Genomic DNA, 286,550 nt, shown 5'->3' with positions numbered 1-286,550 from the left:
GTGTTGATAATAAACTGTCAGCAGATAATAAATTTACCTTTGAACATATATTAGATTGGAAGACGAATGTTCCAGGAATCCTCCAGGAAATCACTAGTACCAAGAAATATATTGCCAAGAAATTGTCTGACTCATACTTCCTCATAAAATGGCAAACTTTAATTTAACATTTTTTGTACATAAAAAAACAAAGATAATACAATCTGTGTGTTACTGAAACAGAAAGGCATTGAGAGTTTTTTTAATCATTTGTGTAGGAACAAAATAAACCTTCTCTTTTATGTTTTTTGTCTTAGCAGCCACCCAGGTCCTTATTGTCTTCATACACATGTAGAGATGGTATAATTTACAAAAGCAAACTACAAACCAGTTGCTCAATCATCAAAGTGAAATAATTACAGTATTAAAGTGTGAGTTTAAGAATCAGAGTTAAGGCCACATTGAGATAAGACTTTGAAGAAACTGCATTGGTATTAATAGGAAACAAAATCTATAAAAGGGGGAATATAAAATGTACAAAATGTTATTACAATTTAATCTCAAAATAATAATTTATCAAAAGGAGCATAATCATCACTGTCAAATCCTCATTTAAAAGTGTCAGAAGTGTTTTATCCATTAGGAGCTATCTTCACGAGTACTGGAGGAATTTCTGCAGTGATTTGCTAAGTGGCTCCTTCTCTTCAGGTTTGTTATCAGGAATCATATCAGCGCTCCTCTCCGCGGTCAGCTGGATGACCGGTCTCATCTCCTTACAGCTCTGCAGCCCCGCCTTAGTGATGTTCCTGCAGAAATCCACTCTTACTTCCTCCAGGTTGTCCCCGTGCTCTGCTACACCTTGCAGGCTTCGGTCTGTGATGCGCACGCAGTTTTCTAGTCGTAAGGCTGCGCAGTTTCTTGCACCTCTGCAGTACAGAGACCACTGTCCTGGTCGGTGATGTGCGCGCAGCCGGACAACGTCAGGGTGAGAAGGTTAGGACACCTGCAGCACAGACAGCAGTCACAGTCTGTTTTTGTACACTTGTTGAGAGTGATGAGTCACTTCCATACCACACAAAAAGGAGGGATTAATATCTCTGGATTAAGTCAAGTCTTAAGCAAATAACAATGTCAGGTTTGTTTGCTTTTTCCTGATGAATATTGCTAAGGTCAAAATTTGTCTCAGGAAACATAGGTAGATGTAAATGGAGAAGAAACATGACCTGTGTAATGCTAGACAAGGTGAATCCTACACCAATCTATCCTCTGAGTATGCTCTGTTCCACTCTTTGTGTTTCCACTTTCCAAGAGTATTTGATTAATACTCAACAAAACAGTCGCAGGATGTTTAGTGTGAGACAAAGAGCAGCTTCTCTGCTCTACCTACAAAAAAGCACTCTGAGCAAATAAAAAACCGAGTATCGGTGGAGTGCAGCCCATTTGCAGGCCATCTCCACAGAGGATGCAGGCAGACACTTGGACCAGGGGTGTCATTCATGTTCGCTGATGCAGATTATATAAAGACTTACATAATGTTACTGCTTTCCCTACATGTGAGCCAAACATATTCCAACACCACGAGAGCGCTGTCCCAGTAACCTTTGAACATGCAGAAGTTCAGTCATGTGCCTGGTCGTGCCATTAGAAGACCGTTCTCACTTTATTAGGTGTCGGTACTGACAGTAAAACATGACGAGGATGTGAAAGTAGGTCTGATAGTAGCGCTTTGAGTTTCGTTTGTCGTCTTATGACAACAAACGAAACAAAGATCATAAACAAACTGGGTATTTATAACAGGAGGAGTTATAAAGAAATTATCAAGAATTGTGACATTACTCACTCTTTTATGATACTCACTGTTTATGCGGATTAGTTTATCCTACCACACATTTCTGTTTGCAACATTTTAATTTTCTCACACAGATATACCTCTTGAACTTTTTGACAAATTTTATTGTATTGATTTTGGAGAGCTGTGTGTGGGTGTGTGTTGGTGTGTGCAGGTGTGGGCATGCGTGTGTGTGTGTGTGTGTAAGGGGTGGGGGTGAAGGAAAGGGTGAGGGGAGGGTAATAATTGAAATTTAAAAATACAAGGAAAAACCTTGCGTTTCAAAATTTTCTTAAAAAATGTCTGGTTGTCTTTTCTACCCTTGGGGAGTCAGAAACAAACCAGACAGGTAAAGAATAAAGTTGTGAACAAGTTAAAAGCAGGGTTGGTTTGTTAAAACAATATCCCAGATTGAAACATCTCACAGAGTACTGTTGAATCCATCATCTAAACATGGACAGAACACAGTAAAGCTATATAACCATGCAATATGGCCATTCACATAAACACCCAGGCCAGGCCAGGATGACATTAGTCAGAGAAGTAGCTGAGGGGTCTAAGGTTACTCTGGAGGAGCTGCAGAGATCAAATGCTCAGACGGGTGAATATATGGACAGGACAACATTAGTAGCTTGCAAGATTTCGACACAATATGAGAAAGAAGACATTCTGTCCAAACAAGACCAAAGTTTTTGAACTACATAAAAACACAGTATGAGTGGCGGAGCACCACATCAAGAAGAACGGACAAAAAATATTTCTCTGGATATGTGTGAACCACTTTCCTTTTACTTCAGCATATGTTTCACTTTGTGTTATTATATCATCTAAAAATTTAATAGAGTACATAAACGTGGCAGCAATTTGACATAATTTAAAAAGTAGAATCGCTATGGATACGTTTGCAAGACCTATTTCATGAAATGATATTTAACTATAGGTACATCAATAAGTGTTTCCTTTCTCAACCTTCTTGTTTCTTCACTGCATGTTTGTGAGTAGATACTGATTTCAGTGATTACATGATAGATGCATTATTAATTAAATAACTTGTGAGAAGTAACTGAATTCAACCAAGCAATTATCCATCCATCCATCCATCCATCCATCCATCCATCCATCTTCTTCCGCTTATCCGAGGTCGGGTCGCGGGGGTAGCAGCTTCAGAAGGGAGGCCCAGACTTCCCTCTCCCCAGCCACTTCTTCTAGCTCCTCCGGGGGAATCCCGAGGCGTTCCCAGGCCAGCCGAGAGACATAGTCCCTCCAGCGTGTCCTGGGTCTTCCCCGGGGCCTCCTCCCGGTGGGACGTGCCCGGAACACCTCACCAGGGAGGCGTCCAGGAGGCATCCTGACCAGATGCCCGAGCCACCTCAACTGGCTCCTCTCGATGTGAAGGAGCAGCGGCTCTACTCTGAGTCCCTCCCGGATGACTGAGCTTCTCACCCTATCTCTAAGGGAGAGCCCAGCCACCCTACGGAGAAAACCCATTTCGGCCGCTTGTATCCGCGATCTCGTTCTTTCGGTCATGACCCAAAGCTCATGACCATAGATGAGGGTGGGAACGTAGATCGACCGGTAAATCGAGAGCTTCGCTTTTTGGCTCAGCTCTCTCTTCACCACGACGGACCGGTACAGCGCCCGCTTGACAGCAGACGCTGCGCCAATCCGCCTGTCGATCTCCCGCTCCCTTCTTCCCCCATTCGTGAACAAGATCCCGAGATACTTAAACTCCTCCACTTGGGGCAGGACACCCCCCCTGACCCGGAGAAGGCACTCTACCCTTTTCCGGCTCAAGACCATGGCCTCGGATTTGGAGGCACTGATCCCCATCCCGGCCGCTTCACACTCGGCTGCGAACCGCTCCAGCGAGAGCTGCAGATCACGATCTGATGAAGCCAAAAGGACCACATCGTCTGCGAAAAGCAGAGATGAGATCCTAAGGCCACCAAATCGGATCCCCTCAACACCTTGGCTGCGCCTAGAAATTCTGTCCATGAAAGTGATGAACAGAATCGGTGACAAAGGGCAGCCCTGGCGGAGTCCAACTCTCACCGGAAACGAGCCCGACTTACTGCCGGCAATGCGGACCAGACTCTGACACCGGTCATACAGGGACCTGACAGCCCGTATCAAAGGGCCCGGTACCCCATACTCCCGGAGAACCCCCCACAGGGCTCCCCGAGGGACACGGTCGAACGCCTTCTCCAAGTCCACAAAACACATGTAGACTGGTTGGGCGAACTCCCATGCACCCTCCAGGACCCTGCCGAGGGTGTAGAGCTGGTCCAGTGTTCCACGACCAGGACGAAATTACAGGACAAGCAATTACATTACACTAAAGACAAACAAGCAAAATAGGATTTGGTGGAATAACAATTTAACTTAAATTATTTAAGGGTTAGACACCATTCTGTGTAAATATAATTTTCTTGTTTTCTGATGTCAGATTCTACTTTCAGTTTTCTCTTTTAAAAGAAAATAATGATAGGTGAATGCTGTGTTGTTGTTTACCTAAAGTTTTATTAACCAATTGGCATCAAAAGAATTTTATTTTGATCTAAAAGCTTAGGGAATTCATAACCCTTTCTTCTCAATTGTTAGCTTCAGTATTCCAATAGCATCAGCAACATTTCCAAGGTTTGGTTTAGACATGATGTGTTCCTAATTAAAACAAAACAGCTTAGCGAGCTGTCTGGTCTGCGTTGAACACCAACAGAATGCCAACATGTAATCACGTCTCCAATGAACCGTTTGGTTTACTTAAGCCTGTTTTCCCTGGTCAAATAATTCCATCAGCCTGTTTGGAAAACTAAGATGAACATTTTTGCTTCATCATCATCAGTCTTTTGAATTAAAAGCTTCTTTTCTAGCAGGGTTTGGGAAATTTGTAGCCTTTCAGATCCAGGTGAAGTATATGAGAAGCTAAACCTTTGTCTATGTTGGCAGCAGAAAGTATAATTAAAATAGAAGCACAGGACATGCTTCTTTTAATTTTGTAACTGTAAGCATCAATTTAGCCAAATGGTGCAGATCAAAGCTTGGAAAAATCCAACTAACAACTGCAAAGGTCGAGGCAGATCTTCGAGTACCACCCACTGTGAAACCTACCCAGCGTGGTACACCAAGCATGTTTCCTTATGTTGTGTAATTAATACTACGACTTCAGAATAATGAGAAATGAGTTATTGATAAATCATTTTTCGATACTCATCCGTTCAGAAGGAGCATTAGATTTTAAAACAACAATATAAAGAATCCTGTAGACACGCTGGCCTTTATTGGTTTTCCCAGGAAGATAAAGATAGACACAAATGTGGCGTCAGAGTTGAGGAGGCAGGCAGAGACAGACGCACATGTTCACTTCTCAAACAGCAACAAAGAGCCAATTGTAGGCTCCACCTGCCTGCATAAATCTCAAGTTTGCAGCTGACTGGGAGTGTCTGTGGCCAAATAACGCTTTTATCACTCCCACAGCTCTTCTGTGCCCCCTCCCACTTTGTCACGTGCGCTCCGTTTCCTCTCCCTTTTCAGACAGTTTAGGAGAGTTTATCAGCATGCAGAGAGTATAGGCCTGAAAGGCACCAAAATACAAGCCCCCCGACAAAGGAGGTGGTTCCAGTTTTGAGTCATCTCACAGCTCTCGTGTCGTGCTTCTCAAATTTCACAATGCAGGACGTGCAGCCTCCTCTCTCCCTTCTGTCCTGGCCTGCCACAGCGGCTCAGCTCCCCTTACATCAGCAGTTATTACTGGCTGCCTTGAAGAAATTATCCAGAGACCTCATTACGCCTCTGTGGGTTGATTCCTGGCCTCTGTGGGGCCAGCCACACACACAAGGCCAGGAGCCAAAAGAGCTAAGTTTCAATGACCTATCACATACAAATTTTACGTCACTCAGTAAATATAATTATACATGTGCCAACAGTTGTGTTTGGCAATAGAATTAGTCTCATATCCAGCAGATGTTATTTTGTTTTTACAGGCAACTTTGAATACGGCATCTGTTTCTAATGATTTTGTTCCTTGGTGCCTTCAGCTAAACATGAGGGTTTGACTAAAACCAGTGCTCACAGTTTTGAACTCTAGAGACCTTAAAACATTCCTGACACTGTTATCAACATGACCACCGCTTTGTTTACATCCAAAACCAAGAAAAGAGGCACAGTTTTAGAAGGCTGCTGCCCAGGCCAACAGGTGGCACTCTATCTCTAGCACTTTCCAAAAAGTTTAAATTTATAGTTATGTTGATCAAGACCGAGTCCATTTCTAATTGGGGTTCTGGGCTCTCTTTAAGTTAGGATCAGAAATTTGGTCGTCAGGGTAGAGCTGCTGCTTCTCCACACCAAGAGGAGCCAGCTGAGGCGGCTCCACTTAGTTGAGAACTCAGCTTTCAGAAACCCCTCCACCAATCAGAATGCGCTTGTCTTGCAGCAGGTCCTCTGACTCCTGGTTAAATATCACATTTTTAAAATCTCTTTCCTCACATTCAAGAACAACCAGAGCACTCTGTTGCTCTCTTGTTGCTGATATTTGCATCACATCCACTTTTCAAATCCTGTCTCCCACTAAAAGTGAATTCCGTGTCTGGTTGTACTCTTCTCCAACCTAAAAAGTTTTTACCATTATTGTTTGCTTTTATGGCTTTCATTGTAATGTGGCCGTGTTTTTAAAAAAGGTGTATGAAAAAGGTACTAAGTAGTGTGAAAAAATACATTTAAATTAACCTGTTAGTGAGTGGCACAAAGTTTTTGTACTTAAATGACAAATTTGAACTGAGCACAGCTCTCCTTGCATTAATAAATTGTGTTCTATGGGAATAAATAAAAAAATCTAATCATAGAAATTTTAGGTAAGGTAAGGTAATTTTATTTACTAACTTGTAAGTTTGATTCCTGTTCCGGGTTGAGTGTCTAAAGTAACAGGTAAATGTTCCTGTTCTGGAAGTAGCTTCTCTGGATTGTAAGTTTGTTCTAATTTTAAGACAAACATTACCATTTTATGCAAAGAGTGAAGTTTATTATCAAAGATAAACATCATTTAAATTTATTTAGGATACAAATGAACTTACAAATCTATAAATTGTATTTATACATGGGGAAAAAGTTGTTCTTTTAAGAAGAACGTTAAACATAATTTATTGCCACAGCTAGAACCATTTCACCTACTGCTGCATTTAAATGCCCACGCTGCACATCACTGCACAACCAAATACAGAAGATTTGCAACCTAAATCCTTGGATGATCTCTGACAAATAACTTTTTATCCACGTTTACAGGATCCCCAAATGAAATTGTGCTTTACGTCTCACATAATCTTTGATTGTTCATTTTTGTTTCATAACTTATTGTGATTCTTTACTAAGCAAAGATCAAATGCACATAGAAACTCACATATGGCACACATGGGCCAGGAAAGTGCTGACCAGGCTGTCATGTTTGCTGCAGATGTCCTTCTGGAACGAGCTCTTCAACCAGTCCTCAATGTTGCACACCAGCTGGACTCTGCTGGAGTACCAGCATATAGTTAAGTAACGCAATGATGATCCCAGCACATAGTTGTCCCATCTAAGCTGACAAGGGGAACTGAAGTGGAGCAGGTTCCATAGGCAGGGGTCAAGGTAGACTTCACGCAGCTGACAACAGGTGAGGGACAAACTTCTCCGGCTGTCCTTGTCCAGGAAAGAGAAAAGGTGGAGGAGACACTCGCGGTTGAGCTGAGTAAGATGCATGGTTAAAAAGTCCCGCTACGTGTAGAGAGGCCTCGTCTCTGGGGCAGAGACAGACCTGCTGGTAGGCAGCAACAATGAACTCACAGCCAGTATTGTGTGGCCTAGATACATGATGCCCCCTCAGGCGCACGCTGAAGGGCCTGCACATATAAGGTGGTGAGGAGACGGCTATTTTGGGAAGACAACTGCGATACGTTCAAAGATGGAAGTGTTTGAGCCGTGCGCTCCCTTCCCATCTGTCATGGCTCTCAACAGGCAGCAAGCCCTGGACGGGGCCAGATGTTTACACTGTCCTGGCCTACTTCATGCAAACATCAGAGTTACACACCCGCAACAACACATGTAAAAAGTACAACTCCAACACTTATTGTGACTGTATCTATTCACAAATTACTCAGTTAATTTAAAAAAATGTTGACAATGAGCTGAATTAAAACCTTTATTGTGTGAGGAATCTTTGTTGTATCATCACTTTTAAAGCAAACTAAACATTGTGTGTTTCATGCCATAAAGCTTTATATATATATATATATATATATATATATATATATATATATATATATATATTAAACACAAAATAACAAATGTTTCAAGAAAATCACCAATGCTGCTGTTATTAGCATGCTTATTTTCTGTAAAATAAATGTAGCCCAAGTACTTTATGTTTATCAGATAAGTGATGGCTAACAGAAATGCTTTGTCGTACCTAGCAATATATAAACCCATATATAATATAATAATATAAACCTACAGTTATCCGTATATATATGATTATATATATATATATATATATATATATATATATATATATATATATATATATATCCTGATGTAGTTATGGGACATAAAAATTATCTAAATTAATTTTTCAAGTAACAAAGATCAAACAACAACTAAATCTTCAACTTCTTGATGAAATGACCCTTATTGAACTCTTTTTTCCAAGAGTTACTGCAGAGGTTATACAACATCATAATTACAGGAGTAAACAGCAGCAGCAGCAGTACTGGATGGTTTACACAAACTCTTCTGAGACTGTCGCATTCTAGATAATCACAAAGACAAATAACTTCCCAGCTCCAAGCTGGACTGTTGGACATGTGAGTTAGAGACACAAGCACACGCTAGTGCTATGTAGGACTTGCCTAAGGCAGCCTGGTAATCTGTGACTCAGTGTGTTTGCTCAACTGGAGAGCAGAGAATGTTCTGATGCCAGAATACTATTAGTCCACATGTATGTCATCACTCTACTTTCCAAGTAAGTCCAGTTAAACTTGTTATCAGCCGGCTGTTGGAGGGGAAAAAAAAACCCTCAACAATAGGAAATGACATTTTTTGGAGTTTGATCACATTATGTACCGTGACATAATGTTCCTAACAAGACTTCTGATGCAAACAGAACAACATATTGCAAGCAAATTATTAGTACACAAAATGTAAGGTGCACATGGAAGAGTAGAAAAAGCCCACTTGTTTCCTTGGTGGAAGGGAGGGATGGAGAAGCGACCTCGCAGCCACCTGTGTGAAGGCAACTAAGAGCAGCTGTTCCTGTGCATACTGAAGTACTTGTTCCTGCCACAGCGAGAGGGTTTACTGGTTGGCACGTGTGCAGAGGGGAACTCTGTGTGTATGTGTGTGCCTGGGCGTGGGTGGAGATCTTTGCTGAGGGCTAAAGACAAGCCGCATATAAAGCCCTGCAAAAAAATATATGCTCAGTATACTATAGAGTCCTCACTCTACCATAACATGGGCTGTTTAGCATCAGAAAATGTAATAAGAGCATTGGGACATTTGTAAAGGAGACAAATAAAGAATTCACAAAGAATGGAAAGATCATTCAAGTTTTGAATGGTATAAATTTGAATTTGAAACCAATAATTGCATGTTTTACTACTTAAAACAAAAAATTCATATGCCTATGACAGTAGTTAGTGGTAGGATACAGAATATATGTCTAATTAGAATACAATTAAAGTTTTAATTTATTTCAGTCATTGGATTCAAAAAGTGAAACTCAATTCTCACATGTAAATGACTTTTGTTCATTTTGATGATTATGGCTGATAACTAATTATAATGCAAAATTCTGTTTCTCACTTAGTTAGAATATTACATGAGGTCAACAAAAAATAATCATGAAAACAATGGCTGACAGGTGTCCATCAGTCACTTTCACCTGAATGATAAGTCAAATATAAACCATTGTTAAATAAGCTTACTGTTCACAGAACTGGATCTTCTTCATAAAATCAAGGAAATTATGGAGGAGCCTGACCATTCTCTTCATGAGTCCGGTTTGGGAAAACAGTGTCTTCAGTCAGAGGCTTCTTCAAATTAGCTGTAACATAGACAGCTACAGGAGAGTTTTCCTGCAAACAGTCATCACTATCTACAATAACTCTTTGAATAATTCCAATTAATGAGTTACAACATTTAATTTCCCTTTGGGATAATTAAAGTATTTCTGAATTTGAATCAAAGCATATTATTGGGAAGTTTAGTGGAAGGAAAAAGTGTAGCAGGAGAAGATACACAGGCAACAGTGAAAACAGCAGCCTTGAGAAGAAAATCGATATCTGCAATAGTGAGCCTTTTTCTATTTGTCTTTTATAATCTAATTATCAGAGAACATTAAGTTGAGAGTTTTAATAATCACCAAAAGTAGTAAATAGAATATATATCACTGTGTGTAATAAAGCTATACACATTTTACTTTTTTGAGTTACTGAAATAAATTAAATTTTTAATAATTTTCCAATTAAGATGTTCATAAAATGTATTTGAATATCTGTCTTTAACAGATATATAATAGCCTGACAGACTGATGAGAACAGAAATAGAGTTCAGATCTAAGGAAAAACACCACAACATATCGTATGAATGAAAGAGTTTTCATTGCATTCAGTCATGGCAGCAATAACTGATACATACCCAACTGTGAATTTCATTAGGTCCCGTGACTGATCATTTAGGGAAACATAAACGTTAAATGATAATCCACCACCAACACAGAAAACGAAATGATCACATCTTTTTTATGTTTGGTGGTAAAGAAGAAATACAAATTAAAAGCCCAAATAAACACTGAAATTCAAAGACATTGCAGTATAAACACTAAATATCCACTAAAAACTGGAAAAGAGCTACACATTTTAAAATGTTGAAAAATAAAAAGAAATTGAAATTTAAAGAAAATAACAGAACAGTAATATATTCACAATGACTCTGTGGTGATACAGTCTCCACCTACTGACCTTTGGACCACCTGAGGTTTCCCAAGGCTCCAGCTTTCCTTCATTATTATAAACAATAACCTTTGGAATCTATTACATACACAAATGTCTGACAAAATTACAAAAAAAAAAGAAGCAAAAGACAACTAAAAATGCAAAAAAAAAGCAGCAAGTCAAACATGATTATTTCAAACAACTCAAGAAACACATACAATGAATAGGAAAATAAACTACAATAATAATAAATCAAGCACTGTGACACATCTGAGGTGAAACCAAAATGAAGGAAAGCTAATGTGAGGCAGTGAATTGTGACTGAATCACGGTGCAGCAGTTTGGAGAGCTTCCTCTGAGGTATCTCTGTCTGCTGCAGCCTCCTGCAACGCCATCTTCGCCTCTTTTAATGGAGCCATATTTATGCTCGCATCTTCTTCAGCTTTCTCATCCAGGATGTTTGCTTGTGTGGTGTCCGTCAAACACGTCTGTGCGTCTGCCGCAACCTCGTCCTGAGAAACTATTTCTGTCGAAAAGCAGTCCGTGGCTGCCATGTCCACGCTGGGCTGAGTTGTGGCAGTGCTGTCAGTGTCTAAAGACTCTTGAACAGTCCTCTCAACGTAAAAGAGGATGTAGGCCTTGGCTTTCTTCACTGTGTCCTCATTGGTCAGAGTCACTGTGCTGTCATTGAAGTGGTACCAGTGGCCCTCGTGGCTGCCATATGCTGTATAATGCCCTGATCCAACCCTGTGAACACACACACACACAATCACGTTTTACCTTCTGAATTTTTACAGATTCATCTATTGCTGGAGGAGCACACAGGAACACAGTCAACCTGAATGTACAGTAGTGGCACAACACTGCCACTTAGTGGCCATATCTGGCATAGCAACAATTATCTGAATGTACTTTCAAGGACTCTCTCTAATGCCTTTCTGTTTTAAACTGCAGCTGTCTATAAAACTTGTTGCTCTGTAATTCAGTGATTGAAATCTTTGATTAAATGAGGCTTTCATTCACTTTTAAAGACCAGCTGAAAAGCCCTACGACCTGTCAAGCTTATTAGGCTGCTGCAACATGAATCTCCTACAAATGCTTTTGAAATAAGTACATTAAGTAGACATAAGCCCAGAAACAATGAATGTCATTATTCTTTTTTTCATAGTTATCTTAAACAAAATGACTTGCGTAAACCATGGCAGTAAAGCCTGAATGATGCAAGACCTTGACTCACCCAGATCCATGGTGCACCACGACAGCAGCAAGGTCATACAAACAACTCCCTGGTAACGTGTTCTCTGGCTGCAGAGGGAAAAGAAAGATTTCAATCATGTAAATGTCTTTTTTTTTCGAGAGCAACATGTTTGGAAAATCACATTTTAAGAGTTGCTTTTACACTTCAAGTTTGTTGTGCACAAGATCACATTACACGAAAAGATTTGCACCAGAATGCTGTTGCCGAACAACTAATGAAATAATTTATAGTTTACAATCTAAACTATAATAAGCATATTTGGTTTTTAAAACTTGAGACAAAGACTAAGGGATTTTGCAAATTTAAATACAGGATGGAATGTATGCAATTATAGGCTTAAATTTGTAACAGGTAGGGTGAGCCAACTGTTTCTGTGATGTAGGGGGAGCTGAAAAGGAAGAGACTTCCATGTGCTTTTCCTCATGAATTAAGCTGTTAAGAGCTGAAACACCAAATTTTCTCACAAATCTAACTTTTTACTTAACGACTATACAGTATTCACTCATCTACCATCAAAAACAAAACTTGAGTGAGATCCAAGATTCAGTTCTTCTGGGAAGGCTTTCCATATTGTTTAAGAAGTGTGTTTCATGGACATTTTTTAACTTTCTTCCAACAGTGAATTTGTGAGGTCAGACATTGATGTTGGATGAGAAAGTCTTGCTCATAGTGTTTGCTAGAATTAGAACCAAGAGTTGCTGTTTTATCAAGCTGAGGTAAGGAATCTTAAATTCTTCTATACCAAGCTCGCTCATGCATGAGCGTCTGTTGTGTACTGGTGCACAGTCATAGGAAGGGGATATTCTCAGACTGTTCCTACAAAGTTGGGAGCATGAAATTGTTCCTAAATGACTCTGTATGTTGCAGCAACAAATGTTTCTTTCCACTAGACCTAAGGGGCTAGGCTAGATTGTATTTTTTTTTTATTTCTTAGTAAAAAATAAACACTTTCCAGATATTAAAATGATATAAAACAACTTGAAATAATAATGGCTATTAAGATGTTTCCAGCTCACCTCAAGTAAGAAGCCCCTCATGTCCAGGCCCTTCAGCGGAAACTCCACGTAAGTGTCCACCTTGTTTCTCAGAAAAGCAGTCCAGTGGAACCGTTTGAGGTGCAGGCACAAGACCTACATTTCCAAACCAAAACAAAACTTTTTATGCCTCTTAAGCCTCAAAGAACAAGCATAAAATAAATAAAACAGTCATTAAGTCATAAATATGTCTCCCTCACACCTTTGGCAGCTTCTGAATCCAGAACTTCTTGGTTGATTTCTGTCGTTTTTTACACTTGTGGCAATAATATAGTTCTGTTTCATCAAGTTCTTCCAGGTCAGTGAAGCTACGCAAGCAGTCTACAACACATTAAACAAATACAAACCTGTTTTAAAGATAACATAAAAAAGAATGGCCAACAAATTGGTTATCTTCAACAGTATTAGACTTACCACGTAAAGTGCATATAGGTCCTGGCTCCTGGTCCTTACTTCTCTTTTGTCTAAACTGACTAGGAATGTCCAAAGAAAGGTCTGAAGCAACAAGAATGGTGAAGAAAAAAATACTTAGTTGGATGGATAAAAGTTTTATTATGCCTTCATCAACTCCATAGGAAGAAACAAAAACATAGACAATAGTGTTATTTGCTCTTTAACCAAAAAAAAAAAGTGAAAGAAATTTTGAGGCAGAAAAAAAGCTCGACTTTACCAAGAAATGGATCAAACTTTCGAGATTCTGTTCCACATATCAGGCAGTTAACTTCGTTTTGAAGTATACCACCAAAAATAGACGTGACAACACTGGAAGTCCCATTTCTGCACAGAATCAGACAGGAAGACATTGATATTAGCTAATAAAAAGGGATACTGTTGTATTTGGGAAGAAATAAAGCAATCCAGATTTTACAAATGAGTCTTTTTGACATATTAAGAAGTATATTACAAGCAACAATTATGACCCAAAGAATTATCTAAATAGCTATAAAATTGATTAATCATAAAAAAAAAAAAATAATCAAAGTAATTAAAAAAAACATTCAAGACCATTTAATGGGTGCTAAAAACATGACAGTGTGAAAGCTGCAGCTTTGCAGTTAGAAATTTTACTGCACATGAGACACTTTTCAGCACCATGATATGTCAACGTTTAAATAGTAAAGTCCTTTTTGATGAGATGCCAACGAAAATGCTTGTATAATAATTATAACTATATTTTTATATGTTTGCAGAAGATATATATGCATTTCTATTTTCAATAAACATAATTAGGTCACATTGTACTTTTTTTATACCACAGTTTTTGTTCATGATCACTGTAATACCTTAAGAATCTCATATTTTCAGCACCACAAACATAAACAAAGAAAAAAAAAACTCACATGCAGCATTTACTGTCTGTGGTGGAGAGTCTGACTCCGTCCTGAGGCAAGACAGGGTAAGATGCCCCATTGCGGCTGTACTGGAGCTCCCTGTGGAGGTGGTCCAACAGGTAGCGCATGAATTCATGAGCATCCTGCTGCTGATAGCCCCTGTACAAACACACGCAGTCTTCTATTACAGCTGTGTATAAACACTCATTGCAAAAGAGGTGAGAAGAAAACAAATTAAGTAGCAACATTTTTTTTTTCTTTGTGTGTTTTTACCTGAAACTGGGCATGATTTTCCATATGGCATAAAATAAGGAGTCTGGACTAAAGGCGGTCTGGCTTCCTTGCCAAAGGGAACAAAGAGTTTTCCTGAACTCCTCCACCAAGGAACTGTTTAACAGAAAACAACTGTTTCACAACGCTGCATAATCTTGAACAACACAATGGATAAACACTTCTTTTTAAAGCTTACTTCAGATAATCTGACATATTCCACCATAGTACTGTGAGATTTATTTTTATACTCCTCAAAATACCTCATGATTGTTTTTACATGACTGGCAACAAATAATTTGACTACAATATCATACTTTGAAATGAATGGGAGATTTATGCCCATGAATTCTCCTTCCTGCAGAAGAGGACCTTACACACTGTTGTTCCCTTGGCTGCGGGTGTGGTACATCCTCCTTCCTGCCGTCTTACCGCTGCGCAGGGCAACAGCAGGCAGCTCCTTGAAATAAGAGCTGAACTGCTCGATGTTGCTATCAAAGGAAGAACATGTTGTCAAAACAGAAACTGATGTGAAATGTGGAAGCAGGCAACATCCAGAAAATATGCCAGGAATCTCAAGTTTCAACTTTACTCTGCAGTCACATAGTAAGATGCAATAGAATCAGAGCTGGAGAATTTTATTAATCTCACTAATTCTCTATTAAATTGAAGGGGAATGCTAAGGAATATAAACAGGAGTTTACTAAAAAAAAACATTCAAATATTAAACAGATTCAAAAGTTAAAAAACAATTAATAGCTTTTTTATTTAACATGTTTTGATACTATCAGATAATCCTGTTGCATGAGGCAAAGGACGTATCAGTGGAGAAACCTGGCCTCAAATTGCTTCTTGTTTCTAGGCAGCCTCTGTAATATCCTTCAATGTGCAACAGACTGTATTAATAAAGGCTGACTGGTCATGGGGCCCTGACTCCACTAAGGAAGAACTGCTGATTTGTGCTGTAAATCCAGGGGGCTACCCACATCCCTCAGAGCAAAGTCTTACCTGAGTGACTGCAGGATGGCGTTCATGAAGCACGTGTTGCCCAAGTTTCGAAGACCAGTGGCACCCACAGCCACCCCGTCCTGAAAGAAGTGAAGCTGAGGATTAAATCTGTCAAATCTTATGGAAAGCCATTCTAGATTATTCTTAAAGTGGAATAATACTTACATTGTCTTTTAACAGCTTTCCATCTGCAGCTGAGTTTTCTAGAAGTTTCCTCTTCCTCTGTCTGTCTCCCAAAAGCAATGAACTGCAAAAGATGAGGTTTTGGTTTTAATTTTCAATATATATGAGAAATTGTGTTAAAGTAAAATACCATTAAAATTTCACATAATCTGTGAGACAAATTGTTTTAGCCAAATATTTTAGGAACTGCAGGAGATATCAGAATAAATAATCAATCAAATGCATTTTAAGGCTCTATTAAGTGAATATTTTTACTTACTTTTCTAAACTCTGGAGATGCTCTCTCACCTTCTGTGTATGCCCAAGTTTGGTGTCATTGACAACAAAGTCATCACATCTGTAACTACATATAAATAAACAGTTACAACACACATTTAAAATCAACGGGAATTTCTAATAAATCTCTGCAGTGTCACATATTAAAGCTTTAGTGAATTCATAAAAAAGGAAGGTCAACTGAGTTTTAAAGAAATGTAGCAAAACTGCATTTGTTCTTGGGAAAACTCACCAAAATACACTGAAGTTGCTGCAGTCCATGCAGACAGAATGATAGGTTTTATCTTTCTCCTGTTTTTCCCCCTTCCTTTGACAAATGCTGGGGCCTTGGTTCTCTTCAAAGTGTTTCTTCGCATGCCCATTGACATATCTATATAGAAATTGGTAATTAAATAATGTAAAAACATCAATAATTACCAGAAAATTATATAAAGAATAAAAATAGAATCAGGAATTCTGATTTTCCTCATATCTTCACTTTTACAACACAGGATTATTCTGTTTAATTATGCAATCAGACTATGCAAACTGAGGACTATGCTCTCTATCCAAAACGCATCATTTTTAATTGAAGTTTAATAATTCAACTAGGTGTAATCATGGAATACATGTCTCAGGTTTTCCTGTTCTACACTTCATTGTAAATAAGTTGAGTGGGACAGGTTTCCAAATTTTGTATAAATCACGGCACCAATGGATAAAGAATGTAAACACATTGCATCCAGGCTGCATCTTAACAATGTTGAAAAAAATAAAAGTTATGTATTATCCAGTAGACAAAGCAAAGCAGAAAAGTCCAGACCTATGTAATTGTGAATAAATAATGCAATGGTTAAACGTGTGCAAGGTTGACAAGATTTTTTTATACTAGTTTTTTATAGTAATACTATATATTATTGGAACACATTACAAGCATTGGTTAATGTCAAATATAGGCCTAATTTAAACAGTTTTTAACAAGTTAGCTTCAAGTCCATAATAACATATATTCAAGACCTACCTGGTTTAAAAAAACTCACTTACCTGATAAGCTTATATCTACCTTAACTTGAACAAGTTACAGATAATTATGTCAAACTGTCCTTCCATTGTAGACAGGCCTTCCTTGATTATACATTTTGACCTATGTCCTGTAATCTATGTTTGCTTTATCATTGTTTCCTCTTTTATGTAGGAGAGAATTGTTTCAATTGTAAAGAGCTTAATAAAAAACGCATTATTAGTAGTATCACAAGAGAAAACTAAATGTTAGTTTAGTTGTGGTTTCTTGTTAATAGCAAAAATCAGCTACTTACCGCCCACAGTGAACCATCAGACAGGTAAGGCAAATCCATGGACTTTTATTCGACCTGCAAACTAAACATAAAACATGACAACATAATGGAGCAAAATGGTGCGTTCGACTGAACCATGTTTTACTATTGCTATAACAACTGAATTGTGATTTGCCCTTGTGGCTGTTTACAAGTAGCTAGAGTGGCTAGCAAACTGACACAGATACGATTGCACGAGAAGTAAGAGTTGGGGATAAGGTTAAAAAATATATATATACCCCAGACTGCTCCAACTTAACTATCTTCATATTAGTTTTATAAACGGAACTGAGACAAATGCCGCTCTTACCATTACAGCACCAGGAGGACGGTGTACCGTTAGGGAACCTGGGGGAGTCGGTGGCACAGCTTACGTTAGAGCTGAGATGAGGGCACTCCATCAGCTTCACAACTCTATGGACAGAACAACACCAGCAGTACCAGGACAAGGACTCTACAAAAAAAAAAAAAAAAACCCTCAACAATACCAATGGTATCCGGCCAGCTAACAATAGTTAGCCAATTAACCTAAAGCAGCTAGCGAGTACACGTTTTCCTGTCTTCGCTAACGCCAACGCGTTAGGTAACTAAAACAGCTTGCACTTTTCTGACTAAGAGTTCAAATAAAATCAACCCTCGGTAGTTTCCACCCACACATATTGTAAGGTAAAACAGTAACGATATCTTTGGTGTTTACGCAGTAGGTAACTGCTGGCCACAAACAAATGGATATAACTCAAGGAAGTGACGTACATTCCACCGGCTCTCGCTGGTTTTCGTCACAAAGATGAAAAGCCTCAGAGATGAACGCTTTAGCGCTTCCGTCCTTGTGCATAAAAGATAGAAATGGCTGTGTAGGCAGTCTCATCGTATGTGAGGTAGCGCTATTTCTTTTTAATGTATGATTTCTTACCTTTGCAAGTTCTATATTTAAATTAAATTGAGCTAGTTTCGTAAAAACTTCCTTTCCGACAATATATGCCGCCCCGTTGTGACATATAATCGACCCATCTTTATAATGTTTTTAAAAATCAAATTTTTTTAACTTATGTTCTTATCTGTCGAAACACTCCTCAAAGTTACACTAGGTAGTAGCGGTCAGAAGGGCTAATAGCACAATAAAGTCTTGCTTTTGTCAGACTACCCCAGAGCAGCTGCTACAATCCAGCAGCTTGTCATCATCAGAATGTGAATGTGTGCATGAATGGGAATAACTGATTTCATTGTAATGCGTTTTTAAGGGTTCTGAAAAGCAGTAAATAAATATGTCATTTAATGTCACAAGTAACTTATATGAAACTGTGTTGTTGTGTTTTTTTTGTTTTTACATATTTGTTAAAATTGCCACTACCACAGCGGAGAGAGATAACATGAAAAAAAAATCAACCCCCTCTGGCTCCCTCCAGTGGTCTGCAGAAATACAGCGCTCCTGGGTCAGAAACAACCAATCAGAGCCAAACTCAAAAGCTGACATATCACGGGGTTTGTGGAAGGAAGCCGGAAAGGTTTGACCCAAATAATAGAGTTAAAAAGACAAATATCCCTGACACTGACCAAATGTGTGGTAAACTTCTGAATTCAAAGAAAGTGGCACAAAACATTTCCTAAAAATGTTCTCGCTAAGTTTTTCTGACATTTAACAAATAGAAATAATTTTGGTAATTCTATCGAACCTAAAACTATAGACGTTTAGTCTGATTTAAGTTCAGACAATGAGAAAAAATTATGTATGTCTTTTTATTCATTATATTTGGTTTCAATTCTGACTGTTTAAGGCCATATGGCTCCAACAGCCTAAAAGCTGGTGGGTAAAAACCGGATGTTAAACTGACTCATTAAAATGTCTGTTATATTCTACAGCTGTAACACAACTTCAACCCCAATGAAGTATTTTGTCTTAAAAAGCTGTTTTATTCCTGAATGTGCTCCCCCTGAAATCAACATAAGTTTTGACAATGTTCATAATAAACTAGATTAAGTGATGGAAAACTGTCTAAGCAAGTGCTCAATTTTAGAATGAATAATTCAGAACATTACATCCAAAAAGATTCACAATACCATTTACCTTCCTTCTGGTCATAATGTCATGGCTAGTAAGTGCGTTGCAGAACTTTGTTGCTTTGTATTTTAATAGTCACAAAAGAAGATTTTCAACAATAATGCTGAAGAAAGCTGATAAAAACACAAACATAAAAATTACATTTATTGAAGATTAAAACTTTACCTTATTGAATCCCACTACAATGTAAAAAGTATATAAAGCACCCAGAAAATATCCAGAATGGATTTTGGTAAATAAAAGGGAATATTGATTTGAACAAAATAATAATGACATTTGTCAAGGTATAGACTTCAAAATGGAGAGCTAAACTGGGTTCTCATCCAGACATTTTGGTGGAACATACAGCACATTCTGCAAAATCACAATACATTTTTATATCCAAACACCTGCAAACATATGAGTAAAATGTAGTATTTTAGAGAATGTTGTCCTTATCTATAGGGTTGCTTTTATTTCTATGTTTCACAGTTGTTAACTGTAAAAGGGCTTTATTTTATCTTAAAAAGATGAGGTTTTCAAAGAACATGATTTTTTGAATATGTAGCTGATTTCTTATTATTTACATTGTGATTTTAAACTTACAAATATTTTTAATTTGATTACATTTTAAATCTCTAGATTCAAAAGTTGAAAACATTCGTTAAATCTATGAAAAGTAAAAAAATAAAATAATAATCTCTTAGCATGTAACCTAAATTAAACAGTTCTAATTTTTAAAAAAACTCTGCTTCTTTTTAATGGAATGTAGAGTGTAGTTCTCAGAGACAGAAAAATTATGCATTTGACTTTAGGACACAAAACTTAGTTCTTAATGGCAACCAGGTGAAAAAAAGGTGTTTTTTTTTTAGAGAAGAGGAGCATTCCTATGTCATTTCTATCCCACTCCCTTGAAGAGGTGTGTCGGTCTTTGCCTCCTTGACTTTCTTCTTTTGGTGTTTTTTCCTACAGAAGTGCAATAAATGATGAAATACATGCAAAAAAAATGTGACTTTTTCAACTTTTTTTATAACACAAACATTAATATATTTTGTAAGAATTTTCTAAATTAGTAACAGAAGCACATCATTGTGAAAAGGAAGGAAAATGACATATGATGTTTTATTTATTATATTTATATATGTAAATGTGAAAAATAGCATGGTATGCATATCTAGCCCCTTTTGAATAAGCGTTCTGAATCAATCCTTTCTGCAGAGATGAATATTTTTACCCAGTCCTCTATGCGAAATAGCTCAAGCTCAGTCAAAATTAGACAGTGTCCATGCACAAGAATTTTTAATTATTGCTGCAGATTCTCAGATTTAGGCCATCCGTCTTCTATGGCTGATAGAAAACCACACCTCACTTTTCAGATTTGATTTTGAAAAAAAAAAAAAATTGAAAATAGGTATTATTTTACTTTCAATTCTCAAGTATGCCATACTTTTTGTCAGTCCATCAGAAAAAGTACCAGAATATGAAAGAGGAGAACAAAAAGCAGACTTACTTTGACTTCACCACAAGGAGAATCCACAGTTAACAAGACAGCAAAAATGACAATGGAAAGCAGAACCGCAAAGATGATGGCTGTTGGAAAAGGCAGCTGTTAAACTGATGTGTAAAATGTGAATTATTGAAAATAACTTGGCAATCAATAAGAATTTCAATAAAGGCAAACAAGCATTTATTCAGTCACTGAAAACATTTGTCCCCGTCTCCACTTACTAATAGGAGTGTCCGGTTCATCCTCCTCAGGCTCATCCCCTTCATCTAAGAACCAGAAGGATCAACATTAGCATGTTGTTAAAAATTAAAGAAAAAAACCCACAAATAAATAACTTGAGATAGTTATTAGCTCACCATGAATGCCAACACAAGTCCTATTGCAGCTCTGGAAGTCAAAGAATCTGTTTCCATTTCCAAAGCATCCACTCCAAAGGAACTTTTTGCATTTGTCATGAATGGAGTCGTAGTAGTATCTGACGCGGAAACTATTACACCCTCCAGCCGCATATTTAAAGTGACAAGCTGCAGTTTCTGTTAACAGAAGATACAGTTAATTTCAAGATAATCAGTCAATCTGTCTGTCTGTCTGTCCAATGTGTGTCTTTCTGTCTTAGATTTTCACCACTTGGTGGCGCATAAATGCTACAAATTGTATAGAACAGTGGCCTCCTGGCATTACATTTAAAAATCTCCCCAAATCTTTTCTGTTAACAGAAAAAAAAAATATGTTATCCTGTGTGGTATATTGTTGAAGGGCATTTCTTTTGTCTTTCCCATTTGAAAAGGCTTAGTTTTTTTGTCATGGTTCTTTAGGCCATTAAACTGTTATCAGTAAGTTCTTACTCCAAAGTCCACCAACGGCATGAAGGATAGTCAGCAGTTATATTTGCCATGATTCATATTTACAGCTGACAAGTGGTGAAAATAAAAGGAACTTTTTAATCAAGTAATTTTTATTTTGCTTATCAAAAAAAAAATCTTCTCACCATCCATTGGGTACAACTTCTCTGAATTGATTGAACAGTTTCTCATGCACTCTCTTTCACTTTTGAAACGGTTGGCGTTTCCTCCCTGGCCTTGGTAGAAGAAAGGCAAGCACTTGTCTTCTTCATGTTTGTAATACACAAAAAACGTGAAAGTTGTGCCTTCACCTGGATCATTGGGCAGATTGCAGAATTCTGTTGAATGGCAAAAAGATAAGTTTAAGGATAATTTTATTTTCAAAACAGTCCTTTTTTCCCCAGAATAATGCATGCTTAAACAGGACCTTTTTGTAAATCTATAACTAATGTTTAACTAGCATGATCATCAGAGTCCCACTCCCTGTTTTACAACAGCAATAAAAAGTAGTCATTTATTTTTCAGCCATGTTGCTCTTTATGGGCTTCACAGAAAAGAAGTGTGTTTCAAGCTGTTCTTTTTACAAAAGTAAGTTTAATTTGGGCAGTGTATCTATGTAATTGGCACTCTTACTTTAACAAAAATGAAAATCAATGCTTAAATTCTGGAAAATGGAGACAAATTGGGTTCTAATTCTAACCTGTATCTTTCAAGTGAAGATACAGGTTAGTTTCAGCTCAGCTTCGATTCAGGTGCAGAAGTAAGGTGATTCGTGTGGAAAGGTTTTGAATTACAGCGGTAGGAAACGTCTGGTCAGCTTAACACAAGCAGGAGAATATATATATATATATAACATTCTTAGCAAAATAAACAATCATAAAATACTATAATTTGAGCTTCAAGTCATAACATGAACATGACACAAAGGTCCAATGATAATGTAGTAATAGCTGTTTAAAGGGTAATGTTTAGTTTTTACCTGTAAAATCAACAAATTTTTGCTGAACTGACTTGTTTTGTCCTGTTAGTCCATGTCTACAGTTTCAGTCGTTCCATGTGTCAGGAAAAATAACACCCAAGTCACAAGGTGAAATCGTACCTCAGAGATTACAGTGTCGTTGAAATTAACTCATTCAACTCAAGCGAACAACATAAATCAGACTGAATTCAGAAACCAGTTCCATACTCTTGCAAAAGCTACATACGCCCATGTGCTGGTCTAGATTGTAGAAAGCTAGCTTCAACTCTACGACATGTATTCCTAATCATCTTAAATTAACTTTCATTTTAAGAAAAAAATTAAAAAGAAAAAATACAGCCATACCTTGTTTTTGTGAGTTGCTGGTGTGAAGTGCTGACAAAACAATTCCTAAAAACAGAAGTTTCTTCATTTTGCTGCTTATCTTTGTGCTGTCTTTCCTGGAGTGACTGAGGGATATAAACTACAATGGGAGTGGGTGCTCATTATTGACCTTTGGACATGTATTTCCCTAATGATAACTCTGTCAATCGAAACTGAAGTTAATGGGAACACTAGAGAGTTCCTCTCTGTAACAGTTGTACTGTCATAAAAAAAGTTTGTAGATTGTGATATTTGAGCGTAGACAGACATGCTAAGATCCATATTGCAATAAATGTGAACTGTGGCCTTGTTAGGTCAGTTCAAATATGATGTTTATGCATTTCTCAGGATGAACATGGAACAAAAAAAATCTACCCATCCTGAATTTTAGTACTTTTTGAATTTAGCAACTCACACAGAACTTTTGAATTGTCCTTAATTACTGCAAAGAAGGAAATAACATTGGTACCAATATTTTGTGGCTAAGTATTCAGAAAGCAAGTAAGTACCATTTACAAAATATAGTTATTAGTGTGAATGTCTACAGCATTGGTATTGACATCCTCTATAGCTTATGAAATATTCAGCTTTTTGTGATCATCTTGGCCCCGAATGAAACAACGCATCATTTCTGAAATATTCTGCTAAAAACATTGCACTTTTTCACAGCTAAGTACTTCCACGTACTTACAGCTAGAAACACCATTCAAACTTTAAAAGGTAGTCATATTCATTAACTACTTCTGTTTATTTCAGCTTTTTAATATCTTCTAGAGATTTAATAAAGTCCCTCTTTAAGTTTTTACTTGAGTAAGAAAAGATTAGAAGAAGCTTTTCTTTCCAAAACTCACATGTTGTGTACAAACACCAGTTAGATGTACTGTAGATTGTAGCAGTCAGACTCAGACAGAATAATCTCATTGTTTAAAAAAGTTCAAAATTACAGTGAAAGAAATTAATCAGTCAGCTCAGCACAAGTAGGAGAGGAGGGTAAATAATATTTCTAGCTTAGTATACACAGTTGTAAATACTATTTTTGGTAACTCCCCAGAACAGTTCTTGTTAGTACTTAAATAAAGAGTAGTGCAGGTCACCACAAAATGACATGAAATGGGTAAACTAGTTTATATAAAAAAAGAGTTGCATACCTGGCCTTACTGATTGACTGATGTGACATATTGAGAGAACAATTGCCAAATACACAAGACTCTTCATCTTGCTTTTTCTGCCGTACTGTCTGGTGTGAGGCAAGGATGTAAAGGACAAATGCTCTGTATATTTACTTTTTTAAACCAACCACCATTTGATTTTTTGTTTCACTCTACTTCAGTGTGATCAAATAAATAGGATCCACAGGATTCAAAAGCATATCGCATATATTTGTTGATTGTTTTGTTTCTCATTTTTATAAAATATGCAAGTAAAAGAAATTCTATTCCTGCTGCAGAATGTAATGGTGTCTTAAGGGGACAGTAATAAATCAATGCACAGGCTTACAGCGCAACAGTTTTTTTTGTTTTGTTTTATTTTTTGTTTTGTGGGATGTGCTCTTTCTACATCTGAACTTAGCTGGCGTGAAGAAGTGTTAGCTTCTAGTGTCGTTTTGTGGTTTGACACACAGTGAAAGATGACATGATGAAGAATATTGCACATTCCAGCTCCTTGTCCTTGATTTATCCCAGTTTTCAAGACTGAATCACACAGGGTTGCGATGTGGGCTTTCAGCTAGGCAAGAGATACAAAGAGATAAAAGAACAGACTTTACCAACTGTGGTGACAAAGATACTGAATAAACAATAAGTCCACGAATCAAAATCTTATTTAAGTACACTATAAAAGATAAATATATCACATACACAATAGATAGCAGAGACTGGCTTTGACAAGCAAAATCAAAACCTCAGAAAACACAAAATCATTAAGAGCAATAACAAATAAAGACAAGTTAAAAAATATTCAGATGTGCATACATCTGATACTTTGCGTAAGTATTAATTTCCCTTCATTTAAAAAAAAAAACATTTTGTTGCATTAACACTTCAAAGTGCAAATCATTTTATTTAGATTTCATGTGACTAATGCAAAAGGAGTGCTATAAAGTTATTGTAAAGGGATTTGTGGTTTTTAAAACTGTCTTATAAATAACAATTTAGAAAGTGAAGTTAACGTTTGTATAAACCCTCCTGATTCAATACTTTGTATAACTACGTTTTTGCTGTAGTTACAATCCTTTGGCGTATAATTCTATACCAACTTATTTAATTTCCCTTTGGGATCAATAAAGTATTTCTGAATTAAGCTTTGCACATCTGAAGACTGAAGTCTTTGTTCGTTTATCCAAAAACAGCTCCAGCTTAGTCAGGTTGGCAAGCAAATGTGACCATCGGTTTCCAAGTCTTGCTTTGATCCTCCCTTGAATTAAGGTGTGGAATATTGGCCATTCTAACACATGAATCTACTTTACTGTAAACACTTTACTCTAGCTCCAGTTGTATGTGGTTGTCCAACTACTATTTCAAGTGCCATTCCTTTAATCTCTGTTCATTGGCTACCAAGATGAACGTTTATAGACTTTTTCCCAACATTGGTCCAAGATCCTAATGATTAAGATGTAAAAAATCTCAAGGAGAGGTTTAGAGCTCGTGTGATTAAAGAAAAGAAAGAACAGAGGAAAATGACATAATCATTGTAATGTACAACAATAATTATCATTTAATGTGTTCCAACTATCATGCAGTGGTTGAGTTAAAAAAAAAACCAACTCAGCGTGTTTGTTTAATATGAGGATAAAAGACTACAATACTATTTCTCTCCATTGGCAATTTATTCAAAACTGTTTTTGAATAAACAGTTGAATTAACAGCTGTTTGAATAAACAGTAGAACTGATCTCTCTTCCAGTTCTGTTCACTGCACGTCCCTTATAGCTGTACACAACGTCACGAAGACAGAACCTTGTTCACACAGTGGATACATGTTTTATAGAACAGATGACATGAAACAAGATAACAAAGACTGGTTGTAAAGAAAATATGGTGAACTAACATCTCACTCTGCCTCTGAACTCCAAAACAGATTTGTTAGTTTAAGTCAGATAATATTTGACACATTAATATTATCAGTGAAGATAGTTGTTGACAAATGAATGTTCAGAAAATAGCACAATCTGTGCCTGATTGTGGCACAATCAGGCACAATCAGGCAGTTTTATAAGACTGAATCCTGAATCAGAACAACGGAATAAAACGGGTACAAAAATGAGGAGACATTGGAGGTTTTTTTCACCACTAACAAACTAAGCCATGGTGCCAAAACCATTTGCTACGCTAGTATTCACGCATAATAGTTGCAAACATATTTAATGGATAACATTCAGAAGCTATAATATAATTCTTCATCACAATTAATATTAAAATAAGTTACCAACACCGGCTTGTTAAAAATTACTTACCTTTTCTGTAGCACAACTCCGTTCAGAATCCAAAATGGAACTATAACTGTAGTTATAAAAACTCTATTTAGATTAAATTAGGTTAACACTGAAATATTAACACCACATTTTTTACTGTGTAGCCATGCACCAGGTGACAAAATGTTGATTCAGTAACAAGTAGTGTCTTCGCTATATATATTTTTTTTGTCCTAATTCAATACATAACAATTATGCTCTACTTTAATGTTAATTTATGACATAAAATGTGTAGTTTTAACAAGACAAAAATGTGAAAAAGTTCAAAGAATATAATTACAAGCTACACTGCATGATCTTTCTTGCAGCAAAATGTAAGCCAGGGTTGTTACTGAATGTCACTTTGTGCTTGAATGACTTAATATATCAAAACCAATATCATAAAAGTTCCAATAATCCAACATTTACTGTTAATAAATTTTGTCCAAATGTCTAGACAACCACAAGTCTAGACATTACTTTTTTATCATAAAATGGAAAGTGCCACAGAATGCATAATCGTGTACTGATATTTATTTATTGTATGAATATATATTCATACAATCTGTATTCAATCTCTGTACAGAGAACGAATTAATAATCTGCAAGAAAATGTTGCAGTCGAAAGGAGAAGCATTTCAGTACACTGTTTAAAATAGTAAAGCTGGAATAAAAACTTTAATACTCTGAATGTAAACATGTGGCTGGACGTAATAACGCCAAGACGTTGCTGCGGTGTGGGGCGCTCACCCTTCACCTGACAGGACTCAGAGCGCCGCGCTCAGCGCTACTGTTGCGCTACTTCAGATTTAGAATGAGGTGGAGACCTTAAGGAGCCGCTGCATGGCTGTCACCCTCCTGGTGCCCTAGACGACTCTTAGCACTGAGTTTGTTGATGCTCTGACGTCAGTTTGTGCCAGCAGCATGGGTATAAAAGAGACGAGTGCTCCAAGATCCCGGAGCTGTGTATTGAGAGGAGGTCAAGATGCGCATTTTGAGTTTCATCGCCAGCGTGCTCCTGCTGCTGACTTCCCTCAGCTTCCTTCACGGTAAGGTCTAGGCTACAAAAACTGAGCATTTCCAGTGTACTTAGCACACATAGATACATCTGCTTCCATTCCTATCAGTTATCAGTGTTCAAAGTTACCGCTTCTAAGTATTTTTAACAACAATTTTATTCATTTATTTTCTGTCCATTTCAGGTGCTGAATGGACGTATAGTGGTAAGCCTGTATTTTATTATAACTTTTTTTACAATAAATTGCATGAACACCACACATACATTTTTATATATAAAAATGAGACATTTTAGTAACTATTTATTTTTAGTCTACATCCAAAGTGAATTATGCATTGCTTTATTCTAAACTGGTAATGGCACACCGAGTCAATAATTTCTTGGAAATGGAATAAAGCTAGGCATAAATATGTAGTCCATTCCCTTTCTTCTGGAGAAATACATGACTATTATTCATTTTCTTTCTACTTGGTTCTACATTCAATTTTAAAATAAAATTGTCCAAAAATATTTTCTTACTATTCTTATTATTTTTGGAAGTGAATTTCAACATAAGATAAATAAGATGATCAGAAGTCTATAACACTGTGAGCAAAGAAATAATATTAAAAATATTTTTGATTCTGTGGATTGAAGGCACAAAGTATTAAAATGTAAATAAAATAGCTTTAACTTTTGTGACGTTTTTTTGTTTTAAGCATGAAGATGATTGAATTGAGTATCAGAATTTTTTTATGTGACATGAAAAGGGTGTTTCTGTTTTGGTTAAATGACAAGACACCACTGGAAGTGTTATATGCAGTGTCATATGGTAAGGAAAATTAAACCTTCTGTGGTTCTCCGGCACTGGGCAAGACAACTACCTCACTGTCGTCACCTCATGTTATTGCAGGGTTCTTTTACAAACTCTGCATTCACAACATTGCATTAGCGGTTGACTTGCCTTTGTGTCATGCCTTAAGGTCTGAGAACTTCGTGACCCATGACGCTCTGTTACATCAACTGTGGTCACGTCATGACCTTGTCTCCGTATCCCTGCATATAAACAATCTTTTGCAATCAGGGAGTGGATTTTACAGAAAACCAAATTATAAGCATCCAAATCCTTCAATGAATGCAGTTTTGCTCAGTCAGTCCAAATCATTTCTTTTTTGAGGCAAAATGTAAGTTTTAATTTATACTTAAAAGACATTACAAAAAACATCATTAGCAAACAAAGTTTTAAAAATGTCTGGAAACATCTTATGGAACTAGTTCATTAAATCACATTATCCAGTAAAAAAAAAAAATCCACATTTTCAGACTGCTGCTACTACATTTCATCTGCACTTCACATCCAGAGCCCTGAGAGGCTTCTTGTCATGGTAGTCGAGTCATTTGTTAAGGCTGGTAGCACTTTCTGTTGACATGTCCCCTGCTGAGTCATGCAATTTATCCCAACTTCAACACGTCACCCTCTAGCAGAGGACAAACAGTAAATTTTAATTTGTGACATTAATTGTGGCTGTTCTGAATAGATTACTCCAAAAAATGTTCTAACCCTTTAAATTTATGGTTCCTTCTGCACAGAAAAGACTGTGTTTAGGAAATTGCCCACAAGCACATATGATCAATGCAGGCACTGCCAAAGGACCATCAGATTGAGCGGAAGGACAGTCTGTCTCAAATTAAAGCACAGATGAGGTGAAGAGTGAAAAATTATAGACATAAGTCTGCATTTTTTCACTTAGTGTTAGTGGATTTTCCTCAGTTGAACTTTGGGCATTGCACAAAACTCTTTGGCATTCATGATGCAATTGATGCACATTTATCTGAATGTCTCTTAGGCAGACATTCTTAGGCTTCATGCTGCAGCATTCATTATTAACCATGACTGGCTGGCATCTGCTCAATGGTGAAATATCAAATTAATTCCTGATGGGCAATGATTTAGTGCCAAACATTCAGCGGGGGAGTATGTTTTCAGTGCTTTTCATATCACTGATCAAATTCATCCCAAACTGTCGTCTTTTATTTTGAATGTCAATGTTACTGTGACTAATTTATTTTGCAGACACATCACAAAGAGACATGACCATGCAGTTGAGGTCATCTGTGTAAAAGTGCAAGACTAGAAAAATGTGGTTATATTTGGCATCTTGTGGTAAATGGAAACCACTTATTAGATGAAGACAGAGTTGTCCCCTGTGTTTCAGTACTTAATAGAACCACCATTTACTGCAATTACAGCTTCACGTCTGTTGGGATATGTCTACCAGCTTTGTACAGCTATTGGCTTTTGTGAGTCTTTTTTGCTTCCAAAGAGCTCAAACTTCATCAACATGAATGGAAAGCATCTGAACAGCAGCTGTCTGAGAACCATTATCTTAAGAATACGTATTGATTTAAATCATTCCAGTGTAGCTCTGGCTGTATGTTTCTTTCTTCAATGTGAACTTCTGCCTCTGCCTTAGCCAATAAAAGGTTTTCTTCCAGTATTGCCTTGTATTTGGCTGCATTCGGAATTCCCATCAACTTTGACCACTTTTACTGTTTGTGCAGAATAACAATGCAACACAATTGTGTGTCACGATGGGAATGGTACTGAGGGTGATTTTTTTTTCACCACTCAGTCTGCATAGGAGCAGCTGTGGTAGGAATGTGTTTAGTAACTGGTGGATTGCCTAGTTCAAACCCCTGCTCTGTCTGTCATAGTAGTTGTCTTCTTGAGCGACACACTTCACCTACCTTGCCTGCTGGTGGTGCATGGCATGGCTATACACCACCACACTATGTGAATGTGTGTATATGACTGAATGTAAAGCACTTTGGAATCCTCTGGACTAGATAAAGCACTATACAAGTACGGCCTATTTATCATTTATTTATCATACAGCCCTAAAATTTCCATCCTGTGCTCTGCTACACAGCTTGTGGCAAACTACAAACAGAGCTGATTTAGACTTTCATCCATCAATAGCTCTTTTTGCCTTCGCTCTTTTTGCCTTCCTTCTATAATTCCAGTTTTGTGGCATAGGAACACAAATAGTTATCCTCTGGATAGTCTTGCAGCTAAGCTGTAGATCTCTGTAGCTCTTCCAGAGAAACCATGGGCCTCTTTGATGCATCTGTGATTAATGTGCTCATCACCTGCTCAGTCAGTTTAAGAGGACTTTTTTTAGAGCTCAACGTTTTTTTAACCTATAACATGTTTTAAACTTCTCCACATATTTATCTCTGCCCCATCTTATTTTCTTTTCATGGTGATGTTTGTTTACTAATGTTCTCCTCCAAATCTCTGAGGTCTTCATAAAGCTGCACGATTCATTCCTGTGTGTTTTCTTCTTAAAAACACACAATGTTGGCTCAATTTACGAACAAGATGGTTTCTATTGGCAATTTACACAAGAGCTTTTTTTGTTGTTGTTTTTTATTACAAAGGGGATCAGAATAAAGGGGAATTGAATACAAATGCATGCTACACATCTCTGATTTTTATAGAAAGAAAAGGAAACCTTGTATATTTTTTTTCCACATTACAGCTATGTTTTTACTTTAAATTCATTTGAGCAGGGACAAGACATAAAACAATGTTATAATTAATAGAAACCATCATCCTGTCTGCAGGCTCTCCAGCCAAAGCATAATTTGCAGGTCCTGGGCCCCAGTCAGTGTTCTAGGACTTAGACCCAGGCATTACTTTGTTTTGGTCTGTCAGATAAAATCCTAATAAAGTACACTGAAGGTTATGTAATGTGGCAAAAGATGAAAAAGTTCAATGTACTCTTGTAAATCCTGCACACACCAGCACTGTTTTTCTAGAACACCTCTAACATCTATGGTTTTCTTTTCACTCTCTCAAAGGTTTATGAAACCTTGAGCATTAAATATAATGTACTTATTTTGATTTACACAAAGCCTTTTTTCCCCACACAATTGACATATTTAAACTGAAAATGTGTTTAAAACATACAAAAACTGATAAGAGGAATTAAAAGTCACAGTGAAAATGTCACATGGAATATAAAGCTTACTCCCGGTCCTTTAAATATATGCAGATATGTGCTTTTTTTATCACGTGTGATTTGCCAGCTGCAGATGAATACCTTCAACATGTTTTACTGGTGTTGTTACAGGATCAACAGGACAGGATTACTGGAGCAACAAATACCCTTACTGTGCCGGTCCTTTCCAGTCTCCAATAGACATCACGTCAGACCTACTGAGGTTCAGTCCCACTCTACGTCCGATTGAGGTGCGAAACTACAAACTGTCATCGAAGGAACAACTCACTCTTAGAAACAATGGACACTCTTGTAAGTATAAATCTGCAGAAAGCACCAGAAAGTAGGTGACAGGAACAACTTTGAATGAAGATAAACAAATATTTTTGTTTGGTTTGAGATGCAGAATCTCTTTAAATCAAAGTGATTAAGTAAACAAGGTATTCATTAGACATGGCCACATATAAATGTGGAGAGCTAATTTCTGGGTCAACACAAAGAAAACGAAGGGAGGATCATCCTTCCAAATCTGCCACGGCAATTTTCTGTAATCACTGTCTTATTATCTGAGCTGTCATTTTGTCCACAGAAAGAGCTCCACATGCCAAGAAAATTCATGCCAAGGGTGTTCCTCAGCTATGACTTTTATTTTAGGCCACATAAATTGCATCAGTTTTATGTGCGGTCTCTATTTTTAACAGTATCTCAGATGTAATTGCTTACAATCAGGACACACTGCAGACAATCATTTTTGTGTGGTGCATTAGGCAGGTTTTTGTAAGTCTGGTTCAATAGATGTTTGACAGAATCCATCAGGAATTTCATTGGGAATTTCAGTGACAGTTGTGCTTAACATGCATACAACGTCTCCTGGGTCACAGTGATGATTCAACATGAGAAATCTCTTACTTTTTTTTAAACAGGTGACAGAATGCAAAGAGCAGACAAATGCTTATGTTTGCATATGTGATGGACCTTCACACCACAAGCTGAGTGGCATGCTGGTGTGACGTGTGTTTGAAAAGAGCTGACGAGGGTTTTTCATGCGTAAGCAGTCATGACACACGCGTGAACATGTTGAATCACTCCAACATTAACTGTGTTCGATGCAGCCTCTTGACCTTGGGGTCTCAGAGCAGGGCTGTCCTGACCTCCTCACTTTAGATGAGGTTAAAATGAACGCTTCCTGATTGTTGTAAATCAAAAGTGAATCTTTGCTGTTGATTTTAATTGATTCGCAGTGCAACTATCTTTGCCCCCGACGATGTATGTTTCTGGCTTGCCAAATCAATTCACTGCAACCCAGCTGCATCTCCACTGGGCCTCCTCTAATTGGCATACAGGATCTGAACACTTGGTGGACAGCAGGCAGTTTGCAGCAGAGGTAAATTGACCACATTTCCTTTTTCTCAGTGTTCATTTACAAAATGGAATATAAAAGAATCTCAATTCTGCTAATCTACTTACATTTCCAATAAGGTTCATGTAAATGTCCTATCAATGTCATTCTTTTAATCAAATCAACTTGATGGAATTTTAATAACAAAAATCAGTTGTAGAAGTTTGAATTTAGTGCAAATTTGATCTAATTCACACAAGGTAATAATTCCTCACACAAGCTACATACACATATACTCCTACAATTATTTACTTTAGTCTCTCGCAGTTGGTTGTGCCTTGAATACGCTCTTTTTTCTTTTTTTGTGTAGCCAACAAGTTTCAGGTATAATTCAGGGAGGATATTTGAAATTTCCTCTTAGCAGAAGTGGTAGAGCTCAATGTACAGTGGAGTGAGAAAGTGTATTCCCTCTTATAGATTTATTCTGTTTTTTGCTTTGTCATTCCGCTTGGATGCTTAGGATAATCAAACAAAATTTACTATTGCATAAAGGCAACCTGAGTAGATACAGTACATAAAGCAGTTTTCAAATTATTTTATTCACTAAGGGAAAAAAAGACTGCGTAATCCTACAAGGCCATCACATTTCTTGATTATGGCATCAACCACTACAAAGGGTGTACAGTCTTTTACATTCTTTTTCTTTGCTGACTAGAGTCCCTTCAACTTAAAAAAATACAAATCTTAGAATGTAATGTATTTCATTTGTAGAGTTTACATGTCAAACAGCGAACTAGTTTATAAATTTGTAACAAAATGTAAGTATTAGCTACAGTTATAAGGAGATCTCAAACAGAACAGGGATAACTAAGACATGTCAGTGTAATAAAACCATACATAATGTTCACATAAATGACCCTCATTTATCTGCTACTTGAGATGACAACATCTCTCTCCTGATTTGATGCTTCATGACAAAAATGAAGTCCTTTTGATTGGCACTGACATCAAAGATGATGACACAATATATTATTGATGCAGCTCATTCTGAAGAAACTCTGTTTTGCATCTGTTGCAGTTTCCTCACACAGTAAGATTCACATATTGTGGTTCATTGCGTCTTTTGCTCTAAAACAGGATGGAAATCCACTTACAGCCCACTTATGCTGCTGGGCAGGATTTTAAGGGCTTAACACAGAAGACAATTATATGTTGTAGTTTACATCTGGAAATGAGATATCCTGATAGTACAGCTTAATTAAGACCATTTTATTTAATGTTTCTTCATTTGATTCAAAGTGGCTGGATGCTATCACACCTGGGTGCATTTTATTGTACTGTGCCTCTTTTACACCAACCACATCTAAGGTGCTGAGGTCTTGACTTTAGCTTAATGACATATATCTCCTTGAAGACTCTCCAAGCTTCAGGACCACAATTCCATGATGAGAGGTCCTTTTTATGGGATGAAATGAGGAGAAATGAATCATTTCCCAGAAACAGTGAAAATGCATACGTTAGTCTGCATACACTATCATCATTAAATTTGCCCTCAATGACAAGCTTGACTTTGTGTTCAAACTGTCGGGAAATCATTACAACCGTAACTTCTTTTTGACTGACATTTGCTTATGCTCCATATTAGAATGGGATATAAATTTTCATTGTCACTACCACAAACATGACAAAATTTTGGTAAAGGGAAAAAATATTTTCTAGTTGCATTCCTGGTTGATGTGGTTGACTAAACACTAGTGTCAAGTGCTAAATCTATTCTCTTATGAGAGTCTTAAACAGAACCGTTCCAAAGCATAAACAAATTAAGCACCTGCTTAGGGCCTTCAGACCTTCAAATCTGTAATTTTAACATTTGCTTAATAAAATGAGCACGTTAATAAACATTTAATGATTTCACAACAGATAAATTAAAATATTTTAAATTGCTTAACATTTAAAATTAAGATTTGAAAGAAACTGGCACGCTTACTTTGTAAAAGTGTGAATAATAATCTTCATAGACTGATTGTTGTGTTACAATAGATACAGTCTGATGCTATGAGTTTAATCTTTGTATTTGAGCTCGATTTGTTCACAAATGCGCCTCTGCAAATAGCAAATTATCAGCGACTGCTTTTAAGCCTGGCCAATTAAACTTGGCCCCCTCTTGCAGATTCAACCTAAACTGTAATGAAAGGCAATTGGTGGCGGTGATGTTCTTAACAGAAAAAGGGGCCCGTAATCTTTGCCTAATAAAGCATGCATTTACAATGAAAAGGCTTTTTTTTAATTGCACTTTACATAAATTAAGCATGAAGTTCCCCTATATAGTGAAAAGTGACAACAAATACTTCTCTTTCTTTGTCTTGTTTTGTCGCTTCTTTTGAAAATGTTGACATTTTCTTTTATTATCTTTTTTATTCCCACAGCTGCATATAGTACATTACAATTCGGACAAGTACCCTGACATTAACACTGCTATAGACAAATCTGATGGTTTGGTGGTGCTGGGTGTCCTCATTAAGGTGAGACTTTGTGGCTCTTTTTAAAGCGAAGCTGATTTTTATTTGTAGAGTTTAATCATCCAATGACTCTTTCTCTATAGATTGGATGATTTCAATCCTGCCTATGAACAGATTCTGAGGTTTATCAATGGCGCCAAATACAAAAGTGAGCAATCAATTAATTTATTCTAAAAAAAGAAACAAGATTAATGATTTTTCTAGCCTTTAATATTGTTTAATATTAATATTAATATTACACATTTACTAATTTAACAATATCAGAATCCTATATCGATGCCCACCCTTAGTTTATCGGTGCAGTGCATTTGGGTCAGTATTTTTCTGTTACGCTAACAACATGACAAATCAACAGGAAAAGTGTACATTGACATGGAGTCTCTTAAGAGTTTATGAAGAGTTAACTATTCTGTACTCAATTATCCTTAATCTATTGGGTATCTTTGTACATAATAACAAAGAGCTCATTTGACTTATATATTCAGTAAAATACTGTTTGTGGCTCTTTATCTTAATGGATCTGGTGAATAAACAGACAAGCTGCTGGTACCAAAAGTTTCACATTGTAAGGTACATCTAGCTGTATGTTTGAAACGTTATCCTTTTTCTTCAGAATTGTATTAATTCTTCATTCAGCTAATGCAACTGTCAGAAAGATTCCTCAGCGATTTCTGAAAATGCTAATATAGTAGTTTCAGCAGATTTGTTGGCAGCACATCCATTTTCAAGCAAACAGTTTAAGATTTGTGACATTGGAATCATCCTGCTAGACAAAGGAATCAGATGAATGGAGGTGGTTGACAATACCAACTTTCTTTGCAAAAAGAAAAATCACAAAACAAGCATAAACAGTAACATAAATATGAAGACAAAAAGTGAAAAAAGGCTAATTTCAGCCGAAGTGTATTGTCTACATAACATGTTAGACCATGAGAGATTGTCAAGCAAAGTAAACCAGATTTTACTTAATATCTGTTCTTTTTTATTCTCAGATTTCGAAGTGCGAGTGCCTGGTTTTAACATTAGAGAACTGCTCCCTGCTCGTTTGGATGAATTTTACCGATTACGACGGGTCACTGACGACTCCTCCATGTTTTCCAAGCGTGCTTTGGACAGTTTTTCGAAATCATGTCACCATTTCTCACCAACAGGTACTTTCACAGTTAATGCATTTTTTAAAATAGATTTTAGAATGTTAATGCTGCTTGTTCATAACTTTTACATTTGACCCTTTTTTTTTTTTTTTTAAGTATCTGGCTCTAGCAACGTCCCTAGTTGCCTCCAGTGTCCAGGACCCAGAGGTTAACCCACTTAATAACAACTTCAGGAAGCCACAACCCATCGACAGCCGTGTTGTCCTGGTCTCTTTCAAGGAAGGTTAATATGAGCTTTTGTAGATTTTGCTTAAAAATAGAGAGAAAAAACACATTTTACCGCTTTTAGAATGGCTTAAAAACTGCTTTTGAATGTGTTTTAGGCTCTGACTTTGGGTTGTGTGGCATTACTTGCTTGTGGCTGTGTTTTGTGCTAGCAATATTACCTATTACTTATGCTTTTAATGAAGGCAGCCTATGTCTTGTTATTGACATTTGAAAAAGCCATCAGTGGCACTCTGAGAAACATCTATGTGGTTGCCTGCACTGTAAAATCAAATTAGTTTACCTTACTTAAAAAAAAATTATTCAAACTCATTGCCTCAAAAAAATGTAATCAAAGTAAGCTTAAAATTAGTAAGAAAACCTCATTTGTTTTAAGCAAGCAGCACTAAATCAAGTAGTACAACTAACAAAAAAACAAATAAGGTATTTGTCATGCGTCAACTTAATTTTTTTAATTTGTGAGGATTGCTTGATATAAATTAAGGTCCCCATTATAATGACTAAACACCTAAAACTTACTACTTTCTTGTTCAAGTTCACTTAAATAAACCAAATTTCTTGAATGAGTCCTTGACCTTCCTCTCTCCCATTTCATTTTACTAAGATTTTATTCACTCTAGTGGCCTGTATTTGAGAGAGATCAGACAGGAAAGTGGATAATAAGAGAGGGGAAAGTCACAAGCCTATAAGAGCCACGATGAGGACTAAGGCATGGGTTGTGCTTTACGACTGCACCACTCCAGCACTCTGCTCTCCCGCTTCACAGAATTAGCAATTACATCAAATATTTGAAATACATAATACAAAAAAAATATTCTGTCTGATAAAATATGCAGTAAATAAAGACGAAATCAATCTCACTCTCAATCATCAGTGTCATTTGCACTGTGTCAGGTTTACAGGAATATAGGAAACATTATATAAACACTATAGAACAGAAAAAAAATCAACTTGGATGAATGTAGTATTGAGTCAAAGCACAATTATCAAAAATGTACTTCTTCTAAATTAATCCAGGTCCAGTAGAATGAGTTGGAGACTTTTCCACCACAAATTCCTAGTAACTTACTAAAAGTGACAGTTGATAGCAAATTTCAATTTGAATACCATGTTTGGCATTTACAGTGTGGTTTACCACATTTTATGGTAATTAGCTTCATATTGTAGGGTATGTATGTGCATGTTTTTTCTCATTTTCGGTATTTCTCTCTCAGCAGAACTTTTTGTGGCAGTTTTGCTGGCACTTTTTAAAAGCCTTTGCTAACAACATTCCTGAGAAGCATTTAGGAGCTGACGACCCTCACTCTTCTTTGAGCTGTTGCATGGCAGAGTTGAAAAGGCAAGATCATTGCGAGGAATACCCGATATTCTGGGATGTGTTAATAATACTGGCTCTGTGTCTGATGCAGGCAGAGGACTGCATGGTATTCTTACAGTTTCACCTCCATTCATGAGGAAGCGAGTTGTTCAGCAGCTGCTGGCTGGCGACCTTGCAGACTTGGCAGATGAAGGGCTGTATCAGCTCCTACCGAGTGGTTCACAGACTCTCCAAGCTGGCAAGAAAAAAGATCCCATGAGCCGGCAGAGTGTGACGCTGGCCAAACCAAAACAACAAACTAAGAATCCATCTCTTTGGAAGAAGAGTCAGACCAACTGCCATGTGGGAAAGCTGGGAATGGCTGAAAACACGCTTTGCTACACTTCACTGGAGCAGAGCATTTCCCATCAGCTCAAACAGTCCCACTTGGGAAATGAGTTGGTTGAAACTCTCAAAGACACAATTTACCCAGAGCTCAACCTCAAGAGCTATCTAGACTGTAAGTCAGATTTAGCCCTCTCTACCATTAGACGCATTCTCTGCAGACATCCAACGGATGAGGCTTTGGAATTGGACCGCTCCCTGGCAAAAGCTTTGGTGAATCATAAGAAGACTTCAGTGGCAACTAAACATGAAGGGTCAAGGACAAAGCATGGTGGCCTTTCCTCTGCTGTTCCACAGAAACCTCTCAGGCAGTACCATCCACATCCTTGGCTTTTGCCAATGGAGTGGGAAGACTAGAGAGATTCCAGACATAGCTCACAAAGTCAGTTTTGTAGCTGACAACAATGAACGACTATTTTTGATCCTTTCTTTTCTCCAAACCTGCCTTCACATGATGTATTTAATAATTGTTAATTATGCACTCTCAGATATGTACGTGGTTATATGCAAATTAACTCAGGACTATAATCGATTTGTAAATAATGTCATTTTGTTGTTTTTAGATGTGGTTTACAGCATATTTCTGGCTGACTTTTGGATCATCGATAGCTCCTAAAAGTAGATGAGGACATATTTTACATAGGATATGTAGAGGAATTGTGAAGCTGAAATGTTTCTCCAGTTTGACGACTTTGCAGCTATCTTTGTAAAGACGGTATGTAGAGATGTAGTCTTCTTTGTGTACTCTTAACATTTTTTGTGACTTTTCAGGTTGCCCTTGGCAGCAAAGCCAAGGGCAACCTGGAGTGAAATGCTACTATCAATAAAATCAAAATGCTACAATCAATAAAAGCACCTTACTTGAATGAAACATGACAAATATGGGCCCTTATTTCACACTGTATCTCTAAATCAGAAGAATTTATAATTTAAAAAGCAGAATGAATACAATCTGAGTTTAAAAAGCAAGAGATATTTTGTGTACAAATAATTAAACACATGTTGCCACATATAGACTCCATAGTAAATCACTTTTATAGTTATGACATATGTATCTTGCTCAAGATACAGTGCCTCAAAAAAATTTTTTTTAACTTTACTAAATTTTGTCATGTTATCATGTAGTGACATGTATCCATGTGTAGTAAAGCTTGAGCAGCAGGTTGTGCAGCAACATTTTTTTGTCTTATACAAACACATAAATATGACACCTTAATGGTTATAAATATATTATTTTAATTTTTTTCTGTGATATTTATGTGCCTGTTCTTTTGTATTTTACCATTGCTTCTTTTCTCTTTCTTTCTGGCACTCAGATGACTCTTTTTGGATAAACACTGGTATGTTGATTTCATATGTTTTGGTTTTTAAATAATGTTTTGAATTAAATATCCTATTTATTGTAACAAACAGAAAATCCTATACTTGTAACACATAAGTTCTAGCTTAGATTGTAAATACACCATGAAAGACAGAATTTACCCCTGACCCCATCAATGCAGTAATTGTCCATGTTAACCTGTAGACAGAAAGTAAACACATAAAGAATAATCTATAACACCATGGTTTACACAAACCACTCTGCTTCCTCTCTACTCTGCAGGTTTACTGGTTCCCATATTGGTGAGCTGTTCCATTCTGGGAGTTGTTCTTATTATCGCATTAATATGCTGCCGGTTTAGGCGAAAACGGTAAGTCAAGGGAAAAAACAAAAACTATGTATACCTGCAAAGGTAACATTTTTTATGTTCACTTACAAACAATTACGAACATAAGCCTTTGCAAAGTAGTTCAGAGCTGGTTTATCTTGAACTCTGAAGAAATCTGCAGATTTAAATTAAACAGCAAAGAGCCCTTTTAGAGATGAGTCACAAGGACCGCGTATAAAAACAGCTTATAAAATATACGACTGAAGAGTACTTCAATAAAATAAGTAATTTATCAACAAATAAGCAGTTTAAAGTGTTTGTGTCTTCACAAAGTGGACTTTTTAACAATAATTTGTGACACTAGTCCCATGACAGTGAGACACCACATAAATAAGAGGGACAACATTTGTAATTGTGGGGATGGTCATTGAACCATATTTGCATTTAGTAACAATGTGGAGTTTCAGGATATTACATTTTTGTCTTTCTCACAGCTCAAAACACATCCGTTCAAGCTGGCTATTTTTAACTATTTAACTTTTTTTCTTCTCTCTAAGGTCATCTTAGATTTTAGAAATCCGCCCTCAAATAAAATGTATTTTTTAATTATTGTTGTTGTTTATAACAACTAAAAAAAGATTTAAAAGAAAAGTTTCAGAACAACAAAAATATGACCAGAATACATAATTTTGTAGTCTGTAGATTGCTTGCAGTGGAAGTTAGGAGTGCATGAAATTAGTTTTTTTCTGTTTTTCAAAGATGAAAAACCATGATGCTAAAAATCTTTCTAGTATAACTGAAGAAAAACAAACATTGTAGAAACTTTGACTAGGTTTGAGGCAGCAGAAGCTAATATTTAAAGGGCTAAGGAGGAATAATGTATTTTCCAGGCACATACTGCCATTTTATAGCAGAATCAACAGGTTCTCCAGTTTCCAGTTTCCCAGTGTATTATAAGCCTGGCGAGGCACAAGGCTTTACTTGCCCCCCACACCATGCTCTGTGTCATTTGTAGTTTATAGTTGATGCATTGAACTGGACCCGAGTAGATGCGCACCAATTATGGCATCCCTGCATCTGGCCGTTGACCTCACACGCTTTTATTTCCAAATTATGATGCTTGCTCATTCACTGCCGAACTTTTGTAACTTTTGACATTTTTTTAACGCAAAAACACGGTGGGTCAGTTGTGGAGTCCCCTAGTGCCCCTACCACTGGGCTTAGAAGGTATCTGGAGGAAACCATGGTCATGTAGTTACCTTATATTTAGTTGTTATGAAAATGTTATTTATAACAAAGAAACTTGATTTTGTATACCTGACACAATTGGCATCTGTCTCTTTAAGAAACTCCTACTTCATACCTCTTTCTCAAATATTTGAGACCTGAGTTGGACTTGGGAGAAAAATATATATGTACAGTATATCTGTCTGTTGAATGCACCTAGGACTATTACATACTTCTTTTACCAATTTCACATCCTCGAACACAGGTTGTTTCAAGACAAAAATATTCATCAGATGATGGAATGGTTTTCAAATTCAAAGATGTACTGTATCTGAGCTGTTTCTACTAAAGGCTTTGTATGTTATATAAAATTTTCTGACACAACAATGTAATTCCAAATAAAAGAAGGTCATGTCTTGTTTTTGCCTGATTAGAAAAAGTCTACACTCTGAAAGGAAAATGTACCTGAAAGGGTGGTCAGAGAAACTTTTCAGAATTTGTCAGGTCTACAGAGTCAGTGTGATGTTAGGATTATTGCTGAGTTAGGATCCGCTGCTGAGATTTATGCAGAATGTCACGTTCAGCTGCCCTCAGAAGTTGAAAAACCATGAATCCACAGCCACAGGAAACCGTCACTTCAACTAAACTTAACTTCCATTTCCTTTCGATGCAGAAACATTTAGTGAAACGGTTTGAGTAGAATTTCTTTTTAATTCAAATCAATTCAGTTTGTGCAGCACAAATTCACAACACCTCATCTAAAGGCACTTTGGAAAGAAAGGAACTTTAATCCAATCATACAAGTCAAGTATTCCATTCCATTCCATTCCAATTTGATCATAGTTATTAAACATTTGCTTGCAATGTTTTGTTGATTTTGCAGCAATCCTGCATCCTACATCAGCATGTGTCATACATATATTGACAGTGGAAAGAAACAATGTCCTTTAACAGGAAGTAGGCTTTAACAGAATTTGCTGGCTCATTGTGAACAGCCATCTGTCATGACCCACTGAGTGTTTGAGAATACAGACCAAACACACACACACACACCCACCTCCACACACACAAAAACACAAAAGCAATCATCCAGTAGTCATTTCTCTGTTATTGAAAAGTTTAAAAGTTTTAAATGACAAATGTTGTTTCTTGCTGAGTCTACAACAGGACATGGAGAAAAAAAACGGGTCCTGACTTACTTTCACAAGAACCTGCAAAAGTTTCTTGAGATCCCTCAAAATATTTGAAAAATACCAGGTTCAGTTGTCACACTAAATCAGCGCCCGGAGAGTGCGATAGCATGCATTTCTGTGCATCTTGAACTCTGATATTATTACTAGGCGTGTACAGTAAAGTCACAGATTAGCCATCATAAGTTGGGATTCATGTGATCCTGCCTATATTGGGGTCACTTATGAAAGCTTACTGTAATGAAGAGGTGGCAGAAATATTAAAAACTGTTTTGAACTCCCTACCCGATCCAACAAAGAACTTGAAACCACAATATTTATGCCTTACTTAATGAAAATAATTTCCAGTGCTGTGATTATTTCATTATGTAGGTACCTAGTAACGCAGACTAGATCAAACTTAATTTTTGATAAAAAATTGCAGAGTTTTGATAGATTCTCAGAAACTGGCATGGGTTTGCTCTACGGAATCCCTAACAGGATTTTCTGTTCCTCAGACCTGACTGCTTCAGGAACTGAATATGGAGTCTTAAAGTAACTTTGCTGGTTAGTAACTTGGCCTAACAATCCTATTAAACTAGGTTTGTTTTGCCCCCATGAATTGTTCCTCAAAACATTTTTATAAACCTTCTTTACTAAATAGTTTCATCATATAGCTGTGAAGACAAGTCTCTTTCTAAGCTGCCACTTACGTATATTGTCAATCAAGCCTCCAATGTCTTGGTTGACTTATAAGCATTTGGAAAAGAAGCCATTATCTACATCCCTCCTTCTCAAGGCTTCAATACATCACTGGCATATGACCCATTCTCAGTTTTGTTCTACTTTCAAGTGTCACCTACTAAAGGAACTAACTTTGGTTGAAGTCCACTGATTTGTTCTGTCTTAATGCACTAATGTGTGTCGTAGTGGTAAAAAAATAAATGAAGTTTTACACTGCAAAAGTCCCAGTGTGTTTTCACCTTAAATCTGCCAGACAGCTGGTCGCACAAACCATCTGTCGTTGCCACATCACACCCTCAAGCCATGCAGCCTGTTAAATCTTACATGAGTTGACGGAGCTGTCACTACCTCGGTTAACGGCTCAGCTGCGTAACAGGTGCCTTGACTTCAGCCCCTGTTATCTTGTCCTACAAGAAAACCCACATAAATGGCCTGAAGCAATCATAGTCCCACATTGTAGTGTTTATTGAAAGGGGCCATAATTTAGTAAAACTTGGAAAGTTAGTGAAACATGTTGCAGAAAGACAAGTTAATAGGCACATTGTTGTTGGGACACTGTAGTATAGTGCATCTTATTAGTCATACCTTAATTAATTGAGAGAAGACCTCCCTTTACAACCATATCAATCCTCACTAACTTGTATGCACCTCTTAAGGTCTGACTTGGTAAGCTAAGTGCCAACAGCATATCCTGAAGTGAGGACCTGAAGTGAGACACACCGAAATTGATTGGATGCTTCTTTCATTAAACATTGTCAAAGTAGTCTCTCATGCACAATGCTCATAAAACGCATAAGTCCCCTTTGGTGTCAACCCTTTCGTTGTTTTTAAAATTAAAGCAATTTAAGTTTTTCCACAGGCAAAAACAAAACAGAAAAATTATATTCAAATGAAATGTTGTTTAAATAAAATTGTCTCCTGAGACGTAGTTATCTTGCAGACTAAGTCAGATAATCCTTTAGGATTTGACACAATATTTCTACATTGTGAGATCTTTGTCTCATCAGACATATTAACCTTGGAGTCTCAAACATTCTTTTGAATTCAGTGAATTACTATTATGAACTTTTTTTACCAGTTGCTTTCTCTTTGCCATTCTCAAATTCAATTTAAATTGATGAACCCATTGGGTAATTGTTGTTATTTGCAGTCTTATCAATCTGAGTGATAAAAGCATTTAACTCTTTCAAGTTGCAAGTTGAAAGAGTGGCAAGTCTATTGGTGACTTTTCTCACGTCTCTTCTTTTTTAATATTCACTCTGTTTGAGGATAGTCAACCAGTTAGATTTATAGCGATATGCCATACCATTAAGCAAATTAACATTAGTTTTTTTTTAAATATACTTTTACTCTAACATCAATATTTTTTTAATATTCTTAAATATTTTATTTCAAAAATAAAATCAAATGACATTGATCGAAATTTACAAACCAACACAATGGAAATACATCCACTAGGATTCAATACATGTTACAGGCATTCTATAAAACATTATCTTGATGGGAAAGCAATAACCAGAAGGACCCCTAGGTGACTATCGAAGACAGTCCAAGTGAGAACTAAAATGTTAATGTATTTATGCAGATTAACATATCTTCTTTTTATCTTTCTTTTATTTTATTTTATAGATCTGACCAGAATAAAAGCAAGAGTGTTGTGTACAACATTGGAGACAGAGACGAGTACGGCTCAAGAGTATAGGACCTCTTATCAAAGGATCTTCATTGTCTCTTTTTGTCATCCATTTAGTTTTAGTGAAGTTGTCCTTTGGCTCATTTTAGACACTTATGCCTGCATGCAACTTCATATAATAAAGTCTTCATGGAGATTCAGGATTGTGGGAAGCTCCTTTCTTCTCCTTCAAGCCCCAGTCAGGCTTTGCTTAGCAGTGACGTGGCAGAAAGATCGTGATTGCCCTCTATGCTGAATTTTTTAGACTGCATGACTTCACCCCTAAAGGAAGGGGTAGAACTGTCCGAGCAAATCCCATTTCATTTGTGTGACATTGTAGGACTGATTTTTGAAAGAAGGTACCACGCAGAGACTTCCAGTCAAGTGGAGAGGGGCCAGTCCTGAACTGGTGAGGATCTCAGGTCAAGTCAGATCAAGACATATTCCACAGGGCTGTCCCAACATGGTGGAAAACCTAACCACAGCACAAACAATAGGGGGATAGGATTCGGCAGACATGGCCTGAGAGGGAAGGGCTGCACTACATTTCCACCAACCCTGTACTTAGAATTGCTCTCCGGATTTTATAATAAAAGGGTGCTCAGCTCCGTACAAACACAGATCCTTTCCTGTGAAAAATGCTGTGGGTGAAAAAAGGCTTTTGTGTTTTCAGGCTTCATGTGGGTTGACTTTTAACCCCTGTCCGATCACGAGATTAACTTGTTAGCTCATTAAAGAGCTTCTCTGTAGCTTGTACAGTCTGAGCCCTGGTAACATGATTAAACCTCTGCATTCATTTTACAAGAGCATAGATGTCCCAGAGTTTAATTTAACTGTATTTCTCAAAATTACAGGATGATGTAACAGAAAGGAATAAGTTGATAAAATAAGCATTGTTCACTGCTATGTGTGGTAAAATATCATACAGCAGTTACACAGTGGCGTTTTTCTCTGCATGCTGCTGCTTTTCCCTACATATCATTGCTAATATCCTGTTGCCATATTTATATTTTCATGATGTGTCATGACATGTGTCAGGATGTATTTGCTACTTGCAAAATTTGTCTGGTCGTTGTCCAAAGCGGAATTTTTCCGTGAGTCTGAACCAAGTGTAAATAACTTGTGTAAATCAAACAAAAATAAATAAATCTTAAACGTGTTTTCAAACAATTTTATTAGAGAATGTGTTTTCCAAATCAAAGTTGCTACTCCGTTATTAAAGTTACCATTGAAAACATAGAGTTATTTCAGTAATACTCTTAATCTTTTGGTGATTCAAACTGAAATACATTTTTTTTTAATCACCCAATACACACTGAAAAGTGGAAAAGAGGAAATTGTACTTGTGACTCATGCGTGACAAAAACGTTGCATTTTGTTATCGAGCAACACTGACATCTAGCGGCCAATATATCTAAATGCAAGAAGAAAATAAAAATCTCTTTACTTCCGGGTTCTGCATGCGTAAATCCTTTGAGCTATACACGTCCAGCTACAGTCCAAACACATTTACCTTTGTGTGTGTGTTTTACTTTTCATTCGTGATGTATCATCTGCCTGTGCTGAAGAACAGACGCACTCTCCTGGAGAGAGCGGAGAAGTTTATATCTGATATTTACTTTACAGACTGCAATCTGAGAGGACGGTAAGGCTTTGTTCATTGAGCTACACCGACCAAATGTCAATGCATAATCACAAAGAGATCAAACACTTTATTTGCGTTTGTTTATATACAGTGACTTGCAAAATTATTAATTCCCCTCAAACTTTTGTCGTCCTAAGTCGCGCATAACAGTGAAGCATAAGGAAAATACTGCCTTTTATTTGTTACCAAAAAAATTGTCACGTGACTAAATGTCTTGACCATTTGAGTCTACAGCACTTTCAACATTCGTTGAAGCTGCAACTGCCAGTTCTTTGTGTTACGACTTTATTAGCTTTACGCATCTAGACAGACACCTGTTTTTCTTTTCGAAATCTGGTAACGTGATCATTGCACCAACAGCACTGTTTTTTCCCTTGAAGCAAATTGAAAATGTGAGTTCTTGTGGTTTTCTTTCAGCAAAGATTTTTGTCTTGCCAGATTTGCAAATATATTTACAGTCGGGGTGCACCAACTGCAGTTTCTGGCCAATCACTGATCTGTAAAAATACTGATCTACTGATTTAAATTTCCTGACTTGCCATTTTTTTTGTCTCGAAAGTAATTAAATATAGCTACAAAGTCTCTTAAGTTGGCAACAGTGGAGTGACTATTGTTACCCAAGTACTTACAGATGTGACCTGGTGACCTCTGTCAGTCTGCCCTCTTTAAATGGCACAGTAAAAGGGGACAGTGGTTGATTTTTAAACCTTTGCAGAGGTAGATGAGATTGGTGGATAATGTTGCTTTATTATGCAAGTTCTGGCCAATCACCAATCTCCTGTAATTAAGGTAATCTGTGCCACTTTATTGCATGAAAGTTTATGCTTTTCACACCACAAATATTAAATACTGAAAATTTGAATAAAGTACCTGTTGCATGCCGCTGTAGCTCTGTCTAAGTAACCTTACTTTTGCTTAATAAATTCTTCATCTTTGCAGTCTATATGGGGAGTCTTATCCACTGGAAACCATCAGCTTCTTCCTGTCTCAGACCAGAATCCCATTTACTGAAGCCTCCAAGCAAAACTTTGCGCCTTATAAAATTGGTGATATCTTTGGACCGACGTAAGTGATGTATTGTCTGATTTCCTTTTGTTTTTATTAGCCCCTAATCTTACACATTCAAAATCCAGGAACTAACTCAATCATGATTGTTGTTCAAGATGGTGGACTTGCTGGTTTAAAGTGTCCCTGACGATCCCTGAGTCCTGGAGAGGAAAAGAGGTCCATCTCCTCTGGGAAAGTGATGGGGAAGGAATGGTTTGGAGAAATGGACAACCAGTTCAGGTAGAGTCGCATCAACTTTTATTAAACTTAAAAATCCACCTGAACCAGATGTAATCTGTGAAATATATGTATTTTGTGCATCACAGGGATTAACTAAAGAGGGTGAAAAGACAAGTTATATCTTGTCTGACTGTCTGAAAGATGAAGAGCCTCACAGGTCAGTGCAGGACTGAAACCTGATTTAAATGCTATTTCTCAAATTTTTGAAATCTTTTTTTTCATGTTCCCATTTTTCTATAAAGCGTCTCCCTATATGTGGAAGTAGCCTGTAATGGGCTTTTTGGCGCTGGTCAAGGATCCATGATCGCAGCTCCAGACCCAAGCAGGATGTTTTCTGTACAGAAGGCAGAATTGGTCATTTTCAACAGAGATGTGCAGAAGCTTCTGACTGAGTTTGAGATGCTTGTTGACATTGTTAAGGTACAATTAATAAACCAGAGCATGATAATACAGGAGTAAGACATTATGAGGGAAAACCTGACTTTCTGCACGTTTTGAACAGGAGCTCGGAGAGGCAGAGCAACGGGGCTACCAGGCGCTCTTCACTGCCAATGAGATGGTGAACCTTTGTGACCCGTTTGATTCCAGCTCCTTTTCCAAAGCTCACAGTCTGGCCCACAAGTTCTTTAACCAGCGGAATGGAGACAGCCAGCATACTGTCCATGCAATGGGTCACTGCCACATCGATTCAGGTCTTCTTTTTTTACTCATTTAATCTCAACTCTAACTATAGTAGTCCATCAAACAAGCACTGGAATACTGCTTTGAATATTTATTTTTAAAACTCATTCTCGAAAACACAAATTTCTACAATATTAATTCATACAAAGAAGTAGAGATGCTTTTTAAACTGGTCGTCAAAACAAAATGCAATCACGGGTAGCTTTAAACAACCTATTTGACAAAATACGTTACCAAGAATGATACCGTCTTCAATGTTTTACTTAATGTGGTGCTATTAAACTGTTTGTCCTTAAATCATGAAACATTGTTGTTTCCAAACTTCTGTGTTGTCTAGAAAAAAAAAAACGTTTTGACACCTGTACCACAACAGAAAAAGTATATTCTCAGCAAGTACATTTAACGTTTCTGCTACTTCGTCCACAGCCTGGCTTTGGCCGTACGAGGAGACGATTCGCAAATGTGGCCGAAGCTGGGTGACGGTTGTCAGTTTAATGGAGAAGAACCCGGAGTTTGTCTTCACTTGCTCTCAGGTTGTTGCACACTAACGTGGATTTTTAAGAAATTTTCCAGATATCTGTAAATATATCCCATTTTCACCCCTTTTGTTTGTCACAGGCACAGCAGTTTGAGTGGGTAAAGAGTTGGTATCCGGGACTTTTCTCCAAGATTCAAGATTACGTGAAGAAAGGCCAGTTCATTCCAGTGGGAGGAACATGGGTGGAAATGGTAAGCCTATTTAGATAAATAGGTAATAGCAGTAAATACTTCTATTATTGCTGCTTCAGCTTTACCCCTACATAAAAACATAAAATAAAAATAGTATTTGTCCTTTTCAGCTGTGTTCAGGCTTGTATAGTTATGTCATCTACAAACCATATATTATGTGTAACCTTTTTATATTAAGCCATAGTAACCACTACATATCTGCCTTAAAGGATGGCAATCTGCCATCAGGTGAGTCCATGGTTCGACAGTTCCTGGAAGGCCAGCGCTTCTTTAATCAGGAGTTTGGCATATATTGCAAAGAGGTAGGATTCTTTATAAATACTAACAAAACTTTACATGATCTTTTGTTAACTAATGGCTGTTATTATTGTTATTATTACAATATTATGATGTCTGATTATTGTTCTAAAGTTTTGGCTTCCAGATACATTCGGATACTCTGCCCAGCTTCCACAAATCATGCAGGGATGTGGCATTTCCAATTTTCTGACCCAGAAGCTGAGCTGGAATTTGGTCAACACCTTTCCTGTAACTATTTTTGCATGTTTTCTGTGAAAACAATTTTTTTAAGTAACTTACATTTTTTTAAATCTTTTTTTCAAAGCACAACACATTTTTCTGGGAGGGTCTGGATGGCTCCAAAGTTTTAACTCACTTCCCACCAGGGAATTCCTATGAAATGAAGGGAAAGATTGAAGATGTGAGTGTGCAGTGTGGTGCATGTAGGTACGATAAATGATGAGCAAGTATATCAGTCTTTCCTCTGTGCTCTACTCCGCCCAAAGCTGGTGAAAACTGTGAAGAATAACAAAGATAAAGGGCGAGCCAATCACAGTGCGGCATTGTTTGGCTTTGGCGACGGCGGCGGTGGCCCTACGCAGCTGATGCTCGATAGGCTCGGCCTGGTGAGGGACACAGATGGACTTCCCAAGTAAGTTCCGGTCTTTCACTTTAAATCATCAGTATGCAACAACAACGGCGCCCAGTCTAAGCAGGAAACACTTCCCACCCTTTAGAATTATGACGCAATACTGTGTCACTTTGCTTTGTGTTTTAAAAGGGTGGTGCAGACCTAGTTAAGTTTACAGGAAAATAAAGCAGATCTGCTGTCATTGTGCAATACTTTAGTTTTCCAGTGCCAATAAACGTCATGGTTAGTTCGAGGAAATAATACTTAACGTTGAAACTATATAATGACTTCCATACCCTTGTTATGGGCTTTTCTCAGGGTCCAGATGTCCAGTCCTTCAAAGCTTTTCTCGCAGCTGCAGGCTGACTCAGGGCTACTGTGCACTTGGACCGGAGAGCTCTTCCTGGAACTGCATAATGGCACCTATACCACTCAGGCACAGGTAGAGTCAGAACAGAGGCTGCGTCCACAGTCAAGGCTGAGTTGTTTGTTAGAATTAAAATTAAAGCTTCTAACAAGGAAAAATAAATATGTTGAGCAACACAAGTTGAGACTACATTTTTCAACTGCTACATTTCTTGCCACACATTCTCAACTGAATTTAGGTCTGCCAAACATTTTTTATAACGTCCTACTCCAGATGATTGTATCAGGGTTCACAGACTTCGATTTAAAGTATCAGAATTTAATGTAAGACACTCTAGTTAAGATAGTTTTATAGACTTGAAAATGGAGCTGTCTAAGTTAGGCTTGTTGCGATAAACAATAAATCAATTAATCACACGATAAATATAAATGATTAACCTCATTTTAATTTATCGACCTGTCCAGGGTGTACCCCGCCTCTCGCCCGAAATGTTCGCTGGAGATAAGCACCAGCACCCCTCCCGCCCCCACTAGGGACAAGGGTGTTAGAAAATGGATGAATGGATGGACTTTATCTGGATGTAAAAAGACTTAACTCCGGTGTTCCCCACTGATGCCTCCCATCCTAATTTACGTAGTAAGGAAGGAGTGAACTATTGCATCAGGTAGTCAGGGCGTGCATCATTTTGTACTTTGGCAGCACTAGAGCCCCATGAGGAGTAAGGAAGCTAAAGAAACACTATCTGGTATTGGGGACAAAAACTCAGATAGAGCTGGTTTCAAAGCTGAATGCAACTGCAGCAGTATGGGAGCATTTTGGATTCAAATTAAATGGCCGGGGTGAACTGCTGAAGCTTTGCGAGCCGGTATGTCACATTTGTCATAAATCAATAGCAACCAAGAGCGGTGGATGACACCTAAACGGAATCATCCAAAGAGGTTTTCCCAGCTGGGGAAAAAAAAGTGCAACCGGTGGGCCGTCTCCATCTTCAAGTAAGCATGTTTTTTTCTTAAAACTTGAGACAAAGACTGAGGGATTTTGCAAATATAAATACAGGATGCAATGTATGCAATTATAGGCTTAAATTTGTAACAGGTAGGGTGAGCCAACTGTTAACGTACAAAAATGATGTTGCAAAGTGGTGCCTGCTCACAGACAGCGTAGTTCGCTTAATTGCTAAAGAGATGCCACCGTTTAATATTGTTGAAAAGCCAACATTTCGAAAAATTTTTCAAACAGTTGATAGACAGTACGAAGTTCCCAGGAAAACATATCACAAACGGCGATTCCACAACTGTACAACAGCAATAAAGAGGACATACTTAAGGAGAAAAAAGTCTTTTCATTATACTCTGCTATGTCGGATATGTGGTCAAGTTCAAATATGACCTTGACCATACACTATTTAGCTGCTGACTAGACCCTGCACTCTAAATGTTTAAAAACCAGATAACCATACTGCTGACACCCTTGGAGAAAACCTGTTACCTTTCACTTTTTGTTTATACATGGGCAGTTTTGCCCATCTCCTCTATCTAAATCTAATGATTATTGAAAGGCAATATAGTATACAGACTTCATAATCTGTTCTCTTTTGGTAATGTAGTTTTTATTTCCACTTTGGTTTTATGTTGCTTTTAGTTTTTATTCATGTGGATTTTTTGTTAACAGAGACTGAGAGTCCATTTTATTTTTGCTTTTGGTTGTTTTGTTTAGTTTGTTTACCAGTTCCAGTGTTAAGTGTTTTTTTTGGAAATGGAATGTATCTATCTTTGGAAGGATGTACTTGCATTATTATGTGATTACCATTACATCAGTGTGAAATGTGTCCAAACAATATTTAATGCAATATTTTTTGAGACATTTAATTGCTCAGCAAAATTTGTTAATATGACAGGCCTAGTCTAAGTTGCTCAGATCGAAAAAATCTGGACAGGGTTATTCTGATAAATAGCCCATTATCACAATTATGAATTGAAAACTAAGTTTTCTGTTGTTCTGTTTAACAAATTTTGGAGTATACTGATAAAGCCCAGTGAGGTTCAAGATTTCTTACTCAAAACTCAGAATTTGAGTTTGGAAAAGTATGGGATTCTGAAATCGAAATGTTGTCGGTTCTCTAATAAACATTTTGAATGTTTTGCCTGTCAAATTTAAAATAAGCATAGATGTAGCTTTAACACACTCATGCGTCACAAGACGACAGTTTTGAGTTTCTAGACACTGAACTATGGTTTTTTGCATCACTGCGTTCCGGATGTTGTTTTTTTTTCTCTGCAGATTAAACGCGAGAACCGCCAGTGTGAGACTTTGCTTCATGATGTCGAGGTGGCCAGCAGCTTGGCCCTCTGCCGAAGCGAGATGTTTCTTTATCCTGCAGAAAAACTGCAGCGCCTCTGGAGGTTCAAATATAACTTCAGATTCAATCAGAAGTATTATAAAACACAATTATTATTTTAATATTTGTGTTTTTTTTTTCTCTGAAAGGCTTCTTCTCCTAAACCAGTTCCACGATGTGATTCCTGGAAGCTGCATAGGGATGGTTGTGGAAGATGCTCTTAACTATTATAAAGGTACAATGTTTAAGATAGGAGTTTTGTTTTTACATTTCAGACATATCTTGGGTACAATATTTCTCCATCCTATTGAAGATATCAGAAATGACGGTGGGGTCCTTCTGCGGGAGGCATTGGAAGCCCTGGAGCCAAAAGGAAGCTCTCCTGGTGTGTTTAACTCTCTCCCCTGGGAGCGATGTGAAGTCGTTCAGATTACAGATGGACCAGACAGTTCCAAGCTAGGTAAGCTTAATATTCAGAATATTTAGGTTCTTCAGGTTTAAAGTTAAAACCTTCTGCTCTGTGGTCCTGCAGCTCTGGTGACCGCTCCCAGCGTCGGCGTGGCTCCTGTCAAAGAAACGCAGCCTGCGACTCCAGTCTCTGTCACTCCTCAGGTATTCGCTACAAAGAAATCTACATCAGCACTGTTCACATTTTATATTTCTAACTGAGTCCTGTGCATGTTTTCAGGCAGATGGCAGGGTCCTTATGGAGAATGGGATTTTACAAGCAGTCATCAGCAAAGATGGCACACTGGCATCACTGTGTTTAATCAGTGCTAACAGGTAAACTTAGACCATAAGTTTACTCTTATATGTAATCTGTTGGCATATCTAATAACGACCACTGACGCTTTCAGAGAAACCATTTCTGATGGCTCTTCTGGAAACCAGTTTGTCATATTCGACGATGTCCCCCTGTACTGGGACGCATGGGATGTGATGGACTACCATCTTCAGACAAGGTCTCATCACTGTCACTTTGTTACAAACATCACAGAGTTAGGAGGAATGTGTTTTGAAAGATTGTGAAATCTAAAAAAACGAACTCTTTAGGAAGCCAGTAGTGGAAGTGGTGCAGCCTGTCCAGGTAGCGTTCCCAGGAGGAGTCAGAGGCAGTGTCAGCTTCACCCTGAGGATCAGCGATAAAAGCACCATCACACAAGAGATCATCATGGATGCTATGTGTCCCTACATCAAGTTCAACACAAAGGCACCCTGATTTCTGATACAGCTTTCGTTTCTCTCTAAGATCTCTTTGTTTGTCCATCTGAAGAATACATCTGTGTAATTCCAGGTGCAGTGGGCAGAGTCGCACAAGTTTCTCAAAGTTGAGTTTCCTGTGCGCGTACGAAGCCCGAATGCGACATATGAGATTCAGTTTGGTCACCTGCAGAGACCCACACACTGGAACACATCGTGGGACTGGGCTAGGTTTGAGGTATGGCAGTAAAAAGTCATGCATCATTTCTTGTTAGTCATGACCACATCATTGTTTTTAATGTGTTTTCTTACCAAGGTTTGGGGTCACAAATGGGCCGACCTATCAGAGCACAACTTTGGAGTGGCACTTCTGAATGACTCCAAATATGGTTATTCAATCCACAAGAACACAATGACTCTTTCCCTGTGAGGTTTCCTGTTTTTGTTTTACCTCATAATACCGGTTGAGACAAATTTAGCGTTTAATTGTTGTAATTGCTATTTTTTTTAGACTGAGAGCACCAAAGGCACCGGACGCTACTGCCGACATGGGGAATCACCAGTTCACATACGCCATCATGCCCCACTCAGGTAGGTCTGGTTTGTTTCTGATGTAAGCTGTTACAAAACAGACCCTCGTTAAACATATGTGTCTTTTACAGGATCCTTCCAGGATGCTTCAGTTGTTCAGTGTGCTTACAGCCTCAACTACCCTCTGAGGCCAATCCAGTGCCGCCCTGACTCTGCACCCTGGAGTGCCTTTTCCCTCAGTCCATCAGCAGTCGTCCTGGAGACCATTAAACAGGTATTACATTATTAGCCAAGCTCCAAAACAGAAAGTGATTTATGAAACAGTATCTTGTGAAAATGTTCACGTCTCATGAACCTTTCTAGTTTTGAACATGTTACAAAGCTTGATGTACCTTATTGGAATTTTATGTCACAGAGCTACACAAAGTAGTGCATAATTTTCAAGTGGAAAGAAAATCTGATTTTCAAATTGTTTTTAAATTATTATTACTCCAACTTTCCTAAATACAATTTAGCACAACCACTAACTAAATTAACACAGCAAGTCATCCCGATCACCTCGTCCCCAAAGTAAAACACGGTGGTGACAGCATCATGATGAGGGAATAGTCCTCCTCAGATGGGTGAAGCTAAATACAGAGTAATCCTGGAAGAAAGGAGCAGTAAGGTTTCTAAAGGTTCACCTGCCAATAACATAAAATATACAGCCACAGCTACAATGTATTGGTAGGGATTCGTTTATTTCAAACTATACTATATAGATCACCTTTTGTAGTATCCGGAATAAATTTTGATAACTATTTTAAAGGTGACGACAAATTACTGTGTTGTAGAGCAGTAAAAAACAGTAAAGATTTTTTTTGACAACCCCTGGCATCCCTTAATATATTCCCATTCAAAGCTTGAAAATTTCAGGGAAAGTTTGTTTAACAGGCTCTGAAGTGTCGTTTGCTTTAACAGGTAGAGGATGGAAACGGGAACCTTGCCGTGCGTCTCTATGAGTCCAATGGGAGCAGTGTTACTGCAACTCTACGCAGCGACCTTCCAGTTAAGGAGGCATGGCAGTAAGTGCTTCTAATTTCGGTTTTTATTATGGTCCTCTATGCTCATTTGGAATGATTTCATAAGAACAATGCCATTTCTTTCAGCTGTGATTTGTTGGAGAGGCGAGACCCCACCCAGCCAGCACACATCACATCTGAGGGAATCTCTCTGAACTTCAAACCCTTTCAAATTGTGACGCTTCTGCTCTGCTTTTGATTTATTCCAGAATGTTTTAAACTCAGAGGACTTGAAAGAGGGAATATTTGGTGTAATTCTACTAAAACAATGTGATCACTTTGCAATGAATGAATAACCACATTTTTCTAGCATTTTTTTAAAATGAGTTTTTATTTTTTTTAAAATATATATATATAAGTATAAAATTGTTTTACAGAAAGATTTGGCTCCACGTTTATTTGCTGTTTTTTCTGGTTACTCTCCCACTTCGTCTCTCTTTGCCTGCAATAACAAGCATGAAAAAGAATTTTCAAACTCTACATCGTTTTACAAAAAAATAAAGCATTTTTAAATGTGTTATAATCCCAGGTGTTTACCTGCAGCAGGTTCCACGCTGTTGCTTTTCTTTCTACGTGCAGTTGACTTGGTTTCACTCTGCTGTGTTTCTTCCTGAGTCTTTTCAGCTTTTCTTCTCTTTGAAACAACTTCCTTCGGATGTGTAGGGTTTTCTTTGGGGGATGGTTCCTTTTTGACCACCCTCTTTTTTGTTGTGCTCTCTTTCATGCTTTTGGCCACCTGAATAAAGGAAACTAGTGCTATTAACAGTTCACACAGATTAAGGCTTTGAGCAGTTAGTGACCTTTACCTTTTTCTTGTCTGTATAATCATGGTCATCATCTTTCTTTGCCCTCTTTTTTATCTTGGGTGATTTTGAATCTTCAGAGGGGGAAAAAGCGAGTTATGAATGATTCAGTTGTTACACTTACTCAGCCTCTTCGGTAGAAATTACAGAATCATTATTCTGTAATTTCTTTGCAACAAATGTATAATCATAAATAATGCCCTTAAGTAGTTCATTTTCATAACTGCATATTCTGGCATTTTAAAATAGAGCACAAAAACAATACTCGAATAAAGTGACTGTAGATTGTCCCTTATAGTAAAAATTTGAGACTGGCTTTCCTATTAAGCATTGATTTACTAATGTAAAGGGATTTCCTCCAGTTGCAATCCTCTTGTGCTGCAGATAACAGATAAGCTTTGCAGGACGGAGCCTCATTATGTACCTTTTTTGTTTGTTTTTCTTACACTTTAGCCCATATTTCAATCAGACTGAGATCCTGTTTGTTGTTAAAACTTGAGTTAATTCGCCTTTCCTGAACAAAAGTTAATGCTCTACACTCAGCGGTAGGATAATCCTGAAATTATTTTGTTGCACCTTTCTACTGATGGTGGGAGCACAGTGTCAAAACTGTCATTGTCCACCTGTGTATTCACTGTATATGTCCTGCATGCATACCTTTATCATCAATGATGACATTTTTAGGAGAATTTTAAAATTGAAAGGATCTGAAGTTAATTTATATCAGTAAGTCAATAAATAAATCACTCATAATTCAAGTGTTTATCCATTTGATTTATGGTTACATAGTTTACTGTTTATGGCTAAGAAGAAACTCAAAGTTTACTTTTTTCAGAAAAGATTACTATAGAAAAATACTGAAATATTATAATATGGCCTGTCAAATCTGAAGTCTTTTATGGGGTTGACTTTGACAGTTGTCCAGTCGACAGTCACAAGCACTCAATTACAAAACAAGTTGGCTTCTTATGGAGTGCTGGGAAAGAAAGTGGCAGGAAAAGTGGATAAAAAGGGCGTATGCAAACACAGGGGGAACTGCAGCCTTGACAGAAAAAGCACTAAAGCCCATTCAAGAGTTTCAGAAAGGCTCAAAATATTTCGACTGCAGACTTCCGGAGGCCTAAAACACACAGACAAATTCCAGAACAAATGCTACACCTGCACATTCCTTGTGTTCAGGAACTTCTTAATCAGAGGCAGATGATGTGAAAAAGGACTGTTCTGCTCTGTGGAACCAACATTCTCTAAGTAAAGCGACCAGATTCTACAAGAAAAATGAAGAAGCCTGAAATCTGAGTTACTGGTGTGAAGCTCCCATAGATGACTGTCATCTGCTGATGTTGGTCCACTTTATTTCATCAAGTCCCAAGTCAGGACAGTGCTTTTTTAACATTTCATCAGTGTCGCAGGCAGACTGACTCCATTCCACACTGCAGTGATGCAGTACTTCATGCAAAAAGGAGCTGCGACCAAGTATTGAGTACATGTACTATACAGTTTATTGATATACTTTTAAACAGGCTGACATATCTATTTTACAAATGTCTTTGTGTTTTTAGTCGTATATAATATTCTAATAAGTGAAACTGAATCTAGGAATTTCTTTAGGTGTAATCATCAATAATAATCACAATGCCCAAAAATGAACACTTGAAACACACTGTGTGAGTATGTTTCACTGTTTGAAATAAATGACTGAAATAAATTTACTTTATAGTATTATTCTAATTTACCTTGATATACCTATACCTAGATTTTTTCTGTTTTACAATGTAAACGTAAATTTTAGACTCAGGTGATTGTGGATTTTCCTTCAATACTTTCAACTTTAAGCTCTATTGTTAAGGCTCTGTCTTCAGTCAGTCAGTCAGTCAGTCAGTCCTCTTGTGTTTTAGAATGCAATTTAAAGGGATTTCCATATTTTCATTCAGATTTTGCAATGTTTTCCCCTGTACCTGGTCTCATCAAAATAACAACAGCAATGTCATTTAGTTATTTTTAGGTATGTTTTAAAAAATCACTGTGTTCTGAGAGTTATGCATTCAGGTGTAATATTTACCTTTGGGTGCCATGGGCCCTGGGTCTCCCTGGAACAGAGCAGAATCTTTAATTTTTACAATAATTTGAAACTTCATTCTAAAAAAAAACACTTAATTGTCCCATTTACTCGCCTTAAACCACATTGTTCTGCCATTGTGGTCCCGAACTGATTTCATTCCATCAACATAATAACACCGCAGCCATGCCTCAAAGGCAGAGTAGTCCATCTTCTCAGGGTCGTAGCCCTTACCGCCTATTGCAGAAAATTTGTCATAAGTAGATATTTATCTTAAGATTGTAAGGGAGGAACTGGACAGGAAATGAAAGAGAGCACACCTAAGTTGACGACCTCCAGAGGAACTGTATGACAAAGTCTGAGGACATCCCCTGCCTCCCGTTTAATTGCTTTCTTTTTAGCCCTCTCTGGAGTCTTTTAGGAAGATTAACAGTAATTCATGTCAGAAAAAAAAATGCTGAAGTTTCTCGGGAAAACAAAAGTGAGCCCGTTTCTTTTTCACCTTTGTGTCTGCGATCTCGTCTTTCACTGGTTTCCCGTTCTCAAATTCATCTTCTAACTGAAGGCCTTCCAGTGCGTCCCTCGCACACACAAACGGTGGGATATTCAACCTACGACAGAAGCAAATACAGTACTGCAATTGTTCGACAAAACAAAATAAAAAAACTGGAGACGTGCCATTCCCATACAGAGACAAAAAGCCTTTCATATTGAGAGTCTAGGAGACTAAAGTAACTTGTGAGAAAATGAGAATATGTGCTTGGTTCAGTCTGTTTTTCCAATGAACAAGGACACCCTGTTTCTTCCAGGAAGAAGCTTGGATGAAAGGAACCTTTCCAGAAACAAGAAGATATTTAGTCTGCCACAAACCGGATTTATTGCTTTTAATTTCATTTGTTTAAAGAAATATTTTTGAATATATGTAAATGTTATAAAGCAGCCTGACGTGATAATTACCCTCAATAACAAATGGAGGGAAAGTTAATCTTACTTAAACTTACTTAGTTTACTTTATCTTCCTAATTTAATTTAAAAAATTAAACATGTTGGATAAATTCATTAAATGTTTGCATTTCAATCTCTGATTTTAGATGATTATAGGTCCAAACTTAGAACTATTTCTCCACTTGCTTCAAAAATGTTATTACAAAAGACCAATATCATAATGGGATTTTTAGTACAAGAATCTTCTATAGCATGTGTCAACTCAATATTGGTTTGGGCTTCTTTTGCGGTGTGGAATGGAGGTGATCGTAACGGTATATAATAAGTTGAGCTTACTTTGTAACTTAACTTACTGAAATGTCACACATGCATTTTTTATGATAATTTTTCAACTTGGACAATGGACCTGCAGATTGTTAATCAGGAACAAATTATTTGAAGATTAATAGCTAAAACTTGGTAAATATTACAGGATTGTTGCCAGAGCGGCGTTTCTTATAATTTGGATTTGTGAGCATGTTGCTTTAGTGTTTAAAAACGTTCTGAGCTTAAGTGTGTGGAATATATCATGTTATTTTCATGCATGTTCATCACCTGTACAGGATTTCAGCTCTCAAATAGTTCCCAATACCATTGAAGTACTTTTGGTTCAGCAGGATCTCACAAATCGGGCGATCAAAAGCCCGATCGCTCAGATGAGACAAGACATTCTCCCTGCAAAGATGATTGCAAAGATCAATCTGAAAGCAGAATTTGGGATAAGTTGGTGACCAGTGACATTCTCAGCATTACAAACCTGAAACTCTTGTACTCAAACATGATGCAGGGCCCTCTGTCAGGCTGCCAGGTTCCATTGGGTTGCCAGCTGCCAAACCTTCGTGTGTCTACAAAGCTCAGCACTCTGCGAGGCTTCTCCTTAGTGTAGAAACGTAGATGGGCATGTTTAGGAACTTCTTCTTCTGACGTAAAGCGGAAATAACCCGACATCCCGAAGCGAAAGACTATGTCCATATGTTGATCCGCTTGTCCACCTTTCGATCGCCGGTTCCCTTCATCGTCACTCTTCATGGGCGTTAAAGTCAGCTTCACTTCCTTCCCTCTGGAAGTGGCTGTGATGCGGTATGAATCACAGGTGAAGGCCACTTCTGGACATTTGCTGACTTCAGATTTTATAACCGTTCCACCAAAGACCATTCCATCGCACATTTTGTTGACATACAGGCTGGCCAAGTGGAGTTCGGGTCCCTCAGGCATTTTGATGGAACAAGTGCAGATGTGCTGCAGAAGAAGAGAATCGGATAATAATAAATAGAGTACCTTCCAAAAGTATCCGCTGAACATTTAACTTTTTTTTTTTAGAACCACATAGGGATTCCTATGTCAAACTCAAATTAGTGAATAGTTATAAAATGGAAAATGTGAATCTATTTTGGAGGTTTTTTTAACAAATAAAAAACATTTTGTTTTCCATTAATTTGAATCAGATCCCTAATTCAATACATTTTAGAATCATGTTTTGCTGCAAATACATCTGTGTTTTGAGTTCATTCTCAACCAACTTGTGTTTGCCCATTCTTTTTTGCAAAATAGCTCAAGCTCAATCACACTGAGTGTTGTGTCTTGACAGCCATATGCAAATCTTGCCATAAATTCGCACCTAGATTATAGTATGGACTTTGACTGGGCCTTTCTAGCATATGAACAGACTTTGATCTTGTCTGGGGTTGTTGTTTTGAAGGTGAAACTCTGACCCAGTGTCTTTTTGAGCTTCTAGTTGAGGGGCCTTCAGATCTGGGCTTTGAGGGTCAGTGTCCTGCATTTTAGAACTTTCTAAAGAGAAGCCTCCTGTCTCAACTATGTTTCTCTGTAGGGATGGTGTGTTCAGAGTGATGTCCAGTTAGCCGTCTCCCACACGTATTTACATGTAGACCAAAAGCTCTATTATACTTGGTTTTCAAGTATGCATGGAATTTGCATTTTATCCCTGAGCATGTATGGGTTCTCTCCAAATACACTGGCTTCCTCCCACAGTTCAAAAATATGACCTGGAACAGCTTTATTCTTGACACTCTTCCATAACGGACAGATTTGTGGAGTTTTTTTTTTTTGTTGTTGTTGTTTGTTTGTTTAAGTTGTCCTATCAGCACATTATTCACATCCAGGTGCCATGAGTACTAGCTGCTTCTATAATTAATGCTCTCCAACTAAGTAGTGTTTTCCTTCCAATTGTGTTAGTCTATCAGACAGATTGTCAATAAAATACATTGGGGTTTGTCGCTGTTGTAAGACTATGGAAATTATAAGCAATCAAGCAAGCTCACTAAAAGCAGCACTTTGAGCTGCTTTTAGTATGGAGTGCTTTTTACATCAAATTGATTGGTTGATTTGTAGCACATTTCAGCAGCAATGTACTTCGAAGTGCTTTACATCATTAAAACACACACACCCCAAAAAAGCAAAAGCTAATGTTGTAAGGCACTAAATATCATCTGTCACAATGAAACAAAACACGGAGTCCATTGATAAATAACAAACTTTATACTGTAGCCCCCCTCCTTGTGCTGGAAGAAGTGATAGTATGGACTAGCAAATCATCCAGCAACCCTCCAAAAGCCTCAAATTAAGCTGATTTCTAAATATTTTTACAAACCATCTGAAATACAGATGCACACTAAACATTTTTTTCTTTGTTTAACCCGAGCAATGCTTTCTGTGTAGTGTAAAGAAACAATGCATTTATTGTGGAATTTGACATACGCGTGCAGCACTCACCCAAACCAGGAAGTCGCTTCCGGGTAAAAACGGGGATTGTTTAAAGCGGACACAACTGCTGCGACATATATTTCAACGAATATATGCTTTCTTGTTGCTAATTTGTATAAGATATACCCGAAGACCTTTGCAGCATGAGTTAGTAACCAAACAAGTTGTGCAATCGCTGTCGCTCCGAGATGATGAATCTCGCGAGATGTTGCTTGTGTTTAGTAAAGGAAAAAAAATCTTAACATGCAACATTCTTTATCTTTTCAACAAATTGAAATAGTTTTAAAAATAAATTAAGTTTGTATTTTTAAGCAGTTTTTTCTTTCTTTTTGCAGAAAAGGTACCCCAGATAAATTATGTTTACATCTAAACCAGATGCTTTATGGGATATGTAGGAGATGAATGCGAAAAGTTGCGTTAACTTTTTTAATTTGCTTTCTTTACAACGATGCATTTAAAACAACAAAAAAATTATAGACGATTCAAATAAAATCATGTCAAAAATTATAATTATTACAAAAAAGAAAAAATGCCTATGTGTATTTTTAGTTAAGGGATAAATTATAGCAGGAAACAAATTCCACCAAATACTAGCAAGGTGAAATACACAACTAAATATCAGTACATTCAAGTAAGAAATTAAACTTTATTTTAACATGAACAAATTCAAGCAAATAATACTGTACAAGATACAAATATGGCACTTTTGGCAGTTCATCAGCATCATTTGTATCTCGCTCCTGATCAAAGGTTTGTTCTTCATTCTTCATTGTAGTGCATTCATCATGGCCTGTGCTTGTTTGAGCTCTGTGAAGCAGACACCACATTATTATGGCAATCAAAAAAAAAAAAAAAACATGATAAGGGGTAAAAAATACTAACCAGTAAGCAAAACTCTGAACTTATCCGGAGAAACGGAGACTACGGTTGTGTCAGAGGAGCCTGGCTCTGCTCCTTGTGTCTGCAGTTTAAGTTGTACCAGGGGTTCATTTACTTCTCTTAATTCACTGGAGCTCAGAGTGTAATCGACACGCCAGGACACTGAGTCGAGTCTTCTCACTGCAGTTCATAACAGGGCAAATTGCACATCTCAGTGAATGCTCAGTCAGCAACTTCAAAGCAGACAGCAATCGTCATCAAAAACGTTCGCTTTCTATTTAATAAAGAAGGGAGGCTGACATAAAGACTTACATCTCAAGCTGGTATCTCTTAGTTTGTCTTGAAGAGCAGAATGCTTGTCTTCATAGGACTTACAAAGCCCTGTGGCATGTTCTGTGGAAATAATTTTTTTTAAATAAATAGATTTAAAGAACAGATGCATTTTTATGACAAATAAAAATTTAAAAACCCTACTGACCTTAGCATTTGAGGAAAAACAACAGCATTGAATCATAAAATATTGTCTTAATGGACCACAAAAACTGCTGCAGTCCAGCAGAAAAAAAAAAGCCAAGCACGAACCTTTAGGCAAGCCAAGTTGCTGCAGCTCACTGGACAAAGACTCGCTATCAACATCATGTTTTGCAGCACTGGACAAAATAAAGCTGAGCACTGCCACAGTAGCTTTGATGTCTCCGCTTTCTAAAAAACAACAACAACAAAAAAACAATATCATAAATGCTAAATGATCATTCAACGTTAAATAAACATACTCCAGTGCAAAAGTTTTGCATTCATTACATCAAGCATGTTCCAGAGTAACAACAGGAGAAATAACATGCAATCTGATAACAGTTTTAAATGCACTGAGGAGACACATACCAAACTTTGCATCTGCAGTCAGCTTTCCAACTTTGTCGTACTGCAATAAGACGGCACATAGAACTGTTAAGTCCGATGTATACTATATATTTAGATGATTCTGAGTAAGTGTGTCTAACATCTTACATCTATACCCTCGCCCAGTAAATCCTTCAACACTTGAGCACACAGGAGTTTCATCTTCACACTCGACTGTATGAAAATGGAGTAGAAAATTAGCATTTTATATTACACTTCCAGAGCAATCCTGAGTATCTACTTAGCTACTTACAATCTTTGCTAATGTGCTGATTTCGGCCAGAACCCAATCTGGGCAGTCCAGATCCCCACAGAACCGGAACCGCTGCAGAACACAGACAACGGTATGAGTTGTTCAGCAACAAACAAGATTTACTTACTGTGACAACAGCAGGTTTGTGTCACGGGATGCTATTGTTATTAGCTTAGCATGCTAGCTACATGAATGCTATCTTAAATGGCGACTCTGCTCAGTTGACTTAAATAGCATTAAAACCGGTGAAAGACATGCAGCGCCATGTTTTCTGCTAATTTTGCTAAATCATAAATAGAAACTATTTAGTAAAAAATAACAATTATCATGAATGGGTTATTACCATTTGAGTAGCTCACTGGACGGAAGTTCGTTTCTGATCAGACAGTGACGTTTCAAGACGTGACAGTTTGATTCTTCAACCGTACGTTTTGGCACCACCCCATATACTCTGCGTGAGGTAAAAAGAAAAAAAAAAGGTTTTAATAATTTAACCTGGACAAAACGTGACAAAACATCAGTCAAGAGGTGACCCAATATGGTGACTGTTATTGTAGTATGGTGAAGTGTGACGTTTAAGAAGATGTCTAATGAAGTTTAGATATCTGAATACATTAAACTGATTGGCTGATTTGCCTTTTGCGTTAACAAGCATCTGACTAGACATATAAAATGGTTTTGGAATGTTTTAATTCTTTCCTCAAAAATTCTCTTGGGCATGCGTATCATCAACTTTGTGATAAGATAAGATAGATAAGATAAGATAAGATAAATCTTTATTGTCATTGTCACAAGGACAACGAAATTCAAAGGGTGCCATCAGTCGGTGCACATGCCCAAAAACAAAAAATAACTGTCTCACAATTCACACACAACGCAAGAATCAACAAACAACTGGCAAAAAAAAAAATAAGAACAGCCACATTCTCACATACATCATTTATGATGATTAATGGTTGTTTTTGATTGCATTTAGTTTTGTAATTGCTATCGGGTAGAAACTGTCTCTGAGACGGTTGGTTCTTGTTCTGGTTGCTCTGTATCTTCTGCCTGAAGGCAGCATGTCCGGGGTGAGAAGTGTCTTTTGTGATGTGTTGTGCTTTTCTTAGACAGCGGTCGCTGTGCAGGTCCTCCAGTGAGGGGAGAGGGCAGCCAATGATTTTTTGGGCTGTATTCACAACCCTTTGGAGAGCTTTCCTTTGAGCCGTAGTGCTGCTGTTATACCATACGCAGATACAGTAAGTCAGTATGCTCTCTATGGAGCACTTGTAGAAGGACACCAGCAGCTTCTCCTTGATGTTGTTCCTCCTGAGAACCCTCAGGAAGTACAGTCTTTGCTGGGCCTTTTTATCAGCTCGAAGGTGTTCATGTTCCATGTGAGGCCCTGCTCAATGTGGACCCCCAGGAAACGGAAATCAGCTACCCTCTCCACACATTTTCCCCCAATGGTTAGTGGTGTAATGTCCGTTTTATTCCTCCTGTAATCTATTATGAGTTCTTTTGTCTTTGAGTTGTTGAGGAGCAGATTGTTCTCCCTGCACCACTGCAACAGCCGCTACCATCTACTGTTTTTGGCATAATACCAAAAACAGTAGATGGTGTGTTTGGAAAAAAAAAAAAAAACTGCAGAGTTTTCAGTTTTAGCCAATGTTCTGTTTGTTAGGAGGGCTTGAATCTCAAATCAGTGCTGGAACAACTAACTCCATGGGTCCCTATTTGGTTGTCCAGTAGTAATGTTCCATGTTTTCAGAAAGCTCTCTCATAACATTATATTCATTGATCGCAAACTAAAAGAAGCGTGGAAAACTGTGCAGCACAGCATTCTGTCAAATGTATTACAGCGATAATGTGAAATCGAAAACAATGCATTCAAAAACGGAGAGTTTATGAAATTATTCCAAAATTTAGAATCACAAAGACCAGTAAGGCATTTTAAACAGCAAGAAACCCTAAGTGTAATTTGATACTTTTACAGGCCTCAAGATAAGCTTCCTTTGGTAATGGATTTTACTGACCACTATAGTACAAGAAAGATTTTAGTAACTCATTATTATTTTAAAGAGCAACTCTTTTAAAATTCTTTGTTTTCCTGACAGCATTTGGAAGAGCTATGGCCTGTCTAAAGGGGCAAAATTAAATAAGTTTATACTTCATTAAATCATTAATTGAATGTGTCATTAAATAAATAAATAAATGCTTAGTTAAATTTTGAAGTAATTTATTTAATAGGGCTAGGGTTAACCTGCCAATCAAAGTTGAAGGGCGGGGCAATTGGCGGGGCTACCTCTGAGATCTACGGACCCTGTTGCTGAGAATCCAAGATACAAACAGACAAACTGATCGTCTTCCTGGTTGTTGCTGCCCTCCGCAAGAACGTGACTGATAAGGAGCTTTGTCATCAAGAGGAAGCTTTGAGTAGAGATGCTGCTCTTCTGCATCAAAATAAATGACATGAGGTAGTTTGGGTATTGGTGTAATCTTTCTGTGCTTTCCTCTAGAGATTTTAATTTAATTCAATTAATGAATTCAATTAAACACTCAAATGCCATTTCAATGCAACTTTAGGTGATTACCAACTGCAGTCGGTAATCACGGTAGCCTGGATGGATGGATAGAAAGACTGACTGACTGTCTATTGGACTTTTTCACCTCTAGGTCAACTCTGTAACTCTGACCTTCAGTTGTATCCTTCTCTGAATGGATAAATATTTTGTTCCTTACTTACTTTTTGTAAATTAGCAATTTTTAACAATGGCTTAACTGGAAATGAATCAATGTTGACGTAAAGTAAAAAAAAAAAAATCCTGATAAACTGTAACCTTCTTATTCCCAGACAGATTACAAGCATTGAGCTTAGTCCTGCTGACTCAACTGTCAGGTTTTATGTATTGAATTAGCTAAAAATGTCTCACACTTTGTATTTTTTTTAAACTTGAAACTCACTTTTAAAATCATTTAGATTTTAACTTTGACCTGAATTGTAAGTTGTGTATTACAACCAATGTTTAAGTTCACAAGTAAAACATGCGATCAGTTTCTGACAGCTTTATTTCTTAAAATACAAGAAATAAACTGTAGTTTACATATCTACTAGTATTGCAGCATGTTCATTTTCTCACCACATACACATAAATTCCCAGAAATCAGAAAAAAAAAACTTTTACAATTTATTTTCTTTTTTTTATATAATCACAAATTAAATAGGTTATTACTGAAGCAATATGAACATTTCACAATGTCAAGTTGTCATAACGAAGACATTCTGAATAATGTCAACTTTGTATTAAAAGTGTCATGATATACCGAATATTTATGACAACAGTCATAAATATTCATGAAGACTTATTCATGTTCATGACAGGTGTTATGTCATGTTTATGAAGGTGTCATGACACTCTTATTCACAACCCCATCTCGCAACCTTTAGACGCATTTCTGCTCCAGCACCTGAATCACTGAGCTGAATCATCAGCAATTCTGCAGAGAACTGGTCATGACTTTATGTCAGGTGTTTGAGAAGGGGTGCATCCAAAAGGTGCAGGATGGTAGCTCTTGAGGACATCGGCACCGGATACTATCAGATAAATATCTTGATGTTTTTGATAACTTGTGAAGACGTTCTTTGCCCCTATTTTTTAGAATGAGTGACCCGCCCAATCACAAGCACAGCCTTAGCTACTACATTAAAAGGCTGGTACCGTGACGTTCGAATAAATGCGCACTCCTCTCTGACGCAGGAGTGCTCAATGTGAGAGAGGTTATGGTGGTGGGACGGAGGCTCTTATTTGAAACATTTCTTTCCACAGAAAATGGTTGTAAATTTAGAGACTGGAGAGGTTAACCATTTCTGTCCTCGCCCATAGCAGAACTGGGCAAAATGAAGCATTGCGTTCATATTTATCTTTGTTTCGCGGTGTATTTCAAGATGGTCTTTTCGAAGGATGCACCGGCTCTTGGGTCTAAAAATAGTCCGAGGCTTTTGAAACCAGGTAAGACATTTGCACACCATAATTAAGCTTTTAAAACCCTGCGTGTTTCGACGGGGGGAAAAAAAAAAATCAATTTCAGCGCCTCCAGTAACCCAGTGGTGTAGCCTATTAGTCTTGCTCATTATTCTTGCGTCGTGGTCTATTGCTGTGCATTGTCAATAACGGGGTTTCTTGTCTGTTTCCCGTAGATATTATCAGTGATCAGTATAAATATGAAGTTAATCAGAACCATAGTGTGTTCTCATACCTGGAGGAAGAACAGGAGCTTTATGTCGGAGGCACAGACTTTGTTATAAAACTTAATGCAAGTAACTATCGCGTCATAGAGGTGAGTTATTCTTATTTATTTTTTTATTTTGTGGGCTTATTGTTTTTCATTTTCACTTAATCACCTGCCTTCTTCATATGCATTGGGGCCACCAAAGGGGGATCAAGGGCATTTGACAACCCTTTGTTTGTCACCCTCCTTTGTGGCCAGAGTCTGATCTAAAATATTTTGATAATGAATTAAAGACAGGACAAAGCTTCAATGGATTGCAACGTTTTGGCACATTTATATAAATACCTTGAAATACTTTTTGTGTCCTGTTTAATGCCTGTTTTAATGTTTCAGTCCTGGCCCCACCCATAGTCATGTCTTTGATTGTTTTAAATAAAACATTGGTAAATCTAACTTAACAGCAATGTTACTATCGCATATCAACATCAGTCCAGTTTTTTACAATTGAGCATCCCTAAAAATAACATTTCTGTAGTTTAGAAAATTGATTTGTTAACCTGAAGAAAAGTTATACTAGAATATGAAGCTATATTCAATTTAATAATAAAAAGGCAGACTCAGAAATACGCTTATAAAAAATGTCGATAGTCCAGCTTTTCGTTTATATATTCATCTTCAGTCAATTTAATAGATTAATTCTCGACTTGCCCAGCCTTTTATAGCTTTTGTGTTTATGTTAGTGACGAGATTTAATACCTTCTTTCATCACACACAGAAATGCATCTATCTGCTGTGTACCGCTACGATGCGCTCCGCCACACATTTGTTGAGACCGGGATGATATGAAATTAATTTTCCGGTTAATTATCTAATGCGCAGCAGTGTTCAGTCTATCCGCTCACCTGTATAAATACACCTGCAGCGTTCTTCCCCACCGTTCGCTCTGAATCGGCCACCAGGCAGCAGCTCTGGGAGGAGAAAAGCTGCCCAGTCATTTGTCAAGGATGTTTATTGGTCCCCGACAAAGACCCAGAAATTATCACCAATCAATAAAATCCCCACGGGCCGAACTTGAAAACTTGGGCGTCATTCTGGTAACTCTTAGCTGGTAACACACTCTGCGCAATGCAAGTAATAACCTGGCCGGAACACGGTGCGTTAAATAATAAAATATAACTTAACAAAGTTTCGAGGCAGACTAAATTTTCCTCGAGGAATTTTAATAATCGAGGTACAGTATTTGAATCACTCGAGGAATCGTTTCAGCCCTACTCTCAGTGGCAGGATTTATGTCTGCACTCTTTAAAGAGTGATTCTCATTCTTGACACGTTTTAGGTGCTATAATAAGAAATAGCCTGCTCAGATGGCGTGTGGGGTGTGTGTGTGTGTGTGTGTATTTTTTATCACTTCCTCATCACTTTATAATCTTCACACTTTTATGATGAATAGGTCTTGATCTCACATACACTCTTTTTAGCTTGTGGCAATGAAGCATTTTGAGTGACAAGTTATTGAATAAAACTTGGAATGTTTGTGATTTTCTGTGGAGAAATGCAAAATAACTCCCCCAAAAAACACTTTTCTATCTTCTTTTTTATATTCCTGGCAGAAATTTCCAATAACAACAACTGGACAGCATAGGTGCTCTGACGTGAGTTACTCCTACAGACATGTACATAAGTTAAATTTAAACTAAACACACCATCTCAGTTTTGTTTAACATTGTACTGTGTGTTTTAGGGTCAGTGTAAAAATGTAATCACCATCATTGAGAAGTTTCAGGATGACATGTTTGTGTGTGGAACAAACGGACACAAACCAAAGTGCTGGAAACTCGTAAGTGTCTATATATGTGAACATCCACATGTAAACACAAGGTCTGTATGTAATATACTGCAGGTTTCTTGTGATCTGTTGACTCAGCAGAGACAACAAGGCAAAGCTGATTAAAGCGGGGGAGCTGCTTTTGTTGTTAAACCTTGTGTCCTTGATGTATAATGAAGTAGGGTGTTGGGTGCCTGGTGTCTGATGTCCCATCATTTGCTAATACAGTTTCCACCACAGCTCTCTTGAAGTGTTTTTTGTTTGTTTGTTTGTTTTTTCTGTGCAGTTTCCTTCTGTGAAGAATCAGACTTCTGAGATAGTGAAGAGTTATGAGGGAGCAGGCATCTCCCCATTGGTCTACACACACAACTGTTTGTCGCTCACAGTCGGTATGTTATGGACAGATTTTTAAAGGTTTTAAACAAGATTCAGTGCTGCATGCCATCTTATGTAACCACATCAAGTTGTGTTTTAAAATAGCTGTAACAAGGCTGCCTTCTCATTGAGCTCTTCTGAGTAATTCAGCATTTCTGAATAGTGCTGAACATGCTCTGCTGTTTCAGATGGGGATTTATACGCAGCAGCGCCTTTGGACATGGAGGGAAGCTCTTTGCAGTTCAGGAGAAAAGCTGGCAAGCGGACTAATGTCTGGATGTACGACAGCTGGTTATCAGGTGAGAGTGATTGGGTTTGATGTTAAAGAGGAGCTCACCACTGTGACGTGCAAATAAATAATTTATACACAGCCTTGCAAAACTTAACTATATTAATAGCTACAGTACAGACCAAATGTTTGGACACACCTGTGTGTCCAAACTTTTGGTCTGTACTGTATGTCAAATGTATAAAGTTTAATGATTCAAACACTGATGACATGAAAGGATATATTTGCTGAAGGTGTGGGGTCTGAGTAATTAGAACGGTCCCAAATCTAATTCTGTTCAAGGCTGGAAGTCAAACAGTAATTATCCCCTTGTGTGTTATGAAGTAAAATGATTACATTAAAAAAAAAAAAAGTCTGTGCATAATTTGATTTTTGGTGTACTGTGTTAAGGAAATAAATAAGTCTTACCTAAGGTGAAACACTGAGTCAATCAAGAACGAATCAAAATGCATTTTGATTATTATTTTATTAAGAAATTAAGCAAAGAATATGAGCAATGACTCCCCTGGCTAGTCCAGGGAAGTGAAGAAAAGATGAACGTACATCGCTTTTAGTATTCACCAGCCCTCTTACAGAGATGAAAGCAAAAGGGAGTATCCCACCAGTTTCAGTTTACTTCACAATTCTGGTATTTGCACCTTCAGACTGTGACCCCGGGTAGTTCAAACCCAGGTTATTATGTGTTTCCTCCGATCTGCCTCCAACATGAAGGGTGCTTCATGGACACAATTGATTGATTGATTGAAATAGAACAACGTTTTGACATAACAACTGTTACTCGAGCATTTAAAAAAATGCAACAGGAGTGCATGAGAAAAGGTCAAAGAGGATTGACTTTTACAATCCTTTTACAAGACTCTAAACCAGTCATTAATCTTGGTTTAGAGTCTTTAAGTGAAGCTGTCTACATTTGTACAAAATAGGGACTTTCTATGCCTAACTGTTCGCATTAAAGAAAAGGAATTTGAAAATGGTAAACTGGCAACATTTTTCTTTTGCTTTGGTTAACTTAGCTTTATCTTGTGCTTCCCACATATGTTTGGCTTTGCTTTGCTGTGGTATGTCTTGTTTTTGTGACTGTTATGTCTCACACTTGTCAATAAAAACTGTATATGGTTTCTTTAAACAAAACATCCTCTTGCAGAGCCTACATTCATATCGGCATCCTGGGTGAAGCGTAGGGAAGATCCAGACAATGAGAAAATCTACATCTTCTTCCGCGAAAAGAACTCCGACCACAGCCCAGATGCCGATCCCTGGATTTCTAGGGTGGCCAGAGTTTGTAAGGTACAATGCACACTGCATACAGCTGCACTTACAAATATGACTGCTGCCTAGCCAATTTAAAGCTTCTGTTTCAGTGCCATACTGTCATTGCAGTTCAAACACAACCAGATAATTTGTCAACACTTTGACGACTATAAAATTGACACTTTTCAAACTGTCCATAAGCTGTGTGGAAATGACTGTTATCATTTCAGAGAGGAGACGTTTTGTAAAATGGACAGATTTTAATGTACTGACTGAACCACATCAGTGTTTACACAAAAAGCTAAGTGCTCAAAGTTTTGCTTTGATGCTTCTCTATGCTGTAACTGCGAAGTAATTTCCCTGCTGGGATGAATAAAGTACTTCTATTCTATTCTATTCTATTCTATTCTATTCTATTCAAAATGGTGGAGAAGGTGAGTCATGAATGAAATCCTACTGTTTCCAATGAAGTAGTAGATGGTGAATGTCAATCTTCTATCAGCTGCTTAAGGTCAGATTGCATTTCAGTGAAAGAAATGTTCCTTTTGGTCAGATTAACTCAATTTTTGCGACAAATAAATTGTGGACACATTAACAAAGATTAAAGACTACTGTTAGCAGCATGACTTGCCAGTAACAAAAAACAAAAACATGCCCAGCACACCAAAGTATTTGTCACATTTTGCAATTTAAAAATGCATAATTGGGAATTCATGTGATAGACAAACACAAAGCTGTGGAAATTTATGAAGTGGCATGAAATATTGTTTTCAGTTTGTTTTTCTAAAGAAGTTTGTGTATATGTAATGAGCCCCATTTATTCTGAAGGATTCTTCATTTCAGTGTAACTCCCTCTGTCCTGTAATGTTTGTTTGAGAACATTAAATGATTAAAAAGCATCTTGATACCCAAGGATCACAGCAGATAGGTGCAGAGAAATTGAAAGTATTGTTAGGTTATGAAATAATATCCCAAGCTTCAAACATTTCAGTGAACTGTTTGCTTCATCGTACCAAAATGGAAACAGCATAGCGCTACAGCAAGCCTGGCATATTCATCCAGTCAAACTGGACAGAGAAAGCAAATCAGAGAAGCTAATTTGTTGAAAAATGTGCATAGGCCAAATGAGACCAAAACTTAACTTTTAGGGTTACATGCAAAATACCTGGTGCAGAGAAAAACTACCAGTGTGCATCACTTTTACAGTGTATCACTGAGGATGCCTATTTTTTCAGCAGGACCAATGTAAACTGGTCAGAGTTCCCAGTAATGCTGAATGGAGGACGAAACAGGAAATGGCTGCAAGAAATGACTCCAAAACACTTGAGACCTGGGTTATGGTTAACCTAAATTCAATTGAGAATCATGTGGCAGAGTTTGAAAAATCCTTTTTACATCTAATCCGACTGAGCTCAAGCTATTTTGCAAAAATATTGTTTCGGTCTATAGATGTACAAAACTCGTCGAGACATAACCCAAAAGAGTCGCAGAAGTAATCACATTGACAGGTGGTTCCAGTGTATTGACTAAGTCGACCTGACTTTATATTGATGCAACACTGAAGTTTTAATTTTGTAAGCAAAAAATGAAAACAGTGTTTGACATTTTTCTAGTCGACTTTAGGTATTGCATACTTTGCATTAGTCTATCATAAACATACTTACATAAAAATAATACTTAATACTGTGAAAACTTTGCAAGACACTATGTTACATTTTCAATAACACTTTTATATTGTACTTTCCAAATTGTATTGTATGTTTTCACTTCAGACTTTATGAGAGTTGTGAACAATTTGAGTAAAGCAGAAACATTTAAACCCACATGTTAAATGACAAAGGTCAGCATCACCGTTTGCTGTTCACAATACCCTTCAATAGGGAACAGTGGAAACACAGCTTCTGTTTGCTGAGTATTCAGCAAGTTATATCAGTGTTAATAAGTGGTGCTGATAGTTGCTGTCCTGGATTGGATTCATAAGCTAAAATAAAAGCAGAAGGGGAACTAAAACACTGATGCTAAGGTTTTCTGAGCAACATATTAAGACTACCAAGAACATTTTATCAAAAAAAAACAACCTGTTCCTTAATTGAGCCCTTGCTGCAGTATGTGTTTACTTGCTAGGAGACCTAGTGATCAGGTCTGAAATCTTGGTGTTGTCATGAACTCAGACCTGAAACTTCATAGCCACATTGAGACAGTTACAAAGTCGGCCTTCTATCACCTGAAGAACATCTCCAAGACTAATGTCTCAGCAAGATCTAGAGAAACTCAGTCCATGCATTTATCTTTGGTCGCGTTGTTTACAGCACCAGCGTCCTCACAGGTCTTTACACTTGATAGGTATTTTGTTTACCTAAATACAAAGAAAGAACCACAGACAACGTTTATGAGTTTTCAACCAAGCTTCTGCAGAAGGAGAAAGCATAGCAAACCACTTCTCCAAGGATGTTTACCATGCGTTCTGATTTCCTGTAGCAGAGCCTGTCTTTTTATTCATCAGGAGAAAGAAAGGGAGTCAAAAATGGAGTGTGGAGGTAATAAACCAATGGGTGGCTATTCTGAAACAAGGAAGAACTACATTCTACACACAAGCAGTTTACGGAGTATCCCAAGATAAGAAGCAGCTGCACCTTCAAGGTTTAGAGAAAAAGCAAGTTTTGTCTTTCCCACGGTTTAACAAATTCCTCCTCTCTGGGGTGTGAATACTAAACCTTCAAATGAAAAAGCAAACTGGTAACTACTTATGTAAGAATGATAACAAAACATAATTATTCTAACAACACTGACTCTCTGTAGCTCAGAGATTAGACTTTAAAATACTGTTGGTTTATAATTCACCGAATGGCTTAGCGCCACAATACATTAAAGATCTGCTGTTGTTGTATCAACCTTCCAGACCTCTCAGGTCTTCTGGTTCTGGTCTGCTCTGCAGCCCCAGAACTAGAACCAAACATGGAGAAGCAGTATTTAGTATGTACCACAAATCTGGAATAAAGATCCAGAGAACTGCAAAACAGCTGAAACGCTGAATTCCTTTGATTCTAGACTTAAAACTCACTGCAGAGTTGCTTCTGAACCATAAGAAATGAGACACTGACCAACATTTTGATATTTAATGATGGCACTTCAATTGTTGACTGCTCTATGACTTGGTCTTGTTGTGTTTTTATGATGTTAAGTTCTTTGAACTGCCTTGTTGCTGAAATGTGCTCTACAAAGAAACTTGACTGATTCTTTTATTGATTTTTACTTCCATTACCATAAGCCAAATTGCAGTTTCCTAAAAGAATTAACCTGATCAAATGTTACTGCTGTGTGGAAGTAATAACATCCATGCTAAGAAAAACCTTGAAGAGTTCTGGCACTTTATTTCATCTCTAACGTGGGTGCAGTCTCAGATATTTAACTCTTTGTGGACAAAATAAAAAGAAAACTGATTCTTTTCCTAATAAAGTCTTTTGACTGTGATTTTTGTAGACCGATGAAGGTGGATCAAAAAGATTCTTCCAGAACATGTGGACGTCCTTCCTAAAGGCTCGCCTCGTCTGTGGGTTTCCAGATGAGTCATTGTATTTCAATCGTCTCCAGGACATCTATGTGATGCATGACGATGACTGGCACCAAACCAGAGTCTACGCACTTTTCACAAGCAGCTGGTGCAACACTTTTTCTTCCTTTTTTAGTGTTAGAAACTAAGCAACAGCATAAGAAGCAGTATCAAAACATAAGAGGGTGCATCATATTTATTTTTAGTTATTGCTTAAACATCAAGTCTGAGAATACCAAAGCTTTTCTCTAAAAACAATGGAACTGCCCTTGCCACAGCATGAAACATTTGATTAACCACTGAAACTGTGATGGCATGAATGGTATGATGACCTCTCTTATTAATTCTGTTTCAGGAACTCAACTGCGGTTTGCATCTATTCAATAGAAATGATAGAGAAGATATTTGAAAACTCAACTTTCAAAGGCTATGCTAATGAAATCCCTACACCAAGGCCTGGAACTGTAAGAATCTGTTTTTGTACTTCCTATTAGGGTTTTATTTTTGCCTGTGTATTTTTGGGTGTAGGCATTTAAAAAAAGGCTTGTTGCTAAAAAAGGGTGTTGCTGTGGAAGCTATGTTGGGTTTACCTCACCGTATTCATGTTTTCCATGTATTTTTTGTGGCTATTGTGGGTTCCATCATGAGCTAAGTTTGTTTATACAGTAATGTGCTGTGGAGACCATGTGATGTACATGGGGAAAATATTTTGCCATTGTAGCCACAGTATACTCCACACAGCTGACCAATAAAAGGAGAGGCACATGTCTTATGTTTCTCAACAACTACACCCCCCAAAGGAAGGCTTATTGTCAGACAAGTCTGTTTGTCTTCCTACAGTTTCTTTATGCCAATAAGGTTTCCAACTCAAGTGATATTGTTGCTAAAACCTGGAAGTGGTTGGCATTTTTTACTACTCAGATTCTATGTAAATTAGGTGAGAGAATTCTCTCCACTTTTCCTCTCATTTGGTTTTGCTTTTTGTGATTCAAGTAATTTTGTTGCCTTTTCTTAAACGTTGTCTTTTTGAGTAAACTTTTACATGATTGTGTTTTGTAGTGCGTGTCAAACAGCAAAAGCCTGCCTGCGGTCCACAGTGAACGTAGTGAAGGATCATCCTGAAATGGTTGACTGGGTGCATTCCCTTCAGTCAAAAGTTCCTTTTTATGTAAGCAACTATAATTACACCAAAATAGTTGTTGACCGGGTTAAAGGAGCAGACCAGCAAGTGTACAACAGTTTTGCTCCTTGCTACTGGTAAGTCAAGATTGCTTTGTGTCGATTTGTCTTTTCTTGGCCAGGAATTATGCATTGTTTACAATCTCTGCTGGGAAGCAATGGGCTAAAAATGTATCAGTCCTAGAATAACAACACTGTAATGGTTGTTCCAACAGATACTGGCAAAATCCATAAAGTCCTAGTGGCTGGTTCAGAGCCTTTTATCATATTGGAAACACAGCTCTCCAACATTTCATCTATACAGGCAATGACACTCGACTCTCAAAAGGTACAGTTAGGTTAAAAAATCTTTTCCTCAGTATTCTTTGTAATGTGTTTAATTGTTTAATGTTTTGAAAAGAATGGGAATTGTGCAAAATACAAACTGAAATGTGTTTCCCCATTGAGCTTTTGTTGGTTGCACAGAAAGAAGCCATTTTTATCTGCTTTTGTTTTGATGGTCTTTGACCTCTCTGTTTTTGATTAGTCCCAGCTCTATTATCGCAGTTATCACACTCTCTGCTACACTTTGCAGCTGTTTCCAACAAATCCCTGTGAGGCCTTTGTTATCCACTGATACACAAAGACACAAACAAAGCTTTGTTTATAAAATTGTGAACAATTGCTCAGTTGTTAGTGTTACTCGTCTCTACTTATAGTGACAAATATAACAAATGATGTTTTGTTTTGTTTTTCCGGTTTTTTTTTTCTTCTTCTGAAGACTTTCTGCTTTCCCTTGATCTTGGAGAGCCTGCAATGACGAACAGTCAGTGAGAGAAAGAAAGGACAACCCCCGTCTTCTTCCCCAAACTCTGTCTTTATTACAAATTATTGAAATTATGAAATTATTAACATTTCCTAGAACAATCACATTCCTGTGTCCTTTCTTCTGCTACAAAAAAACACACACAGCCTTCACCTGTGTAAAAAGGTATCAACTCTCACCAATCAATCCAGAGTGCAGCGATATACATTAAAAAAAACCATTTCTCAAATAAGAGGATTAATTATGTTGAATACTGCAAGAGGGAGATGTAATAATGGACAAAACCTTAAGCTCGCTCTAATGTGTTTTCAATAACTACTGTCCGACTGAATAAACTACAGTTTAATTGATTACATAGCAAGGGAGAAAAAGTAAAGTCTATAGTAATAATAATAATAATAACAATAATCATAATAATAATAATAATAATAACTCCTTTTTAACAGATAAACAACACAATGTATCTCAGGGTACCAATGTTTAATCGGGGAGTGGAACGGAGCTAAAAAAAAAAAAGATACACGTAGCGATCTTCAGAACGGCCGTTATGCGACCGTTGTAGCTAAAATGTAGCTAACTGCGATCCTAACAAATCCTTTTTTTCTTTATTTATTTTCAATGTTTCAGCACATCTATCAATCAAATTACAAATCATATCCAAATATACATTGTTACTCCACATTTTTAAAGGGGGGGCAGCCCTCACCAGCTTCACACTACTAACCTGCAATGACGAACAGTCAGTGAGAGAAAGAAAGGACAACCGCCGTCTTCTTCCCCAAACTCTGTCTGAAGAGCGAGGGGCGGGGCTCCTCAATTCCGGTCTCCTGGTGAGACGTTGCCCGAACCTTCGTTACCCCTTTTTCTTTTTTTTTTTTTTTTTTAAAAAACCCATATATGTAATTAGTTGCAATACTATTAATTTCTGTGTGGTGGCGTATATTTTCTTAAACAGTTTTTCTGGACTATCACCAAGTGATAATTAAATTCTCCCACTTTATGGTGTATCACATTAGACAAAAGTTTATTTCTTGCCTTGATGTTTATTCATCAAAGCTATTTGAGACATTATGAAACCGTGAAGGGACAAACAATAGAGATACACTAGGAAGACAATTCCAAGGCTTTGTGAGCCTAAACAAAGCTCAAAGGCAACCAGAGTATGAGTAGACTGTGTGACAAAGAGCTTATTTATCCTTATCCACCTTCCTGACATAAAGAAATGAAAAGGACGGCCACTGAGCATTGTCATCAATAATTTTTAAAACATAAATCAATGTTACTTGCTTCAGATGCACTTACATAAATCTAAATCAAAGAGGATAGTAAGAAACTTTGGAAGGATGAATGTAATTTTTACATGTACGTATACATCTGAATGTACTTTATGAATATTTATAAATGTCAGTATTTTGAATGACACACATTTATAAGAAATACCTTTTTTTCACATTTCTCAGAAAAAAATAGTGGTGGGTTTCTCTGATAAAATATCTATAGTGGACCTTCAAAAGTGTGAAGAGTACAACGCGTCTTGTGCTGACTGCGTCCTGGCACGGGACCCCTACTGTGCATGGACCACATCTGGATGCACCCCTTCTAACCTGTAAGTACTAGTTTTATTTCTCGCTGATCACATATCCAATAATAGTCCAAAATGTCCAATCAGTTCTGATCAGACAGTGTTTGGATTGGTGGGGTCTTGTTTCCCACAGACCTCATTAAGTTTAATCAAAACTACTCATCAGAGTTGTTTGGAGTCTTAGTAAACACCTTGGACTCTGTATCTGTGATCAAAAATCAAGTGAAAAAAACAAAACAAAAGCATTGTTTCATTCCTATGGTAAAGAAAAGAAGTATTGATGTACATTATCTTTTATTGGATAATTGTACACTAATTTTCGAACTCTGAAAAATCAAACTGTTGGAGTACCTTTTTTAAATATCCCCCTTTTAAAAAACTAGCTTAATTGACTCCTAAGGCAGGTGTAGCAATTCCTTTTTATATTTTTTCAAAAATTATGAGTACGCTCATATTATCATGGATTTTGAGAGCAAGCTAATTGGAAAAACACCTGTAGATATTTCTAAAACACCTCAAGCATTTTGCTTGACATGAAGTCAACATATCAAGATGAGAATTGCAGTTGTCCCAATTCGATAAAATTTCCAGGACTCTAAAGGTGCCATGTTTATCTGTCGGAACAATTACAAGCAAGCAGAATTGTCTAGTTGTAGATATTATCCATAGAGAAGCAAGTGCTTTACAAACATCAAAAAGATCACTCAGCTAGGAAGAATCCATTCTGAAAGCTACTTAAAAAGCCAGATTACTGTTTGCAAGTGGAAAGATCTTCTCTTTTTATGACCTGTCCTGTGGTTGTCTGTTATGTACCTTTTGGTACGATGTATGGAAATATTAATTACCATTTAAAGCCTTTTGTAATTTTTTCACAGTGGGGGCATTCAGAATATAAAGGATGGACATACAAGTGTTTGCTCACAAAATAAAGCAGCGACTGGTAAGTTACAAAATGCCACATGCTGTACCATAGCAACTTTATCACATCTTTACTGAGCTGCCCTTTCTTTTGTTTTTTCAGTGTCAGTGGTACTGACCAGGTCCAAAAGGCAGATATATCACCAAAAATTTCAGGGACAGTCCATTCAGTCCCCGAAGGTGTCCCTTTCTATCTGTCCTGTCCTATAGAGTCTTATCATGCAAAGTACACCTGGAAGCATGGAAGTCACGACAGACCTTGCCTGCAAATGCTTTCTAACTGTCTGCACCTTATTCCTTCAATGGGACCAGAGAACTATGGGGAATATGAATGCGTCTCCACAGAGAAGGACTATAACAAAACTTTGAAAAAATACCATCTTAAGCAGCAGTATGAAAAGCAAGCCAGCAGGTTTGCTGATTCTAAACTGAATGATGCACCAATCCTTGCTCCTCAGCTGTTGTGGATTCTACTCCAGACTGCAGTGCTGCGGATAGTTGCTGCTGAGATAGTTTCTGCTAACTGACTGGGATTTGCTAAGAGTTTTCTTTAAAAACTATCAGACCGTACCATAGAACTGAAATTAGAGACAGGGCGCGTTGGCTGTGTGACTTAGACATAATGTCTTTTGCCCTTTATAACATCAAATTAAGCTAAAATGACCTTCAAGCTGTCAGCAGAGTGACACAGCAGAGTGACACAGCAGAGTGTCACTCTGCTGCATGTCACAGCAGAGTGACATGCATGCCACTCTGCTGTGGCATGCATGTCATTCTACATTCTACATTCTGTAGAATGTTCCTTTACTAAAAAGTTCTCACAGAAAAAAGGAAGGTTATCTCTGTGTCATGTTACTAGGAGGATGGAAAGCTTGATAAATACTGTAGATGGAGAAGGGTTTCATTTGAAGTAATGTGCTGATGGAAGAGCATAGCTAAAAGGCAAAGAAAATGCATTTCTGGCCCACCTACCCTTGTACAGGCAGACGTGCACACGCAGGCTAGCCACGCTACACAAGAAAGTTAAAAATTATTCAACTTTTGTCGCTATCGTGTATAGGGAAAACTTAGCTAGCTGTGTGCTTAGTCATTACCAAGGAAACAATAGCGGACGAGTAGCTAGAGGCACCGGAGTGAAACTTTTTGTCTTCCAGTCTCTTTGGTAGAAAGAGAGACGACGAAAAACAAACGAGCAATATTATCATCCTCATTTTATTATCAAGCTCATTTTAATTTATCATGCATTTAATTCAACTGTCACCATTGGTCTCATATGGATAATGACAAAAATAATTAGATTTCTGATTATCTAATTAATAATCAGAATGAACACAGCACAGATGAATCATGGATGTGAAAGTGGATATGCTTGAGCTAGAGGGAGTTGCTGAAAGAAAACATGCCTTAACGGGTTGAGCCCAGCACAAAGTTTTTTTTGTTTAAAATGTCAGCTGTTTTGTTGGTTCTGCGCTTGTTTTGTGGGTGAGGTTGGGAAAAAATCTGTACAATTCAGACCCTACTAAGCAGCTGAACAAGCAAGTCAGCATCTTTCCTTCCTGCTGAGGTTTTTTCACCTTTATGGACTGCACCATAGGGACTGCACCATAGCTGAGTTCAGTAGAACTGGAGCCACTGCAGCTAAGGCATTTTTTTTTTTTTGCTTACTTTGAGCTGGAACATGTGGTGATGAAGCAAGAAAACAGCACTCCCAGTTATGTCATTGAAGTGAGAGAAACAAAAGGAAGTTGCAGGAGGCATTTATTTTCATTAATGGTTTATTTTTACCATCACTGTCATGTTTCTAGAACAGAATCTTTTTACTGTGAGCAATAACTGCAGAAACAACACAAGTTGGAATAGTTTATCTGCACTTTTAGGTCTTGCCCTTAAAGCAAATAAAATATGAAGTTCCTGTGCTAAGAAAGGCAGAGCTCTTCCTGGGCAAGGCTCTTTCTTTGGCACGGATAAGAGTATATCTGTATTAGATGGTTTGGGGTGGATTAAGGGAAATTAAGTTATTTAACTTGTTTTCATAATTCCTTTCAGTGGTCTGTGAGAAATGTGCAGTCAAGAGAGAAAATAAAAAAGCTGTAGGTCACATGAAGCGCATCTTTAACTGAAAGTCGCTTTTTCATAGTATGAACCTAATTTTGCACTATGTTAGTATTATTTAAAACTATATTCTATATTTTTCTTACATTTTTCATTAAAAAAGGCAATACAATGTTAAACAACTGAAACTCTGGGAAAACTGTAAATTTGTAAACAAAATTTTCAGAGCAAATGCATGCTCAGCATAACACCGAAAAAAGTTGTTCAACAGTTAATGACTCTGGAAAAAACAAAGGAGATGATTATGCACCACGAATTTGGAACAAACTTCCAGAAAACTGTAAAACAGCTGAAACACTGACTTCTTTTAAATCTCAACTGAAAACCCACCTGTTTAGAATTGTATTTGAAATGTAATCAATTACAAATTTATTGATGTAACTTGACTTAATGATTGATTCTATATTGCATTGTGATTCTGTGTTTGTTATGATGTAAAGCACTTTGAAATGCCTTGCTGCTGAAATGTGCTATACAAATAAAATTTGATTGATTGATTGATTGATCATTGACATGATCATTGACTGACTCAGGTCACAACACGAAGAGGTTGTGACCTGAGTCCACACTACTTGGCATCATCTCCTTCAGCAGCAAAATGGCGGTTGAGAATCCTGTCAAAAATAGTGAAGGGAGCTAAAAAGGTTGCTGTAATGAAGCAACCTTTTCCCTGTGTTCAGGATGGTTTTGCAGCAACAGAACATTGAACAGTGTCAGAGATTCCTCCCACCTTCTCTATGATTTTTTTTTTTAAACTGCTGCCAGGCAAACGTTACCACAGCATTAAAAACAGAAACCCACCGACTGCTGCATAGTTTTCTGCCTCTAGTTGTTAAAAGTCTGAACCGCCGTTTTGATTAAGCACTTTACATGATTCCATTTATTTTTATATCTTTTATCTGCTTTGTTTCTATCTGTGTTCTGTTTGTATTTGATTATTTTCATAGTGTTCCTAGATAATTTACTACAATTATCATCTAAGCTAACTTCAGTGAGAAATGTGTTTGTGTGAACTCTCTCAGACAGAGAAATGTATGGATGGGAATTCTGGACAAGGTGTAGCCACAACACTGGTCACATGTGGACTAAGGTCCAGAATTGGGTAAGCATGGAAATTATAGACCAAGTTTACCAATAAACTGACTTGATTTTGGTTCCTCAAATATTCAAGAGTTCATTAACCTGTTTGAAAATGTCACATTCCAAAGAGAACATTGTTAATTTGTAGATCATTCTTGACCCAAAAAAAACATTCATAAATTGACATCATGAATGGCTCTAACAGCAGAATATTAACATCTTTTTGCCTGAGCCAGGTTGTTGATGTACAGTATGTGGCCTTTGACTTAAAAAAAAAATCTGTACTCACCAGATTTAATAAAACATTACTTATGAGATGTGGCCATCTGGTGCTTTCAATGTGTTCATTTTCTGTAGATTCACATCTTTTTAATTTGAGAGATTCATGAAGCCCCATTTCCCAGGGACCCACTATTCACCATTCATTCCGGTTTACATCTTCATACCATTTAAGATCAAGAGAATCTTATAAGTGTTGCACTTTTAGAGATCCATGACAGCTGTCTAGTCATCACAAATTGTCACGCAGTCAAATCCTTCCTTCTGGACTTTTTTCTGCTTTCTAAAGCAACCTGACTGAGAAAATGCTTTCTTGTTGACTAATATCTCCCACAAACTGCAAGACGCTGGTCAGTTCTGTTTCAGTTCAGTGTAAAAAAATGCTTTTGTCTTTTACTCTGTAACATGATTTAAAGAGCAGATAAAACATAATATAGCATGTTTGTCTTCCACAGGTCAAAATCACAATTTATGCAAAAAATCAAAAGTGTGTGATGCAACATGGGTAGTATTCTAGTGGACCCTTTTTGTTGCAACAATTTGATGCCAAAAGCTGTTCTACACCAATTACAACAGCAATATGTCTGTACTAACAACAGTCCATGTGCTAAAGAAGCCTTCATCACCAAGCATGATATGCAATGGCGATATCTGCTGCATTTTTACAGAGCCTGGGATACAAAATAAGACCTTTCTTTTACTTTCTTTTAAGTTAAATATATTTTTTAGCTGTTTTTGAGATATACAATTTTGGCATTAACATGTGTAAAACCATTTCTTATTAAAAAATTTAATGCCTTTCAAAAATAGCACTTACTGTATTTCAAGACTATTCTAAGGCAGAAATGCCTTGGTAAATCAGGACACTAAAAGTTAATCTGGCTTTCCTGGATCTCAAGGCTAAACACTCTTAATGATGATTAGGAAAATACTTCCTGTTTGCACAGATAACAGCTACAGCTATCATTTCTGAGAAGTTCCACAAAAGTATCTTAGTGAAACAATTTAAATCCACTCCATTTAAATCAAACATGCAGATTTTTTTATTTATTTTATATTTATGAAAGCATCACCACCCAAAGTCTTGTGCCAACAGATTGTACTCATTCAACATAATAAAGACATAACTCACTATAAAAGATTCCGGAGGTTTTGAGAAAGACTTAATACAAAACGCTGTTTATATGTCTGCAATCATATCAGATGTTTTTCTTTTTTCAGATGAAAATCAGGCATCAGTGCAGAGCATTGGGTGTTGTCAGACTTGGTAACTTTAACAGCTGGTGCTTGGCTTTTGTCTGCTAGTAGACATTACAGGGAGGTTGGGATTTTATTTTCTGTGTACTGGTTTTTGTGGGCAACCAGTCATCCTCTCAAGCCACCCAGAGCAGTTAAACACACTCCATGTTCTCATTTCACTGACAGCAAAATAACAGAACCTTAAGATGTCTTCTGCAAGCTTGTGTCTGGCCTTTGTACTGTGCAGCTAAGCAGTGCTGATTGGATTTTCCTTTGGCCTATTTAAAGAAGCGTTCTCTTTATCTCTGAAGCTCTTAGACGGATCAGCGTCACTGTGTAGTCTATTTTGATAGAAACGGCCACTGTGACCTTCTTTTACCTCTGCTGTGTTCTGATTAGAAGAAAACCTTGAACCTTCTCCAGTTCCATGGTTTCCTGTTTTGCATGTGGGATGCAGAAATCTGCAGGGTGGAGGCCAAAAACTAAACTTTATATAAAACATGCACAGTGTTTCTTAAAAGCATACACACCCCTGTTACAAGACCATATTTTCGGGAAGTAAGAAAATGAGATCATCATTAAATCATTTTTCAAATTTGTCCTCATATGTTACATTCTAGTTATCCTGTACAAAACAAGCCAATTAGTCAGAAGGGAAAAATGCAAAGAATAAAAAAGCACAATAAGCTGTTACATGAGCATGCACTCCCCCGACGGACCCACCGGTGGGTCCGTCGGGTTCTAGAGGTCAACAGAGACTGAAAACTCCAATGAGTGAAAGAGGTTAAACTAACACTCTGTTGAACCACCTATGCACAGTGACACCTGCTTCTTATGGTTTCTTTCACATTTTTCTTAGAAACATAAAAGAAACGGGACAAAAATAAATAAATAATATTTACAAATGAATAAGGAATACTTAAAATTAACTTTAATGGATGCTCATGTAAGAGTTACTTACAGGACACGTAAATTTTATGAGGGAAAGTTTAGTTTTAGGTCGTCTGTAATTTCTTTTTGACAGCAGAGGGCGCTATTTGCATGCAAAACTGGCCTTTATTTTGTTTCCTTTTTCAGGGGCCTCTGATAAAATAGAATCTCACCAAAACGGAGGAATGGATGGATGGATGGACGAACTGTGTTTGGCCAAAAGCCATTTACCAAAATTAACATTTTTATACAAAAAATCATGTAAATAGGTTTTTGATAATTTTATCTATCAAAAACCTATTCACCATCTGGCTATTTAATTTATCAAAGAGCAACCTGACCATTGAAGTCTGGTTAGATCGTTATCTACTTTAAATGGCAGTCTGTGAAGAATGTTGAGGCTCCTGCTTTAACTCAACAAACTGGGTCAAACTGTCATGCTTGGAGAGGTTAGAAAATATTGTCTTGACATCTCACACAGCACTGTTCAATCCAAAAACTGCAAACTTACCAAAATATTGCCATTCCTTGGCCTGCAAGAAGAGCATTAATCAGAGCCGCAATTATGGTAACTCTGGAGCAGCTGCAGAAATCCACAATTAAAGTGGAGGAATCTGTTGACATAAATATTATTTGTGCACTTCACGATATTGTGAAGTGGCAAGCTGTAGTCAAAAGGAAGTCAACAGAATCCCCAGTTGTATTTTGCCACAGGGGAAACAGCAAGCATGTAGGTACTCTGGTCAGATGACATAAGTAAAGTTTCTGACCTACATCAACAATTTTTTTTTTTTTTTTGTGGAGGGAAGTTAATTCACATTACTTTCAATAGATAATTCCCATCGTGATTCTTGTTTTGTTTTGTCCCAAGGGTCTGGGAAGATGGTCAGACCCCAACGTTATGAGTTAATCACCAAAAAAAGACAATCAGTTAGTCAATAATGGAATAGCCTAGTTAAAGCACATTTGTGTGTTAGAATGGCAAGTCAAAGTACAGACCCAAATCTATAGAGAATCTGTAGTGAGGCTGGGGAAATTATGTTCACAAACTCTCTCCGTCTAATCTGAATGAGCTTGTTTTGTAAAGAATATACAAACATTTAATTTCTAAATGTACAAAGCTTGAAGAGACATGCAAATGTGTAAAATTTATATTTTTTCAATTTATATGTAGAGTGTACTTATTAAGACAAATAGAAAATGTTTCATGCAAAAAAAAATACTTCCAACTATTTTTTTTTTAAATGTCAACTTTAAAACGGGTCAATTTGACCCGCAACATAACATTTGGGTTAATGTGACAAAATATGAAGATCATTTTCACTCCCTTTTTTTTAAGGGAGTGAAAATGTTTAACATGTCTTTATGGTCAAACCTAACCATAAAGAAATGTGGCGAAACTGTATTTTCAGTTGTTTGGAAGCCATGATAAAGTTCAGACTGAACACCAGAAGGTGGCAGCATTTAACCAGGAACCAGAGTTATGTTTACTAAAATCTGATTATGTTTATAAAAATAAAAATATAAGAGCCTAAAATAAAGTGGTATGCTACGTGCGAAATTGAAAATCTCCCTTTCCAAGAGATTTGCTTGTCTGATCTGATTTATTTTTTTTTCCTGTATTTTTTAAAGCACAAAATCAATAATACTGCAGCCTTCAACCGTGTCGCCACTTGCGGAACAACTATCGCAAATCATAAAGTGTGTTTACAAAGTATTTGACAGACAAAAGGCTGCACCCAGACCGAAAGAGGTCAAAGACTGGGCTGGAGTGCTAGCCATAAATTAAACATCAAATTTTAAATTATGAATTCTCTTTGAGGGCGGAGGAGCCCGGAGCTTCTGTATCTTTAATAGCCCGGTAGAGAGATGGGAGAGGCTGCGCGTTCATGTCCCCATATCTCGCTCCGCAGCGACGGGAGCGCGCAGCGGATCCTTCACTCGCACTGAGAAAGAAAAAAAGCGCCCGACGGACCGCAACAGCGACTGTCCGGGGGTAGAGAAAAAATGTTCCTGCCACCATCCTCCTTCCTCAGCGCTGTCCAGTTCGGCAAAAAATATGTGAAAGGATCTACCACGCGTGCGGACGCCACTTTTTTCCACATTTAAACTTGTAAAATCTAGAGGATTGCAAAACTCCGTATAAAAATAACAGGAATTGAAGTTAACTCTGAGAAGGTAAGACGATTCGATAAATAATCAAGCCAGTTACTGTAAATGTTCAAGATGAGGTGAAAGTCGCAAACGGGAGCAGCTTATGCATCACAAAGGACGTTAACCCTAAAGTTCAAAACGTTTTGCATGCCGATTTAAAAGATAATAGTTTGATAAACATTGCTAAGAATAAAATGTTTTTGGTTAAAATAAAAGAGAAAAAGTGGTTTAATCACCATGGACAGCGCCTTTGCGCCCTGGTGCGGAATCAAAAGCGCGCCCGAAGGAGGAAAGATAATTTGACCCCGGAGTGTCTGCTCATGTAACATCATAGCCTGTAATACAGTTTTGTTGTGCCATTATTTACATCAATCAACTGAAGTATTGCACTTTAAAAAGATAGAATGTAAAGCAGGACACTTCCTTTTTCTATCAGATCTAATCATGCTGTAACATCCGCTGTGTTTTTGTTTGCAGTTGTTAATAAATACGTAATTTTGAAACATGCACTTATATGAGTAACAAAACTGTAAAGCATTTTATAATATTTGTTCATTGGTGCCTGCAGGTACAGAAATGGCTCGAAGGCTCCTACAGCTTCTTGCTTTGTGGACCACTTTGATGGGCATTGTGCAGAGCTGTCCGGAGCTCTGCAGCTGCCAGGATAAATTTACCCACCAGTTTGCTGACTGTGCCTACAAAGATCTGCTTAAGGTGCCCGTCGGCTTCCCCTTCAACGTTACCACCGTCAGCCTCTCAGCCAACAAGATCACATCCCTGGAAAGTAAAAACTTTATCAACATCACTCAGGTCACCTCTCTCTGGCTGGCACACAATGAGATCGTCAGCATACAGACAAACACCTTGGCCCCCCTGATTCAGCTCCGCAATCTGGACATCAGCAACAATAAGATTGTGAACTTCCCCTGGGGGGATTTGAGGAACCTCACAGCTCTGCAGCTACTGAAAATGAACAACAACGAGATGGTCAACCTTCCGAAGGACGCCTTCTCCACACTCAAAGACCTCAGATCCCTGCGCATCAACAATAATAGGTTCACTACAATTGTGGAGGGTACCTTCAGTGCCCTCTCCTCTATGTCCCACCTGCAGATTTACAGCAACCCGTTCACTTGCTCCTGCAGCTTAGAGTGGCTGAGAGATTGGATTGAAACCACAAAGATTTCTGTGCCAGAGCCTACTCAAATCCTCTGTGAGGCCCCTGAACATCTGAAGAGTGTGCAGGTTTCAAAGATTCCTAAGTTGCAATGTGAAGCCCCTAATGTCACCATAACCTACCAACCAAACATAGAGAACACTGTTCTTCATGAAGGTGTTTCGGTCATCTTAAACTGTGAGACAAAAGGAAGCCCCATGCCTCAGGTCAGTTGGGAGGTGATTGCTGGAAATCAAAATTACCTCTTCCCCCTGCCATCCACCAGAGAAGTAAATGATGTGCCAATAAATGACAAAACAACCAACAATAGATTTCTCGTATTCAGGAATGGGACTCTTGCCATCCCTCGCATGACTAAAAAGGAGGATGGTAACTATAGTTGCTCTGCTGTGAACGAGTTAGGTAAAGCAGAGAGAAGTGTCAAACTGGCTCTGGCTCCCAGCCTGAAGCAAGGGAGCAATTCAGTCCCTGATTCAACTCTGGACAAGAGCCGTTTATCTGGTAAAAAGCTTTCAGACCCCAAGGTGGCCAAGAACAATGTGATCAACTGGGCTAAGCATGAGGAAAAGACAAAGGAACGCCCAGACGGCGGTTCAAAGCACAAAACTGGCGGCTCAGAGCAAGCTGGAGGTGTTTACAAGGACCCCAGCTTTGGGAGCAAATGTGGTGTGAGAGAAGGCAGCGAATACATCTCCAATCACGCCTTCAACATGACCCTGGATGACCTCAAACAGTACACCTTCGATTTTGGTGTCATTGCGTTGGAAGTTTCGGAGACAGAGGCCAAAGTACAGCTAAACCCTCTGCAGCTCCCCAGCAGCAAGTCTAACCTCCATCTGAGTCAGGCTGAGAACCAGGAAATGGTTGTCAAGGAGCCCTTTGGTCAGCGGCAGTCTTCTTCCAGCAAGGACACACTGGACATGCTCTACCTCTGTGTGAAAACAGGAAATGGACACTCCCTGGTGCAGTGGTCCAACATAGAGGAGGGGGTAAATGCATATCGTTTCCACGGCTTACAGCCCGGCACCAATTACACTCTCTGCCTCACTTACGGGGGGCAGGACTGCCAGGTCCAAGTAGTCTTCACGACAAGAAAAAAGATCCCCTCCCTGTTAATTATTGTGGTTGTCAGCATTTTCCTATTGGGTCTGGCCACTGTTCCCTTGCTGGGAGCCACCTGCTGCCATTTGCTGTACAAGTATCAAGGAAAGACCTACAAGCTGATCATGAAGGCACAGAATCCGGATCAGATGGAGAAGCAGATGACAAGAGATTTTGATCCCAGGGCGTCATTTGTTGAGTCAGAGAAAACCTTCAACCCGAGTGAGGTGGGAGAGGGAGAAGACGAGGAGGAGGCCGAGGGACACAGAGAGGGAGAGGAAAGAGACGGCGATAGGGATGGTGATGCTGAGGGGAGCGTGGTGACCGAATCCATCCCCGGATCCTCATCGAAAACCAACCCGGAGGAGTTCGAGGTCTGCTCCGAGTACAGCGACAGGTTACCGCTCGGAGCGGAGGCCGTCACAATCTCGGAGGAAATTAACGGAAACTACAAGCAGCCCAGCCGCTGAGCTCCTCGGACGCCTGCGAGTATTGTGTAAAATAGTTTACTTTAAAGTAGCCCACATTCGAGCAGGTAACCCACGCCTCATCGAAACACGTGATTTTAAAAGAAAGCGGATTTTAATTATTTATTTTTTACCTCAGAGTCCTTCAGTCACCGAGATTGTGAATTAATTCGTGTTGCATTTGTAGTCTGTCGTGTTTACAGAACAAGCACAGATCTAGACCGTTTATCGGACCTCACAAAAAGAAAGCAGCAAAATGTTCTCTTTCTGCAGGACAAGCACACGCGCAGGCGCAAATTAGACAGAGGTGCGGCGAGTGCGTTAATTAAAAGCCAAATGAAACCTTCATCGCCGCTTTGGGACCGCAAAAAACTCAACCCAGCAAAGTGCCATAATGTTTTTTAAAGTCGTTTTAATAAGCAGACGTCAGGGACGCTTCTCTTGTTAACCTGTGTGCGTCATTGTGCTTTGCTTTAAGGCCGCCGTTTAACATCCTCTCAGGTGTCACTGACTCACTTAAAAAGGTTTGATTCAGTGTGATGTGGCGTTTGATAAGGTGAACAGGTGTTAGAGTCGGGAAGAGCGCACAACTGCGCCTTGTTCGCTGTCCTGTCCGTCCAAAAAGGGAGATTGCGCTTTCAGCTGTGTGTGCTTGAGGGTAAAAAAATAAAGAAAGAAAAAAAAAAATCCAAGGCTATTTACTGATAAAATGTTGTTTCACGTAACGTATAAAAGGCTATAGAAATTATTAAAAGGGTGCTTGCGGTGCCCATACTCTTTCTTTCTTTTCTTTCTTTTTTTTAAAACTAAGAACGCGTCCATGGCATGTCACGCATATTTTCCTTGTGTGGTTTTTGATTAGTGTAGTCTGTAGGGCTTTAGATGTTGCTGTCTACCTGTGATGTAAATCCCAGCAAATTACAGTTATTTCTTTTGTTTTTCATTTTTTACGGGTTTTACTTTATTTTCAGATACAGCGAAGCGGGAAGAAAAAAAGGCACACGGAGCGCCTTGCGGCTTCGCTGTCCTGTATTTTTGTTGCATATGGTGAGTTTTTTGTGAACAATGTTGTAAAACGAAAGCATAAAAACGTGACCTTTTACGATTTTTTGATATAAATTTATGTAAGTGGAATTAATAAAACCCATAAAACTAAACGGATGCTTTGTTCTGTCTTGATTTAACCGTACTTTTTTTTTTTTTTTTTTGCTAAATATGATAAATGGCAGATTTCTTCCGAATTCTAGGATAAAAGAAACAATAACACGTGTTAAATATGAACCGAATAAAAAGGGTGACATTTAGAATGACTAAAACGTAAAATAGAAATCTGAGGATTTGTAAGCGACACAGACCAAATTCTCTTTTATCCCCAGAGTCTCTACATTTTTGAAACGTAAATAAGAAAAGAGATAAAGACGTGTCACATAAATTCAAATGACTTGTTTAAGTTTTATTTTCACATTAATCAGAAAAGTGAAGCATGTCTAGACAGGGGAAACCACAATAGAGCTGTGACAACAATAGAAAGGTCTTTTAGCAGCAAGTGGTTTTGGACTAAATGGGACAACACACGATTTCTATGGTAGCTCCTATTCCACAGATTAATAATAATTAAAAAAGAAAAACACTTACATTTGTTTATTTATAAATAGTTCTGTCAATATTCTCTTTATCTCTATATAAATACCTTCTGTTGAAAGATGGTTCATTGGACTGTTGTCCCGTGTTCAGTGTGGGGAACTAAACATTTATAAGTTCTGCATTTCACAAAAGAAAGCATGATTATTTTAGAGGTTTTAAACTCTGGTGCAGCTAAGGTCTAACCCAAGGTGAGGACATTCACTTGTTGCAAATTATATTTAATGCATTTGTAGGAAAAAGCATTTGTAGGAAAAATCAGAGTCAGGCAAGCTATCGCATCAGACTGAGCAAAAATGCTCCAGTCAAATTATCAAAACAGGCCTTACAATCCTTCACAGACTTGATAAATATTTCAAAACAAGGCACTATTTATAGTCTATGAACATCTTGCCTCTTTGGGGATTTTAGTGATAGATCAGTGCGAAGCTATGAATAATCTTAGAAATGGATAATTCATGGATTTTGGTCTGGACTTGGACCACTTTAGCTCACGTTTCTGAACCATACCTCTGCAGCACTTGCTGTAAGTTTATTGATGTTCTTCTGATGAAGGGAGAGGTGGAGCTATGTCCCAGTCTCAAGTCTTTTGTTCCAGGACAATCCTGTATTTAGTTCATTCCAACTTATAGTCAGATCTGGCCTGCTTAAGTGTTCCTACTGAAGGAAACTATCCTCACCATGGTGTGTTACTGTGAGGAGTTTTTGTTCAGGATGATGTGGAGTTTACAACCACACATTATACACTATTTTACTTGCAGGCTGAAGAGTTCTAATATTGTCTTGTTTGTCCAGAGCACCTTCTTCTACATTTGTCCTCCTCATGGACTGTAGGGCATGATTCTTTTACAAAGGCCAGATTTTGTAAAGTGCACTGCATTACTGTAGTTGTCCTGAACAACAACATCTACCAGCTGAGCTCTTGCTCTCTGCAGCTCCTCCAGAAATACAGTGGTCTTTCATTTAGAGAAGATGGGCTTAAAAGTGGTATATGAGATGTTCAAAGCTTGATATATCGCTTTATGACCTAACTCTGATTTTAACTTTCCCACAATTGTATTTATACTGAAAGTTAATTACATAAAATTGGAATAATTGTGTGACCTCTGAAGGTGACTCATTGTACTGCATTTTATTTAGGGATACCAGACTTAAATGGGCTGACTACAAATGGATGTCAAATGTTAAAGGTTTTAGCTTTGAGATAAATAAGACCATGCGTCTTATTCATTGCATTTCAGAAATATTCATTACTTTATGTTATGTGCTGTCACATAAACCCCAATAAAATCCTCAGAGGTTTGTGGTTGAAATGTGTAAAACCTGAAGCAATTCCAGGGACAGGAATTCTTATGCAAGACACTGTATAATACGAGTTGCAGACATCTATTGCAGGTTTGGAGAAATCTCATAAATTATTGCAGCTTCTGAAGCCAAAACATTATGAGGGTTAAGCACTGGTTCAATTGCTGGCTGCTGCTGCCTCCACCTCCTTGGGTATCGCTTCCTTTTTGCTGCCCTGCTTGCTGGTCCGGTTGAGGCTTCCGTTTAGAAAGTTGTCTGCCGTCTGAAGCTGGAAGTGCTTTCTGGTGCCCACCAGGGAGGGGTTGTTAACCAGAGTGTACAGAAGTTGCCAGTGCATCCTAGCCCGCTTGGCGCTGGAGACTTTGTGCAGCTTTTTCTCCTGCTGCACCAGCTGGATCCCTGAGGGGAGACAGACAATATGATTGTCCCAACAAGACACTGATACACACAAAAAATTATCTTTTAGAGTCAAAGCTGAAATGAGGTCCTCTTGTAAGGGCCACCAAGGGCTCGAAAGATACAATGGAAAGAGTAATAATAGAAAGCAATCATTTTTTTTAATCCTCTAAGCGTTGTGGGAGCATACTGGCTGAAAGCTAGAGTCCCTCGGGCAGCATGAATATGTAGCAGGCAATTAGTGTAGCTCATCTGTTTAATCAGCTGCTGAAGATGTAATCTCTACAATACAATAGATTATCCCTGATATATGCATTGTTTTCTGGATACAAACAAGCAACATGTCCACAGCATGTCTGTAATTAGATTCAACTGGACCTACATTCCTCAGCAGCTGATGAGTCCTGATGAGTTCTCCCTGCTTCTCTCTGACTATCTGCGTGGGTGACTGTCACTCACCACCCATTTGTAGCTATGATTATAGTTCAGCAGCAGAGCCTCCAAACAGCCCTACTTGCTGTGAGTAATTAAAAGTATAAAATTGGTTTCGTCTGAATGAGGAAAAATAACAGTTTTAGCAGTGATGATATTGTCTTTCAGGTGATGGAAGCTCACCAGAGCAACGAGGGACGCTGATTTATTTATGGCAGATTTGATTGAGACCAGCAGCAGAGCTGTAAATTATTCCTCAGTGAGACTCAATTTGTTCCAGGCAAATTAAATCAGAACTGCGAATCTCCCATCTTGAGCGTGCGTGCAAGGCAGCTTTGAGATCTGATTATGTGCTACCATGTCTCGATTTCAAATAAAATTAAATATCTTGCTGTCTCGCTTTCAATGCCAATATAAGGCTGGCGTTCATCTTTAATAGTGTGAGTTATTTTCTGGTGTAAAATCCACCAATTAAAATGCTAGCAGCAACTTCATGGTTTGAAAGACACATCTGTTTCCTCAGGATCATTAAGGTTATTTAGTATCCGTCTCATCAATAGCACTATTAGTTTATCACCACAATCAGAAGTGTAGTTTATCAGTACAATCAGTGACAGCGCAGTTAAATGCACCATATTCTGCTGTCAAGCTCATGCATCTCAAGTTCCTTCCCAAGCTCTAATTGAATAAACTGAATAAAATAAACTGGAAACAAGTAGCATACAGAATATCTCAGATCTGACTTTTCACATAAAAGAACTGCTTAACTGCAAGGCCCATTGAAATGCCCCTTTAGATGCATCCACCACAAATCAATTATTCTTCACTGATGGAGGTAGTAATTTCCAAAACATGAAGGTTTTTATTAGCTTGATGCTTTTTGCTATAAAAACTTTTTATATCTGTGTCAAAATTAGCAAAATATCTATTCATTGTCTGTATCTGCAATAATAGTTTAAAAGGTTTGCTCTCCCTCTTGTCTAATAGAATCCATATTTCCTATTGGCTGTCTATAACTTGATGTATCTCTGACATTATCCAAATTCTCATTTAGTTTAGTAGATTAACCTCTTGTGGTGCCTCTTCCCCTGGTGCTATTGGGTCAGACATGAAAAAAACTCAGAACTAGCATGGGGTTTTGCTGGACAAATATAAGGAGCAGCCAGATCAAAGTATACAAATTCATGTGTGATGAATGGTTTGTGTTCTCACTTTGCATCATTTGTCTAGTTTGGCCAAAGATTAAAAAGTGGAATCAAAAGTAGTGAGCGTATACCAAAAAGATAGCACACGAAGAGGACTGTAGTACAGCTTCTCTCAAGTCAAAAGAGAGAGTGGGATGTGCTTGAACTGCACAATAGAAACCTTAGTGGTACAAAGACAGCACAGAAAATATTTCCATAAACTATCATGTTGGTAGAGAGGCAGATAGATAAAATTATTTTCTGAAACTTTAAATGACCTTTTTTGTCTCCGAAATGTGAATCTTGAAAGTGTACCTAACTTGAGGTTTTATGGCCTCAAGTTAGGCCATAAAACATCAAGCGTATTGTGCAAAATTCAACAGATAAAGCTACAATGCCTTATGAAGGAATTGTTGTTGATGTGAATTTAACTTGGTGCTACAGACCCTCTTCAGCATCCCGTGATTTCTGTGCAGCTTTGCTCTCCTGGTCCAAGGACTGCAGCAGTATCCCGCAGAAGGCCTTCATCACAGGGTGGGACTGGCTCACCTCAATCTTCAGATAATGAGCATAGCAGCGGTAGGCTGCAGACAGACACAGGAAAGAGAGAGGGGGGTATTACTCTGACAGGGCAAAAGCAATAAAAAGCCAAGGCCACACCTCATGTTGGCTTTGAGGCAATCACACATAATGGCTGCACAATCACACTTTCCTCTTTTTTTTTCCCAGCACCTGCTTTTCCTGACAACAGATGTCTTAAATCTGAGCCCATTTCAGAGATTGGTGTCCAATTAGTCTGCACATTGCACAGAATACAGATATGATGCAAACTGCAGAGAGCTGAGAGAATATTAAAATGGATAGGATGCTAATTTCTAGCCTCTAAGTGGGATAACAGAAGCTCTTTCTCGTTGGTTAAAAGGCCATGTTTGAAACCTATGTGAGAAAAATAATGCATTTACAAGCGTACAAGCATGCTGGAGCTACACTCTGATATGTAAACACAATCATTTAAATTCTGAAGGCTATTTGTGCGTGCTTATGGCTTGCTTGCACATTTAATTTTAGTGTTGCACACTCCAGCACATGCTGTCTCTCAACCCAGATGTAATGGGTATAAATACAAATAATAATTATGCATGCATTTATTCTAAAATCCACTCATATTCATGCACTTTTACGGAAATGACAGCCATTGCAAAATGCATCCAATACTCAAAGACCGATGCACTTTGTGAAACGCAAAGTGCCTGAAATGATTTGAACAAAAAGAAGCGACCTGCAGGACCAAAGGAATAATTTATCATCATGCACATGCATGAGTCAAGAACAGAACTCAAACTGAATATTTAACTCTGCAGTGTAAACACATCCCTTGTTGCGCAACAGAGCTGAGGCACACAAAGGAAACTCTGCTTTGCTCATGCATTGGGGGATAACTGGAGATTTTACGTGGAGAAGGAGTTCAGCATCAATCAAGCCAGACATATTCTGCAAAGAAGAATCAAGAGGGCCATGGTGGAAAGCTATGCATAGAATGTTAGACTCCAAATTCTCCTCTTAATAATGGTGGACAAGCGTTGAGATCTTCTTGTTGTGTTAATTCTTTAAAAGATAAAAAAACGTATCTTGCCACTCCCTCTCGGCCTCAGAAATGTTTTGTTGCGACACTTGATCATGATTTATACTTCTAAATCCTGCATCCATTTACATAAAATATACATCTTTATAAACTGACAGTCCCAGGACTGTCAATGCCTCTGTACACCATGCAGAATATATCTGGCTCACCTGGGTCAAATGCTTCCACGTTGCGGTTAAGAAGACCAATATCCATGCGTCCCATGTGAACGATATTGAACAGGGCTGTGATGATCATGCGCCAGATAGCAAGCAACACTCCAATCAAAACATTGACGGGAAACAGCAGATATGTCAGCAGGAACAGATTACCCCTGTAAGATAGGTCAGAGCGCGTCAAACGTGCAAAAGGCCATGCAGCTGTTAAACAGGGAGACAGACAAATGATGAGTAAAGAGAATTACCTGTTGGTTAGGTCTCGAGTTCCTGCTGTTTTTTTGATGAAGCAAAACCTGGCAGTGATGTGTTGAAGCACCACAGCTAGGAGAATCATCAACCAGAAAGGCCTGGAAAGCCAAATTTGACAGTCAGACATTTTCTGTTTTCAGACAGGACACACAAAACTTACTTGTAGCAGACAGGAAATGTGGCCAAGCCAAATTATTCCTATGAATTGCACATGGAAGATATTGTAAAATGAAAATGGTTTCTGGGTGTCAAAATAAAAACGAGAGAGAGAAAGAGAGAGATTGCTTTAATATGTACTGAAATCTTTATATGCATTGCTAAAAATTAAATATAAAACGAGTATCTCATATGACAGAAATGTTAAAAACATGTAAAAGGACCACTGTGAGTATAAAATGTAAGCAGTGCAATGTTGCTCACCACATGCTCAATACGATCTGAAAGAGAATCAGATTCTGCCTGTGCAAAATGGGTATGATTATGAGGAAGACAGCGACCATAAGGCAGAGGAAGAACACCAAGGTCTGGATGATCATACCTGTATAAGAAACATAAAATATTTCAGACTCAGACTTACATTTCTACAAGCCTAATTCTGATTGGATAGGTAATTTTAGTACCGATACAGATGTGAGCTGCTGTGAAGCTGGTGTAGCCCATCCAGCAGACCAGTGCTGGCCTGGATGCCCTAATGCTTCGCTGGCAGTTGTAGACATTATAAATATCTCCTCTGTACAGCCCCTTTAGATTGGACCTAGAAGAAAACACATTCAAGACCATGCTTAATATAAAACTCATATTGCATAGGTAAAATATTACTGAAAATGCAAGACTATGCCTCACCTATGAAGCCATTTCATTTAATATGATGTCCATTTTGGTTAATCATGCATTATTTAAATTTTCCATCTAAACTGTTGTTTTCAACTTAAACAGCAGCAAACAGAAAACTGACTGCTCTTCTCTGTGGATGATTACCTCTCTATTTTGTTATAATAACCTTCAAATTATCATGATGAAGCACAATGGAACGGGAAAGCAACTTTTTGGACACTGACTGGGGAACAAAAATAGGGAAAAGGAATCAATTATTCAGTTATGTTTTCTGACTTACCGATGCAAAACCATCGAGCGCATGAGCAGCACCAAGTTGACCAGACAAGACAGAGTCATCGCAGAGATGTAGCACACTGCAGGGACATCAGCATGTGGCAAGTTCAAAACATTGTCACATCAAGTTAATAAAATAAAAAATAAAGATATCTGCTGAGGCTGTTAATTCACTCACCTTCCACACACCACATGTAGTAAACAACGATTCTGACAACTTCCTTTCTGTCTGGAGACAGGATAATCTGGAAGCCAGCTAAAACATTCGCAATATCTTCATCGACGCCAAACCGGGCTTTCTGCATTGTTGGCACCACAGCAGAGATCAATACAAGTCCCATCTGATGGAGAGAAAAAAAAAACAGAATTCATTTGGTCATTTCTCTGCAAGCAAACTAAAAGATTTAAAAAAGTAATGTGAAAATAGAAATCTGCAATAATTCTGGCTTTCAGCAAAAGGAAAAATTTTTGCCTGAAACATGGAAAGTTTGATTTAATGTCCGAGGGGTATTTATTTATATACAGTGTATGTAAATATCTCGGTAAATGATATTGATACAGTCAACAGTGTTGGTTTATTTTGTGTTAAATGGAACATATTGATAGGGGATATACAACTGAATATACTGCTAAATATATGTATAGAAGAAAGGTAGTTACCTGATACAGAGTTATGAAAGATACAACACAAGATATTGCCAACTTCAATGGGAAACGGAAAGCTGCTTGAAAATAAAATATTGTTGTTCAGAAAAAAAGTGAAAAATATTTTAACATTTGTACATAATCAGCTCACATGAACACATTCTTACCTTCCTCTGGTGTGTAAATATAAGATCTCACAGCATCAGTCACTCTCTGTGGGAGTTTTGGTTTGTCTGTGCTTGATGTGCTAAAGGTGGAAAGCAAATAGTTACGCACTTGAACTGCACTAAATACTACAATGGAGTGTATATTATTCTTACCTGACTTTGCTGGACTGTCTTCTCATAAAGAACTTGTCTTCACATAGTCTCTATAATAGCTGCTACTAAGATCCTGAAGGAACAGAAAATGGCAACATGCTTTATATCGGAAAAAGCAATGAAGTCACAAGCTGCGTATTCATAATGTTTGTGAATATTCAACCCTGACTTTACTTTATGGCTGTTAATAAAACAGAAAAACGCTTCATTCTAAATGTGGCATTTAAAATTTAAGCTCATCAAACTATTACCATTTACATTTATAGTTTGGAGACCAAAACCCTGCACAATTGGGGGGTTTTGAGACAAAAATACTCCCCACAGCTAGTTAGGTTAGAAACAGAAAAAGCCTCCATATCCACTGAGCTGAGCTAAGTAGAAGATATGTTCATGAGATCCATTTTGTGGTAAAGGAACCATATTCACAACAGTCTAAGTGATGAATGCCTCATGGAGATAAGTGCGCCATTAGCCAAGTACACCATGAACATGACACTTAATCAAATGAAATACAAACTGTATGCTTCATCAATTCAAGAACAGCAAAACAAGACTTTGTTTGGAAAACATTTCCAAACCTTTAGTACAGGTTTCTTAGTTTTTAGTGACATAAGGGAAATTAAATCTACATGGATATATGGTGTCAGCTAAGCTCAAGCCAAATCTTGTTTGGACATTTATTTTGTGCTTTAATACGCTTTAAAAATTAAAAAAAATCTATTTAAACCGAGTGTGAATGGAATTGCAATCTGACTTAACTTTAATTCACACTGCATATCGATAGAAAAACACTGATTCCTTGCTTATAGCAACAAAGAAGAACAGTGTGAATAAGTTCCACATTCATAATGAGTCTAATGTACTTTTCTATCAGGCAATTTCACTACAGCTATAGTGAAAGGCAAAGATTTCCAGACTTCAAGTCAGTCTAACATTCTATTGTTGTTATGTCATTTATTTTTATTAAATAAAGCTTCAAGGAAAAGATTTAAAAAACCTCAATACAACTACTTTGCTCACATCTATAAAGTCCTGAAACATTTAGAAATTTTGATTTTGTCATTTGCGAACGTTATGAAAAATAAATCTCTTCCTGATAAGGTCAATGAGGTTCATTTCTGTGCAAGAATTCAGCAGAGGTGGGATGGAGGTGATACAAAATCCAGGCAATCGCCTCACCAAACTCTGTTTGGTGATGCTAATCTTTCTTCCAAGATTAGCATGGAAGAAAAAAAGCTTTGTGTTTCCCCTTCAACAAAAAAACCAGGAAACCTTTTCATAATCTGATCAAGAGCATATTGTAAACCAATTACGTCAAACTGCTTAAAATGATTATGCGACTGGTGTACTGTGAGGGGCCGATATTTTTATTAAGCCTTGACTGAATGAGCACAGTAAGCTTCTTGTTTAACAGGCAGTACTTAAACCCTCCTCACGTGCACAGATTTAGAGCAGACGTGCATTTTGTAAAAAATTATTTGAAAAGAACATGGAGCTAATTTTGGGTAGTAAGAATAAGTTGAATAATTGCAACCATCCTGAACCAGGTCTAAGATGCTCCCTGGTGAAAGCTCACCTCTGTGGCATTGGTCCTTTCTGCACCCTTGAAGCCCTTGAATAGAAGCAGGGGATACTGGAAACTGAGGAATGCTAAGCAAGCTATCTGAGGCAGGCTGGAAAACAAGGAGTAGTGCTTGTGAATCTGCAGAGGAATAAAAAAAAAACACTTTAGATCTCTTGTGGTTGTGGATCTTTATAGTAACACATTTAGAAAACATCTTAGCATGGCACATAAGAAGATAGACATGTCTTGTGTTGAGATGGGATTTAGCCATTTTTAACTATTCAATTGTCATTTTTCTTTCATTTTGGATTAAATGAAATGAAAAATAATTAAAAATGAGTCCTGCTGTTTTGGTCAGTAAAGATGCTCAACACCTCACAAAGCTTCACAGAAGCAGACTATCACAAAAGAATCAATTCAACATGTTTTTTTCTTTAACTCACACACTCTAAAGTGATTAATACCAACAAAACAGTCTTGGTTTAGACCAGAGGACAGTGCAGCTAATCGTTTGGACAGAACATTATTTAGTGCACAAAAAGTCTTAAAATCTTTGGACAAAATCTGGCTTTGTGCAACATTCAAAGCCTCAGAGTAAAGGTCTGTTAATCTTTCAGGGTAGCTCAGTCTTCATCTTTTCTTATTGTGTCACACTGCAGACCAATTCTGTTTGGTACTCAGTGGGCTTCCAGTGTAGGACAGAGCTGCTTTGTTTTTGAAATAATCCATTTTACACTGATGGAGACACCACACAGACTGACTGTCAGAAATAATGCACATGTACAGCTTCTTTCTCCTCCTCTCACATAAATAAAGATATCAAAGAATGAAGACTATTTCTGAGTTATTTTCAAAGAAAACAAAAGAGTTAAATTACTCACCAGAGGTGTCTTGGGGCAGTCGATTTTTTGCCACACCAGAACACCAAAGTGTGTCCATGATAAGAGGCTACCAAGTACGTAGCCAACTTTATTATGTAAAGTGCCACATGCCAGGAGAGGGTAGTATAGAGCGGGGTAGTAGAAGACTCCCAGAATCACCCAGTTCTCTGCAAATACAACACCAGTGTGTGAACATCTAAAGGTGTGAAGACATTTTGTTTCATCTTTGCACTAAAGGTAGTTCTGGGCCTAAATAAATCTTAAAGAATCTATTTGGATTAACAGCTGTTAATTATTTAAGCCGTTGTAGGTTTTTTTGATCTGTGAAGCTTTTACGGTTTTTTGGTTTGGCATAAAGACACAATACAGTGACTCTTTAAAATTATGGATGTTTCTTCTGTAATTTCAGACAAAAAAACTCTTCAAAATGTCAGAGTCTAAGAAAACAGGCATGCAACAAGGACACAATAATCCAGTTTTATAACGTATTTAAGAGTGGTTACCCTTCCAACGTTTCCTGAGAAAAATTTATATCACAAAATATGGAAATAATACATAAAGCCATTGTAGACAAGATGAGGTTGAGCTCACGTTTGTTTGTGGAGTCTGTGGTGAACGGTAGGGGATTGGTGGATATGAGCAGCCCCCAGAGTTTGCACAACAGCACTCCAAACACTGCCACTGCCAGACCCTTGTGCTGCGTATGATCGAGGAAGTTGACTGGACTGAGAGAGCAAATCAGCAGGTGTTTGGTACTCGCATGTTACCAGACCAAAATATGAATGAGAGACTGGTTAGTCAATACATTTTAAAAGCTAGAATCTTTATCATTAATTTTCTCTAATTTAAAATAGGTGGGAAAATCAGTGGGGATTCATTATTGTAGTTGAATAGTATAGTAGCAGTACAGGACAGTAAGGATGTATTTCTCAAAGAATTTAAACACCAAAGAAACATTCACAAATAGAGTCATAGAGTGTTATGTGTGCCACTGGTTAGAGTAGAAGAAAACCCTCAGAACTGGTCATAGTTAGACGATATCTGCAATTTCTAGTACTTTTTGTACACACAGCAGTCATATTGCATACTTATGTCTTAAGAACCTTATGTCTGCTCAACGAGCCCTAGGATTTCCCAAGTGGGAATTGAAACCTTGTTTTTTTCTCTTTTTTCTTTTCTCTCCAACTGGTAACTTGGAAAATTAGCTCGGCGTGGAAATGGAATGCGGCATAGTTGCAAGATGGACCACACAGGCACAATTTACATATGGGGCCCTCATGGATGGAAAATTGGTTGAAAATGTCTTTCAGATGGGATTATTTGGTTACATAATGGCCCTGTGTTAACTGCCTATAAAAGTTTGATGCTGGACAATTATGGATAAGAAGCAGGGCCCATGTTGGTGCATGTTCAGCTGATTTTCCAGATCCTTATTTGGGACTCATCTGAACTCATTAGAACTTATTCAGCCAGCTCGAAATTCACATGGTACTCATGTTCAGATGTTAGCTCGGATATTGGATTTTCTAATTGTTGAAATGCTAACCAGTGTTTGCAATGCAAACAAAAAATGTATTTCTAAAGTCCTGATGTGCTCAAACATTAAAGTAATATGTTCACAACTTGAGGCACTAAGAATAGACCTATGTGTTCAAACTCTATAAAGGAACATTTTCACAAGGAATTGCTGTATGGTTTGTGCCATTGGTGTAGAAACACAATTTGAAAAATGGACTAACATAGTTTTGTTTGCATGGCACTCATATTAAATATTGAACTTTAATAATGTGCTCTGTTAAATGTTAAGAGTCAGATGTTCTTTTGTAAATACAAACATTACGCATGCTAAAGTTAAAATTCCAACTTGAACAGCTAGGAGGAGTCAGCAAATTTAACTGTTTCTATTACTTACAACTAAAGAACTTTGTCCTCATGCAATTTCAACTTTAGGGGCAATAAATGTTTTCAGTTTCCCTCTTATATATTTATTTTTAATTGTCTTCATTAAGAGCAAAGTGGAACCAAAGTCAAATTTCTTGTTTGTGTGCACACACTTGGCAAATGAAGCTGATTCTAACTAAGCTTCTTAGTACCAATACAACTAATACTGTTCCAACTGTTCCATCAATTGTTCACTGATGGAATATTAAATTATATGAACAGTGCTTCACAGGTAAACAAACTTGCCAACTTTTTCAGGTTTCCTGGTTAGTTGGCAACCATATTAAAATGTGTTTCCCAAAATGTTTTCAAGAAAAGTGAAAGCAAAATAAACATACACTTTTACTCCTGATTTATGACGTGACAACTGAACCAATAAACACTTCAGAGATCTTAAAGGCTAAATTTCACCCTTCAATAGCAAATGGTCTCTAAGAGGGATTTTCCCTATATAAATATACTTGTTTACATGTTAAAGCTTATATTACTTCGAAGGATTTGAGGCCAGTGGAACAGAATGTTACCAAACCGCTTGAATATCACAATAATCCATTCATTTGAGTAAAGCAAAACATAAATGATACCTGAGTAAACCTGGAAGTCCTTTCTGTCTCTTACCGACTTTTGCTACGCCTAGCCAGGATGGCTAGAATTAGCATGATGACAAGCTGAAAGAACAGACATCTTGGTTAGCTTCAGCTGCAGAGCACCATGCAGTGACATGTAACAAAAGGCTTAACCTCAGTCTCATTAGTGTTGCCTATATATGCGGTCTGACCAATGTGTCATTAGTCAGGATGACCATTTACTGAGAGGGGGTTCAATGACCTTTGTGACCTGTGACACATTTAGGAAATAGTGAGGTGGGAACAATGTTTTGCCTATTAATTGAGGCAGTCTATCGCAGTTGTCTCTAAAGAGAACACACACTGAGTATCATCTCCACATAAGATTATAAGGTGCAATCTAAAGAGAAATTAAAGCAAGATTTAAGATAGTGGATACTGTACTATTCTTAACTGTTGCATATTTGTTTTGCACCATCAGTGGTCATGAATGAATATCTCAGATTAATATGTACAATTTTCATGAGTCAAAACATGACAGAAAGGTTTCTTCAGAATACCACAAGAAATACAAATGTCTAAAGTTTGCTTTTTAATGCAATTTCTTCAACCCAAGGGGTCATGCTATACTGAGTTGTTTTGTTGTTCTTTTACTAATGAACAGATAATAAGACCAGGCATGAGGTAACTTCCATAATCCAGGAAGTGAAACATGACTGACGTTGCATAACCTCATTGAGCACGTCAGTGTAATGCTGCGTAAGAGAAAAGTGAACAGATGCCAGACTTACAGATATCGCAGTGATGCATATATGATAGAGCATATCATCTGCAGTGGGGTCACATGGGGGGATAGTTCTAAAGAAAAAGACAAATGATTCATGTTACCAAAGACAGAAGGCTACGCCCCAAGTTCCTGATCTGACCTTCGTTGTACGTCACTAAGCATTTCACATCAGTGTCAGGATCATTTGTTGCTGGAAAGTTGGTAGTCAAAGTCTAAGAGCAGAGATTTGGATTTAAACAGATTGGTATGAGTGTGACACGAGAAAAGCCTATGTTCATGTTCCTGTGCAACAGGGGAGGTAAATATGTTAGGTTCACATGGGGCGTTCAGAAAAACATCAAACATAGTATTTTCTGGCCTTTAATAACTTTTTAGGGCTGCTGCTTATTATTTTATGGAGAATCACTCATGGATTGTTCCACATTTTGCTGAATTTTCAATTGAAAATTTTACTTTGACTCAGCCATTGTAATATATTAATAAGGTACACCAATCCATTGTCTGTCTGGATGTTTGTTTACTGTTGTTCTTCCTGCTTGAAGTTGAACCTTTGACGTAGTCTCAGATCTTTTTCTTCCCTTAAGAGGTTTGTCTTTATTAAAATTATTTAAACTTCAAATCAATACTGAATGTTGAATTGATGCCTATTTTGGGTAAAATGTGTTAAAGTTTTTAAGCCTTTTTGTTAAAAAGATTCAGCCAATAATATTTGCAAACCTAAAAGGTTGAAAATGATATAGTTTAAGAATGACAAAAAAAAAAAAAAACCACTCCAATCTGGGTCACCTACTGTGATACAGTAGAAGTTTGGTATGAGTCACCTTATATCTCAGTGAGAGGTGTATCTCGGCACCGATTGCGAACAAAAGATTGGGGAATTACTACTCAACATGAAACAGGAGGACAGATTAAGTTGAATTTGTTTTGAAAAACAGCACGATGTTCAAAATTACAGACAAAATTCAGATCTGAAATGAATTGCAGTTAGAAAGTGCTATACTTACTCTGTTTCAATTTTGGATGGCAGTGGATCCAGATCCGGATACTCATAATCCACGAGCGCATCCTTATCCATTGTGCTGTCACTTTTTTAAACAGATCCTGTTACAAAGAAGTTGAAAAACTGTCCACAGTGTCTAGTGACGGAAAGCTGTGATCCCCCTGCCTCTGTGGGGGGGGGGAGGAATATGCCAAGTCCTACGTTGGCCTGTGCTGCGGCTGCGGCTGCTGCCCCGGCGTCCTTGTTCCCTGTGTTTGGTCTACTCTCACTCAGAGTCGGCTACTCTCTCTCACAGTCTGTATTCAGGTGCCCTTCGTCCCGCTCTGGTCCTGAGTATAATATGACAAGTTCCAGCTCCTGCCTGCTGCCTCCACCCTGCTTTAAGGCCCTGTTTCAGCTTAGGGTTACCACCAACAAGCCTGGAGAAAAAGAGTGAGAGAGGGGGGCAAGTGTGTGAGAGAGGAGGGAGATATGTGGAGATCTGGGGAGCCAATCTGGAAGGCCACCCGTGTCTTACTGGGATTACATCTACTTTTTAAAGTCTGCTGCCGGACCTGTTGCTTGTGGCTTAAGAGGTTGGGTGTGCATGGTAATAAAACTCCAGCTTTGACTGTGTGGGTAGCTGGAAGCAATGGGTCTGTCTTATCAGAGCCATTGGAGTTCCACGCTGATAACAGGAAAATTCTACTGTTGTTCCTTTTTGTCGTGGTACAGGGTTATCCTGTACCACGACAAATCATGTGTGAAAGGTTACGAAAAGCTAATCAAGGTGAGCCAACAAAACCACATAGAATTATGCAGCAGAATGTGTTTGGTCTAGCAGGACAGAGAACATTTTCCCAAAAGGTTATATCTCTCCCTCTCCTCTCAGATGGATAAGAATCAAGGAAGGGCTCATTCACTTCAGTACTTTGTCATTTACAGATAAAAACAGATAAAGGGAACAGAATACAGAGCGCTATGATAAAGTTTGTACACCCCTAAACATGTTCAGATTTTGTAACATTACAACTAAAACCTCTGGGTATTTTATTTTGACATTATGTAATTCACCAATACAAACTTGTGTGTCATTATAGAGTGAAGGATCCCTGAACTTCTGATTAGATGAAGAGCATCTTTAACTATATGTTTTCAAGTCTTTCCACAGATTTCCAACTGAATTTAGGTCTGGACCTAACATATGTGTGTATTTTTAGGGTCATTGTCCTGCTGGAAGGTAAACCTATACCCTAATCTCAAGTTTTGTTGAAGCCTCAAGCAGGATTCTTAAAGTGATCCTATACTGCCACATTGCCAACATTTCTACTTGCATATCTTATTACTTAAGAGACGGAACACAGGAATGAAGACTCATCTGCTCCATGTTTTTGCACAAATCTAAACAAACACATATTTTTAAATTTATACAACTAACATATGTGTAGCAAACATGTAAATAATTAATCATTAACTTATCTGAATGAGGGCTATCAAAGTGAGAGTGTCACTGTGTTGTAAGCACCTATTTTACTGCCCAAACATTGATAAAACCTCCTGATCTTCATCCTGATAGTCACAAAGAATTAATATCATGTCATGTTATCATTTCAGCTGTTCAGAATTTACTGGTTCAGCCTCTTCAATATCTTTTCCAAAACTCCCCTGCTGGAGACAGAACAGTTGGGTCCCTTCATTATCATTTTTAAAACATCCATGTCTGAAACATAGAAAAGTCATATCTTATACAGAATTTGTATTTTTTCCCGAATTGAGAAATTTAGCATAATTTATTTTAATATATACTGCTAAAGAGCAAACATTTACTTTGCACACCTACTTAACAAAACAGATTTGTGGGATTTGTGGTAAAACGTTTCAAAGTAGCAAAATGAACCTTGAGATAGATTATTACAGTGTGATTCAGAGACAACACTTTTATCAGACAAACAATAGCAAATAAACAATAAATCAGCAGTAAGTGAATGATCACATCTAAATGTCACCAATGCATGCAATTTGGATTTGCACATTCTTACAAAACATAATATTTCAGCAATATCTAGATCTAACCAGCTTTGTATTTTACTAAAACTGATAGCCTCCAAGTGTTGTTTAATTACAACACATTACTAGAGCACAGAGGTCCAGCAGAGGTTAATTTATAACTTCTTGTACTGCAATCTAAAAAGAGTAGCGATAAATGTACTGCATATAAAATACATCAATGAAATAATTCTTTGCCACCAACCTTTATTTATATTCCTTTGAGTCACTACTCTAGGCAACCATTTTCTGCAAATTTAGCATACTGTATTTACAAAAACAATAATCTTACAAATGTTTTTCAACAAATTTGAATAATTCTATTTATAAGGTCTGTATTTTCTAACACACTGTAAATGCCATTGACAGGCAATGTTCTCCTTTTGCCTTTGAGTCTGAAATTGTTGTTCATTATTCAAATGTCCCCTCTAAAACTCATGAGAACACAACACACTAAGTCACCAAATCAAATGTGCTCCCAAAGCAAAAGCAGCCCACCAAATAAAGGGGTCACTGAACAAAGAATGCTTTGAACAGTTACATCACAGAGAGGTGGTTTGATTGAATAAGACACTTAACTTACTTGTATCAGGTTTAGGAAGTTAAGTCAAAAGGTTTTTTTTTTTGGTAAGAGGCAAGCTATATTAAGAACGGGCATGAACCTTGACAAAACAGAACATAATTGAGGTACTGACTGGATAATCCATTTTTAACAATGTAAACATGCAAACCATCAACACAGACAGGCTGTGCATTAACAAAGCAATCAAGGAAATTTGTCTGCAGCTTTACAAATGTCATGGAGTACCGGCATGTTTAAACAAATGCGTTCATGTTTTGTATGCACATTTATGATCGGATTTTTTAAAAAAAAGGATATTTGATTTCTTAAAAAGGAAAATATTAAATTGAAATACAAAATTATGTATTAAAAAAAGAATTGAAATGTAATCAAATTTCTTTTAAAAGCTAAAAACAGGCAAAAAAATATATCTTGGTTGACTTCTGTCTGAAATTAGTGTGTGAATGAATTTATGTAATGTATCAGTCCAATGCTACACAGTTTATGGAAAACCATCTGCGCTTTGAACAACAAACCTTTTCTGCAAAGAGAGGAGTGGCGGGATGGCTGTTTAATTCAGGCCAACACAGAACAGCTTGTCTCAGTTCATCTGCTGCCATTGCTAAAACTACAGTCAGACTACAATCCTAAAGCAGCACAGAAAATCAACGTCATCGTTCACAACTTCTCCTTCTTTTCGCTTATTGGCTCAGTATAAATTCTACCGGAGAAATCAACTTCAATGGGAGAAAGCCCAGATGGAGCACTGAAGGGAGATTAGAATCAAGTGAAATTAGGAAAGAAGATAATGGCCAGGCTAACTCACAGCAGCTTGTGCATTCCCTTTTCTACACAGCGACTAGGAGGGAGAATCACCAACATAATCTTATTGTTGTAGACATAAAAAAAACTAACATCATTTTACATACAGTTATTCACCTACTGAAGCAATACTAATCTGCTTTAAGCAAATGAAAAAAAACCACAGTTATAAATAAGAAAAAAGCAACAAAGACATGAGAAATAATCTCATTTTTAGCCTGGTTACATCTGTCCTATCTTTAAAAATCATTTTAATCTAGAAATATTATCTTAATGTAAAAAAAAAAGTTCTGTTGAGTTTGAGGATTTTCTGGTTTTAATGAGCTCCTCCTCATTAATCTTCCTGATTAATCTTTGTCAGAAGATAAAACCTGTCATAACTGCATGAGTCAGCTGCTTGCCTTTGCCTTTTAGAGGTTTGCATCAAACAAGTATAGAATGTAGTACTTTTTTCCCCTCTTCAATTCCACTTGAAGTCTGTTAACTTAGTTAGCCTTAATTTTCCTCTGTTAGTCTTGTTGAGGGGGGAACAACTAAGCATTTGTTCTTAGGGCACCCAAGTGACAGCAATGGTCCTACTAACAGCAAAACAAATGTAGACAGAGCAGAAGAAACCAAACAAACAGACGATAACTCACTCAGGTGGCTATTTTGACATCTTTGAGTTGAGAACTAGATAAAACTGGTCATATTCTTTAGGTTCTCTTTCCTGTTCGTTTTACTTTTTAATGTTATAAATATAAAAAGAAAACAAAATCAAGATTTCTGTTTATCCATTACAAAACAGCCAAAAAACACTTATATTCAAGTGTAATGTTTTTGTTCCGTAATAAAAATCAAACAAACCATTATCTATGGGTTTCACACTGATATCTGATTAGAAAACACAATCACCTGAATGCGTGGACGTTTTAAAAAATATAAGCAGCTGGCGTGATTCCAGTTTTGTGTTTCTCAGTTTAAGACAAAACCAGCTGTGCAGACCAGTCATATTTCCCACAGTTGTGAAAGCATCACTTTTTCTTTTTTCTTTTTTTTTTTTACCGTGACAGACCCGGTTGGGTTCGGCTTCAAACAAACCTCACGACAAACTTCAAGCCTTTGAAGTGGAGCTTGATCTTCCGAACAAAGACACTTTCAGCGCCGCCAGGTAACCGAGTCACCTGCGCCTTTGCTCTGCGCGCAGGAGACCATCCTGGAACTTCAGCATTGTGGTTAAATAACGCTGACTAAACACCGGAACAGATTCTATGAAGCATTATGTGCGGTGGCGGAAATCTTTCAGCCTCCTGAAAGAATCGCAGGTGGGTGTGCTGGTGCACCGCTAAGTAGGCTTGAAAAGTTAATATCTACATTAATAGCAATTGATTTTGTCATTATTATTATTATTAATTATGTACACGTCTTTTGTTTGTTTGTTGTTTTTTTTTTTACCATTAAGGCTTTGACGCTATAAATTGTCTAAAATAAACCCTGCAAATTAGCTCATAAGTCTTTACAAAATTCAGTCCTAAATCATGATCTTACCTTCGGTCCGTCTTTTCCAGTTTGCTCTTAGTTTGAAGAGGCTTCCCCCCCCCCCCCCTTCACAGGCATCTTACAGCAATCCAGTTATTACATAAACAGCAATCTCAAGGGTAACTTTTTTCCCCCTTGGACACCCCATGCTACACAAAGGTGGGACTTTGCTCTGTCTCTATCTTGTGATGGTGAAAGCATCATAAAAGGTCTGCTCTGTGCAATCAGAAAAAAAACAATGTTGTGAAACATTAAGTCGTGACTAATGAGGTCAAGTTCAAGTTGTTTTCACTGATGCTGTAGTGAAATCTGTGTGTTTTAGTTTCTTAAAGGTAATCTCCAGTGGATTTCCTTGTTTGCTAATAAATGCACAACAAGAAGACAGCTGGGGAATAAAGTTCTTAAAAAATATCATAGAAGAATCACTGTTCTATGTTTGCATTAATTACATCACTAGAGACACAACAATCAAGCTGATCAGTTGGCATTTGTGGTCGGTGAATAACTTTTGACAGATGTCAGCGTCGAATTTTAAGCAATTTTTTAATTCCAAGTGTTTCTTTTGTGCATGTTTTCCAAAATTTACAAAGAGTCTGCTGACCCTCAAGGCATGATAGATAATGCAGTTAATGGTGATATTAAAACAAACAATAGTTTTACAATTACAATACTTGTCTTCAGAACTCCCTTTAGTAATTTGTTTTTGTATTTCTCTTTTGAGGCTTTTTGATTGGTCTTCATTTGTCACTTGCATAGCAATTAAATGTCATATTTCTGCTTCCATTAGTGTAAATAGTTACATGATTTGCTAGTGTAATGGCTCTGCCTGTTGTCTCAGCTCATACTGTTTAATCTTACCTAAAAAATTTATGGTTTTCTGACTCATAAGTGACTTTTTCAGCTTTCTTCAGCTTTTATACCCTAAAGAATCCATAGTTGTTCTTTGTCAAACAAGGACAAAAGTTACTTTTTCTTAAAGCAATTTTCTCTTTTCCATTCATTTTATTTCTGTTATTCCAACTACTTCCTTAAAAAATATACATTGATTCAAAGTAGCTGTTTTTGCAAGTCATTTAATCAAATTACCAATTATCTTACTCTAGGTTTTCTTCTGAGAAAACATTTTAGCAATCTTCTATGTGCAGAATGAACTTCATAGTCATATCTGCAGTGTAACCTATTTGAATTTATATCCAATCTATTTTTTGTTCTTTACTTTGTGCTCCACATACAGCAACATATATTTGTCAGCAAACTCAGTTCAGATCGACCAGTTGTGAGAAGTATTGTCTTTATATTAAATCATGGCTCCTAAAGGCCTCCAGGGTGCACAGGGCTAATTACTGTGGATATTTTTTACTGCTCAGTCTGCTCCACCGCCTCTGTCATAATCAATGAGCCCTGTTACAGTCAATTAGAGCATAATTGGATTTTGTGTTTGTTTGAGGTGGAAAAGCGTACATTTGAGCCGACATAAAAGACCTGCTTATCTCTGTCGACAGCTGCAATGAAGCTGAATGAAGTCGGGAAGCTGTTAATATTCAGGATAATTAAAGTAAGTGTCAAACATATCTTTAAAAAATGTTATTGCAACATACATAGTTTTTATGTTTAAGAAAATCCTGCTTTTTAAGATTGTTACTGTAGTAGACACAAGCGTGATCGTTTCCTTTTGAAAACTGTCACATTTGGGTCAGTTTTCACTTCCATTTTTCACATTCCTTAGCAGTCAGGTGGTGGGTTACCCATGCAGAAGTAATAATGAAGAGGTGGAGGAGGAATTTGTCTCCTTGAAACCGAGCAAAATCTTTGCCAACGGAAACAACTTGTCAGGGCAAGTTCAGTTTATGTTGTTATTATTAGTGGTTGTTGATGATATAAATGGGAAATGTAAGGGATAAACTACATTATAATCTGTAAATTCACTAAAGATTTTTATTGTGGCAAAACACCAGCTGTGATTATGTTAGTCACATGACCAAATAAGGATGCCACTCTGACCAGCGGATCTGAGTGGGGTGTCCAGGGAACTCCGCGTCTGTGCTTGATCTGAAAAGCTGCAGCTCCTCTACCATCCACTGACTGACTGACTGTCATATACAATATATGGTTCACAGTCTTTCTTGTTTAATACAATCCGCTGAATGCCTACCAGCGACTCATTTTTCGCATTGGACAAGTGACTGAACTTAAAGGATTCAATCACATCAGATACATTTTAATTATGGGACAATACTCAAAACCTTCATAAATGTGTTAATTTTTCTATTGCTGCATCTACCAAAATCCAAAAACATAGATGTAACATGAAGCAACCCTTGGACATTGACCTGTCCATCTCTATTTGAAAGCTACATTCTGCTGGTCTCCCATTACAGTGATGTAATGGGAGAGCAGCTATGAACAAAGCTACATAAATAGCTTTGTTCATATAGCTCTTTGAAGCATCCCCACAGAGAGAATCAACATACAAGGTTATGAAGTTAAAACATGTTCTTCATTTATCATACACCACAAAGTTCTTTCAGGCACTAAATGTTGAATTTTCAATTAGTTTTTCGCATGAAACCTTTAGTTACAAACTGATGCCAAACACAAAATGCTCATCATTGAATGTTTGTCTTAAATATTACCGTTTATGTTCTGAAATAATATTTTTTGCACTTGAAGCTATACTATATTGTGTGGGGGGTTTTGAAAGATTGTGTTTTGTTAGTCAACAATATTACCCCTCCAGTTTAGGGGCTGTGGTAATGCTTGAATCGGTCAGATTTAAGTGGCTTAACAAACAAAAGCCCCATTCCTCATGCACAAGCACTGGGCAGAAAAAGGGGGGAAAAAAGCAGCCAATGTTCTAAATAAAACTTTGAAACACTAAAGGTCTTTTCATTAGCTTATTGCTCAAGATCACTTGAAATGATTGCAAAAAGTCTGAGTACCGGAAACATAGACAAATGAGGGGAAGAAAACTTGTGCAGTATAATATGTCATCTCAATTATACTGTTCAGTTGTAGAAATGTCAAGTCAAATGTTATTTCTTTAAGACATACCTTCCTACCATTACAGACTGTAAACATTTCACATTTTTTAAAAGGATCATCAGACTGGAAAGCGTTTATTTTGCTCATGAAGTTGGCAGGTTCAGTCTTCTAACAGTGTTCTGATATTTACAATTGTTTTGGGAATATGATATGAGAGCTGAATGTTAAAACATCAAAATTTTATTTATTTTTTCTGCATAATCTGTTACTTAATGTATTCTTTATATTGCAATCCAAAGTCAATATCGCTGTAGGGAAAGAAACAAAAATCAATTTTAGTCTCACTGGTCATTTCTGCAGTGATATATTACTGTTATTGTACTAGGCAGAAAGAAACAGATTTATTTCAGAGTTTATGAGCACAGAGAATGAGACATTATATCTAAAGAGCTTGTGACAAGTACAAATCATCCTGATAGTTATTAAAGTGGTCATGATTACTCTGTTGAGGACGGCGGTGTGCAAGGCTCACTGTGTCACGTTCCTGCTGCGCTTGCCTGACAGGCACCTGAAATTTATGGCAGGGAGGCAGGGTTGAGTCTGAGCTGCTGTGTAGTAATCCTCTTTATGTAACGACTCAGAAAACACCTTCAAACACACTCAGGAATTTAATTTGATTTTTCATGACTTGTTTATCTAAGGTAATGGTTTGCAGTTTATGATTAAACACTGTCTAGAGATAATGATGGTACACACATGCACTTAGACTAAGGTACTGTTTATGAGATGAACCTTTACAAACCGAGACGTCGTCTGACATGAAGTCTCTGAACGTTCTCGGCAGATGTCTCATTTTATCTACTGGAAAAAACTCAGTGAGTTTCATGTATCCTGCTGAAGACAGCTAATGATAAAATAAAGTCTTTAGAAAGTCTGCTTGTTTTCATTGTATTGCTCTTCGTGATGTGTGTTCATGTCTGTTTTAGCTGGGGTGTTGTATTTGCGGGTGTGATAGATGATGTCCTTGCTCTGGTCTCTGCTGTGTTATTGTCTCTGTGTGTGAGGGGGTTTCTGATGTCTCGGTAAGCATAAATCTAAAGCTTCTGCTGATCTGCTGGCCAAGAGTTCAGAGGAATATTAGCTTGTTGTTCAGTTTTTGAGTATTTTTAAAGATGTCTTTTAACATATCAGTGATGATAATGTAAAATTTTTGCAATCAGCTACAAGGTACTCTTCCTTTACCTTCTAATTGGTAAAAATAGAGTTTTATCTGTAGAGCTTCCCCTGAAATGCCAAAATGCAGTACAAATGTGGAAGAAATGTACTTAATTATGGCCACTGAAACTTCTTGAAGAAATAATTGTGCCAATATAGATTTTTGGGTAATTTTGCTGTTTTACACATAATAGCTTTCAATTATTATATTAATAAAAACCCTTTTCATTTACTTGGTGCATGTAATAGTTATCTAAATGAGACATTTGTAAAATTATCATTTTAGAGGTAATTGAGGACAGAAAAGGATGAAGGTCGTAGGATTTTGCTATCTGTCAGTAGGCAGATGTGTGGAGTTTGTGCTTAGATCTTCAGGGTTTGCTGTTTTTTGTTTTTTTCTTTTACTAGGAATGTTTTTTAAGTTAAGATCCATAATGTTCCTTTTAATTGTAACTGACTATTCACCATTTTTGGAAATAGGAGCTCTCTGGAACTGCTTGAATTAAGGCCAGAGTGTTTTCCATGTTCATGAATTTAATGTCTGGTTATTGTTGAGTCCCTTCATTAGAGAATCACTTGTGCCACAGGCATTCAGTCTGTCCACTCCTCATAAAATCGAGACGGCCTCCTGGTCTGTTAGATTTTTCTTATGAATAATGCATTCATCGTCTGAGGCTACAGACGCGTCTCACTGTGTGTTCAGAGATGCTTGACTTTCACACATCTCTGCTGGAATGAGGATGAATCAAGAGCTTGTCTAAACTATCAGAAACTGCAGGGAAAATCTTGGAAACACAAAAGAAAAGAGCAAATATTCCTCCTGATAGATGTTGGCTTTGGAGGCTTGATAATGGTGACTATATTCAGATTTGTATATTTTCCAGTGATCTAAATTAAAATTGTAAACAACAACAAAAAGCACTTGCAAGTTAGTTAAGTTACTTGGGGCAAGTGCTTGAGATCTTACCTGCAGTAATGTGGGTGATGCTCTGCTCTACCATGGTAAAAGAAAAAACAGAAAAAAAACTTATATTTATTTTGTTCTGACCTTAACATGTGATCATTAGTGGACACGAGGAGCTCCATAGAACCATTGCTCCTCCACATTAATAGGAACATATTGATGTGGTTTAAAACATGTGATCAGGATTTTCCCAGGAAGCCATATACTGGAAGGTTACTGAGGATGTCCAACTGGGAGGAGATCCCAACTCAGACCCAAGATTTTTTATAAGAATTTTGAATATGGAAATACTCTGGAACTTTTTCTGGAAAAAGGGATGTCTTTCCTCATTGTGAAATAAGCAGAAGGCAATAGATGGATGGATACTGATGTTGTAATGACTAAAGGCGATCACTTCTTCAGATTGCAGTGTTTCTTTTTAGGGACAAAATAAATTAGAACGTTTACAGTTCTCAGTAAAAGTTCTAATATTTGAGGCTTTACTGGGTTTCCTTATTGCAAAGCTTCATTTCTCTGGATATTTTTACTAGCGATTTTTGGATATTTTTTTTTTCTCAGGGTGTTGGGGGGAAATTACAATTTTGTTTGTGCTCCCCCACATTGGTAACTTAATTTGATAATTTAAACCCTTTAATATTAATAGTTTTTGATGAAATATGACCATAATGGCCAACAGGTCAACTCTTTTTTTATTTGTAACATGTTTGTATCTTTTAAAAGAAAATCATCAGTGTTATTTGAAGAAATTGGGAAAATGTATCATGATATTATGTTGCATTAATTCTAAATTAAGGAATATATTTTCATCGCACATCCATTGTTTGCTTTGAGGTATTTGTGTGCGTTTTATGTGTAAAAGAAAAAAGATTGAAAAAGAATTGGAAAGTAGGCATAAAATGAAAAGAAAACAGATTTTCCCGCCACTGTTAATTGATTGCACTGGTCGCTTTGAACACAGGGAGAGCCGTCAGTGTGATGATTTGTAAAAGTCAGCTCAGCACAAATGGTCAGATTAGAGGGAATCTGGGTGTCCGCCGAAATCCCCAAGAGACGATAACACCATCACACTGATGGGTCCCCTGCAAAGATCACTCATACTAGACTCCATTAGCCGAAGACACCCATCCACATGTCACTGAGTGAACAAAGAGACACATTTTCACCCGACACTAAAAGAGGAATGCCGGAGCTATAAATTAGGTCTAGGTAAACACATCCTGACACAAGAAAAAGCTTGTGTAATCCATTAGTTGTGTAACGACCAAAAGGGAGTTTGAGTGTAGCACTTTCTTGTAGTGTCAGATCTCTAACGTATTTATCACTAATCGTCTCTATATCATATTAGGAGATTTGTTTCGGAGTCGGGGGGGAATGCAAACACCAAGGACATGATTGGTTGTAGCATTCATTGAGGAAGTCTTTGTTTTGGAGGATCTGGATACTGTAGCTTTGTCCCACGTCCACTCTAGATGTAATTTCCCTAATGTGGGAGATGGATTGGTTCATACCTACTGTCAGAGTAACATCACCGTATTGATTTCATGGAATCCTGCCACGGGAATATGAGTCATATTTCCCGGAGAGGTCTGATGATGAGTGGCGACGCAAACCCCTGGGGCCAGCAGTATACGAGCAGTGTAGCATACTTCCCGGCTAGGCGTTTGTCACATTATTTTCATTGCAATCTTCTGAAATGGCTCTACAAAGATAATTTCTGAAACACTTCTAATAACATCCTTGCCCTTACCTTCCTCAGTGGGACTCTCATGGTGTGATTGGATCATAAAAAAGCCCTCCTTGATCTCGTGGAGTCACACGGCTGTTTTTCATGTGAGCTGGACTGTAACTAGGACCACAACAGATTGCCATTTGCATACACATGTTCAGGTGAGTGGATGAGAGGCACAACCAGAGTCGATACAGAAAAATTACTATGGCAAAAATCTAAAAGTCGATTAAATAATGTGTCAAAAAATAAAAACCAATGAGGCACTAAGGGTTGTAGAAAAATACAGAAATCTTGATTTCTCTTCTGTTCAATGAACCTTTACTTTTTGATTTAACCATTTTTCATATGGACTTCAAACAAAGAGACTGTACAAGGTATTGCCATCCAGATCTGAACAAAAGACTTTTTTCTTTTTTTATTCCTAGAGGGATTTTTCTCTCAAGAGCAAAAGCAGTTCAGCACTGCTGTGAGACTCCTTTCATTTTGCAGCCACTGAAATCTAGACGTTAGCATGCCTATGGCTGTTTGCTTTTATGTAAAAAAAAAAAAAAAAAGTCTCAGTATTTCGCTCTTCCTTTAATGTGACATTTAATACATTGTAAGAGGTTGTGCCTTTATGTTTTAATAGACAGAGTCATAAAACGGAAGATGTAAGTCAGGCTTTTGTGCGTCCACAGATTATCAAGGCTCAATACAATGGTCCTAAAATGTCTTTTCCAATTTATAACATAAAACATCAAGATACAGATTAATTCCAAAAGTAAGTTGATTCTATTTTACAGCGTACCAGGTTTTTCTTTTTAGACCATAGCTTAATGATGTTCTTGCCACACTTAAGTATTTTTTTTTTCTGTGCAACAAGATGTTGAATTTGCTGTTCATTATCTGTACCATTTGTTAGGGTACTTGGCAGCTCTGCAAGTTCTACTGGCCGGTTTAATATCACACGTCATCGCTCATGCTGTCATCAGATGCTATCATGCAAATATTCTCTGCAGTGATTTGCATCTCTGCTTGCAACACTGATCAGTGCTCCATTGGTTGTGTTCTCGCCTGTGTTCATCATTTAGGCCCACAGTGATCCCATTTCCTTTTGTTATCTCATCCAGGGGCGCCGCCAGGAATCTTGGGCCCCATGACAAAAAATTAAATTGAGCCCCTTCCCCCCCACGCAGCTGTTACAATTTCTTGAGTCTATCTGACCTATCAAAAGCGTCACAATTTTAAAGGCTTGCAACTGCCTTGCTTTCTTTGGTCCAATACTGATACTAGCACAATATTTACTGCTCATGAATTTTACATCCAACAGTCCGCATACAGTATGCAAGTAGGTTGCTTAAATTTTTTTCTATTAGTTTTAGATTACTGAAATGTCTCTCCCCATGAGCAACAGTCATAAGCAACATGCAAAATACACATAAAGCAATCCAGACTTCTCAAAAAATGCTATGTAGTTGCATTTTATTCAAGCTGCAGTATATAACTTTAATAAAAAATGTGTTTTCTCCATATTTGTTAAAGCTGGCACCATGTCGTGCCAGTTTGTTATGACACAGATAATCTGTGAAAACAATCAATCTCCTCCACCTTCTCCCTAAACTACTATTGCTAGCTAAAGTAATGCAATGTTCCGACCAAAACAACCAATCAGAACCAGGAGGAGGGTCTTAGTGCTGTCAATCAACATCATTCACTCACTGCTAAATGTGTTAATGGTGGAGAAACATATCATTGCAGGAAAAATGTTTATCTGCCGTCACTGGTAGCTATGCTAACTAGACTAAGCATTTACAACAGGCTATGCTAGTTGCAGCATAGCACAGAGCGAGGGGGAGGAAGGATGAGCAGCCACATGAGATTGTGATTGATAGCACTAAAGCTCTCCTGCCTCTGACTGGTTGTTTCTAGCACTTTGAGAAAGCAGAGGAAATAGATTTTTTACAGATTATCTCTCATATCATACTGTCACAACATAATGACAGTTTTAACAAATATGTGAAAACTTTTTTTTATAAAGGTTACATACTGCAGCTTTAATTTCACTTAAGAGAGGACTGGTTAGGAGGGACGTGGGTTAGAGCTGCTGCTGACTGACTCATCTGTTGTTAAGTGGTAAAAGGTACAGGAACAAGTTAAATATATGAATATCTTGGTAATTTTTTTTCCTTAATTCATAAATGCTAGTGAAATGGAGGCAAACAGTCTGTAGCTAAGCTAACTATGCTAAATGGTTGATAATCTCACAGTCAGTCTCTCTTGGAGAAATACTGGGTTATAAATTTACACTATTGCCTTTTTCTCTCTCCCTCTCTCTATTTATTGTTTTGAAAACCTGACTTTGTTATTTTTCTTAGCAGCATAGTAACTGCCACTGACGTTCTTGTTTTCTACTGACTGCTGCTGAACACTGTCACCGACAAGCGCTCCAAGCAGGAACGAACCATTTCATGCAGATCCAGGTCAGATCAGGGCAAATATGGATGTGTGTTTTTGGTCTGGGAGGGGGAACATTTAATTTTTCCTGCTAAAAACAATCTTTGAAAATACAATATGATTAATTTTGTAATTGACAGGGCCTCAATTTTTTATTTTATTTCTATTAAGCAAAAAATAAATAAATAAATTGTGGAGGCCCCCTTGTTGGTCAGGGCCCCTTAGAATTGTCATAACTTTTCCCCCCATACAGCGCCTCTGATCTCATCTAATGGTTAACTATATTTCACGAATAAAACCCTGGCTTTAAAAAAAGTGGAAGAAAATATCTCCTTTTTTTTCAGCTGCTCCCATGTAGAGACTGCTGTGTGATTGACAGGTAGAATCCCTGAAAGCCTCATCTGACAGGTTATTGCTCTGGGTCAGGAGCTGCAAACAGGAGTTAGCCTCCATACTCCCCCCATATCTACTGTTTGCTGCTTTTTTTCTGTTCACTATCTTGCCGCCTTATAAGATTTCACTCCTTGCTCTGAATTATTGACTTGTCTGGAGACCCCGTGTGACTGAGTCGGCTGTGCACTGCTGACTGTCTGCAGGAGGACAAAGCTTTTGTTTCTGTCGAAACCTAAAGCAACAGTGAACACATGATTGGGTCTGACAAAAGATCTGAAATATGCAGCATATTGCACAAATTGTTAAATGAGAGGATTCATTTTACCAGTGTGTTTGTGATAAGTGAACACTGCTCTGCGTGGCTGCATAATTAATGATTTTATTCTCCTGAATGAAGACTGAAAGGGGGTTGAATATTTGAGGTTATATATTGATCAGTTTGTGCTTTATGTTTATTTTTTTAGTTCTGTCTGCAATGTTTGCCCATCAAAAGAAATGATTACCTAGGGGTTTTTTTTGTTTTCTTATAAGATAATATATTGAACACCAAGATTCCTTCTTTTGCAATCCCTCTTTGACAAGTTTAGTTTTCTAAAACAGCTGTCTTGGTACATTTTTTTCAGCAAACCCTTAAAAAGAAGAAAAATATGGCTTTTTTAAAAAAAAAAGTTTTGTGCAGTTCCAGTATCATGGATAAACATGTGTGTCAGTGAGTGCAATAGTCACATGCAGTGTTATGTTTTTACACACTTGTCACACTGAAATATAGATCATCTGACATATTTTAATGAAGTAAATGTCAAAAGCATTTGTGAAATTGTGATTTATTTTATTATGGGTAAAATGCTGTTTTAAAACCTGTTTTTAAAAACTTTCAATCTAGGCTGAGAAGTATTTAAAAAGAAAACCCCTCTGAGCCCAGGTTGAAAATTGCCGATCTCAGTAAATCCTGAGTCGATGGGGATTTTTTTTTACATTTCCCTAAAAAAAAGAAAAAAAATTTCGACATTTCGACTTTGGGGAAAATATTTTACAGACTTATGAAAACACTTTTTTAAACTGTTTTAAAATGAGCTCCATATAAAACCAGCACAGCAATTCAAGAGAACGAGCAGAACATCTTTCCAATAGTCAAATATAGTGGTGCTTACATGATAACCTGGGCTGCTTTGCTGCGTCAGGATCTGGATGACTTGTTGCAACTGATGGAACCATGAGTATTGCTCTTTCCCTGAAAATCCTGTAGAAGAAGAATGTCTGGCCATCAGTTTGTGACACAATGAAATTATGAAGCAGCATGATAATCTAACGCACAACAGGGTGTACTTCTCTGATTGGCTCTTTAAAAAAATCAAGATTTTGGAGTTGCCTGAAAGTCTGGGTTTAAATCTCAGGTACTTTGGTTGTCCTTATAAAATATCTCTTTTATAAAACAAGCCGCTCATGTCTGTATGAGCAGCTGAATTAGAAATAATTTAGCTAAGAAAAGTGGACCACAAATCCTCCACAGTGATTTAAAGCTCATTAGAGTAATCACAAAGAGTTGTAGTTATGAACAGCAAGGAAGGATCTAGCGGTTATATGGGCTAGGTTGGTTTGGAAAACTGTATTTAGTATTTATTCAATATGCTTTTTAGATTATTTTAAATATTTAAGAGAGAAAGAAAGGAACAAAACAGGAAATCTGAAAGATTGCACCTCTTCGCAATCTGAAAGACATTTTGATGTAATTATAGATACGATTTACTGTCCTAACAGAAGGTTATTTAGGATAAGGTTACTAAGTGATGAAACAGCTAGTTTATGTAAATCCATGCATCCCCACACACTCACTGACATTTTGCTGCCCAGTTACCGCCACAATCTGATGGGACCTTCCTGGAAGCCGCTTTCTGATTTTCTTTTTCTCCATCTTATCTATTTAAACTCGGCAACCTGAGCTTGTGCCTGGAAACCGGAGACTGTGTAGGGGAATGTCGATTCATGTGGCAATGAAGACAACATTGCAGCTACAGATGAATGCTGCTTCATTGTGCCGAACTAATTATTCCAGTGACAAGTGTGACACCGCCTATGTAGCTTTAGAGCCGGGCTTTGAGCAGCATTGTGCGGCTCAAGGCTGCCCATCCGATGTGACTTTACATTGACTGGAAACCCTGCTATGAAAAGCTGTCGCTGCTGCACGAACAGCGGCGCATGTTGTGAAATTACCTGTTGCTTAGGAACCAATGTGACTTCATGCATGGGAGCACATTTTTGTCAAGGTCTTTTAGCACAAGAATTTTCCACTAATTTTCCTGCTACTGATATTTTCCGTTAAGATGGTTGTTATGGCCCTATTCACATCTTAAAGAGACATAACTGCTTTGTTTCATCCATAATGTTTCAATTGATTCTATGTCTGATAGATATTTTGAACTTGTTTCACTGAGGTTGTAGTTGAAAATGAGAATACACAATGTGTTAGCCAGTTTTTTGCATCCTTTTTTAGTTTTGTAACTGTTTATGTAAAACATTAAGTGTATGTAACAGACATTAAAATGAACTGAAAGCTTTTCAAAGGATAGAAGAATGGAAAAATCCTGGAAGAAGATTTTCACACTGATTAAATCTCTCCATGTTTAATAAGACATGCTTCACACAGTCACATCTTAAGTTAAATGTGTGAATGTCACATGTGTTGGCCCATATGAAAAAACATATTGGAATCATGCAAAGTGTGCAGCATGCGTAGAAGAAATGGAACAATGGAAAAAAATAAATACAAATTCCGAACAGTCATGTTTGGAGAGATAATTTCTGCTTTTACTGAGATGTAGCCAAGTAGAGATTGGGACTTACTTCTGTTGCAGCCCCTGACTACCCTGACTTTCTCACTACTTGTTTTAAAATTAGCTTCATTTTTATTGTTTTTGCTTTTAGCTCTAAGAGTTGTGTTTATGTTGTTTAATTGCTACAATCATAAATGTTTTCAACTTACCTATTGTTTTGCTTTAATTTTGTTTTGTACTTGATATTTTTTTATTCTGCTATTTTGTGTGCTTTCTGCTTCTTGTTTTATTTATATCATTCATTTTATTAAGGACTTTTAGGCATTTTGGTTAATGGCTTTTGTTGCAAACATTATATAAACATAATATGACTCGATTAAATAAAACATCATTAATGGTTTCTTTTTTCTGAGGGAAAGTGAAAATTTGAGGGCTAAAGTAATTCTCAATAAAGTAAGGCGATTAAGTTAGAATTTAAATATCAATCATGTGAGGTACACTAACTGCTAAGTACAAATTTTAATTTTTGTTTAAATAATAAAAAGAACACTATAAAAAACTGCCTTGATTTTAGTTAGTATGTATTTCACTCTGAAAGATAGACCATTTAAAAATTCATATGTACTCATATTACAAATTTTTAATTTACCTACATCTATCTAAAAAAAAACTGAAATCCATCAGTGACCAGATGGATTTCTATCTAAATATATAAAAGAAACAATGAAAAATTATACAATAAAAACTTGCATTCAAGAAATGTGTCATATACTTATATGCATATATATCTTTCCATATAACATCAAAGTAAAGATACACCCAACAGTCTGAGCAGCGTGGGCTGGATTTTTCTCTGTGGCTCTGAAAAGCAGCTAATCAATCTCTCCTAATTACCCACAGGCAAGAAAAATATGCTCCTGATTAGTGAATACCAGAGAAAGAGCACAAAAACCCTGGTCACCAGCCCACGCACTCGCCCAGATTTCACTCCCGCTGTGAGGGGGAAAAGCACCGGTCGAACGAAGACGGCAGATGCAGTCGCCATCAGTGGAGGCAGCATCAGAAGGGGAGCAGCACTTCAAATGAAACAGTCATACAGCCATAAATTTTTCATCTCCAACCGGCTTTGAGGACGGAGACGGGGGCAGGTCAGCCAGACTTCAGCTGAAGGCTCCCAAAAACAATTCAGGGCTTTCAGAAACAAAAGGTACATGTTGGGGAGGGGGTTTTGAGGTGGGGGGGGCACATGAAACAAGCAAACAAACAAAAAAAATCTTTTGTTTACGACGGATGAACAAAACCGCTGCAAGTGAATCACTGTTGAGCATAAATGGCAAATATTACCAATGATTAAAGCAGAGCAAAAATCAATGTTCTGCCAGTTTTTCACTTTCTGTCAGAGTTCTTTTTATGGGTAAAAAAATACAATTACTGTCATTCAAACACTTTAGTATGAGCTATAAGTAAGTATTTTTGCTTCTAAAGTATTTCCAAATGTTTATATACTTACAGTATATACTGATCTTAAAGTAAGTAACTTGTACTTGGTTTACTCTGGGAAAACAGATGAGGCAAACTGATGTTTAGATAAACTTTTTTTTTTAATGTTCAATTTATTTTCATGAACTCTGCTGTTTTAAGTACCACATTATTTCTGGCAACTGAACAAAATTTATGATCGCATTTTGAACTGAAGAGAAATCCTCCTAAACTTGTGTGGTACAGACGACTCCTTATCTGTGAAGTGAGTCAGAAACATGAACCTCTGCCAGTAAAAGGAGCTACTATCATAAAAGGCTGCCCTCGTCCTATGAGCTCACCGTGGAGCTCTGCAGAACGACTGCAAATTTAATGAGTGATTTTTTTTCTCTCCGTCTCTCTCTTTTTTTAGAATCCTCTGGGAATTTGTCTGGATGGTAATACATCCTGACGTCTCCATCCTTGTTTAAACAGCTCATCTTATCCCGAATTGGATGATGCAAATTAAAGCCACACTAAATGAAGAGACCTAACTCAACACAGCTGCAAACTTTCTCCTTTTTTTCACCGAACTTTGTCTGGCAATACATTTCAGGTCAAAATGGCTTCGTTTTACTACATTGTTTTTTGTTTGATGTTTAATAGCCACTCCTAAAACAAGTATCGCGTAGAGCTCTGCAACATTTTATCACAATAGAATCACAAACACTGATGGTTTTTGTTTGAATGATATTCCATTAAGAACATCAGTTTGGTCCAATAATGTTCTATGAAGCCTCTCCATGGATCTTATTTTGGTATATTAAAGCAAAAGAGGCTGAGTACAAATGCATGTCACACTATTCAGATTTTATTTGTGGACATATTTAAAAACCATGGGTCATTTTCCTTAAACTTCACTATTATACACCATTTTGAAAGCTGTAATGTGACACTATGCAAAAAGACAAATAAACAAACAGCAAAAAAAACATCAATATAAGAATCTATTGTTCATAGATATTTTTGGTCGGTGTTGGATCTTAATTCCAGTATGCAAGCCAGTTTAAAGGATTGTGACATTGCTAAGTGATGGCTGAAATGCGTATCTTTTTCCACCGGTGGCATTTGAGGCTTTGCAATTGTTAATGAGATTAAGGCTAGTGTGGTGTCACAAGGGCACTTATGCCGCAAGCTGTATGACTGGAAGCAGGTGGCACATTTTCTGCGTCCTTGCTAATAGGGATTACGAGTCTGAAAAGAGACGGGGAATATTTCATTTATCCTGTTCGAAAATATGTGAGACTGCTGGGCTGTTCATGTGATTATCCGGGCATTTTGAGCCACATTGCTATTGGTAGACAATCGAGTTAAATTTAATCTTTGACCTTAAAGTGTTTGTAGGCTAACAGGGAATGTCATTGTAAGAGATGGGATTTCTTTGAGATTATTTAATTGCTGCTTGTAAATTGTCTTCTTTTCTTCAATCTTCAGAGCCATTTCAGAAAATACCGACGTGAGGACAAAAAGAAAGATAATTCAGTGATGTATGTTACCTTTTCAGCCCACTCCATCCTCAACAGGAAAAGTGGAAGCAGGAGTTGATGACTCCTGTAGGTGTGTGAGTCTGAATCTGACCTTTTGTTTCCACCAGCCTACACACAGTCCTCCACGCAGCTCTCTATTGAGTTGCTGCGGTTGCATTCCATCAGGGACTCTGAACGGTCAGAGTACAGCACCTCCAAATAGGATAACATTGTTGAGTAATGTTGTGTGGGCTTGAGTTTAAACAGTATTTGTGGAATGTTAATATTTCTGTGGCAATCTTTTTGAATCTTTTCTTCTATAATGATCTTTTAATCCTGTATTAAACGTGTTCAGAAACCAAGACAAAAACATATCGTCATTCCTAAAGTTGGTGCAAAAAGCATTCATAAACCTTTTTTTTTTTTTTTTTCCTGAAAACCGTATGTAAACAATGCATTGATCCAGTTCTCATTTTATACCATGCTTTGTAAAAGTGTTAATTTCAGCTGAACCTTGTTATAGTTTGTGACATTACAACTGCAAACTCCTTGTGGGGATAGACCAAAAACAGACTAAACACAAAGTAAGACGGTAATAAAGTAATAACAACTGAAAGTATAGTTACAGTGGTTTTGTTTATTTTCTTATACTCCTAAAAATGTGACAAGCATATGTGTTTTATCTACTTAACACTGCTACTCTACAACAGCTGTTTTGTGAAGGCGTCAAAGATTTGTTAGAGAACATTTATTAAACATCATGAAGCACACCAGAGACGTACAAAATTGGTTTAGCAGGATTTAGTAAAAATACCTCAGGCATTGATAGATTAAACAGGGAACCATCTTTCATCAAAACTAACTGACTTTGAAAGCAAAATATTAACCGGAAGAGCATCAAAGAGGCACATAATGAGCTATGAAGAAAGATTCACAGTTTTGGTGGGAGAAAACTGTTAAAAGAACAAATACTTTTCATGCAGTTTACAATTTGCCATTTACAGAAGAGTGACAAGAAGAGATATTTTTGAGAAAAAAAACCCATAAATGTCAAATAAAAAGTCTTGTTTGTTGACTTTTTTATAATGTCATTGGACAACAACACTGCAGAAGAATGTGTTCTGGTCAAATGAGACCAAATTAAAAAAAAATTTTAATTTTTTTTTCTATTTGTTTGAGAAAACACTGCACATCCCATCAAAATCAGCATAGTGACTGCATGAAACTCACAAAGAAAAGCTGTCAGAGCAGTGGTGTACAAACTCAATGTCCTGAGGGACAAAACCATTAAGCTGAAAGAACTTTCCGGACACATTTTTTAAAAATTACTGGATCCAAAAATTCATATGCCCTCTATCCTTGTTTATCTGGTCAAATGATAAACTAAAATACTTATGAATTTCACCAAAACAAGTTTTTAGGTGTCACAACTTCAAGAAAATTGGAATGGAACCAAAAAAAAAGAGACAGAAAACAGTTTACTGAGTGTGACAGATAAGAGTGAAGTAAGAAAATACATTTTATTTTAGTTGATGGTCTATGATAAAACCAACTGAATAATGGAAATTCTGGATTGTGTCTTCCTCCCATAATCCAAAAACATGCAATACGGGTTAGTTGTCACTGTATGGAGTGAGTGTTGGGCCTGAAATGTACTGGTCACCTGTCCATATCAATGATGATGTCATTATTACTCACTGGCTGCAGAAAATGGACAAATGGATTGTCAGGTGGTTGGGAATTCCTGTAGGACAGTGCTATTAGAGATTTCTCTAAATAGAGATATTTGTTGTAATTACAATAAACTTACTACTTATCTTTCAGGTAAATAAAACTTGGAAGTCCTTGGACCAACATTCCTATTTAATTACTGTTAAGACAAAACCAGAGGCACTGTTTATGAATTATTCTGATTATTTGTGTGTAAACCAGCTCATGTATATTTGAGCAAAAGCACATGCATGAATGCAATGCCTCTGATTTTTCACGTTTGTGAAGATATTTTAATCCAATTTAAAGTCAATGATGCAAATTCTATGTAGGAAATGGGATGTGCTTCAAAAACGTCCATGGCTGCATTTTCTGCCAGAAAGCTAACCATTTCCAGTCACTGACTGAAATTAAAACATTGACAGCTAGAACATCAAGAGATGTATTGATCTGTGTGTGGGGGTGAGTGTGTGTGTGTGTCTGAAGTCAGTCTGTACAGTAAAGAGGGGAAAAAAAAATTGCCTTTGAGAAACCGATGGACATGACAGCTCTGTAAATGCTAATACAAAGTGTTTTTCCTGTTGCTGGCAAAAAATTACATTTAAATTTTAAGTATAAGTGCAGCAGGACTCGGATAACAATAAATGCCCGACACAGGTCCTACAATTCATGCTACATGGTTTCTGTCTGCTAAGTGACACAGTAATTACACACAAAGCTAAAGAGTTCATTCAGTGGGTGTGAAGCGTGATAGCTGTAAATGTGGAAGGAATACTGATATTCCAACATTTTTGAAACCCCTCTTTCTCTTTGTTCAAGCGCCTGCCTTGCAGCCTCCTCCCCACTGCGGCGAAGCAATCTCATTGGAGGACTGCAAAGTCACGGGTTGACAATCAGGTCTACAGCTTGAAGGATTCTAACTGTTGCTAAGGTACTTTGAATGGTGATTTGACCATTACATGAGTTCATTTGCTATCCATCTTCAACTGCCGAATGCTCAGAAATGGTGTGAAACTTGGTCAGAGTGTGAAATCCAGGGATTAGTCAGTTTCTCATCAGTGGAGCCAGACATCCTTCTCCGTCACATGCTGTCTGGGGTGTCAACAGCTTTGGGGAATGTTTGTTATTGAGATTTGAACCACATCGTGTCGGATTCCTTCATGTTCTGTTTCTTTTTTTTTTTTTTTTTTAAAGTTCTCTGCCTAGATAAATTTTTCAAAGACACATGCTGTCTACAGGCGTGGCTCTTATAAAGGGAGCTGAATAAACAAACTAGGGTTCACTCTCAGTTCAGAGTTCACGAGGAGAGACACTAATTCCCTGCTGCAGATTGGAGACATAAACAGTGACTAGGTTTATGTTTAAGCGTATTTTGATTTGCAGTTATACTTGTCATTTTAATACGCAATGAAAGTTCTGTTTTTGGAAATAAAGTGTCGTGATTACAAATAATCCCAAATCTTGCAAGTTATGTTTATAAAAGATGGTGTTTACAGTGCTTTGTAAAAGTAGTTTTTGAATCTTCACATTTCTTTGCATTGCAACCACAAAATCCAACACAGTTTATTGGGATTTTATTTAATAGATAATGTGCAAAGAATAATTCTTACACTGGACATAACATTTCTGCTATGAGACACAGGGGTGGCTGCATTATGCTATAGGAATGTTTCTTACAACAATTTCACAAGGCTGGTCAAAGTTGGCATATATTTTTTTGTTTCTAATATTTCAAAGCAATCCTGGGGGGGAAACAAGTACTGACTGAAACACACTTGAGAAGGTAGAGGTTCTCCTTAGCAAGACAATAACTCTAAACATGCCAGAGCTATGAAATGCTGGAACTGCAGAGAATGATGCCTCTACAAAAGTATTGACTCATTGGTAGTAAATGCAAAAGCATGACAAATGTGACAGTCGGAGTTTGCCTTCCTCTTTGGTTTGACAGTCCAGGGAGCTTTCTCACCCACCATTTGGAGTTGATCCAAGTGAGAAATTTAAACATTTTTTTTTTCTTTCACAACAGACTCCTGCTGACACGTATAATGGAAATTTTGTTATTGCACCCTGCAGAAGGTGACAGCAGCTTGTGTAGTCTCATCTGTCCTTTGGCCCTCCACCTATCAGCTGTCTGTTTGGTGAAATCTACACCCCATCCATGTTATTTCCTCCCCTTCAGTCAGCTCACTGAGATGGCATCAGCACTTATCTCCCGCTACCTCTCTGGTCTACTAACCTCCTGCTGAAGCTCTAAATTTAGGCTCACCTCAGACCACACAGCATCATTATGTCTGGCTGCAGAGCGAAGACAAGAGCCGCTGGCTCCGTCTGTGATTCCGGGGGAAGCTCATCATCTATTTCAGCTCTGTGCTGCAGCGTGAACCAGAGCTGTCTGGGACTGTTGGTATTGAGCAGAGAGAAGCGCCCCAGGCACAATCCATCAAAAGAGAAGGTGTTTGCACTGTGGGAAAAGGCATGAATAATCCATGCTTTCTTTACCCTTTTCTTGTGTAACTCTGCATATCCCTTTACAACCGGTCTCTGTCGACTTTTTGCAAATAACCAACATGAGAGCTTTTTTTTTAAAGGTTTAAATAGTGGTTTTAGAAAATGTCATTGGGCATTTAGGCAAAGACAACAGTGTTTCAATTATGAAAGTACCTGGTAATTAATTTATCTTTTACTGAATGTTAGTAGGGATATTGCAGAAAGAAGTTAAACTAATGTTTTGTCCATATTTTATTCTAATTTTCAATATTTGCTTCACTCAAACAAGAGCAAAATTCAGTTACTTCCGATTTCAACAAGTGTACATCAACTTTTTCTCTTTTTTAATTACACTCCCTTAGTTGATACTGTTAACCATCAGATACTAACAACTAAACTCAGCTTCATCTGCTGATGGACTTCTGGACATTTTAATTAAATCTTTAATTTATTATTGGACCAATGAAAACATCATCAATTTCTATGTGGTCCCTTGGACTACAGAAGATCTGTTAAATCAGGGAGATAAGTTTTAGGTTAAATCAGTCTGAAACCAACTGGATGTGCTGTATGAAATATTAATTTTATGGGGGAATCAGGCTTTGGGGACCTCAAAGACCTCCAGTTTATTTTTTTTTTATGATGATCATAAAGATTGATTTGTGCTGAGGTATTAATGAAGAAGCCTCCTGAGAGGCCTGGTTCATAATCACTATTTGTGAAAGCTTGTGCTTTTCAGTGTTCTTTATTTCATTTGTTGAAGGCAGAAAGGCGCCTTTAGTCTGTTTCCTGTTTCTAGCTTGGTAAGTAATGCAGTGAATGCTGCTGGTCCAGGGATCCTATTCTACAGTATTGGATTAGTTTAATGGACTACTGCCCCTCTGTGGTGGTAATATTGCTGTGCCCGAGTGTCACATTTTTACCCCCTTTTCCCGTCTCTGAGCCCATGTCCTGAAGTAAAGACTCCCTGGGTGTTTTGTCTACCAAATAAGTATTTTGTATATTTATTATTTCTCCCAAATTTTAATTCTCCTTACAGATAAAATAAATCCTGTGGTGGTAATAAATATCCAATTAGGTAGAGGAAGGGCTTTAAAGATTGTGGATTACACTGCTTGCAAGTCCTTTTATTTTATTAAAATAAATTCTGATAAGTTTAATAATTTTTAGGTTTTTGTAGCTAATTGGCAGAGATCTTCCATGCTTGCAGATACAATAGAGTGGGGGAGGTGTGCTGTCGATCTGCTTCCTTCACCAAACTGGGTGAAGCCCAATGAAAATCCTTCCACAGTGGGCCCACTTACCACTGTCACCCAATATTACTCCAATAACTACCACTCAAACCAGTCAGGCAGGAAGAACATCCTCCTCTTCTATTCTGCGTCAATGAGCATTATAATCGATGCACTCTTTGTGCGTTCTGCAGGCTTGGTTGCATCAAAACACCGGCATGGAAACATTGTGCGATGCAGTGATGCCCCACAGGACATTGACATCAGTTAAGAGATTGGAGAACTGCCTACTGAATGAATGGTATGACACAATGTGTACAGGTAGCATGCCAAACACAATAAAAAGTAAATTACATAATAACTTATAAAACTGTTCATTTTAAGTCTCTATCAAAAGCTTTCAGTAGGAGGGCTCTGCAAAAGTATTTTTACTTCTTACATTATTTTCAAAATTTTGTCACAATACAATCATAAGTTTCAATGTACTTTATAAAGATGCATGTGGTAGAGCAACACTATATTGGATAACTGAAAAATGGAAAAATTAGATAAGGATTTCAGCATTATTTAAACAGAAGGCAGCAATGAGGTAATCAGTGAAGATAAATGCACAGCAATCCTTGAAGAAAACCTTTTAATGGCCCTAAACAAACCACGGAATGGTTGTGATCAAAGCCTGTTAATCTGTTGAAATGCCCCAGTCAAAGTCAAAACCTAAATTAAATTCAGTATAGAACTTTACAAATGGTTTTCACAGATGCTCTCCATGCAAACTGAGCTATTTCACAAAGAAAAGTGGACAGTTCGTTTATGTTGGCGTCCTCTCTTTTTCTGTGTCCTTTTATTTGGTAAATCTGTGTTGGATTGTGTTACTGAAAATTAGAAACATGTCCTTTCGAAGAATATAAATAATACAGAAGTAAATCTAAAATAGGCCAACTCTTTCTTTTCATAAATAAATAAATACATGAATTATGAGTGATCAGTGTATGATGACTTAATTTGTTGACAGTACTTACGTTTGTTGGCAGAATGTTACCATTGAGGGTTTTTATTTTTGCATTTTTTATTTTTTAATCTCCCAATCTAATTGATTTGGGCGCTGGCCTCAAAAGCTTGGAGATTTCATGATTGGAGTCTAAAATTCACCTTGTAATCATTGATACAAATCTTATTAATCTTACTTTTCTGACATTTTTAGCACATAAATGTAACATGATTCCAGATATTGTGAATAGAAGCAGTGAAACCACAGCACTGTTTCCACTCTGCTTTATTCATGAGTGAGGCCCGTCTGGGCCACACAGCGGCATTTCCATTTTTGTCTCTGTTGTGACTGCAAATTTTGTAATAAAGGTGGAACGGTGTGAACGGTGCAGCTGAATGTTTGATTTATTCTGCTCACTATAATGGATTTCCTAGCTGAGTGTCAGAATCTTAATCTGTAACAGAGATGGCTGTGCACACCCAGATCATGTTTTCATTTATGCCCCTGGTGAGCAGGGCCAGCCATTGCAAATTCATATTATCCTGGTAAATGAGGAGCAGTTCTGTATTTGCACACAAAAAAACTTGTCTCCATCACTCAGTTTAACATAAATGTCAGACAATGGATTGTGTTTAAAAATATAATTTTCTCTTCTTTTTGAGTTTTTGAAGCATTAAAATTGCTTCAGGCTATAATACAAAAAGGACATTCAGTACAGTAATACTCTCATAAACATTATTTTTGTGTATTTTTGGATCATATATTTTCAAAGGGTGTCATGATTGATTCTTTCGCTTTCACACTGCATTTCATTTCCCCTCCTCCAGCTCCCACAGCTCACTGCACAGGGCTGACTTCAGGTTTCTCCATCATGCTCTTTTTGGCTAAATTCAATCAGGTTTCCCCCTCCGCCCGCTCCCATAAATACCTCCAGAAAGACAGCCAGGATCATGTTTCCCAAAAGCTTCCAGATCAAATCAAATGCTCCATGTTTCTCTGAGAGAGGATGGGCAGGGCATGGCTGCAGTCCCAGTGTCATGGCTGAGAGCCCGAGTCTGGAGAAGCGGCATGCCTTCCTCCCCTCTCTCAGAGAGCTCTGTTTGTTGCTTGCTTTCACCGTCTGTTACACCACGGAGCGCCATGCCCACACAATCTTTTTCAGGCATTTTTCTACTCCGACCATCGCTGCACAAGCCTCCCTCAAGCACTCGACACCTCAAAGGGGAAACATGTCATCCGTCTCTCCTCACGTAGAGCTAAAAAGGCCTCAAGTCTCCTGAGGGACTTCTGCTCTTCCTCTGCTGATTGATCTGCTGCGCCCATGCATTCATTTATCTACCTACCTATCTGTCTCTCCTGTTTTCATGCCACATCGTTTGTCTTTCTTGCTCATTCACTAAGGATGTCTCTGTTGCTTTTGTGCAAGATCAATAAGTACCTTAATAGCGAAACACAACTAATGCATTTTATCAGCTTTAATATGAATCCCACCAAGATAGAACATCCTGCTCTCAGGTTTGCATTTAGTCTGAATGAGTTGGAATCTCTCCTACTGATCTTTCATTCTGTAATACAAGCTGCTCGCTCGTTTTTCTTTCTTTCTTTACCATGCACTTCTCTTCCAACTCTTTCTCGCTCTGCTATTTCAACTCCAACCCCCACATGAGGCATATTGATCGTTCCAGTGCACTAATTGTTCTGCTTAGCCTTGGATGACTCTATGAGCCACAGACAGCTTTTGACAACCATATCACATACCTCTTTAAATGCAAAACAAATCAAAAATACGATTGACAACATAATTACTAACATCCTTTTTTTTAACTTGTAAAAATATCGCCAAGCATTTTTGCAGCTTCTGTGGCACAGAAAAAGGTTTTGAATCTGTTTGCCAGCAGCAGTCTTTTAGTGTCTATGCATGCAGGGACTGTTTGCACATGCATTCATGAATATGGGATTAATATGTATGTGTGTGTGCGTGCATAAGCTTGTGGGCAAAAGTACAGGTTGTTACATCCTGCTCTTTCACCATCTGTGCTCAGTTAGGAGTCAGGCCACTTATATACTCACCCTCTCCATATAGCCACACTTCCCTTGATTGTTTTTGTTTGCTTAGCTTTACAGTCTCCTCATTTGTTTCCCACAATTTTAATGTTACAACCACAAACAACAATGTATTTAATTGGGATTTTAGAAATTAGCCCACAAAGAAGGGAACAATTATGATGTGGAAGAAAAACAAGGATGTATTTTTCAAATATTTTTACAAATAAGTATGTAAGAAGTGTAATTTACAAATGTAATTAGCCCTGAGTCAATACTTTCCAGAGGCAGTTTTTGGTGTTTTTACTGATGGAAGGATTTTAGGGGTTTTCTTCTATCAGCTTTACATACTCAATGTGTGAAATGTTTGCTCTGTCTTTGGAAAATTGCTCAAACTCAGTGAGATTGAATGGAGAGCATTGTTAACTCTAAGTCTCAATTTGGCCTAGGTCTGGACTTTGACTGGGCCATTCTATCATATCAGTAATGACTTTATCGAAACCATTCTGATGTAGGTCTGTCGGGGTGTTAGGAGTCGTCCTTACAGAAGGAGAGTCTTGCCCCCAGTTACAAATCTTTTGCAGCCTCTAATAGGTTTTCTTAGGACTGCTATTTTTCCTGTCCATGCTGAAGAAAAGCATTCCCACAGCATGATGTGGCCACCACCATATGTCTTGCTGTATAAAGGATAGGTTTAGGATGATATGAAGTGTTCCTTCCCACAAAGCCATTTTCAATTGTTACATCTGTCAAAGATGATCTTCTCCACATGTGTGCTGTGCCCTCTACATGATGTGTTGCAAACTGTAGACGAGGAATGCAAATGCACTCAAATGACAACCATGAGTGATTTTGCTTCCATGTTAAAATTATGCACTCTTTAATCATGACAGTAAGACTGTATAACTAATTCAAAGATTTTTTTTATTATTAAATAGTATTTTTGACCAAGTAGATATTTCATCTAATGAAAAACCTCTTAAATATTATATCCCTTATTACAAACTCAAAATATATTATTTTCAGTCAGCAGAAGTTATTTTAACAGAAAACATTGATCAGAGAATTTCAAATATTTTGAGATTTAGAGAAGATCCCTAATCGCACTATAATCTGTTCTTCCTTTTTTTTACAATTCAACATGTACTCTTACACATAATGCGTATTCATGATTAAAATTTCAGGTGTGACTGGAATTGTCAGCCATAATGATGCACAATTGGGAATCAATAAGGAGCTCAGAAGCCAGTGCTCCAGATGACCTTTGTGTGCCTCAGCCAATGATATTTTGAGTTCAAAGGTCCCCAAAGACATGAGCTCATCAGCCAGAGTGTGAATGACACTCACAGCAATTGGAGCTCCAGCTGAAAAAAACACTCAAATATACCAAAAATGACAACAATTTTCAACATGAGCTGCATGCACTGACATGGCTGAAAGAGTCATTTCACCACAATCATTCTGAAGAAGTGTTGAGAAGGATAATAAAAAATTAATAAAAAATCTACAAAACATCTTTAAAAACACGAAAAATAAACTTTAATCAGATTTATCTTGGATTTTTCTGACTTGCTGGTAAGTCACAACATTTTTGCACAAATTTTCTTAAATTAAGCTAACATATTTTAGTGTTTAAAACAGATTAAGTAGATAAAAGACAAAGAACTCTGTGAGAAGAAGCATTATTCCAATGTCTAGGTTTGATCAATCTAAGTTTGTACCATTTTGTTATCACAAAAAAGTGCATTTTTTAATGCACTTTAAAAAAAAAGACAAAATAATACAAGCTTGATACCTGTTCCTAAATATGTTCCAGATTGTTTCCAAGAAACTTTATTTTATGTCATTGGAGATTGGAAATGTTTAAAGTAACAATACATTGATATTTTGGTATGTTTACATATATAACAAATTAGAGCCAGAAGGTTATAGGCTGGTACCAGGAAAAATATGGACATAAATAATTCAGTTCTCCAGTAGAGTATGCAGACCAGCTTGATAAACCCTAATGAGCTGAAACATCTGTCTGCCCGGGGCACATTATGACCCCTATAGCCCCTTTCCATTCAACAAAGCACCTATGCCCAACCTTTCTGCCACTGCCTCATTTCCTCACCTCCAGGCATCCTCCTTCCATCTCTGTTGTAGAGAGTGAGGCTTAAACATTTTCCCTGTGTGTGGGTGAACACCCTGGAGTCAGCTCCATCTGCCATCCCCCCTCAGGGCGTCAGCCAGGTGCTGGGCATGCTATCACTCCAGCCACGCAACAACAGCAATGCCTGCTAGGCTCGGCTTTGCTGCGCCAACTGTTGATCATCATGTCCACTTATTCCCACTCATTTACCCAGAAAATGACATGTGAACTCAGAATATGTTTTAATTTTACAGGAAGGATGTTGAAAATGTCTGTCTGTTTCTGCTGGGTTTCCTGCAGATCTCCATGGCTGCTCCCCCTAGAGAGACAGTCAGAGGAGTCACAGAGCCTTGGTTAATTAGCCGCAACATGAGGATTAAACACGCACAAAGACAAAGTGAGGTAAAGAAAATGTTTAATGAGGACTATTTATATAAATGTTTATTTACAGAAGCGGTCAGTGCTGTTCTCATAAATCATACAAGGTGGTGTCAGAAACAGGACTGAACAGGTGATGAAAGTATGAATTAAATTTTCTAGGTTTAGGAGGAATTCCACCATTTTTTACAGAAGGGTAGGAAGTTAGAAACGTAATTTTTTTCTCTTGCTCCTGCATTCACACAAAGCTCAACTTTTATATTTTTAACCCTATCAAGTCTCCCTATTGCTTGAAAGTGATTAAACATATTAGTATTACAATATAAGTCTTTAAATAATGATGAGCTGGTTTACAGCTTACGTAATCCCAATTGATCTTGTGGAATGTGGTAATGGAAAAAATAAATACTGTACAATGAAAACATCACCCTATAGCTCTTTGCTCATCTTGTGCTGTATTACTTATTATTTTTCCTGACAAACTGGGAAACTTTCACAGATTATTTGTATTAATATTATTATCGTTGTTGTAGCATTTTGATTCTTCACTACCTTTTATTTCACCTCCTATATGAAAACAAGCTGGAAACAAAAATACCTTGTTTTCTCTGGATAATCAGTCGTCAATGTTACATGTCATTATTGTATCTGCAATAAACATTTGTTTCTGTCTGATAGCTTCGTTTTTTCAGGGTTTCCGGTGTTTTATTTTTATTTTGGAATTACTTTCCTAAATTTGAATAACTGTTATCATTGTTTTTATTTCATTTTTATTTCCTCAGCTTTCTAAATTTACATCAATAGGAAAAAATTTGAATTGTTAAGAACATGTAGATTTATCAGAAATTCTGCTATGCATTTTTTTAGATGTGTTTTTTTTTTTTTTTTTAGTAAATAGATAGCGAGCCACAATCTTGTCTCAGCTCAGTTACTAAAGAAATACGAGTGTGCCACTTGCCTTGAGAGAGCACTAAACACACTTTATGGCTTTTTAATAATTGCCTTCTCAAAATTGTTATCATAACGCAGCCTCTTTTATGGGGATGAGGAAATCCCGTTTACTAGCTCTCAGGAGCACAGTGACAATCTCGGATGTGATGGGTTTCACCACCTGAGTGCCTGAGGTCTGCACCCCTCCTGCTGTTTGCCTTCTTTATGAGCCCTTATTCAGTAGCAAGCTGCACCCATTTAATTATAATAGATCCCCATGCAACCAGAAAGTCTCTCTGTATTGTTTTGCTCAGCGTTAAATTTCTGAGTCAAATTTTTACAAAAAGATATTAAACCGACTGAGCAGAGAATCAGTCACAAGCTCTCGAGCTTGCGCTCAAGGTCAGAGTGTACATCTGCACTAAAGGGGAGTGCATACATAATGTATACAATGTACTGCATTCATTACTAATTAGCTCTAACGAGAAAGGATGCCCCCTGATTTCTTCTGACTTTGCTCTCATTTGCATGAATATAATAGGGCACAGGAGAGTGCAAAGCCCAACGTCTGTCCTCCCTCAGGAGGGAGGAGGAGAGGTGTTGCTGGGATCTTTGTGCACAAGTGATAATTATTGGAGAGCTGTAATTCTGGGTCCCGGGCCATAATGTGGGGAACATGAAGTGGAAAAATAGGATTTCTGATTAAAAAGTAAATGAACCAAAGAAATTCTCCAATTGCATTTAGCTAGATTTATTTTCAAAGTGCAAATGCAATGTTTTTATATCTTCATAAATAGGAGAGAATGCTAGTTTCGAACACACTCTGACTGCAAAACATAAACAGTGTTATTGATTAAATGTAGATCAAATACAAATATTTGATATATATATATATCTATATATATAGATATATATATATAGATATATATATATATATATATATAAAGATATATATAAAGATATACAGTATCTATATATAGATATATCTATATATATTCTTTTTTTCACCTAAAAATGATCAATTAATGGTGATTGAATGATGGTGTTGATACGAAGGAGTGAAGTTGGGGGGGTTTGTCATATTTGGGTGTGGTGATACATTATTAACAAGGATGCGGGGCTTTAAGTGCCAAATGAATCTGTTTTTGTCTTTCCTGTTGGACAGCAGAATGAATGGTTGCCATCAGTGGTGCAGTAAAATGTCATGCATTCATTTAGACAAGTGTTATTGCTGCATTGGAGCAATACAGTTTTGGCAACGCAGGCCAGCCTGGTGGGTGTTGAAGCGACGTAATTATCTCTGATTCCTGTGATGGTGGTGATTGCTAAAACAGCCGAGTGGTCCCAGATCACAGCAGGTGAGGTTGTCAGATTGCCAGCTGGTGGCCTCGTGTCGCTGGATGTGAGTGTGCATGAGTGCACCAGTGCATATAATTGTTTGTGATGACAGTGGCTCACTGGCGGTAACTTGTGCAAATGAAAATAGGTGGATTAAAAGCACTCTTGATTGGTAGTGCTTCAGAGACTTCAGAGAACATCTAAACCTAAATCTATTAAATTAAAAATTAGAATTGCAGTGAAAAGTGCTCTAACAAGGGGGGCGAAAACCAATGAATGCCCCACTTTTCAGACTCAATTTGCAAAATATCTAGAATACTAGGTTTTATTTACCTTTGACATCATATATTTATGCTACTTTGTGTTGGTTTGTTACATAAACCCCAATGAAATGCATCGATATTTGTGGTTGTGACAGAATAAGTTCAAGATTTGTGACTACTTTTTAAAGGTGCCATATTTTTATCCTTTTTTTTTTACACTTATGTAGGCAGATTCACTTATAAAGGTGCTTGATATTCTTCAAACAGATTGGAGTTGACAGATCCAATGTGGCAGAGATTAAATCAAGTCAAGCAGGCAGTTTTTTGTTTTTTTTTATCTTTTAAAATGTCCACCCTTCGTTCGTCCTGGAAACACTGACAGGCTACAAATTCACTAACACACATCTGTTGTGTTTCAAATGGGTGACAACACGCATAAGGAATGCTAATGTGACTGGAATACATTTATCAGTCTGACATTAAAAGCAACTAAATGCTCTGCTCATTTCCAGAGCCACAGAAGAAACTTTGAACATGTAAGATCTTCAGTAGCATTAGTGAGACAGAGGATGTGACAGATGTTTGCCAAGAGATACGGCTTTTATTGAAGTACTCACACAGCTCAAACTGTGTGAGATATTGCAGCTTTTTTTCCCCTCAATTCCCAATGTCAGTTCTTCCTCAATAATAACTGAATCTGGATAACTGTTGGGGAAAAAAATACCAGTGGCTGCATTTATTGTAGAATCTGCACAAATGCTGAAAATATCAGCTTTTTTAATAAAGCGGACACACTAAACATCTAAAAAAAAAAAAAAAAAAGTTCTTATTTCATCATGTTTCCTCTTTCCAGTCAGATGGAGATTCAGGAGATCTGTTCCCACTCCTCATGCTGGTAAAGACGCAGTTTGAGATGATCAACACTCACTCAGCTGACTAATGAGGTGGATTCAGTGCAGGGCAGAGGGCTGGGCTCAACGTCTTTGTTCGACAGGCCTGAAGCTCCATTCCTTCCCCGGCACATCCCAGGGGAGGCCTCGCAGACTGCCTAATTGAATCAAGTACACATGGTGCCTCCCCCTTCCCACATCGGCCCCACCCCTTACGAGAAGAGCCGAGAGGAGTGCTTCAGCTTTGAAGCTTTTGTTCTCCTCAGCACCATGGACAGCTCCAGGGGGTTTCAATGCTGCAACTGGTTGCCTGGTGCTGCATGGAGAGTCAGATGATCACTGCAACATCTTACCAACTGCTCTGTCTGAAATCCAGAGTCCAATAAAAAAAAATAATAATAATAATAAGAGAGAGATGAAGGAGTTTGGAAACCATAAATCAGTTGTTTAGCTTTGGTTAGAACTAAGCTGCTTTCCTGTTGAATCTTGTGCTTGTTTGATCTGAGAGTAACATCCAAAACCCTATTAATCACACGTCAAAGGACAGGTGCCTCAGACACACAAATCAAACAAGCATCAGGAGAGAAAAAGACAGCTGTGTGACTGTGCATACCTTAGCGTTGGATTTATCCTGCAGCTGCGTCCCTCATCCCTCAAACATGCCTATCACAGTTCAGCACCCTCGGTTTAGAGACAAATCAAAGTTATGCTTTCAGGAAAAGTCAGGTCATTAGTAGGTCTACAGATGCGAGGAAATGGAGGACAATTTGCGAGGCAACCTTTTAAATTGAAAGAAATAGATCAGAGTCTGCAGAGATCGCTTCTCTGGGAAGCATGCTGCCTCCTCCAGTTAGCTCAGCTGATTTCAATGAATGTCATGTAGAATATATCAACATATGTATAATGTTGTAGGTGACCTTTTAAACCTGTTACTGAAGGGGTATCGAATGAGTAGAAAATTGAGAAACAAAACTGTGTGGTACACTGTTCCAAAAATGACAAGTTCAGAACTGTTTTCAGTATGCAAAAAAATACAGTAAAATACACTTAATAAAGGCAGTCAATAGGATAAATATATTTTATATATCTAGTACACCTAAAATAATTTTTATAGATCTGTGGAAAAACAATTATCCATTTAAATGTGTAGACCTTTTGTCATGCTAAAACCAAACCTTCTCAATATTTTTTTATGTCATTTTATTTTCTGATACTCCTACATACATTTCAATGTAACCAGTTATATCAGAAGTCATTTAGTCAGTGAGCAGAATTTACTTATTTACTTTATCATATTTATTTTCAGAAAAATAAGATAAGACTTTTCATTCTACAGATGTGTAAAGCTAATAAAGATATATTCCTAAAGACCGGGAGCTGTAATTGCAACAATGGAGACCCTGCAAAGAATTATTGGACCAGCATTTGTAGCAATTACAAAATGAAATCTAACAAAGTATTCACTTAGGACCTGAGTACAATTTTGCATTTTTTTCAGGTTCTTATTTGCATAAGCTTTTGAAAACCATGTATTATTTTCCTTCCACTTCACACATTGTAAATTACATTCATCAAGGTACATGGGTTCTTTTCCAAGAAACTATTACTACTCTTCATATCCAGCTTTTATTTTAAAGCTCTGCCTGGAATCCAACATTACAATGAGCATGAGTCGAAGATACCTAAGAGGGTAAAAGGCAATTGCAGGGAACATCTGGATTAGTTCAGGCATCATATATCCACCGCTAATGAAATTAGAAAGGAGTCTGGAGAGTACACCCAAGCACCACTCTCATGTTTATGAGCCACAGGAACTGCCATGCTTTCAATCTCGGATGAGTCTGTGTCTGCTGTGGAGTCAGGCTGTATAAGTGTTTCATCTGGAGCACATGATGGTAAGACAACCAAGGCAAACTGATATGGGATTGTCCTTCCTTCATCATGTTTAAGTTTGTCATGTCTGTTTTGTTATGTGGTTACTGAAATGCTGATAGGTGTAATTACAGGGCTAGTGCTCTGGCTGTAATGGTGTTAACCAGTATGAATGTCTTTCAGCTACTATGCAATCTCAAACTGATTGCTCCATCTTCTCAAAGAGCAGCGCCACGCCCATCCCGGCTGTCCACATGTCCTGCTGCTGAGGTCTTAATGCTCTGTGCGGTGAAGCAGCTGCTGAAAGATGGACAGCAAGATTGATAAAACATTGTGATCAGTCGACTTACTAATATTGCAAATCATGTTATTTACCTTCATTATGCACAATTGGCCTCCTTATGGCTGGAGGAGTTGTAACAGCTTTTTAACTGTATATCGATTGAAAATCTACATTGGCTTTCAAAGGTCTTTTCTCTGAAGGTGATCAATATCCACTCGGTTCAAATTTCAGATTCACTAGGCTTCCTTATATGGTATTGATTTGTGCAGTGAGTGCTCTGAAAAATATTTGATCACTTCTTTACCCCATCAGAATACATAAACATAACCCTGATTAGCAAGCAGGATTTACCTTTCAGGGCACGGATGTTGTGTCCTAAGGATAAAGAGTATAACCAAATTTTTTCCACATAAATGGTTTTTTTCCTACATTAACATAACTTGATGTATTTATTTCACCATTATTTCTCCATATCCCTTTGCAGTTTGGCTTTATGCTGCTGCATGGACCGTAATACCACTGAAATTATTCAAATAGTAGCAGGAAGCATGTGTGTTTTGTGTATTTTCATCAGCAGGGCTGTGAGACTCCCCACAGGCAGGACCCTGGGTTTAGAGACAGAGTAATTTATGCAGTCCTGCCTCAGCAGAGCTGCGGCGTACTGTAATTTTCAACCCCTCAGCCACCGGGCACTGTTGCTGTTTCAGAGTGTTGCAGACAGAAGGATGTGTCGAACTGGTGCTGAATAGTAATAGCTTTATGAACACTTTCCATACGCTGCAGCTGTGCAGTTCAGACTCAGCTCTGAAAATATCCCATAACACAGGCAATATATACTGAGTTCTTCTCACACATAAAAGATAGGCGTTAATCAGCAAACAGCAAATCAAATGGGACCACAGTGACATCTAGTGGCTTTGTGCCAGCACTGTCTGTATATTTGTCAGACTTTCACGTTCTCTGATTTAATTTACATTTCAGTTCAAAATTGTAAAGCATTTTCTTAAAATAATATAGAGAGAAAGAGAAGAGAGAGATTGTAATCCAGTAATGTGTGACAGCTCTCATCTCAAGCTAGCACTTTTCCATCGTGCTGTTTTGCTTTCAATCATTGTGTTTTGTCTGCAGCAAAAAGCAGAATCAGTGTTTTTTTTTCATTACTCAGACAAAATGAGTACAAATGTATATCAGCAGAGAAAACATCCAGCTTGCGTAATTCTCTGGATGAAATCCAACATAAGCCAAGGCGATGATGGCCTTGACTGACTGAAAGAAAGGAAAGAATGACTGAGGTGAACTGCTGAATGCAGATCATGAATGTGGGTGGTTCAGTCTGGCTTAGTACGAGAACTGAGTGCTTGAAAGACCTTGAATAGCGAGGGTCACTGCAGCCAAGGTCCTGTATATGCATGTTTTAAGCACCTTTCAGCTGAGTGCATATTTAGAATCTGTTTTCTTCTAACATGTTGTGCCTCTTCAGTTTAATGAACCTCACACATTTTACCAGGAATTAGAATTGCTAAACTCTGCATACAGTGTAAATACAGTAAACACATGATGCTCCGCAGTCTTACTTCTTGCTAATTCCCCCCGTTGTTTATTCCATTCTCCTGTACTCTTCTGATAAGAGAGAAGAAGAAAAGTGGGAAGCTATTTCCCCTCGGTCTGCCAGTCGCAGGTTGGGCTGGGCTTCTCTATTTGAAGCTCCTGTATCTCCCCACCACAGCTGTGTGGAGCAGATTTAGAGCTGTTCTCATATTCCCACCTCAGCTAAAACGTGTAACCTCACGTTTCTTCCCTGTGAATGTCGATTTGCTTTCCCAATGAAGCTGTTCCAGACGTGTTCAGCTATTGTCTGGGCTGTCCTGCATCAGCTCAGTTCCAGTTAACGCTCCATTACGAGCTCATCCACGCAACGCTGCCTTTCAAAAAACCTTTCTATACAGCCAACCCCATAGTCATTAAGGATCAGAGAAATAGCCTGTACAAAAAAGGGTTGGGGGGTTCAGTGCTTCTACTATGTCACTTTATCTGATTTTAGAAATTTAAATTAGCTTCTCGTAGCCATTGCCTTTGCACTCCTTGGTCAGTAAAAGGCTAATGTAAGTATTTTCCATCTAATAGACCCCTGACTAATACCATTATTCCCTCAGCTCATGATAAATTATCTTTCAGACACAAATATTGAGGCAATGTTTGAAGTATGGATGCTGACCTATGCTCTAAATACCGTTTTTCTTTGCAATAATGTGAATACGTCAGTAATTCACATTGCAACCATATATTTAATGTAGTTTTTTGGATTTAATATAACTAGCCAACATACAGTCTTATCTAATAAAGTAGATTATGCATTCTTGTCTGCGACAGACTGGCGACCTGTCCAGGGTGTACCCTGCCTCTCGCCTGGAACAGTTAGCTGGAGATAGGCACCAGCACCCCTCCTGAAACCACTAGGGACAAGGGTGTTAGAAAATGAATGAATGAATGAATGAATGAATGAATGAATGAATGAATGAATGAATGAATGGATGGATGGATGGATGGATGGATGGATGGATGGATGGATGGATGGATGGATGGATGGATTGTGAGATATATTTCTCAGGGGAAGCTAAATGTAAATTGACTTTTTTTTCTGCTTTTTGCATAAAAATGATATAAAAACACTTGTCTATTCTTTCTCGAACATCACACAGGCATTTGCAACTTTTTCGTCTATCATAAAATCTCAATTAAAATAACAGTTTGATGTTGAAATTTGGCAAAAGTTGAAAAACTGATACAGCCTACTTGCTTATCAAGTCAAGGTGTTCCGAATATATTTCCTCCTGACATAATCTGGACTGGGATTTGGTGTCGCTGTCTAAGCATTCAAATCACAGTTCACTCTGTGACCTCAGCCTATATGGCTGGTTGTTGACATTATTGCATCACTTGGCATCTTTCCATTTAAATTCGATCTCAGTGACAGAGCTGCCAAAATGTGAATGATGCATCACACGACAGGCTTGCTCGCTGCTCTCTCAATCTTCATGCCCTTTTCACAGCACCAGACAGGATGTAGCATGACTTTAATTTAAAACAAAGATGCGCAAGTCACATGAATTAACATATTCTTGTTATGATTTTTCCTACTATATGTACTTTCTTGCCATATTCGCTGCCTGACCTTCTAAAAAGTTTGTTTGTCTCTGTCACTCAGGTTTGGATCTTTTGGTGTGCGGGAAACGATAGCATTTTTACTGTTTCACTAAAGTATTCAACACCAAGCTGGCTTTGATAAATGTCACCCGCTGTGTTAGTCATTAAGCCATGGTTGTATAGCATTTCGGAAAGGTCACGTTGAGCCAGCAGGGAAAAGCAGTCACTGACACTTGCTGTGTTGCTGCTGACAGCAGTCTGGATACCAGCCTGTAGTCAGTATGGCTCAAAGGTTGAAATGGATTGCTTCATTTTCCCCAAGAGTCTGACAGGGGTGCTCTGCATGTTTATGACTCAAGAAACCCAAGGAATGCAGAAGTTATTGAAAAGGTAGCATTTTGTTTTGCTTAACAAAGTTTACTTTGGGTATGTTGATGTCCCAACACCTCATCCCCAACAAAAACTAAAATAAAAATAACATTTTAAAATATTTATTCTTTCTTTTAGCATTATTAAGGAATCACAGTTATTGTTGTTCATTCAGAACTGCGTGAAGAGAGCAAAGTTCAAGCTGGAAACCAGTAGATCTACCACCACTCTGCTCTACCACCTGAGTCCACTGCCTTGCCAAACTACATTGGGACAATATTTACTTCTTCTTGAAATTTTTCACATTGTTTTTCATTTCTACAGTTTTGTTTGGCTCGGGCAGATTACTTTATAGACGACTGGATGTGTATAACCTTCAAAAACATACAAACTTTGCAAATCTAGAAATGGAAATCTTTGTCTATTCTTGAAGTCACCGAGTGAATTGTGCTCTGAATGCTCAGACAGCGACACCAAATCCCAGTCCAGATTCTGTCAGGAGAAAAGATTGGAAGGAGACCAATCTTTTCCTTGCACATAATTCTAAATTTTATAGTACTGTATTGGAAACAATTATTTGCTTGCCCAAATTCCAGTGACATGCTGGAATTTGGGCAACAAATTCCAGCTGACTATGTGATGGAAAACATAGTCATCCAGCACATGTCATGACTATGTTTTTATCTAAACCATACCAGCTAAGTTAGATCTGGCTGCATGTTTATGCTCATAGTTCTACTGGAATGTGAACCTGTCTTCTCAGTTTAAGTTGCTTCTTTTTTCTTTTATTTTTTTACAGGTTTTCTTCCAGGATTGCAATGTACTAAACTCTGTCCATTATCCTATCTCCTCAGACCACTTTGCCTACCCCTTCAACTTACTTTTCTAAGGCAGATAATGGCATTGGTCTTTTATTATGAGATCTTAAGCTCAAATTTAGAAATATGTCCCTGTTTCTGTTTGCTACCCAAGCACACATCATTATTCTTAGAGCCAACCGCAGATGCATGTGGCCTGTTTGTTTATGGTGGAGGGCACTTTCATAACAGCCTTACAGTAATTGACAGATGTTGATTTATAGTTAATCCTTGGCTTTGCTCTCACTGTGAACCTTACAGGAAGCAACATTGGCTGTCAGCCCTATGTGTCCTTGAGTCAAAGCCTTGAACTGTCCTTGATATGCACCTTCCTCCATCGCTCTGCTCTCTCTTCCTCAATCCCTCGCTCTGTCCATACTGCAGTTTTAAAAACCCTTACACCCACACAAAAGCTCATTATAGAAGTAATGTCATTCTGCTGACAGGGCACAGATATGATTACATAGTGGGCCAAATGTAATTCTTTCTTGTGAGCTTTGTAAATTAAATTTTCAGGCCACCAGATTTACCACAACAAGTTTAAACGGAGTGTTGGCTAATTCAGTTGTATTGCATCTAATCTAGTTATTACTAATTTGTCTTCTGTAGAAATGATGAGAAAATTTTCCAAAACAATGAATTTTTCTAATTTTTCTAAATGAAAACCAATGAAGCATCGTTTTCATTATTTTGTGTGTAAAATGAAAATTTTATAAACAAACTGAAAAAGAAGTAAAAGTGTGCCACATGTCATGTAAAAGAATAATTTTTCAATCCAGCTGAAAGAAAGGGGGAGATATGATGTCAAATCATTTCTGTTTGTTTTATCGTTGTCAAATTTTACTGAACTATGTGAAGAGCTTGCTGTAGCACTTCAGTTAGTAGACACTTTTGAAAGATGATTTATACTAAAAACTGCAAGAAATCACAGTAAACAAAAAGAAAAATACAACGGCACCCACTAAAAATAATTGATCCAATGCCTTATGATGATGAAATAAGATTCGTATGAATGTCAAAGTTTGTTTTCTCAAGAGCTGATTCTATCTTGATTAAATAAGTCAAACAGCAAAATAAATTAAAAACTGAAAATTTTCCATCTAGAGACATTATATCACAGGTTAGTTTGATTTTTCAAAAAAAGCTCTACTTGTACAACTATTTTTTGTCAAGAAAACTGCAGGAGCACTCTTGTAGGAAAGAAGCTCATTTACACCAAATGTATGTGCTGAATGTCACAGTTCAGCCAAGTAAACTAGAGAATCTCAGTTTTTTCTTTTCTGTTGCTGCCAATTTCAAGTCCTTTACACCTTTTTTCTCTGTGTCCATTAGCACAGCTACATTATTTCTGCTTGGCTTGTCATGTGCAGCTGGTGGCATGGGACACTGCTGGACGCACGGCAGCTTTGAGCTTTGACTTAGACGGAAAAATAAAAAATAAAAAAAGCAAAGTGTGGGTCAGATGAAGGACTGACTGGAAAAACTAAAAGGAGGTGTCCAGGAAAGGTGGAGGTGGCGAAAGCTCCTGGGAACTGTCTTCCTCTAGCAGACCAAATTAAGCTGAAGTGGAGCAGCAGGCTCAGAGCAGTTCCTCCAATGAAGAAGCCCATTTGCTACATTTTGTAGGTTGTGAGCTGAATCCTGATGATAGGACAGAAGAGTCACACTGTGCCTCTGAGACCCTCAGACTCCCCAGTCCCATCCTGTGGATCACTCATCCAAGCCCCATCTCCACTACTGAATCTCCAGCCAAATCTCCAGAGATCTTATGTGTAAAAGGTCAGAAGCTTTCCGAACATGAGCACTAGCAGCCAAACACAACATATGAATATGAATTATTTTGCACCCAAGACAGCGTGAATTTGTTGAGCAGTCTCATGCATGATAATGTGATATTAGAAGTGCTGAAAGTGTTTATACTAACACGTTTCCTCTTGTTGGATTAGAGGAGATTATGTCTTCTAGTAGAGCACATAGCTGAAAGCATCCAGTGAATTATTTATCATGAATTAAACAGTCGTTTAGAGTAAAAAGAAAATGAGTAGAGTTTTATCTGGGAATCTGCAGCACATGCACCCTCTTTATGTTGGAGATGTTACCATTATTGTCTTGTTTTTAAGTACACATTTACATTTCTTAAAACATTCAGCAGGATTTGAAAACCTAAAGAGGATGAGATTTTCACACCTTCATAGTTTCACCTATTTATGCATCCACTCCATATGTTGCAGTGAGTGACCTTTTTCAAAAAGTGATCACTATTATTTAAAGTAAGATGAAATGAGATGATCAATATCTTATCTGCTCAGTCAATCAGTGAGGCAATTCCCGCTGTCAGGTTGAGTTAGTGATCAGTTACGAGAGGAGGTGGATGATGCTGATGATACTAAGGGAGGCATGTATAAAAAGCAGGTTGTGGAATAGATTAACGTTTCTTTGACTGATTGCGCTCTGCAAGCTGATGAGGCTGATTCTTAAATTGGGGGTGTTTATGCAGATAATGGCATTTTCCCCAGCTCTATTATTGTTTTCTAATTTCATGTATTTATGTAGAGTAGCTCACACTTTAATAAGAGTATCATTTCAGTGAAAGTGCACTTCTCAAACATTGCAATAATGACACGGCATGGAACACAATCTTCTTCTTCTGTACAGGTCGTCTTGCACAACTGACTGCATGCAAGACAGAGAGGGCGCTTGAATGTCTTTACAACATTCAGCTGAAAGAGAATCTCGAGTTCCCACTGACATGCAATGAGATTCCAATTCTTATTTGTAAGACATAAAAGGACTTTCCAGCTGTCCTCCCCATTTTGCCCGTGGGAGCCCCCCAGCAGAGACACGTTCTCATCTATAGTCATGATTGTCACCCTGTCGCTGCCCTTTCAATTAGATGCTCAATTTCATCCCTCTGTCCCATGGGAGTCACAACAACACCATTTCAGATTGGAATCTCCTCATTGTCACGCCACTCAAACAGAGGTGGACTCTGTTCTTAGCATCTATTCATTCTGACATTTTTCAGCAAGATAGAGGAGCATGTGATAGAGCAGGGAACAATGATCGGCTTGATACAGCCTGATGGCATAACTATGGGTTGTAAAGAGAAGTGGTGGGACAGCAAATCTTTTAAAACAGCACACACTAGACTCTAATCATTTCTTTTATCTTAAACATAGATGATGGAGTTAAATGACATGAATTTAAGAGAAAATATGTACAGTTGGGAGTTTTAATATATGTTTGCCATTATTAAGGATATAAATGATCCTATTTAAAATCAGACTGCTGAAGCAATTAGGAACAACAAAATGCATTTAGTCTTGTATTTATTCAAAAAGCCAAGACAGCTTTTTATGTCTGTCACCAGGGCAGAGAGCAAAAAACAAAAACCAGAGCAAGCTTCTTATAGACACAGTTTCACATGTCAGCAACCTATTCAGAGAGGAAAAAACCCCTCTGCAGATGCCTGGTCCACTTCTTCTTTCCACGAAAGACAAAGTTCGGACAGTTTGGACATAGATCAAATATAACATTTTCCTTCATCAAACAGAAAGTATTCACACCCCAGAGGTCAAGCTTAAAGTTCTCCACTACACCAAACTGTTTTGTGGTGTTATGACAATTTAGAGCAACTATTGTCTTAATCCTTACCAAATGGTCTTTCATGTAGAATTCGCTTTTGTAAGCGCAACTTACTCTCTGGCTGTAGCAACCATAACAAAAGTTCAGAATCAGTTTGCAGATGTCCTTCTCTTCAGGAGTAATAATGTCTGGGCTAACGATAACATAAATAAATACAGTTGCTGATTTAAATACTATGTTTAAATATAGGACAATCATCTGCAACTCTTTGTCTTCTGGTCCTAGAGATCAGCTCTTAATAGGGAATCTATTAATCAGATGGTAAGGGTACTGTATCTGTGTGGTGCATTATCATGAATTACCATTTTAAGGTTGTATGAATCTTGTATGAAGCTTAAACACAGCATTTCCACTCGGGGCATCATTATAGTCATGGTACAGCCAAAACGCTACAGTGTAAGCATCCATCATGGTCTAACATATTCAAATATCATACTGTGTATTGCCCTCTGTATTGGAATTTGGTGACAGTGATGGTCTTTGCAATGTAAATATTGTCATACTCACAAAACCATATGATCTCAAAACCAGTTTGAGATGAGCTTTACGACAATGTGTATAAAACAACATCAAGAAGTTGAATTTCCTTAATGGTCCAACATAAGACGGAGCTGAGAGACATCTAGTGGTGAATTCGAAGTATTACATCTAGCCAGGTCCCTAAGTTTATTGGTCAGCAACTGTGTTAGACTGGCACAAATAAAGGAATCTGGTTTGTATTGTTTACTGGATTTGATTAGGCACAAAGGTTTACAGGAAAAAAACAGTACACAGAGTTTATGTAGTTGTATTTGTATCTATGTATGTTCAGTATATTATAATGTCCTCAGTTACATATTTGTCTTCTGTTGTGGTTTTCTATTATGATACATATTACTTTGCTCATCTTATGACATAATATGTAGCATTGTCTATTATTGTTTATATTAGTAATATTTTTGGCAGAATTGATGATATTTAATGTCAAATTTAAACAAAAAGCTTAAAATCACCTTTCATGTTTTTGCTGTCAAATCAACTACAATAGTGATAATTGCTATCCACTGATGAATAAAGATATCGGAAATTTCTCATAACTCTGTGACTTGAAACAAATTAAATATCTGCAACGTTTAAAAGAACAGACAAAATAATGAAGACACAGCTGATGCCTTAAGCAAAAAAACAACCAGCTTTTATCATGACTCTTGTCTCTGGTGAAACAAAACGTTACAAACTAGTGAAAAGTTAACAGTTGAAAGCATCATGCTGACTGGAAATCCTTGTGAGTGTCTGGCTGTTCTTAAGCAGACGGTGCTGTTTTGCGATAAGGCAGCTCTTTTAGGCCATGGACCCTGATAAACTCATTGAACATAACAACTCTTATCTTCTGAAGGCCAGTTTGTGGCCTTCACTGAAAGGAAGCTCATGAAGGTCTCTTTACTGACATTAAAACCAACAGACTGCATTTAAGTCCCATCTCCAAGGGAATCCAGTCGATTTTAAGTCGAGTTGATGTAACTTTGGATCGTTTAGAGCGCTGACATTTCAATACCTCTAAATGCAAAGAGTGATTAAAATATGAGGAAAATATTTGTGGGAAAACTTTCTGTTTTTGGTTTAAATGTAATCAATAAAAACAAAAACAATGGCGGACAGGAAACTCTCCTGTCTTTGAGCTGCAGATTGAGTGATTCCACACTTTTTACATTACATTTGTCTCCTATTATAAGTGAATTATTGCAGGAACAACTGTAGCATCACCAGTAACAGTCATTCTGGGAAAGTTATAGGGAATATGAACTGGAGAAGATAAAAAGTCAGAATCGGCAGAGAGTCCCTTTATAATAGCAAATTAGAGAAAACTTCTTTATGTAAAAATAAGACTTTAAGTGAAATGTTTTGATAATAATGTATACTGATATGATGCCACAATATGCAGTTTGGAGGATGAAGAAAGCAGCAAAGAAACTTAGTTTTTTAATCTTTTGTCTTTAAGTAAGACTTTGAATAAGATGCCCTTAAATTACAGTTGTATTCAGATATTTTTGTTGTTGTTAAGTTCATTGTCTTCCTCTCTATATAAATATATTTACTGAGCTTCAGGCAGAGCAGAATTATAAAGTTGGGAAAGAAATGCAGGCGAACTGTATAAGAAACTAGAACATTCTTCAAAGTGAAAGAATGTACCCATCTCAGTATGCAAATAAATCTCATGTAACTAGTAATTTATTCTAATATCAGTAAATGCCTGAAAAGGCTAAAGTGTTTCACAGCAAAAATTAAACAGTGTATCAGTTTTGCTATTTATTCCTTATCGGCTTGAACAAATATACATAAATATATTACAGGAATGAGATGGAATCCAGTTTTTGCTTACACAGACCAAAAAATCCATTGTTAAATCAAAGTATTTACTAAGCTATGTACAGCAAATATGACTACTGAACCTCTGAGGTGACATTTTTATCTTTTTCATAAGGAATTTAAGACGTTTAAGACTGCAATACTCTTGGAAGCCCATAAAAGGGGCTATTGAAAAGAGAACAGCTTCACATGCATCAGAAATGTCCTAAATGCTTTACTGACTGACTTGCAGAGGTTTCAGAGTTAATATTATAGGCTTATCTGGCAAGAGAATAAGCTCAAACATACTCTGTACTTCCAAATTGCGCTGCTTCTCAATTCGGAAGTTTTCAAGCATCTGCAAAAGAGAAAGAAAATACAAAGCAGTAAATACAACCTGTTCTGCATAATGAGGTAAAACTGCTTTTTACTTTTCTGCATGGCTCACATGGATAAGAAAGATCTGCATCTCCGTCTCAGCTATCCTGCGTCCCAGACACTGACGGGGACCAAAGCCGAAGCCCAGGCTTCTGAAGTACTGCGTTTCAGTCCTCAGCCAGCGAGACGGAAGGTACTGCTCTGGACGGAAGAACACCTTTGGGTCCCTGCCCATCGCATAAAGCCCTAACTGGACCAAAGTCTAAACACAAAGACACACTGACAAAACGAAACTGTTGCAATAAAAATGCTCAAAATGATTGAATGTATAAGTGCTCCTTACCCCAGCTGGAATGTGATAGTTTTGAATAATTATGTCTTCAGCTATGTATCTTTGCAGGCTTACTGCAACTGGATGCAATCTGAAAAGTAGGTAAAATAAAATTAGATAGGGTGATTGAAAGTTTTTTTTAGCAAAATAATAATAGTTAAAGTACTTGGAAGAAATAAAATAAATGGAAAACGAACTGAACTTATATAGGGCTTTTCCAGTCATACGGTACACTCAGAGAGCTTTATGCTAGAGACACATTCAATCATTCGCACTCAAAAACACATTTATGCACTGATACACACATCAGTAGACAACTTGGGGTTAGTTGACTTACCCAGGGGCTCATCAACATATGATTGGACAAAGCTGGAATTGAACCTACCCTACCAATTGTAAGACAACCACTCTACCCAATGATCCACAGAAAAAAAGGTTGAAACATTTTAAATATTCAGACCTGTCAAACCTTTTATTTATTTTTTTTCTTTTTTTTACCTGAGTGTCTCTTTAAGAGCGCCTTTGACCAAAGGAATCCTCTTCAGCATGTCCAGCATGTCCCCCTGGCTTGCAGTCCGAGCCGCAGCAACCTCTGCCCTCAGCTCCTCCTGGAGGTTTGGGTGTCTGGCTAATTCATACAGCGTCCACAGGAGCGTTATGGAAGTCTACGGAATAAAAACTAAATTGTTTTTCTTACTGTAGCAATAAGGACACTGTGTCCATCTTTTTTTTTTTGTCTTACAGTGTCCACTCCTCCAGCCATTAATTCAGTCACACTGGCCTTGATGTCTTCAATGGACAGCTTGTCCAACAGAAGCAAACTGGCCAACACTCCTGGGTATTCCTTGGATGCTCCTGTTTCCTGACGCAGCTGCCTGTAGATGTTCTGGATGCAGCGGTCAGCTGATACACCAAAATTAGATATAGAAATATAAAGAAAAAAGAACTACACAGTAAAATAAACTTTGCAATTGAAAAGACTATTAATGATATGATGATATATCACCTTGGTTAAATATTCCATCCCACGCCTCTACGTGGTCCCGCCACACCTTTGCTCCGACCTGCCTCAGCAGAGCAGGAGGAATGTACAGCATGGGGGAAGTGGTCTTGAACATGAGTGTGATGCAGTCTATAAAGCGCTGAGCTTCAGGGTCAATGTAATCCAGCATCAGGCCCAGCCGCTCCCCGTACAGCACTGAGCTCACCGCTGAGTAGGACAGAATTCAAATTAGATAAAGTGTTTGTGGAAAACAACAAGTTGAACTGAAAATGAGCTTACACTCTAGAGCGTATTTGAAAAGTTCTTGAGACAAGTCTGTGGTCCATTTGTTCTGGCCACTTCGTTTAATTTTTTTGTGAACTCTGGCCACAAAATCCTGGCCCACATCGTCCAGCAGTGGCACAAAGTTTTCTAGCATCTTCAGGGAAATCACCTCCTTGTTAAGAATCACACGGTTGTTTCTCCAGTCTTCACCATTCCTATCGAACGAACATATGCTGAATTAAAGCTCAGAGCATTTTGAAAAATAATGCCTGACCTTGCAGATATGACAGCAAAAATTCTTACTTTAGGAGAACCCCATATTTGCGGTTCCTGTAGTCTCTGTATGACGTCCATGCTTCAACTTTCAGCCTTTTAGGATAATGGCCCTCTGCTTTAAAGAGAATTGCAGCATCCTCTGGTTTGATGATATTTACACTTTCATAATAACCTATTTTCTCCCTGTTTTACAAAAAACAAGAATGAAAAAATAAAACTGCAGCAGTTGCTTGTTGTTGGATTACATGACCTTGTGGAGCAAAACTCTCAACTACTTTTAATCAACATTTCGCCTGAAGTCAGAGAAAGGTTTTTTTCCTACAAGAGCAGACTAATGTATAAATATTTTACCTGTAAATGGGTCCAAATGTGTTGAAGTTCTGCAGCATGATACGGTGAAGGTTTCTAAAGCCGTCCAGTTTCCAGAAGTTGTACAGGTTGACCACCCCGTTCTTCCAGAGTCCAGGAATCTCACTGAACGGCCGAACGACGCTGCTGCTCTCCGGGTACGCCTGCCGGATCACCGGCATGCTGCTGCTCCTGCGAACGCCCGAGGCGACCGGCTCCTCCATGCAGGACAGGGGCAGCGCCACGGGGCTCCGCCACATACTCAACCTGGCCATCTCAGCAACAAAACGCTCACAATTCCCAACAGCTTCTCTGGCTCACTTGCTGCCTCCCTCTCAAACAAGGCTGCAGGAGGCTGGTCCACAAAGTCAGCCCTCCTTTTTGTACTGATCAAGGCTCTTCCGTACTAAATAACAGAACACACCAACAGTACACTGTGTCAAACGATGACACTGTGCAAGAGCAGCAAAATAATTTATGATTTGAAAGATTTTTTTTTAAGTTGAATTAAAAGAAATTTATATAGTAAAAAAATTATTTTATGTATGTTGTCGAGAAGCAAAAAACAAAAACGCAGTTTTAGTTTTTAATAACTTTAATCAAAACATATTGAATTTACATGTAAAATTTAAGCATATATCTAACAGCAAAACAAAGTTACAGTGGAAGCTACTTTTTAAGCTGCTTAATGAGTTCTTCCAGCTTCATGGCCGTCTTGATGTCTCCCTGCACCTTGAGCTTGCCGCTGGTGTATGCGGCAAACGGTCGCAGCCTCCCTTGGAACATGTCCACGAGGTCGCAATCGCTCATGCTCAAAGTCACATCAGGCTCTCGACACAAGAACCCTGACCCAGCTGCGCCACTACCTGCAACACACACACAAAAAATACAAGTTTAGGAGCTTTTACTTACGGTAGATAGAAATCACAATAAACTGAACCGTACTGCATTGGAAATTGGATCGAATTGGAAAATATGCCAACTGAATTGAACTGATAACATATTTCTGTTTATGTTTTCCTCATGTAAAAGTTCCTATAGATAACATTTGTTTTTAATTGGTGCTTTGAGTGTAAACTAAATTGAAATGAATTACTTAACTATCTAAATTAATACCTCCACGTCTACACATCCTCAACCATAAGGAAATGGGGGCTATATTCTGGTTGCTTGCACAAAACATACGCAGTGCTGCAATAAGACGACTCCAAACTCACTCAAAAACTAAATAATGCCGTTTGAGAACGAGATATTGGATGTGAATCCTAGATGTTATTTCAATATATCCAACCAGGGAAATTGAAATTTATTCATCTTTGAATTAAATAAATGGATAAAACTATTTGCTGTTATAGAGAACCACAAATGAAGCCAAGACCTAAACACAACTAGTCACTTGAGATGGACATGATGCCTTTTTAAAGTTAGGTATTAAGAAACATTAAGTTACATTTGTGGATTTGTGATCCACAATGTGGAAAATGCAAAATGTATCTTCACCTCTAACACCTTTGCTCCCAACTTTATCTGTCCACTTGCTTATGATCAAATCCCCATTATTTTGCAGGTTTCGCATTTCACTTTAGGCTTTATATGTTTCTACTTTTGAATGCTAAACATTTTCTATAAGTTAAACTTGGTATAGTAGCTTTATTTTTAGACCGACATGGTTTATGGAAGCTTTCCATTTCAAAGTTCCATACTTTTCCAGATTCAAATTTCTATATCATTTTTCAAACAGTTTGTATAAACACACTAATCTGAGGTTGGTCATTCAGCTCTTTTTTTTCAAATCTATGTATATTGGTTGGTCATTTATCTCTTTTTTTTTCAAATCTAATATATATATATACATATACAGTATATATATAGACAGAGAGATAGAGAGACAGAGGGAGAGAGACACATGTGAGACAGAAATGGGTCATGTTATTTAAATACAAATAAATATTAAAACACACACATCGAGTCCCCATGGATAGGAAAATAAATTTTGAGTTTTTTCAACTCATTTGTCATGCACAACTTATCCAGACTAAAGAGTCATATTCCATTTTCAATAAAACATGGCAACCCTGAATAAATTAAGTTTCATATTCGGTTCTAAGCTCTAAGCTGCTCACCTTGAGTTAAATCCAGGTAGTACTGATGCTGCTGTCCATCAGCAGTGCTGATCTCAAACTGGAAACAAGCCCTAATCTGTTGGACCAAAGTCTCAGAGAGGATCATCTGGACTCCACTGAGCAACTCCTCAACAGAACCTGGTGTGACCACGGCAACTTCAGCCTCACTACTGAGCTCATTCATTAATGTCAGACTGTCCTCTGAAAAGAAGAAGCTCGCATTAAAACAGCTACAACAATAGAATTTACACATAAAAAATATAAACATAAAAAAAGAAACATCAGAATGTTTAATCTTACCCTGTTTAGGATGTGAACTTCCACTGTGACTAAGAAAGTGCATGGCCAGCTGCTGAATGGAGTCAGTGAGGCCTCCGAGTCCAGGTGCAGACGGTAGAGAAGCAGGTGTGGTAAGGGGTGCAGCTTGGCCTTCTTCTGGGGCTTTGAGTAGAGAACCAAAGGTAAGTTCCACCCGATCAACTTCGAGCCCCCATGGATGAGTCATCTCATTTATGTCCATCTGTGGAGAATAGAAACACATTTCAGAACAGGATTAACCAATTCCATAAGGATCGAGTCCAAGATTATATAAATAGCAAACACATAAAACTTTTGAGACAAGGTTGGGTAATATAAAATACCTTAAAAAAAAATTATTTGAACCCTTACAAATTTGATCTGTTTTTGTTTTTTCGTCACGCAAACCAGACTGTATGTGAACTTACACCAAGATATTCCTCTAGTTTCAGTCTCTCAGTTTGAATTTCCCTGATGGTCTTCTTGGACAGGCTGTGGGTCAAAGCGTTCTGCGCAGTCATCCTGGTGGAGGCATTCAGGTCCTGGACCGACACCACTGACATGACTGGGTTCCAGATCCTGAACTGGATGTCTGCTCCCACTAACAACACGCCACCATCCCGAGTAATCACCTAATGGGGCAGAGTTACACTTTACATTTGAAGTCAAGAAAAATAGGCCATATACTGTAAGTTGTATCTTTGTTTCTAATATTATTTATATTATTATGCACAGACAAGTTTTTTCATGGAAAAACATTTCCTGGTGCTATTTTTGATTATGAACATATCCTCTGGAGTAATGGAATATATTCTGACCTTTTGGTTGAATAAGGGGCGATTACAGTCTATTTATCAGATTTTATGTTAGCCATAAAAACAAGTAAAACATAAATCAAAAAATATTGGCTGAAAATGTCATGGCAATATGTTGAACATATACAAATTTTATTATTTAACATGTTTCTTTTTGTAAGTTTAAGGACTTAAATTAATCCAGATTGTAGTATTTTAAGCTAAAATAAATATAATTGTAATTGATCTTCGTATCTTTTGAATGTTTTTTTTTTATTCGTGTTCAGATAAAAACTTCTGTTTAGACGTAAAATATATTACAATCAGAAGATGGTTTGTCGTTATTCACTCAGTAAGATCAAAATTACAGCAAATTACACAGTTGGTTGAAACATAAAAAAAGATTGATTGATATAAATCTCATAGTACTTGATGGTTTTCTACAGTACACGCATCGTAATTATGATTATAAAAACACAGATAGGGCTGAGATTTTCAACTCAGTGAGACATAAATTTACTGAGATTTCCAGAACTTTGATAAAGATCTAAACGAGTTAAAAAAAAATAAAAAGACAAAGCAGAGATAAAGTAGATATTGGATTTGACTTTTCTTTTATTCAACATGTTGAGTAAAAACAACCTTGTTTGGACATAGTTACATTCTTTGACATGTTGAACACCAATTCAAACAGCTCATTTATATCAGAGATCTTCTGCTTAGGTTTACCTGACATGGGGGGGTGTTAAAGGCTCGGGTTCTCAGGTCCACTTTCTGCCACTGATCAATGAGGGGCAGCACCAGCACAACCCCGGGGCCTTTAGGGGGACAAACCCGACCCAGACGGAACACTACTACCCTCTGGTAGTTAGGGACAGTCTGCGTGTAGAATGAGTCCATCTTGGTCAAATTCAACTGATAACAAATGGGTCGAGATACTGATGAGGCGTGGTGGAAAGTAAAATTACCTTTAGAACAAACCATCCTGTTACTGGGAAGGCTATGAAGGTGCAGATGTAAACGAGGAAGATCACAATCAGGTTGCAGATCCAAGACACCCATCCCTGAGAGGCGTCTTAAAGAAAAGCATCATCAGAAACGCTGTACACTATAAAACAGCACTAATTAAAAAAAAAAACATCCAACAGCTAACAGTAGCTAAAATCTTACCAGTAAAGTCGTTTGCAGAGATATTTGGGATATAATCAAAGGAAAGTCCTTTATGATAGCTTGGCTGTGAAAAGCTGTGAGAGTTCACAAACAAACCATGAGTCTTCTGGGAGCTTGAATCCCTCTGCGGAAGCAGCTGATATGACCTGCCGAACATTACCCCGGAAAAATACGACTTATTTCACCATTAAAGCCACAACATGATACTTTTCTGTTCATTAGAAGCCGCCTGGTTGAAGAAAACCAATTCGTTTTAACAGAATTAGCATGGTACTTTGGTATAACTAGCCACTGTCTTCTTCTGGGAGTTAACGGTCGTACCCATCTGTTAATGTGCTCACCACTGCCACCTAATGTTTATGTTTCTCAAATGAAGCTTGCACACCAGGAAGAAGTTGAATTTTTGGTTTTTTTTGCTGCACAGATGTCATTGTTTGCACATTTTTTGAAAAAAATCTAAAGTTTCAGAACCTCCATAAAAATAACACTTTTGACACATAAATAAAATGTTTACAGGAAATGAAAAATACTTGTTTTGGCGTTTCTCGTATGCTCCAAACATCTCTTTAATGTTATTTGTGACTTTTTGTTACAAAGTCACAAATGACACAAATGACTTACAAAGTCATTTACAAATGTAACTTAGACAAATGTAAGTCAAAGGTCAAAAGGGATGCATCCATCCCATTTTCACCTTTTTTCATGTTACAGCTGTGATAAACTAATACACAAAAAAATTACAAATGTAAAGTGAAAGAAAAAGAATACACGGTTTGGTGTGCATTTGTTAACCTACCATGATTTTTTCTTCCAGTTGTATATTGACTATGTAAGAGCAAAGAACTCACATTACATTTAGGCAAATGAGACAAATAAACACATAATTTCAAATTTTATTGGAGAAAAAGACATTCGCAACATGAAAAAAGGATACATTTGGGGAAACTTCTATTTAGGCTTGTTTAGCTTTTGAACATATCACACAGTAACTTCTCCATGGGTGTGTTGCCAATTGTCCTGTGAAAGAACAGCTGCTCTATCTTACGTGGACTCAAGAAGTGGAGAGATGGCAGCAGAAGTAACAGCCTCCCAAACCTTGTTGAGCAAGAGCAAAAAAAATTTTATTTTTTCCCTTTTTTATTTTCAAACATGCCTGAAGATCTTTGTAATATTTTAAAGATACAGTTTGTCACCTTGAAGCATTGTTGGGGTACACCAATTGAATGTGCTGACTCAATAGCAAGTGGGACTGATCCTGCAAGTTTTCAACCTGGCTGGCATCTTTGAGGTTGCGTGTCTCTGTGCCAGGTAATCAAAATGCAAAGATGAGTTGGATTATCAAATTTACAGAATACACAGTGGTTTTGTACTGTAGTTAGGGTTTTATTTACCTGGCTTGAACAAAACTATTGCTTTAAGACAGGCAAATTCAGTAGGGTCGACAACCAGAGCCTTGAAGCGACTGAATACATCTTCAAGAATCTGCGTCTCAGATGAGACAAGGTTGGTCTTAACTTCATGAGTGGGGGAAAGTTCTGGAGACAGAATTAAACATCTATCGATAGGTAGAGACATCTGAATGGCACACAGAAGGAACATCTCACTCCAAGCTTCTTCCAGCAGAATCACCTTAAGATTTTACAGAAATGTATAATATTAGAAGACAGAAACCAAAAACCTAGAGCAGGGGTCTGAAACTCTATCCCTCAAGTGCCACTGTAACTTTTGAATGCATCCCTGTTCCAACTCACCTGCATCAAATGAATGGTTAATGATTATACCTTTGCAAAACTCGCTGACATGCCAAAGAAGTAATCCAACCTCTTGACTCAAGTGTGTTGGAACAGGGAAGCATCCAAAGGTTGCAGGAGAGTGGCACTGAGGAACATGGAGTTACAGTCCCCTGACCTACAATCTATCTCACCTGGTCTCGAAATGGCAAAAGAGCAAAAATGGGCAAATTCTTTGCCCACTTCACAGACATGAAGAGAAGTCGAGCTGCTGTTTCGTCAAAACTTTCTGAAAAGCTGGAGAGGGATGTAAGCCTGGTGCGGTCTAATGAAGAGTTGTCCTTCTCTGCATCGTTTGTTGTCACATCAATATTTTCTTCATCTATGAGCAAAAAATAATGCAAAAAACAGAATCAGGTAGATGTCGAGATTAATACATATATAGTATATACTGTATATCGCTTCCCACTGTATCAGTAATTCCTCCATTTTTTCAATGACCTTACCATCCTCTGGCTCCAGTTTGGTACAAGTTTCTGCTGTCAGCAAGCTGACCATGAAGCAGTGAGTCTTTTGGTTGCAGCAGGGTTGTACAGATGCAGAACTGGGATCAGGCAAGGTGACCAGAGGTCTAAATCTAATAGATGAGTAGAGGCTGGAAGTGGTGAGCTCCTGTGTGGTAACGAGGTCTTCCCTCTTGGCCTCCACATCTATGGAATCGAGACTGACATGTGTAGTGATTCGAGGCTGACGCTCACTCTGAACTGCTGCCAAAGACAAAATGAAAGATGTATTGTTTCAAGAGAAGTTAAAATAATATACTGAAGGAGTAAAATCAACTCACAACAAAATATCTTACCATCTTTGTTCATTCCAGCTTGGAGACACTTCTTCAGTCGGCAGGCTTGGCACTGATTCCTATGAGCTTTGTCAACAGGACATCTGCCTGTCCCAGCCTGACACCTGTGAGGTTAATAAAAACGCATGCATATGTCTTAAAATAACTGTTTTAGAAAATACTTTATATTCATTTGGACTTATTTATTACTGTCCTTGCAATACAACATTTATTGCGTGACCCCTCACTCACCTGTAGATGAGTCTTCTTCGTACACTGCGTTTAAAGAAGCCACTGCAGCCATTGCAGGCATATATGCCATAGTGTTTGCCGCTGCTTGAATCAGAGCAGACTTTGCAAAGTGAGGCGTGACCTTTAAGAGGACTTTTATCTGCACAGAATAAATGGCCAAAGGGAATCTTTTAAACAAATGCTTAATCTTTAGAAATATTACATGTACAGTATATATTTGTTAAGTTTGTTATGAAGCCTTGCAGCAACTAGTAATTGTAATCATGGACAAAATCGTAATGCAAGGTATAATGTTATAACTTAGGCTGTTTCAAACGTATTAAAGACAGTAATGTAATGTGGTCGTAGAGCTAATGATCCGATATATTCAACAGAGAATTGTGACAACCTTGTGGAAGGATACCCTAATTTTTTTACCCATGTCTATCAGCTTAATAGCTAGTTCCATCAAAGGACATATTTGTAAACTTCTGAATTTAAGAAAGTTAATATAAAATTCTGTCACTAGCAAATAGTTTTTGGCAATCCTGTTGACTCAAAACTACTTTCTACTACATCTCATAGAGTTTTATATTTACTGAACATGTTTCTCGTTATAATGCAAATAATAACTCAATTGTTTGTAAGTCATGGAGAAAAAAATGAATTCATACCTTGTTGAATTCCATCTAGGCTCTGTTTTGTGAAGTTGCTGGAGTCATCCTGTGAAAAAAGATCTACTTTAATCACCTGATCTTCCATTATTTATTGTACCACTATACTTGAATATGGAAATTAAATCTTTTAGAAGAAGAACAGACAAATCAAAATCAATCAAGGAATAGAAAAACACAAAAAGCCTGTTTTTTTTGTTAATAAAAGCACCCAACACAAACAGCTTCCTGTGTCTGATGTAATGTCGGGTCACTGCCAGATCTGCCAGACTGTGAGAACTTGAGTCGTCTGGGGGCTTTCATGAGGAGTAAAAGAAGATTAACACCAGTCGCTGTGTAAGCAAATACCAATGTGTCATCCTCTTAATCTTTACTGTGCTAAAGATTGGTGTGGTCTTTCCAGAGTAGTCAACAATGGTGAACCAATGTTGCAACAAGTACTGAAAACACTTCTTTCAAAAGAGGAGCTGAACTATTTCCCTTTAGCAAAAAAAAGACTGGTTTTTAAGCATCAAAATAAGATGCAGAATGTAATATTTTTAAAGGTCTTCTGAGTCAAAGACTAAGTGGAGGCAAAATCAATCTTGCAATTAATTATGGATAGAGAAAATATGCATTAGAGAATATTAATATCAAAGACATATCACTAATGTGGAAAACATGCCATTGCAACAGTGCACTTTTTTTAAGTTCAAGTTTAAACGGTCCAAATGAGGATAGTTTAAACTTACAACTTCTGATTTAGTTTTACACTGGATTTTTATCATAGTCCTGAATCTGATTTTCCTGGTGTATCTAACCAGCTCAACAGTCCACATGTAGGTAGGACTAACATGCTGCAACCATCAGCAAAGGGCTACTTTCAGGTTTAACTATTGAGGATAGCGGTCACGTTCCTTCACACCTGAGTCCTGTGACTCTTATGAAGATACATGTCAATCATCTTTAGCAGCGGGCCACCATGAGCCAAGTGATTATGTATTTAGTGGAAAAATTTTATCACAATAGATCCCTGCAGGTGAATCAACACACATCACTGGAAAAACCCTTGCTCATTCCCTTGTTATTTCTTCATTCTTATATTTATAGCTCATTATTTATTCACCGCTTGTATTTAAATGTGTTTTTACATTGTGCACACCTATAGCATTTTGGGCCTAGAGTAAAATCCTGCACATGAATGAAGTTTAGAAGAGATTATGTGCAAGACATAACTTTGTTGTCCTTGAGAAGATGCCCTTGAATGCTAGTTTGCAAACCTCTGCATCAGTCTAAGCAGCTTTTGGGTGTAATCCCCTTTCAGCTATTGTCAAAGAGTGAGCTTAACTTTTCGAGTTGTTACCTTTCTCTTCATGCATATGGAGCAGGTGGAGTAAGGTTGCTGAAGCAAAACTGATTCTTGTATTGATTAATTATTTTTATTTTAATGTATGACTTTGGAAAAGGCAAAAATGAATGGTAATAGTTTTTCTGTCATAAATAAACTTTGGTTAGTCTGTGGTCAGCAATTCCTGACTTCCAGCCGAACATCATTCATAACCTCCCACTGCCCTCACCCCTCCTCCAGAACAGATAAAGTAGAAGGACTGAGGTGTCAGCACTCTGGCTTTTAGGGATTGTTGTCTCTTGCCATCTGCTGTCATTCACTGTAATCCGTCTGATGGCTAAACAGTCAACATTTTCTGCAAAACCAAACCATAGACCATGCGTATAGTTTGTTTTGAAATAAAAAAAGACCAAGAAAGTTTAGTTGTAATAGCAAAATGATGAATCTGGACTTAAAAGCTCCATGCAGCTAGTCTCCTAATTGCCAGCATGCGTTTCGGTCTTTACAGGGACACAGACATTGTCAGATCCTGACATGAAATTGGCTATTGATGAGTAAAGCCATATGAGTCGGAGGTGCTCTCTGTGTGGCATATTATGAGTTTACAAATCACAAGAAATGCAATAGTAAGAAGAATAGTAAGGGGTCAAATTATTTGTCAGTTAAAGTTTGCATAATATTATTTTCACTGGTCAAAGTAGTAAGAAAAACCAAAGAAAACAAAACAGTGTTTCTTTATGCCCAAAAGCATTTCAACAGGATTTTAAGGATTAAAATATAATGTGACTCTTTCAAAAAAAACTAAAGAGTTATAAGAAGACTAATAAGACTAAGGTGTTGTGTTGTTGTTCTTCTTTGTCAAAAATTATATGGGTTTATTGACTCAGCTTCATCCAAATATTATGAGTAACCCCATGGCAATTTACAAGGTTTGCTTTTAGATCCCCACCCTCTTAATCTTGTTTTATTGCACTACAACTGGGAGGAAACATTTTATTACCTTCACAGCTATGTCAATGAAGCTATTTTAAACCATAGTTTCATTCCAAATACTTAAAACTTCAACTGCCTAAGAAGGCAAGTTCACATGACACAGCTGTTAAAGTGTAAGGTTTGCTGTCTGTGCATTCTGGAATTGATTAAAGCACTTATATTTTTCTTTAATCATACAGGTTCTCCAGATTCCTCGTGTACTTCTGTTTGCAGTCATTCCACAAGTCTGTCTCTCAATCTTATTTATGACTTAAATTGCATCACCTCAGTTCTGCACTCTGTAAAATATTCCATTCTTGTGGTCTAATAAAAATTATTATTTAATACACTTGGTTTATCTCCTTTTTTTACCTTAATTCTTTTATACTTTAAAAAATGATGCATTTTGTATAAGCTAAAGGGTTTTCTATGAAATTGACATCCCATTATTTTTATAGAATTGAAGAAGGAATTAAATTTAATTAGAAAGAACACAATAGGGACAAAAATCTTATATGATCTGCACACTATGTATTTTATTGCAGTTCAAGAAATAACCTTAGTAAATTTCAATAAAGCTAAAAAATACCTTTACATTTTTTATGTAAAATCGGGTACCCAAAAAATAATGTGTCAAGTATTGCATTTTCCTTGTATTTTCTTTCATCTCTTTCTTTTTTCTTCTTCTCTTTTTACTAATGATTAAAAAGGTTGCATGCAAAATCATCCTTTAAACACTTTGATACTCATGTTTGCAGTGGCCAACATAAAGAGGTTCAGCTTGGATTCCACGTCTAAACAGGAAGTGAAGCAGAAACAACAGAATGTAACAGGCAGACATTATAAAAAGCATGGTAGTGTCCTGCTAAAGGGCAGTAAGTGGTAGAAAGGCGGACATGCTAAAGTACCTTAGGAGCTTGCATCGAAATTCCTGTAGTCGTGGAAATGCTCTTTCCACACAGGAGGTTTGCCTCTCATTGCTCCACAGTCTCTCAGCTGCAGCACTTGCTCTTGGCCTGTTCATTTTGATCATTAAAGACAAGAATTAAAGATATTCTTGTCAAACAAGCACACTTTTCAATATTATTTTATTTTTGAAGAGATGTTTGGATCTTACACACCAGAGACGTGGGGATAGGTTGGTAGCATCTACATATTCCCCCCACAGACAGACTTCTCCCCCGATCACTAAACTCTTCTGCTTCTCAGTACCTGTTCAGATAAAAAAAAAAAAATACAAATGAAAATAAAAGATTCTTACTCTTGAGACTGAATAAATAATGACAAATGAAAACAGAATGTTCACAAAAGTCTATTTTTTGTTCTATAAAATTTGGGGTTTGCTGCCACCTAGGTGGTTTGACAATCAATGGAACATCAATGAAAAAATTGGTTGTCTGAAATTGAGAACTATTTCCACAACCTGAACAACTCACAGCGCCCCTGTTTTTTCACTGACCTTTGAAGGCTAGTGGCCACACATTATAGTAGCGGGCCCAGTTGTGTGTGGGTCCAGGCTGGTCCAGATACCACGGAGAGGCCAGAATCACCCTGAGTCCAGCTTTAACAACCCTGCGTACTTCACAAAGGTAACAGCCCTGTTTCCACACCTCCACCACTGACAAAAACCTGCGCTGCAACACAAAACAACTCACCATTAGATGTACACACAGTTTCAGTGGTACATTACCTTCCACATCATCCACACTTGTATGGCGTCCTTCATCTTTTACCTTTAAAAATAATAGCCGCTGTTGTTTGTATGACAGTCATGGAGAAATTTAATTCTTTAGTTTTATTTTGACCACATTTATATACAATGATCACATTTATAATTCAATCAAACATCCACAACATTTTGGTTTCATTTCAGTCAAAGGGATTTTCAACTTTTCAAAAGTCTACATAGACTGTGCATGAATGTCACATAAAATTAGGACCTTCTAATAACTCGCACAATAACTGCAAAAGATAAGCACCAGCCTCCCACAGTCCTGCAAGGATACATTGGTACAGATAATGGATGGATTTGTTTTTTTAATTTTTGATTATAAATTATGAACTTCTAAAGACATTCTGTGTCACAGACGTGTAATTTTCAATAAACAGTACATATATCTGTTGGTGCATCCTTACTCGTTCATGGTAGTCAAAAACATCTTGCCACACAATGGATGTCTTCCTGAGTACTGATGTGATGTTCACAATTCTGTTAATAAATGTGGACATATTAATCTTTTTATAGATTTGATTTGCATGTAGACTTCAACCCAAAATCTCCCCTCTACTGCCTTACTTTTCAATGTAGAATGCTTCCAGTTTAGAAAAGTCCAATCCAAAACCCATCTTGTACATGAATGCACGGATGTAAGGATTTGATCTCCTACAAAAAAGCAGTGGGAAGTATTTCCTTTCATGTTGTTACGCTCAGTGATGACTTGCAGCTTTTTGACAGCTGAAAACTACTTCAGATGAATATTAAGTTTGTGTTTCTCTTCTTTGCATTGACTTACTTTTAATTTTCAAACCTACCAGCAAGAAAAGTCAACCTCATCTCCTCCTAAGTGGATGTAGGGGTCAGGAAACACAGAGGCCACTTCCTTCAAAAGTGACAACATGAACTGATATGTGGAGGGTAGTGTTGGATTAACAGGTCCAAAAGTCCCTGAAGGAGTGCCCCCTCTGTAGCAGGGAGTCAACAACTCAGACTGACCTGAGACATAAATCCTTTAGTAAATATATATATACATACAAATATACATAAAATAAATAGTTATCACATTAAATGGCTGGTGGAGCAAATCAATGCACATACTAAATATTGACATTTTTTAGCACTTTTAGAGTATTTTGGGTGGTTTGAGGTTTATCTTAAAAACGAGACCATCAGTGTGAACACACAATACTTATCAAAGCTTTGTGCTTCAAAAACCTACCACTGTGATATTCACGAATGAGATCTGGAGGACTGGTTCACTGCTTGTTTGTTTTAAATGTTGTTTATTTTGCTTTGAAATTCTACCTTTTCCCCAAGATTTTGTGTGGCCTGGTGAATCAAACTCCGGAAGGACTCTTATTCCTCGCATCCTGGCATATGAGATCACCCTTCTCACATCTGACTGTGTGTAGACGTGAGTCACTGGATGGAAAGCCCCCTGTATCAGAGCCAGAAGTTTTTGGTTGTAGGGAGGACTTTCCAGCACTCATGACTTATGAAGCAGGGGGCTACAAATATTCACTATGGAAAACCATAATTGAATGTGGTTTAATGTTTATTTCATTTTTTTTCTTAAAATGCATTGTCTTTAAATACAACTTAACAGCTGTTCCAAATCACATACCTTATTGGAAAGGTCTGGGAATTTGTGGCTTTGGTAAGGGAATGATGGATCGTCAACAAGGTGCCAGTGAAATACATTGAACTTACTGTAGGCCATTGCATCCTAGAAAAGAAAAAAAAAAGCCATGTATGATCAACTGAACAGAAATATGGGCTAAGATGATATGTGATTGTTACCAGAGTTTTTAAAATGGCCTGCACTGGTAAGTAGTGGCGTGAAGTGTCCAGTAAAATTCCTCTATAGTTAAATTGTGGGTAGTCCTCAATCTCAGTCTTGTTAATATAATACTGAAAAACAAAAAACATAAAAACTAATAACTAAAAGCTAAGTCATCATTGCATAATGATGGATATCATTTATAAACCTGAGCTTTAGTATTTGAGAAACTCTGACTTACTGAGCCAAAATCATCTTGATACACCAACTGACTGAAGGTTTCAAGACCTGTGCTTGATCAGAAAAAAACACACATTAAAAACTCTGTTTTAAATATGCATATAAGATGGACATTCACATTCTAAAAACTACTGAGTTATTTCTTTAGCCTAAATATTAAGTTTGTAGGTTAAATTTGTTTTGAATGCCAATACAGAGTTTACATAGTCACTTACATAGTCCTATTAAGCTAGAGCTGAAAAGATGGGTTACTTTTGATGCTAATATGACTTGTTCAGCAATAAACAAGTCGGGGTTTTAGTTTTAAAAAGTCTTTAGTAGCTCTAATTTGTCACTTTAATCCATTTGTATTTACTTGGAACAATACTCTAGCCAGGGGTGCCCAAAGTCGGTCCTGCATTTTTTAGTTTTCTCCCTAGTTTAACTCACCTGGATCAAATGATGGCTCGTTAGAAGGCCTAAGAAGAACATTGACATGCTGAAAAGGTTGTTACTACCACCAGGGAGAGAACTAAAACGTGCAGGATGCCGGCCCTCGAGGGACCCCTGCTCTAGGCAAAGCCCATAAACTATCCAGTCTCTGATCCTGGACTTGCTGAGCAAAATAACTGAAATTTTGTTGTTTTTCACCAAGTTTTTAGAGTGCAAGATAACAGTTATTGATAACATTAGTTAACTGCCATTATGTCCATTATAATAAGGTACTTTCTAATTCTTTAAAAATGTAGTGATAGTAATTACCTCTTAGAGAACCCCACACAGTTTCTGCATTCAGAGATGCTTGCCCAGCAAAGACACTCAATTTGTCTAAAACACAAATGGGAAAAAGTTCTCAGTGATAGCTTTTACCGTTTGGGTTTTGTAAATTTAATACCTCATTATGTATCTTTAATCTTACATCTCTCTGAAGAGTCTTGATTTGGGTAACCCTCACAGTCATGACGATCAAGACTAATTGTGAGAGTGAATACCTCATTCTCACTGAGTTGTAGAGTGTCATTCCCTGTGAAAAATGAGTGTAAATATAGATCAATGACATTTTACTAAAATGTACAAATGTTCCAACCAAAGTATTGTTAGACAACACAAGGGTAAAGCTGGCCCATTGTCATTGAATGTGTTTGTGGTAACAGGCATTGGCTGGCCTACAGCTGAGCTGCTGTTTTTACAAAACCCATTCATCTACTTTAAAAGGCACAACTGACAAACAAAACATTCATAACAAAACTACTAAGCAATTCACAGTTGTAAATAAGTTTTAAATATGTTATCACCAGAATGTCTTCCCTTAGGTTCATGATAAAACACATAAGAATTGTTTACCAACAGTGAGTTGTTTTAACAGCTATTTAAAAATAATAATTGTGTAGCTACACTAAAAGTGATCAGGTTGGCTTCTAAATGCAAATAAAGTGAAAAATATGTATTTTCTTAAGTACACTTACCATAAGAGTATCCTGGAAATAAAATGGAAAAATATCTCTTGAATGCTGCATCCAGAACAGAACAGCTGTGCTTTGTATCCAAGTATCTTCTGTATCCAAAACTGAAAGATTGGGGCTTCAGTTGGTATCTTTCTGGAGAGGGGATAAATATTTGTGGCAATGGCCACACACTCTCTGCTGTGTTTAAGCCGAGATGAATTATGATCAGTAGCAGGAAATTATATTTTATCAGAGTGCAGTGTCCAGGATTTACTGAGCACATGACTTTCATATTCGACTTTTCACCTTCTGCCCAACTGAGTTAGTCAGGTGCATAGGAGCATGTAGTCAGGTGAGGTAAACAACAGGCAGCTTACCACTATGCCTACTAATATACATAATAATAGTGGTACTACTACTACCAGGGGTGCCTTGCTAACATTTTCAAAGGGGTGTCCAAATGGGGGCCACCAACACACAAAGGCTTAAAAGTTCAGGAGTTTTATTATACTATTGGCCTATTTACAACTAAGAAGGTAATTTAACAAATACACAAATAAATAAATAAACAAAATATTTATTTTTGGCCTAGTAATAGTAATAATATGTTAGAAGGATTATGTCCATTCTGCACAATGCATTAGTTATTTATTTATCAGTTTATTTATTGAATCTTGGGCATAGAAACAAAAGTAAAAGTCAAACCTATTACTCATATGGATGGTTTACTGAAGTTTTACTATTAAAATTTTATTGGAACACAATAGTGAGGTTTAAAACACAAATGTAGAGCTTTTTTAACATTAAGTATGCGAGTGAGACATTGCCAACATTTGGAACAATTTTTACTTATTTATTATACTGTTTGGCTAACCTAGGTTCGATATTGAGAAAGAAAGACATTAAATTTCTTTTCACATTTTATTTTCTAGTTTGTCTGACGTAAGGCCGTCGTCAGTTGGTGACGCTGCCTCTCTTTGTTGGCTTAGCAGCGGCGACGTTTTGTTGTTATTTTCGCTGCAGCTGAAAAACAGGCTCGGATAATTTTGGTTTTCGTATTGTTCCGCAATCTACATCTGGCGTTTTCGACCTCAAGGTGTGCTCGTCGTAAGCCGGTAAACACCCTAGGAATGGACTCAGACGAGGGCTATAACTATGAATACGACGACGAAGACGAATGTAGCGAGGACAGCGGCGAAGTGGAGCCCGAGGACGACACCCTGGATATCGGTGAGGTGGAATTGGTCGATCCTGTGGTGGCCGGCGGGGAGCGAGACGAGGGTGGCGAGACTGGTGTAGGTGGTCACGGTCCTGGTGAAGAAGAGGAGGAGGACTATCGTTTCGAGGTTTTGACTGCCGAGCAGATCCTCCAGCATATGGTGGAGTGTATCAGGGAGGTCAACGAGGTCATACAGGTAGGTATTTTGGTATACCATCGTCAGGAAAGACCGGGGTCCAGGATTTTATCAAGCGTTTACAGGCCACGGACGTTAGCTTATCGGCTAGCCTTGTAGGAGTAGTTAACTTACTGGAAGGTGACAGTTTCACAAGACTAACACGTGTTGAAATTCGTTTTTAACGATGGCAAGTTTTTGTTACTAGTGTGTATTTAGGATGAATGTGGATATGTTGAAATGTCACTAAATATACACATTTAAACTGAAGTTTTGTTACAGGAAGTAGTCTAATCCCCATTGAGAAGTTGGCAGCTACCTTTGCTAAGCTAATGTTAGCTTTCTTGCTACTTAGCCATCTTCTTAAGCTATGCTAGCAGCAGTATTCTGAAAAAGCCCAACGTCTTTGGTTGTTGACTTAGTGTACGTTAGGTGTGACTTTTGACGACAGAACGGTTGAAGTTAACTAATCAATTCAAGTTCGACTTCTATAAATATAGTGCAACTAGACTAACGTTAACGTATTTTGACGTTTGTCCAAAGGCTAGTTGGACATTGTGTAATGTAGCAAATGACAAGCTATGTTAGTTACAGAATAGCGACCAAGCATTTTGTCCGAACTTCGATGTGATGAAATACTGTTTAAGAATTGAATTTTAATAAGCCTTTTGACTTAACAACTCATTCCATTCGCAATAGCTTGTCAGAGATGTACGGTGTAGCACAGAGCCAACTGAGGCCTCCATTTCCTCTCTCGTAGGCATAGAATTAAAAAACAAAAAAGAAAAAATAGTCCTATTAAGTTACCACTTAGTTCTCTGTGATATAGCATGAACCATCATTCCGAAATATGATTTCGAAGAAGCTTGAAAGTCGAAAATATATAAATTCTTCCCATACAAAACGGTTGCTTTGAACTTGTTCCAATTTTAAAAACTGACTGTGGTTCTGTGTTTTTGAGTAGTAAATATACAAGTTTTGTAGGTTGTTTGAAGTCTGACATTGTTGGAGGTTCTTCGTGTGTCAGTGTAATTGCTTTGAATTACACAATATAAAAGCTAATGGAAAGAAATACAAAATTATCTCAGGTAGATAGATTTTAAGCGTTGCATTTAAAATCCTGCAAGGTTCTTCAGGGACCACCATTACATAAATGTTTAAGTTGATAGTAAAGTTAATAGTTAAGAAGATTGTGCATTAGTCTTAACTTTTGTTTGAGAGATTGTTGAATCTCATTCTTAAATATTTTGTTCAAAACACTGACAAAGAAGAAGGTTTTTGAATATGCTCTAGTTAATCTGGGTTCAGATGCCTTATACCTGAAAAACCTAATTTGATGTTTTTGTGGTTATTTAATACAAAATCAAACCAGGATAAAGTCAGTGACTGAACCTGTTGTTTTTGTTGTACTTGGTAATTTAATTCTGACTTTGTGCTGGTTAGATCTGTTTTCTGTTAATTCACATTAGGATTCTGGTAATTTAATCACTTTGCTATCCTATATTCTTGCAGTTTTAGTTGTTGTCATACTTAACCGTTTGGGGTAGGAAATAGTGCCATCCACAGTGGAATATGTTCTACCATCAACGGCTCAATTCATAGACACATTAGGATTTTTAGTGCCGTGTCTGAAAATTACAGATTTTACAGCAATTTCCAATAATATTCTTTATAGGGTGTTGTAAGGAAATGTGGCAATGTGACTCAAATAAACAATATTTCCCAACAGGAGTTTGCTCAATTATGTTGGTTTAATCAACGATCAAATGCTCTCATAAAAGTCAAGTTTTATTACCTGGTGGATATCGGGTAGAATACAAAGTTTTTCAAAAACAATGTACACTTAAATTATAAGTGGGAGCCTAGTGTTTTTGTGACTATTGTTCTCCATAATTAAATAAATACTTGTCTCCATATATATGTCATTTTCAAAAGTCTTTTGGATTTTCAATATCAAAGGTATGTCTACATAGTACCTAGTTAAAGCTAATATTGCACAATCTTTCCAGCTTTATTTTTACACAATTTTTCCTTTTTTGTTTACTACTTGTGTAACTTGCCAGTCACAAACCTATTTGAAAATACAGAAAATCGCTTAATGCAGTCAAATTGAGACTGTTGTAAATGCATTCAAGAGATTTTTCAAATGAGCTGTTTTACTTTTTTAAATAAAACTTTAAGCTTTTTCAGGCTATGTTCACACTTCAGGCCTCAACGTTCAATTCCAATTTTTTTGTGAAACCTGATGGGTTTTTTTGTTTTGTTTTTGTGTGGTAGTACATATTTCCAAATATATGTGACTTGTATGTGATCTCCTAAAGTGAACAACAGACAACCTAAAAGTGTCCTGCATGCACAATAGAGGACTCAGAAACATAACACACAGTGAGCATTCTCAGTGTTTGCGGAAGTAAACATGAATGGTAATGGTGGAGCATATATTAAGATTTTAAAGTGTTGTCCAACCAGAGCCAGCACATCAACAACTTGATCCTCATTATCCTCTGCCATGGTTGTTGTTTTTCTCTCCGTTTGCCTGTATTAGGATGCACAGTAGTGACATTTATCGAGAATCAATTACATACAGGTAGGATGAATGCGACCTGGCCGCACAGACATAGGTCACATTTGAAAATATTAGATGCATATCAGATTTAGGACCATATATGCAAGTAGCCTATGTGGCATTTATAAAAATCTGACCTGTGTTGTTCAGACTGTCATGGAAATATCAGATACAGGTTACATTAGGGCAAAAAAATCTTATTTGGGTCACTTCAGGCTGCAGTGTGAACATAATCTTGATGACAACCACTGTGGCATGATGACAACCACATCATGCCTGACGTTTTAGGCAAATCAGTGCACTCTTTTGGTGAGTAAAGACAGTTTAGACCACAGTTTACTAAGCTTACATGTTAATGTTGGTTTAAAAAGTCTTAAGTATTCTCTCCATGATATTGCATCAAGTCAACCCCATAATCAAATGGTTGAATGTGATCATGTTGAAAAGTAGCACAGGATTCATTACAAATAAAACAGTTGTCCACTACGGGGCGGTCTTGTTATGGTTTAATTTCTCCCAAACACTAAGATAAATTAGATTAAAAAAAAAACACATTTAGTTAGCCATTTTAATAATTTTATACATTTGTGAATACACTAATATTCTCAAACTGTGAATTTTACTGATTGTAAAACTTGGAAACAGGAAAGAACAGTAAAAAGTTAATTGAGCTGACTCATTTTGCAGTTTAAGTTGGTGTAGTGGTTTTTCCCACAGATGTTGTGCTTCATGAAATACTTTTTCTCTTTTGGCAATGTATTGATCACATGAAGTTTGTAGTTGATTCATGAGGAGATGAGACTATCTTTGTTTTAGATTGCCCACTGGTTTCACATGATGCTTCCTTGATCATTAATCCTACTCTGTTGTGTCAGAAAGGACTTTTTGTTTGGTTTTCAGAAGCTGTTATTCGAAAGGCAGAGAAATGTGAGAGCCACTGAGTGCTTACTGAATGAACAGAATTCAACCTGCAACAAAGTTGCCATTGTCCTTACCTGGTACTATAAAGACAGTAGACTCAGGATAACTCTCTGGATTTACATAAGACACAATCCCTGTGTCGATCCTTGCTCCCTCCAGAGCAAAATGATGACATTAAAAAGTCAAAGAAACAATCTTTGGACTTATTTTTAAGTCACATTGCTGCTTCTCTATGCATATTTATGCCTACAAACTGCTCTCTATGTTTGACAAAGCAACTGCAGTTTGAATAGAAATGAAACAAATTTTGATAAAGATCAACAGGTCCCCTTATAGAAGTGGACCCATTGGATAACATGTAAGCATATTGGGGGGGAAGTTAAGTTGTTAACCTATGATTGTATTAAACAGGGAATGTGATGAAGCATTTTTAGAAATATTAATCTTTGATATTGTGAAATGACATCGCTGCAAATGTTTTTCTTCTACAACTTCTGATTTTAACCTTGCTTTGGCAAAATTAATTTGTATGATAACTTCCTTGAACAATAGAAAAATTTAAGTGTAAATTGGAATTTTAATTTCTCACCATTTTTCCCTTCTAGAACCCTGCAACAATAACACGCATTCTCCTCAGCCACTTCAACTGGGATAAAGAAAAGCTCATGGAAAGGTAGGAATCTCTGGATTATTTTGACCATTTGGTGATGGGATTTTAATTGGTACTATTAGTACTACTATTAATTGGTACTTAGCCAAAATAAAAATAATTTAAAAAAAAATAACAGAGGCACTTCCTCAGCCTGGTAAAGGCCAAACCCTTGCTCTATGCTATTTTCTTTGTACATGGGGTCTGGACCCTCAGCTGTTGGAAAAACAATTGCTTGCTAAAGACGTGGACTTTTTGAAATTTAAAGATCTACCCAATCCCTGACGTTTGATCGTCATGTATGTAATGCGTCAGTTTGACTGAAGCTTACCGGAAATTGTGGGCGCTGTAAACAGCCATCCCTCACTGTGAAGAGAGAAGTGACAAGTCGAAGAAGATGGCTGTTATATTTGGAAGAGTGGCCAACACGGAGTGAACAGCTTCATTCACTTATTCTGCTGCTATTACCAAACTACAGTCAGCCTAAAATGGCACAGAAAATCAATATTATTGCTCACAAATCCTCCCTCTGTTTGCTGACTAGCCTGATTGGAATTCAACCAGAGAAATCAAGCTCAGCGGGAGAAATCCCAGACAGAACACTGAAGGAACACGAGAATTGAGCAGAATTGCATAGGATTGCAATAGCCAGGCCAGCTCTTCTTGGATCTTGATTGTTTACATGCTTCTTAACTCTGCCTTTTGTTTGCTTAAATATTGCAGATACTTTGATGGAAACCTCGACAAGCTTTTCTCTGAGTGTCATGTCATCAACCCCAGCAAGAAGCCTCGGATCCGTCCTCCAATCAACACTAGATCATCGGCACAAGACATGCCTTGTCAGATCTGCTACCTAAACTTCCCCAACTCGGTGAGTTGCATGGTTAGATCAGCATTATGCTGGATGAGCTGGATCTTCAGCCGTAGATGGCAATTATGTTAAATGTCGTATTTAAAAATGTATTCCCTAACCTTACAGTTTTTTAGAGAAGGTGAATTTTTCTTTCATAATGTAACAATATCTCAATATTACAGGGAGAAGTAGCATAGCCAAGAAGAAAAAATATGTAAATCTCATCCAGAAATTGATTTTCAGAAAAGCTTGAAAGCAACTCTTGAAATTACAAAACATAAATCTGGAATTGGATGCCAAAAAAACTTAAAACATAAAGTTAAAGGTTATCGATCAACCATTTTATTTTATGATTACTGTTTTTTTTTCTTTGGGTTCTTAAGTTGCTAATTGTTCCAGATTTGAAAACATCTGTAGATTCTAAAAGGTACTTTCTTACTAATATGAGGTTTTCAAGTTTTTAAGCTGTTCAGCAGACCATGATTGTAGATGTCATTACATTGTTTTAGATTTCAATTGTCCAAAGAAAATAATATATGATGGCGTTGGGGAGTATCAAAGGATCGCAGTGATTTATTTTTGTACCATCAAACATGTTGTCTTTTCTCTGTAGCGCCCTGGACCGCATACTTTTTGGTATGAAGCACATAGAACAAAATTAAACCAACCATCTATGTCATTGACAGTTGGTTCTCTGCTTTGTAAACTAATGGACTGCCAGTTTCAACCTTAAGCTAATACAGTTTTTTAAAATTCTAATTTTGGAGCTACAAACAGCCCATCTATGAAGCAGCCAATTGGCTGCCTCTTCCCAAGCAGCTTGTTTCACAAATGAACCTGCTAAGTCAGCTTGACAAACTTCTACTGCTATTCCATGAAGAGCACAAAGAAACATTCTGTTAAATTGGCAAGCTTATTTGAGGTTTCTCCTTTATAAAGAGGAGGGCTGAAAATCACAGTAAAGCAATCCTAATCAGTTTCATCAGAGGGGATGGCAGTAAAACAAGGATTTATTTAACTTTATTTAACACCCTCCAACAACATTTTCTTGTTGAAATTTTGTTTAGATTTTTTAAATTGAGACTAATTATCCCTGCATTAAACGTGTCAGTGTGGCAACATGTTCTCGTTTAAAATAAGACAAAAAACACATCAGTGATGTTAAAGATTCAAGGAAGATTCATGAAACTTCGTTTGGCAACAGGTCAAAAATGTGCTTAAAGACTTAAAAAAAGGGCTGCTCTTCTGAAATAAACTGCAATAAAAGGCTGACTGACTTAAACAGTAGCAGATTGTGAGTCAACGTGTTCTCTCCTCCCATACACTGACTTGTTGCAGCTCTATGTATGGAATAAAACTGCTTTACTCCAGTTTTTATGTATATTTATTTCTTCAGTTATTAGCCGTTTCCTTACAGTGGAATGCATTTAAATCTTCTTTACAGTGTTTGTTTAATTTTTAATGGTGTATTGTGAATAAGAACAAATTGTACTATTTCTTAAAAATAGTAAAATTACTCAACACTGAAAGGCAACACCCTCACTTGAAGATATTCAAATATTCCTTCCTTTGTACTTTCACTAAGGGGAAAAAAACTATTCTGGAAGTAAAATTTACATTGAGCATTGTAGTATTAGTCATGAATACACATTATTCTCAAGTCATTTTATTGTCTGTAATTTGAAAAGTTAATATTGATGACAAGGGTTGTATGTTTAAAGTGTTGGATGATGTTTGTTTCAGTACTTTACCGGTCTGGAGTGTGGACACAAGTTCTGCATGCAGTGCTGGGGAGATTATTTGACTACCAAAATCATAGAGGAAGGAATGGGACAGGTACATTTCAAGATTCGTTTGTGGAGATGTACTAGTCAGGTTTTCTTGCCAGTAACAATTTTATCATTAGTTTTTTACTAAATAATTTCAACATTTTTATTATACCTGACACAATGATTCTGATTTTCAGCAGTTTTGCTTTTTGGTTCTAAGGACAAGAAAGCATAAAAGAGAAAAGAAAATGTAGCACAGCTTCTTTGATGAAGGCAATAGTTCTGAACCAAACAGAAAATAAATGGTCCATTAAATTTTCCTTATTTAATGGACCCAAGTATATATACCTAACCTGTTTCTGATGGGGTTTTTTTTATCTTAAGATGTCTATTGAAGTCTGTTATTTGTTTATGGGGCAAAAGTAGAGGGACTTCTAAGATTTTTTGCATTTAATTGATTTTTTTTGTCTGTGTTTGATCCACCGATCACCAGTTAAAGCCAATCAATAGAAAATTGTTCAATTCTTATGTTTGACTGTTTTATAGGTGCATTTAAGGCAACACACATACATATATATATATATATATATTTATTTTTACATAAAAGCTCATTATTGCTTTAACGCTTTTGGAATATAAGTGGGCTTCTTTGTCTTAGATTGGTCATTCACATCTAATATTGTGTCAGGAAGACAAATTAACATAAAATAATCATTATAAAGACTGTTCTTAGCTGAACAAGGAGCTAGCTAAAAACAGTAAAATTTGCACTGTTACATTTGGTGTCGCTCTTGATGTCTGAAAAAGGCTTTATTTTTTTCAATAACCAACTAATGATTTTATTTCTATTCTTTTTTCTCAGACGATTTCATGCCCTGCTCATAGTTGTGACATTTTGGTTGATGACAACACAGTCATGTGAGTATGTTTGTACATGTATTTGTTTTATTTTTTGGTCTGTAATGATCATCAGAAAATGACGCTGATAATCTCTTTCACTAAAAACAATTTTGTGATGCTCAATGTAAAGTAGGGCTGAAACGATTCCTCGTTATTAAAATTCCTCAAGGAAAATTTATCTGCTTTGAAGCTTCGTTAATTTATGTATTATTATGTAGCTGCACCGTGTTCCGGCCGAGTTATTACTTGCGTTGCGCAGAGCTCTCACTTCCGCCTATGAGTTATTGACGAAAGCTAAGCAGTTAGCAGCCAGTTAACGTCCAGTTTTCAAGTTCGGCCTGGGAGGATTTTAGTGATAGGTGATAATGTCCGGGTCTTTGTCGTTTTTCGGGGGACCAATAAGCATCCTTAAAATGACTGGCGCGATGCTTGTAATACGGCAGCTTTTGTCCTCCTGGAGCTGCTGCCTAGTGGCCGGTGTTCAGAGCGGGGAAGAGGTGTATTTATACAGGTGAGCGGATAGACTGAAGAAGGCAAGTGGCTGCACATTAGATGATTAACGTAAGTGTAGCTTTATGGACAAACCGGAAAATTAATTTCATATCATCCCGGTCTCAACAAATGCGTGGCGGAGCACACTGTGACGGCACGTAGCTGGTAGATGTTTCAGTGTGTGACGAATGAAGGTATCAAATACCGTCGCCAACATAAACACAAAAGCTATAAATGGCTGGGTAAGGTGAGAGTTCATCTATTAAATTGACTGAAGATAATACATAAACAAAAAGCTGGACTATAGGCATTTTTTTATAAGCGTATTTGTGAGCCTGCCTTTTTATTATTAAATTGAATACAACTTCAGATTCTTGTATAACTTTTCTTCTGGTTAACTTCGACAGCGAGCTATTATTGTTACAGGTCAATTTTCTAAACTACAGAAAAGTTATTGTTAGGGAAGCTCAAATGTGAAAAAATGGACTGATGTTGATATGCGATAGTAATACTGCTGCTGTGTTAGATTTACCAATGTTTTATTTTAGCTTTTGTTTTATTCGATTTCTCGATTAATTGTAAGAATAATCAATAGATTACTTGATTACTAAAATATTCGTTTACAACAACCCTAATGCAAAGTTACTCTGATTCATCCCAATATTAAAATCAGCAAGGTAGTTTTCACTGTTAAAACTTTATATTTTGTACATAATTATTATACATATCAAATATTATATTCTTCAATGTATTTTAATCCAACTTGTTTTTTAGTGAGGGTCATTGAAGTGTGATATCATCTGTTTTTTTCTGAAAAATATTTTTTCCCCTCATCTTGAGTCTTTCAGTGATTTATGACTTGTCTTTGGTGGATCTCCAGGTCTTTTAATGCTGCCAAGATTCCAGATCTTCTTTGTGTCAATTTAAATTTAAAATTATTAAATCAACTGTGCAACCACTTCTGCAAGAGGAGAAAACAATTATTATATTTACTGTATAACTTATGTGTTAAGGTCTTAAAAAGCAACTACAAAAATCTCTGCTTGCAAATGTGCATATATATATATAATTTTTTTTTCTAATGAAGGCTAATAATTGATTTTCAATGTTTCCACAGGCGCCTCATAACAGATTCAAAAGTAAAGTTGAAGTACCAGCATTTAATCACGAATAGTTTTGTAGAGGTAAGCTTTGTTGCTTGATAGGAAATTCAAAAACGTTTATGCTGAGCTTTGCAGTTCGACTTGTAGGTTGAATCTGAATCTGAGAAGAAGAAACCTGAAACAACTAGTACTTTAATTATAACATGTCTATAGAGCTGCATGAATGTCAGTTTAGCACACAGTAAAAACAGCTCTGCTGCACACCGCTTAAGGAGAATGTTATTACTTGTTATTACATGTCAATAAGTAATAACAAGTAGTGAGCCCACACATATTTAAGGGTTTGGTTGACTTAAAGTAAATGTAGAATTATTTAACCCTACGGTCCTTCATTTATGAGCACAAACAAATGTGTCAAGACCTAAACTTGACTGTGGAAAATGTTACCTATTGCAATCACATGATACTTCTATGTTTGTAAATTCTTCAGCATTTACATTCTGTATACATGTTTTGTTTTTCTCTTTGACAAATAAACTTGTAAATCTTCATGGTGCTAGTTAACTGCATGGCTGTGTTTATGCAGATCTCTACATAGCTAAGCATAGGTCTATCCTCTGTAGAGTGCTTTGAAAAAAGTTAGAATGTAATTGACAACCTGTGGGTCTACTAACTGAAAAAATGAAAAACATGTTTCTTATTACTCGTTAAAGTGCAATCGACTGTTAAAGTGGTGCCCTGCACCAGACTGCCATCACGTTGTCAAAGTCCAGTATCCAGATGCCAAGCCGGTGAGATGCAAGTGTGGCCGTCAGTTCTGGTAAGATCAGTAAACTCTCACAGAAAGTAGACTTTCTATGTTAATTGGAGGTTGGTTTGATTTGCAGTGCTGTTATTACAGTTTCAACTGTGGAGAGAACTGGCATGATCCTGTGAAGTGTAAGGTAAGCTGAATGGAAAAATGAAAATATGTAGGATTCTGGTAGTTATGGGAAGCAATATTGTTCCCTTTTCAATTTTAAAAATTTTTTTTTTTTTTAGTGGCTGAGAAAATGGATTAAGAAATGTGATGATGACAGTGAGACTTCCAACTGGATTGCAGCAAATACCAAGGTATGACATTCATCAGACTCCCTGATATGGATAACATTTGATTTCTCTGTTCTTCAGTTTAATAACAGAACACAATGTTCACCTCAACTCTACAGGAGTGTCCAAAATGTCATGTGACCATTGAGAAGGACGGTGGCTGCAACCACATGGTCTGTCGCAACCAGAACTGTAAAGCGGAGTTCTGTTGGGTCTGCCTAGGTCCATGGGAACCTCATGGCTCTGCCTGGTGAGAACTAAAGGCTTATTTTTTTTCATGTTACTTTTTATGCAAAAAATGTTGCTTTCAAGTAAATAAACTAAATGCGACTCCCGGTAAGACGGTAGAAAATGAATACATTTAAATGTTTCGAGATGTGAAACCACAGCTGGTACATATTTGATCATCAGTTTTTGTAACGGTGTATCATTTATTAGATACATTCAGCAGTCTCAGTACAAAGAGTCCAGAATCTAAAATATTCTGGCTTCTCTCACACACTTACCTTAGAGTTCAAACCTTGGTAATAAAAATGTCTAGAGGTCTGTCTGAAATACTCTTTAAACACTACTGACCTGTTTGACCTTACAGGTACAACTGCAACCGCTATAATGAAGACGATGCCAAGGCAGCCAGAGATGCTCAAGAGGTAATTAAATCTACATTTGCCCTCAAAAATTGTGAAACATACGTTAACTTAGAAAGGTTTATTACATAAATGCATCAATTTAATTCATGTTTTAGTGCAGAATTATTCTTTGTTTTACTCCTGCATGTTTAATTTTCAGAGAATTTTATGGTAAACAAGTACTATTAGGATTTTATAGTTTGTAACAAAATTTCTTTTATGAAACACCAGCAGAGATTCCAAGGCTGACATTCATGCTGCTGATACAACACACACAGTTTTTGCCTTTTACAGTTTTCAGGGTTTCTTTGCAGTATGGGAAATTATGACATTTAAGTTCTTCTCAATTCAGGATAAGTATGGAATGGCATTTTCCAGATTTTGTTCCCTGTCCTACGGTCTAAAAATGGTCAATCTATCTTCTTTGCCTCCTTCTTTCCCTCTCTCCCTTCCCCTACTTTGCTCCTTCCACATTTTTTCTTTCTTTCTTGTTTTTTTCTTTTCCTTTCTTTTTTCTTTTTTCTACTTTGCTTGTTTATCTCTGATTTTTGCAGGTTCCATTCTTACTGCAATAATGTTTTGTATCTATATGTCAGAAATTGAGAGTTCAGGAAATTTGAAATGTGAAAACTGTACAGTTGGGTAAATCCAGTATCCAGTATTTGGGTGTGTTTGTGAGCTTAATCCTGTTGGCCTTACTGTCTGTGCAGCGCTCCAGGGCAGCCTTGCAGAGGTACCTGTTCTACTGCAACCGCTACATGAACCACATGCAGAGTCTGCGCTTTGAGCACAAGCTCTATGCTCAGGTTAAGCAGAAGATGGAGGAGATGCAGCAGCACAACATGTCTTGGATTGAAGTGCAGTTCCTGAAGAAGGCTGTAGATGTGCTCTGCCAGTGCCGCTCCACACTCATGTTCACTTACGTCTTTGCCTTCTACCTCAAGAAGAACAACCAGTCCATTATTTTTGAGGTAAGATGGCTGAAAGTGTTGCTTAATGCTAAAGCTGCCAATCCACCAAAGTGTAAAGTCATACAAATCCAAAGCACACAAGAGCCAAATCTATCTTTATTGGTATGAACTAGATATACATTTTTAAAAAGTATTACTGAGGATGACATTCATTACTTCTGTTTCCCCAGAACAACCAGGCAGATCTGGAAAATGCCACTGAGGTGCTCTCTGGATACTTGGAGCGGGATATTTCCCAGGATTCCTTGCAGGACATCAAGCAGAAAGTACAAGATAAGTACAGGTAAGTGAAGTAGTGTTCCAGTAAGAAGTTTACATACTCTTTGGCTTTTAATTACACATTTGAACCTTTGTTGTATGGAGTAAATAGTATTGGGTAGCACTTGTATTAAGTGATTTGTAAAAGAATTAGCTGCCCAAGATAGTGGATATTCTCAAATCAACACAGTCAAAATTATACAGTATATACTGTCAACATATTTCTGGTATAGTTCTGGATTTTCTTTTACCATTTTTCTTAGCAGAATTTGTATTTAAATCAGTTGATTCACTTATGCTATTCAGAATCCATAATGCAAGCCTTCAAATGTAGTTTTGTTGTATGTTTGGGATCATTGTCCTGTTCCAACAACTGGTCTGTCCAAGTACCAACCATCTGATACAATCTATCCATTCAGTTGGAAGGGAAGTATTTGGAAAGTTCATGACTATTTCAGGAACCAGCAAGGATCATAAAATGGATGCTGCTAAAATGCCAATGTAATGGTTAGGAGAGAAGATAGTAACATCATGGACTGAGAGGCTTCCAGCCAAGACACCAGGGAAAAATCAACACCTTCAATCTTGACTGAAGTTTTCCACTTCCTGTATGGAAAAGTATTTCTGCTAGAGAAACGTTTTATTGTCAGACAAGACGAGGACTGAGCTATGTAGCCACAATAATAGGAAGTATGTTTGTGGTAATCAAGGTGAGACCACCTCCAAATTCTGCCACCTCAATTGAAATCGTTAGCTGTATAGTTGGCACTTGAGTAACAATCCCAAGCACACATCAAACGGCTGAATATTAATCTTCTGTAATGACTCTGACCAAAAGCTAACAAAATCTTATGGATTATGCTTAAAAAATTGGTCCATGTATGGGGAAAAAACAAATTTGAAGCCACATTTATCCCTTGTTGATGGCTGTGTTTGCCCCGCAACTTGCCATGTTATATTTATCCAAGTGAGAGTGCATGTATATATTTGAACATGTATTTCCTCTTTTATGCTCAATAGTTTTTCAAATGTTTGTTTGAAGTTATTTATTGAAACATCGTCATATTCCAGGGAAAACAACGGTAAAAATGGACAATTAAAAGCCTAAAATTATTGTGACATTTGTACCCATGAGTGGATGTACATCTCTGACCAGAACTCTCACTTCCTGTAAATATGCTATGTTGGACTTCTCTGAAATTCTGCTGAAATTCTCCTGTGTCTGTAGATACTGTGAGAGCAGGCGAAGAGTGCTGCTACAGCACGTACATGAAGGCTATGAGAAGGACCTGTGGGAGTACATCGAGGATTGAGGACACGTCCCAATGCAACGGACTATTGAGTATCTTGACAAACTAGAGCGCTGATGCAATTAAACAGGGCAGCACGGGCCTTCTGCCGCCTCTCCTCTGGCAACCAACCATTTTTGCATCATTTTTTTTCTTTTTCCTGGATTTCTTTAACAAAAAAAAATCTTAAAATAAATTATATTTAAAGAAAGTGTAGAGTAATACAGAGAAAGTGTACTACAGTATTGTTAGCAACAGAGTGGAGTCTACAGGAAGCAGAAAAATCCATCATAAACAAATACATCCTTTGGGTCTGTATTGTAACCCTCCTCTAAACTATCTTTTCTTCGTTTTTTTTTTTTGTGAATCTTTTCTGTTTTGATTTTTGACTTTTGTTTTCAATTTTTTTTTTCCATAAGTGTGAAAAAAATGTTTTCAACACAGCTTTAATTGTCCTGGCCATGTCTGCAATATTTGGTGAAATCCTCGTTTGGATGGCTGAATATTGATGGGCTGATTGCAAAGGGGGCAAAGACATTTCAGGGGGGGAGAAAAAAAAAAACACAAAAAGAACAAAAAACAGCAAGTCTGTATTTTTTCAAATTGTAAATAGTCCATATGCATGGAAGTTAAAGAGCAAGAGTGGCACGTGTTTGCATAATTTTGAAATATTTATTCTTTACCTGATCTTGAAAAAGATGTACTTTTCCCATTTAGGTTGAGTCCGTTTACGCCTCCCATTAACAGTGGGAGTTTGGAAGCATTGGCAATAAGGCATTCATCCTGTCGTCATCAGTCTGCTCAGATCACTGGACAAAAGTTCCTCATCAGGTTAGTCTGTAAGGAAACTCCAAGAAACCTTCTAGGTGATCAAAAAAATGACTCTGAAAGTACAGTCAAGGTAAAAGGAAAAAAAAAAGTGGAAAAGATTTTACAGGTAAAAGGTAGTAACGAACCAGCCCCATGCCCCTCTGCGCTTATTTGTTGCGCTATCATAATTCTTTTTAGAGACATTTCTAATTATTTGCAAGAGCCAAAATGAGTGACATTCACTCTTTTTTTTTTTTTTTTTTTTTTTTGTTTTATTTTCTTTGTTCCTGACGTGGCTTGAGTTAGTCCTGTTAAGTCAGCTTGCACCTTGTGGACTGAGAGGAGTTGGTAGAATGTACTGACAGTTTTTTTAGTTCTAACTGGGCTTGATCACTCTCAAAGTCTGCCAGGCATTTACGTCACCCTTGTAGGTAACTTCTCAACAGGCCGATAGTTGCCCGATCACTTTGAAGAGATCTTTTGCCTTGCAGTAAGACGGAACCTTGCTTTAAACCAAGCTACACAGACGGACTTCAGTGTTCTGTAAAGAGATGCAAATTTAAGGGCAAATCTCTAAAGGTTGCAGGGGTGTTTTGTAAAGCTGGTATACTTTTGCATAAGTCAGTGTTTTTCTTTTGTTTTGTTTGTTGTTTTTCTGTTTTTGTACATGGGTTGAGGTTTCAGCAGTGAAATGTCAGTGCCCCTCCAGGTTTTGCATCGTTCTGTGTGGCAGCTGCCCTGATTGTCAAGCTCTCTGTTTGTAGATGCTCGTTCATGTCTCTGCAATGTGGCAATCTTCACAAGATTGGCTGGAGGGGACATGATCGTTCCAGGCACTGATGCAAGTTGGAAAGATGACACCAAAGTGTCAGCCATCGTTAAAATACATCCTTCGCCCTAGTTTCAGATCTTTGGGCAATTGTCTCCCAAAATGCTTCTTATGTGTTTCAAGTTATTATTTTATCCTAGCAAATTATAAACTGTACTGTTTATTTGAATAAATGTCATGAGAAATCTGATTTACGGGAGTGATGTGTGAGTCATTAGAGTAGGCCTGGTGTCAAGCAGTGTAATTAGCCAGATATCAGGAGAAATGCACAGATGAGGCTTTTGAATGGCTGATACCGATTTCTTGCTTTCTTTGAGGTCTTTAGACTTTTTTTTTTTTTTTTTTCTATAAGCACTTCAACAAAAAAAGAACAAAATGTACTGCTGGTTCTGTGATGGAGGTAGTAGTTTTGAATCCAACTGAAAATGAAATATAAGATTAACAATATTTATGCATCAAAACTGTTCTAATTTTTATTTGACTAAAAATTAATCAATACATTTTATTTGATGCTTTTAGAGGCAGAAAATGGTCGGACTTCTTAGTTTTGATTCATTTAATGAATGGAAAAATGAACCTGTTGAGGAGGGATCTGAAGAGAATTGTTCAGGTGATTGTTGCACCTCTAACCCATCGCACTTTTCTCTACACTACAGACCTTTGCAGCGCTTTGTCTTCCAAATAGGTGTGGAATCAATTTGGAAACTTTAATCTTGAGTTTTGGTCTAAATGATAAAAGTTGACTCTTTTTGTCACCAAGTTTACATTCAGTTTGTTTCTTTTGTTGTTTTTGAGCATCCAGAAGTTGTTTTTGTCAAAGATGACACAAGATGAATGGACACAAATTGCTTTTCTCAAAGTTGTCTTGCATTAACTTCAGCTCCAGCTGTAATCGCTATCCTAACCCGCTCTTCAGGGGCTCACTCTGTTTTCACTGTCTGCTAGAAGTTTTTGACCATTTCAGATTTTAAGTTTTGGAGTAACAGAAGCAGCTACTTGCATTAAACCGAGACATCCAAAAACTTTTAATACTTTTCTACATACCTTTCCTTTATGCTATTAAAGGTGTTTTATTTCCTAATAGTGTAAAATGTGAGGGGAAATTAGATGTTTGTTTTTGGAGAAAAAAATATTAAAGTGCATAATGTTGCAAACAGTCGTCTTGCATGAGTGGTTGATTGTGGACATTTTGTTTGACATCCGCTAGCCTTTGGCTGCATATCAATAAAATAGAATTTTCTCAATAGGTTTACTAATTTCAGTAATTCAACTTAAGTGTGAAACTCAGATTCATTGCACAAACTGAGATATTTTTGCTTATTTAGGAGATTGTCAAAGCTTCTTCAAGCTAACAGAATCTCCAAAGTTAGATTTTTGTAATGGGACTATTACACAAGAATGACTTCAAAAATAAACGTATTTTAATACAAAAATGTCATTGCCAGGTAATGACCTAAACAGGCAGGACTGCTGACTCGACAGTTGTCCGGCAGTCAGTCAATGACACCCTTCATAGGGTCACAAAACATCCCTGCTCAATAAGCTGGCTGTTTGGCGAGAAGGATCTAATTATATTAATGGAAAGCTTAGTGGAAGAAAAGTGATATAAAAAGTCTCACAAGCAACTGGGATACCAGTAGCCTCAGGATGATGAAACAAAGCAAATGGTGTCTTGAAAAGATACAGAACGTGTGGACTGCAGCTGGATTTAAAGTTTCAAGACCCGCTACACACTGATGCATCCATAACAGCTGAAAGCTTCTGTTAAAGCAGCAGAAGGCTTAACAGACTGATGATCTCTTTGTCACACTACATTGATGCAGTAATTCATACAAAAGGAGCCAAGGCCAGGCAGATACTGAGTGGATGCACTGTGCAGTCCAGTGAAGTATGAATCAGGTGTTTCACTTTTTGAATTAAAGAAAAAAATACTTTAATATTCTAATTCAAGATGCTCCTGTACAGGGTTAGCACATGGTGGCTCTGACTGCAGGTTATCCAGGCAAACTGTGGTAGAAGAGAAAGCGTGCAACAGTATGAACTTCCACAGGATGGTGACAAACGCCTTTTTTCCAGCAACAAAGTTCTGCCTTTCCACAAGTTCACACTCCTATTGCCAGACATACCAGATTCAGAGTGAGTCAGGCATTAGGAGAATACAGGTGCATTTGGCCAAATGGAATAGATTCCCCATTACCAGACTTTTTCCATGTTCTGAACAGATGATGTATCTGTTAATTCGATAAATATCTGGCAGTATGTGAAATTGACTTTGAATAAAAAATGCAACACACTTTCAGTATAAAAACATTTATTTTTAAAGACCTTAAGAAGGTTCAACCTATTCACTCTCCAAGAATCTTGTGGAAAAAAATTATAAAAAATGTAAAAAGTATCTGAAGTTCAGTCATAGATGAATGTCAGAATATTGAGTTCAATATACTTCCATTCAAAAATCTCAGTAAGATTCCCAGTTATTTGGAAAAACAAAAAAAGCAGCTTCATATAAAGTACCTTAATGCCTGTTGAGCTTCATTTGCTCCAAAAAATGTCACTTTGAAAACTAATTACTGCAAATTAAGTCTTGTAAACATACACACACGTGGCATTGTATTCAAAAAATTTTTTTAAAAGGAGCATATTATCTTTTTTAAAAAAAAAAAGGAACAGTTACATACATGATGGTGGAAATTTGTAATTTCTGAGTAAACTCCTTACAGCCACTGTGTCAAAGACAAAATGTCATTTACAAAGAAAAACAAGAAAAAGCATTGTTGGAGGAAGTTTGCATGGCTTCCCCTCATCCAGTCCAGCATCATTTTTACTTCGTCGTTGCACTCTGTGACCCACGACCCTTCAGAAAAAGAAAGCTTGAGGAATGTTTAGTCTTCTATTTTAAGCCAGCCCTTCTTGTAATCTATGAGCAGTTCCAGGTAGTACTTCCATTCCGGCTCGCTGTCGTACCTCACCTCGAATACCGTCTTCAGAGGGTTGGTGTGAGCCTCGTGGATACGCAGCACCTCTCCTCGGTACCACACCTCTGATTTGTCGTCTTCCTCATACAAGTGCCTGATCCTCTTCCCCACCAAGTCCGGGTAGTAGAACCTCATGGCCCTCCGGGCCGTCTGGACGGCCGAGCGCAGAACCCACCGCCGCCTGTGCTGGGCGCTGTGGCAGGCCGACAAATAGGGACAGTATTTGATCTTAAGCAGAGACCTTTGTTTAATTTTAGAGGGACTTCTGAGGGACCTTCCAGGATGACAGAAGCTTCCTTTTCCCTTCCACCTGCGCAGTGCGTTAGGCATCCTGTGTTGGCTGCTCTCTCCACTTACACCCTCTCCAACTTCAGTCTGCGATGACGAAGGCTCAGCAGTCGCCCCGGACTGCGACACGGCTTCGTAGCAAGCCCTTTTTCTGTTTATCCCCGCGCTGAGCATCTTCCTCAGTTTGAGAATCATGCCAGAGCAGTTCTTGGATTGGACAGAATGTCCCGAAGGCCGATTGTCGGTCAACAGACTGGAGGAGCTCTCAGTTTCAGCATCGCTATGAGACGGAGACAGCTCGTCCAGCGTTAGTGGACATGTCCAGGAATTGTCAGCTGATTGTGTAGCAGCTGTAAGATCTTCCTCTGCAGCCACGTGATCAGAGTCTTCATTCTCTATATGATGGGATCCAGGAGTTTTAGTTATGAGTGATTTCAGATCCTCTTTGTCTGCTGCCTGCCCCGCACCACCTGCCCCTTCCTCATCGGAAACCAGAAACGTATGCCTCGAATTGCTCTTTACTCTGCATTTGGTTTTGCTCTGGCTAGGAGACGACTCGTTCTCCTCTTCCTTCACGCGTGTCTGCTGGTGCGACTCCGATGGAGAGGCCGGGGAGGCAAGAGCATCACAAGGATTGGTGGCGTTTGACACTTCATGGCCCCCATCTTGCTCTTTATGATAAGGATCCATATTTAGTCCTGCAACACAAATATCATTACATTTAGAAGCTGGTTTGAGCAACTGATGGCACCTACAGGAATACACAGTGCAGATGTATCTCAGTAAATCACAATATCATCAAATGGTTCATTTATTTCAGTGCAATAAAACAACTCATCTATTAACGACATTTAGTTTCTATACATTTTGATAATTATGGCTCACAGCTAATGCAAACCCATGATATGATTTCTCTGAAAATTAGATTACTACACAAGACCATGAAATAAAGAGAAAAATTATTCCTTTAAAACAGAAACGCTGCAATGTGGCCAGCACAACTATTGAGAACACTGCTGACTTAACAGATATCCAGCTGACAGTCATTAACACTCTCCACAAAAGTTTGGTGCTATAGAAACTCATCACGTACATTACAATAATGTATGTGATGAAAACATTGTCAACCATAAGTGAAGTTAGCAGTCCTCTCTAAGATTGTGCAAGCCTCAACATTTTGACCTTAAAGATGATTTTATTCTTCCCTACATAATATTCTATTTTTCTAAGAAAAAAAAGTTTTTATTAGCTATAAGCCATAATAAACAAAAGTAGAGGTTTGAAATACCTCACTGTGTTCAAATAATGTGCACATTTTATTTTTAAAATGTAATTACTGTAACAAATCATTTTGATGATATTATAACACGTTTGGAAAAAATCAGGTTGCTTACTAAAAAGGGAAAGAGAGTCAAAGCAGGTTATAGCATTAATTTAGTGCTCAGAAGAACCACCGGACAGCGATTTGGAAAAGGGAACTTTTAGAAGGGATTCAAAGGTAAACAAATATAATGAGTACATTTTTTTCCAGGTTTCCCAAGCGAGATTTCCTTGAAAGGCAGACAGTTTAATGTTAGAAAGGAACCTCGTCAGCACACAGAAACAATAGGAAACTGATGTCAGCTGATAAATGGGAGTCGGAGAAACGTCTACCTGTGATCCTCCACCACAAAACATTCTGACAGAACAGACAGACAAGGGAGAAAAAGAAGGCCGTCAGAGTGAATGTGAAGGCTTGGAACAAACTCGGCTGCTATAGGGGATGCAATCAGTCAGGGACTAAAACAACAGTGAGGGCAAGAGCAGGACAGGAGCAAAGATCATTTACTGAACTTAAGTGCCTCCAAGCCATGTGAACTGAAAAGTGTCAGCAGTGGACAGAAGTTCAGGACAGGTTCAGGAAAAATAACCACGTCTTGTAACCTTGAATTCCCTTTAAAGACCTACTTGAGTACTACATGTGTTGCTAAAATTGAACTATTAAGGTAAGCGGGGCAGCACAATCTTTAGAATTGAAGGTGTGAATTTTACTTACTGCCATCTCACCCTACCAAAATATACTGCCTCATGGTGTTATGTGGAAGACAAACACAAAGTAGTGCATAGTTGTGAAGGTTTTCAAATTTGTTTCCCGAATAATCTGAAAAATGTGGCGTCAATTTGGATTTAATCCCCTATGATTTCGCTAAATGACATCCAGTTCTCAGAGGTTTCTTAAGGAAACTAGCAGACATTGAACATGTCACAGAATACTGTTCAATCTGTCATCTGAAAATGGAAACAATATGGCACAACTCCAAACCCACCAAAACACAGCTGTCCACCTAAATCGGACAAGGAGAGCATTAATGAGAGAAGCAGCCAAGAGAACCATTGTAACTCGACACCTGGAAGAGTCCAGGTGTGGAGGGGGAATATCTGTAAACTCATCTACCTTAAGTTAGGACAGTATGTTTGGTCTTTATGGATGACAGGCAAGAAGAAAAATCATTCTTAAAGCCATAAGAAGTTCCATTTGTATTTAGTCTCAAGCTGCAGAGGGCACAGCAAACATGAGAAAGAAGGCACTCTGTTCAGATGAGATCATAAACTGAATTTTTTCAACTATATGCAAAATGCTGTGTGGTGTAAAACTAACAGCACATGATCCCAAACAAACCATCTCTGCTGTGAAACAAGGGCTGTGGCTGCTTCCTGTCGTGCTTTTGCTTTTCTTGCTGGTCAGAGTTGATAGGGGTGTACTGAGCTAAATACGGGACAATTCTCGAAAGAGACTTGTGAAAAGCTGCAGTGCAGAAGTCCACATTACAGCAGCACTACGACCTGGTACACCCAGAACTACGGTAGAGGACAATTCTAGTTAGTCTATGCCTAGACAAAATCTTAAGCTTCTGTTGCAATATCTTCTAAAATCCCTGTTGGCAGAAACTTGCCGTTGAATCTGACTGAACTTGGGCTTTTTTGCAAAAATGAATGAGCAAAACGTTTATCAACTGGATGTTCAAACTTAGTAAGATACACCCAGGATGACTTCTCATATTTTAATTTGTAAAAATATAAAAGAAAACAAACAACAACATGAATGTTCTTCCTTTAACAACATAATTATGCACCACTTTGTGTATCTCACATAGAAATTCAGTAAAGAGCATTAAAGTTTGTGGCTGAAACGTGAAGATTAAGTGATTTGAAAAGGAGAGACAAGCTAATTTCTGTGACTACTCTGGTTACGTCATGCGCCAACCTCCCTCGCTTTTTTTTTTTGAGGTCAGCTAACAAATTCCCAAATGATTTCATTTTTCTATAATCAGCCAAGCTTGCCACCCTTCCCCCTCCAGGCCTCTACCAGTAAAGTCATGCAACTTCTTGTGATTTGCTGCTGAAAGTTAGCAGAAGGACCTTCTGCTATATGATCATGGGAAAGCAAAGAGTGGTTAATTTAAGGTCGAAATTAAAAACAGAAAGGTACATATATACCTGGACTCTCTTTTGGACATCAGGTGAAGGTGATTCTGTAAAAAAATAAACGAATTTTATATTGCATAATTGTTTTTAATTTTGCTTCATTCTTCACAAAAAAGGGGCCACCAGTGAAAATTTGATTAGATGAATTAAAAATAATGAATTAAAAAAAATAAAAAAAAGACAGACGGTAGGGATGGCTACAAAACAGAACTGCAGCTCGCAGGTCATTAAAAGGGGATTTCCAAAAATCTGCAAGCGAATACTGAGTTTACGTTCTTTATTTGTAAAGAGAAAGTTCTTCTAATACATGCAAAAAGAATGTTGCCAAAGCCCTTTAAAACCTTTAAAAAATGCTGTGTAAAAGGTATGTGAAGGATAATTCTTAAGATTTCACTGGACCAAGTTACTCAATTTTCCATTTTATGTTATAATCTTCACAAACTGTTTTCAGAAGTCTGTTTGAGCTGAATTCAGTGTTTTGTTGAGTTATTTAACGGTATATTAAAAGGTCCAAAGATCATTCTTGTTTTCTGCCCTTTATCCTACATTCAGCTTTTTTATAGGATTATCTAAATCATGTTGCTTTATTTATCATGGAAAAAGACATTTCAATTTGTTTTAAGAGTTTTACATTGACAGCAGCAGTTAGCTACAAATAAAAAGATGATGATGATCATCTCTGTAGCCATGCAATAATTTTATTCCCATAAAAAAAATAGGTACAAGAACAGTACTTCATAAATGCCATGAAGAGATAATGTTGTTACAGTCACTGAAAGAAAAAGAAATGATAAAACACAAATTCAAATGAAATTTGTGGAAAGTACAAATAATTTAAGTTAAAAAGGGGTAATATGTCCAAAAAACTTGTAATATAAAAACCTTATCCTATTTTATAGTATGTTTTTAAAAACATGACATTATTTGCAGCATCCTGTTTTTAGAGTTCATGGTTCATTATAGTCAAAGTGCTCCACAAAAGTGTTCATTCCCCTTTAAGAAGTACTTCCACATTTTAGCAGTCCCCTGTACAACGTGAGGAAAAACTGCAGAGTGGTCTTTTCATGGCTTTTTTGCTATTCCTCAGCAATCTCTCACAGTCTTCTATAGAGGTCATGTTTGTTAACTTTATGAGTAATATTTGTCCTGTCAGTAGAATTACTATGTTCACACGAGGAACTCTGCATCTCCTCCAGAGTTACCACGGGCCACTTAGCTCCTTCTCTTGTTAATGCCATCTTACCAGATCTGCCTGTTTAGATGGATGATATTGTCCTTTTAAACTTGTGTTTAAGAGATACTCATTTTCAGATTATTTATAAAACAACTATGTCAGATGTTTAACGTTGGTATCGTTTTATCTCCATCCCTGGCCTATCTGCTGTGTTCCTTTATTTTCATGATGCTCTTTGTTCTTAATGTTCCCTATCAAAACTTTTGAGTCCTCCATTGAACAAATGGATTTATATTAATATTATTTTACATAAAAGAGGTCAGATTAAATTACAAGCAGGTCAATTTACTCCTAGCTTTCTGAAGGGAATTTATTGCTCTGAATTTTATTTAAGAGTAAAAAGCACATCTGCCTTCCAGTTTTCAGATTTCTATTAAGAACTATGCATAACTTTCATTCTACATTACAGCTATGCCCTACTTTGTGTTTTTCTATCCCATCAAAACCCAATAAATAGAAAGGTTTTTAATGTAACATGAGTACATGCTCAAAGTTCCAGGGGTTATTATACACTTGTTTGCTTCTTTAAATATATATTTTATGTTGCAACAACTGGAATTCCAAAGTTATGGTTGAGCTGTGGTTTGCCAAACCCACCCACTTAATAGGTAACACTTCTGCCAAAGCCTCAAAATTAAGCATAAAACATTCAGCAGTTCATTCCCTGTCTAAGTCATGATCATTGTAATACTTTGTGTCCAGTATGTCCTGATGAGTAATTAAGAAGAATTTCCTTACCAAAGCAGTTGTTACAATGTTTAGTAGGGAAGAACTGGAGAAATGATCCCAAACAAAGCAGGAAGTCTCTAACTCAACAACAGCAATCTATTTGCAGTGGGTCCTTAATAAATGACCCATTTAAACAAGTCTGCAGGGAGAATGTACTCACCCAGATGCTTGCAGACGTCCGTGTAGTACAGCAGGTTGACCATCTCTGTGTAAATGTCCGGCAGGTGTTTGAGGGACATCAGCCTCCTGAGCTTGGAGGAACAAGCTCGCTTATGAAGCTGGATGAGGATCTTTTCTTCAGAGAGCGTTGTGGGCCGCAGCTCCACCTTGTGCTCCTGCAGAACCTTGTCGACGAAGCAGCTCTGGACTGTTGAAAACAGCAGCTCCTTCACAACCAGCATGGGGAGAAACACCGTGCCCGTCCGCATCACATGCGGAAAAGGACAGCGCTTCTGAGCTGTGTACTCCCTCAGCCTCTTCAGGACCTCCTGGAGGGCTGCTTTGATCTCCTTGTTGATCCACACCTCTCTCACCTTTGCGCCCAAGAGGCAGGGCACTCTCTGAACCTTGCTTAAATGAGAAGAAGGCTCAGATATTTCCAGCTGAGACAGCCAGTTTTTGAGGTCTTCCTCTGAAGAGGCAGATACAGATTTGGATATCAAGCTGCAGAGAGACTGATGCAATTCTAAGAAGTGCTTGCGTACTGGGGATTGGGGCTCTTCTTTAGCTGTGAGCACAGTTATGGGCTGTGGGGGTGGAATTTGCTTTGCAGGTAGAGCAATCTTGCAGTGCTTGCCATCAGGAATGATAATATTGTAAGTGGAAAGTTTAAGACAATGAGGAGGAATGCTTTTAAAACTGACTTTCCCTGGAGGCAACAACGCGCTGGCTTGTGATTGTAATGCAACTGCCTGTTTTTTTGTCGTCTCATCCGGATTATCCAGGCCTACTTGTACAATCAATTCAGCAGGTTTCAACTCATCTGAAGTCGTATTTTCACTTGCAAATAAAGACTTATTTTCTAGTTCATTGGATTCACATTTATCTTTTGATGCCACAGGCACACTGACAGATGATCCAATATCCTCAGGCTCGTTCATCATCTCCACTTTGCTGTGACGCTTTTGACTCTCTGTAGAGGTGTCGGCATCTGGTGAATCTGCTTTTTCCACTTTAATCATTTTAGCTTCCACAAATGACTCATCAGCTGACGTTTCTGATGAGCATTTAGACTCCAGGCAGATGACAGACTCCTGATTATTTTGAACCAACCTGTTCTCTTTGGTATTTTGTTTGAGCTTATTGTGCTTCCCAGAAGTCTGGCTGATTTTCTGAGTTACTCTTCCTGGAAACGAAACTCCAGATTCCTGCAGGTGCGGCTGGCAAGGTGCCAAGCTGAATACATTGTCAATAACTGGCATAGGAGGAGAGTCAGTTTTATTACTTGCCTTAGCTTTCACCGTTTCCACCTTTTGTCGTTTGTTGTTGGTGCATTCCACCTCATACACATCCTCATCTTTTATTCTGACTGGGTGAGATGAGTGAGAAACACTCCTCTTTAGGCACTTTTTATAGTCACTGGTTCCTGCGTCGGACACTGGCCCATTGTGCTTGCTTCCTGTTTTAACAGTGGGGGAGTAGATAATTTTTCTGACATTATTGGGCACAGCTGCATGGGTTCTTTCTGAGCTGTGGCAGGGTGACGGGGGCAGCCACGGTGCTGGGGAAACTGGAAGGCTTTTTGACTGTTTTACTTGAGCTTCACCACGGGAATGGTCTATGATCCTATCAGTGTTACTGGCAGGTTGTGGATGGACTGCTGGGTCTATGTGCAGGCTGGTGAACGGTTGGAAAAACCTGCTAACTTGTATTCTGGATGGCGAGACAGCAGATGGGTTTAAACATCTGGCAGGACTGCTTTTGTTCACCCGTATGAATGACGACGCACCGTGAAGGTGGTCAATGTGCACAGCGGTGTTGGGTTTCTCTTTGGCTGTAGGGACATCCATGTGTTGGCTGGATGAGGAAGCATTAATGTGACTTGGATGAAACGCAGGCAATGAATTTTGCCTTTTTAAAGGGGCTTTGATTTGGCCTGCATTCAAGTGAAATCTTGGAACTGTATACGATGGATAGTCATAACCCTGTATAAAGGAATGATTTGGCGACATTTCAGTGCAAGACAGAGGAATATCAGTGTGATGCGACGGAGGAACTCCATAATGCTCTCGGGGGCTTGGGATTGAGTGTTTATATAGGAGAGGGCCATCTTCTCCCTGCTTACTACCACTCTCCTTCCTCTGTGTCCTGTTTTCTGCCTCTCCGTTTGTCTGGGAGTAGTAAAACCCTGGGTGCTGTGCTAGCTGGCCATATTTGGACATGGGAGAACATTCCTGATAAACCTCTGAGGTCATATGTTCATATGTGGGGCGGGGGGCGTACAGGCCAGGGGTAGCCTGCGGGGGAGGTCTGCAGCTGCCTACTGCTGGGCTCTCTGAAAGAACTAAACAGTGTGCGAGTTGGGGTGCAGGAGTAGCCGCTGTAGCTTGGCTCAATGACAGAGGGCAGTGTCCTTACCCTGCCCGGAGTGTAGGCCTCCACAGTTGCCCTCTTCAGCTGCTCTGCACTGCATTCGAACTGCAAGTCTTTCTGCTGCAGCATTGCATCTTTTCTCTGAATAGGAAGCTTTTCAAGGTAGTGGCCATTGGTTTGCATCCACTCGTGTTCGTAGACAGTGTTTGGTATCCTAGGAGAGATGTGCTCCATGCCGTATCGGTGTCCTATCACACAGCCCAGTTCAGTACAGCAGGGACTAAGTCCATAAACTGGTTTGGGGATCGCCAGGTAAACAGAACTTTGAGATGGGGAGGGGGCATTCTCACCTCCTGGTTTTGGTTTTCTAATAACTCCAGAGGGAGCAGTTGTCGAATTGTTTATCTCAGGACTTTTAGTGTAAACTGTAAAACCCTTCTTAACTGGGAGGTGATGACCTGCCTCTGAAGAAATGCCGTCTTTCCTGTATGCCATGTGGTTCTGTATCATTCCAGAGAGATTACTCACAGGACTTCGGTCATCCATTGGAGATGTCTTCGAGTGGCTCCAAGGAGGGGTGAATCCATCCCTCTCCTTTATTCTGGGCTCATAAGTAAAATAGGCTCCATTGTACTGCAGAGTCTGTTTACCCAGGAAACCAGACATGGCTTGCGGTTTTGAGAGTCCGCTGGATGCTGCCGTTCCGTTAAATAAGGGCATCGTTCTCCGAAACACTGGGTCTGAAAGGGTCTGCATCGATTCGCGGCTCATCGTCTGGCGATCTTGTTGCGATTAATTGATATGACTCCAAACCTGAGAAAATATATGAAAATAATGTAGGATTTCAATATTTACAATAAAACATGAATTTCAAAATATTACAATATTAAAAACTAACATTCTCTATAGGAATAATCATCAAAAGCAAGTTTAGAATAGATTTATAAAAAAAAAACACAGATGGATTTCAAGGTTTTATTTCAGTTCATTTTGATATTCATGAACTTACAGACAAATGAACAAATCTCAGCCACTTTAATCTTAGGGGCTGGATCATTACTAGACCCAGATACTCAAAGGAACGATACAGGAAGTAATTTCTCCCTGTTGCCATCAGGCTCTATCAATCATCATTACTGCTGTTAATCAAATTTCCCTTTTGGGATTAATAACATTTATCCATCTAGAGCCCAAAATGTAGTGATGATATATAAAAATCTTACAAGCCCAGTAAAAAAGAATTAAATTCAGAAATGTTAAGTTATGGTCATGTTATTGCCAGCACCACAAGGGAAAGACTGATAAACTCACAGTTATCCAGCAGTCAGGCAATGTCAACTGCTACGTTAATAAGCTTTACTCAAGCATTTATTGGGAAAGTTGAGTGGAAGAAAAAAAGTGCACAAGTAACAAGGATAACAGTAGTTTTGAGAGGTTTGTGGAGCTAAGCTCTGTCAAAAGTTTTGGATGGATTCAGAAGGTGTAGACTGTAGGAGGAGTCAGAGCTTGAAGAGCCACATCACGTGCATGTATCCAGGACAAGAGCTACAATCATTACATTGTTTGTTTTAAGCCACGCCTGAACCAGAGATGGCATCAAAATACTTTTACCTTGCCCAGGGTGATAAAGGACCCCACAATTGCTCAGTAGTCAAAAGTGTTTTGTCAGATTAAATTCAATTTTACAATTTCTTTTTTAGAAATCAGATTCCCACAGCCTGGAGGAAGTGTGGAGAGACAAAGAATCCATGCTGCTTGAAATCCAGTGTGAAGTTTCCAATCATTGATGACTTTTGGAGCCATGCCATGTGGTTGTCTGCCCAAATTGTTTTATTGAGCCACCAGTAAATTTTAACACTGCTGCATGCTTGCCTCTACCAACAAGCTTTATCAAAACACAGACACAATTTTTCGACATGACTGTGCAAACGAACCAGAACTTTGTTTGATGAGAATGGCATCCCTGCATTTGGCAGACCAAACTACACAGAAGATCTGAAAGCTGGTGTCAAAGCCGCCTGCGCTTCCTTAATACTTCACAGCCTGATCGCCTCCATGCTTTGCTCCATTGAACAGTAATTAATGCAATACACATCTCAAGGTTTGGATGCATATACTACAGTATATGGGCATATCTGTCAGCAGGACAGCACTTCCTTTTTATTGGTCTTATGCAATTCTGTTATTTTTTGCAAAACTATAGTTTTGGTTTTAATTAGCTGCAAGCTATAATCATCAAAACTTGATAAAAATGTACAGTTGAAATACATACAAGTGTGATAAATCTCACTTTTTGAATTGAATTACTGAAATAAATTAGCCTTTCAAACTTATTGACATGTATCGATGTGCACCTGTATTTGCAGCTGATACAGCCATCTTGAACATTCTCCCACTTTGGAAGTATAGACAACTAGAAGAAATATGGCCAGTTTGTGCACATAACAGAGTTGTCATTAGATAAAAACTGCTTGAGGACATTTCGCAACCTTGACGAATCTTGTGGTTTATCACACAGATCACACCAACTCTTATCAGCTAATTCACAGAAACGGTGGAAACACTGTGCAACAAGTGGCAGTAAAGTTACAATCTGAGGAATGCTTGAGGATGATTTATTTACCACTTTTGCAAGGACTGCAGTGACTGAGAAACAGAGAATGGGAGCAATTTCCTAAACAGCGTGTTGATTTGGTTGGATGATATTTCACTTCAAGCGTGGGAATTATGACACGATGGAATTCCTGAAATTACTTTTAAAACATGCTTCACTTGTTATCAGCTTGTTTTGGTTGTTTCAAATGCCCGAATCACTTGTTGCTGTCAGGTGGGAACATTTCGCCAAAGCAGAATGTGTTCCCAAATCTGGCATGCATGCCTTGTCTTGTGTTTACAACCTATTACAGCAAAACAGCAGAGAGGACTTTGTGTTTCTATTCTGCATTTTGTTGCCACAAAACTTGCAAGAGACGCAACAGTTCCTTTTTTTCTGCACTTCTTTAATGTCGAGGTGGAACTGACTCAGATCCTTTTACTGATCTTCTGCTTACTGCATTTAAAAAAATTGAAATAATTATCCTTAGTCTGAACAACAGTTGAAAGTGCATATCATTTAGCTTGATGTCTAGTGGGTCAAGTGTTAGCAGCAGGAAATCACCAGCAGATAAAGTTAATAAAGTGATTAACATTTTATTACTCTTGTTAGACGGATTTATAAACTACCCAACTTTAGTGGCATGTTTTATATTTTACAGTACAAATCATTTACAGCCCATCTAAATCATTACCCCCAAAAAATCCATGGTAGCCATGAGGTCTGACAACATTTCAAAAAACAAACAAAAGCACAAGTAAAAGATAAACGAAACTGCATTTTAAAAAAAAAACATTGCTGCACTTTCAGCATTGTCGCTGGGTTTGCGCCCCACGGTCCACTTCTGTGTAGAAAGTTAAAAATACAGAAGTAGCTCTTCTCCCCTTTCTTGTTTCCTCTTCAGCCCTGTCAGAGGAGCTGTGAGTCACAAAGTGCTGCAAGTACCATGAGGGAGGGAACATTGTGATCTCTCAAATCACTTTAAAGAGAATAGGCTTCAGGTCAAATCAGGGTTAGTTCACATCATTTCTGGTAAATACATTAAATGAGGCTTACTGGGTATTTGACAAATTGTCAGACTATTTGCAGGCCACATATTTCGCTGATTTCCTTCTCATAAAAATAATTCATATCTTTTGTCTATTTAATCATGACTAATGGGGATAGCAACAACGCTGCATGGTGTTCTCAGTTTTGATTAATTTACTGAAGAGGGGGAAAAACTATTGTTTTTCTGTATTTGACCCACTGATCATTAATTTGAGCCAATTAGACATTAACAAGTGCAGTCCCTGGGCATGTCATTGGTGCCTATCTATACATCAGTGTTACTGGTTTATTTGCAATGCTTGTATATCAACCAATATTTGGGGTCACAAGAGCCTACATAAATAAAATTAGCCACTGAGAAGTGAGAAGTTTATTTTTTTTTTCAAATTTTGATTCAAAATATTGAATCAGAAAGTGTAACATTTATACGGTGCTTTTTCTATAACAGTAAAAGTTAACTATATTTTAATATAAATGATCAGAATTACACATTACTTACTTTACCATGCATTCAATACAATTGTTTAATTCAATCAAACATCCAAATATAATCATTCACCGCTTAATCCTTGAGGAGGTCTGCAATCAGTCTGAAGTTTCTACTCTTTAAAACTTCTTTGTTTTAGTCAGGCCTCAGTTTAAGGTAATCTCAATAGGTTTCAGATTTGAACTTTGACTAGGCCATTCCAAAACCTGCATGGATTTATTTATTTAATTAATTGTTTATTGTTTTTGAGCCAGTCAGGGGTGGATCATTTGTGTTTCAGAAAATTCTCTTTTGTTCTTGAGTGGCTTTGAACCTATCACATTCTGATGACCTAATATGTTTCTTCAGGATTTCCTAAAAGACAGTAAAACTCATGGCTAGCCCAACACCATCACACTACAAACACCATGTAGAGCTGTCAGTTTGAAGTCAATGTTATGAAAAGCTGTGTTGACTTTATGTAATGGAATGGACAATTTTCAGATTTTTTTCCCCAAAGATCTTGGGGATCATAAAAATGTTTTTTTGGGGAAATGCAATGTGTTTGTGTTCTGTTTGGTCACCAGTGGCTTTTCCTTGTAACTCTGCCATGGATGCCATTTTTGTGCAGTCTCTTTTTTTATTGTCGAGTTGTGAAAACTGACCTTAGCTGAGGTAAGTGAGATCTACAGTGTTGCAGATGATGTTTGGTTTGTTTTTCTGGGTTAGGGTTAGGGTAGCCTAGAATGAGGTTGTCAATGCACTCTTGGAGTAATTTTGGTAGGTTAGATACTCCTGGGAATTTTCATCAGTGTTCCATGTTTTCTCCCTTTGTGGATAAAGGCCCCAAAGCCTTAAAAATGACTTTGTAACCTTGAATGACTTTGTCGCTCATCTGTTCTTGCAATTCTTTAGGTCAGGGCCCGATGTGTTACCTTTTGAGAACTTTCACTTTCTTTCATATTGTCAGAGAGGTTCAATTTAACAGATTTGTTTTTAATTCTATAGGTCTGGCAGTAATCAGAAATGAATGGCTCTTGGGAAATTGAACTTGCCTTTCTGGGAAATGTGGTTAAGATCAGTTAATTCATGATTTTAAAAGTGAGGCGAATTTTTTAAAATTTTTTTAACTGGAATGAGATCCAGATTACATTGGAGGGACTACACATCCCTCAGGGTGAGCTTGTGTGGGTCACCAGGGGAGAGAGATGTTTGGGCTTCCCTCCTGAAGCTGTTAGATGAGGAAACCAGTAGATGGATGTACATATTATTGGAAAACTGCATGTTGCACTTGTTTAATTTAAATGATTTCTTTTATTTATCTCTTAAAAGTAACATTCAAAGTGTGGTTAAAAAAAAAAAGAGAGAGACTTTTTTTGACCCAACGGTAATACATATGGAGGCCAAGCAGTTTTTTAAAACTGTCATAGACCCTCTTTAGTCACAGCACAGCACACACCCCTGATGTGTTATGACCAGCTGTCAAACTGAAGCTACCGAAAATATCTGAAAATATGCGCTGAAGCAGCTCTATCAAATCCCATGATCACATATGCATCCGGAAAAAACCGTAGCCTATACAACCAAAATGAAGATGTACAGGATTAGACACAACATGGTTTCATCCAACCTCTTGCCTTACACTGGCCTGCAACGCTAACAGATGTTATCACTTCATCCTGTTGACACCTTTCACAGTGACAAAGAGAGAGAGAGAGAGAAAATGTGTGTGTGTATGTATATATATATATATTACATATATATATATATATATATATATATATATATATATATTTATATATATATTACACACACACACAGGGCGATGGCTTATCTGTAGAGAGAGGAGAAATGTGGTTTCTGTGCATGGAGGAGGAAGCAGCAGCAGCAGAAGAGCTGTTTTCGACGGACGGAAGGCGCGCGCTGTCAGGGGCGCAGGCTTGAAGTGTGTGTGTGCACGCGCGTGCGTCCCCGTGCGCTCACCCCCAACTCCCATGATCTGTAGGGCAAGGGTGATGGAGTGTGACTTCCGAAAGCAAACCGTCCACACTGACAGGCCACAAACCACGCGAGACCTTGAGAATGCACTGAAAACTTCACATCACTGTCGTTATTTATTCTTGCTGCTACATACCTAAGTTCGCGATAGGAGAAATGATTATTTCCGCCATGTAGTAAAAAGTGACTCAGTCTGAAACGGAACTTCATGTTGAGAGAGGGAAAAAAGTTGCCTCTCAGCTTTTCCTGGTATCCGGATGGTTTGCATGTTTTGAGGAATGAGTAAACACAGGCTCGTTGTCCCTGCCTGCCCCAACTGCCCCGGCTTAATTTGATAGAAGGAGGACGCAAATAATATGGAAATAATTGACGAGTTTTAGCTTTCGATCATTGTGCGGCTTATTTTCATACAGGCTGCTTTCAGAGCGCCGTCAGCCATGGTTAAATTAAAAAGAAGAAACCACACAGTGGCAAAAAAAAAAAAAAAAAAAAAACAGCGTTTCAACCGCTCAGGACGTGTGTCATTGCTTTGATTGTTTTAGGAGAATTGGATTAGAGATTGTGTTTTGCCTCTTCAAAAGTTTGCCATCACCCAGACTGAACAATTTAATATACAAAAACAAATAGTCTTACCTTTTCGCTTTCGTAAATAATCTCCCCATAAACTCCATGAAAGTCGATTTAATGATAATAAAATAGGGTCAGAAATCTCCAATCAGCTTATGTTGTTATTCAGCTCCAATGCGTTAAAATCCCACCAAGTAAGAACGGAGGCATGCCAAAAGGTTTGCGCAGCTGGCCCCAAATCCACGAGGCTTTTAGTGAAGTTAACAAAGTAGAGAAAAGACAAAAGGGTGGAGGATGGTCTTTGATCAATAGGCGGAGTTATACCCAGAGTCAAACCAGGGCTTGTTTTCCTCACATGGGATGTTTTCCCGCTGGTGACTCCTTCGCTTTTATTGGCTGTATATCCCTAATACCCGGCGGACAGCTGGCACCTAAACTGAAGTTGGGACTTCTGAATGTTTGTTCATTGACAGATCGCGCTCCTCTATTGGTGTCACGCCTCCCTCTGTCCTCAAATCCGACTTTCCTTATCCTTCGGGGAATCGCGGTCACCAGACGGAAGGGTAGTCGTCGCTTCCATTTAATTTTTTTTTTTTATTTTACCCCCGCTGACATTACAATCCGCCAAAATTCTGAAAAAAAAAAAGGTTCGTAAACCCGTGACCCCGAGGTTCTTCAAATGCACTTTATAATCAAATAGAGGCTCCTGCCGCTCTCTGTAGATAAGAGAAGAGACCTCACATTGCATGCTGCTGTGTGGGATGCAATACCCCATGCAATACTGAAAACTTTAAGCAAAGCAGACAGACGAAAAAGTTAATAAGTAATTCAAGAGATAAGGAACCAACTGTAACATTTTTACCTTTTTTTCCACAACTTATGGTTTATTAGAGGTGCAATCGTCAGTTTTAAATATTTGAAATTCAGATATGTATGAATAAAAATGGACAGTGAAGATACTCTATATGCCTAAGATTATATTAAAATTACTATTTTACTGTTTGTAGGCTAAAAATTTTAGGCTAAAATTTCTGTACATTTTATAATGCGAAAGGGTGCGAAAAAGCTTTAAAACCATAAAAATACATAGAAAGTCAGTATTTTTCATTTTGGATTTTTGTGTGAGAAACCAAAACAAAGATTAACCAATGTTAAGAAAGTAAGAAGAAGTAATTCATGGTTTTCAAAATGAAAATCTGTGTCCTGTTACAGCTAAACCTCTTTTGTGGTTACTGTTTAAAAATTGTTTTATTCATGTTCATTCTTTTCAAAGCTTCTCGGTCCCAGTCAGATTTTTAAAATCTTGACACAGACACTCAGTTGGATTAATAAGAACTAAGCCAGTCTAAGTTTTGAATATTCTTTCATTTCATTTTAGTTCTAACAGGCTGCCGTCATTATCCTGCATTTAGCTCCATGCATCTTCTTGTAAACAAGAAGGATTTTCTCTAAGGATTTTGCTTAGTGTTGTGATCAGTGTTGTGAATAAAAAATTAAAAGTTTAATTTTAAATTTTTGTCTTGTGGTAAGAAGGTCCTGCAAATCTCATGGCGTTTGTATGTTCTCCTTGTGCATATGTGGGTTATCTACACTCTAAAAACATGACTGTTTGGTTAATTGGTCTCTCCAAATTGTTTTTAGGTGTGTGTTTGCATGGCTATGTTGCACTTTGATGGTCTGGTGACCTGTCCAGAGTCTCGCCCAATGTCCACTGGAGATAGGCACCAGCCTCTGGATGGGCAGATGATTGTTTTATAGCCCAACAGTGATTTTCCATTCTCTTCAACTTTATCTCTGTTGGCTGGTATACCCTTGCTCTTCTTGATGTTGTTTGTTCACAAATGTACTCCAACTAATCTCCAAGGCCCCCAGAACCTCTTTGTCTTTAGTCTGATACAATGGGATTCTATTTACTAACTTTTGTTAATTATTTCTGAAGCAAACTTGCTAGACTGGATCTTAACCAGGGGTATTGTGGGGAAATGTGGCTCTGTATAATGTATAACAGTTTTTGAAAACAATGTGCAATTTCCTTTTATGCATTGACCTACTTCTTAAAATTCCAGTAAAATACATTAAAGTTGTGGCTATAGCACAAGAAAACATGTGAAAATTTAAAGAATATGAATTCTTAAACAAATCACTAGTTGTTTTTTTTGTTTTTGTTTTTTTAAAAAAGGCAGATTAATTGCACCACTATCTGATAAAGCAGCTCACTATGTCTTTTCCAAATATAATGTTTATTACAGTAACTAAATGTATGGGTGTGTTGCTGAAAAGATTACTGCATGGCATCTAAAAACCTGATGACATTTATAACCTAAAAGTGCAGCTATGCTTAACATCAGAGTTACTCTCAGTTTCAAAACACCTGCTAAAATAACATCCATGCGCCAAACCTGAAAGTTTGAGTTTATTTCACAGCAGAACCAACATTAACGTCTGTTCACCTATGCTAACATTTAAAATAGAAAGCATACTGTGAAAGTCTAAACCCTTTTGAAAGAAAGTTGTGTTTTCCCATTTGTTGAGCACATCTCAATGTAGTTAATGGTTGACTTTAGCTGACCAAAGTTAAAATCACGTCTGTCATTACTGCAAACAAACAGTGTTTTACCTGCTGTCACATGTCATCACCCGCTTTTCATTTCTTATCTGTGTGTCCAAAAATCTAAAGAAGCAACTTTGTCTCCTCATTCAGGTCAAAGAAGCTAAAATTAGTTTTCTTGTCTTGTTTGATTCTATATAAAATGACTGATGAGATGTTTTAAAAAGAGGCTGAATTATTCCACTGCTCACTTGATTTAACCATTAAATGAGTCAATTTACTGTTGCGCTTGCATCATGTCTTTTCCTTTTTCACCTGTGAGCCGGAGTCTAATTTATGTGTCCCACAGGGGCTGTCACAGTTTAGTCTAGACAAGTGGGTGGCTTGCATCGGTCCCAGTGGCTCTGTAGGTAGAAGATGGGGGGTTGTCTGATGTGCCAGGGGTTTTGTTTCCCCTGCCAAGCTTTTTCCCATCTCCCCTATTTCCAGTTACCATGGCATTAGAGCCTAAGGCTTACCAACACAAGGTATCTAGGGACAAATCTTCAAACATACAATGTAAAAAAAAAAAAAAAAAGCGCATACACTTGTCAGGCATATGGTGCAACTTTATCAAGAGATCAGAGATTTTGATTTTTGGATTTAAGGAGGCACCATATTTGAAACTTGTTCTGAAAAAGTGAATATGTGAAATATCAGAGATTCTGATTTTGTTTGTTTGTCAATTTTTGACCTACGTACCTTTCACAAAACCAATATTTGAGTTGTTTGTAATAGGTTGAAAAGTGTTCCTGTCCCAGTTTTTGGTTTTGTTTCTTCTTCTTGTGAACATTAATCATATTCTGGTGGAGAAAAGCAAACCAAATCCAAAAGCTCCATATTGCTGCTCATTTTCCTTACAGTGTAGCTACAGGGTTTGCGTATTTACTTTTTTATATTTGAACCAAAAACAGTAACTTTGCATTATCAGTATTTTTCTGTGCCTATATTGTCACATTTCCTATTGAAAACAGAAAAGTGCTGATAAACCACAGCAATTTCTACTTTCTCCTGACTGAATCCAGGATGTGTTTACCTTTTTCAATCCCTCCGAAGCCTTTAAAGAGAGTTGTGTTGACACAGGGAACAGAGCAGGTGATCTCTCAGGATGCAGTTTCTGATGAAATCCTTCTTTAGATTCCCAGAGGCCACAACAGCATGATGAGCCTGGAGACTGTTTGAGTTGCATCAGTCTCACAGGCTGCACGTATTCCTGAATGTGCACGCACACTGACACTTGACGTACTGATATAGTCAATCTGCTCTACAGATAAAGCAGCTTTTATCATAGTTTCTCAGTAGGAAATGGCCTTAAGTGATAAAAATCCAAATTTCCTGCTGCTTGTAGATGATTTGAACAAAATATGATTTTGTGATAACAGGAAAAAAAAATGTTTTGTGTTTTATTTTAAAATATTGAAATGTGGAAATTTGCTGACCATAAATAATATGTTCTGTTATTGTAAATTGAAGAAGTGTACATACTTTAGTGAGTTTAAAGATTTATTATCCATTCTTATTTTGAGTTCTTTCTAGAATGCCACATTTAAATAGCCTATCTCTTTCTTAATGAGCCCTTTGAGGTCCAAATGTCTTCTTTCTCTAAAATCACTAGTTTAGCTTCAAGAATACAGCATGTCTGAATTTCAGATATTCACTTTTCCAAAATAAGTTTCAGATATGGTGCACCAAGTTTTTTTTTTTAATGTTATCTCTTTACTATTTTTGCACACACTCTTTATTCACGATAAAGAAAAAAATGGCTGCCATTCTACCACCACTTTAAACCTTTTCAAAGGCATATTTGAGCTGTTTACCTCCTCTTTCAACAAAACAAACTCATCCTAAGGATGAGTCAACTAATTTAGCTTAGAGAGTACAATATGTTCAATTTCCAAGTACTGAAGTGGCAGAACGCGTTTCAGAAACAGTGCCTATTTAACATTGGATGCAGCCAGAAAGTTAATCTCTGTCTACTTTGCAGATTTTAAATCCTTACAAAGCAATATCTCTCCTGTTTCTGATTTTATTTCTGTACATATTGCAATGCTTAGGGTGCAAAAAAGAACTTTAAAATCATAAAAATAGAGAGCAAGTCGCTTTTGCAAGGCAATGGAGCAGCGTTTTCTAAAACTAATGTACTGCTGTCACTTTGTGTGTTGTAAAATACTGATAGTGAGGAAAAAATCATTAGAGCAGGACTACATTTGTCAAGTGATGCGATAAGCTGGTGTGCCGTAGGATACATCTTATAGATTTTTGAAATGCATTGTCAAGACATCCACTGATAAGATACGATAGCTGCAGTGAAAAACTGCTTTGTCTTTCAAACGTTGACCTTGGTTTTTTCACATCACCTCTGAATGCACTCCCTGTGAAATTTTTGTGATTCACCCCAAGTTGTAGGAACATTTTGTTCATTCCTATTCAACACACCTGCTGGCTTCCAACTCCCGCGACTCTGCCAAGGCCGCTCTGACACTCCCCTCCTCTGTAAATCCGGTTGATGTCATGTTTTTCTGGCCTCATTAACTGAATCTTACAGCAGCCAATAGCTGCAGGACAGGTTATGGCTCAGAGAGGAATGCTTTTCATTTAGAGAGCCACTCACACAGCTCCATGTGCCGCAACCTCAACAGCTCAACAGTAACAATAAACCCCCCCCCTCACCCATCCACCGCAGCTTATTTGCAAAGCAAATTTCCTCCAGCGCCCCTGGATTTGGTGAGAAGTAAGATAAACTGAGATAAAATATGACTATTGGAGCAGGAGTGGAACAAACACAACAAAACAAAAATAGTGCAACTCATGCGAAAAGACTTCACTTCTCAGGAATTAAGAACTTGTTTCGCAAGTACATGTAAATGATGACTCATGCTGCATGAGATCACGAGAATGTCGTTATTAATATTTATGTAAAAGGAATTAATTCACGCAGGATATATAACTGTAAAGGATGCAGTTACCCATTACAGGGATAACTGTATCTCTGTAAAGGATAAAAAGTGTAAAGGATTAATAATGTTTTGTGACATGACTGTACATTCTGAGTTTCCTTGCAAAAGTTTACTTCTAATTTTTTCATGTTTTGTCACATAGCAACCGCTAAGTTAAATATATATTATTGGAATTTAATGTGACAGGCCAACAGGAACTACGTAGCATAATTATGAATTGGAAAAAAGTCTCAGTCTAGGTTGAGGCTTTGTTTACTGAGGAATTGATTCAAACTATTTATTTTTTTGCATTTAGTAGCTGTCAAAGCAAATGAAGAGGCCATGATTAGGATAGAAAATCTCCAATAGAAACCTATATATAGAGAAAAACAGTTTCAACAGTTTGGAAAAAAAAAACTGGTTCAGAGAATAAAATCTTTTTAGCAGAAAAACAGTCCCACTTATGTAAAAATGCCTTTCTGTACAATTAGGAGAGGCCTTCATATGTATCAATGTTCACCTCAAGATGCAAAGTGTGGCGTGAGTAAACCTAGTGGGCAAACAGCACTGAAACTTGAGTCCTTAGACAGATGAAACCAACATCAGTCTGTTAACAGGATAAAGAGAGATGAACTGTATGTAAATTAAAAGAAAGGGTTTGTAAACTAAACCTTTCCGCCTCACCTGTAAAACACAGCAGGGCCAGTGTAGAGTCACAAGCAAGTCTAACATCACCAAGAGATAGGTCCGTCTACTGAGAGTAGCAATAGATAAGTGTGGATAGGTGTGGACTCAAGTCATGGGACTTAGAATTGAATCAGAATCATCACAAATGTTGTGACTTTAGACTCAACTTGATGATTTCATTAAGGAACTTGACTTTCACTCCAATGACTTATGATTTGACTTGGACTTGAAGCCTTTGATTTGAGAAGACTTAATATCCTAAGCCAAACAGGAAGTATGTCACAAAAGAAAAGCAGTCAGGTTGGGTTAATGAGACTATTCTGCTAAAATACACTTTATTTATTAAAGTATTCACATGACTTGTATTATTATGTGAATAAGTAAATACTCATAATCCCCAGAATTAAAATAATATATATTAATTTTCTGGCACACGTTAAACCATAAATATATTTCAGTTAGAAAAAACTGTTGGGTGAGAACTAAAGTGGAGAGGTTTCTTTTTGAAATTCAAACTGACACAAAAAGATGATGACTCATGCTTTATGTTATCTTAACTATGCATTTTGTTTTGCTCGTTAATTTATTAATGAGGTTGCAATGTTTGTATGTTCATTCTCTGTGCTTTTTTGCAACATCATAATCATGTCTTATAAAATTATTTTTTTTTAACGGTAGTATAAATAATATGAACAGATACTTCATTACCTAATGTCACTAAAACAACATTGTAAAAGGTTTCTACTGTTGCATTTGGTTAACATGAAAATGTATTTTTATTACATATTTTTTTATTATGAATGAGTTTGCTATAAAGAACATTCTAAATTTAATGGCTGTTTTGTTTATTGTGGTTAATATTTACTGCAAAAAGCAACATCAGCACAGGTTTTCAGACAATTTTGAAGCTAAACCAAAACACCTTTTAAAGTAATCTAAATCTCAAAGATACCATTGCACAGACTACATTTCATGTTTGGTCAAATTACTTATCCAAGACTCAAAAGTACAATTTTTTAACTTCAAGGATGCCTTGAGGCTTGGGTGAAAAGATTTAAGACCTACTTGCAACTTGCAATGCAACCTGCTTGGGCAGGTCCCTCCTTGTCAGATTAGGAAGTCAAACTTTAATCAGCTGAGTATGCCTGGTTTAGGAGCAAAAATAAATAAAAAAAACAAACTCAGGTATCAAGGCAGCTCCTGTAATCAAATAATATTGTTAAAAGTATTTTTTCTATGTGGAAAAAAAAAAAAAAATTGACTTTGTTGTCTTTTTTAAAATTAAATGCTAGTTTTCATGTATTAATGCAGTTAATTGGTGTGGTTAATCCTTTTTGGTCTTTACCTTTTAAAGCTCTCTTAATTTGACTTTGTGCACTTTGCAGTCTCTGATTTTGTTTTCTATAGAAAGTACTGCTGGTTCAGTTTTTATTAACTGGCATTAATCGATCAGCTGAATCTTACTGTGTTAGGTTATAATTAAACCTGGACTAGATGAATTGGACTTAACTGTCTCTGACTGGACTGCATTGGATGTATTTAAGCTAAATTCGTATTATTGCCACTCATCTTGCGTCCATTTTTTACTTCTACAGTTTAAAAGATGAAACCCAAGTTTTCACCATATCATTTAGAAATCTATAAAACTTGTCCCATATTAATACACAACTAAGAAAACTCCTTCAAGCCTTCTCTCTTGAAGGAAAAAAAAGCAAATGCCATTTTTAAGACAGCTAAAATAAACATGGTGGCATTAAGCAAATGTGTGTTAAGATTAAAGAGATAAAACAGAGGAATGGTTGCTACCATCAAAGTGTATTGAGAGACAGCTTCGTTTGCAGCACAGGCTAATGCTACAAGGTTGCAGTTGTCCAGAACACAAATAACCTCTAAGCTCTTGAGTAAATAAAGAAAATTTATTTATTTACCAGTGAAGTTTTGCTTCATTTCAGATCTGGTGGCAATATACAGAGTCTAAGCTTTATATGGTGCAGTTTTGTTTCATTTGTGGATATTGTGTCCGTCGTCTCTAGACAAACTCCAGACTTGTTCATGCACTTTGTTAGGAGATGAGGATGAGAGTTTTCACAGTCGTAAACATGTCTAAACCAACTGCAGTCTCTGGGTTTCTTCATTGTTGACCTTTGGTGCTTGTGTCAGTTGTAAAAAAAAAGTTGGTTAGAACAACCTGCTGTAAAAACAGAAGACATTCAGTAAAGCACATGGAGAAACTATAAAACCCCAGCATGTCTGAAATTGGACACAAACTTACCTTCAAAAAAAAAAAAAAAAAATTCAGGACTCTGCCTTTGCTAACGGCTTTATTTAGCAGGGATAAATGGCAGTAGTTGTCATTTATCATTGTTGCCCTCACTTCACTTATCAGAAGTAAAATCCTATGATTGCATCTTTAGTTATTCGATTTAGAAGCAACAACAGAATCGTGTTTATTAGGTAAATACTTAATTATTCAATAAACAAATGAAACAAAAACTGTTTAAATTGTATTATTTAAGTATTTTATCCAAATTTATTAAACTGTTGAATTTGCCTGCTGTGAGTGTCTAATCCATCTTAAAAAGTGTTCAATCCTTCAAGTTGAAATCATTTTAGAGCAGACATTTGGTTTCAGGCACACCTGAAACCAACATTTTTCAAGCTCTTAATAGATAATGCTATCTATTAAGAGCTTAGTTGCATAGTGTGAGCAGAGAACTGTCTAAAACATTTCAGAAAAGAGATCCCTACCTTACAGAATCAAAGTCAATAATATAAAAAGATACCAAAGTCACCAAAGGTTTCTAGAATTACAGTTGGAAGCATTAATCTCGAGCTGAAAAATAAATTTGCAGCGGCCAACTAGACGGGGCAGAAAAGGGAGGAAGCCGTCAAAGACTGACACCAAATTCCTGAGGAGCCAAGTGGGCAAAAACACCTCAAGTTGCTGCAAAAGACTTGCAGCAGCCACAGAAGTTTCAGTTTCCACAACAAGACACATACCAAATGCTGAAGGGCTCCATCCCTGAATGTTTATACTCACCACTAATGACTCAAAAGCACAAAACAAGTCAGATCCATTTTTTTCATAGCAATTTAAAAAAGACAAAAAGTTTTGGAATTTAATTGTGTGAACTTGAAACTCAAAATTGTTAATTTTCTATTGCACTGGAAACAAGTTATGAGGTTTAAGGTGCAATTCCTTTTCACATGGGACCAGGTTAGTTTGGATAGTGATCTCATCTCACTAAATAAAATCATGATTGGAAGTACTTTTTATATTTATTCGGGTTATTGTTGTCTGAATTTAAAATTTGTTTTATGATTGAAACATTTAAATGTAACAAAAACAACAAAACTGTAAACATCAAAATACTTGTTCATATTACTGTATGGCAATTTTATTTATAAAAAAAACAATTATTTCTTTCAAATCTCTAAACTAACAAAACTAAATCTCTAAAACAAAAATTACTTTTAGTTTTTAAAAAACAAACACGATGGATAAAACTTAACTTTAAGTGTATAATACTCCTGGAAGTTCATAGTGTATTGCTGTATGTATTACAGCTTTAAGTTTTAAACAAATACATTATGTATTTTTCTAAGATAAATGATTACATTTTTGTACAAATAGCAGAGGTTGACTAAACGTTAACGTGGGAGACATCCTGTAATAACTCAGTTGCTGCAGATAAAATATTCTGCTCTGAAAGGAACCGGTTTGAAGTTTGCGCTTGTGACAACACTCATTTCTTTCACATGGTGCACCTGCTGGCTGTAAATTCAAACCCTCCCTTCGTTAGTATGTCGTGGATGTTTTCTTCTGGCCTCATTACAAAGTCGCGCAGCAGCCAATAGCAGCAGGACAGGTTACGGCTCAGGGAAGGATGCTTCTCATTTAGGGAGCCACTCACATGGGTCCATGTGCAACAACCTTGACAGTTCAACAGTAACAAAGCCCCCTGGTTATTTGCCTTGCAAATTCCCTACCAGTCCCACTCAACTTGGCGAGAAGATTAATAAACCAAGATAAAACAAAACTGTCTGGAAAAAAACAACACTAAGCAAAAGCAGCATTGTCTCATGTGAGATTAAGAAGACATTTGTTTCAGAAAAGAGGTCAAGCAGTATGGAATTGGTGGCTAAAATAATTTAAATCTGATCTTATAAGGCAGTCTTGTATGGCATATAGTAATGTTGGTGAAAAGTAAACATATAGACTTTGTTATTACCCATTCCAGCATGAGGGTCTTTCTGGTTTATTACTAGAATGACAGTTATTGTTATTGTTCCTCCACACAGGATGTAAGCAAGCCATTGTCTGATTCCGTTCACCACTATCCACTAAATCATCTGAACAAACTCCAGATTGGTACATCTCAGTTTGTTGGGAGATCGAGGATTTTCATAACAATGAACAAGTGTAACACTGAAATGATCTTTGAGATTTTCTACCACTGTTGATCTTAGAAACAAAGAGTAATAAAAATCTGTTGGTGCACTTTTAGAAACCTGTTAGATATTCTAGTCATTTATGAAAATTAAAATTTGAAAAGCGTGACATGGACATTTGAAGACTGAAACCACTGATATCAATTCAAAGTCTTGCCACTGACGTTTAAATTTGATTTTGGTCTGGAATTGGACTGAACTATTATAACATATATACCTTTGATCCATTCCACTGTAGCTTTGGTTGCATCTTAAGGGTTGTTGTCCCACTGTAAGGCAAACCTCTGCTACTCTCAGGTTTTCTTCCAGGATTGTATTTTGCTCCATCCATCTTCCCTGTGCTGAGGGCACCTCAACACTGTTTCACCATGCTGATAATGTGATTTTCATTACACATTTTGACCTTATTTGGGTCACCACATGTTCCTGGTGACTCAAACAGGGCTTAACTGAAAATATAAACAATACATTTGGTGACTTTCTTTAAATATTGCTCCATAAAGGCTAGATTTATGAAGTACAAGAGTAATGGAAGTTCTGGCAGCAGATTTTCCTACCTTTGCTGTGAATTTCTACAGTGCCTTCAAAGTTATCATAAGCCTCTTGGCTGCTCCTCTGACTAATGCGCTCCTTGCTCAGCACTGTCTTGTTAGGTTTGCAGTTGTGCCATGCTTTTTCTACTTTTGCATGACAGACTGAGCAGAGCTCTGTGAGATGTGCAAAGCTCGGGATTTTAGAATCAAACTCTGCTTTAAACTTCTCCGCAGCTTCCTTCATGTCCTTGGTCTTCATGATGCGGTTTGTTCACTCATGTTCTTTAACAAACTTCATCATCCAGTAGAATTGCTGGATTTATACTAAAACTAAATTATACAAAGGTGGATTCCATTTAAACCAACATAGTCTTTAGACAAACAGTGTAATATTTAATCTTTCCCAATGAGAAATGGTTGTGTTCTGTCACATCCACATAACTGTTTTCAGTTTAGCTCTTTGTGAAGCCAACTTTATAGATTTAAAACCATGTTTCATGAAGTGGTGCTTGCCCTGTGGCTTTTAAAAAAAAGTTTATATGCATAAAAAAATTTACAAATTTAAATTGAAATGCCTATAGAAATCAATGCATTTAGTTAGAAATTCTGCAGTGAAGCAACAATAACATAACAAATGAACATGTTTAAAAGTTTGATTGAATGGCTTTTTATTGAAATTATTGTACTTCTGAAACAAAAACTTAAAAAAGATGAGTAGAGATGTCAGACGATCCCTGCATGGAAATTATCTCTTTGTAATATGGTTCCATTAAGTCCAGGTGACAGTGAGCAGTTAAAATACACATATTCAACTTTTGAGTTTTTACTGTGGTTGACTGACACTGGTTGCAAGTAAGCATAGAAGTATTTCTATCCAGAAAAACAGCTCCAACTAGATGCACGACTCAAGAACATTCTCTTCACCAGTGAAGAGTGAAAATATTAGTATTAGTTTGTATCAACCAGTTGATTTGTGCAAGAAACCTTCATGTTTTCTGTGACGATTCATCTGGTTTTGGAAGATACTGCCTGACAGCACTGACGATAGTCGATACCTCAGCCATGGCGCCTTTACCTACACCAAAAGAAGAAGAAAAAATTATTGATTGCATCAATGAGGAAAAGAAAAATCATTGATCTGAGTTTGTATAGTACATATTAAATTGTAGAACAAGTCTTTATGCAAAATCTCCATGATGAAGATACACAGTAAAAGGGGTTAGCCATGTGTTGCTGACCCCTTTTACGTTCATTTCTTATCAGTTTGTTTTTGTATTGTAATTAAGTTTGTATGAATTGTAGAGATAATCATGAAAACACAAAATGTTATTTGATTTGATTATGCAATTTTACTTAGATTGTTGTATTTACTTATTTTGAGATATACTTATTTAACTTTTCAATAGTTATATAGAACACAAACAAAAATAATAAAGAAAAAACAAAACAAAGCAAAAAAAAAAAAAAAACATTTACGGGCTCAGGAGTTCCAGTCAGGCATTAGCAACAGGATGTAGAACTTAGTGTCAGTACTGAACAGGTCAAGATTATATACATTGATAATATTATAGTACAAAGCTATTCAAGGATTGCGAAAATGTTCAGTCCGATGTCAAAATGGCTTCCCATGTTTTGATAAAAATGTCATCTATGTTGTGCAAGCGATGTTAGATAATCAAGAGACACTGTTCAGGATAATCTTCTGACATTACATTGTGGAGGATTTTTTTTTTCTATTTATTTTTGGTTCTGATCTTGTTTTGAGTCAGTTGATACTTATGAAACATGATAGATTATAACCCACAATCAAACCAAAATAACACAAAACGTGATCTTGAAACTATCCTGCAGCACAGTTTGCAACAAACTATCAAAACCAGAGAAATATCAAATGACCAAGAAGCAAAATGACCGGCACCCCAAGAAGCGATGCCTCTATTAGTTAAATCAATTATATACCTTTTCTATTTTTTGGAGTGCAAAAAATGGCATTAAGGAACATTGTGATACAAATTTACCCAAGCTGTACAAACTGTAATTAATCAAAGCAATCTTTAGCAACATTAGAAATGGATGAATGGAATGAAGAAAGCACAGAAAGTGTAACACATTGTACTTTGTAATCTATATATAGAATATGTGATAAAGCAGACAGGACTATGGTCCAATGATTAGTGATAATAAAAGCCTACTTTTTCCCAGCAGCTTCTAATGACCGGTGCATAGCAAGTCTTTTTTTATTTACTTCCGCCTTTTCAGTATCTTAATGATTAGCAGTTGTTCACTAACAACTGCTTTTGCTGTGTCATCCTGGCATTCTCTAAACAAAAGTATCATTGCCCTGACCTGCTTCAAGGCCTAGTTTACAAGCGATCAATGACAGATACCAGACAGTTTGTGCACCAAACACATTACTGTGTAGAAAGGCCTGGAAAATTAAGGCATCAGAAAAAAAGGTGAATTAACCTAAACGATGCATGAATCTGACATTTTAGCTGTTTTGATAAAAAGGTATATTTAGCGGCAAAGATACCTTAGTCACAGTTAAATCAGAAGAGCACTTTGGAACCGCGCTGGGTCATGTCAGGCCTGTGTCAAATTAAAGGTGCCTCTATTAGGTAACCTAACACATTGCAACAGGAACTATCTGAGGACATAAACCTCCTGAATGCACTCAGCAGGTTGATATGACCTCCCACACTGGTGGCATTTACCATTTCCTTTTGTTCAAGCAGTCTCTCACTCTGCGGTGACATTTTTTCCGGCAGTGGGGCCACCTAACAGGAAGTGTGTGTTTTTATTTTTATCAAAACATGGAAAATAACATATAGAATTTATGCTTTTATTTCAACACCATGTTCCTCTAACAATTTTAATTTTTTTTTAACTTTTCAGTATGTGTTTTAAAAGTAGCGACAGTCATACGGAAATGCACCAAATGCAGTTATTTTTGCAACTTTGTTTTGAAGAACACAAAGTTCCTGTTGTTTAACATTTCACTATGTTCTGATCATTTTCTGGGTCTTATCTGTGATAAGAGTTCAGACAGCAGTAAAAAAAAATAGCAGTTTTTTTCAAAACCTTTTTTACCTGAATACCAATAATCTTGATATGAAGAAGAAAAACCCTTCTACATTTTCATTTTGTTTTTTTAGGCCATGTTTCACTATGACCCCCATCTTTCTCTGACCTGATCAAGTGGCAAAATCTGTAAGTATATTGGGGAACATTCAACACCGTCCGAAATCACAACTAAATTTGTCACGACTGAATATACTTCAGAACTGAGTCATCCTAATTTCACTCTTCTAAGCTGCCATGATCCTTCGCACAAATACATTCACCGACAAGAATGTACAAGCCACTGCTGGGTTAAGACTACTAAAAGACGATGAATCATTTCCCTGCTGTTTATGTAATGAAGACTAGAAGTAAGTGAAGGACTCAGAACAGATAAAATCGTGTGTTCTCAGGAAACGTGGTAAAAAGGGATGATTAACGTGGTAAAAAGCTGGTGAAATATTATGAAATTCAATGCAATTCTGTTCACTTCAGCCCTGAGAGTCAGCAAACAAAAGAGATGAATAGGCTGTGAATGCTATATTGTGTGGATATAACTGGGATTGTTGAAAGAAATAAACAGGTATCTCTCAAGACAGTTTTATGTCTCTTAAGCTACAGCCGTTTTGCATAACCACAAAAGTTAAGGTCCATTTAACTGAAGTCAAGAAAACTCAACTGGAGTCAGAAAGTACCTGATCCCACATTTAACTGGGAATTAATCAAAGCGATAGGAAAAGTACAACAAGATATTTCAAAACGCATTCAAGAACAAATCCAAGATCAACATATATACGTGACAGATTTTACACCGAGAGAAGACTGGTCACTTTTACTGACCAAGACCCGTTTAAGGATAAATTTTTTCTGCAACTTGTTGCAGGTTTGCAGTGGCTTTTTGTTCTTTATCTTTTACTGTCCCATTGAAGCTTGCTCAAATTTTTTAGCAAGGATTCAATGGAATTTCAGCAGGAAGAGTAAAAAGCTTCTCTTTACTACAAATCCATTAGAACTACTCAACTGGTTCGTATCACTTTCCTGTTTCCTAATTTATTTACTAAAATGTATGTTGTTACACTCACAGCATGCGGAAGAAATTTATATTCTCTCTTTTTTTTGTTTTGTAGCTTCTTGAATCCATGTCTGTAGATTGCCTTGTAACCAATAAAATTATGTTTCCTGTAAAAATTTCTTTTTTGTTTGAAAAATGCTCCCAGGCACTTCTCTTCTTAAATTCATTGTGGAGAAAAAGGCAAGTGGGCTTTTTTAAAAATAAGTAACATTGCACAATTAAGTGGTTTTATGCTATGTGTATTTTGTGGTTTTACCTTGGGTCAAACATTTGTCATTTTTTCTTTCCACAATGCATGTTTTTGTAATTTTAGTTTTCACAACTACTTTTGACTTTTAGCTCAACAACAACTTTGATTCTTTTTTTTCTAATCTAGTAAGTCACAGACAATTTTTTACCTGCAGGATTCAGTTAGTGTTTTTAGAAGTATGTTATCTCATTTATTATATAGCTTAAGAACAGCAAAAACAACAAAGTATAAAAACCTACCTTCATCCCCACAAACTAGCTTCTTAGATATGCAGGGGATTTCCACATATCCAAACTCTTTTAGCCTGGATACCTGCTGGGCCGTAATAGGATGCATCCACATAGCTGTGTTCATAGCAGGACAGAAGAGGAGAGGTCGACTGGTGTCCCAGGCTCTTACCACACATGTCTGAAACAAAGAGATTCCAGTCAAACAACATTGTTTTAGAGAAATTTTATGACAGGATGTTGTTAGCAATTAGATTTTCCAAACAGAGAGAACATAATTTTACATTCTTACCAATAAGTTGTCACAGATGCCACTAGCTATCTTTCCAAGAGTGTTGGCATCGAGAGGGGCAATGATCAGCAGGTCTGCCCAGCGCCTCAGCTCAATGTGCAGCACAGGGTCGGATCTGTCTGTCCAAAGCTGAACAAGAGACAGAATGTCTGGCTATTCTTATTTTTTAACCTCTTCTCCAGAAGGCCAAAATTACATCCTGGTCTCTAAACCAGATCTTTGTGTCTGAATATCCAGAAATGCTGTTAGCTTTGACTATTAGCTAACAGCTAAGCTGTTAGCTTATGCAGCAAACATTTTTATTATCCTTTTACTTTACTTTGAAAGTTAAATGTGCTAAACTATTGTAAAAGAAATAGAAGCAGTAGCAATATAGCTGCTGCTCTACTTAAAACAGATAAGATTATACAGATAAGGTTATATGACTTTGTTGTAACAATCAAATTTATATATCATGACACAGTGGCATGGCATTTTTACTTGCACTTATACCATAAGAATCTCACTCCATGTATTTATGAAAAACATTAGGCTAGAATTGAACTCATCCATATATGTACTTTCTAATGCTTCCCACTTATCATTACCTCCCACTCATCCTTGTCAGTATAGATCTTTACTGAAACATCTGAAGGATTGTAGAAGTGTTTGGCATGCTCTGTGGTGATCACTCTTACATCCACCTGAGGACAAAATAAAAGAAAGACAGATATATACAGTGGGGAAAAATGATTGTAAATTCTCACCAATATACATCATTTCAGACTCACTAATTTGGAATATCATCCACAAAGTTAAAATCGAAAATCATACATTATACAGTATGAAGTGGTAAATTTTAAGCATACTTGTATGAATTGTGATGATTATTATTTACTTTGATGCAGTAATTGATGCAAAACCACTGCAGCCACATATTGAGAGCATGGACTGTAGAGTTCATGGACATGATTTTCAGTAGGCTGACATTTATGGATTTTATTTTTGAATTGGACTAATATTTCAACTTCCTTAGAAATCAAATTTTGGGGTTCCACTAGCTGCAAGTGATGATTATCATCAAAATTAACGCTTGAACTATATTACTGAGTTTATGTAATCTACATAATGCACAAATATATTACCGTTTAGATGATTTTACAGTTTGTATTATACTTTTATCTCATTACATGTAATAGTAGTGTACTTGAATTGTTGCTGTCTAATGTCTCCACCTCGCGGCAAAGGTAAGGTCTTGCAGTTGGATTAACAAAAAACGTGGGCTTGATGTTTTTTTAATGAAAATCAGGCTTTAATACGAACAAATCGGCTCACCCCGGGGAGCTGAAGAAGAGCGGAGACCAAAACTGGAAGTTTCAAAGCTGCGACGCTTCCTGTTACACCCACAAGAACACGAACCGTTCCGCAAGATTTCGACAAATCAGTCTTCAGAGACGTGACGAGATCGTCTGACTGCATATTAGCCGAGAATCACCAAAATGAGATTGGTTAGCTGCTGAGGACCTGTACCACTTCCGTAAATACACTTCTCCATCCAATCACAGGAGACCAAGCGAACGTGCACGAGTACGTCTCTAACGCGACAAATTGTGAGCGTGCATTAGCAGAATATTCTGGCGAAGACCTCACAGGAAGCTAGCATGCAGCAAGGGGACTTCATTCATTTCCTTCAGTGTTATTCAGTTTAAAATAAGCCTTTTCTGAACTTTGACATGACGCTGACACCTCTTGTTTACTGGGCTCAACGTCACGAGGAAATTTACCTGCGTGTAGAGCTGACAGACGCTCAGGTGAGTTCAACCCACCTGCTGTCCTGTTGGCAGCCCTCTTTGAGTTTTATTTAATACCTCCGAGGTTAATGTGTGGATGCAAATGGTGGTGGCTGTTGGTTTGCATGCTGGTATATAAATACAGATTAGCTTATGTGATAGAACATACAAGACTCTCTGTTACTGCCCCACAAAAACACGTTAATAACTGTGTAAAATTAGATAACTGCCAGGGCTTTAAGAAAATGTGTGGGTGGTTCTCGGAGTAATAAACCCTGAAAAAAGCCTCTGGCCATTATGAAACGCGGGGGCGGATTTTTCTTTACCAGGGTGTTGTCCACTATGACCATCCTAAACTTCGCAGCAGTTTACCATAGTCTCCGGTACATTTTCCCTTTAGGATTTACTAATATAATTTCTAAAGACTTCATTTTTTAGCGCCGTTTATTAATGACATAGACTTGAAATAGAGCGGATCCGGGGCGGAGAATAAGGTGTTAAACAACCCTGGTTCTTCAGTAGTTGCTAACATTATGAATAACAACATAAGTATTGTTTTTGGACTATAAAAGGTAGGTTCATTTTGCGTTGAGGTCAAACTTTTCACTTTTTTATGATTTTTATTTTTTATTTTTTAACTTAACATTGCTGTACAAACAGGAAGAGAATGCTACTTACATTCTTAATCAGTAAGAGGAAGTACTCACTATCTGTCTTTTTCTGCAGAATATTGATGTCCAAGTGCATGAGAATGTCCTTAAATTCCAAGGTGAGAATTGTTTCTTTATACCCTTAGTATATATATATAATTTTTACATTTTCCAGTGAAAGTGTTTTTTAAAAAAGCACACAATTTGTAACTTTCTTTGGGATGCTTTCTGCAGCTCTGGGGCGTGGTGCTAAGGGACAGCACAATTATGAGTTCAGCTTAGAGTTTCTTTTACCAGTAAAACCAGAGGTATGAATTTTTTTTTCAAATTCTCTTTCCTTTTGTACTAAGAGGTTTCAGTTTTTCTATTTCGCTTTTTCTTTTTGGATGTGACATAATTTGTCAGTAATTTGTGGTTCCAGGTGAGACACAAGTCCACACAGCGGCAGGTAAACATCACAGTGCGGAAACAGCAGCGAGGCTGGTGGGAAAGGCTGACTGTGCTGGAGCGTAAACCGGTTTTCCTGGCGCCAGACTTTGACCGCTGGCTGGACGAGTCAGACGCTGAGATGGAACTCCAGGAAAAGGTGAGATAAAATTTTGTTTTTATTTATTTTTTTACTATCACCAGTCTGTTTGTTTGTTTGCACTATCTGTTAATTTATATATGTGTTTTCAACATGACGAAAATGTTTCTTTTGCCATCATTGTGTGTTGTAATTTCGTTTTCAAAAACTAAAGTTTTTATTCCTTTTCAATAATTCTTCTTATTTCTCCTAATTTTGTTAAGGAGGAGAAAAAGAACAGACTGAAGACTGCGAGGCATACAGAAGAAGGTCATTATGAATTCTGGTTCAATGACAATTGTATCTGGAGATTTTCAGCTTGTTTCTTGAAATATTACCTTTTCCTACTTTTTGGTGACATGGATAAAATGTCTAATAATTTAATGTTTCAGGGTTTATTAGCCTGAAAACAAGCTTTTTGCTTGTTTACAACCTAGTCCAGTTTCTTGGATTTTCATGGATATTCGTGAACATGACCGTACGCCTCTTCATCTTTGGGCAAGGTCAGAAATAGTAGTAGAGCGTAGTTTTCTTTCTGTATGCTTTTTGCCATTTTTAATCAATAACTTTAACATCTGAAACTAATTTCAGACTCACTCTATGACACGTTTCACACCATATCGGATGTGATGTTCTTCTGCCAGACCTTGGCATTAGTTGAGGTGTTTAACGCTGCTTTCGGTGTGGTTCGAACTGGTGTTTTCCCCACTCTCATACAGGTACAGCACAATCCTTCGAGTTTTATAAACCAGTTATTACAAATGGACTAGAAATGTGTAAGAACCATTTTGTTTTTGTTTTTTGGTAGGTAGTTGGTAGGAATTTTGTCCTCTTCATCATTTTTGGTAGTCTGGAAGAAATGCACCACCGACCTGTTGTGTTCTTTGCTTTCTATCTGTGGAGCGCCATTGAGATTTTTAGGTAAGTAGAGGTGTGTCTCATTAAGTTGAAAATGTATTAAAAAGTTTATTTATTTCCACTGTAAAAATTAAAACTCGCATATTTATTCTTATTTACACACAGATATTTTAAGAATTTTAACATTTTTATGATTAGGGCATGCAGCTCATGAACATTTTTGTCCAACATCAGTCAAAAATTGCCATAAACACTTATTTTGTCGAAAGCCTTCCAAGAAGATCTGAAACTGCTACTGTTGGCAAGTTAAACTATAGGGATTAAGAATGGGCTGTCACTCACATTCATTTGTTTGTGAAGCTGACAAGTAGGTACTTTTGGCTACGTAGTACAGACATATTTAACAGAATATAATTTGATTATATTCTAATTTATTAAGATACACCTGCACTAATACTTATTAATGCCAAATTGATCCAAATATACAGAAGCAAAGGTAATATTTTGATTTTGTTACCAAGCATGCAGAATATTTTCATTTTTCATAATCATCATCCCCAGGCTATTTAACTACAGTTACAAAGATGTATTGTAATAAATGCAAATGTTAGCCTACAAGCATTTTTTTTCTATGTAAAGCAAACATTACATTCTACTTTCAGGTATCCATTTTACATGCTTGGCTGTTTTAACACAGAGTGGAAAACTCTCACTTGGTTGCGCTACAGTGTCTGGATACCGCTGTATCCATTAGGTGTTTTAGCTGAAGGTGAGTTAGTTCATGTGAGAGTAAATTATTTCTTTTACATCAACATAATTGATATGTATCTGACGTTTTTATCCCATATAGCTGTTGCAGTGGTACAGTCCATCCCCATCTTTGACCAAACCAAGCTCTACAGCATTCCTCTGCCAAAAGCCATTGGAACTTCCATCAACTTCTCTTACTTCTTGCATGTCTATCTGATTCTCATGTGTCTGGGTAAAGTCAACAAACAGGAAGAAAATCAGTCTGTTCTGTATCAAATGTGTTTCTTGTAGTTCTGACTGGTTTTTTTCTGCTCCTCAGGGCTTCTTATCAACTTTCGACACCTTTACAAGCAGAGGAAAAGGCGCTTCCGGACCAAAAAGAGGAAGACACATTAATTCTCAGCACTAACAGTAATCCTCCAAAGCCTCTACTGCCTGCACACATTTTCAAACCTGACCCTGCTTTAGTTCAGAACATAATTTTTTTTTTAAAGTTATTTTTTTCTTTCACCCCTATTGCTCTCTTAAAAGACTTCCTCTACTTTTTACCATTCTACATATTGTGGCAATGATGAAATTGCAGTCACATTCACTAGTAATTAAGTTCTCATAAACCCAACGTTCTAGATTATTGCACCGCTGTCAAACCACCAAGATCATGTTGTGTTTTTTTTCTCCCTGACGTTTATGATTGCTCTATTACCTTATTTCTCAACATCAGGTTCTGAAAATATGACCTCACTATCTCCACTTGATATACAATCATTGCTTTTTAAATGAAAAGGAATGAGATCCTCTAAATGCATTGTTTATTTTCTTTTCTTTCTCAAAGATCTGTGAAAAAGTAGTGCCCTTTAAAACAATTCATTTTGACCTTTCAGTTCAAAAGGTCAAAATTGACCTTTTGAAATAAAAAAGGTCTGACCTTTTGAACTGACCTTCAACTATAAGTGGATCATTTATAGTGAATGATCCACTATAAATTTTTATTATTCTTTCCATTTATTATTCTAAATGTCCTTGAACTGTCATTTTGATAACTTACGACACCGAATAAACATTTTAGAAAAATGAGTAATTTAATTAGTGGTCAATTTGGGAAATATATTCTATACAGAAACATGTAAAAAACAAAATATGTGCAACACTTTCAGTTTCCCAACAGACATTTTGTACAAGCCCTGTTTGTATGGTTTCAGTTCACTCTGGCTCAGTATCAGCTTATACATTGTGACTCAGCTTGAGAAGTCTGTGTGCATGGGGACAATGTTGTGATCAAAAGCTGCATACTGGGAGTCACCAGAACTGGCTAGTTTGAGTTGGTGTGCGGCATGAGAGAGCTGGAAAGCAGCATCTGGATGGGCGGAGTCGGGCAGCATGGTGCACTCCCTCTCCAGCAGTTCGGCCACGCCCTTCAGGAGCTCCCAAAAACCAAAAGCCAAGGCAGCTTTCCGCAGACGGTTTAGCTCCTGATGGAATTAAAAACAGAAATCGGATGTTTTACTTGTGTTTAGAAAAAAAATAAAATTCTAAATTTTTTTCTACATCATTTGTGCTAAACCTACCTTATAGAAGGTCTGAGTTTTATCAGGTAATTTCCTTGCGTTCCTCAAGATCTTCTGAACATCAGTCTGTACGATGACAAAGAAAAACTTGTTAAAAAATTAACAACTAGTTAACATATACAAAACATTAGTTTTTTAAAATCCTTAAATAATTAAATCTTGAACTTTACACTTCACTACCCATGAGGATAATTTTTAACAATGAACTACTCTAGTTTTAGTTTAGGGGCTTCCACTTTGTTGGACTTTTAGGTTATAATCCATAATGCACTATTTGTCAAATTGAACAGATTGTTTTAGACGTGTTTTTACTGTACCTGCAGTCCGCTGGCTTTTATCCACACGGTGACATTCTGAGCATAGCTTCGCTTGACCTGTGGCTGCACAGGGAATGGACTTTTACTGTCATCCTCTCCGTACGGATTTTCAGCAGCCTCTATAAGACAAGAAAGATGACTGTGCATCAGAGGAAAGTCGGTCAATCTGTATCATTATGATCGAAATAGAACACCGAGTAATCATTAACTTATGTACACAAATAAAAGACCTTTGATCTGCACGACAACAGTGACCCATACAAGCATTGGGGAGTTGTATGCTTATTCAAATTTGCACAAGAATTCAAAAACATCTCTAGGTCACAAGAACCCTAAATATTATGCTGCAAACTGATGTCTTTGAAGTAAGATGTTACCTGAAACTGGTCCCAGATGTGAAATCTTGCCTAGCCAAGGTAGAGGATCGGAACCAGGCTCAAACAAAGACATCATCAGGTTTGACTTCTTCTTGCTGTCTGCTTGGGAGTACAACATGCCAAACCACTCCGGCCTGGGATCAAAACAGGACAGTTACTGAATTTAGATATCATTCACAAAAATTAACTTGCTGTCCAGATGAATGTAGGACATGCCATGTATATCAGCTCTGTTATTGCTCACCCTAGTTGGACCAGAGCCACCATCCCCTCAACCTTTAGACTTCCATGTAAAAGAACACAAAAATTTGGACTTTTCCCAGCCATTTGGCTCGCTGAAGGTTCCTCTTCAAGTTCATCAGTGGTTCCTGTGCCAACTTCATCCACTTCTGAAGTTAGGTGCAAATATTTGTTACAACACATACAAATCAAAAATTCAACTTTTTATTGTTGATGCTATGCTGCTCCACAAATCATTCTAAAAAAAAAACAAAAACAGACCTTTGTTAACAGCAATGGGAAGAACCAAGTGTCTGGATATTACAGGAGGGCTGGAGATGTCAGCAATTTCAATGAAGCCCACAATTTCCAAATCTGAAACAAAAACAAAAATATATAACCCATGTGAAGATTTATTTCATAATGAAAAAAAAGTTTAAATGATTTTCAACCCCTGACAAGTACCTGTGCTGACAGCTCTGGGAATAGGCTCCACCTCCTCGTCCACCACCACTGGCTCGGGACGGGGGAACACCTGAACGTCTGAAGACAGATTCCCGCAGTGCAGAACCGCGTGAAAGGGGGAGTACGCCCGGTCAATCAGCATCCTGAAGAAATGGAAATAACGGTAAAAAAATATGCATCATTCAGCATAGGAATAAACAACTCTGATAATCAACTCAACCTTACCCAAACATTGCTTGTACACTCTTCATGCAAAGTGGTCCATCCACAGTGAAGATCTGTCCATCCCCTCCACTGAGTCGAAGGAGCTCCTCCAGGTTTTCCATGGCGTCAGTCATTTGCAACTTAAATAGTACAAAACAAGTGCTCATTATTGGAACTATCAAATAGAATACTGAAATATAACACAAGATGATCTTGAGTTGCAAACAAGTTGTATAACAAACAGGTTGATACAATTATGTATACAATTCTAAAATTAATCAAATTATTTGCAAGGGGAAAAAACAGTAATACATTATGGGAAATTAGACTTAAAATACAACATGATTCTTGCAGCTCTATTACATTTGGCCATGTATCTCTACAGAATTCCACTGAGTAACTGATTTGAAATCAAGGTAGAATGCCAACAGAAATGTGGACTGCTGTACCTCCTCTGCATTGGCTATACACAGGATGAACATTTTGGTGGGGAACGGGTAAGGGAGTGGAAACTTTTTGTCATCACCACGATGTTTCAGGGTTTGAAGAGAGTGGCGTAGGGAACCCTTTCCAATCCCAAGAGATCCGTCTGTAACCAACACCACCTACAGGACAAAAGAGGGAAATGCAATAACCATGAGCAACTAAGGATGAGGTATTACTGAAAGCAGGACAACAAAGTGAAAGAGTAAAAATAAAAGGGCTGCTTCAAACTCACAACCAGAAAAATGATTATACTGAACATAATGTGATTACATAGTGTGCAAGTGTGATAGTTACTGGAAGTAAGATTAGTTTGAAAAACCTGAAATGCAATTTCATGAAAAGGTACCCTAGAGGGATCTCAGATATTTAAAAGTGGACAAAATAGCAGTTACTTTAAAACTGACAAATTAAGCTTTAAGGGCTGTTTGGGTTTCTTTCTTTTTTTTGTTTGTTTGTTTGTTTGGGTTTTTTCTTTTTTTAGTGGCTCTTGGATGTGGGGTGGGGGGGCTACAACTGCAACTATGCAACTTGGAATCAAAGTTTCACAGGTAGGAATCAACTAAAGAAGACTAATGAAGTCGTCTTTCAATCACATGGGTAAATTATTTTCCCCAATAACATAATTTTTCAATTTAAAAACATCTGAAAATGTTTCCTATTGGACAGATCAAGTCTACTGAACAAAATTTTACGTTGTACCGAATATGTACAAATGAATGACATAGAAAACCTCCCGACTGAACACAACTACTTTTATGAATCAACCTAATAAACTAAGAGAATTGCTGAATACCTGACAGGGACAGCCATTGCCCCACTCCTGCTGAACAACGCTACTAACTCCTTGTAGAGCCAGCTCAAGACATGTTTTGTCATAGTCTTCCAAGTTACTAAGTGCCTCCTGCAAACAAAAACATAGACAAACTATTTTAATACTGAAGATATATTGTGTTTTGACTTTACAGGCAGAAACTGATGTTACCTGTAACGCATTGTAATCCCTAGTGAAAGGCACCAGCAGCTCCCAGAGGGAGGAGAAGGCCATCAGTGCGGTGAACTCCAAGCGATAGTTGGAAGCCATGTGTTCAAACAGCATGTTGAGTCCGTGGACAGCCAGGTTCTTCCTCTGGAACTCCTCGATGCCATCCAGGGACACTGGTCGTGTCATGGACAGTGACACGTCCATTAAAACCACTGTAGGCATTGCTCCTCAGTGCCGATCCGATATCCACAATAAAACAGTAGATTTAAAACTGCTTACAACCGTCCGATGTCCGTAATTTTCAAAACTCACTGAAAATTACCACGCTTTAATTAGAAAAAAACCCGTCAATAATGGCGTTTGAAACTTAATTATACAGGCTAGTACAGGCTAACGAAAGCTAGTTTGTTAGCCTTCTGCAATGTAGCAGCTAAAAGATAGAAACTTTCCCGATATTATTCATCAAATATAAAAGGATAAATATCCATGAGTAAAAAAGCGGCGAAAAAAATCATATATGAAAAATAAAAACGACTAAAACTCTAGTCGTTTTTGTTGTTTAGCTTGTGTTGCATTATAAGTGCACCAACAATTCCGTCCGACAAACAACTTGTAAATGTATAGTTCCTATGTAATCCAAAATTTGTGAAATTACAACGATTGAATAGGAAGCACCTATTTAGAGCCGAACTAATAATATCTACAGACATATAAAATATAAAATGGGGGAAAAAATTCAAATTTTGTCTTTTCTAACTCATATTTTGTATCTACTTTTGGCAGTTTGGTGTGTTTGATGCACCCTGGAGATAAAGTATCACAATAATCCTGACATCTGACCTTTAATTTCATATTTTAGATTTGTTTAATATTTGCGAACTTTATTTCTTATTAAAACTTGCTTGTATTGTATTTGGTTCTGATCCAAGTTTGTTCCTTCTGGGACCACTCTTACGAAATACACGAAAACGTCAAGCCAGAAAAAAACCCGAAAAAAAATCTTATCGACTTCCTGTTGGTGAATCCTATTCTCTTTTAGTGTGACTCGGTAACGACAAATTTTGCAAAAGTACGAAGGAACGTAACTACCAGCACCCACTCGGCAACACGGCAATAGACAGTGACTTTTTGGTGAAGTTGGTAAGAACCCACATTTAGAACTGTTCAAAAACGTCTCACTGTTTGTACTGCAGATGGCGCCGATTGAGTAAAAGACTATTTTAACTACGAAATTTCCTAAAGTTTTTTTTTCTTTTTTGTATAATCTGAAAACTTGTTTGAATGTCGTCCTTGATTTTGTAATCTGAAGGATAGAGGAAAAACGTAAGTCTGTGCACATTTTCTTTACGAATATTGGGATTTTAAGCCTCATTAAATATTATTATTATCCCTATATACTGTATATGTATGTGTGTAACATTTCTATAGATGTGAAGTTTGTCCAACTTGGTTTACTTATTCTTCAAACTCATTTTATTTAGCCAGATATTTTCACCTGATATTTTATGCTGCTCCTGACAGCTCTTGTCACCATAGCACCAGAACAGCTATTACTCATTTTCTGTTGCCTAACTGTAGCATGAATTAGGGATCAGCTCTTGTGTTTTCTTTACAATTATTATATTTTACCAATATTGTAGACAAATTTGATACACAGGTTTTTAGTTTTATGTGTAATTTTGCCATGTTTTGTATATGTTCTTAACTGTTAACGTAATTAATGTTGTGCATTTAAGCTGTGCTTAATTTCTGTCATCTGCTGTTAACTGTTCATTGGGAACTGTTGCTCTGTAATTTGTTTAGGAGTATAATATATTATTTAATGCATACAGGCAGAAGCTGGACTGACTTTAACCACAATCATGATTTCAAAGAATGGACATAAATGGCGCACTTTTCAGTTCTCTATTTTCCTTTAAAGGGAAAAAGCTTAAGGGATTTAAACTGTTTTATTGAGTCATCATGCTTGCAGAAAAACTAAGTTTTATCTTGACTTGTTACCAAACTGTTAATTGAATTGAGACTTTTTCTTCTTTACAAACAGATTTGCCTAAGGCATAAAGACCCATACCCAAATCAGACAACAGGAGCTGTGGATCTTTTAACTCCGGGGTTTTATTAAGGACTTTTTTTCTTAAGCTAAGCAAGTGAGTCTGTTATTAGCACAAGATGGAGTCTACAAGATGTAGGTCTCAGCAGCTGATTATTTTTGCTGTTGTCTTCCTTGGTACCCTTCACAATTGGATCGTTGGTGCTGAACTCACTTTTACTTTGCCTGACATTGTAGACGATTTTGAAAAGATTACAGATCACTCAACGGAGAAACTTTCCTGTTCAACATTCTACATATTCAACTCCATATAAAGAAGGATCCTGAACATAAATCTTCCATTTTTAGATCCAATAGATGATCGCTATCCTTCACCTGGAGTCATCCATATCTGATCCAGTCTCCTGTGTTCGACGGAGAAGGATGAATACCCTAGTGGTCTTTTTTCTATTGAGGATCGGAGACATGGATGGGTGGCCCTGCATGTTTTTGGGATGATCTACGCTTTTGTGGCACTTTTAATTGTGTGTGATCAGTTCTTTGTTCCTTCTCTGGGGGTCATCATGGAAAAGCTGGCCATCTCAGATGATGTTGTTGGAGCCTCCTTCATGGCTGCAGGAACAACCGTCCCATGGTTCATTACCAAGCTAATCCAAGTCCTCTACTATCACAACGATTTATTAACTGTGAACATTAACCCAGTGATTGGCACTACAGCTTTCAGAATGTTGTTTGTGATTGGAACATGTGCTATGTTTTCTGCAAAGGTTCTCCCAATACGCTGCTGGCCATTTTTCAGAGATTTATCATTCTACATGCTTGGCTTCATCCTACTGATCATTTTCTTTTTGGATAGTGTTGTCACATGGTGTGAAAGTGTGATTCTAGTAACCATTTTTGTACTCTACATCCTCATTTTGATATATGATGAGAATGTGGAACAAATAATGAAGACCCAACTCAAGAAAATCAAAGGTGTGATGAAAGCTTCATTTGTGAAGAGATGTGAAAAGGTGATCCCGGTAGAGGTAAAGCAGTTATTGTATATATGACTATATTTTAATATTTCACTGCAGAATTACAGTAAAATGTGTTTTCAGAATTTTGTTTCTCTATGCACAATTTTTAGGTTTTTGAGTTGAAGTTTGAGTGCAGAATTTTATGTAAACCTCAACATACAGTTTACTGCCCCAATGCTGTATCTCAATCCTTGCAAAGTATTTAAAAAAGATAGTTTTTTCCCCTGTGTAACTAAAGGTTAATGATCTCTGAAGAAAAGATTTATTTGTGTTAGTCCAAAATTTGTTTGCTGAAAGGAGCTCTCCATTACACATAATTAAGATAAGTTTAGTGACATCAAATGTCATTACATTGACAATGACATTTAAAGTCAATGTCTTGACCTTAAAATTAATTGTGTATAATAATTGTGTATTATACAATTGTGTATAATTGTGTATTAGTGAAAGAAAAGTCACGTTTTTATCATGCTATTTGAAAGGCACATATTTTGCCATCTCTGGCGATGAAAAGCTGAATAGATGTTGAGGATGTGCAAATCAAGTACTGTACAAGTACCTGTACTAGATATCGCCAGCTGATATTGAGACACATTTTTTTATTAGGTTTAGTTTATAGTAACAAATATTAACATAGACTGAACTGAACAGAACAGCTGTTCCATGCTTGTATTATGGTGCTTATTACAACTTACTAAGGCCTTACATGCCATTTTTGTAGCCTTTTTAAAGCCATGTTAGAGTATTATGTTGAGGCAAATGCATGTCACTTTTGAGAAAACCATAGGAGAGATTGTAGCATCAGGCAAGTCATTGGTGTGTGAGTTAAGTGGGACATAATCACAAAGCTAATTTTGAAGGTGTAATATAGATGAAACATACAGTATATAGCCTCTACTTTCATGAAGCATCTCACTACAGCGTGGTATCGACAAATGCCTATTAATAAATTATTTGGATTGCCATCAGGGACAAATATCCTGATGTAAACATTCTTAAATACATCGTGGCTCTCTTTTATCTCAGTACAATTTTTTGTGGAAGTTATTTTTTAATCCTTTTTTTAATCTGATGTTTAAAGTCCTCCTTTTATCTGTTTGTCACATTTAAAACAATCCCCCCCCCCAGGTGTGTATGCCTCAAAGTGAGAATGATGCACAAGACCCTGGAGACTGTGATGAAGAATGTGGCAATGAAAACAATGGTGGATGCAAAGAAAAGAAGTTTGTTGAGAGCAAATTACTACAAGGAGCTACATCTCTGTCTTTACGATGGCCTGACAAATGGCAGGAACAAGCCACCTACATCATCCTGTTGCCAATCATCCTTCCTCTGTGGCTCACACTTCCCGATGTTCGTAGTCAGGTAAGGTCAGATTAATGTTTTGGATCTTTTAGAGTAATTGTCTCTTAATACTTGACCTATGATTTTATTGTGGTGTTTGATTCACAGAAAGCCAGAAAATTCTTTGTGCTGACCTACCTAACTTCCATTGTGTGGATTGGCATCTTGTCCTACCTTGAGAGGTGGTGGGCTCATCAGGTGCAGTGTTTCTAAAAACAGCTCTGTTGTTCTTAAATAAGAGTCTAATTTTGCATTGAATTATTTAGACTGTATGTGTGTTTTCATCCTAGATTTTGGACTTAATCCTACTAAACGGTATTTTTATATTTTATAGGTGGATGAGACATTTGGTGTGATCGGTCCTATAAAATACGTGGGAGCACTGATGTCCAGCTCTGATTTTATAACTAGTCTAATAGTGGCTCGTAAAGGCCTGGGAGACATGGTTGTGTCCGGTAATTTGGGCAGTAACATCTTTACTATGACTCTATTGTGAGTAAATAGATTGAATTGTCATTGCTGAGATAAGATGAGAGAACAGGTGTTCAAAGATTTGTTGGTCTCACTGTAATTTCTGTGTTATTTCATCCAAAAGTCTACCAGCGCAATGGTTCCTCTACTCAGTCATCCATGGTTTCTCCCCTGTGGCTATCTCGACTGAAGGCCTCTTCTGTGCCAGTAGCCTCCTCTTCGTCATGCTCCTCGCTGCTGTCATCTCCATTATATCTTTTAAGTGGAGGATGAAGTAACTGCTTGGTCTCACCTGGGTCCTTCTCTACCTTATTTTTGTGGTCATTAGCATATTGATGGTGTTTCAAATCATTATATGCTCTGTGTAAAAAGAAAACTAAAAAAAAACCTCGAAATATGTTTATGTATTTTCTTGGATTCTTCTCTATAAAACTGATCCATCCTGACATCTGACAGGGTTTAAAGAAAGAAGTTTAAAAGAGTTAGCGTGATAATCAAATTATTATCAATATACCTGCCGAGTACACTTCATAAATATAAATATATATTTTAGCTGTAAATAACTCAAGTAAATATATAGCTGCAGTTTTAACAACAAACTTGGCCCTTAGTGAGAACGTAATTGTCACTTTTCCTAATTGAAGGCAACTGCCATCAATTGTTTGCAGGAACTGGCAGAGTCTTTCATTGCTGATGAGGAATTTTGAGTCCACTCTACTTTAAAGGGTTGCTTTAATTCAGCAGTACTACAGAAGTATTGATCATGATCATGGTTATGGTCATGCTGCTGCATCTCAATCCGACTTACTGCAGGTCCAAACTTTCACTAGGCTACTCCAAAACCTTCAAAACATTCCATGCCATTCAGAGGTGGACTCGCTAGTGTACCATTGTGCCTTATGTATACAGCCTCAGTGTCTCATCAGTCCAAAGACGTCTTTTCTTTCTTTAGATCAAGACATGATGTGTTGTTTTTGGAGAACTTACTTTACTTTTTGTTGTCTGACAGGTTTTTGTTAAAGTGCTTTATTGATTCTACGGGTTACATATGCCTCCGTGTAAAATTGTAAAATTAATCAACTGAAAAACAGCATCAATAACAGTTAATTGATGACTCAACAAAAGGCAATGATTGCTTGTTTCACATAAGCTGAGCTTTGATAGTTTTTCCCATTAGTAAATCATTTGAAAACTGCTTTTTGCTTGCACTCTAGTTATGTTAGTCAGATCTTCTAATTTATATCATGATCTGAAACGTTATATTGTGACTAAAAATGAAAAAACAAAGGAAATCTATATTAAAGCAAATACTTTATACTTTGATGTGTACTTTTTCACTATTTGTTTTGTTTAATAAAAAACAATGTGCTGAAATCAGGTGGTTTTGTTCACATACAGTTAGATTAAAATATTTTAGATTTGAAAGAGCAGATCAGCTAAGCACTAGAATAGAGAAATAATGTACTTTATTAAAATTACTGTCTTGTTTCTGTGTTTTTAATATATGTCTTGATCTATAAAGGTAGCATTTTTTTCTATTTGTGTATTATCATACTCATTGTCTTTTATTAAATTACATAAAAAGTATATCCATAAAAATGCCTTGTGTGACCTGTTTCCTCTTTAGGGCTTTAAGGTTTTGTGCACATCTGCATTTAATTTTTCTTATTTTTCTTTATAAGACTCAAGGTCTTGCAAAGTCTAAGCAATATAACTTTGATTTTTACAGATGTTTCTGGAGAAGTTGTGACGAAAACTTAAATTTTAATTCACTCATCTTTTTGTCAAGTATGTCATTGTAAATTAGCTAACAACCTGCACAAGGAGGCTTGTGCATGAGTGTTTGTCCTCAGACATACATATGGCACAGAGATTGACTTATGTCAGGTCGTACAAAAGTGTCATGAGGTGTGGTGCGGAGTGAGGTGAGGCAGACGCTGTAGGCCCAGGTAAGACGAATATGATGATGAGTTTAATTATAAATTAGTCCAGCAACAAGAAGCAGGCACAAGGAAACACTGACGAAACATAGACGAGGACCCGACGACGAACAAGGAACACAGGTGGAGTTAAATACACAGGAGGGTAATCACAGAGACGAGACACACCTGGGAACAATCAAGGGGAGGACAGGACAACGAAGAGACTTAAGGACACAGAAAACTCTAACTAAACACAGAAAAACACAGATCCTGACAGTACCCCCCCCCTCAAGGGCGGCTACCAGACGCCCACAAAACAAAAACACAACAAGGGTGGGTGGAGGGGCGCTGGACGGGGGGCCAGAGTCCAGAAAAACAAAAAACTACCCACCATAGTGGGCGGAAACACAAGAAGGGCCAAGAGTCCATAAACAAACAAAAAACTACCCACAGGGTGGGTGGAGGCAAAGGAGGCAGGAACCACGGAGGTGGTCCGGCGGTCGTCCGCGGCGGCGGGAACCACGGAGGCGGTCCGGCGGCCGTCCGCGGCGCTGGAGGCGGGAACCACGGAGGCGGTCCGGCGGCCGTCCGCGGCGCTGGAGGCGGGAACCACGGAGGCGGTCCGGCGGCCGTCCGCGGCGCTGGAGGCGGGAACCACGGAGACGGGAACCACGGAGGCGGGAACCACGGATGCAGTCCGGCGGCCGTCCGCGGCGCTGGAGGCGGGAACCACGGAGGCGGTCCGGCGGCCGTCCGCGGCGCTGGAGGCGGGAACCACGGAGGCCGTCCGGCGGCCGTCCGCGGCGCTGGAGGTGGCGATGAGTCCCGGGGGCCGCCCACAGACGGCGACGACAAGCCCCCCGAGGCAGGGTCTCTGGTGGAGCACAGGGGGTCTCGGGTGGAACGCAGGGAGTCTCGGTCTCGGGTGGAACGCAGGGAGTCTCGGTCTCGGGTGGAACGCAGGGAGTCTCGGTCTCGGGTGGAACGCAGGGGGTCTCGGTCTCGGGTGGAACGCAGGGGGTCTCGGTCTCGGGTGGAACGCAGGGAGTCTCGGTCTCGGGTGGAACGCAGGGAGTCTCGGTCTCAGGAGGAACGCTGGAGGTCAGGGTCTCAGGAGGAACGCAGAGAGTCTGAGTCGGAACGCAGGGAGTCTCGGAAGGAACGCTGGGGGTCTCGGAAGGAACACAAGGAGTCTCGGTAGGAACACAGGGAGTCTCGGTAGGAACACAGGGAGTCTCAGTCTCGGGTGCGCCGGCTGGAACGCCGGCTGATTCGGCCTCGGGTGCGCCGGCTGGAACGCCGGCTGATTCGGCCTCGGGTGCGCCGGCTGGAACGCCGGCTGATTCGGCCTCGGGTGCGCCGGCTGGAACGCCGGCAGAAACGGCCTCGGGTGCGCCGGCTGGAACGCCGGCAGGAGGTGCTGGTCCCGGAACTGGAGCGGGATCTGGGCTGGCGGAGAAACTTTGCGGCTTGGGAGGCAGAGGTTCGCCAGCCATGACGGCTAGAGCCGCCATACGCTCCCACTCTGCCTCCCTCTGCAACTCCACCAACCCCGGGTGCGGGAAGCGAGGAACCCAGTAATCCAGCAGCATTCCCAAGCGGATGGCGAAACCGAGGCGTCGGCCGGCAGCGTACGGCTTGGCCATTGCCTCCTCATACTCGCCGATGGTATCTGTTAGCTCCTTTATGTCTTCTGGGTCCATGATGAGAAAACGCGTGCCTCACCGTACTTCCTGGTCGGGTCCTACTGTCATGAGGTGTGGTGCGGAGTGAGGTGAGGCAGACGCTGTAGGCCCAGGTAAGACGAATATGATGATGAGTTTAATTATAAATTAGTCCAGCAACAAGAAGCAGGCACAAGGAAACACTGACGAAACATAGACGAGGACCCGACGACGAACAAGGAACACAGGTGGAGTTAAATACACAGGAGGGTAATCACAGAGACGAGACACACCTGGGAACAATCAAGGGGAGGACAGGACAACGAAGAGACTTAAGGACACAGAAAACTCTAACTAAACACAGAAAAACACAGATCCTGACAAAAAGAACCTATTGGAGTGTTGTATGTGAACATCCTGTTTCTCAAGAAAAGTCACCCAGGTGAAAATATTTCAGAAACGACAGAGGAAGAGTTTCAAAATATAAATCCCTTCAGTTTCAGTCCTACATCTATGCACTATGACATGCTGCTTACTTTTACTTTACATCGTACAGATCACTGCTGAGGTTACATTTGCAAAGTGAGAGTGAGACAATGCAGCTAATCCTCTTAGAAGACTTCGGGTGTTGGGTATTATGTTGATCCATTGTGAAGACTCGTTCTGTGCCCTACATAAGCCTTTAGTCGTTGGGCAATAGTTTTTGTTCGTGCAAGTACATTTAACCTGGGAAATCTGCATTGGGATTTTGTGCCATTAACTGCACGTTAATTTTAAGGTAAGTGTATTGTTACTTTTTTTTTTTCTTTATTGTTTTTTTTTTACCTCTTTATTTCATGATCTTTTCTAATTAACATAGATTTACTTTTCAGTTAGTACCACCTTATAAGTTAGTTGTATTTTACCATCAAAAATCTTGTCCAGTCTTTATAAATATCATCATTTTGTCTAAATGACTGGCAATGTTTTTTAAGAGTACTTTTCTGAATGTTTAAATTGAGCTGAACTTGTGACTAATTTTGGTGTTTTCTTCAATTTACAATAGGTTGAATTTTCCACAAACTCGATGATGTGACATGAATCACTCTACTGAAGTTCTGTATTCTTCTACCCCATGGTCTGTTGGGGACAGAGCTGGACTCTACCAACGCTTATTTATGCTACTTAATTCAACCTAGCCACCAGGAGCGCTGCTTTGGAGGATGATGCATTGTCATAGAAGGAAACGGCTCCAGCTGAGCCGGGTTCTGTTTCTTCTGTCCGGAGTTTTTCTCTGTACCCTCTACCAGCTCACCATTAGTGCCAGGCTGCAGGCACCAATGCCAGTGGCTCAGATTGGAGAGGATTTCGGAGAAGGGTCAACAGAGGGTGTTGAGGATGCCACAGCAGAACCTGGCCAGCTGGAGGAACCTCTCACTACTGTACCTGAATTAGAGCCCACAGATCAAACAACACCAACGCATGTGATTCCTCATACTGATAAGGATTTAAATACAAACACACATATGGATTTAACTAGTGATTTCAAAGAAGCCTCTTCCACTGAATCCACACTGTTGCCAACCACAAACCGGACTTTGGTGCATTGCATCTATGTGTCACCAGAACCTCCTCTGGTGACACCCACCCCAGTTCCAGCTCCACCAGTTACAACTGTCTCCCCAGCTCCACCTGGTGAAGCTCCTCATGTCAAAGGTGAATACCCTGAAGACATCTTTTCTATCGAAGATCGCAGACGAGGATGGGTGCTTCTTCACATTATGGGAATGATGTACATGTTTGTCTCTCTTGCGATTGTCTGTGACGAGTTCTTCGTGCCGGCACTGGGAGTTATCACAGACAAACTGGCCATCTCTGATGATGTAGCAGGCGCCACCTTTATGGCGGCCGGAGGCTCTGCACCTGAGCTCTTCACCTCTCTTATAGGAGTCTTCATCGCCCACAGCAACGTGGGCATTGGCACAATAGTCGGCTCGGCAGTTTTTAACATTTTGTTTGTGATTGGGATGTGTGCTTTATTTTCTCGGGAGATTCTTCATCTAACCTGGTGGCCACTTTTCAGAGATGTTTCATTCTACATACTTGACCTCATCTTACTGATCATCTTCTTCTTGGACAATGTCATTATGTGGTGGGAGAGCATGATGCTGGTGGCCTGTTACAGTCTCTATGTTGTCTTTATGAAGTTCAATGTGCAACTGGAGCGAGAATTCAAGACCCAGCTCCACAAACACAAGAGCATTGTGAAGGTTATTGCTGTGGAAGAACCTGAAAAGGTAAGCAGTTATGTAATAAAACATCTTTATGCTTAACGTACTGGATTACCTATTTAGCTTGATAAACCTCCATTAAGGCTTTCATAGTTAAAATTATTCTCATTTGGTGCTGGACAACTAAAACAATACTCCAGAAGAATCAGGAGTGAAAATGGCTGCTCTTTCAATTTTTGTCTTTGTATTCAATTTATTAAATGAATGAACATTTATATGTTTAACAGTTTACATAATTTTGTAAATAAAAAATATACATAATTAATAAATAACTGTGAATTAATAAAATATTAATAAAGTGATTAAATGTGGAAATCACCATTAGAAAATGTTTCATTTATTATATATTAAAACATATGTAAATATATTACTTGTCATTTAATTATTTTTAGAGCTGTTTTACAGTGTCTCTAGAATTTATTTTTTTGATTTAGTTTTACCTGTCAAAGTTAAACATGGCTAGCACTAATATAAGCAAGGTTATTGGTCTGCAAGTGATCTGGTGCGCAGGTTAACCAATCAGATGTCAGACCCTATGTACTGAACAATAGTGACAGTTTTAATTATTTCATTAGGGACTCTTGTATAAGAAATAAGAAATAAATTAGTAAATATGAAAATAATGATATCCATTTTTTAATATTTAAAGCATTCAAGTTTTACTTCACATTTGTGTGTTCAAAACATTGACACATCCCATAAATATAAACAAATTTATTCATATTTATTTAACAGTGTTTGTGACAGTTTATTTAAGTGATCACATATATAAAATTACATTTGACAACTTATTAATTTATTTTTTGATAGTAGCTCTTTTGGCCTTTGATACACACAGTATGCCTGTGTGTATCAGTAATTTTCTTGTCATTGTTACATAAAGTAGCATTTATTTCAAGGAAGCAGCATCTTTTTGGTGCTGCAGAGCTGCACAAATGGCTTAGCATTGTAAGGTTCACTTACAATGCTAAGCTAGTCCAACGCATGAAGATACATGTTAATAATGCAGTACATTATTACTGGTTAGACCTCAAGAGTGTACAATATGAAAAACCATGTAATGTATAAGATTATGTTGAAACTTACATAAATTATACCAAAATGAAATACATTTGAATGATTATCACTGAAAAACACATTGTTGCACACAGACAAATGGGGAAGGAGAAGATAATGCCCCTCCTGCTCCAGAGGACAAGAATCGGTTAAAGGTAAAAAATAAATAAGAAAATTAATCAACCAACTCCAGCAAGTGATACACTTCTAACCCCCTGATACCACAGCGCTGATTGTTACTGTTTTTATACATACTTTGAGTTTTTCTGTTTGTGTTCCTGCTCACTAACAAGCCTCACTGAAGGTACTGATTCATCATAATGAACTTGTTGAGCAAAAACACCCCGACCACCACTTGAAAATGACTTACAATGACGTGTCGTGTCTGTATTGCGAGAAGCTGTCGTGACCTCAGCCATCTTTTTCCCTAGTTGAAGCCGTCCCTTCAGCGAGGGGGGAGTTCTGCATCTTTACACAACAGCACCATGAGAAACACCATCTTTCAGCTCATGATTCACACATTAGACCCTCTGGGAGATGGTAAGTACCACATTTATGCCTCTGATGGCTTTTCTGATGGATAACTGCATAACTGCATGATAATAACTTTTACACAGACTTCCTGTGTGCTGTGTTCTGCCCAGTGTAAAATGGATTAGCTAGGTGTCCCGTATGCAGTCATCTCTAAGTCCAGATTGATACTAAGCAGATAAATACTCCCTCAGTATGCAGAAGGATCCAGTTGTTGATCCAGGTTGTGTCATAAAAAAGAAAAACATTATTCTAGTGCCAAAACTGGTAGTGAAATAATTTATCTTTATATGCTTAAAATTTTAGTTGTTCTGTGATTTTTTTTATTTTATTTTTATTTTTTGCAAAACTATTGCTGTCTTTAAATTTTACATGTTTATTAAGGTAATTTAGTTGCAGTGTTTATATCATTGTTGCTGCCTGCTTTGACTCTTTTGTGGACTCACACAATACTGAATCTGTGTTTTCATAAATAGTACGTGTTTAATGTTTTACACTTCATTTCTTATTAATGCATTCAAAATGATTATTTGTGTTTGTTTTGAAGGAAAGTTTAAGGATAAGGTTGAGACCTTGAACAGTGTGGCCAGACGGAAGTCAGAGCCCAAGTCCCAAGGGAAAAGTGAAGGTAACAGGAAGGATCTGATGATCAAGCACAGATATTTGAACAGAATAGTATATCAGAGGTTGTAGTAATGAAATGTAGGAGTATAGTAGAGATATTTCCAAGCTACTAAATTCTCCCAATATTTGTTGTCAAAAGAAGCCCTCAATGGCTCTCAGAGTAAAGTTCCCTTAAGTACTGTAAAATTATGTATTTTGTAGCTCACATTGATGAAAAAAACTTGTTTAAAAAGTGTACTTGTTTACATACTTTAATTTGTTGCCTTTCTGCATAGGACTCTTCTTTGGTCTAAAACCACCACAGACAAATTTCTGACTAAAATGTTTATGATTTCCTCCACAGGCAAAAGTGGAAAAACTGAGGAGACCAAAGAGCCAGAGGCTGCCCCAGCCAAAGATGCAGAAAAGAAGGAGGAGCCAGGAGCAAAGAAGGTACTCCCTACCCATGACCTGCTGACTTTCGAAAAGCCCAGAAGTCAGTCTTTGATACCTGTCTATGTAAGAATCAAAGTACAGGGATTTCACTATTTATATCAGGTTTTATTTTGACTAAAAAAATATTCTTTCCTCATATTATATTTGGACTCCATCACTTTTCTCCATTCTGCAGGACGATATTCCAGCAGAACAAGGTGGATCGGAAGATTCCGACTATTCCGACAGTGACGACGACTGACAGCGATGAAGAGAGTGAGGAGTCCAGTGAAGATGAAGATGAAGATGAAGATGAAGATGAAGAGGAGGAAAAAGAAGATGACCCACTGTCTTTACAGTGGCCTGACACACCACTCAAACAAGTCACCTACCTCTTCCTGCTGCCCATAGTCTTTCCTCTGTGGCTCACAGTTCCTGATGTTCGGAACCAGGTTAGAGACATTTAGGAGACATTTCAAGGTGCTGCTATGATATTCTGAATTCCTCTATAGGTCTATCTTTATATTTTGACTTTACTCAACAGAAATCCAGGAAATTTTTTGTGCTCACCTTCCTGGGCTCGATTATGTGGATTGCTATCTTCTCCTACCTCATGGTATGGTGGGCTCATCAGGTCAGTTTACGCAGTTCTTTGCTTATCTTCAATGCAAGAAGTGAGAAATCAACATCCAATTTATTTTGAATCTCTAATTAAATCTTTCACATGTTATTTCTTTCTCCAATTTTTTGTTATGAGGTGGGAGAGACCATCGGCATCTCAGAGGAAATTATGGGCCTGACTATCTTGGCGGCAGGCACCTCCATCCCTGACCTTATCACCAGTGTGATTGTGGCTCGTAAGGGCCTGGGAGACATGGCGGTGTCCAGTTCTGTGGGCAGTAACATCTTTGACATCACAATGGGGTGAGCTTTTACAGTTTGATCTGCCAGTATTAGAAAATAATCAACTGACTGCCCACGCAAGTCAATCCTGCATCTTTTATTTTTTTTCTGCCAGCTTGCCCATCCCATGGCTCCTGTACTCTTTCATCCACGGTTTGGCTCCAGTTGCTGTCAGCAGCAACTGGCCTTTTCTGTGCCATCGTGCTGCTCTTCCTCATGCTCCTTTTCGTCATCATCTCCATCGCAGCCTGTAAATGGAAAATGAACAAGGTGCTGGGCTTCACTATGTTTCTTCTCTACTTTATCTTCCTGGTGCTCAGCGTCATGCTGGAGGATCGCATCATTGTCTGCCCTGTTTCCATCTGAGACTGCAAACTCAAGCCTTTTTTCCACAGTAGACACTTTCCCATGGAGGGGGAACTTAATATAAGCTTTAAAAAATAAGTAATTCTTATGAAAACATTTTTTGGACCATTTGAAACAGTAATTGCAAGTAAATTTGATATACTCTTAATACCAATAGTAGCACCGCACCATTTTTAGTTGTAAAAGTATCTATGCAACTGTGTTCAGAGTAAAATATATCTGTTTACTGAAGTTTTTATAATTTCTTCCATGTCCATAGTTTTTGACTTGGGCCTTGGAGTATATTTAATGGTACAAAACCTGTGATTTCATCTCAAGGTTATCAAGGTTCAAGCATAACTTTCCTTTGGTGAAATTTCAAGTTAAATCGGATCTTTAAATTATTTTACTCAAAATGAATTTGTATTTTCTTTGACAACTTTAAAAATAAATTAGATGTTAGCCATCTTTACCCTTGTTTTTCTAAATTGCATAGAGAGCTCTTTAGATGTTGACATTGTGAAGGCACAGATCCTTTGTACCAAAGAAGCATTCAGGGTTTATAAATGGCACATGTTTTAACATGTATGGATTATGTGGTGTAATAAACACATGTATTTACATTGCAAGTTAATGATCTGCTTTTTAATAAAGTTGTTACAGTTATTTTGCTGTTTGCATCCCCCTCAGTTGCTGTACAAATCTGGGGCAAGTCCCAGTTTTGTCACTACCTGAAATCCATCCATCCACCCATTTTCTCACACCCTTGTCCCTAGTGGGGTGGGGAGGGGTTCTGGTGCCCATTCCAGCTAACGTTCCATGTGAGAGGCGGGGTACACCCTGGACAGGTCGCCAGTTTGTCGCAGGGCAACACAGAGACATACAGGACACCCCACCATGCACACACACTCGGGGAGAATTTAAAGAAACCTAATTAACCTATCAGTCATGTTTTTGGACTGGGAGGAAGCTGGAGTACCTGGAGAGAATCCACAGCATGCACTGGGAGAACATGCAAACTCAGTACAGAAAGACCCTGGGCCGGGAATTGAACCCAGGACCTTCTTGCTGCAAGGCAACAGTCCTACCAACTGCACCACTGTGCAGCTCCCAATACCTGAAATGGTAGTTAAAATAATTTATTTCATAACAAATATTTCAAACTAAAGCAGTATTTGTGTGTTATGTCAAGTCAGCATGACTAGTTGTGTCAGAGTGGATGAGAGAATTTTGTGTGTTGAAGCTAAGAAAAAACACAAAGTAAAAAAACTTTATTACATATTTTTAACAAATTTATGCAACTTTTATTTCAAAGTACTTTGCAATAAAATATAAAACTCATGAAACATGAAGGTTTCATAAAACATCAGTTAATCGCATAAAGCAACAAGCAAACTAAATGTTATCTGTCCTCATCTATCCATGATTACATGAATGTAATCATAACACTGCTACTACAGTAATGGGAAATCTGATCAGATGAGACGATTGCTTTATTTGCAACAAACATTCAAAGGGCTGGTAATTTTGTAAAAAAAAAAACTGTTATTGTTTAACAGTAAATAACCTTAAATAGTGTATTATTGAGTATATAAATATATAAAAATAACAGAATATTTATATTACAAGGCTTTTAATACATTTTTACTCACCAGGGTTGACAGTTAGTGTGAAACATGTTGTAACTGTGACCCCAAACACATTTTAATACTTTTGGAAGGTGAAAGTACAAGTCTAAAATTTGTGCACAGTTTGGACAGGGCAGCTTTGATAGTGTGAATTTGTCTTAAATGTAAATCTTGCAACATTATTTTCATAAGTGTATTGGAGTAAATTCAAGCTTTTTTTAGGTGACGTTTTCATCAGCTTAGTTTGAGAAATGACAAAACCTGAAATTCACTTGATAAACGTGTTTATTCATAAATGAAGGCAAAGTATCGATCTGCTCAGGGAAGAAATTTTCTTCTTTTATGTAAAAATCATACAAATTAGTATCTGTGTTACAAACAATAAATAACACTTCAGAAACATTGTTAAAGTTGACAGTGTAAACATCACATAAGACATAACATTACATTTTGGTCATCAGTGGTTTTCAGACACTTATGAGGTGGTGATAATTCAGATTTACATGTTTTGAGGTTGGTGTTCGAGCCAAGCACACAACCTTGACTTATCCAGCATTATATCATCGGAAATGATTGTGAAGCTCAATATAAATGGAATCTCAGTTGTTGTTTTTTTTTTGTTAAGATGTATTAAGATGTCGAAGTTTCACACTCAATTTTAAAGTGAGATTAAATTTGGGCAGGTCAGAGCTTAATCGTGTAACTTTTGGGTGATGATTACAGTGCAAATAAACTCTGGCAACTATTCAAAGTAGTAGAGTGTTCAAATCTTTTTTGACCTGTTATTCACAATTAACAGTGCACAGTTGAACAAGAATTCAAAATCTACACCAAAAACAAAACTTACAAAATACAAACATTCTGTACATTTACAGGACCTATGACAATTATTATTTGTAAAAAAACAAAAAACAAAACAAAAAAAAAGCAAAACATGTAATCAATTTCACTACTTTTAGTTCGATTACACTGTTTTGGATATCCTTTTATGGCTGAATATTATACATAACTTTTTAATTACCTCTTTACAAAAGCTTGGAAATCTGTGAATAATATAAATAATATTCCCTACTGGGTCTCTTTAAGAGCATTGTTAAAACGGATGAATGAGTCAATGCAGGAGATATGTGTTAATTCATTTTTACCTCATTGGTTCCAAACCAGTGTTGTTATTATCATATGGTTTAATGTATCCAATGTAAATGAACATGCTATAGTTTTACAGAGTTCATGTTAGTACAAGTAGACTCAACTTTATTGAATAAATCCAACTCAAATGTCAGTACAGCAACTCCTGCAAATGCTAAATGAAGCGTGACTTTGTAGCTTTGGTTGCAGGACCACTGAGTTATCTAACAGAGGACACACAGCTCATCCTGTCAAAGTGCTTTGTAAAATCACAAAAATCTAATAGCAACAACAGTCTAAACAAGGTCACCAGGACCACTGAGAGCCTTTTTATAATGTGATCTTATATTCACATTTTCCCACTTATTCACAGCTTCAACACAAAGTCATAAAATAGACTGTATTACAACTGTACAAACATGTTACTACAGGGATATTCAAAATATGGTAATTTTTCTCCAATGTATATAAACACAAGGCCTTCATACCTCTCAGCTCTAACAGTACAAGAGACTCATGGCAGTTGCTTTGCATTAAGGGGGGATTTTTCCATTGTGCTTACTAAAAGCTCCATGCCCAAGTCAGGTGAGCTGGTCCTGAGTGTGAAGAGCAGTCCAACATGACAGCAGCAGTGACTGTGGTTGAAGTTATATATATATATATACATACTGTATATACACATTTAAAATAATTATGACGTTCACAAACTGGGCTCTCCAAACGTCCTCCTGCACTCCATGACCCCAGCGCCCGGAGGCCTGTCACAGTTGTGTGTCAGTTTAACTTGGTTGGGGGAGAGGCGATCATAAGCCAACTTGTACTCCCGATCAAAGGCATCTGCACAGAGAGAACACAATAATTGAATCTGACCATTCAATAACTCAAAATGGCTTTGTAAATTTATACACAGTACCTTGCAATTTCCTTTAATATTGTTAAAATCATATATTTCAATGTATTTTATTGGGATATTAACTGACTGACATAATAGCCTGGTAAAATACAGTCTCCAGATAGAGATGAAGAAATCCCAAAATATGTGCTACTGTCATGTAAGCAATAGAAAGTTGCACAAAGTACTGACTCAGAGAGAGGATGAGAACAAATGTGTACCACACATTTCTAATATGTATTTAAAAAAAAAAAAAGTAAGTTATGTATCAATCTTTGATACACTTTATGAGTATGCATTACTTTTTTGGGTTGTCTCACAAAAAAAATCCAGTAAAATTCATTGAAGTTAGTAGTTTTAATGGGATAAATGTGAAAATGTGAAAACTTAGAATGCCGTGAGTAGTTTTCTGAGGAACTGTAGCTCTCAGCCTGTCGCTGTTTATCAAGCAAAAATTTTGACATTTTTCTGCTGCTAGCAAGAATAAAAGGAGTGAACTTACTGATGTTAATGTTATTCTTCCCCAAAGCCACAAGAGTTAGAAACAGTAAATCTCTGTAGAGGCTCCTTTTAGGGTAGAAGAGATAGAGAAAAAAACACGTTAGACTTTCCATCCATATCATCCTCCCCAGGCAGTTTAGAACAGCACAAACATCTTTCATTCCCACCTCTGTCTCTTGAAACCCAACTCGGGCCCCAGCAGCTGGATGGTCTGGCTCATGGGCTGATAAACGTCGCTCTTCTTGATGCTCCTCACAAAGCCCTGCAGCAGCTCCACAGTGAAGAGCTGCCCTTCTTCACACAACCCAGAGCGGATCAAAGAGTTGGCACCTGTAAAAACAGAACAAACTAAACGTAAGCCTGATCAAAGGATCATTCATCTCCAAAGCTCAAAGTCGACTAAGACAGCAGAGCTATGAGGAATCCTGAGATAAATTATGCATGATGCTCCAGGTTTACCATAGACTAACTTTTAAAGTACATATGTCCTCTTAACAGCAGAACTTTGGTGAAAATATAGTGCTCTATATTTTACCACAGTGTATTAAAGAAAATGCAGAATCAACTTACAGTGTGTGTTCCACAGGACATAGCAGGGTTGAACTTTATCTTTGTGCAGCTTCAGGTTGTCCCACATAATCCTCACCAGCACCTGCTTGCTGTCCTCAGATGAAGCAGTCTGGGGAATCTAGAGGGAATAAAATATGTGAGCTTACTCCATTTTGGTGTCGGGTCTTTTGGGGGTAATTTTAATATTGCAAAGTCTGTTTGCTGCTTGAGAGCACTGGTTATTTCACACTTCACCGTTTTGTACATTTGCTGTTTTAGTCCTTTCCAACCCAGATTTTATATCACAGGAGATTTTAAATCAACCATGGGGCAGTTTTTTAAAGGGGTGTGTTTTGTACCATCTTTGGAAGCCAATCGTGTAACGGAATTGCCTGTAGTTTACCATCAACAAAATTTTTAACAGAGCATGTATTATGGATCAATATAAATCAGAAAATAATAAATAAGTTAAATTATGTGTGAGAGCTACCTAATTCATTACAAATACTTAAATGTATAGAAAAATAAAGCAATGCCAATTGTGAAATGGTTCTTCCAGAGCTGGTGCTTCATAGTATACAGCAGTGGTCCCCAACCTTTTTATTACCACAGACAGATAATGCTTCTGCATGTTGGTGTTCCAGCTAAAGCCCTTTTTTTATTTTTATTTTTTGCCCTGATTTTCTCTTTACGACAATCTTACAATGTCCTGCAGTGTGTGGTGTGTTACAGTGGTGGTGTGTTGAATATGCCCGATCTAAAATCGGAAATATTTAATTATTTCTTGCGCGGCCCGGTACCAAGTTGCCCGGTGGTTGGGGACCACTGGTATATAGTATATTTGGATTATTTGTTATTTTCCATCTACCTAACACTAGGAGGCGCCAAACACCACAGTTGAATTCGAAAAAGAGAGCCTATTCTTTTCATAATCTCTCCCCCATAAACGTAATAGTGATATTAAAATAAAAATATAAGCGTTGCCTACAGATGTACAACGTGTACTGATATCTACCTGGTCACCATGGCTACAATGTTGGGAAGCCAAGATAAGAGCAGGCAGGTTACTGGGCAGCTCCAGTCTTCTGAAGTACCACACAAGGTTCCAGAAGACGATGGGATGTTGGTCAACGACGCTCGGGGAAGAGATGGCCTGGTCTCCCTCGTTCACCAGTAGGCTCTCCAGCTCCTTCCAGAGAACCAGGGGGCTCAGGTACGGCACTGTCACCGGATCAGGAGATGATGCTTGTGCCAAGGCTGGGGCATCATTGCGAACACTCCAGCTGCTCTCCCACTCCAGAGCAGGAGACGCAGATGGCTGAGCTGCCTCAGACAATTTGGCTTCGGGGCAGAGTGGTGCAGACATGTCCTCCTCTTTAACAGGATTACTCCACTTAGATGGCCTGGGGGGGAGACAGAATGGATCTATTTAAAGAGGTCATGGGGTTAAATAGCTATTTAGATCACATGTGTCTGTGAAAAATAATGACCTTTTCACAAAAATAATACCACAATAGCAATACATTACCTATTCTGTGGTCTCAGGTCTTTGATTTCCACATTGAGGAAAGGTAGGAAGGCAGTGCCACAGAAAGGACAGGTGCTGTTGAGGTTTGAGTCATCTGCTGTCCAACCGGCCATGATCTCTTCATCATACACCAGACAGTCACATGTTTTACAAAGTGAGCAGCTAGACATCATCACCTAGGAGAGATAGCATAAGGAGAATGCATAAATTGCCAATAAAACAGCCTGAGCAACCTCATAAAAATGTTTATGGCCTGTAAATATCTTACCTCTATGGTGTAATTAGGACAGGGCTGGAAGCGGCTGACATCAGGAGAAGAATCTGGAGTGCGTGGGCCTTTAGAATGAAGAGCTAAACCGCCTGGACACAGAGAAGAATAAGACAATTATTAGTAGAAGTCAAACCTTGGTTTAAGATTCTACCATACACTCCTAAATCTGCTCAATTATTCCTTTAATCTAAATACTGGGAGAAGTTATTTCTCCCAGTATTTGAGCAGCTTGAACCAACAAGCTTTCAGCTACCAGACACCAGCTCAGAAAACATGAAATCTAGGATACTGAATCTGAGAATAGACTAGAGGGACTGCCATTTTGAACCATGCATTGATAAATGCAACTTAACAAATACTTAATTGTTCCCAAAGGGGGATTAAATGTTGTTACAACTAATTTAATTGAAAAGTAGGACCTGATCATACTTTACTGAATCTGTTCCACAGAATGAAATTAGAATGGCAAGATGATAAACCAATACAGTAATATTTGTGATTTCAGGGAATGGTGCCAATGACTTAGTTCACACCCCCGGCGACGGATAGGCGTTGTTTTCAGGGTGTAGCCTGGAGAGGGATAAAGTTCGTTAAGAAACCAGATAAAAATAAAAATTATTTCCAGCATTGAAATGTGCTGGAAATCTGAAAAAAATAAATTACAATAGTTTTCATACTTCAGGATTCTTTATCACAAATTGGAATAACAACAAAAAGTCAAAATAACACAAATTAGATAGTTCACATTCGAGGTGGACAAATGTGCTACTTTTACTGAGGCATCAGCTTTTCCACTAAAGTCTAGAATCGGTCAATGTTTTGTTTTTTGAGGTCAGGTTTAGTAAATCTCTGTCTCTCTGCATGTGAATGTATATGCACGTGTCTAGCATTGGCGCCTGCAGCTAGCTGCACAAAAGCCTCCGCACTGAATCCACCCTCATGCCTGCTGGCCTAGTTTTTCACAGAACAGCATCCCAAATCTTTCCAACTTTGAGTCCTTCTCCCAGCTTAGATTCAGATTAAGTGTTCATTTATTTTTTTTCAAACAAAAGAACAAGGCTGCAGAATACATTTTCATCATATCTAAGGCTATGTTTACATAGTAGGCAAATGCGACCTGAATCCGCTTTTCTTGTCCCCAGGCAACCTATATCTGACTTTTTCATGCCAGTCTAAATGGCCCAATTCTGATCTTTTGACCCCCAAAAGATCCAACTTGTAACACTTCTATACATGATAATAAAACAGATACATATCTGATTGTTTTCAAAGTGTTTGCAGTGAGAGCAGTCATGTCATATTTTATGTGACTTTATGTCATTGATGTGAGACATGCGTCATAATTCTGTACCAGAAAAAGTCAGACGTGGTAAATACAAACGTAAAAAATGCCTAAAAATTATAATTATGAACTTATGAAAACAGTCTGTGTCACCTGAAGCAAATCACAATCCCACCACTCCTGGCTCTGACTACACATCCAAACAAATTTCTCTACAGAAGTTGCAGTAAATGCTTCACAAAAAGTTGTTGCTATTAGTTATGCTTTCTTTTTATTAGCTTCTTTAATGTGACAATGCTGTTGACTCCTTTTGTTGAATAGACAACAAAGCGATCCATAATCAGTGGCATCCATTAATACTTCTGTAAAGGATTCATTGCTGTATGATGTCAACGTTCTTCTCGTGCGCATGCAGATTGCTCTGGGGTCGTAAATACCTTACACAGAAATCTAATTGTGGTTGTATTTAATATGTACTATGAACGAACCTGAAGAATTAAATTTTAGAAAAAAATAAGAATTGATGTGTGTGTACGTAGCCTAAGATATTCACTGCAACACTACTGCCTGTACAGAATGATGAGAAGCTGTTCAACCAACCAGAGAAGGAGTTATGTCTGAACACTCTTGTGGGGCTGCTGGGGCTGCTCAGGTTGGTTTGGTGAGCTGCGGCAGGGCTCCTCCTGACCCGGGACATGCTCCCATGCTGAGGTGAAGTGAAGCCATGAAGATCCAGGCAGGCGTCGCTATCCAGCAGCGAGGAGCATTCTACCTCGGCTGAGGTCAGAGAAGAAACGCTCATACGATCACTGTTCCCATCCTGCCAGAAAACATATAACACAACCCAGTCAACTTGGGTCAACTGATTTCATGTCAGACATGTCTGATTAAAACTCCCATCTTACCTGTGTCAATGATGTCTGTGATGACAAACGGGAGTAGAGGCGACTGGCCTTCTCCGCCACACCCTTTCCTGCGGATATGACGCTGCTCTTGACGATATCCAAAGTCGGAGTCAGCAGTGAGTCCATGGAGAATGACAAGGTGGAGGGACTGGGCGAGGAAGGCAAAGCCAAGGAAGAAGGTCTCTCCCCGTCTTTGTTACACATGCCCATAGGAAGAGATGGCGAAGGCTTCAACCTCTCCTTGGATTTCAAGGGGAGTGAGAGGTGTGTGTTGGAGCAGGTGAGAGTGGAGGACTGTGGGGATGTGTGAGCTGACGAGCTGGAGCGAAACAGTGGACTAGAGGAACTCTGCATTTCCATACTGGGTGAGCGGCTGTTCAAAGGGCTGTTGCTGTTATTTATGAACATTTCAGTCTCTTCGGCAGGAGGTGAGCTACCCTTACCCGGGTCACACTGCTGTTCTGTCCCTGCTGCCCCCATCTGTGACAAGGGATCATACCCCGTTTCTCTATCTCGCTGTCTCTCCCCGACTGATTTTTGCTTGTCAGTCTCTGTATCCTCTTCTTCCACACCATACAATCTGTCAGCAGTGAGATGGTGCTGCTTGGTTGAACCAACTAGGGGGACGGTGAGCATCACTAATCCCTGTCCACCAGACAAGTCCAAAGATTTGGGCCTCTCTGTCTTTGGCAGCGCTGGGCAAAGCTGAGTCTCATTAGGGCTGGAAGCAACCCTGGTGCCACAGTCTGGGATAAAAACACATGAGCCAAAACATTTAGGTCAATCAAAAGTCAGATATTCAAGTATGTTTGAAATGACATTTAGACATCTTTTAAGACACATTCCAATGTCTTTTGTTCATTTGTACTTTTTAAAGAAAGAGAGGAGCATATTTGAGATTCAAACTCAGCCCGTGAAGATATGAATTAAAAAACATACCAAAATATGTCTTGTTCATCAACTATTGAATGTTTGCCTGTTTAATAATCACACTTTAGAAGTGCTATATGAGGTTGTGTTTTTCTCACACCCACATCAGTTTATTATGCTGCAGTGCATAAAATTTAACCCATGTATCCAGGGCAAAATTGTGCAGAAGTGCACAGGCTTAAAACATTTTTTCTGGCATATGCAGAAGAATTTATATAACTGTTCCCGTTTAAAAAAACATTTGAAAATGCTTTAATTTCCCTAACGTTTATGTCATGACTTGTGCATATTGTGCTTCTTATGCCGATTTTATTCTTTGTACAATTTAACATTGTACAGCTCTTTGTCATTTTAGATTTATAGATCAATTTTATTTACTTAAGTCAATGTACCATGTTTTCGTTCCTTAAATGTAGTTCCTAAAGTTTAGAAAACATTTAATCATGCCATGGCTTAAAAGGCAAAATATCTATAATAACTGCTCATCAGTCTGCAGCGAGTTCTGTTGACTCAGAAAACCATCACCTCCTGTGTGCAATCAAACACAAGAGCTGGCTTGTACGGCACTGGTTAAATCTCTGTATATGCTGGTTGTCATAATCCTGTGGTATTTAACAGTCCAGACTGATATAATGACATTGTTCTAAATATAACAGTCGTTTTTCTGAGAAGTGCTCAAAACATTCCTTGCAGAACAAAAAAATGATTTCCTATTAGTTTTTCTTTAATTTCCCACTAGTCTTTATTTATAGAGCCTTTTTAATGCACATCAATAAAAACAGAAGTCATCCTCTGTCCTGTAAAGTAATTAAAATAGTAATTTTAATATGTTCTGCATTAGTCAGTTTTTTAAATACATTTAGGCACCTTATTGACATAGCTTTGCACAGTCTACATAACTCCATAAAAAGTTACCTGACATCTTGCTAACATAATTTTCCCCTAATGTGAACTAATAAGTATAAAACAACATTTGATTTCCAATATTTACATATGACCCTTCTGTCTACCAATAAGCATGCAATAGATGAGAACCCTCTGGCAGCCATGTGCTCTAGCTCAAATTTTAATTCATACATTTTGTTCTCCAAGACATTTAATAATGTTTTCAAAATTGCTTTAATCTATTTTCTCTTTTCTAATTATGGTTACTCAAGTGAGTAGGGAAACAAAAATCCCAGCATTGTACTTTTGTTTTGTCTTAGAATAAAGCCACCTTGTTTTCTATGGCAAATTAAAAGTCCCTCTGATAAAAACTCTGGCCTATTAATGAGGACAACCAATACTGCGACAGAGACTAACTCTTACACAAAGCGCCAGCTTATGTAACAGTAAGCATATCCTCTAAAAGATAAAAGATTAAAAATAAAAAAACACCCAAATATAACAGCAAATGGGTGGATGAGAGAACATTACACCCACACTGTGATTTTATTCCCCAGCTTTTAAAGCCAGAACACTTATTTTCCTGTTTACTGTGACTCATTTCTACAGAACTGCTCACAAAGAGGGAAATACTCACTGGGCTGCCTCAACCCTTTTTCCTCCACTGGTGCCGAGTTATCGCTTTCTCTATTGCACAGCCTCTCCTCCTCCTTTGACAAGGAATCGTAGCCTTGATCAGACTGCCCACCTGGAGAAAAGAATATGCTTTAATCCCGACAGTGTTATTATTATGGCTTACATTTTTCCTTTTATTTTACTTTTCCTCCTTCAGAAAGAGCTCAGTACATTTAAATTATCACGCCAGTTTTAAGGAAACTTTTCAAGAGGCAACTGATCACAGAAGTTTTCTTCAAAAGAGAGTTCTGACATTGCCCCGAGCTTACAGCAAGCATTCCCAGAATAGAAAAGCAAGAAAGGCAGAAAAGGAATAAAATCTTTCTAAAACTTGAGTCATGCTTACAAGGTCAGCATGTAGCATAAAACGATATTTAACAGATTTTTTTTGCCTGTTTTAATAGTTTAGTTTAATGTAAATGTTGAAGAGGCAAGATATACCAGAGTAAAATGTAAAAATATAGAAAACTGCTAAGATGGATAGCTCTTGTAGTAAATTTACATTTTTATACATTACTTTAGAAGCTATAGGAATTTAAATTGCATCATTTCACCATACGAATAATAATAAAACAATGTTTGCAGCATCATGTTATTTCTGAAAATCAAATTATCAACAGAAAGCACCTTGCTTGGAATATAATGGTGCAATTTATTACAAGCATAACGATGCTTTATCTATGTATACTGTGATCTGAGCAGGTCAAGGGTTTCCAGATCAAATGACTGATCCACTTTTAAAGTGACAACTGAATCACATCCAGATCACACAGGGTTTGAGAGAGAAGCATTTCAGATATAGTGGGGAACACTAGGATGGAATAGCGCTGCATCCCCTTACCTGTACTCAATCCATCATCACTGGAGTCCATTTTAGTGAAGTCAGTATCGATGGACGTGCGTTCCGCAGAGTCATTAGTGCTGTCTAAGCTGCCATGGCTGACTGTGTCGAGATCACTGCCATCTACAGGGAAACGACAGGGAGGAAGGGGAGCGAGACGCTTAAAAGCATGACAGATAACCAATAGCCCTTCTCATATAAGAGCCATGAATGAACAATCACTGAACCGAGGAAAAACTATTATCAACCGAAAGCCACACAAATCTCCTCATGCCTGAATGAGACCAAACAGATATCTGTATTGTCTGGATTTAGCTCAAAAGAATGACGTATTGAAACATGAATCAATGTTTTGCATTTCTCTGACTGTAAATTTGATAGGAATATTTGAATATTGTAGATTAGCATAAAAATGAGTCCCTTATGTTAATAGAATCAAACCAACATCAACATGACATCCACAGCAGCAACGACACCATTTACAGAGTAACGCATGGTGTTTTCATTAGTGCCCCCACACAACATTCATTACAGTAATAAGATGGTCTATGGTTTGGGGAATTAGAAAACATGTCAGCATGAGAAACCTGTGTACTGACAGAGCTCAAAAGAAAAACCTTTTACGCTGTTTAATTATAAGTACATTATAGTGTCATTAAGGGAAGGCAGATGGGGAACAATATGTGCCGGTGGAGACTGTGGCTGGGATAAATGTTAAGAGAGAAGAACAAGTGGAGCAACAGCAACTCAGGCCAAAAAAATACATACAATCTTAATGCATCTATATTATTGTTAGTAACAACAATTAGTTTATTGCTGATATAAACTAATTGATGTTTGAACTGAATTTGGGATACACCTTACAGAGTGTCATATAACTATCTTGGAATTTTCAAATACGGCCCCAAGTATCGACATGGGCTCCCATCATAATACCATTAGCAGAATCAGATTCTGCTTTGTTGGCTAACTTTGTGAAGACAGACAAAGAAGTTGTCTTTGATTTCAGACGCTTCACAGTGTACAAGCATTACATTTAAATACATAAACTTCAGAGGAGATTGGCTCTGGCTGTGAGGTGTTCATCATGTTTATCAGAAGGACACACGGGGGGAGGAAAATTACTCTTTGGCAGCTGTGGCACCAACCAAGAGGTAAAAATCTAAATTTATTCTGTCCAGGATGAGGGGGGTCTGCAGAGATAATAATGGCACGTTTCTTGACCGTAAGCAGATACAAGGGCAGTTTGGCCTCGTTCTGGATGTGCAATTGGGAGACTGAATAATACAAAAATAATAGCTGAGTTTTTGATTATGCTCAATTCCCAATGCTTGTTGTAGATGTGCAGTCATTATTTTGTCAGCTGCAGCCCCGACAAGTCCTACGACCAAAATTCCTTTTTTTTAAAACCACTTCCTATATTTTGTGCATAACTTGCAAAACTGTAGTTATATATATCAGTTTGCATAACTCATTAATCTGTTTTTCCCCCCAAAATAATTCTTTTTTTTTTAATTCTTCACAGTGAAAGAGAGAATATTTAGACTGGTGCTGATTTCTCATCTGTCATGAAACCTGCTTTGCTCGCTGTGTTCAAACTCAAGTCATTAAGTGTTACGACATGCAAAGCAAAAAGGTAAGAAGCAGGAGAATAACCCGTAACATTTGTCTGTACATGGTTAACTGTCTGGTAATTCAACATACTGTGAAGCACAAACACCTCATTTTCAGGAGCATAGCATTCGGTTGTACCTTTATTTGCAAAGTCAGATTGGTCAAACATGAATCAAAACAAAAGCAAAAGGCTGTCCTGCTGAAACTCTAGCTGAGACAAAATATTTGGAACTGTCAAGAAACTGTTTTACTTTCTAATATGTATATGTGTGGATTCATGATGTTATGTTTATATTAAAAATGGTCATATGGCTACTGTCTGACATTATTTGTGGGATTAGGGCTGTTCATTTTTCTGACTTGCTGAAAGTCATGTTAGAAATAGTTTGCTAAATCATTTTGTTCAAAGTTCTCACCTGAAAGCTGGGGGTCTTTGTGTGGAGTCTGTTGCTTTTTTCCTGCCTGCTTGAACTGAAGCACACCGAGTATCACATTCCTCAGTTTCCCCCACAAGAAATATCCTCCTCTGGTTGTGGAGGGCCAGGTGCTCTCCAACACCGCCTTGGAAAACAATACAACGCCATAAAAGTCTAGAATCATTGCCTAACAGCCAAGTTTATTGTCAAATGACTTTGTTGCTCAGATGGTGTTCACAGCAACAGTATGCACCTTGTTATAGTATCCATAAGTTATAGCATTGGGCTGAACTCCTGCCTTCTTCATCTCAAACAGCACCCTGACGGCCAACACTGGCTGGCTGTACTGACCGCACAACTGCAGCAGCACACGGTAACACACCTGAAACACACACAAAAAAGACTTTTGCTAAAGACATATCATTCCATACCAAAGCAACCCAATGCTTCAGCCGTTTTATTTCTGTACCAAGTATTTTCATACCTCATCAGGAGCCTGCAGCTTCTTGTCCTGCATCTTTCTTAAGACATCATAAGCGGTCCGCAATGCTCGCACCTTGGAGTGACAGTTTCCCACAAACCCTGGCAGGCATATAAACCACAAGCCGTAGCAGTGCCGAAGCAAACACTTAGACCACATCTGAGGCATAGATGAATGTGTTTTGGCCATCTTCTGAGCGGATTTGATCTCCTGCAAAATGGGAAATTTGTGGTTCTTTATCACCCAAATGCCATGGCAGTCACTCATCTTTAACATTTATGGGTTAAAAAATAGAAAGCAGAGTGCTCTGTTTCTATGTATGACCTGTTTGGAACGTCTAAAGATGGCCGTGGGACTGGCTGGGGTGCTGTGGCGTGGAGCAATGCCTGCTGAATTAGAATTTGGTCCTTCCATGGTCTCCAAAAGATCAGATCTCAGAACCGGGAACCCGGAGTAGCTGCAGAGACACAGAAATAATGAAATCATCTGCAGCAGACAGCAATAAAAGGAATGCTGGCAGTAAAGTCTTGTGCAATATGATATGGACTCCAATGCCAATGTGTTGTAGTTCAAAATGACTACAGGACTCAGTAGAAGTGGCTAAGTCACTAAATTCTAAGCATTATCTTTCTTTTTTTGGCACCTGTTCAAGGAAAATAAAGTAAAATAAAGAAGTGAATTATACCTATAGCACAGAGGATGTTCTTCTCCTTGAGGCAGAGGAGGCAGTTCTGGAGGGTTGATATAAACTGTGTGCTCACTGCGGTGGGATTCATCCAGCTCGATCAGCCTGGTGTCCTCTGGCCGCTCACTATCCATCTGGTTTACAAGAGAAGTACATACTTGTCATCATCCTTCATCTTTAGTTACCATAAATTCAAATTCCACCCATTACATTTATGCATGCTGCCGCAACAATATGTGATATAGTATGAGCCCTCAGATCCGGCCACATATGGGGGTACATAAGAACGAGCAGATGTCAGTAATGACTCCATCTGCATTATAATTATGGCGCTGGATCTGAAGAGAGGCACTGCCAAAGGCAGCGGCTTGATCCCATAAATCCTCCAAGACTAAATGAAAGTAGGCTGCAGTGACCTGAACAAAATTGATGCCATGTTACCCCAGAGACATTAAACCTTTTGACTGAGATACTTTGGCAACTCTACTGGATGCTAAGTAGCCACATTAGTTTCACATCAAACTTGACTGATCTGCTGTTTGGAGAGAGAAACACAAAGCTCCTCGGCCGGCGTGTCAGAGAAAAGCTCCAGCCTGAAGCAGTAAACACACTCATTTTCACACTCAAAAGAGTAAAAAAGGCATTGAAGTACACTGAAAATGCTTGCTATGATGTTCTAAAACTATTTGCCTTGTATGTTTCTCACAACTATTCTGCACACAAAACATCAACATTATAACAGGAGCTAAACAGTCCCCCCAGTAGAAATGAATTAGAGGGTTTATTCCGCTCAGCTGAGAGGATGATTCAGTCAACCGACTGACTGACCTATTTGTCTTCGCTTCGATTCTGCTCTTCTGTGCTTCTCGAACTGGTGTCCTTCCTCTCACACCCAAAAGCTCTTACTCAATCATGCATTTGTTGTCAGTGTCAGCAGCAACAATGAATGAATCAATGCTTCCACTTCTCAATAATAACTGGAAGAAATGACCATCAACATTGGACCTAAAATGGACTCTAAAATGTTCTTGCTGGATTTAAATGTGACATCCTGATTGCACAATTTTGCATGCATAGAGAAGATATTTTTTCTTATAAAAGGGGGCATGATGTTTTGTCATTTTTTTTGTATGTGCAACAAAGCCTTATGACAATCTTTATTCATATACACTGTCAAATCGGCAAATAATGACAACAATTCGCAATCGTCCCACGATTTTTTGTTATAAAGGGAAAGAAAAAACAAAAAATGAAGATTTAAGCATGACACAGGATCTCTTAGAAAGAGCCTGAAAAGTGACAAAACATTTACTCATACAACACAGCACAAGTTCAGTTGGCTTACCTTGCTACCAGAGGTGAATAACTACCAGACAGGAAGCACAAGGACAAAAAAAGAGGACAAAAAAGGTACTTAATGAGCAGCAGAGAAAACACAAAGAGTAAAAAGCAGAATACACAATCACAAATTGTGAAGGAAAGTGTTCAATTTTCCAAGCTTTAAAGAAAACAGAATCAGGAAAGAGAATAGAAATATGAAAAACCCACAAAAATGGATTATTTGATATGGTTTCTAGCATTGACAGCGGGTGTAAGTGCACTCTCAAACGGACCTCTGCCATTCAGATTTTAACAACCTCTAATTTGCTTGACCAAGATTCCAGATAATATCAAAATTAGGGCTGCAAAAACAGTAAAAATCTCAGTTTTGAGAAAAGGATAGCAAGGATTAGCTGAGACCCTCACCTTATCAACACACTCATCAAAGAAAGCCAGGCTGGCATCTTTATCACTGACAAAGGAGCACTCTTCAATGAAGCGACTGAACATCTGAGTCTTCGTCATGAGGGAATAAAACCTCTGATGGGAGCGGTCTCTGCTCTTCAGGAAGCCTATGCAAGTAAACACATTATTTCAAGATAAGCTTAAAAGCGGCATCATTATTACAAATATCAGACCTTTAAATCTGAAACAAAGCGGTCAAAATGTTCTAAACCAATATCTTAGGAAATTAACAGACTGGTCTGAAACAAGCTGTTCTTTGGCTCTGATTGCATAAGAGCAGAAAGATGTGCGTGGACATTGTGCTATTAATCATGCTGCTTCTCTGACTTATCATCCAGGCCTAATTTCCATAGAAGCTCAAGTTAGATAGACTGCATTCATTTAAGGGAACTTTTTATGCAAGAACTGCAGTTATTAGAACCCAACTTGTACAGCAATAAATCTTGGGGGCAAGAAAGCCATAGCTGATATGACAAGACTGATTATTACTTAATTAGAATGGTTGCAAATGTGATTTCTGCTCAGACAAAGCACCTAATAAAATTGCTAAAGCATTCCTATCATTTGTAATCTTTTGTTGAACCATGTTGGATAATTTTTTCACTACTTTATTAAAGGGTGCGTGGACATTGTGCTATTAATGTGAGACTGGTGAGACTGAAATTTACCTTGGAGGTCAAACAGGGAGGTGACATCTGTGGTTTTCTCAGAGGGAGCTTGGGTGATGGGCTGCAGGTAGGAGCGATAGCCTCGAAGGATGGCTGCCATGAAGCGGAGGAAAGCTTCTTGGATCTCCAGCTCAAGAATGGGGAGGCTTTTTCCTCCGTAAAGCTCACTGCTAGTCATGGTGTGGTCCATCTGCACATCATCACGGTTTAACTGGCAACCTTAAAGAAAGAGCCAAACAGAAAATGATTTAAAATCTAGTCAATGCTTAAACATGACTTTCTGAAAACTGTGTAAGTCTTTAAAGATTGGATGGCATAATACCAGAAAACTACAAGGCCTCTGGTAGTAAAGTAACATGCCAAAACATCACAATAACAAAAATACATTTCAGTGTAAATTCAAGGTTAGTACTTTTGCCATATTGTGATGCATGTGGCTGAAAGGCACCACAGATTACACATTTTAGCCACTAAAGAGTTCAGAACCTTCAATTTCTGCAGAGTTTTTGCAGACATCCAATCAATAGTTTGGAAGAGTTCAGCGTGAATCAAAGTGGTGCAGAGATGCACATGCCCAAATGACACTATTATCAACAAAACAATCGCTCAGAAATCTCACTGGTTTCTGAGCATTTAAGTGGAACACAGTTACAGGCTGATGACATGCAGAGATCCTAAATTTGACTTATATTATAAATGAAAAACGGCATAAGTAGCCACTCAGTGTGGCGAAAAGGCAACTAATATCACATCATTAGCAAGATGTTCTAGGATGAAGATCACAAGTTGTTTTTATGTCATAGTGAGCTCAGCTTCCTGTAAAGTCAACCATCCAAGATGACTCAACAGACTCATGTAGAGATCTAAATTATGCATGAAACCACTTTGGAAAATGACACAACATTGGACTGGACTCACCGTCTGTAAGCTGCTGATAGAGCTTATTCAGGCTGTTCAGAAGATGTTTACAGGCTCTCCTGGGCAAGAGTTTCCATGTTAGAGCCTTCTTTTCGTCTTTTCTGAAAGCACACCAGATGGTTTTCATTGCAGGGGGGAGGACAGTGGAGAAATATTGGAAAAAGATAGAACAGGTTCACTGACATTAGAACTGACATCTTAAAGTGTGTGAGCTGATGTGGGAGGCATGTGTGCTCTGTCGAGTAAAATGCTTCACATTCCAGCTACACTCATTATGTAAGAGAGGCTCCTACTGACAGACTCTGATAACCTTGGGGATAACTTTCAGAATTGCATTAAACAAGGAGAAATGAGTTTTGGCAGGGCATATTAAAGTTGATCTATGAAATGCTGTCTGCAATCAGAGGTCACTCACTGGGAGATGGTGTTGGTGTCCAAATCAACACAGCTGATATCAGCGGGAGGCACATAAAGGTCAAAGTATCGAGAATCCAAACCCACGATAAAAGGGCAGGGTGCGCTAAGAACATCTGCCAGGGCCAGCGGACACAGAGGGATGTAGGGGCAAGGCCAGTGGAAAGGAAAGATCATCTGACAAGAGAGCAAACAAATCTGTAAAAATCATACATGCAGTTCCAGTCAAAAGTTCACAAACACTGAAAGTTGGTATAAATGTCACATTAATGGGAATCTTTTAACAATTTATTTGAACCATATTTTTATAGATGGAATGATGATAAAAGCATTTGTTGCACAAGTTCAAATTTAATGAGGATTTTCTCTAGTCCACAGAGGTTCAAAATGGCCCATTTCAATTAACTCTACCAATACTGATGAGAAGGGCAATTAAATGTCCAGTCAGATTTATGGTAAAAGTTGCCGACCAATGACCAAAACATCCACAATAAATTTAAACTTGTGCACACAAAACCAGTTTTTTAAAATAATTACAGCTGTATATAGTAGTATTTTCCCTCCATAGAAAGAAAACCCAGTTCAAATGCATTAATAAAAACTCAACATATTAAGTGGATGCAAATGTCTTAACAGAGCTGTAAAAACTCGTAATACATAAAACAAGAGTGGATTTGTATAATAATTTATTCTTATGCATTTATTTTCATCTCATAAATATGCATGAATTTTAGAGGAAAAAGTTTAAGAGTGCTCGGACATCAATAGATTTGACTGTGACCAATTTTTATTTCTATGTGACTAATCGCTCCATCTCAACATTTTTACTAGACTCATTCACATGAAAGATCATTCTCTTTTGTGTCTTTATCATTAAAAAATTAGGATACAAAGAACCAAATGCTTACAGACACAAGAGCCTCAGTGACACTGGTGAGAACAGCTGGACGTAAGGAATGAACCAGGATCTTGTGCTCAGTGACGGCCAGCACAAGCAGAGTGACTGCATTTTTAGGCCCCAAATTCAGCAGAAGTGTGGAGAGACTCCCGCCGCTGCAGGAAAAAACATAAAAAGAGATTTATTTATTGAGACAAAAGAAGTACCTGGTATGTTGTCGTTACATTATATTGTAATTATTTTTTAATTCTCTACCTAAGAGGCAGTGGAGAGGACACTGGTTGGCTCAGAATTAGGCTGTCATGTGGCGACAACTACGGAGGACAACCAAGTTAAATAAATAATGAGTTTGCACAAGTTAGCAAGTTTTTGTTCAGAATTTAAGATTTAGAATTAAATAAAGAACATACAGGATTGATAAATAACATAATAAAGAGTAAAAATAATGTTCTTACTGCACCTGGACAAGGATTCTTGGCCTCTGGATGGAGGGAAATGGAACATTTTTCATGAAGTGAGATATGTGCCTGTGAGAGACAGAGTAAAACATAATAAAGTTGCTGAAATGAGTAACAGTAAATTATCTTGTTTACAAAAAAAAAAAAAAAAACACAAGTAAAACAAGTAAATAATATCTGCTAACTTTTCAATTGGCAGTGCATGTGGCCCAGAGATGGAATATCTGTAGAGGAAGGTGAGAAAGCTCTTGAAGGACTGGAAGAAGGGCCAGTGTGAGAGTAAGCAGATGCTCTTGTTGTTGTAAATATTTCTGCTGCTGTCAGGTCCAAGATGACAGCTCGGCAGGCCGAGTTGTGAGCGCTGACGCTCCGAAATGTTCTCCTCTGGGTAAGGCTCATAGAACTGGATGGCTGCTCCGTACACCTGCACACACATGCGATCACAATGTGAGCAAAACGACCTGCATGAAGTATGCACACTCATAAAAACGACTAATGAATTAGCCAGTGGACCATTGAAAAAAAATCCAATTATTCCCAGTTCTCTTTACAGTTTCATTATAGAAATATTCAGCATGATATATTATCATCCTCGCTACGTTAAAGATTTCTACCCTAAGTAAATGAACAAATCAGTGTGTGCACGAGGCGTCGTGACACTAGCCTGCAGACAAGACGTTGCAGGCAAAAATAAATGAGCACTCAGGCATTCAGACTTGCGCACCAGCCACACTGCTGCAGAAGACATTCATTATTCAAAAGATGGGTTACACAAAAATCTTTTATGCTGCATTGCTTACAAAAGCTAACAGCCTTTTAGTATTCCTAAAACAGCTCTTGGAACACTTTTGATTCCAGTCAGACCTAGAAAATTGATTAATATTGTCTGTCATTCTTGGAAATACTGCTGTAGCTCTTGAACAAGCAAATGCATTAGAGAACCTGATACAGTGAAAAAGGCAGACAGGGAAGTAGATATGGAGAAACTAACTTTAATGAGGCGATTAAGGCTGAGTGCGTGAAAAACAGACACAAACTGCATGGGAACTTCCTAACTAGTGTTGATGTGAATGAAACATAAGCTAAAGAGAGAAGTGGTCTCCTTAACAATATTGATATGAAAGTCTGTGATTGTCTGAGAGCCCACACAACTTCAGCAGAAATGTGTTTTTTTTTTATAAGGCCTTGGCAGGTTGGTGGTTATACCTTCTCTCCAGAAGCACCCGTCAGTACGAATGTGGAGAAAACGGGCAGAGAGTGTTTGGTGTGAGCTGGCCAACACTCAATCATCGCCCCCATGGGCAGGCAGAACATTGGGACGGACTCAGGCAGAGGGAAAGACTCATAGTCCTCTTCAGGATACCTGCACAACAAACCTGAGCACAACGCAGAGAAGACAAAGTGGGGTTAAGACTGCTGTGTTTTTACCATTCATTACTGACACACAGGAGCATATAAATGTCTTTCTTTACCTGCTTTGTATGCGATTGTGTTAGCTTTAGCAAGAGACTTCTTATAGCAAAGGTAGACCGAAGATCCCCACTGATGAGTAAAAACAAAACATCACAGATAAATGAAAAGCTGCAATAGTTTTATACTCTTGGAAGAGACACTTGACGTGCAGTGCCATGCAAACTTTTTACACATTTTGTCACATTATAACCACAAACTGTAATGTTGGACCACAGCACACAACTATTAACAATAAGGAAAGTTATACAGTTTACAAAAAAACACTTATAAAAAAGGAGGTCATTTTTGCTGTGCATTTCAGACTCCTAATAAACTAATGTAAAGATTTGGCTTCAAAAGTCATGTCACAGGTGTATTAGAATGATCTAGTCCAACTAATATTGAAACTGAGAATCTGTAGAATAACTTGACAGTTGATGTTAACAGACATTTGACATCCTGACCTAATGTTTATCAGCTTTGAAAATAAAAATATGCAAAGGGACAGAGGTCAAAATATCTAAAGCAGCAACTGCAACAAAACTTGGATCCACAGATTATTGACTCAAAGGGGGTGAATTGAAATGCAGGGCACATTTTCAGATTGTATTTTGTTTTGACAGGAGATTGTTGCCATATGATCCAGATAAACCACAATGAAGTTTATAGTTGTAACATGACAAAATGTGAGCAAGTTGCAGAGAAATACTTTTGCAAAGCACTGTAAATCCGGATAATTTGCAGTTCCGGTCTCACCATGCTACTGTTGAGGTTCTTGTCCACCTTGCAGAAGGTGTGAGGAGGCGTCTCTCCCTTGCCAGGTACAATGACGCAGATATCGGTGACAGCCAGGGAGGTGTGAGGCTGGCTCTTCGGCGCGCGCCGGTACGTGATGTAGATGCGTTGGGAAGACGAGCTGCTGATGTTGGCGGGGCGCCCTGAGGGCGTGGTCTGAACGATGTGGCATCCAGGCTTCAGCTTCTCTTTCCACTCATACAGAACACTGAAACACAATGAAGTGTGCGAATATTTAAACAGTGTTTTAAAGCAGATTAATATGTCCCAAGGAAGAGACGCGATTAGAGGTGCTGTGTGAGTGAAGAGTCAGTGAGCGAGGATCACTCCTTACCCGAGATCTGTCAGTGGAGGCTTATCTCTGCCTCTCTTGTAGCACAAGAAGATCTGCGGGCCCCGAAGGCTGGCACCATTAAGCTCTGCTGAAAGGCCTGAGGGGGTGCTCTCCACACAGGTGAAGCCCAAGGGCACCTCTTCGCCGAGGGACCGTATCACTACAGCAACGTCGGTAATAGGGGCTTTGGGTTTAACAGACTTGGTGCCGGCATCATCGAAGTGCAGGTCCTCCTCCAGGGGCTTGAATGAATCAGTGAGGCCAGCAACCACAAAGTAGTCGGCTACACGGGGCCCTTTATCCTCCATCATGTCCCATTCCCACACTATGAGCTGGAGATCAGAGAACAGAGGAGGGTGGGGGGACTTAATATACATTTTTCTCATACTACAAAAATTAATTGCAGCTTTAGAAGAGCAACAGCTTTTTATCATGACAACTTAACTAAGCTGAGTAGTGAAAGATGGCTAAATATATGTCACCTCCATGAGTGCATTGTGTTAATGCTGAAAAGATTTAAAGGCAGAAACCTAAAAATCCTTAATAAAAGAAATCACAATCAGTCTCTACATTGTGAAAGACTGAAAATAATTTAAACAATTATTTTGTTTAAATAATTTTAAAGCTTATTTAAGTATTTTAAATGTAAGCCTTTTGAGTTGAGCCCTAGTAACTGGCTATGCACTTCAGTATATGGATGGATATTTGCTACTGCACCATATGAAAGTCTAGCATTGTCCAAAAGTAAAAACTGAAAATGGATTATTATTAAAAAAAACAACAAAAAAGGATTTTATAACAGCAATATGATGGATTGATATACAGTATGTGTGCTTATTGGTGAAACAGACCTCTGCATGAGCTTTTAATATAATATAGACAATGCTGATGACAGTTGTTGGGAAAAATGTCAGAAGCTGACACCCACGGATGTAAATAAAAATAAAAATGCTGGTCAGAAATGGAGAGAGCCACCATCTGGTTTACCGCAGACTGTTTCAAAGCTTTTTCTCTTAAACCATCAGGACACTGGAAACTTTTAAAAAGTTGTGTCCCATCCCTCTTGTCAAGGACTGAATGAATACAATGAAGGTATATGATGGGACATGATAGTAATCTGAAATGAAACTGCAACATCTGACCTGAAGTCTGAAACATGTTAATTATTTGAATATAATTATAAATGGTTTTTTTTATTAACTGCAGACATTGTATTGTGCATTGATTACTAAGTCTGGAGTTTGGTTTCTCAGCTTCTTTCTCTCAGGTTTTGTTCTTGCTATTTTCCTTCAACTTATTTTTACATGCTTCTTGATTTTGGTCATGTAAATAGTAAACTACACCTACTAAAAAAAAAAATCTATGTAGCTTAATATGCATGCTACATCAAAAAGAAGGACAATAGGGCAAGAAAACAATCCGCCCTTAGGGAATTACAAATGTACTTCATATTACAGAAACGAAGCAGGAATATGTAGCATCTGGAAGCATTTAACATACATTCCTGTCTGGAAAAACACAATATTTCACAATGATATGCTTTAAGCATTTCATGACCTATAGGGCCCATGACTGATTTGGTGAAATAAAACACATCTCTTAAGAAAAACAGAATAGAAAGCACAGTGTTTTCAAAATTTAAACTGCATTCTGACGGTTCTTTTATTTCCAAAGCTTGAACCAAGTCAATGTTTAGGCAACATTTGTTCTAGGCCTCAACAATATCATGATAAATGAAGGAACTATCAGAAGCGAATGTGAAACAGCTTATTGTGTGTTTGTCACAAAGAACAGAGAGAATCCTGCAAGCCCTCTCACTGGGTCAGCTTATTCTACTTCATCTCAACAGCCTGCTTTATCTCTTTCAGCAGTCCCCCCACACTCACTGCTTATTTATTGTTTTTCCATAGCTGCAATATGTGTGAGTTGACGTAAAGTGTTTCCCCCTCCCTCTGTGCTGGCTGTGTCACTTTCAAGCACCCTGGACCTCAGGAAGCCGTGGCCTCGCTTCACCTTTAGAGGACTTGACGCCTTTGCAGGTTTCAATCACGACAGAGATACTCAATAAGGCAAATTTAGCCAGGGAGCAAATGGGGATGAAATTTAAGAATTTGACTGAAATCATTACAGAACCTTCCAAACAATTTGCAAGCATTGTTCAACTCAATATATCCGGTATTTCATAATAGGCTTGTTTACTGCAGACTGGAAGCAGCGGTTTTATAAATCATGACTCATCAACTCTAGAGCGTTCATAGACCCGTAGGCTCATCTCACATTTGTTCCTGTCCAGTATTCCCTTTGTTTGCTGATGAGTTTTTAACTCTGTAATCTAAAGCTTTGAGATCTAAATGTGTATATGCTTATGTTTTTGTTTATATTAAATTATTCTTTAGTAACACTACAAATATTCTCTCACTGCTGCCGGCAACATCAGACAAAAGCAAATTATGCCTCTATTAAGATGGCCTTGTTTTCATGTTGTACCGCTAGTTCTATTTTTAAGCACTATGAGAAGCATCAAATCATTTGAATAAACCCACTAGTAAAAACATGTAGTTCTATGCTCAGATTTGCCTAACACATGAAGTATAATCTTTGCTGTTTAATGCATTTAACAAACCATTCCTGCAGTCAATGCCAGTTCAGAAAATGTTAGCAAAGCAGTCATTTCCTGTCCTTTATCTACACCGAACTCCCAAAACACAAGCCAGTCAATCGCAGATTTATTTAAAGAAAAATGGATTGTAACATAGAAAATATATTGTTTTTCAAATAAAAGGTGTATTAAAACCTTAGGAATTTCAGAATATGCTAGTGAACAATCTTATGAAGAAATTGATGTGTCCATTTTCAACACTGCACAGCAGATTTTGAGAATCCAGGAAAATCCGTTGATGCAAGTGAAGAAAAAAAACAGGTAAATTAACAAGAAGGCTTTGAAAGCTGATTTTTCTGACACTGACTGACATTTTTACTTGCAGGTGTTTTTGGTCATTAAAAAAAAAAATTGTTAACAAATTCACAACACAATTATGAATCCTTCATGAATACAAAAAAAAATCCCCATCTAGCTTTTTCAGAGGCAAAAATATTTTAAGTCCGGTTAACGAAACCAAAGAAAAGGGAACAAATTATGTATTTGCAAATGTTGCTGTCACCAAAGCTCTAAAATATAAAATCTGAAATAGGTTCCTTGCAAATTTTCATGCAGACATATTGCTGATTCTTCCCTTAGGTTAGGTGTCCTATTTTGCTCTAATAGGACGTTGAAATTCCTTTTCAAATGATGAATCCATTGGTTGATCAGTGCTGAGAATCTACTTCATATTAAAAATGACTCTTCAGCCCATTCACCTCGTCGTTAGTGTGACATAACACTAAATCCACTCTGTAAATACCTGCTCTCAGTGATTACTGCTTAAGTGCTCAGACACAGATACACATCTGGTAGCACAACAGATGTGTCACATAATACTTGAAAGGTTCTGGATTAAATAAAGATGTAATCTCTGCTCTCTCAGCTACCACGACACTGACTTCATCTATTCCTCCCCCTCATCAGGAAGCAGAAGACTAAATTTATAGCTAATCCTCACCATGGCAACAATATTAAAACTAAGCAAGTGAAGTGCATGTAGAACATTTCTGCCTGTGCTGCTCAATCACAAACACAATTCTGATTGCTCAGTAATTAGAGTAGAATATCATTATTCCATATGCTTTGTTTTATGGTGTGATTTTATGCGCTTTATTATAATATTACAGCTTTTCTTAGAACAGAATTGAAATTCTCAAAAGCTGCTTGTTCAGTCTTCACAACATTGTGCACATCAAAAAAGCCATTTCTCGTTTTTCTGAACATGTTGCAATTGCTTTGGTGCATCCCTGCACGTGACTATGAACATTTATCTGCTTTTTCCTACATTTTCATACGTATGTCATGTTGTCCAAAATTAATTATATGGGTCTCTGTTGAATAGTCTCAACCTCCGCAAGATTTAGTCATAAGTTCATTGCTTTATGCAAAATGCTTGAACAAGTTGTCATAATGTCAAGATTATGTCTACATATTTTCATTAGATTTTTTTTTTTAATATAAATCTATCCTCAATTGGCAAATTGCTCCCAGATGAATCCTGACTTTTTTCCCAATGTATATAAATAGGTGAAGCATTAGATCAACCTATAATTTCTAATCATAGTTCCATATTTTGGAAATGATATTCTGAGCACAAAATGAAGGGATAGATGGATAGATAGATAGATAGATAGATAGATAGATAGATAGATAGATAGATAGATAGATAGATAGATAGATAGATAGATAGATAGATAGATAGATAGATAGATAGATAGATAGATAGATAGATAGATAGATAGATAGATAGATAGATAGAGAAAGCTCGTGTTCGTCTATGTCTTAATAAGGGCAATCCTGTGTTGGCTCAGGATTGGCAGTGAGTGACTCATGGGCTCCACAGGAGCTGCAAGTTTTTCATTCATCACATTTTCCTTCATATTTTCACTACAAATAAGGACATGGCGGATTTCCTCTTCTTGCCAGCTAACAAACCAACTTCCCCATTCACATCCACTGTGTACATGAGTCATCCGCAACTGTTAGCCAAGCAGTAACTTGTAGAGCACTTGTGTCAATTAGTTCCAATCTTTCATCACAGTTATTTCCCCCTCAAAGAGACTTAACTCCAAGGGTTCTCCAACAACGTCAAGAGAAATTATTTCTTTCTCAGAAATAATTTCACATCACTTTGGTAATTTTAGCACTACCCTACACGCAAAGCATTGTAACCATGGATGTTTTCTGTCATTTCTACGTTTAAATACATTTTCTTGGAATTTACCAAATAAATAACTAAATGAACAAAATGAACAAACAAGCAGTCGCAAACTTTATAATATTTGTAACAATTTAGCATTCTTTAACTAAAATGTATCTGGACAAAACTACAAATATTTTTATTTGAGTCCGACTAAAATGCTTCTAAATACAGATCATTTGCATGTGATTTCAAGAACATTTTCCCACACTTCCACTAAAGTATTAACTTCATAAGCCTTCTGGGGGTATTTTTGCAAAAAAATACCTTCATAACTACAGACCTCTAGAAACAGGTTCTCTTTGGGTGTTATACGATCTTTAATCAAGCTCTGAACCTGAACCTGCTTTGAGTTATATTGTTGTAATTAATGTCACCCATGAGACAGAGGCAGCGCCTGCTGGACAGCCCGGCTGGGCAGGGATTAAAGAGCTGAACTAACAACAGAGGGGGCAGGGACGATGGGCAGAGGGAACCACCAACACATGCAGGCTGCTTCACTCTGCATCTGTTCCTTCTTAGCCATAAAGACCACCTTCACCCTCATCGGCCATTTGCATGGTTCCTGTCTGACCGAGAGGGAGACCCAGTTCCTAGATGAAGAGACCACACACGCCCAAGATAAACAGAGCAGAGAGATGAGGGAGAACACACTCCAAGGTGGAGCTCGGAATAGAAAAAACGCAAAGGAGCCGCGCTGGATTAGCCTGCAAACCACGCATCGTACACAGGATGAATATCTGCACTGAATAAATAATCATATTAAAAATATATGACTGGCCTAAGCGTTTTACTCTTTGTCCACATAAAAAATAAAGCCATTTTACACAGCATCAACACAGGATGCAGCGGAGTACGCCTTCATTCGGTTCAGTTGAGCCGATGGACGCACAACAAATCACAGCGAAAACATCACGTTATTCCTGCATATCTGCACAACATTCAAACAATTCCACCTCGTTGGTACATTCGACTCATTAATCCAATATTAAATTGCTATTAACGGGATCACGTCTAACGTAACGTGAGGGAATGTGTTTTTATTTCCCACGGTGGAAATAAATAAACATCTTAATAGCACCGATTGAAACAGTAGATAGGTTTGCGTTTTTACTCGGTAAAATAAATATTTACTCACATCACGAAGACAGAAGGGTGATCTGCGGAATATGATAGCGCCTCCGGATTTCTTAGAAAAATTCAAACGCTTTCCTCTATGCTCACTTTGACTATTTGTTTCAATTTTTTATGCTTATAATATTGTTATACTAGCGTATTAGAAAAATCCTGTAGAGCACAAGGATCCAAATAAATACACGGTGTAGTGCAGAGGAGCGTTTTTATCCCGACCTGCGTTGCCCACGTGACTGATTACAAACCTCACTGACGTCACTGATGACACCTCTGGCGGCTGCAAGAGAAACATCGACGTTCGAGGCGGTGGAGAAACAGTTGGTGTTTCTCCACACTTAATTCTGAGAAAACTAGACAAGCTCATACACGAAGATGTTAATTAAAAGCAGTACAGTCCGCCGGTTTTTTCCTCGATCATATTTCTATTTGGAATCTGTGAATCAGGTAATAACAAAAATAGAAGGTCCCAGAATTATTAAAAAAAATTGCCAACACATACTTAACTATCAACCTACACAGAGATGCGAAAATGGCAACAAAATAAAAATTAGTGACACAAAACCATTTAAAAGTTTAAATCATGAAATTTTACATTACATAAATTCATAATTCACTTAATATTTTCACTAACTCCTTTCCAATGCGTTGATTTTCCTCCATGACAAAAACCAACTGGATCACCTAATGATAAAGTGCAGCTGAGTGTTATGACTCAAAACAAAGTATAAAAATCAACATATATTTTTGATACAATACAACAGAGCCGAGGTCATCAGAACACCAGCTCAAGTTGTCCTCCACCAAACCTCACAGCCCCTCTCTCTGGTCATTTTTGCATTGCATGTTTACAGCTGCTTGTTTTAAAGTTAGTGGAGTGCTGTCAAAGGTTGTGAGCAGTTATCTGACTTGCCGTAGATAATTTTGACTTATTTTGAACGTAAGATTTTTCAGGATGTGGACTAGAAGTCAATGAGATCTTGATGAAAGTGGACTGCCATCTTGAAACAACTACAATTTTGAAAATGCCACAGCATTTTGAACCCATTGAAATGTTTGCTTTCTGCCTTCACAACTAGCATATAATTGAACCTGTCCTGTAATTTTTCAAAAGCTTTTGGGCTGCAAGGGCCTGCAGATGAGAGAGTTAATTACAACTTATGCTGGAGTTTTTGTCTACCACTGTTGTTGTGCAGTCAGCATGCTTAGATTACTTCTTTTTTTTTTTTTTCTGAGTTTAAGGCAGTTCTGAGTTTGAGTTTGATGCTGATATTGGAAGTCCCTTAATCTTTCAGACAAGAAACAACTTACATATAAACATCAACTTTAGTTCATGTAAATATTCAATCCTGGCTAAAAAAAAAAAAAAAAAAGGAAAACTAGAGCAGACATCAAGAAAATAGTTTGATGGAGACCTGAACTTTGAATTAATTTATTTTAATTAGCAAGCTCAGACAAATTTTCACTTCAACGTAGCACAAGCTTCAGTTTCCAAATAAACAAGAAGTGTACCCAGCTGGTCTTAAAATTCTCATTTGATGCAGAACTGAAGAGCTCAAAGCAACCTTTCCTGGTGTACAGCCTAATACTGCCCCCGTGTGGTGAGCATGAAGACATACAATTTGGTAGAAAGAGTACATAGTTCAGATGGACTCCATCTTATTGTATCATCTCTGATGTTGCAACTATGTGGCGTTTTACGATGATATATGTTGTTTGTCTTTCTCACACTATTGCGGTGTGACAAATTAAATCTTATTACTTTAAAATATTTACCATTCATTTCTAAAAAAAGAGGTAAATACTGGTAGGAAAATCCAATATGTCCCATTTTGAATTGAAAGACTAGATATGTCATTAAAACCTCAAATTTAATTTGAATAATATTTTTGAAAAATCAAGTGGACTGCAGCGTTAAATAGACAACAGTCTGTTCTCCATTATATCAGCATACAGTAGTTATAGATTTTATCATTATTACATCTACTGCAACATAGAACCATAAACTATTTTCTCATGTTAATCAAATTTGACTTTAAGCAGCAGTGAGAATATTGTATGTGCTTCTTTCTGCCCTTAACTTACAGTGGTCAGGGACTATTTTAGCTTTCTTCTCATCAATTATGATGACTGCATTAATATCTTCATGATGTAACATAAATAATTTGCAGCAAAAGCCCACATTCAATGTCACTGAAATAAGACTTTTAATTATTAAGAAGACTCGAAACTTGAGACAAGTCGATTTTATTCCTTCACCAGAAGATGTATTCAAAGCAATGGCATTGCATGGGACACTCTGATCTCAGGGTAACTCAGCATGAGCTGCAGATCAAAAACAAAACAGCAACTGTTCTGTGTGTGATACTTTCCATGCAAGAACGGGCAGGTTGAGAAGAAGACAGTAACTGATGCAGTTGCAAATCAGTCCAAGGAAAACGGTCTGTAAATTAATTGTTAAAAATCTGGATAAGCAAAGTAATCCTGAAGTAAAGTGATGTTACATAAGCAACACATTGGCATTTTTTGAATTATAAAAACCTTGATGCTGATGAAATGTGATGTAAAACTGTTTTGTATTGAGTTAAAGAATGCAATACAGAACAGGTGTCCTCAGAATACCTGATAGCTGTCACATGGGTTTGTCAAATAAGGCTTTGTTTCTGCCACACAAGCACAGTATTCTTAAATTCTTTTTAACACATAGAGACATGCACACAACTTTGAAAAGAGGAAGTATTTATGAATGTGTCTTGTTTTTTTTGTTTGTTTGTTTGTTCTTTTTTTATAAAAGATGAAAAAAGCACCTTAGGTTCCACCGAGATTTGAACTCGGATCGCTGGATTCAGAGTCCAGAGTGCTAACCATTACACCATGGAACCACGTGACCGACGGGAAATACTTCAACGTATTGAATCCAGTTCACATATTCGGTAATGTTCTTATACAGCAGATATTAAACCAGGGAAAGTAACGTAATTTTTCTACCAGAAACATAGGGATAAAGTTTTTAAATAATTAAAAGCCTCCGAAAGTAAGTAACAGTGCTCCTCCAGCATGCTGCCTTCTTCAGCGGCGAGACTCCGTCGTCGATTGCAAACAAATGTGATTTTATCTTCAGCGTATTTACGTGTGGTTTGATGTGAATGAATATGGTGAATATGAGAGTGTGGTAGAAAAGGACGGCATGTTGTTATTACTTTTACGCCCTACTTTAATCCTTCTAAGATCACCTACTGCCACCTGGTGGCCAATCGGTGGAATTGCAGTATCTACGATAGTGGGAAGGACTTCCATGTTTGAGGTTATTGTTGTGTAATTCCTCTGAAGTTATATAGGAAAGGAACATATATTCCTTGTCAGTAAATAAAAAAAAATACTGTATGTATTAAGACTAGTGTATAATACGTTTTCTATCAAATAATTTAGTTCTTTGATCACTAAACTCTTGAGTTAAATTTAATTAGATAAGCCTTTTAACTACTGTTCTCTGCTTAATTTGCTGAAGGACTTATTTCTATGCTGAGTTATGTCTGTCAAGGTACATTTCCATCTGAAATTGGGTTCAGCTGCATACAGAGTTGGTGAAAATCATAAGCCTGACTGAGATGAATACTGATTATACACTTAGAGTAGCGAAGCATAGATTCAGCTCTGGTCTGTTGGATGCTCACAGTTCCTGTCGCAGGACGTGACAACAATAAAGATCTGCAGCTGAGCTCTGCTATGGATTTAGTCACTGCAAAGTGCAGCCAAAGGATGCATATTTAGATGAAACTGACCCTGCTGGCAGGATTTTCTTTGGGGATATCTATACAGACAGACATTTGTTACTAAAATATGCATGATGAAAGTCAAACATTTTATACCAGTCACTGATTTTTTTTATTTCAGAATAATATAAAATATCATTCAATCTAGCTTTGTGACCATTTTTCTTAATGAGCCTAGTATTGACTCACATCTGAATGCTTCAAATTAGACTACCAACACTTTTGCTTTTAAAGAAATGCTCATCTAAGGTAAAGTCATTTTATTTTACATTTCATGGCTGCTACTTACAGCCCTTGACCAAATGGAGGAACTTTCCCACATATAATGTTTGCTTACCTTATGTATTCTGAACAATGACATGCTGCACCATACGCTACTTATTTAAGGTTGTTTTACCAAACGTCATAATCTCCCAAACAAGTTGTTTTTATTCTACTCTGTGGGGTAACCTTCCAGAGCCTTTAACCTTGTCATACTTTTATCACAGCTAAATAGGTTGTGCAAAACTATTTACGCTCCTTGAAATTTTTCAGATTAAGTTTTGTTACAACCACAAACTTGAACAGATTTTACTTATTTATAATTAATATTACAGGATCAGTGCAATAAAGTGCATACCAAAATAGCAAATGGTGAGTCAGCTTATGGAATTTAAGCTTAGTATAAATACCACTGCTCTGTAAAGACTTCAAAACTTTTTCAAGCCAGTTTGTTCACAAAGTTGGACAGTTATTCACCTAACCTCACAGAATTAATCAGAGAGGCAGTCAGGAGGCACATGCAGACGCTGCATAGACCCACAGCTTAGATGTGACAGTCTGGTGAATTGACAACTTTTAGTTGTGCACTACTCAAAGTGGGAAGAAGAAAGACGAGAAGTACCATTTTCAGTTTACCAGAATGTAGAAAGGAAGAAAATGAATGTCATCCCAAACCAAAAATCCCTCCAGTTAAGCATGGTGATGGCAGCATCAAGCTTTTCCTCAGAAGGGTCAAAGAAAATGGTCAATCTGTATATGTGTAAATTTGGTGCAGACATTTCAAAGAGCAGCAGCCAAAAATGGTTCTAGGATATTTTCACAGGTATGCTCAGTACAAATGCATGTCACACTTTAGAGATTTTTAGTTCTTTAATAACTTTGAAAACCATGTGTTCTTTCTTCCAATAAACAATTATGCACTATTTTCATTGGTCTGTCTCATAAAGTCCCAAGAAAATACATTATAATGCAGCAAAATGAAATTAACAAATAGAAAAAGTTCAAGATGTATGAATGCTTTTGCTAGACAGTGTCAATATATTCATTTTTACTCCATGTCTACTTAGGAATAGTTAAATACTGAAGTTCCACAGCTTGTCATATACAATCAACAAACATCTTTCAAACTGTTTTTTTTTATTATTATTACAAATTATTGTTTGTCTTGACAGTAAGTTGCAACGGATGGATTATAGCAGACCAATAAGATAATTTGGTGAGTTTTTCTCAATTTCAATATTACACTCTGGGTTCAATTTCAGCGACACCTGGGGATACATTTTCCTATTTAAAAATCCACTGATGTTTGAGTCCCATCTCTTACATCAGGCAGGCATCAGAGAAATATCTTCAGGCCCTAAATAAAGAAGAATGGATGTAAATGAAAGTGTTTGACTTGAAGCTCTGCTTATTCACTACAAGCCCTACTATAGAAGTGGCAGCAAAGAGAAACATCCCTAAAGTTGTTTAAGAAATGACATTTTAGTAAAATATGTGATTGAAAAGAAAGAATATGTAAAGCACATCAAAGAAATAGCTTGAAAAATGTCCAATAAACTCCCAATGCAATCTGCAACTATTTAGTGCAACTGTGCTGCACTACATAAAGATTTTTTTTCTGCTTTAATGATAATGCAAATGTGTTTAAAACAAACACAAAAAACAGACACAGATTGATAGATCGTCAGTGGAGATGTCAAACAAACATTAAGTCCTTATAGAGGATAAATAAAACAGATTTTATGTAACAACACATCTGGTGAAATTCTGCATTGAAAAATAACCCAGAGAGTTCTAGACTGGCTCAGAAAATCCAACAGATTGCCTTTCTTTTCCCTTTTTTTTTCCCGTCATGGTGACTCAGCTGAAAGACAGTGCCAGTTCAGTTTCATTAGTTATGAAATGGATGTGATACATTTAATTCTCAGACAATTAACTGTTTTTAACCATTTTTTCACAGCTTTCAGCCTGAATTGAGTTTTAGGGGAGACTGTTGTTGCCTCTGACTTTTTGAAGCAACCTAAAGGCATGGTGTCTATTTCTATATTGTAACAACATTCAACAAACTAAAAAATGAATATTTTCCCTGAATTTTATATAGTGGATAAGGACAAAACTTTCATTTATAATCTTTTTTTTCCCCTGTTGTTGGCTCCCTTCACAGGTTTTTCTGGTCACGTTCATCGGTTGTTGACGATGGCATCTCTATCATTTGTGTCACTCAGGAAATCTTCTTACAGGTGAGGAACCACAGAACAGCACTCAACAATCTCTATGAAGTTCCAGCAATGATGGAAAACAAATTGAATAACCTATTTTAATGTAAAACTTTTACATTAAAATAGGTTAAAATTATATAGGCAAAAATTAAAACATTAGGCCGTTCATTGATTCTAAAGTCTTGAAATATAGGAAAGCCTCAGGTGAACAATAACACGTGACTGGTGAAGTATTTCAAATATCAGGTTTAAATGGTCAAATATTTTAAACTGTTGAGGCAGAGACAGCTCTTTAGTCTGTTGTCATTTTATGGTTAAATTGTGCAAAAGGAACCAGCCTTTATTCCCTGTCTGCACAACACAACGGTGAATGGGATGCAGTTGATGTAAAAAGTTGGGGGGGGGGGAAATCTATAAGAAATGTTATATTGGTGGTCAAAAAAAGGCAATAAATATCTTTGTAAAGCAGTGGATATAATCACAAGAACATAAATTCTATGCATTATTTTAAAATCTTTTCACAAAGACGATTCAAAATAAAATCCTTCAACAGAATATTTCTGTGTCTGAATATGGCAGCTCTGAAGCTCCTACCGGAGTGAATTTCTTCTCAAAACTCGAATCAAGGTCTGGACTGTGCGCATCTAGTATTACAGTTTGATTTCTTATTAGACAGAAACTCTCACAGCAGCAGGGACCATACAATGACAACGGGAGTTCACTGACTCAATAAAAGATAGAACGAAGAAATACAGTAGCTGGATCATAGGGCTGTACTACATATGAGGAGTCTCGTTTTTATTGGTTAGGAGAAAGGTGAAAAAGAGTGGGGCTTCTGTCTCTGCAGGAAAATGGCAACACAAATCCACAATGGGTGGGCTTAAAATGCATGAGAAACAGATGATTTAGATAATGGGAGTGAAAACGATGTGCAAAAAGCAAATAGGGAGCGTGGGTGAGACGAAAATGGTTATAGAGATTAAGAGGATGACTAGAATAAAATGGATGGTAAAGAGGATAACAAGGAAGGATGAAGAGGAAGAGAGGACGAAGGGAGAGTGTGATGAGGGGTTGTAAAAAGGTAAAAGGGAGATGACAGGGATGCAAAAGGTTCCTAAGTATCGATGTGAATAATGAGTGGAATAGAAGTGAGTCATTGAGAGGGAGGTGGAGGAAAAAGAGATGAAGAGTGTTTGTAAAGAAGGATAAGTATGGTTATAAAGATGGGCAGGTGGAATAAAAGGGGTCAAAATGAGAGAAAAAGGATGAAAGGGATGGAGTTTTAAAGATGGATGAGGTGGATGGATCAAATGGCAGGAGGTTGTTAGGAGTGTGATGAAATAGGGTCAAATAGAGAGATGAGGAGGATGAGTATGGGTCGCAAAGAAGGATCAGGAAGATGGGTAGGATGGGACAAAATTCTAAAAAGAGATGAGAAGGAGCAAAACGAAAAGGGGTCAAATGTAGGGATGTGGAGGATGGATGAAATTGAAAGGGATTTTTTTTTCCTTTTATTCCAAACAAACAAAAAAAAAACAATAGCTAGGCTAAATGACATTTTACACAAATTGTTCAAAAAGGAGAACCAATGAAGATTTGTTGCAAGAAAGGAGAGAAACAAGATTTGCTGAGCGATAAGGAAGATTTGTTAAAAAGAAGGATGGGGAGGATTGGATTGAAGGAAAAAGACTTGTACAACAATGATGACAAGGCTGGAGTAAAGAAAAGGAGTAGAGATAAGGTCAGGATGAAATGATGAAGGGAGGCAGGGATGTGGTATCGAGAGCAGAAGATAAAGTGTTCTGTGTGTGAGCGCCAGCTACAAGTAGACTTGCCAAGTGATTAGAGGCGTGGCTTTGCTCCCAAACCTAAATTATCACATTAGCTGAATTTATCAAGGAAATTTATTTGTCCTTATTCAGTGTATTAATGTGAATGAGACAGGCTTTTGGTGACAGAAGAGGTATTTAATAGGAAACAAACTTAAGTACCAAAACAACAACCAGATTTATGTGACAGCAACTAGAAAAAAAGTGTCCTAAAAGGACAAACAGTCATGGGAGGTGAGATCAACTGTCACTATGCTGCTCAAAGATGTGGTGATGTCCAGTGAAACGCTGTCTGTGCATCGATTGTCAACATGTTATTGCTTCAACAGAGGGTGGAATGGATTTAAGCAAATTCAATCTACTAGATAAAAGAATTAATTAGCCTGATAGGAAAATAAAAAGAGGTTTTAGAAACATTTCTATCACACATGAATCCCCTTTGAAAATGCTTTTGGGTCTTACATTGGTCAGATGAAAAGTTATTTTTAATCTACAATTTGACAGAGAGAATATTTTAAGTGACTTCAAAAACAGCTCACAAAATGACACGGCTAATCTCACAAGAAGATAAATTGTGTGTTATCTACATCGGTGGGTATCATTATCTGATCATGCTCATCTTTTAATTATTATAACCACATTAATAAAAAGTCTTCAATAATATAAATTAATACGTAAAGCAAAGAGCTTCATAAATACAAAACATAAAAGATCGAAGCATCCAATGACCTTAAAACAGAAACCAAGACATTTGCAAGAAAAGAAAAAAAACGGCTTCACATGGAAAACAACACAAGATTGGAGCACTTCATTAATGTGAAGAAAAGGGTCAAATGTTAGACCGATTCTGTGTGTGTAAGTCTCGATAAATGGAATAAATGCATGAACACTGGCGAGCTGAAAACATGTCCAGATACACACAGCCTCGTTAACAACAAAACTTAGCTTACATTAGTATTATGTGTGTGATCATTACTGGATAACAGCGAATACAGAACCATTACAACAATTTTCTATTTTACCCATGCTTGCTCAAACTCTTTTTCACAGTCCCATGTCGAACATTTAGGCCACCGGAAACATTCCTTCACTTCTGAGTTCGATGAGCAGAGCTTCTCTTTATGCTACCTTCTCTCTCTCCAGGACAATAATTTTGGTTTGGGGGGACATTATAAACACTCTACTGCTCTTTTATAATAAACATATATCATGGGATAAAAATGAGCACGAGGACAGCTCTCCCTGTAAATACACTGTCCACTCAGTTCATGTGTCCTGTGTTCGGAACAACCCTGTTCCACATCAGGAGGTCCATATAAAGGCCAGGCAGCAGTCTGAGTAGTCAACTCCATAACAAAATAAAACTGGCGAACAGTCGCTGGTGAGTGGGACACTTTTTCCTCCTCTCATTTTCCCTCAACGTCACAGGAAGAGAGCCAAAGTGAGCCAGAGGAGTCGTGGCTGTCTCTCCATCTCAGAATCTCAGCACCAAATCGAACACACATAGAGACAAAGGGAGAGCCATTGGCTGAAAGTTGGTTTCCTGTGGTTGCCAGGACCAGGTGGAGGGTGTCCACCCTAAAGCAAGGAACTGGGGCTTTCTGGGGGCGCCGGGGGTGTGTGTGTGGGGCTGTGGCGCATGGGCAGAATGTCGTAGTGGTTAGGGATGTTCCTGCCACAGGAAAGGTCATAAGGACCCTGGGAAAAACCTGTGGCCATTCCATTGGGTCCCTGCAGGATACTCACAGTGGGCTCTGCAACAGTTTGAGAGAAAAGGTAGGAAAAAACAAAAGAGACGTACGTTAGTAAGGCCAAGGAGGAAGGTGAAACCCTGATGCAAGAATTTATGCTAATGCTAATTAACCAGCTAATCTCACAATCTGTTAAGTTATGCAATCTAATTTCCGATCAAAACCACAGTCAGTTCCAGCAGATGGCCGCTCACTCAGAGCCAGCTGCCTCTGCTGGAGGTTTCTTCCTACTAAAAGAACAGGCAGTTTTCCTTTTCTTTTACCATACTTGATTGATAACATGATTCAATCAGCTCGGTTTCCACAGAGAGAAAACTTTTTACAGACTGTCATATAACCTGAAGTTAACTGCACTGATATCTAATTGAAATTGAAATATGTGGATTAAACATTCTAATATTTTAATGAATTAATTATCTATCTCTGTATATAAATTAGATCTGTTTGCTTTGTTTAGTGCCTTGAGTTGACATTTGTTGAGAATCAGTGCTACGGAAATAAACTGAAGTGAAATTAACGTATCAACTTTCCATGAATTCTTCACCAGTCTAGGGAACAATTTTCTTTATTTCCCAGATTAATATTGATTACAGACAATCAATAACTATTATGAACTATTATGAGTTATGAATATTCCAGAAAGGCTAGTAATAAAGCTAATAATTGAATGTACAAATTTCAAAACAAACTGAATTCTTCTCACTAATTTCTGCTAATTAGTGGTAAAGGGAACAAAAACAAATCACCAATTCTACTGTAAGACTAGGAGAGAAAGAAAATAAAAAAGGAACATTAAAACTGAATTTAGAACAGTGAAGACTTTTGACGCCAACTATTGGTTGAGCATACAAGCATTGTAAGTAAATTATTTTAACAGGGACATTATGGGAACATCGGTAAAGTGGATTTTTCTTGCTGGTAAAAACAATTTTTATATGTTTATACAACAGACAAACTTGCTAATATAAAGTAGACAACCAATTCCTGTGCTTAATCCTCAATGTTCATCAATGACATTTTAAAATGACCAGAGCACAGCAGGTAAAGTAAATTAAAAAAATCATATCAGAGGTGTCTGGCTCACTGCAGATGAAAGCTGAAAGCTTCCATCCAAATCAACAGCAAACTCACCAACATCATAGAGGTTCCTGCTCACGGTGCCCAGGAGAGTGGCAGTGCCTCCGAAGGGGACTTCACGGTGGGAGGGGGACTTCATCTCCACATAGCTGCTCTCTGTGTGCTTGCACGCCAGCCCAGGGGGGTCTCTGATAGTGGCGTATGGATTATCACTATTCAGCGAGCAGGAGCTGTTGTTGCACATGGAGCTCTTTATGTAATCTGCAGTTGCCACAAGACAAGGATTTATGCAGCATCATAAAAGATGAAGCGATTGTCACAGACTCATAATGGTGGTATTAATACATGAATTTAAGCCCATATTGGAGAATGGCGAAGAGAATGGCAATGAAGCTTGTTGCCATTCTGAAGCTGAATTTCTTTTGTCTGCGACAGGTGACTAATGGTGGTATATAGTAATAAGAGTACAAAGGCAAGAGAGTGGAAGGCTCATCT

The 286,550-nt window shown here is 37.7% G+C and overlaps 21 protein-coding genes, 1 non-coding gene and 1 pseudogene across 25 annotated transcripts; 8 read left to right on the top strand and 15 right to left on the bottom strand.

Annotated features, from left to right (window-relative positions):
* Positions 1-137: 137 nt before the first annotated feature.
* fbxl22 (F-box and leucine-rich repeat protein 22) lies at positions 138-7,914 on the bottom strand. Its single transcript, XM_032578449.1, is given in 4 exon segments — positions 138-877; positions 879-923; positions 925-982; positions 7,197-7,914. Coding segments are annotated over 4 exon segments (687 nt in total). The 5' UTR covers positions 7,535-7,914; the 3' UTR covers positions 138-631.
* Positions 7,915-10,408: 2,494 nt separating this feature from the next.
* Positions 10,409-18,199, bottom strand: usp3 (ubiquitin specific peptidase 3). Its single transcript, XM_032547568.1, has 15 exons — positions 17,745-18,199; positions 17,417-17,477; positions 16,354-16,491; positions 16,105-16,188; positions 15,828-15,909; positions 15,663-15,742; positions 15,032-15,145; positions 14,658-14,771; positions 14,394-14,543; positions 13,724-13,830; positions 13,468-13,548; positions 13,256-13,374; positions 13,036-13,149; positions 11,999-12,066; positions 10,409-11,508 (listed from the first exon to the last, which is right to left on the bottom strand). The coding sequence occupies exons 1-15, from the start codon at positions 17,833-17,835 to the stop codon at positions 11,088-11,090; spliced, it is 1,824 nt and encodes a 607-aa protein (XP_032403459.1). The 5' UTR covers positions 17,836-18,199; the 3' UTR covers positions 10,409-11,087.
* A 1,421-nt stretch (positions 18,200-19,620) lies between these two features.
* Positions 19,621-23,263, bottom strand: LOC116709169 (BPTI/Kunitz domain-containing protein). The gene is made up of 6 exons (XM_032547556.1): positions 23,146-23,263; positions 21,968-22,159; positions 21,336-21,512; positions 21,201-21,245; positions 20,983-21,062; positions 19,621-20,438 (listed from the first exon to the last, which is right to left on the bottom strand). Exons 1-6 carry the CDS (start codon positions 23,210-23,212, stop codon positions 20,298-20,300), a joined length of 702 nt encoding a protein of 233 aa, XP_032403447.1. The 5' UTR covers positions 23,213-23,263; the 3' UTR covers positions 19,621-20,297.
* Positions 23,264-27,452: 4,189 nt separating this feature from the next.
* Positions 27,453-39,421, top strand: ca12 (carbonic anhydrase XII). The gene is given in 10 exon segments (XM_032583153.1): positions 27,453-27,659; positions 27,813-27,833; positions 31,744-31,923; positions 32,853-32,995; positions 35,377-35,476; positions 35,558-35,617; positions 36,462-36,532; positions 36,534-36,620; positions 36,720-36,846; positions 38,258-39,421. Coding segments are annotated over 10 exon segments (1,503 nt in total). The 5' UTR covers positions 27,453-27,595; the 3' UTR covers positions 38,908-39,421.
* Positions 39,422-46,448: 7,027 nt separating this feature from the next.
* On the top strand, positions 46,449-56,142 carry man2c1 (mannosidase, alpha, class 2C, member 1). Its single transcript, XM_032583105.1, has 26 exons — positions 46,449-46,656; positions 47,596-47,721; positions 47,820-47,943; positions 48,030-48,100; positions 48,186-48,363; positions 48,446-48,635; positions 49,051-49,157; positions 49,243-49,353; positions 49,563-49,655; positions 49,765-49,881; positions 49,958-50,053; positions 50,139-50,284; positions 50,582-50,705; positions 52,911-53,032; positions 53,118-53,203; positions 53,282-53,428; positions 53,501-53,580; positions 53,657-53,751; positions 53,826-53,930; positions 54,022-54,178; positions 54,263-54,406; positions 54,485-54,594; positions 54,680-54,759; positions 54,831-54,973; positions 55,660-55,763; positions 55,848-56,142. Exons 1-26 carry the CDS (start codon positions 46,472-46,474, stop codon positions 55,957-55,959), a joined length of 3,153 nt encoding a protein of 1,050 aa, XP_032438996.1. The 5' UTR covers positions 46,449-46,471; the 3' UTR covers positions 55,960-56,142.
* Positions 56,100-62,524, bottom strand: neil1 (nei-like DNA glycosylase 1). The gene is made up of 10 exons (XM_032583121.1): positions 62,337-62,524; positions 60,361-60,842; positions 60,159-60,278; positions 59,122-59,230; positions 58,940-59,033; positions 58,735-58,856; positions 58,623-58,650; positions 56,567-56,637; positions 56,298-56,496; positions 56,100-56,202 (listed from the first exon to the last, which is right to left on the bottom strand). The coding sequence occupies exons 2-10, from the start codon at positions 60,816-60,818 to the stop codon at positions 56,156-56,158; spliced, it is 1,248 nt and encodes a 415-aa protein (XP_032439012.1). The 5' UTR covers positions 60,819-60,842; positions 62,337-62,524; the 3' UTR covers positions 56,100-56,155.
* Positions 62,525-62,953: 429 nt separating this feature from the next.
* Positions 62,954-64,836, bottom strand: commd4 (COMM domain containing 4). The gene is made up of 8 exons (XM_032583137.1): positions 64,703-64,836; positions 64,360-64,431; positions 64,215-64,280; positions 64,089-64,128; positions 63,789-63,908; positions 63,519-63,599; positions 63,210-63,386; positions 62,954-63,134 (listed from the first exon to the last, which is right to left on the bottom strand). The coding sequence occupies exons 1-8, from the start codon at positions 64,703-64,705 to the stop codon at positions 63,094-63,096; spliced, it is 600 nt and encodes a 199-aa protein (XP_032439028.1). The 5' UTR covers positions 64,706-64,836; the 3' UTR covers positions 62,954-63,093.
* A 3,219-nt stretch (positions 64,837-68,055) lies between these two features.
* Positions 68,056-82,446, top strand: sema7a (semaphorin 7A (JohnMiltonHagen blood group)). Its single transcript, XM_032590086.1, is given in 17 exon segments — positions 68,056-68,348; positions 68,537-68,676; positions 70,179-70,220; positions 70,310-70,405; positions 70,680-70,782; positions 70,957-71,067; positions 72,202-72,344; positions 75,789-75,967; positions 76,214-76,322; positions 76,918-76,944; positions 76,946-77,095; positions 77,097-77,115; positions 77,253-77,365; positions 79,303-79,448; positions 80,300-80,364; positions 80,446-80,478; positions 80,481-82,446. Coding segments are annotated over 17 exon segments (1,977 nt in total). The 5' UTR covers positions 68,056-68,236; the 3' UTR covers positions 80,870-82,446.
* Positions 82,447-87,872: 5,426 nt separating this feature from the next.
* On the top strand, positions 87,873-92,038 carry islr2 (immunoglobulin superfamily containing leucine-rich repeat 2). The gene is made up of 2 exons (XM_032585184.1): positions 87,873-88,160; positions 88,705-92,038. Exon 2 carries the CDS (start codon positions 88,713-88,715, stop codon positions 90,882-90,884), a length of 2,172 nt encoding a protein of 723 aa, XP_032441075.1. The 5' UTR covers positions 87,873-88,160; positions 88,705-88,712; the 3' UTR covers positions 90,885-92,038.
* Positions 92,039-92,309: 271 nt separating this feature from the next.
* On the bottom strand, positions 92,310-111,752 carry stra6 (signaling receptor and transporter of retinol STRA6). The gene is given in 20 exon segments (XM_032585196.1): positions 92,310-94,226; positions 96,286-96,423; positions 97,631-97,794; positions 97,885-97,986; positions 98,309-98,426; positions 98,509-98,642; positions 99,003-99,078; positions 99,177-99,339; positions 99,659-99,723; positions 99,811-99,890; positions 99,964-99,995; positions 99,998-100,036; positions 101,540-101,665; positions 102,409-102,575; positions 103,000-103,133; positions 104,934-104,974; positions 104,976-105,017; positions 105,707-105,773; positions 106,707-107,121; positions 111,639-111,752. Coding segments are annotated over 19 exon segments (2,001 nt in total). The 5' UTR covers positions 106,778-107,121; positions 111,639-111,752; the 3' UTR covers positions 92,310-93,984.
* Positions 111,753-153,936: 42,184 nt separating this feature from the next.
* Positions 153,937-156,988, bottom strand: cyp11a1.2 (cytochrome P450 family 11 subfamily A member 1, tandem duplicate 2). The gene is made up of 9 exons (XM_032578919.1): positions 156,592-156,988; positions 156,268-156,423; positions 155,980-156,179; positions 155,704-155,907; positions 155,440-155,600; positions 155,196-155,362; positions 154,710-154,788; positions 154,437-154,628; positions 153,937-154,346 (listed from the first exon to the last, which is right to left on the bottom strand). The coding sequence occupies exons 1-9, from the start codon at positions 156,861-156,863 to the stop codon at positions 154,224-154,226; spliced, it is 1,554 nt and encodes a 517-aa protein (XP_032434810.1). The 5' UTR covers positions 156,864-156,988; the 3' UTR covers positions 153,937-154,223.
* Positions 156,989-157,240: 252 nt separating this feature from the next.
* stoml1 (stomatin (EPB72)-like 1) lies at positions 157,241-161,300 on the bottom strand. The gene is made up of 7 exons (XM_032551209.1): positions 160,973-161,300; positions 160,771-160,877; positions 160,532-160,681; positions 159,437-159,640; positions 159,012-159,231; positions 158,712-158,912; positions 157,241-157,454 (listed from the first exon to the last, which is right to left on the bottom strand). The coding sequence occupies exons 1-7, from the start codon at positions 161,127-161,129 to the stop codon at positions 157,258-157,260; spliced, it is 1,236 nt and encodes a 411-aa protein (XP_032407100.1). The 5' UTR covers positions 161,130-161,300; the 3' UTR covers positions 157,241-157,257.
* A 550-nt stretch (positions 161,301-161,850) lies between these two features.
* On the bottom strand, positions 161,851-165,776 carry LOC116711728 (photoreceptor-specific nuclear receptor-like). The gene is made up of 8 exons (XM_032551200.1): positions 164,446-165,776; positions 163,793-163,931; positions 163,562-163,665; positions 163,209-163,469; positions 162,897-163,084; positions 162,364-162,601; positions 162,166-162,271; positions 161,851-162,067 (listed from the first exon to the last, which is right to left on the bottom strand). Exons 1-8 carry the CDS (start codon positions 164,531-164,533, stop codon positions 161,935-161,937), a joined length of 1,257 nt encoding a protein of 418 aa, XP_032407091.1. The 5' UTR covers positions 164,534-165,776; the 3' UTR covers positions 161,851-161,934.
* Positions 165,777-167,428: 1,652 nt separating this feature from the next.
* hexa (hexosaminidase A (alpha polypeptide)) lies at positions 167,429-172,197 on the bottom strand. Its single transcript, XM_032549655.1, has 15 exons — positions 172,187-172,197; positions 171,921-172,027; positions 171,380-171,484; positions 171,223-171,288; positions 170,483-170,529; positions 170,262-170,372; positions 170,086-170,187; positions 169,767-169,899; positions 169,277-169,457; positions 169,041-169,127; positions 168,881-168,953; positions 168,204-168,378; positions 167,866-167,956; positions 167,653-167,760; positions 167,429-167,538 (listed from the first exon to the last, which is right to left on the bottom strand). Exons 1-15 carry the CDS (start codon positions 172,195-172,197, stop codon positions 167,475-167,477), a joined length of 1,461 nt encoding a protein of 486 aa, XP_032405546.1. The 3' UTR covers positions 167,429-167,474.
* A 672-nt stretch (positions 172,198-172,869) lies between these two features.
* arih1 (ariadne ubiquitin-conjugating enzyme E2 binding protein homolog 1 (Drosophila)) lies at positions 172,870-189,583 on the top strand. Its single transcript, XM_032582726.1, has 14 exons — positions 172,870-173,320; positions 177,392-177,459; positions 178,159-178,306; positions 180,032-180,124; positions 180,920-180,975; positions 182,567-182,633; positions 183,266-183,372; positions 183,454-183,496; positions 183,594-183,665; positions 183,761-183,891; positions 184,234-184,291; positions 184,981-185,241; positions 185,412-185,524; positions 186,728-189,583. Exons 1-14 carry the CDS (start codon positions 173,036-173,038, stop codon positions 186,810-186,812), a joined length of 1,587 nt encoding a protein of 528 aa, XP_032438617.1. The 5' UTR covers positions 172,870-173,035; the 3' UTR covers positions 186,813-189,583.
* Positions 189,584-191,082: 1,499 nt separating this feature from the next.
* On the bottom strand, positions 191,083-209,966 carry c2h15orf39 (chromosome 2 C15orf39 homolog). 2 transcript variants are annotated; one of them, XM_032582714.1, is made up of 3 exons: positions 209,948-209,966; positions 197,279-200,463; positions 191,083-192,388 (listed from the first exon to the last, which is right to left on the bottom strand). In XM_032582714.1, exons 2-3 carry the CDS (start codon positions 199,530-199,532, stop codon positions 191,310-191,312), a joined length of 3,333 nt encoding a protein of 1,110 aa, XP_032438605.1. In that variant the 5' UTR covers positions 199,533-200,463; positions 209,948-209,966; the 3' UTR covers positions 191,083-191,309. The 2 variants fall into 2 exon arrangements, with proteins under 2 accessions (XP_032438605.1, XP_032438598.1); XM_032582707.1 differs by lacking the exon at positions 209,948-209,966 and adding an exon at positions 206,391-206,788.
* Positions 209,967-218,162: 8,196 nt separating this feature from the next.
* ppcdc (phosphopantothenoylcysteine decarboxylase) lies at positions 218,163-223,951 on the bottom strand. The gene is made up of 5 exons (XM_032585093.1): positions 223,735-223,951; positions 223,008-223,103; positions 222,421-222,549; positions 222,141-222,309; positions 218,163-218,594 (listed from the first exon to the last, which is right to left on the bottom strand). Exons 1-5 carry the CDS (start codon positions 223,876-223,878, stop codon positions 218,506-218,508), a joined length of 627 nt encoding a protein of 208 aa, XP_032440984.1. The 5' UTR covers positions 223,879-223,951; the 3' UTR covers positions 218,163-218,505.
* A 7-nt stretch (positions 223,952-223,958) lies between these two features.
* On the top strand, positions 223,959-227,500 carry hacd3 (3-hydroxyacyl-CoA dehydratase 3). The gene is made up of 11 exons (XM_032585081.1): positions 223,959-224,210; positions 224,916-224,958; positions 225,074-225,147; positions 225,261-225,425; positions 225,629-225,674; positions 225,797-225,907; positions 225,996-226,123; positions 226,213-226,325; positions 226,925-227,031; positions 227,113-227,244; positions 227,332-227,500. The coding sequence occupies exons 1-11, from the start codon at positions 224,133-224,135 to the stop codon at positions 227,406-227,408; spliced, it is 1,074 nt and encodes a 357-aa protein (XP_032440972.1). The 5' UTR covers positions 223,959-224,132; the 3' UTR covers positions 227,409-227,500.
* Positions 227,501-228,068: 568 nt separating this feature from the next.
* ints14 (integrator complex subunit 14) lies at positions 228,069-231,849 on the bottom strand. Its single transcript, XM_032585069.1, has 11 exons — positions 231,628-231,849; positions 231,439-231,546; positions 230,609-230,764; positions 230,181-230,299; positions 229,956-230,098; positions 229,773-229,865; positions 229,516-229,660; positions 229,272-229,405; positions 228,895-229,013; positions 228,578-228,643; positions 228,069-228,481 (listed from the first exon to the last, which is right to left on the bottom strand). Exons 1-11 carry the CDS (start codon positions 231,847-231,849, stop codon positions 228,248-228,250), a joined length of 1,539 nt encoding a protein of 512 aa, XP_032440960.1. The 3' UTR covers positions 228,069-228,247.
* A 717-nt stretch (positions 231,850-232,566) lies between these two features.
* On the top strand, positions 232,567-238,040 carry LOC116733993 (sodium/potassium/calcium exchanger 1-like; annotated as a pseudogene).
* A 2,459-nt stretch (positions 238,041-240,499) lies between these two features.
* Positions 240,500-246,906, top strand: LOC116730139 (sodium/potassium/calcium exchanger 1-like). Its single transcript, XM_032579161.1, is given in 12 exon segments — positions 240,500-240,875; positions 241,143-242,373; positions 243,519-243,578; positions 243,855-243,963; positions 244,502-244,582; positions 244,922-245,010; positions 245,189-245,251; positions 245,253-245,444; positions 245,537-245,626; positions 245,750-245,916; positions 246,011-246,077; positions 246,079-246,906. Coding segments are annotated over 11 exon segments (2,175 nt in total). The 5' UTR covers positions 240,500-240,875; positions 241,143-241,299; the 3' UTR covers positions 246,262-246,906.
* Positions 246,907-248,135: 1,229 nt separating this feature from the next.
* dennd4a (DENN/MADD domain containing 4A) lies at positions 248,136-275,381 on the bottom strand. 3 transcript variants are annotated; one of them, XM_032587506.1, is made up of 30 exons: positions 275,153-275,381; positions 269,174-269,505; positions 268,801-269,047; positions 268,065-268,134; positions 267,799-267,968; positions 266,778-267,016; positions 266,595-266,661; positions 266,390-266,448; positions 266,145-266,289; positions 265,238-265,413; positions 264,823-264,923; positions 263,905-264,123; positions 263,198-263,343; positions 262,797-262,817; positions 261,452-261,585; positions 261,091-261,223; positions 260,770-260,976; positions 260,539-260,667; positions 260,286-260,430; positions 258,256-258,378; positions 257,377-257,487; positions 254,925-255,670; positions 254,620-254,839; positions 252,735-252,826; positions 252,467-252,642; positions 251,954-252,341; positions 250,960-251,077; positions 250,557-250,719; positions 250,391-250,455; positions 249,697-249,833 (listed from the first exon to the last, which is right to left on the bottom strand). In XM_032587506.1, exons 2-30 carry the CDS (start codon positions 269,482-269,484, stop codon positions 249,697-249,699), a joined length of 5,058 nt encoding a protein of 1,685 aa, XP_032443397.1. In that variant the 5' UTR covers positions 269,485-269,505; positions 275,153-275,381. The 3 variants fall into 3 exon arrangements, with proteins under 3 accessions (XP_032443403.1, XP_032443389.1, XP_032443397.1); XM_032587512.1 differs by lacking the exon at positions 262,797-262,817 and having other exon boundaries at positions 248,136-249,833; positions 275,153-275,380; XM_032587498.1 differs by lacking the exon at positions 275,153-275,381 and having other exon boundaries at positions 248,136-249,833; positions 269,174-269,484.
* Positions 275,382-277,955: 2,574 nt separating this feature from the next.
* Positions 277,956-278,027, bottom strand: trnaq-cug (transfer RNA glutamine (anticodon CUG)). The gene has a single exon. It is a non-coding gene; the product is annotated as a tRNA-Gln (tRNA).
* Positions 278,028-286,550: the final 8,523 nt, after the last annotated feature.

Source organism: Xiphophorus hellerii, chromosome 2, assembly GCF_003331165.1.
Source record: "Xiphophorus hellerii strain 12219 chromosome 2, Xiphophorus_hellerii-4.1, whole genome shotgun sequence".
Lineage (NCBI taxonomy): Eukaryota > Metazoa > Chordata > Actinopteri > Cyprinodontiformes > Poeciliidae > Xiphophorus > Xiphophorus hellerii.
The sequence above is the reverse complement of the archived record's forward strand: the minus strand, read 5'-3'. Positions and strand labels throughout refer to the sequence as shown.

Bases quoted from the DNA above. Each gene is read 5' to 3' on its own strand.
- neil1 (XM_032583121.1), bottom strand. From the start codon at position 60,818: ATGCCTGAGGGACCCGAACTCCACTTGGCCAGCCTGTATGTCAACAAA. The intron at 58,651-58,734 runs GCGAGTAAATGG...GCTCTGTTCCAG, and splicing joins GCAGAACAATGTGGTTTAAG to GGAGACCCAGGGCCCATGGC. The intron at 56,203-56,297 runs GTAAACACCTGG...TTGTTATTGCAG, and splicing joins CAGCGTGGAACCTGCTGCAG to GCAAAGAGAGACGAAGTGGG.
- ints14 (XM_032585069.1), bottom strand. From the start codon at position 231,849: ATGCCTACAGTGGTTTTAATGGACGTGTCACTGTCCATGACACGACCA. The intron at 229,866-229,955 runs GTACTTGTCAGG...TTTTTGTTTCAG, and splicing joins TCCCAGAGCTGTCAGCACAG to ATTTGGAAATTGTGGGCTTC. The intron at 229,014-229,271 runs GTAACATCTTAC...CTTGTCTTATAG, and splicing joins ACATCTGGGACCAGTTTCAG to AGGCTGCTGAAAATCCGTAC.
- stoml1 (XM_032551209.1), bottom strand. From the start codon at position 161,129: ATGTTCGGCAGGTCATATCAGCTGCTTCCGCAGAGGGATTCAAGCTCC. The intron at 160,682-160,770 runs GTAATTTTACTT...TTCTACACGCAG, and splicing joins CAGGATGGTTTGTTCTAAAG to ACTGTCCCTAACTACCAGAG. The intron at 157,455-158,711 runs GTGAGCAGCTTA...TGTGTGTTGCAG, and splicing joins CTACCTGGATTTAACTCAAG to GTAGTGGCGCAGCTGGGTCA.
- ppcdc (XM_032585093.1), bottom strand. From the start codon at position 223,878: ATGCAGTCAGACGATCTCGTCACGTCTCTGAAGACTGATTTGTCGAAA. The intron at 222,550-223,007 runs GTAATGATAAGT...TCTCTTGTTCAG, and splicing joins CTGACAAGGATGAGTGGGAG to CTTTGGACAGACAGATCCGA. The intron at 218,595-222,140 runs GTAGGTTTTTAT...CTTTTGGTGTAG, and splicing joins GCTAGTTTGTGGGGATGAAG to GTAAAGGCGCCATGGCTGAG.
- commd4 (XM_032583137.1), bottom strand. The intron at 64,281-64,359 runs GTAAGTAGCTAA...ATTTTCATACAG, and splicing joins TCAGCACATTAGCAAAGATT to TCGAGTGTGAAGATGAAACT. The intron at 63,387-63,518 runs GTAAGTCTTTAT...TATGAACTGCAG, and splicing joins AAGAGATACCAGCTTGAGAT to TGAGAAGACTCGACTCAGTG.
- dennd4a (XM_032587506.1), bottom strand. From the start codon at position 269,484: ATGATGGAGGATAAAGGGCCCCGTGTAGCCGACTACTTTGTGGTTGCT. The intron at 252,643-252,734 runs GTAAGATATTTA...TATCTCTCCTAG, and splicing joins GTCCTAATTACACCATAGAG to GTGATGATGTCTAGCTGCTC. The intron at 251,078-251,953 runs GTAGATATCAGT...TATTCCCTCTAG, and splicing joins ATTGTAGCCATGGTGACCAG to ATTCCCCAGACTGCTTCATC.
- hacd3 (XM_032585081.1), top strand. From the start codon at position 224,133: ATGACGCTGACACCTCTTGTTTACTGGGCTCAACGTCACGAGGAAATT. The intron at 225,426-225,628 runs GTGAGATAAAAT...AATTTTGTTAAG, and splicing joins AGATGGAACTCCAGGAAAAG to GAGGAGAAAAAGAACAGACT. The intron at 225,675-225,796 runs GTCATTATGAAT...TTAATGTTTCAG, and splicing joins TGCGAGGCATACAGAAGAAG to GGTTTATTAGCCTGAAAACA.
- cyp11a1.2 (XM_032578919.1), bottom strand. From the start codon at position 156,863: ATGGCCAGGTTGAGTATGTGGCGGAGCCCCGTGGCGCTGCCCCTGTCC. The intron at 156,424-156,591 runs GTAAAATATTTA...TTTGTAAAACAG, and splicing joins ACATTTGGACCCATTTACAG to GGAGAAAATAGGTTATTATG. The intron at 155,363-155,439 runs GTAAGACAAAAA...TTTATTCCGTAG, and splicing joins TGGCTGGAGGAGTGGACACT to ACTTCCATAACGCTCCTGTG.
- hexa (XM_032549655.1), bottom strand. The intron at 169,900-170,085 runs GTATGTGATTTG...GCTCTGATACAG, and splicing joins TCCCAGACCTTTCCAATAAG to GGGGCTTTCCATCCAGTGAC. The intron at 167,761-167,865 runs GTGTGTAAGATC...CAAAATGAACAG, and splicing joins AACCTATCCCCACGTCTCTG to GCCAAGAGCAAGTGCTGCAG.
- c2h15orf39 (XM_032582714.1), bottom strand. From the start codon at position 199,532: ATGACCTCAGAGGTTTATCAGGAATGTTCTCCCATGTCCAAATATGGC. The intron at 192,389-197,278 runs GTGAGTACATTC...TTTGTGTTGCAG, and splicing joins GGACGTCTGCAAGCATCTGG to GACTAAATATGGATCCTTAT.
- islr2 (XM_032585184.1), top strand. From the start codon at position 88,713: ATGGCTCGAAGGCTCCTACAGCTTCTTGCTTTGTGGACCACTTTGATG.
- LOC116711728 (XM_032551200.1), bottom strand. From the start codon at position 164,533: ATGGAAGATCAGGTGATTAAAGTAGATCTTTTTTCACAGGATGACTCC. The intron at 163,932-164,445 runs GTATGAATTCAT...TATTCTGTGCAG, and splicing joins CCTAGATGGAATTCAACAAG to ATAAAAGTCCTCTTAAAGGT. The intron at 162,272-162,363 runs GTAAATAAAACC...TACCTGGCACAG, and splicing joins AATAGTTTTGTTCAAGCCAG to AGACACGCAACCTCAAAGAT.
- LOC116709169 (XM_032547556.1), bottom strand. From the start codon at position 23,212: ATGAAGAAACTTCTGTTTTTAGGAATTGTTTTGTCAGCACTTCACACC. The intron at 21,513-21,967 runs GTGAGAAGATTT...TTCTGTTAACAG, and splicing joins GAAGTTGTACCCAATGGATG to AAACTGCAGCTTGTCACTTT. The intron at 20,439-20,982 runs GTAAGTCTGCTT...GCACTTCTGTAG, and splicing joins CTCCTTGTGGTGAAGTCAAA to GAAAAAACACCAAAAGAAGA.
- usp3 (XM_032547568.1), bottom strand. From the start codon at position 17,835: ATGGAGTGCCCTCATCTCAGCTCTAACGTAAGCTGTGCCACCGACTCC. The intron at 13,375-13,467 runs GTAAGTCTAATA...AATGTGTTGTAG, and splicing joins ACCTATATGCACTTTACGTG to ACTGCTTGCGTAGCTTCACT. The intron at 11,509-11,998 runs GTGAGTCAAGGT...GTGTGTTCACAG, and splicing joins GTGGTGCACCATGGATCTGG to GGTTGGATCAGGGCATTATA.
- arih1 (XM_032582726.1), top strand. From the start codon at position 173,036: ATGGACTCAGACGAGGGCTATAACTATGAATACGACGACGAAGACGAA. The intron at 184,292-184,980 runs GTAATTAAATCT...CTGTCTGTGCAG, and splicing joins CAGCCAGAGATGCTCAAGAG to CGCTCCAGGGCAGCCTTGCA. The intron at 185,525-186,727 runs GTAAGTGAAGTA...CTGTGTCTGTAG, and splicing joins AAAGTACAAGATAAGTACAG to ATACTGTGAGAGCAGGCGAA.
- man2c1 (XM_032583105.1), top strand. From the start codon at position 46,472: ATGCGTAAATCCTTTGAGCTATACACGTCCAGCTACAGTCCAAACACA. The intron at 47,944-48,029 runs GTAGAGTCGCAT...TGTGCATCACAG, and splicing joins GAAATGGACAACCAGTTCAG to GGATTAACTAAAGAGGGTGA. The intron at 53,429-53,500 runs GTAAGCTTAATA...GTGGTCCTGCAG, and splicing joins ACCAGACAGTTCCAAGCTAG to CTCTGGTGACCGCTCCCAGC.